This window comes from Panthera tigris, chromosome A2 (assembly GCF_018350195.1).
Source record: "Panthera tigris isolate Pti1 chromosome A2, P.tigris_Pti1_mat1.1, whole genome shotgun sequence".
NCBI lineage: Eukaryota > Metazoa > Chordata > Mammalia > Carnivora > Felidae > Panthera > Panthera tigris.
Window position 1 is genome coordinate 113,387,515 of NC_056661.1, and position 273,548 is coordinate 113,661,062.

A 273,548-nucleotide genomic window follows, 5' to 3' on the forward strand; every position below is an offset into this window, starting at 1 on the left:
AATGAGCAGGATGTGTGATCCTCCCATAAGAAGGGGTAGAGATTTTGAACAATGACGTGGTCTAGTTTTTCCACTTTCGCGGAACATCAGTATTACCCTGTGCTTTACCATCCCGCCCGCACCTCTTGTGGGGTCAGGGCCTCCCTTTGAGACCTAGAGCACTGCAGCCAGGGCCGTGAGCTTCCCTCAGTATCTGGGCTGATAAGGCAGAGTTGCTGATCCCAGTTGAGTATGGTGGGGGGCGGGGAGGACAGAATCAGAGAATCCTGATGTGATTTCCTACCCAGGGTCCTTGGGTTCTCCAACGGCTCAGGGGCAGCATAAGTGATTCAGAGCTTCAGCGGCTGCCTGGGAATCCCTTCACCTGCCTGTAGCTCTCTCGGTGAGCATATGAGTTCCACACAGTGAGAACATGCTGCCAGACATAGGCTATGGAGCCCATGAATATCACAGACACAGCAAGAAGCTATGAGGCATCAACAGTATCTTTAACATAATCTTATATTTGGAAAAGCAGTTTAAAAAAAAAACACTTGAAAATACAAGATAAGGTAACAGTGACTTATAGAAGTGTTCACCTTATATTGCTTGTCCATTTTTTACATATAAATTATTGCTTACTAGCTTCGATAAATACACAGCACAGTCCTATATACAGAAGCAGAAAGCGTGACATGGGAGAAAGAAAATACTGTTAATGGCAATTCTGGTAATTCCACAAATGTTTCATATTTACCAGCTCTTATAATGGTGGAAAACTACGAAGTGTAGTCCCTGAGAAGTTAGGTAGACACCCTGATTGTGGGTTTTCTATCTTCTAATTTTTAACGCAAGCTGACAATGTCACAGCAGTCCTAATTAATGATACATTAAAAGGCAAGAGTCCTTGCTTCAGGGCATCAATTTCATCCCAGTATTTAATAACCATGTAATACGAATACAATAAATAGGCTATGCAAATAAATATTCCTCTGCTAAAAAACGTTTAGTATATACAGCTTTGCTTTATACAGTAGTACATTTTCATCTAACTTTTTGGCAATTTTTAAAAACTTTTCTTCCCCCTACTACTTTTAAGCACAATGGCCCGCTCATTAATGAGCAGGCTGAAATTTTAAGGACATGTCTTTGAAGCATTTAAAAAGAACGCCGTGTTAGATAACTGCAGTGGACCTGATCTTCCCCCTTTTTAATGTTTCTGTCTAGTTTCTTGAGCAGCGTGGATCAGCTGTGCCATTTCAGAACACGAGGTTTGAGATCTGCGATGTGACAGCCATAACGAGCCAAAGGGGCTGGGGCTGGGGCTGGGGCTGGGGCTGGGGCTGGGGCAGCGGTGAAGCCCAGCTCCGGGCATCAGAAATCACCAACCCCCTCTTCCCTGCAACTGTCTTTCCCTACCCAGAGGCTAGCCTACAGGATGCAACTCCTTCTGCCTGCCAACTGGGAGGGCTGGCTTTTTCCTTTATCCTCATTATTCTGAATTCAATGCACGCTCCACCCAACTTGCCTGTGGATATGGGTCTAGGGAAATGCATTAATCTAAACAGAATTAATGATACTAAAATAAAGTGAACGTGGGTCATAATACTTAGCACTGTAACCATTTGGCAATTGTACAGATGATAACAAAAAGTGAATTTAAAACACTGTAGCCTTTGGAGCATCTGGAAATATGTATGAAAAAAAATTTCAGGAAGGTTGCAGTTTTGCCCACAAAACTGGTCTTGTGCTACCTTGTAAGCAGGGCCGGTTTGCCGGGATGCAGACGAATCCATGAGCCCACAGGACTGCCTGAGGGTGGTGCCGTAGCAGAAAGGACCCACTGAGAAGTGCTGGGGCACCACTTGCTGAGGAAGTTGGCAGATTAGAGATTTTCAGAGTGAATGGAGATTTTATGGAATCGCAACACTCTAAGAGCAGGAAAGGAGCTTCGACATCTTGGTCCACCTTTCTAGCCAGAACAAAATCTATTTCAAAGAGGCCTTGGCTAATGTTTGGAAAGGGAATCCCTATTCACAGGGAGCCTCACGGCCAGACGGCTCAGCTTTGTTCAGGAAAGTTTCATGCGGAGCTAAAGCCATTCCCAGTTCTGTCTTCAATTCTTGAGTTCCTGTTTTACGTCTTCACAGGGCTTCTGAAACTTTTGAGTTGCTGATGCTTGGGAAATCTCTGGAGACGGTTGTTAAAATTCACAAAGATTTGGAGATTCTGACGTTCGGGAGACAGGAATGAAAAAGCAAATGTAAACTAAACCAAACCCTCCCTTCCCTTTGCTGCCCTGAGAGCCACATGGCCATGGCTGGAGGAGACTGGGCGAGCCCCACATTATGCCTGGCTTGTTTCTACCCACGACACGTGGAATACTGACTACACCATCAGAATGAGTTTAAACGTGATGTATGTGTGGATTCATTTGGTTGTGTACATATTTGGATTGGGATCTAAGCAGCAGGTGCTATGTTGAAATAGTTCTCCACTGAAAATTAGTCCTCGAGAGGTCATGTTCTGGTTGGAGTAATGGAGATCTCCTGTGAACAGACACTTAAATTGTAAAACGTGGAGACAATGTCAAAATGGCCTTACATGATTAGACTGACCAAATGATCCTCTCCAGCACAGAGAAAAGGTGAGAACATGGGCTTGTGCTGTACGCCCATGCTGTCCCCAATAATTGCCAAGGGGAGAGCTTCTCCAGTGTTTGATCAGCCATGAGACGAACCGGTTTTTCCTAGTCCTGATGGCTCTGGTCTCCTCCAGTGGGTCTCTGTCCATTCCCAGTAGCCTGGAGCTGATCCCAGTAGCCTGATTCCCAGTAGCCTTGAGTGGACCATCCCCGGATGGTCCCTTTCTGTAAAACTCTGTTAGTTTTCAGGATTGAAGTTTACACGTGCTGGGACAGACCAAATCTCTTTGAAAGTCCTACCCCAAATTTCCTCCACATGGTACCTTCCAGCACGCTCTCAAGCTCAGTGTGGTTCGCGAGCTCAGGAAACAGCACTGCTAACAGGGTATCAGAAAGCATTGGGTACCCAGAGTAATAAGGTGTTAATGGGCCAGAAGGAAGCAGTTCTGTGCAGACACCCGAGAGATGAACAGGCAGGAGAGAACTCACACGTGCAGAAGATGAATGGGCTGAATTCATGAAGGAGGGCCCTTGTATTTCAGCAATGCCCACAAGCTTTTTATGTTCATTTTAAGCTCGGGGGAAATTCTCTAACCAGTTCTTGAGAATAGCATGAGGTTTTCTCTACTGTAGGAGCCCCCGTCTCTAAAAATGGGAATAAAAAGTAGACTCGAAGACTCTGAGACTCTGGGGGAAAAAAGACAAATTACAGAAGAGCTCTGGGCCTTGATTAGGAGTGGACTGCAGGACTTTGAAGTGTCCAACATAATCAGACATTTGGGTATTTTGGGGGTTCTTGGCATTTGTTGAGAGATAGGCAGTCACTACTAAATACCTTGCTCTTCTCTAGGGAGTGCTAAGTGCTTCACACACCAAATCCCACTTCACCTCCCTGTGTTGGCTGTTACCATTCTCTGCGGTGGGCAAAGGAGCCTGCTGGAGGATGCAAAACACTAGGGCATCGCCAGGCACAAGAATGTAGACCTCTGGGACTCTGTTCCCTTGATAAACAGTTACTGAGTGCCTATAATCTATCAGGCGCTGTGCTTTTTCAAAAATCGTATTGTTCCCGTAAGAAATGCGAATCTTCTTGCACACGTAAAGAAAATCTCCAGAAACTGAGCAACGAGTCCACTTCTTAAAGATTACTATTTTTCCTTACTGGTAAAGCAACGTACTCTAACTGGCCTATAGTTGCAAATCGGTTGTGCAGAAACGAATTTCACCTGCAAGCCTACATTGATAAATGATTGTGGATGCAAAGAAATGCATGCCTTGACATTTCCCTTTTGGAAATCAGAGCATGGATGCCAGCTGCGGTCCTAATTTCCTGGACACAAGTGGCTTTTGGTGATGTCACAGTTTGTACTGACAGCGGCCACTCCTTCTCCCTGGAAATCTAGAGATGCCATCACTGTCTTTAGGTGTTCAGATGAGCTGCTTCTTTGACAGCCTATAAACAGTAATCTGTCACCAGGCAACATAAAACTCCCGTTTCGTGCACACTCGTACTGAAATATTGGGTCACTGTAGGACAAGACACGCTCTCGTCTTGACACGGGCACATCTCAAGTTGAAAACTGGGTTGGATCAACAATGCAGTCATAAGAAACCAGACTTCTCCATTTCAAGAATGCTTCTGACGCTTTCTTTGCCTTCTCATTCTGAGAGCAGCTAGGAGAGGCCTCTCCCCATGTCTGGTGGCTGCCATCAACTTCCTGAACACGCTTTCCTGGGCTTTCCGGTGGGTTCTTATGATATACTGATAAAACTCAGCAACTTCTTTTCTCACAGGAAAGCAACGTGCTCAGCACTGACATTCCCATAGCTCAAAGTGCTGCAAGTTACAGGGGAGGCGAGGCGGTGGGCTTTTGGGGTTCACACCCGAGGCTCGATCCTGTGTGACAACTCAAACAGGGCCTGCTGGCTGTCAATGACATACAGGTGGTTAACGTAGGATTTTAACTCTTGGTGTTCCTTTGGAGACATGTCACCTCCTGGTTTTTGGAAGAAAAAAGTCTCATGAGAACAGAAATGCTACTTCTTTCTCTCTCTTTTTTAAGTATACAATTTTTTTCAAGCATAGAATTTAGTGATTCGTCACTTATGTATAAGACCCAGTGCTCATCCCAACCAGTGTCCTCCCTAATGCTGTTCGCCCCTTTAGCCCTTCCCCCCGCCCCCAACATCCATCCCACCAGCCACCCTCAGTTTGTTCTCTGTATTTAAGAGTCTTTTATGGTTTGTTTCCCTCTCCGTTTCTGTCTTATTTGTGCAGAAGTGCTATTTCTGAATACCAGTGACCTCTCTCATTAAGGCTTAGAGTAAATCTAGCAGGGGGATTCTTATTAGTCAGCATCCCAGAGAGGGGATCTTTATCCTAACAGTGGAGATACTTCTCCAGCTCAGACCAGCGCCTCAGGTCAGGTCATTAGACTACAAAGGTACTTGTTTTATTAACATTTATGTAACATTTATTACCTAATGTTATCTAGTATTTAGTGACTGTGTTAGTATCCCCCCACTACAGAGTGGGAAACAGCACAGACACACAGCAAGGGAGTGGCAGAACAGGTCCGGCACCCAGACTGTGTGATTCCTGAGTCCATGTCTGAGGTCCCATGTCACAGCAACTGCCACTTAAATAGCTTTCACTGGCTCTTATATCTCAGTCTGGAATTGTCAGAAACCACTGCTAATCTGGTCAGTGCACAGACAAAATGGTTTGTTTTTAGAATTTGTAGAATTCTTTGGGGTCCTTAGTTTTTGAAAAAGTAAAAAAATTAAGGAAGCATTTGAATGAACAGATATCACAGAACTGAACTTAAGGTATACTTAACAGGCAAACAAGTTCCAGAAGCATGTGGCTGGGCTAACATCTACCCAGCAAAGGACAAGGCAAGGTGGTTTTCCACTCCCAAATCCAGGGTGGTTACAAAACTGAAGGGCCACAAGAAGCTTTTAGTGCCCTGTGAACACATATGTGCCATGCTGGTGACAAGTCTGATAAGGAGCCTGATAAAGTAGCCTGGACAATGGGGCAAGCCCACTTCCCATAGGCAAAAACAAACACAATCCCAAAAAAAAAAAAAAAAAAAAAAATCCCCCCAAACCTCAAGGCATTGGGAGCCTGGCTAAACTGCTATAGAGGGACAATGTCAATGTGAGAGATGGTGATGTCATATCCTCTTGCTTCACGGAATTTCGGATGGGAGCAGCAGGGTTCAGCTTGAGTAGAGGGGACCAAAGAAAGCTAAGCATTTCAATGCAGCAATTTCTTCTCTTGGTGAAATCCATTTTTTCCTCCTCTGTGACAAATGTGTTTTATAACTTAAGGCTTGCATGTCATGGGTGGCTTGTAATTCTTAGGTTTAATAGCAAATAAGGCTTCCTGGTTTCAAAAGGCAAAAATACCAGGAATTTAAGTTTTTACCATCCCACTTGTTTGGAAGTGACCAAAAAGTTGTATTATTCTAGAACACCTTCTCTGTAAGACACTGAGAGACTGACTGCTTTTGGCTTAGTAAATATTGGTTTCGAAAACATAATCGTACAAAGATAATTTTTTTGTTAATTTTTTAACCTTAAGAAGATGGCAGAATGAGTGGTTCCAACCATGACAAGTGACACCTGCATGGCACTTCCAAATTAAAAAAAAAAAAAAAAAAAAAAAAAAAAATATATATATATATATATATACACACACACATATATACATATATATATATATATATATATATATATATATATATACAAACATATATGTTTTAATGTTTATTTTTGAGAGAGTGAGCGAGCGAGCAAGGGAGGGGCAGAGAGAGAGAGGGAGACACAGAATCTGAAACAGGCTCCAGGCTCAGAGCTGTCAGCACAGAGTCTGACGCAGAGCTTGAACCCATGAACCACAAGATCGTGACCTGAGCAGAAGTTGGATGCTTAATGGACTGAGCCACCCAGGGGCCCCTTTTTATATTTTATTTTAGAGAGAGACAGCATGAGTGGGATAGAGGCAGAGAGAGAGGGAGAGAGAATCTCAAGCAGGCTCCATGCTCTGCACAGAGCCCGATGCGGGCCCTGATCCCACAAACCTGGGATCATGACCTGTGCTGAAATCAACAGTCAGACATTCAACCAACTGAGCCACCCAGACTCCCCAGAACTTCATAATTTTTAAGTGGCTTGATTAACATTATCTTATTTTATCCCAAATGCTGACATTGGTTTACTATTCCTATATAAGCTGTCAAAATGGATTTCACTAATTTCACTAATAGAACACAAAGAGTTATGCTTTGTGCTACGAGGACTTACTCTCTAGTGATGAGAGGTTCAAGACAGTGTTAAGGCCACCAGGCCAGTATACCCTTCCTGTCCACACTTGCAGAGTCTCCTGGTCAGTGAGACCAATATCTTAGAATCGGGTGAGTGTGCATAAATACTTGGGAAGCAAAGGTGGATGAGAGAAATATGAACCCAATACTCAGCAGCATTATGCTTGCACATCTGAATGAATCTCTGTGACAATATTATCACTGTTTCTACTATAAGCGCACTGTACTTGTGTTCCTAATGGAGAAATACATAAGCACATATCACATGGTAGTAAGTGATGTAAATATTTAAAACCTTAGGTCCTGGGATGCCTGCGTGGTTCAGTTGGTTGAGTGTCTGATTCTTTTTTTTTTTTTTTTTTTTAAATTTTTTTTTTCAATGTTTTTTTATTTATTTTTGGGACAGAGAGAGATAGAGCATGAACGGGGGAGGGGCAGAGAGAGAGGGAGACACAGAATCGGAAACAGGCTCCAGGCTCCGAGCCATCAGCCCAGAGCCTGACGCGAGGCTCGAACTCACGGACCACGAGATCGTGACCTGGCTGAAGTCGGACGCTTAACCGACTGCGCCACCCAGGCGCCCCGAGTGTCTGATTCTTGATTTTGGCTCAGGTCATGATCTCATGGTTCGTGAGACTGAGCCCCTCACAGGGCTCTGCTCTGACGACATGGAACCTGCTTGGGATTCTCTGTCCCTCCCTTGTTCATGCTCTCCCTCTCTCTCTCTCTCAAAATAAATAAACATTAAAAAAAAAACAAAAAAACTTAGGTCCTGTATTTATAACTCTCCCTTTCAAGCACAAACTTTGTAATTCATACAGAAGTTCCGTTGCTCTGTAGGGGACAACACTGCCAGCCAAAACTAGCCAAACAGAAAAAACTTTCTTAAGAATATGCACTAATCCTTAAGGAGTAGGACTTTGATCTTTGTACTTTATACATACTTCCGTATTGTTGAAAAAATTATTTTACAAGGAGGATATATAAAGCAAGTTTTATTTAGTGGTCAGCTTTGATTGATTTATAATTACTGAACTCAACTTTCTATTTTTTTTTTTCTTTACTGCCCTTTATATCTATAGAATCTGCACAAGGCAAAGAAAAGAGTGTGGGTCAGGAAGTCAGGCAGGCTTGGCCTGAATAATGGCTGAATGGGTTAACTCTCTGAGTCTCAGTTTTCCGCTCTGCACCACAGGGTTAATGATCTCCATGCACCAGTCACCAATACTGGTGTCAGGATGCCACTGCCCGTGTGAATGCTCCTTGGACTCAATAAAGCTGATTTCCTTCCTTCCTGCAATGTTTTAACGCTATTTAAACATGGTGTAAATTATGCCTGAGGTTTAAAAAGGAACAGATCTTCCTACTTATGTTAATCTCAGCAGGGAATCCACAAAAGTGCTCAGAAAAATACCTATTCAGTGAAAGGCAGCTCCGGACAGGAAGTTTTTGTTGGAGAGGAGTAAAGATTCTGGAAGGCTGCTTCAGGCACTTTTACAAACCATATTCCAATTCCAGGAAGGCTCTAAGCAAGAAGTTTAGGCACAGGGTCACCCCTGATAAACCCACTGGTAATTCTGAGCCAAGGGGCAAGCAAACAGACTTTCAGGCTCAGGGGTGTGGGGGTGGGGGGGCCCTCTGCTCATCGAAAGTCACTCTGTACAGTGTAAACTTGCTGCCAAGAGAGGATAAAAAAACTGCCATATCTTGTTTTCCTTTGCATCCCAAATATGAAGTGAAACTAAGAAAGAATATAGTAAATGCATATAAGACTTTATAATCTGTTTCAGTTTATTACCACCAAATACTTGTGATAAGGTCACAGTCTGTACCAATGTAGGGTGAATTTACATTCCCTGGCCAACTTCAATTACTCACCAAACTGGTTAGTCCTGCAGTGCCTCAGGGTCCGGACAGTGTCTGCAATCATATGCTGGAAGGCAGAGCAGAAAATGTATCGGTGGAAGGGTCATTTAGGGTGTTTCTGAAGTATGCCTACTGGGATGAAAGCAGAGTGCACCCTTGGGTGCAAACGGCATCGCTGCATTTGGAACTGGACTTGACTTCAACTGAGAATACTGAGCTTGGATTACAAAAGGATATTCAGTCTTCATCTGTCAAAACAGAGCCCCCAAACCTGGCTGCACAGATTCTAACTGGGTTTCCTCATGCCACGGGGTCTAACAGCCCACCGTTTACACACCGTAAAGAGGTACGGCATTCCCACCCCATCTGCCTGTCCAAACCTGCTTAGGCTTTTCCCTTCCAGGGATGTTTTGCCTGCTCTCGGTGAAGCCTTTCTGAGATTTCCCTTCTGAACTTGGGAGGCTCCCTTGTACAGTATACACTGGCCTCGTGTGGTTGGCGCTGCTCTGGATCTTTGCGCCTCTTCCAGGCCGGGTGCCAGTAGAGGGCTCCGCACGCCCAGCACCTGCCATATGTCACACAGTGATTCCGGTACTTGCTGAATGCAGACAGGAACTCTGGTGGCATCAAAGACTCAAGTATGCAAATCGCGACAGGAAATGACACAGTCACAAAAGGCAAACATTTTCTAAAACGCCAATATCTTTAAAGAGACTGTTTTTGGTTTGGTTTATATTCTCTCCTACGGTCTTCAGGATTCTACTTTGTTTCTTCAGTGTTCTCACTGATCTCTAGGCAAAAGTCTTCTTAGCTTACAGCTGCCTTTGACAAGATCCCATTAGCTCATACTTGGGTACCTTCAAGAGTCTTCTAGCTCTATCATTTCTAGTTTCCCGTGACGAAGAAGAAAGACAGCATTTAGGACAACACCATTTTCCACTCCTGTTTCTCCCCTACTGTTGCCAGAATCATCTCCAAACACTGCTGCCATTGTGTTATCGTCCTCTGGAAAATCCACGTCGACTTTCTAATTTGTTTCATATCAAAATCCAAACATCGCCCAACGATTCAAGAAATCAACGTTATTCATTATCTGCTCCTCCAAGCTTCCCCAAACGTGTCAACATCTTTCACATTCCACATGTACACACCAGTCAGAGGCTCATCCATACACAGCAAGCCCTCAGTGAATTATTGCTACAAGAATAATTTTGGCGTGAAAAAATTTTTTTTTACTTAAAACCTGTCAGAACTATAGAAACTTTATTTGAATGTGACCTACTTATTAAATTGTTCTCAACTGTGTTTCCAATGTATTTCTATTCAATAGTGGAAAATTAAATAGGACAGTGATTATAGCAGGACGTCAAGTTGCATTTGTAAAGGAAATGAGACGTGACTCACGTCTGTGAAAGTATTGTTATGTTTCCTTCCCCAAATGTTACCACTATTCCCAGGGCAGCTCTCTCGTTCTAAGCTATGGCGTCACACTGATTTCTATCCTCTGCCATTTAGGCAGCTCACGGGAGCCTTGAGCTGATGCAGGGTTGAGGGCTGAGTGTGGCAGTGAAACCTGAGTCCTCCCCATCTTCAGGTTTTCTGAAGGGGGGAGGGGGAAAATGTGGTAAAGGATGAGGCTCTCAACACTGAGGAGTAAAGAGAAGAAAGAGAGAAAGCATTTGTTTCTTCATTATTTAATAGTTCGCGACTGAAACGTTTAGAGCTGCTGAGACAGCAGAGGGAACAATGGAAATCTTATTAGACCCAATGAGTGCTTCTGGGCCTTCGTGTCATCTGACTTAATGTGTTGGCCTGTATCAGCCAGATAAAGAGAATACACTGAATGATTTGCTAGCTGGCTTAAGCTAATATCCATCATGAGGCATTGGCTTCTCCCAAGTTAATTCAGTTAGGTTCTATTGGTTCATTATTGTGAAAGATGATCCTGTTTTAGCTTAAGTGAAACTCTGTCCCTTGCTAAGAAACATTCCTTGAAAACGCTGACTTTATTAGGAAATTCAGTCTCATTCGCCAGCATCCAAGTATAATGTAGGGCTATGTACATTGTATAATAGGTTTTTGTCTTTGAAAAAATTTGAACTCACCCTGTCTTCTCTGTGCAAGGAGGGGGTCAGCAGTAGGTGTGCTCCATACTAAGAGCCATCTACTGTGTGAGGACCAGGAACTCGCTCATGTTACAGAACCTGATCTGTCTAGAAATGGCGGGCTAGCCGGCGTCTGATGGATGTATGTGGATGTTATGGCCCGCTGTGTACATGCATAACTGCATTTAGCTTCTAGTTGTCTTTTTTAAATAAAGTTCTCTTTGAGAATTTACAATTTAAAAGAGAATATTATTACTTATTTATGCCATGTTATTTCCTTAAGGCATCTTAAAGGATTAAGGGGGTATAGACAGTTATTGACACTAAAAGAAGTACTATTTGTTAGACTACGTTTTGCTCCCAGAGGTTAATTTGAAGTCTTTTTTTTTTTTTTTTGAGAGTGAGAGAGAGCCTATGTGTGTGCACCAGCAGGGAAGGGCAGGAAGGAGGAAGAGGAGAGAGAGAGAATCTTAAGCAGGCTCCACACCACCCAGTGTGAAGCCCAATTCAGGGTTCCATCTCATGACCCTGGGATCACGACCTGAGTCCCAATCAAGAGTCCGATGCTTAATTGACTGAGCCACCCAGGTGCCTCAGTCTGAAGTCCTGACACATCTGAAAGCAAGACCCTAGATGACATTAGCTGTTATCCAAAGGCGTCCACTGGATTGTTGGAGAAAGTAGCAGAAGCCCAGAAATGCTGGTCAGAATGAGAGACAGGGATGTGGGGATCTTTCCATGGCTTTTTCCCATTTGTGCCTTTATTGAATCTTTCTCTGACTTCAGTAGCACTATCGGAGGGGCAGTAACACAAGGAACTTGACCAAACCACTGGCTCACCTGGGGGAGAAGGTCAACTGCTGGTCTGCTCTTAACAACAGACAACAGTCGGCTTTATAACGAGCACCAACTGTTCTCCCGTGTTCCGTCTAAGTTAGTCAGAGGGTAACTCACTAGACCTTTGTGCTGAATTCTACTCAGAGTGACACCCCTCCTCCCGCATCTCCACACATGCTCTCCAAAGCTTGTTAGGCATTCTTAACCACATGTGCTGGCCGGGATTTGAAGTAGATATTGACCACAGGCTTCATCTGCCTGAAATCATTTCATTAATATCCAACACTGGAGATTAACCTACACAAAGTCTAGAATGTTAGTGCCTATAGTCTTTGGTTGCAAACAGGTACCCTGGGATCTTCACAACATGACACAGTGAGGGGCACCTGCCTGGGTGGCTCAGTCAGTTGAGCATCTGATTTTGGCTCAGGTCATGATTCGTGGTTTGTGAGTTGGAATCCCACATCAGGCTCTGTGCTGACAGCTCAGAGCCTGGAGCCTGCTTCAGATTCTGTGTCTCCCTCTCTCTGCCCCATCCCAGCTCACACTCGGTCTCTGTCTCAAAAATAAATAAACATTAAAAAAAATTACAATTATCTTTAAAAAAATAGAACATGACACAGTGATACAGAACGAGTCTCTAAAGAGTACGTACAAAAAAGCCTCACTCTGAATATCTACTTCTGGCTGTGCTGGTTTGACTGTAGCATCTAAAATAACTGAGCTCTGGAAAGCCTGCTTGGCTCAGTCAGTTGAGTGTCTGACTCTTGGTTTTGGCTCAGGTCAGGTCATGATCTCACAGTTTTGTGAGTTCCAGCCCCGTGTCAGGCTCTGTGCTGGCAGCACAGAGCCTGTTTAGGATTCTCTCTCTCCCTCTCTCTCTGCCCCTCCCCTGCTTGTGCTGTCTCTGTCTCTCTCAAAATAAATAAATAAACTTAAAACTTTTTTAATAACTGAGCTCTGGTTCCAAAGCACTTAGCACAGGGGGATTTAAAGAGTACAGGCACATCCACTTTAACAACAACTTAACCAGATGTGCTGGCCAGGATTTGAAGTCAAATCAGTCATTCTCAAGTGATTAAAATGGAGCTACTGCAGGATATCCCAAGACGTCTCTCTCCCAGATTCTAGGTGCTTGGATTTTCAAGTGGCACAGCGGTCCTCTGTCACTTCACCCCATGTGTGGTGAGTTAACCTGACGATTACAGCCGGGCACTTATGAGGCAAAGGTCAGATGCCAAACCCCGCTCGGACTCATCAGTTTGTACCGTTCTTTGGTCATGGTCGGCAACCCCGCCTCACTCAACCTTCTCTCACATGCCTGACCCAGTCTCACAGGGAACCGGGGGTCAGTTCCTGAAAGAGTTCATACAAATCCATTACCATTACTGAAAAGGTCACTCAAAGGTCAGGATATACGGACTGGGGTCACTGGTATCATCTTTAACCATGAAGGACAGTCTAATCTATGACACTCAAGTTCATTTGGGGACAGATCCATTCTTGCAGTCCACGGGGCCCCTCTGGAGCACTCCTCGTTTACTACACTTGCTCAGTTCTCCCTAGCAGCTCCTCCTCTGCCCTAGGTCAGTCAGAAAGGCTAGGAGGAGCTCACTACAGGAGGAAGTACCTGGGAAGGTCTTAGAAATACTTCAGGAAGGGGAATTTCAGTAACTCGTAAGGGAGGACTGATTGGGAACCTTTCACTTGAGAGCAGGGAGTGCACTCTGCCTGAGCTGCTGTCTCCACAGTCCACTGTGCTCCACAGGCGGACAGAGGGGTGGTGCTTCCTCTCAGGCACAGCCTGCGAATTCCACCTTTGCATCCAGTGGGGAGCACTGAAGATGAACGCATCTCCCCAGAAGCAGAGCTTTTTCCTGGGTCCTGGAAGCAGTATACACTGAGACGCAGAGCGATGCCTTTCAAGCAGTAAAGCTTAACCTCCTGTCTTAGTGACAGAACCTTACAGGTTTTATTTCCGGTTTAGTAACACACACACAACCACTGATATTAATTGAATGAAGTCCCATTTTCAAAAATAAAAAGCAGACTTTCATAGTCGGTCCTCAAAACCTTGTTAGCACACTTATTTTTCACTGGAATACATTTTATTGACAATGCTGAACGTGCAGCAAATAAGCTCCTGGAAACCACCATGTATTCAGAGGAGAAAAATACTTAAACCATTTGTTTCTTAGAACAAGAAGGAAAAGCATGCACTTTCCTGACAGTGGGAAAAGGGAGAAATAATGAAATGTACGTACCAGTTTTTCAAAATTGACAAGATTATCCAAAAATGTTTTATTTCCTTCATGAATAAATGTTACATCTGAAAATTAAAAACAAAAAGACATATGTGCCATTAGGAATGGATCATGAGTCAGGGCTAAGGAGGTCCAGAGGCAATGCAACTTATTAATTTTTCTTAAACATCATGCATTACTCCATGCATTTGACAAGGCAACTTGAACCTGAATCTGTATGGTATTCGATGTGAAAAGGCATAATTTATAAGTGAGGGGGAGGAGAGAATATTATAACATTAATGCAGTTATATATTTTGCACTTCAACGTGCTCGATAGAAGCTAACACTATTCTATAACTTAACCAGTCCATTATGTTTTTTTGACCAGAACACTGAGCAGGAAAGAAATAAATGCCCAGAAACAAAGGAATTTTCATATTTATGTGTTTACTTTTTAACAATCCCTGGCAAAGTGTATGTGGTCTGCTTTATCTACATTAGAAGATTTAGATTTAGATGTTAAAATGTAGATTTTTCGGTCTCAAAGCCAGTGCCTGATTGCGTATCAGAAATGAGGAAAGGGATGGGTTAGAAAATGGCAGTTTCTGGCCCTACTCAATGGGTGGAAAGCATCACTGATGAAAAGAACATATGGAAATCAGGATGAAGGTACATTTTCAGAGGAAGGGAAAGTTACATTTGGTTTGAGCCTCACCTGCACGGGAAGTGACAGAAGATACTCAAAGAAAAGCCTCCTTTTGGTTGCAAAAAACCTGAATGCCTCCTCCAGAGAAAGGGATTTGGGAATTAGTTACAATAAAGACAGCAGCTGAAGCTCAGTGAGTGGATGACTCAGAAACTCAGATCAGAGGGTCAAAGACAGAGCACTAGGGAATCTTCACAGATAAGAATCAAAGAGCCTGCAAATAATCATGTCGGATCACAAACATGCAGGATAAACCAAATGAAAATTATCTTGTTGAAATAACCTGACATAAAAGAGGCAAAAGAACAGCTTAAGATTCCTATAAATAGAAAGGGAAAGCATTTGCATTTAATCAAGACTTTCATCCTGCTGGTCCCTATGGGGCAATTACGAGGTAGGTGCTGGAAACCTGCCTGCAAGACACTTGGCTGCTGAGCTCTGACTGCCCACCAGGGGACGACACCAGCCACAGACCTACATGATCCCCTGATCCAAACCTTTCCTCAAGGAACCCCTTATATACAGCTTCTAGCACCGACTGCAAAGTTTTCCTAAGCTTTTTCCCCCTTTACTAAAATTGATGTTCTAATAGGAAAATAATTTACAATTACACAGTTGTCTGAAAGACTCTGGTTATTTTGTCTTTCATGACTTTGCTTTCAAAAAAGAACCATAAGCTTTCATTCTGTGACACGATACTTAGAGTAGTCGGCGCATGAGCTTTTCCTTTTTTTTGTGTGTAGCAAATAAGCGCGTGTGCACTCTACCTACATTACACACCACCTAAAAGCCCAGTCTCCCCTAACTCCCTGAGACCTCGGGTTACAAATGCCCTCTCTGAGTCACTTGGGCCATTTCCCCAATGTTACATTATTGTCCTCTTCTCCCTATGTTCCCGAGGATGATGATGAGGGGTGATGACAATAATGGCACTTATCTCTATTAACAGCATCAGAAAGGGCATTAACAGAAGACTGTAAGGTAAAGCCTTAGCAGGACAGAATGTGAAGAAACTGGGAGCCAAAGAACATGCACAGCTGGCCCAGCATCACAGCTCTACTCCTCCCAGCCAGGGCTCAAACCCAGGGAGCCTGCTTCCTCTTCCCCACTGTGCCTCTCTGGGAGCTCACATTGAAAGGACTTGGACATTTCTTACAGCCCGTTACAGTCGCCTGGCTAGATTTATGGCATGTGGGGTGTGTCTGCAACTTTTCAAATCTTTCCTTTGGTGGCTCCCTCTCTTTCCTCCAACCTAAGGTCTCTTCACTTCTTGGGTGGTCTCAACCCCAACCCTTAGGGCTTGGAGGTCAGGCTGATGAGCATGAGAAGAAGGCAGGGAAGGTGCTTGGGGCCGGGTGGAAAGGGCAGAGAGGCTGGAGGGGCTGCCACTCAGGAGAGGGGGTTCAAGTGGCTGAAGGTTTTGATGCAGTTGAATGGCAGGTGATGCAGTCAGAAGGGAAGGGAAGGAAGGGGAGGGGAGGGAAGAAAGAAAGTTGGGAGGGAAGGGGACAGAGAGAAAGAAACCTGGGACCTCAGAACTTAAGTCGTGGGAGGGAAGGGGGAAGGGAAGGGGGAGGGGAGGAGAGGGGAAGGGAGGGGAGAGAAGGGAAGGGAAGAAAGTTGGGAGAGAAGGGGACAGAGAGAGAGAAAGAAACCTGGGATCTCAGAACTTAAGTCATGGGCTGTGAAGCAATTCTGGGTACCCACCAGGCTGAGTGTGTGAAATGAGTACCTTTCATCTGGAGACACCTGAACACTCTCCAAACACTTCATATAACATAAGTGCCAGACAAAATGACTCCACTTGTTGATGGCAATTAAAAGAGGAGGAAGAAACACCAGTTTTCCTTTTATTTAAATACACTCGCAAACCTGCAATAATCATCTCTTCTCTAAAATACATACACAACCCACCGGAGGACTTCAGTTAATCTTCAAACACCTGCTGATTATTGACTCTACTGGAAAGGACTACCATCTTCAAAATGCTGAATGAAACAGACTATTTGGCTGCTTTGGACTTTAGCTTAGCTGGATCCTTTCTCCTACACTTATTTAGGGTTTCCTATTCATCTGTTTTCTGAACAGATTCCACACCACAGTATGGGGGCAACTAAATCAAAAGGCAAGAATTCAACTGGGAAACAGGAAAGCTGAGGCCTGGAAGGATCCTCAGATTACCTGATAATCTCCATGCTTACTGGGAACTGTCTCAACAAAAAAAAGAAAGAAAGAAAGAAAGAAACATGGGAGGCCTAATCCTTCTTAACATCCAAGGGGTTCAATTTGATCCTTTTTCTCTAACTAATAGCAACCCAAAGTGGGAGGCACAAGGGGCAGAACAAGTTTTCATTAATTAGGTGGTTGTTCTAAAGTAGTTTATTACAACTTAAAAATTTTTTTGCAATTAAAAAAACCCCCAAATTAATGTTATTATTTTTTTTAACATTTATTTATTATTGAAAGACAGAGACAGAGCATGAGCACGGGGGTAGGGGGAGTGCAGAGAGAGGAGGAGACAAAGAATCTGAAGCTGTTAGCACAGAGCCCGATGTGGGGCTCTAACTCACAAACCCCAAGACCATGACCTGAGCCGAAGTCAGAAGCTTAACCGACTGAGACACCCAGGCATCCCAATGTTATTTTTTCCAAAATGTTTTGTTCCAGGCATGATATATACATATTTTAAATTTCACATTATATTCCTTTGGAAATTATTTCAGACAAAATGATAATTTTATTAAAAAATTTTTTTTAATTTTTATTTTTGAGAGAGAGAGAGAGAGAGAGAGAGAGAGAGAGACAAAGTATGAGTGGGGGAGGAGCAGCGAGAGAGGGAGACACAGAATCCAAAACAGGCTCCAGGCTCTATCAGCACAGAGCCTGATGCGGGGCTCGAACCCACGAACTGTGAGGTCATGACCTTAGCCGGCATCAGACGTTTGACTGAGCCACCGAGGCATCCCAGAAAAAAATGATAATTTTAAATAAAGTGTTAATGATGTTTATTTTTATAATCACAAAATATTTAAAAGGGAAAACTGCTTAAACTCAAAAAAGCCTCTAATAAAAAAAAAAGAAAAAAATGTTTAATTTACTAGAGTGAATGAATGTATTTTCAGTAGAAAAAAAGGGAAATTTGTTTTGCTGCCAACAAAGAGGCGTAGATAAACTCAGTAGAGCAGAAAATTGCATCTAAGCTAAGATATAAGTGTGAGACACTTGGCTGCATTAAATATTTTTTGGGGGGAAATCAAGAATATACAGCAAAAAACACTGCTCATATTTAAATAAGCTAAAGGGACATTGTCCACTAACTTCTCATTACCTTACAAATTTTGTTTCAAATTGTTTTCTGCTTAAAATCAATTCCTTTCCCAGATCTGTCTTCATTTCCTGCTTCCTATTTGTGTCTAAATGATTCTAAGTGTTAAGTCCCACCTGCCACCCGCACTGTCCAGGTGAAGGTGTTTTATTTTGCAAATAAAAATCATAAGCCTGAATAAACGTTTAAATTGCTATTTTGGCATTACAATCCCTCCTTATTTCACCCATTTACATTTAGCAGAATCTTTTCAGCTTGAATGCAGCATCTATATGCCTCTCAGTTGTGCTAACACAGTATTGTTTCACAAAGATTCTTGCTTGATACTAGATGCAGGCTAGATGAGGAGCTGCAGGGAATCACAGCGACTCAGAAATTCTCCAAGCTCGGGTTGTTCCGGAGAGAAGCTGAGGAAGGAAGATCAGCTTTATTGTCAGTGGGGGTAGCAATGGGGGGAGAGGAGGCAGGGAGCCTGGCCAGGACATCCAACAACACAGTTACTAGGTAACTCATTTCCAGAATCACATTTACGAGTCCAGCTACTGGGGCCAGACCTAGCAGAAGTTACATGCCTCTGAAGGGCACAGGCTATATAAAAGAGTATGCCTACAAAAACCCTTGGGAAGAATCAAAATATGGCCAAAAAAAAAAAAAAAAAAAAAGACCAAATCCCTTTTCCCTGGAAAGCACCTAGGTAGAATATATACTGAATGTTAGCAGAATAGGCCGGTATAAAAAGAACTTCCTTTTAATTAAACCTCTTGGTTTGAAAGAGACCACTGAGATCTCATTAACAAATGTAACTAACATGTTTCAGGATGAATTATTTGGTGCTCTATAGGAGCAGTCAGGGGACTAGCTTGCAGCTGTAACATATTTTCCCAAATGGATTCCATTACTGGAAAAAGAAAGTACGTCCTCCACCAATAATTTTCATCCACTATACTGCCTGTGTTGACCACAGGTATTTCTCACACAGCAGCAGCCAGTCAGGGAGATCCCTGAAATTTAAGCTGCAAATATAGAGAGCATGATCACTGTTTGGTTTCTTTATCCCAGCCTTATTCTTGGTTGAATTAAGTGGATGGTAAACTCTAAGAAACTAAGACCATGCTTAGAAGCAGAGCAAAATAAAAACACATGTTTCCAGTCCCAAGTTTTGGAAGTCAGGTGAAAATGCTTTGCTATCTCTCGGGTACAATTAAGTATTTCTGGTACCTCAGAAATAATTGAGCGTTTGAAAAACAATCACAAGCAAACACAGGTGTAATGTCAAAATTAGTCTCACGAAATACACCTAGAGTCCCTCCTGTTTTTTTCAGCCCTGCGTAGTTAGAATGACACATTTCTGAAGATGGAATTGCACAGCATAAAACAAAATTGTTACCTTTAAGCAACAGGGGCATGAATGGGATTTTGGGTGGTTTCATCTTTTTGAAAGCATCTCTGTAGGCTTTGTGATTCAGGGAAGGATCCTGCCAAACCAAGCAGATGACAAAGAGAAAGAAAAATCAATGTGCTACAGAAACAATTCTAAATCCACTTTTGCTATACAATTTGAACATGATTTAGATATTGAGAGGTTCTTCCTCAGAACAAAGTAGATAAAGGTTTCCTAGGAGAATAAACTCGCTACATTAGGGCAAGAAATGTAGGCAATGAACGAAAGTCAACTTATTGGTTTATAATAATGGGAAATGACTGCAAAAGAGAGGCACCTTTTGATTGCCCTATTATTTTCCTCAAATAGGTTTCTTAAGTACAGTTTCCTCTGCATAATTTCTATCATGAGGTAACCCCAAAGTCTTTTGTTAGGTACACTGCAAAGAAACACCTCCCTTATAATGCACAGACAATGCACAGAAAGTAAGAGCACATTGTTTTATTGTGTTCTGAAACATTAAAAAAAAACCCTAAATCTAAGAAATGGTAGAAAGGAGAAATAGGAGAAAACAGTAATGCATAAGACACTGACCACACACTCCATGTATACCAGTTAATTCTGTAAGCTTTGAAATGGACTAGGTACTTAAAAATCTTCATTGTCCAAATGAGGTCAAAAGGACCATTCTCACTACCTTTTTCCATGGAGGGGAAGAGGCATTAACTGTCCATTCCTTCATTCCTTAAGAAGTAAAGCTACATTTTCATACACAAGTGATGTAGGCTAAGCTACTGGACAACGTGCTGACCATTACAATCTAGAAGGAAATTTGTTACGATCCATTAATTTGAAGAGTAAGTCCCCTTTGGCTTGCTACTTACTGTTAAACTTTCGAGTTCAGAGAAAAGTTTCTTAAACTTCCCAGGGATTTTCTAAAATCAAACAAACGAAATACAAAAAGGAAAAGGTCAAAGAAGTCAGTTATTTTCAGAGGCACTAGGGGGAACTTTTCCTAAGCTGTGCTGGCATGTGTCCCATTTCTGAGCATAAATACCTCTATCATTTGATTCTACGCCACTTGCTTCTCACTAGGCAATCTTCATCATTCCTTAATGTGACATTCCTTGGGAATGCTGCTCAAGACAGTTTAAAATAATGCACAGCTACATGACTCAGGAATCTAGCTGGTCAGACATTCCACACACGGGTGATTTTTTAATACAAACTTGAATTTCAGCTCCATATCCCACCTTCGGCGAATGCTCTGGTCTTCTTATAGACTCTTGCTGAGTGGGAAATAATATTGGCTGACATTTTTTGTCTAAATGATAGAACTGTGTTTCACAGCAGAGGGCTAAATGGTGAAAGGCCATAAAAACCCTAAGTGATGAAGCCTGCACGTCAGTGGGAACGAACTACTACTGAATAGTAAAGAGCAACCACATCAACATCATAGAGGGTAGAAACATATGCCATCCTCCCAAATAAAAATTTGGGCCCAAGCAAGAAGCACCTGGGATTTTCCAGCCTAGCTCTGACACGATTAAGGGAAATACTGGATACCTTCCATACTGACTTAGTAGTCAGTCAGTCTGAATTTGAATTCCGACTCTGCCCCTTTCTAGCTGCGTGGTTTGCTGTGAGTCCCCACTTGCCCTTCTGTGGTCCAAGTGGAGCTGGTCCAAGACCTTCTTCTTGTTTGCCCGGCCCATTATCTACCAGCCATGGCACTGATGAGTGCCCTGTACATGGTAGGCAGTCAACATGTGCATGAAATGCATGCTGTTGGAACTTAATTATTTCTCCTCTCAATTTCTGCAAATCAAAGCTTCTTTCCAGGTTTAATTCAAATTCCACTTTCTTCTGACCCTTGCTGGCCTTTTCCCTCCTGCTCTGATTGACTGTGGCCTTTGTTGGCCATCTCCTTTCATCTCACAATGTGTGTGCAGGTCGTGTTTGCTTAACCAGGGAAGGCAGACCTTTCGTTTCTTTTCTTTTGCACTCCTTTAAGGGGCGGTGACCCTGACCCTCAGGTCACCACCATGCATTCCAATGAAGTATGGCCCCTGAAGCAAAGACAGTGAATCCCCGTTATTCAGAGCTCTGAGTTGAGATCTAATGTAAGAAAAAGCTAGCTGGCCTAGGTTGTAGGAGTTTGAATCAGGGGACCATCAGAATGGAGTAGTGACAGGAGCTGAATCAGAGAGGGCTGGAGAGAAACTGAGACCACAGGAGCCACATGGAGCTCAGGGTCATAAGGGAGAAAGAAGCCTGAATGGTTAAAGAGAAAAGGATGAGGGAGAGAAAAGGATGAGGGAGAGAAAAGGTGCATGCAGTGCGGTAGCCAGTCAGTAGGGAACAGAGAGGCAGAGAAAGAAACAAAAGTCCAAAAAGAAGGTGATGGGGCCCGGGGAGAGGCTGAGAGCCCTGTATCTGTGCCTAGACACATTTAGGGGCATCTCAGTTTCAGTTATTTTCTCATAGGCCCTTTATAGTCTGCGGTTCAGAACTTGGACTAACTTGAGTGGGCCTCTCCACCTTAGAACCGGAATGGCCATTATCACGCAACACTGACAGAGGCAGAGCCCTGACTTGTGAAGCCTGAAACATACTACTTTGCGGGCCCCTCTTTGGAAAAAAGAATACAAAATTACTTTATGTCTGCAAATTTTACAAAGATACACATCCTCCACTGAACACAATGCCAGGGGCAATGCAAGAGAAAGGACCAGAAGCTTAAATTCATTAGCATCTCAACAAATCTGCTCTGGACATATGTCATCACTTCAAAAGGACTAGCATGGGACTGTAACCACACTATCATGGCAGCAGGGCAGAAAACAAATATGCATGTGTGTACAATTTATGTTCTATTATATATATAATAGAACCATCCTGAAGACCATGTGATCAAAATAGTTCTACTTGACACATTCATTTTTAACATTTTTTTTGAGTGGTACTTAACCTCATTTAAACCATTTAAGTCAATGTATTTTAAATAAAGGCCTTTTGTTGGCATGTTTCCCCTTCAGTTTTATTTGTCCCTATCCCACTTCCCCCTTTCATGTGGGCCCCCAAGGCTCACCTCCCAGGTCTGCGACAGCCGACTCACAGAAGCAGTGTTGAGACCCATCACAATAGCAAAGAAAGAATTCAGGTTTCTCTGGGCTTTGCAGCTATGGAATAAAAGAAAGTACAAGGTACTTGGAGCAACGTGCTTTTGCCAGAAGGCCACAAAAGATAAAGCCCAAAAGACTGTCCTAGGCCACAGAGTTCAATGTCCAGGGCAGGGCTGAACTCTGCCCCATGGCCAACACACACTGACCGCCCCGATGGGTGGGGAGTGGTATCCCCTCCACTGTTCCTAACACGGGGGACAGATTCCAAATGCTTGGGCTCATCCTTACCTCTAGGGAAAGATCTGTGCTCCTGACACCCCCCAGACGCCTCAAAAGATTCCTCCTTTTAAAATATCTATTTTGGATGACGCATTTAAAATTTCAACTGAAAACTCATGAATTCGTGTTTCTTTATACAGAGCAAACTCTCATTATAACAGCTCTCTTGCCCATCTCTTTAATCAGGATGCTGTCTTTATGTTTTGACAGACAAGCCCCTCCCACCTCAGTGGTCCAAGCTTCCCCTCCCATGACATTCAGATGCATTTTCCTTGCTATCAACAAAATAGCTACTGTATTACATATCTATATAAAACATGGCATGTATCATGGGGGATACTGTCCCACATTTCTCATTTAGAGAAAAAGAAGGAGGAAAAAACGCAAAATAAAATCCCATTGAGTTCCATTCACTCTGTAAGCTTATCTGTTCTGCATAACGTCAGTCATGCCCTTCAACCTAATTGGTTAAAATTCCACAAACTCTCAAAACCCCCAGAGGGGGCTTGGTCTCCCAGTTCAGCCAGGACAGCCTGCGAGTTGCAGACACTCCTTTTTCTGGGGTGCGTTAAAAAAACACTTCTCTGAGACTAGTTTTTAAAATTAAGAAATCACTCTAATTTGATAAATATGAAGAAATATGAAAATGCTCAACAGTAAGCCAGTGCATAAAAACTACCTGGTGTATAATAACTTAACTTGTACCAGATGCTGTCTCTCCCATCACATCTTCACCAATATCTTAGATGGAACTTGGGAACAGTGTATATATAACTCTGTATCCTGCTTCTTCAATTATACTCTGATACAGTATATATTATGAATTCTTCCCTATCATCAGTGGTTCTATAACTTCATCAAAAATATATTTCATGATGTGTTTACTTATTGCCCTATTATTGACATTTAAGTTATTCTCAATTCAATACAGAATGCAACAATGAGTATCCCTGTGTATAAAACTTTTCAACTGTATTTATAGGTTTGTTGTTGTTGTTGTTGTTGTTGTTGTTGTTGTTGTTTTGAGAGAGAGAGAGCATGTGCACAGGCAGGAGAAGGGTGGAGAGAGAGGGGAGAGAGAATCCCAAGCAGGCTCCAAGTTCTGCGTTGAGCCTGATGCAGGGCTTGATCTCATGACCTCACTGAAATCAAGAGTTGGATGCTTAACCAACTGAGCCTCCCAGGTGCCCCTATCTATCGTTCTTTTAATTAAGTTAGACCTCCAGTCATTACATGATTCGTCAAAAGCTATCCTTGAACTTAAAGGTTCTGGTAAAAACTGTCCCCAGAAACTATACTGCTTTCCAGTGACACAGACTGGGTATAAAAGTATCTAGTTTAGAACCAGAAGAATGCTTGGGGTTGTGGCAGGACCCCCACGGGGTTGTGTATGTGGGGCACATACACAGCTGCGTGTGCCCTGGCAGGTCCTCCCTAAGTGGCCTGCTCCTAGTTCCAGCCCCATGGGCTAGATACTGCCCAATACAGCTGTGCCTGGGCTCCAGGGCAGAGAAGGTCAATCGGGGAGCATTTCGAAGTTCTATCCCCATTAATTGTGGAACCTGGAAAGGTGCTGCTGTCTCCATACCTAGGGTCCAGAATATGTGGGGTGGACACAGTCCTGCAGGACCCCCCACTGCTGGGTCTCCATGGGCCCAGTGACTGCAGTTAGAGGGGAGGCAAGAGGACTCAAGACTCAGTCTGATTGGTCACTTCATCCGGTTTCTGCCACCATTCTCCTAGGTGAACGCTATTTGGTATATTCCATGATAAACAAATAAAGATGCCTTCTGGTCAATGATTTAGAAATCCACCTGTTTTTGTAAATCATTGGTGACTAAAGGCATCAATACTTTGACTCTGCTTCCCTTCTGTCATCCACTTCCCTCAGTCTACCCTTTCTGTTTCATCACACCCCTGGAAAGTTCACACCAGCCAGGACAGACTTGAGTCAGCTCCATTCCTCTCTCTCGCTTTTTAAAGATTTAAGTAATCTCTACAGCCAACGTGGGGCTCAAACTTACAACCCTGAGATCAAGAGATCAAGAGTATGCTGTATCAACTGAGTTAGCCAGGCATACCCCCTTCTTTTTCAGTCAGCTCATCTTTTGAAGTGATGATTTGAGGTGAGAGGCTCCTGTGGTCAGCAAGAACTCTCCAGCCCCTACATCACAGCACGTCAGCTGGAGGCTCTTGCTTACTCCCAGGTCCTCTCACATTCCCAGGCTCCACGGTTCTGTGATTCCTCACTAGACATTAAGTTCCTTATGGCTTGAGTATGTACGTATTTCATTTTTATATTCTGCCCGTCACCGGAAAGCCTTGTAGACAGGCAGCTTTTCACACAGCACTTTCTGGAGTTGAAAACAAGACTCTTGGGGGAAATGGTTTTATCGTTATTCATTATAAAAAGGTTTATTATTCCTCATTTTATTCAACACCATTTATCTATCTGCAATCTTAGATAGAATTCTCATCTTTTTATCTTTAGCTCCCATAAACAATTGCCTTTTTTTAAAGTCATCCTTACAATAATAATTAAAAAAAAAGCACATATAACTAATGTCTGAACCTGTAAGTAGAAAAAATGATTTCTCTAGAAGACAAATTGATACAGTACCAACGTTGGATACCAATCCAGTCTGGAATCCTTTGTTACCCAGGTTCATTCATTCCATGATAAGAACAGACTGACACTGAAACATTCCAGTTTAGCAAACATTCCTTTGTCTGTGTGAGGAAATAAACTCCACTCAAACCACAGAGGTGGGGGATGGGGTTGGTGAGAAGGAAGGGAAACATGAATATGCAAATAGATGCCTTAGGCAGGGGAGACACTTCATGATCATGGAAATTACTGTTTTCCCTTGGTTATTCCTACTAGTGTGATTATGAGGAATTTAACTTTATGTTTCTGTTGGCATTCTATTCCATGGGCTGGGGACAGAGAGACCAGTACAGTAAATAATTCAAGAGCATGGGGCCATAAGGAGAAGATGTGAATATATTTCATTTCCCTGAGGATAGATATAATCTTATACTGGAACTAAGCTGTGTGGTGTCATTTTACTCCTTGGGACATTAACATCCCGTTTCTCCAAGTAACTGGCATTTATAAGAAAGCTTTTGATCCAAAAGAGCCTCACCTTTATGAATTGCACAGGCTGTTTGGAATGCACTGGCCAAATCAAAAAAAGGAACATTCACCATAAAAACCATCCAAGATGTAGGCGTCTCTGTTATTTCTCTCTCCTCCCATTGTCAGTAACACCAAACACCAGGCTAGGTACTTCCATCATCTCTTGCTAGGTAAACAAAACATCATGCCTGTGGGGTCTCTTTGCCTACAGTTCAGTCTATGTGCTACTTCCAGATCAACCTTCCTGGGGGAAAGCTCTGCTCCTATGGGTCTCTTGCACAGACACTTGGTAATGAATCCCTGTCTTCTCAATTCAGTCCAAACTCTTTGACCTGAAATTCAACATCCTTCACAATTTGTTTTATCTTCCTTTGCAGATCAACCTCTTGCTCTCCCACACCTTTCTTACAAATACCCCTCCACTCTGGCCAAAGTGGATGAGGTTCCTTTCTTTGACCATATGTGGTCTGCCTCCAGTGAGCCCCTCTAACACCCTCTTCCAGTGAGGTTCACCTCCATGGAGAGTGTAAACTGTTGGAATCTTATCTGTCCAGTTCACCCAGATTTCAAATACAGACTTGAATGCTACTTTCCTCATGAATCTTTTTCCAATCCTCCTTTTCCACATTGTTGGCCTAAGAGCTTCCCTTCCTCTAAGGCCCCCAACAGAACTTGATCTTGGAACAGGGCACCCCCCCCTTCTCTTCTGCACATTAGCCATTTTAATTATCAAGGCATCCTTTCCAGCACATTGCAGACTCCTCGAAGCCAGGGATTGTGCACAGGGTCAGTGCAGCATGGATCTGCACATGTAATGAATGATGAATATATAGTTCCCGAATGCGTTACATGGACATATACTCCAAAACGGTGTGATGTAAAAACTATTTTGGGAGACAAAGGAGAAATAAGATGGGAGGCAGAGGGAACTGGGCAAGATTCTGATTCATGCTGCCTACTTCTGTTGGAAGCTGCCTCAAGAGCATTCTCAAGATACGAACCTGGTATTTGAAGAGATGCTCCCAGCAAGTTACTCAAATGTCATTCAACTAACCTTTACTGAGTCACTGCTATTTACCAAGTTCTGCCCCAGACATCTCAGGTACAATGTTTGCTTAGCAATGGTCCCTGCCCTCTGGAGGCTAACCCAGCCAAGTGAAGGGATTCTACCTAAACACAGAAGTTAAAAAATATAATAAAGAAGCTAAAAGCGAAAAAGCATGTGTGTGAGGGAGAGTGGGATAGGGAATGGCTGATCCTGCATTTGAAAGTCAGGGATGACTTCAGGAAGGAAGCAACATTTGACCTAGGTCTTAGGAATGGCAACCATTTGTAGGGTGGAAGGGGTCATTCTGGCTGAGCCAACAACACATGTCCAGGTTTGGAGGATGGTGTGTATGGGATAGACAGCCATTCACAGTGGCTGCACCCAGGGGGTGTGGCTCAGAGGTCAGCTGGGACTGACCAGGGCAGGGCCTGCTAAAGAGTTCGCCAAGTTCACACCATGGGCATCAAGCAGTCAAGAGCAGAATCCTCAAATGCACCTCATTTGCAATGATTCTCCCTGCTCACATCACCTTCCCTGTTGCCCCAGGATGGAGCATGTGGGTGCTGCGCTGCCTGCTTAATCATCCTGCAGCACAGAGCAGACTGCTTTAGGCCAGTGTTTTGACACTGTACAGCAGGAATACTTCAAATGCAAAGACATAAATATTCAAGAAGAGACCTTTTCCATCATTTGGTCACTTAACTCAGTATTATACGTTTACCTCCTAACCCTTCTTATCATCACAAGGAAAAAAATGTACTCTCTCAAGGAGACGAGAGGAATTATGCTTTTCAGCGCCAGAACTCACTGCGCAGCGATTTTGATGAATTTCTTCACCAGCTGCACTCGCTTGCCCAGCTGGCCGCAGAGCAGAATCTCCGTGGCCACCCACAGCTGGACTTCATTGCATCTCTGAAGCAGAAGGCTGAGGTTCACGGTGTGCTCCCCGCTTCCTTGTCGGCTGAACGTGAAGTAGATCAGCTCTTGCTGAAAGGCAGATTCGTACCAGCATTTATTTTTAGCACAAACACAAGTTGATACAAAAGTTGGTTCATTTTTCAGAGCTACTTCAGGTAGCAGCTCTCACAGCATCACAGGTCTTGAGAATAACAACATATTCAATTTGAAACAACGGAGTTTTAGAGAGATCAACAACGTAGTTTTAGAGAGATCTTATTAAATAATGTTCACCTGGAATCTGCCCATAAACGTTATTTTTAGAAAGTGCAGATGATGCCTTTTTACATGAAAATCTAGTAAGTTCTAAAGTTTAAATCATAGGCTGAATCGAATCCAAACTTCCTGAACTTGCTCTATCAGCAAAAACAAGGGAAATGTTTGTCACTAGTATTTGTTAAGATGCACATTAAACTCTCACAGGTAGAGTCTTCTGACAAGGTTCTCAAACTTTAGTGTGAATCAGTCACCTAGAGGTCTGTTAAAGCAGATGGTTGGGCCCATCCTCTAAATTTTCTGATTCAGTATGTCTGTGGTAGGGCCAAAACCCTGCATTTATAACAAGTTCCCAGGTGGGGCTGATGATGTTGGTCTGGGTACCCACTCTTTGAGAACCACGGATATAAGATATAGTAAAATCATAAACAGAAAGAGAATGATAAGATTACGGCAACGTCCAAAATTTACAAAATTGAGTAAAACCAGCAACTATTTATAGAGACTGACCATGTGCAGAGGAACAGGGAGATTTCCCTGCAGGGAAAGGAACAGGGATGCAGAGAGGAACAGGGGTGCGTCTGCACTGTGTGTTTTGCAGAAGTAACGCCAGTTCTCACACTGAGTAAGCAGTACAAGCAGGGACATGTCCTATTCTATTAACATTTCCAAAGGCACAAATCATTTAGCTTGAATGAGTTCACTACTTGCTCAAACTTAAATTATAGGGGCACCTGGGTGGCTCAATCAGTTAAGTGCCTGACTCTTGATTTTGGCTCAGGTTATGGTCTCACAGTTTGTGGGTTCGAGCCCTGCATCAGGCTCTGCACTGATGTGTGGAGCCTGCTTGAGATTGATTCTCTGTCTCCCTCTCTCTCTCTCTGCCCCTCCCTTGCTCATGTGCGTGCACAGGTGCACGTTCTCTCTCGCACGCGTGCAAAATAAAATTTAGATTACAATAATGTTGGAATTGTTTTTAATGAGACAATATGAAGACATTTAAAAGACATTCCAAAGTGAAAGTGAAGCTCAAGTCCTCAAGTTGCGCTAGTTTCCTCAGAAGGAAAGGCTGTTTTGTAATGAAACATTTTACTACATGTCAAAGCAAATGCAACATATGGTTGCAGAGGGCTGTCTCATTTTTCATCTCCTGATTCCTGTGAGCCTTTTCCACTGGCTACATTTATTCCTTAACTGTCAGTAGCATTTTTCCCCTACTATATTATAAATGTTTAAGCTGTCTTTTAAAGGGAGGGTTGATGAACATAAAAATTTGGAATATATCTCAAAGTTTTCAAGAAAGTACTTTATGTCCTGTAGCATAATCTAAATTTATAGAATGTTTTTGAGTAAAAGAATGGCTGTATGTGTATGTAGGTAAGTACATAAATATGGTTCTCGTATACATACAGTAAACTTTACAGAAAAAATAAAAGGATCAGTATTAAAGTCATCAAATGTAAAATGGCTCTTCAACCCCCCCTAGAGCTTCATAAACATGCAAATACATATATATCCATACATATAAAAACATAGCATATTTATACTACAGTACACGTATGGTTATATAAGGAACAAATAAAGCATGATCATGTATTCTGATTTTCCTAGGTTTCTGTCAGTCTTTCAATGTATTTAAGGTCCCCAAATATCTCTGGGCTATGGTATCCTAAGCATAACTGCATCACCAGATGATGGATCTTCTTAAAACCTAGCCACACACAAATGTTCTCCGAAGAAGAATTCACAGTGAAATAGCACTACCATTTATTTTATCTTTTCACTACTCACGTACCTCGTGGATTGAATTGAAGAGACTCCAATCAAAATTCATTAATTCCAGAGCAAGATCCCACGTGTTCATTCCCAAAATCCTCATCGACCTTTGCTGTGATTCCTCATTTTCTGCAAATGGGTTCTAAACCAACAGACAGAAGCAAAAGGACCCTCAGCAATTCCCAGATGTTTGGCACTGAACTGGCTGGCCACAGAAAGGCACTAGAAACCCAGATTAGGAAAGGCATCTTGTCTGGGTACACTTAATATTTTCCCTAGTCTGTTCATCTTCGGTAAGATGCAACCAAATTGGGAAACAGCCTTGGAAACAGTAGAATGTGATCAATGATACTTCACTGAGTTAGCCTGCCCCTCCCCCCTGACACACACACATACACACATACACACACACGCACGCACGCACATGCGCGTGCATCTACAAATCTGATTATAAAACACTGCCCCAGCAGACAGCATAATGAAAGCGAAAGCCCTGAAATCACTTTGGCTTCTGGTAAGAATTAATGTGCCAGCAGGTTAGTATAAAAACAAACAAAAGAAATGTCATGGTGCACTTCAATAAAGACAGACATGGCTTTTACAGGAAATATGTTTAACAAGCCACATCCCAGACACACATTTACAAGTTTTATTAAAATGCCTGTGGAAAGCGATACAAATTTAAACAAGAAATAAAAAAATAAATGTTACTTCATTTACACCCCATGGTAGATGATTATTTTAAGGATCTGTTGCTTTCCCTACACAAATAGGTATGAGTCTGGTAATACTGTTTCCTTAAAATCTGGCATGAAATTATCAAATGCCACCACAACTTTAAATCTTTGGACACTGTTAAATTTATTAAAAGTTATTTGGCATCTTTTCAAAATATTTGATATTTTCTAATTAAAATGTAAATTCTCCAGGGGCATCTTGGCCGGCTCAGTCAGTAGGACATGTGATCTCATCAGGGTCGTGAGTTTGAGCCCCATGTTGGGGTTAGAGTTTACTTAAAAAAAACACACAATTTGAATAGCTAATGATGTTAAAATTGTTAATGACTTGGGAAAAAAAAGAATGGGACTTTGCAAAATTTAAGGACATGACAGGACGAAGGGAATTCAGATTATAAACATTAATTCCTATTTAAAAACTGCAAAATTATTGGCATTTTACAAGGTTTACTGTTATGAAAAGGTTTCCTAATTTGAAAAAAAAAAAAAAAAAAACAAATGACAAAAGACTTTCAGAGAGCTTTTCCACAGATGTGATTCTCTTCAGAGCAGGTCAAGGTTCAAATTGTGCCCGTAGGCCAGAGTGGGACACAGCGTGGTACTTGATGAGGGCGGACTGAGAAAATGCATGCAAATACTGAGGTGCTGAGAGAGTGAAGCCCACCTTTCTCAGGGCCTGATTAGTCTGGAATCAGCCAGATGCCATGCTACGCTGTAGGCATTCACAGGGAGAGCCAAGAGCTGGGAAATAACATAAATCTCGGCATACTAATTTGGAGATTTGGCTTTTTATTCCTCTTCCTTTCTCCCTAAATGCATCCCTCACCCTGGTACTGCCCTCTCGTTGCCCAAGGCTGTCCACAGCCCTCTCCAAGAAACACTTTCTATTTCTCTATCCCACTCATTCAGGGCTCTAACTCCTGCTCTCCAAGAGGATTAATCAGTATGTAAATATAGTGCATGCTAGTGGCTCCACATGTTATCCTACCCTTATAATATTCCGTTTCAACTGAACTCTTTTGGGGATAAAATGCTGAAAGCTGGGGTTCCGACAGGGCAATTTTAGGTGGTGCACAGAGGTGGTGGCGGGAAACATTTGAGGGCAAGATGGCACCTGGCTCATCTCGGAACATACTTCAGAGTGAGCACCTACTTATTCCACTAAGACATTGCTCAGGCCTGCCTCCCACTCTTCTGAAGCTGGCTCTGGTCCATAGTGGGAGACAGCTCTAGGTGTGCATGGCAGGGAACTGCAGCCAAGTCTATGGGGAGCACGAGGAAGAAGGGCATGGGAGACAGAGTGTAGGTCTCCTTCATCACCAGGAGCTCCACAGCAGCTGCAGGGTAGATGGTCCTCCTTTACAGTGAGGACTAAAGTCAAGCCAATCTCATTATCTGCTCAAGGATGCTGTGCAGCATTGTGTTTGTCACAGTTCATTGACAGAATTACATCATGTACAGACACAGGACCTGCGACCTGCTGAAGGACACTCAGAAGTGGAAAGACCCTAGTAAGACAAAAGTTTTCCTTTCCTTGCTCCCTCACCACCTACAAAGGAAAGGCATGTGTAATGGCTTCAGAGCCAAATATAACTGGAGTCCTAGCACTTTCCCTTCCTTGGCTGTAGGAAGTGAGAGTAAGTTACTCAGCCTCTCTGAATGTCACAGGATTATTGGCAATGTTACATGAGATACTGTATGTAAATTACTCAGCACCTGTCTGGTACTATGTGCAAAAACTGACTATGATTAATATTATGGTAGGTTGATACTTGTAGGTAATTTCACATAAAATATTTCTATTATAAGCAGTTTTGGTTAACCAATATGGTGTATACATTCCTCAATTATACACACAACAGGAGTCAGCTAGAAAGAACCAGCTTAGTGATGGCTCCTTGAAGTAGACTGAGACCAAGAGTCTAGATGATACCACCACAATCTGGCAGAGCCTGTCTTTTATGGGTGACGGATCCAAGGCCTGATCCTACCATGCAGAAAGCAACCATAACACTGAGGGTTTTAGGAACATAACGACAAATCATCTGCTTAGGCATAAATGTGTTTAAGTTTGAAATGAAAATAACTAACAGAGTGGGTTCTATGTTTCTTCAAACTCTTACTCCTCATCTACATCCAAAGTACCATTGTTAGGAGCCTACCTTACGTGGGGAAGGCTGATAATCTACCTTTCCTTCCAGGAAGGAAGGGTACACTCAAAGTGCACCAAATGGACTGAAACAAGGATATGGAGTCTCTTTCTCCTTAAATCTGCACAGGGTACATTTCTCAGCCTAATCTCCACATATCCACCCAAAAAGAAGAAGTAGAATTAAGATTCTGTTGGAGAGGAGGGTCACTTCTTTCATATCCCTTGTTTCAGGGGCCCAGAGAGAAGCAGGGTTTGACTTCAGAAGGGTTTAGGATTCCTGAAGTTGTACTTGCCTTGGATTTGCAAAAGCAGTGTTATTTGACAAGTGTATTGTTGGCCAGAGGAGGGGGTGGTTCAATGTACTTTTCTAACATGTATTACAAAACATACAAAAAAATATGATTTCAGTGTGCCATTTGTGTTTCAAGTAAAAGGCTCAAAGTCCTTACCAAAGTGTCAGCCAGGTCTTTCCGGTAGACATATATCCGACCAGATGCTTCAAGGGATTTGGAGATGGCCAAGTCATTTGGCTGAAGTTCATGTTTTTCTTTATTAAAAAAAGAGGGAGAGAGATTAGACACACAAGAACAGTGGTAGGCATACACAGTATATCTAAAAAGTGAAAACTGCCAAAGAAAAATATTTAAAAGCAAACAATATAGATTTAATTCAGTTCTGCATATTCTGTGCAATGGCACCAATGGGAGCATGGACATCACTGCTCACTATCCATAAAGTGGAAACCTCTAATCATTCCTTCTTATAATTTTTAGTCATTCTTTAGAATACAGACCAGTTTAGGGAAGAAAAGTAAAATTCACTCATAATCCCATCACTCTGAGATAACCATATAAAGGCTATTTTGATAACACTTGGGTCTATTTTTGTTCTGATCTTTACGTAAATGTGTATAACCAATACCCACACACATATATAATTGCAATTATTTATACATATGTGTTCAAAATTAGTATGGATACATACACACATATACATTTATAATTATTCTATATCTGGCTTTATATTCTGATTTTGCTATAAGCACTTATGATAACCACTTGTCAAAAATATTTAGGTATGTCATGTTTAATTGGTATATAACAGTCCATTATACCATCATTTCATCTTTCCTCTATTGTTGACCAATTTAATAGTTTTCAATATTTTTGTTATATAAATTAGATGGCAAGATATATGTAAATACTGGCATAGGGTGTGGCACATAACAAGGGCTTGATAAATGGGATCTATTATTATAGCAGTCATATACTCCTGAAGTCAACATCCTTATGCATAAATTTTTGGCTGCTCATAGATGATTTTTTAAAGATAGATTCCCAGTAATGGAATTACTAGATCAAAGGGGAATGAATATTTTTTAAAGTTGCTGATACAGGGGCGCTCGGGTGGCTCAGTCAGTTAAACGTCCAACTTTAGCTCAGATCATGATCTCATAGTTCTTGTGTTTGAGCCCCACATTGGGCTCTGCACTGACAGCACAGGGCCTGCTTGGGATTCTGTCTCCCTCTCTCTCTGCCCCTCTCCACCTCAAAATAAATAAACTTAAGAAAAAATAAAGTTTCTGATACAAACTGCCCAATGGCTTTTGAATTCTTACACTGATCATTCCTGGTGCTAAGTCTGCTATTCAGCTAAAACCAAAACTAGATTCTGTTTATTTTGTATTTCTTGACTACTAGTAAAGTGGAGTATTTTTCATATTTCCCTTATTACAAACTGTTCCTGTCCTTCAGTCATGTTTCTACCATCACTGGCGCTCTCTTATAACACAAAAGCCTTCTTCATAGAAAAAAGTCCTCCTCGTAACTACAAATTACAGATGGGAATTGACTAAACCAATCTTCGAGTTCAGTGCACTTTAACATAATCAGCTTCTAAGTCAGCCTTTTCGTTACCAGCACGGTGGGGGAATGCAATATTCCACATACGTTTTTCAGATAACTTAATCAGTTCAAAGGCCAAATTTTGTTTTGAACATTTCTGCTTAATACAGAGTACACAAATGATAATCCAATATATTCTTTATGGCCCAGCATTATAAAGATCAATAGCACTTTCATGTCAGGCTGCTGACGAGCGTGGTAAATGGTCCCACTCGGCTGGCCTCTCAAGTTCCTCTGTCTCCCTCTTCCTCTGGCTGCAGTTTCTTACAACCTGTGTGTGCCTATGTCCACCTTATATCTGGATTTATGAGAGCCATTCTGCACTTGCTACGGAGTCCAATGCCATGGCTTTCTGATAGTAACTTTTCCATTTCCTGAGAAGTATTTTTTTTCTTATTTTCAGGTTTGTCACTATACTATAAAAGATTAAGGGTCATAGAATTTTAAGCTCTGAATAACTAGGGAGGCAGATTTCTGTTACTACCTACATATACCTTTCTCTAGGTACAAAATGACCCTGAAAGCTAGGAGGATAACAGCACTAGTCTTTTTAGAAAAATCCACAAAACCTACAGCATTGCAACGTTTTTAAACTTCTTTTGACAAAAGAAAGTAAGAGTAGATCTCATTGTCATTTCATTTTGAAGTAGCATTTAAAACACTATTCACTGAAAATCAGGGAACTAGAGCAAGGAATATATTAAACTCTTCCCCCTGCTTTTTCATAAAGCATTATTGTTTGGAGAATATTAAGCTACAGGCAGAAAGGTTCTTGACAGACAAAAGTACTAACTGATGGAAAATGATGGCACAGTTCCACATCTGTGGGATAACTCAAGAGATAAGCTGATATTTCTAGCGAAGATTAGCACTGAGTCTATACACATTACGACGGCACTGGCCTCCCTGATGAATCTAATTTAATAGAGTGTAAAAATGGTATTTCATGGCCATCAAACAGATACTGAGTATTCAAAGAGCTACTCATTACTTCCCAGATTCACGTGTGGCCCTGGGTTGACTCTGAGTCACCCCCAAGGGAGATGGGTCTCAGTTGTGCTACCAAGTTCCTTCAGGGTCCTTCCTCCTGCAGAATGGGGACCTGGTGACTACTTTCTGTAATGGTACTGTCTTGAGGGAAGCTCAATACTGTTTGGAATAATTTAATATTTTTGGTCATTTAAAGTGAAACATAATACACATTTATCACATCTATCTGGAATGCCTGAAATATTTTATTAAAAATTCGACCACTCTCCGATTAAAGTTCATGTAGTCCAGATGTTTCTCCCCCTTTTGCTCTTTTTCTCTAGATAATGTTTTGATGATGGGATGCACAATGAGGGCCCCTTGAGAGGGAGGGAGAGACTCTCATTAGGCCCAGGCAGAAGGCTATATTGGTTCGCATATGTAATCCACTATCTTGTAGGACCATTTTACTTGCTTCTGAGTAACAAAGCAATAGAAGATTCTGTCACAGCAATGCTGTAACACCAGGTTAAACTCTGACATTCTTCTCTTTCCTCTAGGATGATAACAAAGGGTAAACAGGAATGCCAGTTATCTGCTCCCCCTCTCCCTCCAGCCCTATCTCTGGCTGATTAGTTCACACAGTACTTCCATTTTTCAACTACTGATGCTAAGTCACTTTCTTTTTATTTTTCTCAGGGTTAATGAGATATTAAATAAAGACTGTAAGCCAAATAGGGGGCCAGCAACATCGAGATCTGACCGGCCCCAGTGAAAATGGAGGGGTCTGTTCAGGTCACGTAGATCGATAGTGTGAGCTTGTAATCTGTGTGATCTTATTCAAAACAGACAATAAACCATTCTCTGAGGATAAATAAGCCCCAACAGAAGGAAAAGCTATAACCAGACCTCACTCCCCACGTCCACCTGAAGGAACATTGCCTGGGAGCTTTCAGCTTAGTGTGGGTTTTATTTCCTTCAACAGGGAGTCTTTTTAAGTATTAAACTGTCAGCCAGCAATATGACTAGGCTGTCTTTCTTTTTCCTTCCTAAAGTAATTTCATCCTTTAGCAATTTCCCAAGTTAATTTAAATATGAAAATAGAAGGCTTATCTAGAGTATAAAATATGAAAAGCTTTATATTTCAAAACAGTGGCATGCCTCTTTATTCAGTTCTTGGGGAGGAAATTCAGTATCCAACAGTACCCCACCGTTGTCATGGAAACACCTCTGGTAGGCGGCTTCTTATTGTTACTGTGGTCATCCAGCTGCGGACCCAGAAGGGGCAAGCTGCACATTCACTCTATAAAAATGTCTACTCTCCTTTCAGAGGAGATCCAGGGAAAGATTAATATCCCAGGACATAAAATCGTTTACCCCCAGAGAATGCGACGGCCACCAGAGCCAGATCCTCTTCTGCGTGCTGGATCTTTTCTGCCACAACTTTCAGGATCTCATGTGCTGTACTGGAAACTTTTGCCTTCACACTTACATAGGAGTGCTCTGTTATATACACATGGCAAAAAACTGCACACAACAAAAGAAGGGTTAGTAAACAGATAACTGTAGTCAGGTACAGACTTTTTTCAAGTGAAGTCATCTACCTTACTATTCTCTTTAGTAGGAAACATACAGAACTAGATTTACATATTTATGTCTGCACCCAAGTGCCTCAAGGCATACATATATAAATATGTGCTTGCACACACATGAGATGCAGACGTCATCAAGACCTGGTAAATGGACTTAGGCTTCCCAAACTGTAATGAGAGACCCATGTGATACAAGTGTGTGCTCATGGTGGAGATGGCCTGACCCCAGCACAGTAGCATTTGTGGTTCACAAAGTGTAATTTCTTTCAGCATGACTGAGCTTTCCCAAAGCAATATATTAAGGTACCTAACTAATAAATTTTTATGTGACATTCCACTTGTGGATAGTCACAGTGGCTCAATCGGGAATACTGCATTTTGCTGTTAGACTTCTCACAAGCTTATCCAAAAAAATCTGCCGGCTTGCCATGGTTTTCGTGCTCAGGTATCTTGAGCAGTTAATAATGATGTCCCTGAGCAAGATGGTGATGAGTATGGTTTCCAAACAGAAGTCCGGTTTGTAGCCCTTTAAGTTTCATTTTATTGTCTGCAGTGCAAATAATTATTACTAGGACATCATCACTATCAAGGTGAATCAGGGTCCTGGAAAAAAATTTCTTTATGATTTGATAGCAGAAATTGCTTAATAATAGTGGAGATAATTGATACATTATTTGCTTCTTATCCCAGCTCTGAATATATAAAACACTAGCTTCTTTCAAAAAGATAATACACTTAGGTATTCTTCTCTACCATTTTGCAAATTATTTCCACCATATTGCATATTATTTCTCATTTTATGTAAAAAAAATAAAGGGGGAGGGTGCATTTCCTAGAGAAACCTTATAAGCAATTTAAATGGCTCCACAAAAATAAACCCAGGATTGTTTCCACAGAAATGCAAATGAAGCAAAAACAAAACAAAACAAAACAAACAACTATGAGTTTATGTGTAGAAACCTCAAAGTAAATACGCCACCAGAAGGCACTGACAACATTTTGGTTTGGGTTCCGTTGGGTATGTCACTAAAACAACAGCATCTAACAAATAGCTGTTTTATATATGTTGTCAACAGATTTGTGAGAGACACAAAGCTTTTTGCTTTCACAGAAAAATAAAATTTTTGAACCAGACAAAATCCTACAAAACTGCTAAATATGAGCAAAGTTTACAGCTTGCTTATTACTAAACTGACAAACAAAAAGAGGCTGGGGGTCTGGAAATACTTACGCTCTTTGAAACTCAGTTTGGGAAATTTTACGATTAAATTGTAAGACAAGCATGGAGGGCCTGCAACTAAGGAATTAGGAGATAAGCTAATTTTTTTTAAGCTTCCACTTGTTATAGACCATACTTCTTATGCCCCATTACCAGCAGCATTATATACTAACACTACATAGCACAAGAAGCATCCATGTGACGTTTTGTTGTGTGTTGGAGAAGCTGAGCAGATATTAAATGTGCATACATAGAATTTCAGCACATACTGAGAAGTGGGCTAAAAGAGAAAGTCTCCCAGTCACTATAGCATGAATGTTTCAATTATGTTTCCCCAGGTTCTGCACTTCACTCAACCTTGGTGCAAACGGGAGGAAACCATTTCCTGTTCTGTTACAAGAGAGTAGCACAGAATAGCGTGTAAGCACCTTCTGGGGGCTGCAAGGCTGTCTCCCCTGGTGCTGAGTGAGCAGTTGCCTTCAGCATGGGTCACTAGCCCTCTCACTGACCCTCTCACTGAGCAGCGCTGGCACAGGGCGCACGGGGCATGCGGCACTGCCCGGCACAGCCTGGCCACGCAGGGATTTCAGTGCATTTCCTTTCCTTCGCTATGCTCGCCAAGAGTTTCTTCTCTAAATCCCAGGGAATGACTCCGCCAATGTCTTGCACGGTGGCTTTAGTGGACTTTCTAGTCAGTCACAGGCAGTGGGCTGACAGATTATGGGAGAAAGCAGCTAAGAGGAAAAGGAAAATTCCCGGCAATTTTGCGCCTCTCCCTAAGAAAGTTGGGAAGCTCTTTTGCAGGCTCCTTTCCTTCCTTCTCAAATTGAAAATGTCCTTGGCCCCTGGGACACTGCTGTATGGTCAAGACAACTGTAACACTCAAAGCAAGAAAATAAAAACCATCCTGTGGGGTCCTAAGGTGCTTGTCACAGGGTGTGACTGTTGGAAACGCTAAGGGCAGGCCGATGCATTACTGTTGGAGAGTGAAGGTGACTGACCTCTGCTCCACCCACCCCAAACCCTCACAAAATCATACTCACTTTCCTCTGTTTCAGTCACAGTTCCTCTATGCTGGAGCCAGTTCTCCTTAAGACTGAATTGGTGGAAAAGGGCTTTATTCTGTGAGAAGTGAGAAAGAGAACAATGAATGAATGCATTCCTGCCCTTTGGAAAAACCACAGCTGCTTACAGCATGTTCCAGAAGAGCTAGCCAATTTTTCTTTCCTTCTTTTTTTTTCTTTTTAATATGAAACGCACCCATCCAATCTTAGAGGAATAAATAGGGAGTTGCCTCTGTTAACGCATGTGGAGGTGGAGATTCTGAGCAACAAGACAGATCTGGCCAAAGCCAGAAGCGGGCAAAAAGCCCCTATAATTATTCTAGCAACATGCTGGAGAGGGGTGGCATGATTTTCAAACTTTGGCTACTGCAAAATCCATGTATTCTTCTCTAGACATCCCAACATCAACCGTGCATGTGGATCGAGGAGTTCTGGATAAAGCAGGGGACAAAGTTGCATACTTCTGCTGTGGCACCACGACTTGCTTAAGGGAAATAAGTAGATTATTCATGATAATTCTCCACTTGATAGATCAGCTTCTACAAAACCTGTGCCCGACAGTTCACGGTGCATTTCCCCTTCAAGGTGAATAGGAAACACGTTCTTTCTTGCTACCATTTCTCCTTTTGTTGGGTTGAAAGGGCAAAGCTTTTGCTTACTCGACTTCCTCATGCTTGCAGTCAAGATTCTTGCCTGCATCTTTTTTCCTTTTTTCTTTTCCCATCAATATTTCAAATTCAAATTTATATGATTCTGGGAACACTGGGGCAACTCTAAGACTCCAAAAATACTCAGAACGACAAGTCGAGGGCATATGGGTACGACCGGATCTGTACTAGCACAGGGAAACTGAAGTGAAGCAGGAAGGTGCTCGCAAGGTCTAGCCCCAGGCTTCCCTGCCTGCCCCTGTTCTGCTGGAGGCAGCACTCCTTTTCATTATGAAGAAATGCCAGTGAGGCAAGGCAAGGTCTCCAAGCTTGATGGCCCCATTTCAGAGAGAGAGAGGTCTGCCTCACCTTCCTTTGTGGTGAATATTCATCTACAGTGCTGAAAGGAAAAAGGACAAGAAGTCAGTCTTTGTCCCAAACCCTGTGTAATGCAATGATTGTCACAGAAGACTACTTTTCAGGTACTGGGCAGAGGTTTTTTGCTTTTCAAAAAGATAAAACCCAGTATTCATTAGGTCACTAGGTAGAACACCCTTGACATTGGGCTCTGGATTTTAAGCGAACCAGGAAGAAAAGATGCCATCTACTCCACAGGCGTATTTTACTTTCTACCCACAGAAAGTGAATGCTGAGGGAAGAACTGGATTTATTCAGTCCACAGAAACTCTTAAGTTTTCTCATATACTGATGGATTTTAAGTGAAATTATTGTGCTTCAGACAGTTAAGTCAACGCAAGGAGCATCTTTTCCAGAATGTTTCCCTGTGTGGTGGACATCCTGCAGGTCCCCAGCTCAAATCTTCTCCCAGAATTAAGAGATCATCTTCTACCAAAGAGGCAAGAGTCATATCTTCTATCATTTTCTTATTTTAATTAATTATTTCACATTTTATGTAAGTTTTTTTAATGGGATATATCAAGTTCCATTAGTACATCTAATACATTTAAATGTATTAAGCCATGAATTAAAGTTTCTCAAGGGTAACAAGGCCTGTCTTGCAGCAAAGAACAGCTTCCATGTGGAGGATTATTCTGATGTAAAGGTTCTTTTTCTTTTCTGTTTCATGTATTTGTTCACAATCTCATACTGCTCTTAGGTGATGGGGGCTTCTTGTGGTGTAGACTGTGACAAAGGAAGACCACCCAAATTTACAACACGTGTTTCTAACACTGTCCTAAACTGCATCTCATTTCTGAATTTCTAAGTGTGTGATTTTCACGATTGAGGACGAAAACTTCCACGTGATTTGTTTGTGCCCTAAAATTAATTTATATAGACACTTAATTTGCAACAGGATCTCTCTTTACTAAAATTAGGTCAGGCTTTAAATCTCAAATTAGTCATCTGAGAGGCCTGAATTAACATTTTCTCTGAGAAGTGCCTTTGTGACTTCTGAAATCTTAATAGAAGTTTCTCACAACTTGACACACATGTCTTTCATCATGTTTACTATGTACAAACTACACTGTAAATCAGAGAACAGTTTTTCCCTTCAGATGAACTTTGCAGCTGTATCTGAAAACTGATAATGACTTGATGCTTTCATTTACCAAAATTAATAAGGAGGGTCAGTGGTTAAGTCAGGTATTGGCAACTTGAAAGACTAATGATAGATACCTCAGGGATACTTAAACATGCCAAAAGTCATTGAGTAAATGTTTTTTTTTTTTTTTAATCTTTCTAAACTGATAAAGAAACCTCCGGGAATCCATAAAATGGAGCTTTAAAAATGCTTCGTGACTTGCTGAAACCTACCTATAAAATTTTTTTCCTTATTCCATCAGACATAGCTGCGAGCCCCCAAAACATCAAGTTAAATGTTTATATTTTTAACATTAAATAACTTATTAAATAATTGCTTTTATGTACGAAGGTTGTTACAGTTTCTACCGTATTAAAGAGGGTTAAACAAAATAGTCAACAACCTTAATTTTGTATTCATTTTGATATAAAAACAAAATACACAATTTACTATAGAAAAGCTAAGGAATCAAGAAGGAATCCTGATTCAGAATGTTCAAGATGAATTTTAATGTTTTTTTTTTTAATGTTTATTTATTTTAGAGAGGTGGGGAAGGGGCAGAGAGAGAGGGAGACACAGAATCCGAAGCAGCCTCCAGGTTCTGAGCTGTCAGCACAGAGCCCGATGCGGGGCCCAAACGCACGAACCATGAGATCATCACCTGAGCCAAAGTCGGATGCTTAAGCGACTGAGCCACCCAGGCATCCCTCAAGATGACCTTTATAAGACATCCAGGGTGCCTGGGTGGCTCAGCTGGTTAAGCATCTGACTTCGGCTCAGGTCATGATCTCATGGTTCGTGGGTTTGAGCCCCACATCGGGCTCTGTGCTGACAGCTAAGAGCCTGGAGCCTGCTTCGGATTCTGTGTCTGCCTCCCTCTCTGCCCCTCCCCTTCTCGTTCCCTTTCTCTCTCAAAAATAAATAAATGTTTAAAAAAATTTATAAAACATCCAAATTCGATCACGCTTGCTGCTTTCTTTTATTAATGGCAATCCAGAAAATTAAATACTCACTGACGACGGTGCATTCCAAGTATCTTTTGAAATTCTTTCAATTCTTTTTCAAGTATTGGATATTCATACACATCATCCAGTACATTCCTGTATATGGTCTGGGGGGGAAGAAAAGTGGCAGCTGAAATGCCTATTCTTTAAGGATTAAGACTGAGACCATGGTTACCCTGCTGAGGGAACAGGTGGAAAGCAGGGTTATACAGGGGGTTAAACCAGACATCTGTGAGATGCTATGTGGGATTCTACCTCCTAGCCCCTCACTCAATTGTGTGGCTCCCTCACAGCTTTCAGGGGCTTTAAGTAATCAATGCTGGAAACTTACAGGTCTCTGGAAGGCTACTCAAGAGTTCCGTGCCTATTCTATATTTAAAAAAATAATATCCACATCGTCATTTAGGAGGGAAAAATCGATTAAATTCTATTACCTAGTTGTTTTGAAAATAACATTAGTTTAGGGAAAGAGTTGGTTAAACCAATTTTTAAGTGGATGTCTAAATGACATCTGAATTTTGAAATCAAAGTGATTTCCTTCATGAGAGGCAAAATCAGTTTGAACACTTGTCTGAAATAGACCTGCCCCTTGCTTGAATTTCCATTCTACTCCTTCTCTGTGTTAGCCTGTACAGCTAATATGGCTTTGGTGGCCAAGGAATCCAATGGTCTACATACTGTCTCCAGAGAATCATCTGTGTGGAAAAGATATGGCAGCCTATGAACAACTAGAAAAATATATACATTTATCTAATTCCAAATGTAAGTCTAGGTTAGTACCCATTTTGCAAATTATTAGTGCATAAAATTCTCAAAATACATCATGGACTGAAAAACTTTCATAATGCATGTATTGTCAATAGAGTTTTTAAATGATAAATAATTTTTCTTATCCAAATATTATATATGTGGGACTGGTTAGTTCAAACTTAGAGTAAATCTCAATGTATTAATACGGTCAAGTTTTCAAGTATGTTTTATTTTACCTACCTTAATTATTTCATCTGGAATCAAAATTCCCATGAATCATATAAAATAAACTTAAATGAGTGAATGTAAAACTAGCCCTTTCCATTTTTTCATAATGAATTCTTCACCATTAAAAAAATTTCTATGTGCAAAATATCAGGCCTCAAAAATCAAGACATTAATATTTTGAGTCACAGCTTGAACATTACATAAAAGTTGAATGACTACAATCTACAAATGAGATTTTTTGAAATGCATAAATGAAAATAAAATCAGTCATTTGGCATCAAAGAATATCTGGAAGTCACCAGATTACCTTTAAGAACATTTTGGAATGTTCGTCTTCATGTAACCAGTCTTTGTACAGAGCAATCCACTGGGACACGAGATGTAAGACCTTACGTTTCCGACAAGGAACATCTGAGTTTTCTTCTTTGCCTTGATACTTCTTAGCAGAATAGGTGCAAATGGTTAAGAAAGAATATTGCGTTCTTGGAAGTAAAAATATAAAGAGACCTATTTACTGTTTTCTCAAAGTATGCTAAAGCATTTTCCAAAGAATCTACAAGTATCTAAGCATGCCGGAGGAAAAGTATATGTGTAGGAAGAGCAAAAGTTATGCACTGGAAAGAGCTAAAGTAAGTAAACCCAGGAAATGATTTCTATGCACTTGGTGGCAGGTCGTGAAGGTTAATTAGATGATTTGCACTGATAGCTGCTGACACAGTTCCATACAGCAGCATCGGTCAATGTCACCATGAAGAGATTCTAAGAGACCAATGAATTCCTTTTTTTTTTTTATTTAAAAATTTTTAATGTTTATTTATTTTTGAGAGAGACAGAGACAGAATGCGAGTGGGTTAGGGGCAGAGAGAGAGGGAGACACAGAATCCGAAGCAGGCGCCAGGCTCTGAGCTGTCAGCACAGAGCCCGATGCGGGGCTCGAACTCACGAACTGTGAGATCATGACCTGAGCCGAAGTTGGACGCTCAATCGACTGAGCCACCCAGGTGCCCCCTTTTTTAAAAAAAAATTTTTTTTATAATGTTTATTTATTTTTGAGAGAGACAAAGACAGAATGTGAGTGGGTTGGGGCAGAGAGAGAGAGAGAGAGAGAGAGACCAATGAATTTCAAGGGTGGCTCCAAGAGATCTGGTGTCACTACATAGGTAGACACTTGCCATAAAAGTTGGATCAGAACTAGGCCAGGTATCCTCTGATCTTCAGAAATCCACAATTTATAAAACCAGTTACTTCTCAAGTAGTCCCAAATGAGCACAAAGTTCTGGAGCATAATTTGTGATATGATTTAAATGCCCAACCCCAGGAATTTTCTTGGAAAAAAGGGACTGGATAAATGTGCAGACATAATTAAAAAGGACTGCTGATTTTCATTTTCACTGGAATGAAAAAAAGTACAACAGGAACAAACTAAATGCTTCAAACACTGTGGATAGTTAACTAAATTATCACATATGCATTAATAGGCTATTCTATAGCCATAAAACTGATGACCTTATAGTGCATTTACTGACAGTGGATGTTCACAATGTATTGTTGGGCGCTTGGGTGACTCAGTTGGTTAAGCGTCCGACTCGGTTTCAGCTCAGGTCATGATCTCACAGTTTGTGAATTCAAGCCGGGCATCAGGTTCTGCACTGACAGTGTAAAGCCTGCTTGGGATTCTCTCTCTCCTTCTCTCTCTGCCCCTCCCCCACTTGCTCTGTCTCTCTCTCAAAATAAATTAAAAAAATTAAAAAACAAAAAACACACCATGTATTGTTGAGTACGAAAGCAAGTGAGAAAATATGATGGGATGATCCATTTCTGTTAACTATGCTTATTTATATGAAAATTTTCATTACCTGGAATAATATATACTGAAAGTTAACAGTGGCTTCTCAAGGTAATGAGATATCAGAGTACCTTAATTTTTATTATACTCATAAATATTTCCAAATTTGTATACAGTGACCGACCATGTGTTAACTATACTGTTAAAATTGTATAAAAAGAACAACCTCAAAAGCAACGTGTTTAAGCCACAGGAATGAGACAGAAGCTTCGCATTTTCCAAACCAATCTAGTGTTTTTGTTCTCCAAATGATCATTTATGACTATCTTGAATACAATGAAAAGTTAAATCAGAATAGGAAATGCTATGATTCCAAGGACAGATAGGCTTTGGGGTTGCTGGATAGGAATCTACACTCTTTAATGCTGATACATAATTGCAAAATAGAAATATCTATTTCAGCCTTTGTAAATATTTTAAAACATATTTCAGTCACTGTCTCCCCAGTCTGCAAAAACACATTAAGGGCATTTGATTTTTTTTTTATTTCTATCTGTGAAATAAACTCAGGCAAACACACAAAGAGCCTGTTAAAGCTTCTATTTTTTCCTGGTTTTTCTCTAAAAAGGCAAAATATAAAGATTTATATCCTTCATTATTTTCACTTGTACAGATATCATGTTCTTCTTTTATTGTGACTATCATGGCCTGACTAATATAAAGAAAACCTAGAAAATTAGAAAGTACTAACAGCTTCTTTCTTTTAGGTCAGCATGTGTAGTCAAGAGATGAGCTTTTTAGTACCACTGCATATATGTTCTACAATTGTCGACTTGGAGGACAAAGCAAGTTCAGGGACTGACAGTTCAGCTGCTCCTCTCCATTCACAGTTACTACCACTTATTTGTTTAATCTTGTTCTTTCTGCAAGATATATCTATATCTATATCTATATCTATATCTATATCTATATCTATATCTATATCTATATCTATCTATATCTGTCTAGATATAGACATAGATAGATTTTTTTAATGCTTATTTATTTTTCACAGAAAGAGAACAAGCAGGGGAAAGGCAGAGAGAGAGGTGACAGAGGAGCAGAAGCAGGCTCTATGGGGACAGCAGAGAGCCCGAAACAGGACTCGAACCCACAAATCATAAGATCATGACCTAAGCCCAAGTCAGACACTTAACTGACTGAGCCACCCAGATGCCCCAAGATATATTTTTAAAAATGTTTACGGATTAAATTTAACATTTGGATTATTCTGTTTTCTGTATCAGGGTATATTACTCTTACACATTTTTCCCATGCTAGATTATATTGATTTATAAATGTAGCTGGAGGAGGGGAATAGTGGGAAAGCACTGGATAAGATTTACTTTCAGTGTAATGCACTGACCATTAGCTAGACTAAACCTGTGAGCTCACATAATGCTCTTGATGATGATAAAACCTGAAAAGTATAAAATTCTATCACTGTAAAAGTACCCATCTAAGATATCCAAAAACAGTATAAATGGCTCTAATCTGTAAATAATAGTCAAAAAACATGGGGGACAAACAAAAAATAATTCAGACCACTCTTAGAAGGTGATAGGAGGATATATAAGATATCTTCACTAAGGTGTACCAAAAAATCTCTTAAATTAAATATGGATGCCATACTTTTGTTTGTGGTTCGTATTATTTCACAAAAAGCAGAGTCTGCAAGTATATTGAAATAGTCATGTAGGAAGACTCCTGACTTAAAAATGTTATGGATTTCATAAATTTTGATAATTAGTAACAAGACTGCTAAGAATCTGAACTAAATTTTCATATACAACGTCTTAGTGACCTCTGGGTAGCTCAGTTGGTCAAGCGTCCGACTCTTGATTTGGGCTCAGGTCATGATCTCATGGTCGTGAGATCGATCCCTGCATCGGTCTCCTCGCTGAGTACGGAGCCTGCTTAAGATTCTCTTTCCCTCTCCTTCTGCCACTCCCTGGTGCACACAGTCTCTCTCTCTCAAAAAATGTCTGTCAAAGACTCAAAACATGCTTATGGTAAAGTTTTAGAGATTCTTCAGAGAAATTTTATGATGCATTATATTAGTTAGTAACAATCACAAATGATATTAGGATCATATTTAAAAACAATGATTTGAAGGCATTTATTTGCTATAAAACAAACTATGTTGTTCAATAGATGGTAATACTTTTGGGAAAACGTTAGCATTAAAATGTAGAAGAAACTAGCTCATTGATATTTTCCTAAAACACTTTTAATAATTTTTTTAATGTTTATTTATTTTTGAAAGAGGGCAAGCAGGAAAGGGGCAGAGAGAGGAGGACAGAGAACCCAAAGCTGTGTGCTAAACAGCTGTGAGCCTGATGTGGGGCTCGAACCACGAGATCATGACCTGGGCTGAAGACGCTCAACTGACTGAGCCACCCAGGTGCCCCTAAAACACTTTTAAAGTGTAATTCTGAAATTATTACAGAATTTCTTAGTAACACCCACTTGAGAGCTGTGGAAGAAATCTGGTTTAGAAATTTTCCAAATTCAAAACTGCTAATTTTTCAAGATCAGTTTTATGAACTAGTTCTATAAAGTTTCACAAGATCTGTAGCTTTGTGTGCTCTTATGATAACAAAGCACTAAAAACGAATCACCATTTCTAGTTAATGTATTATTAAGAGAGATTTTATTTCAATTATGCCCTTTATGGAGTTTGAAGGTATTCTCTTAAGCAGGAAAAGGCTGTAAAGTAGGAGAGAAATAGAACAATTATTTAACAGGAAAAGAATATTGCCAAGACCATTACCATTGAGGGCTCAATAAAACCTAGGTATACACACACACACACACACACACACACACACACACACACACACACACAAAATCTGTCTTTCCGAAAATGTTCACATGAGCTCAAGTGGAATCTTCAGTTTAGTTTGGTAAAAATCTGACAGTTACCAGGCTTCTTAAATGCTTCTGAAGCACCTTCCTTGAACATTGTGAGTCAAGAGGCCTGTGTGGAAACTCTTGAGTAAATTTACTTGGCTTGGCTTTTTGGCCTTTCCTCTGTTGCATCCCTCCTAGTTAATGCATCAAATCATAAAGCTTCCTTAACTGGTCATTAACCTTCTAATCCCATCCATCATTCTAACAGCACATGTCTTCACAAAGCTCTGAAGAGACGGCAGTTGATTCCAGGGCGTAGTTTAGACCTCCCACCTGGGGGACAGCTGGTCTGATCCCGGACTTGTGGAGAAACGTGCCATCATGTGTGTACGTTCTCTTGCACAAGTCCTCTGGCACTAACCGCTGGCACGAACCTCTGGCACGAACTCACAAGTTCACTTACTGCCAATCCACTCAGCCTCTTGACTCTGGGGTACACCCACTATGCTAAACTTACCTCTAGTTCTCTAAAGTCTTGAGACCTATGTTGGAAGAAAACATAATACAAACAGTACAATTTACCCATGACCTAGAAGGTGAAAACAGCAGCCCTGCTTTCCAGCTCCCCCTGTCAATTCTGTCTCGTGTCGTCTTTTACCTTGGATATCATTACATTAATATTTAACATATCCACACTCTACAGAGGAGCTGAGGAAATTAGGAAAGGCAGTTAATTACTAATGCGAGACATCGGTCTGAAGGGAAGCCGATGCAGCATCCTGAAGTTAATGAAGGATATTGCCTTAGTAGCGCCTGGCACAGGTCATCAGTTGTCATGAAGACCGTGTACGTGAGAAGGAAGTCATCAAGGAGGGTCTCTGCGAAGCAAGAAAAACAAACACAAGGTAAGGAACCAGTGGTAAGAGGAACAACTGCTTCTCCAGCCTCTAAAACAGTGCGTGGCAGAAACATGATACATGGTGGTGGGTGTGGGAGGCATTAGGATAGGAGAATTTTAGCCACAAAATACATCATTTATTCAAGTGAAGATTTTTTAAACTCCTTACACAGAATACCTCATACGTCCATAAAGACGTCATGGAAAACCAATACATAATAAAGTCTTCTGAAAAATAAATTTTACAATATTTCTGGGGTATATACTCCAATCCTACAGGAAATGAAGCCTGCATGTTTTAATAAATTAAGGCTTTCTATTACCTAAGTCTAGGGCAAGAACAATGGATAATAAAGTAGGATAATAAACTTAGAGAACACAGATCAGGTTCCAAGACCATTCACCTTTCTCTTTCAAAGGCATCTGTAAGAAGTTGGGAAAGTGGCAGTTGATGTTGTTACTGCTATGGAGAGAGAGACAGAGCTAAGTCTCACTAAAAATGGGGAGCAGGTATAATGTATCACAATATGCTCCTTCCCAATCCCTTTCCTACCTCCTCAACCAACAAAAACAAGTTTGATTTGTTTTTCTCTCTTGCCTCTTGGCCGTGAGTGTTCTAAGAAAAGTGCAGCTTATATGTCATATAGAATACCTAAACAGGCAAACTCTCATCCCCCAATATCACTTCCAAATTGATAGAAAAAAGATTACATGTAGAATGCAAAGTAGGGCTCTGGCCATAATAGTCTTTATCCACCCTCCTTAACTTAAAATTCATTTTACTATATGATTTCATTTTCATGTCCATTACATTCTGGCCATCAAATTTCTAGATAATTGAAATAGCATTAAGTTGTGAGACTAATGAGCCTGTATACTCAATAGCATTTAAGCTCTCTAACTGCTACTCTAAGTATGTAAGTAGAAAAAATTGCCCAGTATAGAGCCCTATAGCTCTATGTTGAAGACTGAAAAAATTCCAGAATTTTTATAAATAACCAATAACATTTACTGTAAAAGTTGATCCATGTGAAACAACAAAGTTTACGAACACAAAACTCTGCTATAAAGAGGTAGTAAATGACATATACAGTCCTATATCAGTTGTCCCTGCTTCACTAATTCTGTTTTGTTTGGTTGCAGAACATCAAGATAATCCTGATTTACACAAATAAGTGGCAAATGGTAATGTTGTTTTTTTTTTTAATTTTTTTTTAACGTTTTATTTATTTTTGAGACAGGGAGAGACAGAGCATGAACAGGGGAGGGTCAGAGAGAGGGAGACACAGAATCTGAAACATGCTCCAGGCTCTGAGCTGTCAGCACAGAGCCCGACGCGGGGCTCGAACTCACGGACCGCGAGATCATGACCTGAGCCAAAGTTGGACGCTTAACCGACTGAGCCACCCAGGCGCCCCAAATGGTAATGTTTAAAAAAAAAAACAAAAAAAAACAAGCTTGCTTTCTAATTGCAAAATGCCCTTAAGTGAAATGAACCATAGATGTTAAGGAAAAGTATTAAGAAAGGTTTTTTTCAAAGATACTTATTTATTTATACTAAGTAACACTATTCTTTATTAAAAAATGAGTTTGACAAATGGCGCCTATACAGTAAAATAAGCCTACACTTATAATGTTGTATCACACTGCAGTATGTTAACAGTCACTGTTCCAACTTACTATTTCTTGTAAAAGTAAGTTCTCAAACAGATGTGTCTGGGCCTCAGTAGGCCTAAATTAAGATCTATACACTGTAAGTGTGTAAGAGGAAAGAACAGCCCAGTATAGAGCTTTACAGGCAACTGTGGCAATGTGGCTGGTTGGACGATTTAGTGTGAGCGCACACGCACATCCTATATTCACAGAAGAGCCAGGAGCTCTCCACTAGAGCGCCTGCTTACAAAAGTCACTGGCAAACTCTGACTTTCAATGTAATTTCCAAATTCACAGAAGAGATTCCATCTCTACACGTGCATCTACACGTGCACAACAAAGGCGGGAGAAGGTTTACCTAAGACCTGCCCCAAAACTAGTTAATCTGGCAGCATAAGTTCATTGCCTGGTTATCCTAATGGAAAGTTTGAAATATACTTTTGAAACTCTGTGTCCTTCATCACAGTTTTTAAAATAGTTTCAATAGGGGCGTCTGGGTGGCTTAGTCAGTTAAGTGTCTGACTCTTGATTTCAAGCTCAGGTCATGATCTCATGGTTTGTGAGTTCGAGCCCTGTATCTGGCTTTGTACTGACAATATGGAGTCTGCTTGGGATTCTCTCCCTCTCTCTTGGCCTCTCCCCTGCTTGTGCTCTCTCTCTTAAAAATAAACAAACTTAAACAAAACAGTTTAACGGTATAATGTCTGAACCCTAGGATATTTTGAAATACAACTTGAGAAATATCGTATCACTCTGGGACACGACTGAACAGGGATGTTCCCAAAGTCTAACACTGCTTTGTACTAAATGTAGTTGATGAAAATCCTCAATGTCTCTGGTCTAATTAGAAATGGGAGTCTTTTTTGCATACAATGTTAGATACAGGCAGCAAGAATCACAGAGTAGCCTAGAATCTATTTTAGGGTTCTCTGTGGACCCTTATAGATCAGAGCCAACAATATACAGAAAGCACTGGGTGAGGCCCTGAGAACCTCATATACTCAGCATTCAAAATGCAGGTTCAGTCTCTCTGGGATGTTCTTACACTTAGCTAATTTAAGGAGGCTGGAACTATTCTCTAATCAAAATTTACTCCATTAGCAACTGAAATTAGAATGAATGCCATTAAACTTTGACATAACCAATCATTCCATTCTGGAACAGCCTTAGATAATGAACTGAGTGACTCTAAGATTCTGGTTGTATGGTGGCAAAACCATTTGGCATTCAATTCAACTAATCAGCTCACACATGACAATATTTTGTTAAGGGCTTTGACCCAGAAATGCTTTCCCCTAAGCTTCTGCTATATTTAATATTCAACAGCATTTACCTAATTATCTCCTTGCCATAGAAATATTAATTAAAATAAAAACAATGAGGCTACATGAAAACATCTCTGGTTAAAATCCTAAATAGCTAAAAATCCTAATGAATACAACAGTTTCTCAATACCCTTGATTCACATCTTTCCCTACATAACATATTGTTATGAAAATTTTTTTATGTATAAAGATCTTTCCCTTCTTTTTCAGCATTGGTATTTTTTGCTGCACATGAAAGTAAATGAATGATATAATCAAAAGGACACACTTCAGATAAAAATGCATTTTATAACAGCCATGTTTCAAAAAAGGCTGTCCCATGGCATTTAGGGATATTTTTAGAACCACAATGGCTACATAAATGATCCCCTGAAGACTATTAGCCAACAATAGCCATTTAGAAAGAGTAGCAAATCCACTGGCATCGACATTAAAACACTATAATTATCTATTATATTATATAATGCTTAATTAATAGTAATTTAAGACTTAGGCAGAAAAGCACCTTTGTGTATAAAAATATCTCTCATTTAAACAATTTCATAGTTGCCATATACACTAACATTCCGAATAAAAAGATATATTCATTTTGCTTTCCAACTCTGTGAATACCTAGGTATTAATACACAAAAAGCTTTCTTTGAAATTCTAATCATTAAATCAATCACTAAACCGAATCCCAAATTCTTAACTCATCACTGACAAAAATATTCAGCCATCCTTTTTGGAATACTACCCCCCCACACAACATCCCTCCCCCCAAATAAAAGAATATTTATGTTGTGGCTCTTTTAAATATAGGAAGTACTCTTGCAGTATAAAAGAAACATGCTGATAACATACTTATGTTATGTACTTATCATAAGTATGTATGTACTTATCATACTTATCATACTTATTGCTGGAAAGCAAATACTATTACAGTTTTAAGCACTATGTTCACTTGAAATAAAATATATCAATGTGTGGTCAAAATCTAAAGCTTTGATAGAAATGTCTCTAATATTCATGTCTATTATTCACCATAATGATGTTAATATGAGATTTTATCATCTGTTACTGTTTTCATTTTAAGGTGTAAGACGAGAATTGTCTGTTTCTATTTGATTTTATTTGAATTTATTTTTTTCTTTTAAATTTTTAAATGTTTATTTTTAAGAAAGACAGAGTGTGAGTTGGGGGAGGGGCAGAGAGAGAGAGAGATACAGAATCCGAAGCAGGCTCCAGGCTCTGAGCCATCAGCACAGAGCCTGATGTGGAGCTGGAACTCAGAACCATGAGATCATGACCTGAGCCGAAGTCGGTTGCTTAACTGACTGAGCCACCCAGGTGCCCCATGAATGTATTTTTCTTTTATGCAAAAATTAAAGTATTTTCTCATTCTCATTTTAAGTGTATCAAGCACTCAAAATTTTCACTTCTGTAAAACATAAATGTTTCTAGAGCACCCTAAGACTTGTGTCAGTTTGGTACAGATCCTTTTTATAGGGTTCTGTTATGTAAATGTAGTCAAATAAGAGAAACTGATCTAAATGTCTCAAAAAGGTCTACGCTTAATGTTTTTTTCTGGGGGTGGGGGGTGGGTATAAGTGAATTGCCAAGAAAGCAAATGATAAAAATTTTGACAGACAACTGCCTTTAGTAGCTATTTAATCTAAGTATGGTAATGTGAATATTCAACATTTCTATACTAACCCATATTCCCTAAGTACTATTAGCAATTTTGTTTCACCTGTATTTCTACTTCAGATGCAATGGAATTTAAGGCACTTTAAATATGTTCTACTTTAACCTTGATTTCAAGAAGCCAAAAAAACTTTGTACATAAAAGGTCTCATTTCTGGCCCTGGAATGTTACAACTTGCCATTATTTTTTGAGAAGCAGTGCCAAAATGTACCATGTAATTTGATTAAGCACAAGTTAAAAAAAAATTAATGTTCATGATTGAATCATAGGTTAAAGTGCTCCGCTGTTAAAAATATGCTTCTTTCTCAATGAATTTTCCATTTCTGAAAGCGATATTAATGACCTCAAATGCAGCTGTTTACCACAGCTTTTAAACTCACTCAATTCCTGTATACTTTTACAGTTCTACCAGAGTATTCCTTAACTATTCTAAAACCACCAAATCTTGAGCTCTAATTTTAGTTTTCAATATTGATCACACAAGAAACGCTTATTCACTTAATGCTATATCGAATCTGTCTGAAAAGTCACCTCTTTAATGACAGGAGCTTCCTCCAGACAGAACTTGGGTGGCACTCTTCAAGTAACGAAATCTATTTTACCTTGTAAAATTTGGTTTTGGAATCCCATCATTCTTTCCTAAGGAAAGAGTATACCAAAAATCATGTTCTTAACTGTATTACATTGCACATGCTGCCTTTTACAAATGTCACTAGAAGGAGCATGGACTAATCAACACAGGGCTTGCCTACCTTCTCCACACCAAGGGCCATGTTTGCAGGTCACCGTGGGGGTAAGGGAGGTGACAGGTCCCATGAGCTCCTACTGGTTCAGCCCTCAGCTGCTCTCAGTGTCCAGGCACAATTATAATTATAACCCATTTGTGGCTTGTGCATGCATGTGTCTGCTAAGCCTGCTGGGAGCTTAGAAAACAGTGTGAAAAATACAAAGGGAATCGGAGAGCTGAATTTTTACCTGTATGGCCTTAGGCATTGTACTTAACCTCTCAGGGCCTTAGTTAAGGCAGCTGTAAACTGGGTATCACACCCACACCTAGCAGAACTGCAGCCAGGATGAAACAGAATAATTTATCTAAAGCATCTGGCAGAGAACCGGAATACATCAGGCACTCAGTAAGTCCTCTCTGTTCTTTACTGTCATAAAATAATATTTAGATCCTGTCCCAGTTCTCCAAATGCCACCCATCAACCAAGAAAAACCAAGTATTGAGAACTGACTATATATAAGACATTTGTTAAGAAGGGACTAGAGGGTAAGAGACAGGAAAACATAAGAATGACCCACGGTTTCATGCTCATAATGAGTTAGGGAGTTGAGACATGTATCCCCAGGAAGTAAATTTAAATAAGGTAACATTTCAACTGGGCAGCACAAATCATAAATGTTGCAGGGGATGAAGGAGACTCCAATATCCCAGGGAAGGTTTTACCAAACAGGTAGCATATGGGATGACCTCTGCACGTGTAAGAAGTATGGAGAAAGAGGTGAAATAAACATAAGTATGGAAGTGACTGGGGGTGGATCTGTGGCTGAGTCACAATCTTATGGTCTTTGGGCCTTCTCTAGCCCTTAAAGATGTTTTTTTGTTGTGTGACAGTATTTAAAAATCAGAAGATCTGGCAACACCAGGTCTGCATGTCCTACAGCAACCATGGTTTAGAGCTGAGTTGCCTTCTTCATGCTGGGCGTACCAGTTTATCATGGCTCTGCCCTCACTGGCAAGTCACTTATTCATATTAGCTGTCTGTGGACAGGCAGGTTCCTAAGTTTTGGTCTGGGGTATAGTTGTGAAACAGTAATGGAAGAGATCACATGGCCTAACTGAGAAATAAAGCTAGAAAGTTGGTTGGAGCCAATTCCTGGAGGGTGTTTGAGCCTTTGAATAAGAAGCCTGGGGCTTGTTTTATAGAAAAGGGGAAGTGAATGGAAATTTTCAAGAGGAGAAGTGACAAGAGATAGAGATTACACTTGCTCTGTCAGGACAGTCAGGACAGTCACACTGGATAAAGGAAGAATAAGGAGAGGGAAGTTTACTTTAAATGCACTGAATTTGAGTACTCTAAGGCTACTTTAAACGTTTATTTAATTTGAGGGAGAGAGAAGGTGCACACGTGCATAAGAACCCGAGAGGGGCATAGAGAGGGGGATAGAAGATCCGAAGCTGGCTCAGCACTGACAGCAGTGAGCCTGATGTGGGGCTTGAACTCACAAACCATGAGATGGTGACCTGAGCTGAAGTCGAACACACAACCAACTGAACCACCCAGGTGCCCCTATGGCTACTTTAAAGTGAAGATACTGGGTAAAAATATCAAAGACCAGAGCTTGCTAAAGAGGTCTGGATGATTATGGCAGCTACGGTAGGAAAAGAGTGTCTGGGATGACATTAAGTGTCATGTCAGATCCACTGTGAGGGAGTTGTAAGCAGGGGTTTGAGGTGAGCTGGGGTGGATGTTCACATTTGGGCAATGCTAAGAGAATTCAGGAAGGAGGAAGAGAAGAAAGACACAAACAGGAGAACAGGGAGACATAAATGTCATAGAAGCCAAAAAGAAAGGACGAGTGGAAGACAGCACACTGTGAGTGTCAAAAGTTGCTGGAGGGAGGTTCATCAGCCTGAGCATTCAAAGGTCACTGGATTTGGTGTGTAAATGGTCCCGGTCTGGGACACAGGGAGAGATGCCCCTTGGAAAACAGTAGGGGCATGCCCTTTTAGTCCTTTAGACTGAAAGGAACTAGGGATAGTCAGATAATCAGCCCTCATACCATCTATCACACTGTTTTCCCCCAAAGACTCTTCTCGCAGTTATAGCTCATTGATTAGTAACAGCAGTTGCTCTCACAAATAAGCCGGGAGGAAAAATTTCTTCATGATCAATCCAAGTATCATTTTATTTAACAATATAGATTAGAACGTGGAAGTACCACGGGTATGGAGCTTTCAATACCAATCTGCCAGCATCTACCAACAAAAATTAATATCTAGTTGCAAGATGCACTCAGTCTAACATAGTCAACTGTCGGAGGTGCTCTGTCTCCTATGATTAACATCACACAATACATTCTTAAAGATACGATCTAGGTTACTAAGTGCTTGTTAACTCAACATTCCAAAACTTCATGAAACAAAGAAAACACTAATTTAAACATTAAATCTTAAATTACAAGTCTGGGGCCTGGTTATTTCAAGCAATAACTCTAATACTGGACTCAGCTTAGGACAAGGTATGATTTTTTATCTCCCAAGCACCAAGAAGAATCTCTATTATCAGCTTTCTTCCCAAACTTGAAATATATCATCATTCTGGATGTTAATTTTTCCACTCTGGAAATCAGAGGAGTAAAATTTTATTTATTTTTTTGTTTCTGCTTAACAAAAACTCTAGAGATACGAGAGAGCAAGAAAGAGAGAGGAGAGAGAGAGAGAGAGCAGGGGAGGGGCAGAGAGAGGGAGACACAGAATCTGAAGCAGGCTCCAGGCTCTGAGCTGTCAGCACACCCAAAGCCTAATGCGGGGCTTGAACCCACGAACCATGAGAGCTGACCTGAGCCGAAGTCAGACGCTTCACTGACTGAGCACCCAGGCACCCCCAAAACTATGATCTTTAAGAAATTAAACACAATTAAACATAACTAAGCCTCTTTCTAAACAATCTGGCACAAGATCTTATATAAATTGAAAATGTCTAATATAAGAAAATTTACTTTACTCTAAAATTTCCTTTACGGTTTAGTCCATGTTTAAAAATGTTTCTAAGACAAATATTTCAACCAGTGACTGACAGCTGGGACACCTGTGTGCTCTGGGTTCCAGACCAGCCAGGGGAGCTCTTTTCAGTAACATATGGCTGCTTTCTTTCTCACTCCAGTGAAAGGGAGACTGGTGCATTACGGTCACCAAGAAAGGTTTGGTCACAACTGTTGAGTGAACACCTATGGCTTGGGGTTGAGCACTGTGCTCACTGCTATGAAGAAGGCCCAGTTTTAAGGCCTCAACTTTCACAGGGTTTGGAATTTAATCAGTGACATCATAAAAGGACCACATAAGGCAGCCCACTAGCAGCAGATGAATATCCCATTCATGGGAATGTCTGACCAAACCTCCACCCTCTCTCCCATCATCCCCCACCCCCATCCAGCACACGTTTTAGCCCTAGAGAACCCCAAATTGTCTTTGAACCTCACCTATTCCTTAGTGTGCCCCAGGAAGCCAAGGGTAGCATCATTCTATGGGCAATGAGGAAAAGTAGAGAAGAGAAGATAGCTATTCTGTTTCAACATAATGAAACAGCCACCCTCGACTGACCACATACTGGGGGCTGTACCATGAGCTTTACCCACATGATCTGTGCTCCTCAAATTCTTTCTAGGAGGCAGGTCTTGTACTCTGTTTTGCAGAATGGTGACATCGAGTCTGAGGTAAGTAAGGTGAATAACTACTAAGTTGTTTCAAGTTAGTATCATTACGGGCCTACGTCCCAAGGCAGGCTGATCCCCAGCACAGGATTTCACTGAACTCTGCTCTTCTGAGGCTGTGAATCCAAATGGTCCATACTGGGGGTAAGGGAAATGGATGCACATGAACATCCACTGGACAGATGGACAGATATAGGAACTTGGCCTTTTTATTGGCCTTGAATTGCCAAAAATGCCCCTATAAAGTCATTTTCCATCTATGTGCCAGTATGCTGGAGTTCCTTTATGCCTACCCGAAATTTATTTTGTTTTTATTTTCTAGTGAACACCTGACAAACAGCAAATAGCTATACGGGATCAGCCAATTTCCTTTTCTAAAGGCAGAACTGACAATCACACGGGAGAATTAAGATAGTCCACAAACTCCTAATGCTCTTAAGATGTTTTAATGGCCATTTACACATAATTCTATTTTAGAAGGTTGAAATGTAAAGGCAGAAACTGAAACAATGTTTTAAAATGGTCAAACCATAGGGGCGCCTGGGTGGCTCAGTCGGTTAAATGCTGACTTAGGCTCAGGTCATGATCTCACGGTTTGTGGGTTCAAGCCCTCCGTCAGGCTCTGTGCTGACAGCTCAGAGCCTGGAGCCTGCTTGGGATTCTGTGTCTCCCTCCCTCCTGCCCTTCCCCCATTCACACTCTGTCTCTCTCTCTTTCTCTCAAAAATAAAATAAACATTAAAAAAAATTTTTTTAAAGGTCAAACCATAAAACTCTTCCTTTCTTTCTAGATGAACTTTTCCATATTAAACATGACAAATACTGAGAATCATTAGTCACATTTTATTTTGTCCTTTCTTTCTTAAAAGAAAAGAACTGATTTCCACATCAAAGTCTTGGCTGTTCCTCACCTCCGTGACCACCTCTGCCTATCCCTCCAACATCTGGGTAAATAAGCCATTAAACATGTACTAACTGCCACTGGTTAAGATATTTTTGTCTTTCAGCTAAAGGCACTCATATAAATTCCTTTGTCTAAAATGGTTCTAATAAGTTAGTTTTGTTTAGAAGTAAATATACTACTCACACATCTAAGAACACCCTTAGGCCTTTCTCACAGCATTGGAATCACAAGATTCATGGTGATTTGACCCACATCGAGCAGTTATGTTACAGGCACATAAGAGTTCTGAAATATCACCAAGAATATAGTAATACATACTATAAGCTATCTTTAGGAGAAGAAATTTAATGTGTGCTATTGTTAAACTTCATTGAAACCATAATATGTGAAATATTTTTTAATATATGTTTCATATGCTTTGTGAAAAATATTTCTAACAACTTGTAGGGAGAATTTTGGTGTGAAAGATGTAGAGTTCTCAAACATGAATTCAGTGGCTCAAATCAGATACGAGAAAGGTACTTACTATTAAGTACTCTTTGCACGTTAATAATACATGAGATCACTGTCAATAGTCAGTGTTGAGAAGACTACAAGAGCAAATCCAAACTATTTTATAGGCTTTAAAAAATGATCACACAGTGCTTTAAATCACAATACATTTATATTCCTTTGAAGAGAAGAAATATATAATCATGGGTGCACCTGGGTGGCTCAGTCAGTTAAGCATCCGACTCTTGATTTTGGTTCAGGTGCTGATCACACGGTTCTGAGATCAAGTCCCCCATGGAGCTCTGTGCTGACAGCACGGAGCCTGATTGGGATTCTCTGTTTCTCCCTCTACCCCTACACCCTGCTCATGCATGCACTCTCTTTCTCTCTCTCTCTCAAAATAAATAAACTTTAAGAAAAATATATATATAATCATGGCCTGGGATCTAAAGTATCAAAACAAACATAAGCTTCCATTTATTTATTTATTATTAAAACAATTTTTTTTAATGTTTATTTATTTTTGAGAGAGAGGCATACACAGAATGCAAGCAGGGGAGGGGCAGAGAGAGAGGGAGACACAGAATCCAAAGCAGGCTCCAGGCTCTGAGCTGTCAGCACAGAGCCCAATGCGGGGCTCGAATCCACGAACTGTGAGATCATGACCCAAGCCAAAGTCGGACGTTCAACCAAATGAGCCACCCAGGCACCCTCATAAGCTACCCCTTATAAAAATTACATACCACTTTTCATTTGTTTAGGAATCAAACTTTGATTTTTCTTGGCCATATTGCTCCCCAGATATTTTAAAACCAAACAACATATTCCCAGCTTCACCTGCAGCTAGATGTGGCTATGACTAAGATAAAAGCAGAAGCCGTGCGTGATGGACACGTGTGTTCTTGACCTGCTCCATCCTGCTATCTGGACTGGGATGCTAGCATCCATCTTGATTTCAGAACATAAAGGCCAGACTCCAGGGACACTGGAGCAAAGAGCAGGAAGGAGTCTCAGTCCTGGCTGATTTCAGAGTGGCCTCACTAGTTCTACCAGCTCTATACTGCACTTATTTTTATTTTCACATGAGAGAGAAGTATCCTTCCACCTTAAGTTACCATCAGTTTTTCTGTTACATACAGCCTTCCTAATAACAAATAATAAATTAACAAATCATATATACACAAAGAACATTTTCAGGAACTCAAACACATGATAAGCAGTGCTTCTCACGTTTCTCTATTATCAAAGCAGGAAAAGCACATTTAAGGAGAGATAAGTATTGTGAATTTATCCTGACCTCACTACTGTGGATTTCTAGAATATGCTGATGAAGAACACATTTGCCTTGCATGTTTTTCCCCCCAAAAGAACAAACACACTCCCTAGGAGACTATAATAGAGCAAATCGTCATAACAATTCTGAGATGTGTGCTAGCATTATGCCAGTCAGCACTGGCAGAACTTGAGCTAACTAAAGTATTTTTATGGAAGTCAACACAGTGGTAAACAAAATGGCTTGCAATGCCTTTAAATTCAGATCAAATTGCAACAAGACACAAGAGGGTGTATTTTCTATGTCCAACTCTGGAGAAGAGATCCAAAATTAGCGCGAAAAAATCTTCATCATGTTTCTTATTTTTTCTTGACAAAACACGTTACACTATATTGACGGTATCTATATCGATACCAAGCAAGACAAGAAAATTTAGGGGCAAAAATTTAACTCGCTTTAAGTACTAAGCAAATCTCTCTTTATAACAAGTATATTTAAGGCACATTGAAAGGCACGTAATTAATGAAGGAATAGACCAGGTGCTTTAATATTAGAACTGCTACCTATCATGAGTCCTGATACATGTAGCCCTTGCACCAAAAACGACATTCACTTAAGGCTGAGAACTTAAGTAGAGATACCCAGCCAAGTATGCAATAGGCAATTTTAACTTATACTTTTCATCTTCACTCTAAGTGAAACTCATTTACAGGATTAAAGGATTTAAAAGATTCATAAAGTATCCTGTATGAAGACAACAGACAAGAACAGTTAAGTCTGAAGCAGAAAAAGATACAGAATTGCTCTAAAAATAATTTTCTATCACTATTCAGATTACAATAAGATATTTTGGGGATTACAAGATATTTTAGTTTTCTACATTTTCTGTTCACTCATATTTAACCATTCCCTCTAATTTCATATTTATTGAAAGATTTGGGGGAAGGCCTGCCAGCCAAGAAGCAGCGTTATGTGTAAGGCAAAAAGCTGCAAACAGAATGAAAAGAATGGTTTCAATTGTAGAGCAAGAAAGCCCCAAGGGCAGAAAATGAGGATAATGGGAAATGGGAGGGGAAGGTTATAATGAGAAAGACTGCAAAGAGAAATGAGAAAAAGCTCAATTATAGGTATGTTAAAGGCAAAAATTCTCCTGCTCAAAGAATATCCCTTTCAGACATGTGGTTGTCAATTACAGCAATTCTGTGGCACTGCACCCTTTCAATGAAGCAGTAATTCGATTGAAACATGCTGTGAGATTAACATGCGGTGATTATAATCAACAAATTGCCATTCACTAACATTTCTCCCTCACACTTAGGAGACTACCTCAAGTACACACTCTTCTACAGAAAAATCACTTAGAATTTTTTTTTTTCTGATAGAATGCTAGTTTTACTTGAGGAAGATGGCATAGCATTTTATGATTAGTTTTTTAATGTTTATTTATCTTGAGAGAGAGCAGAGGAGGGGTAAGAAAGAAGGAAGAAGGGGAGAGGGGGAGAGGGAGAGAGAGACACAGAGAGAAAATTCCAAGCAGGCTCCATGCTGCCAGGGCAGAGCCTGATGTGGGGCACAACCTCACAACTGTGAGATCATGACCTGAGCAGAAATCAACAGTCAGTCGCTTAATCATCAGAGCCACCCAGGCGCGCCGGCACAGCATTTCAAATAACACAAGGACATCGTATGATCTCACTTCAAATCTTTCAAGTGTCTGGGGAGGTGACACACAAGATCTCTGAGAGAGAGAGAGAGAGAGAGAGAGCGAGAGAGAGCGAGAGAGACACGGAGAAAGAGAAAAGAGGTTTTTTCATCCTTTGACATTGACTTAGACTCCAGTAACTTCAGTTGGTGATGTTACAGTAAAACTATGGCCTTGCTAAAATTACTAGATTGCCAATTCTATTGACACAGTATATTTTATCTTCATGAATTTTAGAATCTGTTGCTCCTTCCAATTTGCTACTCCAAACATGCCTGTGTTATACCACACATTTAAACAAGTATCTGGAAATGCAGGGGGACACCAACAAAATCGTAAGTGTCTGCAGTGCAGTATTAAATATACCCAAAGACCCATAACTAAGAAAATATGTTAATTTTACAAACTTGGGAGATTTGGGAAAAGCATCACTTTTTTAAAGGAATAGAAATCCATTTTCTTTTTAAAACAACAAAAAGGAAACAACAAAATATAAGAACAAAAATCAGTACCGAACTAACTAAAAATCTGTACAATAGAGATTCTTACTAGGTATATATTAGGGAGACAATATGAGAACTAAACAAGCTGTTACCTTTCTCAAATTTATTTTTATGAGAGAAAATTCAAGTTATACTGAGGATCTGTGTTTCAAAAGCAACCTGCATCCTGTATCAAAGAGACTCAATAGATTTAAGACAGTATTTTCTTCCTGTAATAATAAAGCTGAAGACTCTCAGGGCTTCATTGATTCTACATGAACTTTGTGTCTTATCAGACAGGGCCTTTTATATAATTTATATTTCAAAATAGATTGTAATTTTATATATTCAGATTCTTTGAAAACTGACAATTCATGTACCAGAGTATTTTATTATTTGTAATAATTTATCCTCCAGCCATTCTAGGAAATGAGAAATTTACTCAACGGTAAAGAAATACCTAAGGTTCCTAACAGTATCATCAAATTGGGCATCTGAGGTGAAGGGAAAGCAAATAAAATGTAAATAAGGAAAATAAAGCAAATAAAACGTACAGCAGTGAATGAAAGAGAAAGCCCATTCATTTCTACATCTCTCACACTGGGTGCAGTTTACACAGAAAACCCCTCATGGTTCACAGTTTGAGAACATCACCACCAGGACTGACTTTACAGAAACAGCAGTCCCATGTGAATTTCATTTAGAATTCGTGTGAAGGAAACTCTGAAAGACCCTCTGCTTCACCTCCAGGCTCTAGGATAAGAACTTCACTCAAACCATCAGAAAGTGGTGATATTTTCCTTATAAGTATTCAAAGAAGAAAATCTAGAAGCTTGTTGAGATGTCCAGGTTTTTCAACATCCTTAGAGTCAAGAGGCTTAAGACTTAACGTCTCAGGTAATTCTTGCTCCGTATGTATTTCATTTTCCCTTTCTTATCTTCAGATCCTCTTGAAATTAATTTTCCATAGCCTACAATATTTTAGTTTGCTTCTAGTGTGCTCTAGACTATAGCTGAACACAAAATATGGGAAGAGGTTGTGTGGATTCAACATGAAAATGATGCAAATTAAAAAAATGCGTTCCAGTGATCTGTTCGCATTCTAAATATGAATTGTATGCCTGGAAAGTATGCTGTACTCCTACTTATATCTTCATCCATTACACACCTTCCTTTGCCCATTGGTTATGCAGTAATGAAACGTTCACATTTCCATTATTAATCAGTGCATGTTAATGACCTTATGCTTCAGCTCTGTCTCACTTCATTTCACCTTGCTTCATCACCAACAAGAGTATTAATTAACCCACGATCTACTGGCAGCGTAAAAGCATCAATTCCCTTGTTATCATACATAATATCACATGTTTAAAGGTGGTGTGAATAGATTAGATCAGATGGTGAGTACCTCAAATGAAATCCACGGTCAAAATATGATTTTTAATCACTTCTCATGTAAATGTTCTGACATAGCATCAGCTAGTATTAGGGTCTCTTCCTTCCCTTCTTTTGTAACCTTCTTGAAGCCCTTAGCTCACCCAGTGGCCATCCTGCTCACAGCTGGAAACCAAGAAGCAGGTCTTTGTGCGGAGATTAGAGCACTCTTAAGTAGCTACTGAAGCACCTGATTTGGGGTTTATAGCTAGAGTTGAATGGTTATGTTTTTACTTCCATTATGCCTTTTATCCATGACTCTATTCACTAGAAAAAAAATGATCTCTGGAATAAAGCTAGGGATACACCTGGGTTCATTTCCAGATTCAAATGATCATTCTATCTCTGTAGCAGCTTAGTTAACTTCTTCTACCTTAGCTTCTATGGCCATGAGATGGGGATAATTATCCTGTAAAAAGATCCATCTGCAGGGCACCTGAGTGGTTCAGTTGGTTGAGCATCCAACTCTTGATTTCAGCTCAGGTCATGATCCCCAGGTCATGAGATTGAGCCCCACATCGGGCTCCACACTGAGCATGGAGTCTGCTTAAGATTTTCTCTCTCACTCTTTCTCTTTCTCTCTCTCTCTCTCCCCCCACCCTCTTCCCTCCCTCTCTCTCTCTTCCCTCCCTCCTCTACTTGTGCATGCTCGCTCTTTCTCAAATAAAAAATAAAAAGTTTATGAATAAATAAAATAATCCATCTGATGGAGAGGATGTTTGGATAAATGGAGGGCTATCTTGAGTAATTTCCAAATCCTGGCTCCCGAATCTGGAAGGGACCTCAAACATCACGTGGCCTAAGTCCTCTGCTTTTGTTAATGAGGCACCTGAGAAGAAAACTTCTACATAATTCTCATTATCTCATTATTTGTCAACATTAATTTACAAAGTTTCCCAATGCTTCAATTATGGTCTCCGTAATAATTCTGCGTATTAGTAACAGGGAGGGAAGTTAAGGGAATTGCCCCCAAACCAGACCAAAACAAAACCCACAGTACAGAGTATACAGCAGAGCAGAAACTATATTTTCCCATGAACACTTTTACCTCCAGCTTTGTCTCAACAGCACTTTGGGGATTTTCATGGTAACTGTGGATAGCTATCTCAAGCCTTGGCTTTATCTGGCAAAGTAAGCCTTCACTGAGCAGCGATGCTCAGCATCTCAGGCATACCCACGGGGGCTGGAGTTGGTGCTAATGAGTTTATTCTGCTGTTGACTTTTTTATTAAAGCATGTATGCAAACAAAATTAACCTCATATTTAAATGTGGCAGTTTCATAAAGCTGAAAAAGACCTCAAATGGCAACCTATCTAGTTATATGTCTATGAGAAAGTTATTTTCACAGGTGAAGATGTTAAAAGATGGTATCAAACATTTCCGTGGATGCAGATTCTACGGCTTCTAGTTCCAGCTACTACCATCTGGGGACACCTATACCTATTTCAAATTTCTTTCTTTCTTTCTTTTTTAATCTTTATTTTTGAGAGCTAGAGACAGAGCATGAGCAGGGGAGGGGCAGAGAGAGAGAGGGAGACAGAGAATCGGAAGCAGGCTCCAGGCTCCGAGCTTTCGGCACACAGCCTGATGTGGGGTTCAAACCCACGGACCGTGAGATCATGACCTGAGCCGAAGTCAGTCACCCAACTGGCTGAGCCACCCAGGTACCCCATCTTCTTCTTCTTTTTTTTTAAATTTTTTTCTTTTTAACGTTTGTTTATTTTTGAGACAGAGAGAGACAGAGCATGAACGGGGAAGGGGCAGAGAGAGAGGGAGACACAGAATCGGAAGCAGGCTCCAGGCTCTGGGGCTCGAACTCACGGAGCGCGAGATCATGACCTGAGCTGAAGTCGGACGCTTAACCGACTGAGCCACCCAGGCGCCCCCATCTTCTTCTTTTTTATTAATGTTTATTTTTGAGACAACAAGAGAGCTTGTGCACGCACCGTTGGGGAGGGGAAGGGAGACAGGGAGACAAAGGATCCAAAGAGGGCTCTGCATTGACAGCCTGACAGCACCAAGCCGGATGTGTGGCTCGAACTCAGGAACCGTGAGATCATGACCCGAGCCAAGAGTCAGACCCTCAACAGACTGAGCCACCCAGGCACCCCTCAAATGTCTTCCTTTCTCTTTTTTCTTCAATTAAGTCTATGTCCTTTGGTTCTGAACTTTGTTGAAAATAACCAATCGTTTCATGTTAATTCTCTAAAATACTTTAAATACATCAAAATTTCCTCTAGCTTATTTTTAAAGACATGCGGATATAGTGATCCTAAAATAGTGCCTGTAATGATACTGGTTAACATTTAATATCCACCATTTTCCTATTTGCTTTTTTGTCTGAATCCTCCCACTGGAATATAAACCCCATGAAGGTAAGGAGTTTGTTTACAACTGCATCCCCCACATCTAGGACATAAAGAAGTTAAAGATATTTGCAAAATGAAGGAATTAATTATTCCTAAGGTATTCATTCATGGGCATACAGAAATTGAGTAATTAAAAATGCACGGTTATATTTTATCACAGAATTAGTGTATAAAGTTAAAAGTAAATTATGGGGATGGCTAGTATAAAAGATAGGATGTAGTGTATTTCACCACTGGGGCAAAACTGCCACTTTTCCTTGGCAACAGACTATTTCTGAATATCCCAAGATGGCTTGGTAATAAAATTCTATAAATGGATTTTACTAGTAGGTGATAAATCAAAGCCATTCTTTGGAAATGTTATAGTATATAAATTCTCAAAGGAACTTAAAAAGTTTCCCACTGAGCAAGGTTATACACAAACACACATAAATCACCACCAGGTATGGCCACTGAGCATGGGTTCCAAGCTTCCTCCCCCATCAACATTCTAACTGCTTTGAGTCCAAAGACAGGCAGCAATAATAGAATATGAAGGTAGACTAAATAGCTAACATCCTTGTACAATGGGTAAGTGATAGTGATTTCAGCGTAAAGTGACCACAAGCTTCCGGAAACTGTCTGCATGAATTCTAGGGTCTCTCCTCCAGATCTGGAATTCTATGGTTCTGTGACATTTGGAAAGATGTTGATTAGATCCTTTTGAGTGAAGGTGTTTTAGTGATGAAAGATATCTCAAAGATCATCTTTTGTATGGTTTGCTCAAGGTCTCAGGAGCCCAGATCTGGGGGGGGACTCCAGACTTCAAAATCTCAGTTTAGTACCCTTTCTACTCTGCCATGTGCAGAGTTTTCCTCCTTCCTAGAAACACTATTTCTTGCAGAAGTAAGCATCTTGGCTGTGAGACATAAGGGCCACCCAGGGATTTTTATGGTGTGACAGAATCCTGCCAAAAATCCAAGTGGGTTTGGTTCACTCTATCATCACCTCCTCATTCCAAACACTGAGAAGTCGAATAAACAGCTGTGTGTCCAGGACCTCCGTCTCCCCCGATTTTTTTCCTTTTTTAAAAACATCATTTCAGTGGATGGACCAATCGGGTAGGTTTGTAAATTGTGAAATTCTTAGGCTGCAGAGGCTCAGGGACAGGGACCAGTGGACATGAGGCTGACCAGTGGACATAAAGCCCCGAAGAGGGGTTGGAGAGTAGAGGGGAAGTGGAGGAAAGGGGAAATGATGCCCCTCACTCCGAGGCAAATATATATTTGAAACTATTAGAAACTTGGAATAAATCTTAAAAAGCTGCTGGGGGTGGGGCGGTAATGAGACAAGGTCAATGTTCTATTTCCGTGGCTCTCCTATCTGGCTGCATATCAGCATCACTTGGGGAGCTTTTAAAGCCAGTAAATCTTAGGTCCCATCTCAGGCCTACTGAATCAGAATCGCTGGGGTGGGACCCAGGTGTACCACCATCTAAGAATTTTCTATGCCTAGTCTCGACAAGTTTTAGTTCTGCAAAAGCTATGCTTCACAGTTAATACTGTCTTCTTCTTCCCAGAGGCAGCCTGGCACAGAAGTAACAAAAATCTTTCCAGAAATCCTAAAAGGTAAGGGAATCAAGGAAGAAGTTCACCTAAATTATCTTCTCTCTTTCCAATGACCGGGAGAAAGGCATTCTTAATTTTTCTTCCCAAGAAATGTGCATCAAGTGCTTATGACAGGCTTGGTGCTAGCCAGGAAGAAGATTAGAAGAGTTAATAAAAAATGAAGTGCCTGTCCTAGCTTTCCTGAAGGTTCTACCAGTGCATTGCCTTAAAAAAAGCCATTAAGCTGGCAATGCAGATTAACTTCTGGACTCTATCGATGGAGTGAGACACCCCTAAATATAAGCCAGGTACTTTCATTGTTGCCTCACTACAAAGATAAGGGACTCAGTTCCTCAATGATGTGCTCAACCTCCTAGGTGCTGCTGAAAGCATAGCACCAACACTGAGGCAAAAGTAGGCATTTGCACACCGAGTATGTGACCACAGACTATGTGAGTTACTTGTCAAGTAACCAAACCAGCCACACTCTGAAGAAAGCAGGTCAAGCCTAAAAGGATTGAGCTGGTCCCAACCATTCTATTCTCTGTTCGCTTTTCTTAAAAACCTGTAACCTTGAGTGCGTTTGCTTCAAAAGGATGCATAAAGAATAAGGAAATGGAAAAAATAGAGGGGAGCAAATAATGTATTTCCCCTTGTGTTCTCCCTGAGGTAGATTTGTCATAATGCAGATTCAGAAAGAAAAATCAATAAGAAGGTTTTTCTTGATGTAATCCATCCAATACATAATTTCCCCCCTACTTTGAACCAGAAGTCATTATTCCCAACAGTAGCATCCCTAAACAAAACATATTGTATCCTTTCCAGGGAGGGCAAAGAGTTAACTAGGAGCAGGAACCCTGTAGACCTTACAGACCAGGGCTGGCTGGGGGGTGGAGGGGGTGGGAGGACTCGCTCTTCTATCCCTCCAGCCTCTACTCACAATTCCTTGTTTTTCTTTCTCCTTGCCCGCTTTGTAATTGTCCTGGGCTGAGAATGCTCAGTGATGTCTACCCTCTGGGAAGATGAAAGACAGAGCTGCTTGATTTTTCCCTGTCATTCCAAATGTTTAAGTCAGAACCTGAACCTTGACAGAAAAGGTAATCTTTGAAAGCTGCTTCTGTCACTTTCCATGTTCAGAAATAGATATCCAGTGGCCGGTTTTTCCATCTGAAACAATGAAGAATCATTCATTCACTCATTCATTCTTCATTCTACAGCTAATCGTGCAAAGAGCCCTTATGCCTAGTTCTATAAGGGAGGAAAGGCACACATAGAGGGGATTATGAGAAAACACACATGCTATGCGTTGTGTGGAACTAACCGTTTAGGGAAATCATTAGTAGGCTGCTTTTAAAAAAGCATCTCTGACATTATTTTTGCTTTTAAAACTCAGTTTGACTTCATTCATACGGTGATAGAACACTATATATTGTTTTCTATTCTGGACTCAGGTAACAACAGGAATACATTAGGTCAACAGCTCTGCCATTCTCTTTCCTATTCCATTCAATTAAGTCAACGTTTTTCCACTTGCACGTTAACATCAATTAGTAATCACTTCAACTGCTCCTCTGTGAGTGCAGAAGGTCTTTTATTGGGCCTTGCACTTACATTTTCACAACCAAGTAACTTTTGTGGCAGAGGGAGGGGAAATTACATCTCTTGCACCATTATTTTCCCCAACCTCTGGTGGGTACAGGAATGTAAGAACCCAGAACAGACTCATCCCAGTCTCCAGGAGCACTTACGTCCTCCCACATGCCCTTTCCTCCTCATTGCCATCGAGGCCATGTGGACAACCACCATATGGCCCCAGCTGGCCCCATATGGCTCCCTCTCTCTAAAAGGGGTGCTCAAGAACATAAAAACGCTGCTGTATACTTTTATTGCAGCCCCTTCTCATTTTCCTCCATCTGTCTTCCATATGTTTATACGATGCTATTAGGCTCTTGCACACATAGGCCTTTTATAATAAGGGTTGCCAGCCTGGCCAAAATAACTAAAATTCACCTCTGTTGGTAACAAGAGGCCTCGGTTACTTTAAATATGAGATTCATCTAGTATTCAAACTAGAACAAACTAACAACCACTATTCCTCACTTTGCCCACGAAATTTATTTTATTTATATATATATATGATACTTTTTCATTTTAGCAACAAAAACCACATGATGGCTTTTCTGTTGTATTTTCTCCAAGTGCTGTATGTGAAGTTTTGAAGAACCACATGGGACTTCACTTAGGCCTCCCTATTACACACCCATCAATCTCATAGGTTTGACTTTTCATTTTCATAAAGTTCTCCTTGAATTGGAGGAAAAGTTGCTACTATGCTTTCTTCAAGTGTCACTACAACAATCTGAAGTCTCATGCATCCTCTGAAAACTCTGAGGAAATGAGTAAAAATGAGGAGAGGCTGACCTTGACAGGTGTCTTCTTGCCTGGCTTAGGACAAGCCACTGAGCTCTGGTCCTCTTTGCTTTGCTTTGCTTTGCTGAGCACACGGCTAAAGTGACACATTTGACCCCAGTGTTGGTATAACAGTCACTAGACACCACGCACAACATCATTTCCAGCAGTGGCCAACTCCTAGCATTAGTAATCAGAGTGATTTCTCATTCCCAGTGTTAAACAGTGGGAACTTGTTAGTTGCCACCTAGGCCGTCTTTCTCAAAAACCCAATGGGGATTAGAAAGAAAGAAAAAGGAAATCAAATTAGGACTAACACTGGCTGTAATAATTTTTACACTTATCGGGGAGCCTGGGTGGCTCAGTCAGTTAAGCGTCCCACTTTGGCTCAGGTCATGATCTCGCGGTCCGTGGGTTCAAGCCCCGCGTCGGGCTCTGTGCTGACAGCTCAGAGTCTGAAGCCTGCTTGGGATTCTGTGTCTCCCTCTCTCTCTGCCCCTCCCCTGCCTGCACTCTGTCTCACTCTCTCAAAAATAAATAAACTAAAAAAAATTTGTAAATAATTTTTACACTTACTAATATAACCTAGACACAAATTCTCACATTATAGAGAACTGTGGGTACTATTAAAAAGAAGCAAGTATTCAATCTCCCCAAATATGTATCCACATTGAAAGGTGTCCTTTTGCAGATTATTTCCTATAACCTAGTCCAAACCACCTGTGTAAACCAGTATGGTAATCAGTACATGGAAAATTATGCCCAGTTCCACGATGATTGTATCTGCTATATATAGAACATGGGAATAGTGATCAAATGCACAAAATATCAATCAATAGACACGCAAAAACAAATGCCAGCAAATGCCATGAGAATGTTTTTCTTTCAGCCTGTGTAGAAATGACAACTAGTGATCCCCCCACCCCCTGCCAAACATATGCAAAATAAAGTGTCTATTTGAATACTGAGATCAAAGTGTAACATTACTGTAGGATAGGAGATTAGGTCATTTTCCTTGTCTTGTTTTTAACTCACTTACACATTTCACACAACTTTGTTTCTTGTAATGTCCTTCACAATGCAATTTAGAGCCAGACATCAGGTTCGGACAAAAGGAGAAGAGAAAAAAACAAAACAAAACAAAACTACTGGGACCTAAGGAAACTTGCTCCCACCTACGCTGTCATTTCACAATCTTTCCTACAAGGGAAAAACCTAAGGTGTTACCCTGCAGGAATTCAACCTACAAACACTTTTTATTGATGCAGTCAGTATACTGTACACTGTGCGTATCACAAGTGCTGTGATAACAGCAAAAAGTGCATTTTAGTCAGGAGATCAAGTTATAGACAGAGGCCTATTCATCGGAATAATGTTCCATGCTGGAACAATTTACAAATTCGTTAAGAGAATTTTGGTTAAAAGAAGTACGTACTTGCCCTTTGGTGATAAAGGAAGCATGGTTAGGTTATTTTGTAAATGCAATGATAGTGTTTCCCAAAATGCAAGGGTGACAAAGCTAAATGGGTATTTTGCTCCCAGATTAAAGAGAAAGGACAAGAAGTCTGATCAATAAGCCTTCAGTGAATTATAGTTTCTGGTCTGCCAAGCTATGAGGATGGTATTCTGCACAGCAGGGCTTGCTCTGAGCAGTTTGTAAATCACCTGGAAAAAGGCAGAAGTTGCTGTGAGGCTTATAGTTGCTGAGTAGTTGCATTAATTGTTGACGTTTCTGCAGGGAGGCTGCTCCCCTCAGCTCAGCACTTCCCACAGGCCAGGTGAATGCTTGTCGCTTGTATTTCTTCCCAAGGAACACTGGCTATTAAGATGCTGGCCTCTTGCCAACTGCCTTTAGGTGAGATTCGGTAAAAATTGCCAAAGACACAAGAACATCTGCCTTCTTACCATTTTCTTTGTACAGCGACTTCCCAGGCAGCTGCTTGGATCTACATGTGTCCATTTACTGGATTGAAACAAAACAGCACGAGGCCAAGGGGGGAGGCGCACAAAGCATATGTTGTTTCTGCCCATGCTGATTTAGGCTACAGTGGGAGCCTTGCCCCTAAGGATATTGACAAGGGCAGCCGCAGCTGTGAGTCTGGAAGCTGGAGACACCCCCCCCCCTTACCTGTTTCTTTGTCCTGGACTTCTTCCAGGTGCAAGTCATTCAAAAGGTGCTCCAAAATCTTCTCGGGGGTCCCGGACACGACCACGTATCTGTCAGAGAGCAGAGAGTCCACGGAGTCATCCTCGGTGGAAGACTGCGAGCGGCTGCTCCATTCATCGTCCTCATCCTCCTCGTCAATGTATTTGAAATAAGGCACATCGAAGGTAGGCAAGGGCAGCTCTCGGTCTGAGAGCGCTGCGGATTCCTTCCTCTCTAGATGAGGGTCAAAGACCCTCAGCCGGGAGCTGCCCATTGTGAACGACTACTAACAAAGGCATCCCCTAAGAGCTAAAAGATCTTGCCATCTCCGTCCTTTCGCTGGGAACTGAGTCCATCTGGCTGCCAAGAGCTCTGCAGTCAGCTAGAACGCTCGAGAGGCGGAGAGAAAAGAGGGAGGGAGGGACGGGAGGCAGCGGGAGCGAGTGAGATGGAGCGAGAGAAGGGGAGGCAGGCAGGGCCGAGGAAACAGGAGCGCGTGCCGCGGTGCGAACTCACCTCCAATCACTCTCCGCGCTGCCGCTGCCGCCGGCCAGGGGGGCTGGGCCACAGCACTGCACCTTCTTCAGCACCAGGACGTTCCTCTCCTGCTCCTTCACCTGGACCGTGGCCACTTCCTCATCCAGCTTGTTTGGGGATGGAGCGATGGATGGGAGGAAAAAGAGAGAGAAAATTACACAGACAAAAAAAAAAAAACAAAAAAAAACAAACCCAAAACACAAACAGAACAAAACAACCCCCCACCCCCACCCTAGAAAAAACAGGAGTAAACTGAAGCTGGGTTTTCTCAAGTTGCTTTCCACCATGATTTCTTTAAAGATTCTGTAAAAAAGAGAAGTCTGCTCAGGAATCTCCCTCTAATGGTAGAGTGTCCAGGTTCAAGTTCTATGGACACATAAAGCATTTGGGAGACATAGATACTGTAAAGGAAAAGGGAAAAAGTAAATAAAGTGGGGCTTGGATTCAGAGAGTTCACTTTTAAAACTACCTGAATGATTTGAATTAAGGAATCCAAAGTTCAAAGTTTCAGAAAAACACAACATATTAATTGCACGTGTCTTCTCTTTTGTCTTGTCAATGCTTATTAAACATTCGCCATATTAAAACTGGCAAGTCATAAATCATTTAAACACTAAAACAATGAGCAAGCCCTATTTAGTAGTTATAGTGAACACATACTATATTCATTTACATCACAGCCTTACTTTAAAAGGTGGGCAAAAAACTGCCCATTCTATCATTTCATTCATCCCCCCCCCCCCCCCCGACATAAGATGGTCTTCAAATTTATCATGTACCAGTTTTGCCGGAATACAAGCAAAAATGGATCTCTAGTTAAAATCTCATCTAGGCTGAAATTCGCATGTCATGGGTGAGTGCACTGACTTTCTTCACCTCAGTCCCTTTTAAAAAGGAGAGAAGGCTGAACAATCACTCATTTCTGCACACACAGCTTCCACAGCCCAGAGCCTGCATGGCCCGCTGACGCGGCTCTCTGTTGGAGTCCGGCTCACTGCTGACCCAGCAGTGTAGAGCCCGACCCTGAGGGATGAACACTTCCAGAGTACATAGTGTGAAATTCTCCCAGTGTGTGACACCCAGCAAGGGGAAGGTAGTCCAGGAAAAAAAGAACTGTAAAATGCATGTCAGAAAACCTAGCTTCTGTATTTCTGAGGATTTGAGCAAAAGATTCAAGCAAGAAAAGTTGATAGTAAGTAGGCTTCACCTTAAAAATGATGTCACTTCTTTCAAAAGGGAAACTTGCCCCAGAGTTCCTACCATGTTTCTGCCACTGGCAGAAAATCCAACCTAAAATTAGGTGCAAACATTAAAAACAAAATTTTCCCCAATGGGTAAAATGTACTAAGTCCGCTATACTTTATTAATCAGCGCCATAGATCTAACAGGGATGTCAATGTATTTTATTCACCTTTCATAAGGATACGAAGGCACTTATCTTGCCTTAAGTGTCAACCAAATCATTGATAAAATTATGGTTTCAACTGTTGATGTCCTGATTCCCAAGAAAATGTAGAGACAAAAATAAAAAAATACGGGTCACTGTAAACATTTTATGATAATTAAAAATATCTTTTTGCGGCAAATAATTTTACTATGTAAAACTGGTGTATTACATTTCAGCAAGGTCAGACGCTCAGTTACTGTGGCAATTAATGTTGGATATTCATTGTTAAACTCCCTGAGGACGGCAGTGTGACTCCTGTAACATGAATACCAATGTGTAATTGCTATCTTTCATTTCTCCAAAGGGGTTCTTTTGTTATCCATGTAGTTGAAGTGAAATAAGGTGGCTGGAGAGAGGGGCATATATTGACCAAAAAGAGAAAAAAAAAAAGGCACAATATGGGTCTGAGATACTGAGACAAGGAAACAAATAATTCACTCAACAGTAGATCTGAAAGGACAAAAATCTTTCCCTGGTTTTCCTCTCATCGTAAGCCAATATTCATTTTATATGAGCCTGCTGTCATTCTGAAGTACATTTTACATTCTACATGCACGTGATATATGGCATTATTAACTTCCATGGGTCCCGCACATACATATGGATGGGAAGGGCTTCTCTAATGTCTGTGTAACTAATATGTATTACAGGGCTGTGCACAGAGCAGCCACACTCTGCTGGGCAGGGAAATAGCTGAATCATATTGATGTACTATCAAGAGCATCTTATGTCATAGTGATAGCTTCCATTTTGAAAACCTGTTAAAAAATAAAGGAAAAAGCAGAAAAATCGATGTATAAAGGGAGATGTAAGTTATCTAAAATTGCCATGAAAACATAAAAATCCTATGCATTTTATCTGGCTTTCAAAAAAGAAGAGACTATTAATGCCTCGTGACCCATGCACTCTTACCTAATTGCTCTTCCTGAAAAAGAGCAGAAGTACCATGATTGAGGTTCTGAGGATGAAACTTCCTTCTGGTGCTTGCTTGGTCAAGGATAAAAGTATTTGGAAGGTCTAATGATGGGAAATTGATCAATGACAAATAGTTGGTCAAGTGTATGTAAAGTATTAAAATGGTTAATTTATAGTCAGTCATTCAACAAATAGAGGGTCTCCTACGGACAAGGCAGTGGGCTGGATACCGAGTGGGAGGCAGAGATGAGTAAGCCAAGTCCCTTCCTCTTAACTAACAAGTTAACAGGCTCCCTAACAACGTAACTGTAACTTTGTAAGCACCCTAAGATGAGGCCAAATACAAGAACACACAAAGATAGAATACATGGGGTGTGATAGTCAAAGATGACTCTGGGTGACAGGGAATGGGAATGCCATGAAATGAGACAAAAATGCAGAGAGAAATGGGTTCTGGTGCGACTGGTGAATCTAGTTTCAGATAAGTGATGTTTCAGAACTGATAATACATCATGCTATAGATACTTAGCAGGTAGATACTTAGAAATAATGAACCAGGCTTCTGGTAGAGGTCAAGGGCAGAGACAAATTTGTGATTTATTCAAGTTTTGGGAGTGGATGAGATTGTGAAGGGAGAAAAGGAAAAAAGGGAACTATAAAGATGGGGCTAGGGGAAGAAAAAAACACAGAACGTAGGGGAAGAGGTAGAGGGTCAGAGTCTTGAGGAAAGCTGGTTGTAGAGATTATGAAGAAGTAAAACCAAGATGAGCCCAAGAATCTGTAGGGCATGGTCTCAAGAGACTCAAGAAAAAAGGTGGTCTGTTGCTGTAAAGTTTACAAAGATATGTCTAAGAAAAAGAGATGACAAGATCAGTTTGGTCCAGGGGTGAGAAGAAAGTGTTAAGGTGTGAGTGAACAGGGAGGAGGTACACGTATGTACACACACACACACACACACACAAACACACACATGAAAGAACACTTCCTGGGAACTGAATTATAAAGGGAGGGGGTCAGATTGCAGAGGCTGTGTGGCTGGGGAAGGAAGCAAGGAGGGGGATACGGGAAAGAGGGGACAAGATCAGGAACACAGTGGTGGGGTTAGGCTATAAGAGGATTGGCATTTCTTCCCCTCAGAGAAGTTCAAGGGAAGAAGCATGGATGGAGACTTAGAAAAAAATAAAGTAGGGAAAAGAAGGAAGTCAAAGTAGAGCATACGAGATGACATCTATCTTCTTAGCAGAGTGGGAACTGAGATTGTCTTCTGGAAGGAGGGGGTTCAGGCTAAACTTGGTGAAAACATGGGAGACAGCAGGACAGACAACAGGGGGAAAACAAGTTATGAAAAAGAGGGTTGTCAGGCAGCTTTGTAGACCATTAGGGGTAGAAGCACATGTTTATGGTCATGTGCCTTTCTGCTGAAGTACTCAAAAACAGAGGGGAACAGCCAATGATGGGGCACACCTGAAGAATGTGCTGGCCAACAAAACAACAGGAGGTGACAAGAGAAGGGATTTGGGGTGCTGGTCAGCATACCATGAATGCAGTTCATCACCACATAGTATCTGTCTGGCCAGGGAAAGGAGCTGATAAACTGAGAAAACATGGAGGGGCTGAGGATAAGTCCCCAGAGAGCTAAGGGAGCAGGGAGGTGGTGGGTGAGGAAGCAGGTGGCAGTTTTGATCAAGGAGGCAAATATGTAAAGTGGAGCAGTTCAGAGTGGTAAAGACTGAGAGAGAGAAAAGCAGCCCCCAATATTCGGGAGCTGGCCTGGCACTCACAGTTCAACTTGGGGTTCTCCTGTGAGCATCAGTGACTATGCAGAAAATCGACATCAGACAAGGCCACTCTGTGACTGTGATGGAACAAACACAAGGCCACAGGGTACACACATCTGAGCGCAGACAAAGCATGAATGTTGGCCAAGCCGGGGGGGGGGGGGGGGGGGGGGGGGAGGGGAAGCCCAGATAATGAGCAACTGCTGTTTCTTTTCCAATTACCACCTTAGTTTTGCTCTAGTCTGCCTTCCCTGTAGATAAGACTAAAGATATCCAGTTAGAGAGTTACCCCATTTCCTGACTGTGAAGCCTTGCTTCTTTAAACCCTCCCCCAAATCAGTGGACACAAACCCAAGTCCTAGTAGGAGTCCTTTCTCCTAACCCCTAACCCCCCTCCCCCCTTCACACTGAGCTACCCCACAGCTCCCCCTGGTGTGAGGTCTCCACCTCAGCAACAAGCAACAAACCCAGCTTGTCTGCCTACAGGTGTGTCCCTGGTGGTCTCTAGCTAGAGGACACAGACAAGCGTTAGAAGATGCTTCCTTGCCACTGATCTGGAGTGCTGTGGAGATGGTGGTTACCGGATTCAAGGACAAAAAAACAGAAACAAACATTTCCTTGTCAGGGTCAGGAGAGAGTCATACACAGGAGTGTTCCTGAAAGTGGGAAGAGACTGCAGGGAACAGGGCTCATGACATGGTAAGGTAGGAGACAGGTAATAAAGCTACTGAGGAAAGTGGGAGAGCGTGTGCAGTGAAGGAAAGATGACCTGCGCAAGTGGCACAGGCCTCAGGAGAGAAGGGGCTTCCGCAGGTGCCACAAGATATGGGAGGGGAAGAGCGGCAGAGGGTGGATTCCCAGAGGGCACCAGGCTCCTTCATGCCTTTGCTTGTGGTGGTCAGCCCTGGTTTGTACATGGTCAGTGAAAATTTCCACCTCTTCCCAAAATGCACTTGAGCCTCCAGATGAGCAGAAAAGAGTTCTTTCCCTACTTTTCTGAATTGATGATGGGAAGAACAAATTCCAAAAACTGAGCCAGATGAATTCTTCACAGCTGTGCCTATGGGATGCAGTTTGGGAAGAACAGGGAGGTGAGGAAACGGTGTGTGTGTGTGGGGGGGGGGGGGGTTCAGGGCAGATAAATGATTACAGGGAAGGCGTATTGATCACAGAATTATAGGACCACTGAATAGAGCCCATCAGGATCATGAACACAGAGGAGGGCTTTCCAAGTTTTCCTGCTCCTCACCTTTGTTCCACTCTTTGGACAAATAGCTCTGATTTATTTCCTTTTTCTGGCGACACTGCTATCTTGCCTATGAATTCTGAAAGAATTATAGAACCAGTACCTTTGACTTACTTTAGATTACCTTCCTTGATCATGATCAGCTTCTGCACTTCTAAATCAAACCTTTTCTTTCATTTATTCCTATGAAAGACATTTATTTTTAAGATGAAAATACCTGGTAAATAATAAAAGTATTGATTTTTAAAAAATAAGGTAAAGAATTGATGCTCATAGTGTAGCAGGTCTTAACATATTATTCTGAACTAAGTTTCTGATTGTATGTATATTTTCACTTATCACCAGCCCTAGCAAGAAAAAGTGATTACTAAGGGATTTCTCAGGCCTGCTGCAATTGTCACAACTACACTTGATTTTTCCATTATCACAGATAATGGAAAATGGCCTTCTCCCAAATACTTACATAAAGCATCCACTGGTGTTATCCCTGGTGTCATGTCCCTGCTGCTCTATGAGCATAACCTCTTACGAGAGTGCTTAATTGGGGGGTTCATGGATGGGCTTTAGGGTCTCAGAGAACCCTCTGAAAGCATGTAAAATTTTTATGTGTAGGCACACTTTTCCAGGCTGAGTCCAGAGTCCTCAGTCTCCTTCAAGTCTATGAACCCCATAGAGTGCAAACCATTCCATACGATGGAACATCTATTTCTCACCTCACCTAGTAAGCCTTCTTTGCAAGCCCTGCCACTAACACCCTCCATCCAGATGAGGTGCCCAAAGAACCCTGTCATGACGCCCATCACACTGACCTCTAATCATCTGTCCTGTGTTCTCCACTAAATGATGACATCTTGAGGGCAGGGACTGTGACTTCTTTTTCTCTTTCTAACACACAGCTCAGAGCATGTGATAATCACTTCATAAAGGTTTACTGAATATGCAAATTAATGAACAAGCAACAGAGCAGAGCGAGTGAATTGCCTTTAAAAGGCAGAATCCCTGCTCAGGTCATGAGCTCAAGGTTTGTGAGTTTGAGCCCCACATCGGGTTTGCTGCTATCAGCCTGTGAGTACAGAGCCTGCTTCAGATCCTCTGCCCCCCACTGCTCACGCGCAGGCACGCACGTGCTCTCTCTCTAAAAATAATTTTAAAACCATTTTAAAAGGCAGAATTCTATGTTGCAAGGCTCAAAGGTTATTCTTACTGAGAGGTTTCCCTCCCTCTCCACTTAGTCACATTCCTATTTTACAATGCTCATCACAGGAGCTAGTTGTGTTTCAAACTTGAATGTTATAATTATTTATTCTATCTACCAAACTAAGCCTCCATGCAACTAACATATAAGACACCATGTAACTAACACAGCACTAGGAAGGCATTCACTAAATGGTATTGTCCTTGGGTCTAGGGCACATAAAAAGGGGGTGGGCATGAACAGATCAAATTGTGGGCTAAATTATGAACTGGGCAAGATGTATATTTTGTACTCTCTAATCTCTTCCTGCTTGGCCCTAATCGAGATCTTCAGCAACTTCTCATGGCCAGTGTTCCATCATCAAACCTGTCTGAAGCAGGCAGCATCAGATAAACTTTCAGATGGAGAAAACAAAGAATCACGAGGCTTGATGCCATGGCATTCAAGAAGTCATACAAGCAGCACAAATTGTAATGCTGTTGCCCCTCAAGTTTATGAAAATAGTACTTAAAGATCTTAACTTATTTATAGGAAGGCATTTGCTATGGACTGAATGTGCCCCCCTCCCAAAATTCCTATGTTGAAACCTAATCCCCAGTGGGAAGGTATCTAGAGGTGGGACCTTTGGGAGGTGATTAGGTCATGAGGGTGGAGCCCTCATGAATGGAATTGGTGCCCTTCTAAAAGAGCCCCCAGAAAATTCCTTTGCCTCTCCCACCACCTGAGAACACAATGAAATGATGGCTATGAACCAGAAAGCAACCTCTCATTACACCGTGAATTTGCCAAAGCCCTGATCTTGAACTTCTAGCCTCCAGAACTGTGACAAAAAAAATCTCCATTGTTTATAAGCCACTCGGTGCGTTGTGTCCTGTCCTAACAGCCTGCATGGACTAAGACAGCATGCAGAACCAAGAGCTTGTTAGGACTCCTTCATCACACAGCCTTCTTGGTCTAATCTTGAGCCTATCAGGCCCAGGCAGCTAATGCACTGGAACTCTAACCTAACTGTTGGAGGGGACGTGGTTTACCCTCATGCTGGTAGCCAAAGCAGGCCAAACTACTTGGTGGGTCACACAACAGGTGTGTCTAAGTTTTGGTGAGGCTCAAAACTACTAGGGTAGCCAGTTTTCAGTTCTAGATGGTCTGTGTGGTTTGGAAAAGCCACCAAGGGTCAGAATTAAAAGAGAAGAGGGTTGGGAAGGGCTGAGCATTGTATCAGGACCACACCTAAACCAGCTCAGGCCAAGGCAAAGCTCAAGAACCAGCAAAGGAAAAATGAAGTGCTAGCAGGAACAGAGTTAAACATGGCAGAGATCAGAGGAGTATGTGAGACTGTGGGCACCTGTGCCCACCCAACTTGGGTACACAGAGACAGGCAGGTTAAGGCTGGTGGGACTTCTAGTGCATTAGCTGACTGGGCCTGATAGGCTCAAGCACTGGGCAGATACTGAATTGTCCTCTTTAAAATGTGAATTTTACCTCAAAAACCAACCAACCCACCCCCAAACTACCCCCAAACTGGGCTGTGATAAGCCTGTGGGCACAGGATTTTGCTGACTAGGGTACACAGGGCCCTATGCCAAGGAGCTACAAAGAGTTCTGAGAAACATGCCCTGGGAGGTATAGTTCATGTAGCTGGAATGTCTAAGAAAGAAAAGCTCAGGAGAATGAAATCCTGGTAGGTAATTTCCATTCTCTGAGCTACCCTTCCTGTGGGAGAGCAAGCCATAGGATTACTCATGATGTTCTGGAAAGGTGACCTTCCATTAATGGGTGGCCAGATAAAAGAGGCTGATTGTGTTTCAATTTAAGGAAGTACTGACAACAGATACGGAATGAGCTTTCCCTTAAGCTAGAGCAGAGCCTGTCAACAATATTATGCAACAAGGGAAGATGGTTCTTCAGTTAGAGTGGGTCCAGACAAGATGACCTTGGTGTCTTATCCGATACTAAGATTCCACAAAATTCACTGTTTTGACTTCAGTTTTCTCACAAAAGCCCAAAGTATTAGCTCTCCTAAACAGCAAAGACGCACATGATTTAGCAGTTAGGTATCTCTTCATCTTGTACTACGGAAATTCACACACAGCTTTGAAAACCAAACCACCAATGCCCACATCTATTCTTGTACCGTAAATGTGGGTATGGCAGAATTAAAATACTTATCAGAAAAAAAATCTCCCCAGCCAGAAACAATTTTGTCTGAAAACAACCTTCACAGAATTTGCTGACAATGTATCTCATGATTCTTTTTTCTCATGGAGAAAAAGTAAAAGTCTGATGGAGAGAATACACTAAGAAAAAGATTAAGTAAGCAGATGTGTGTCAAGGAGAGCAGTGGTTTAGACTTCCTGGACCACGAAGCACTGACCTGACAATTACATCTTTGCACGGGCTACTCTGGCACAAAGAGTAAATAATGATACCTGGTTCCTTTTTTTTTTTCTTTTTCCCAATCCCACACATACTGAGATTAAAACTCAACCGAAAGCCTAAAGAGAACTAATAGGATTCATCATCCCCAAACTCACAAAATCCAGGTACAGTCTGCTTTTCCATAGGTATAAAAGCAAACACAAAGTTGTTAGTGAATATGACCAAACTCCCACAGGAACCCAGTAAACATGTCTGGATGGAAAGCTGTGGCTGCTAGAGAAGAACGGTATTTATTAAATTTCATTGCCTCTAGTAATTATTATTATGTACAACAAGTTGTCTAAGGATCCTAATATCAGGGCAAGCCTAGGAATTTTATCCCGAGGCCAACTTCAGCAAGTCAACCTAATGAACAACTGAGAAGAAGAAATAGGAATAGGCTGAAATATCTTGAAATATAAAGTCATTATCTTTTCATCCCAAGTATACTGCAATACGCTGTATTAGCTTGATTGATTACTCTGGCAAAAAAGGAGAGGCACACTCAGCTAGAGTTCTGCAAGTGTTTAATGAAGGGATTACTTACAGAAGTGCAGGTAGCTTGGAGGAAATTAACCAGAAAATGGTGACATAACCAGCAAAGAGGGAGATCTTAACCACCCTTGGGCTTTCAAGCAAGAGGAGGTAACAGTGAGGGCTGGATCCCACCAGGAGCTGGAGATGTCAATGAGAGGCTCCCAGGGAGGAGCTATAGTCATGGAGGGATGCAGTCATGGCCACAACTGTGGGAGGAAGCAGGACAGAGGTGGGAAGAACCACCACCCTGACCTTCCTTCCCTTCTGTGCTCTGATCTCCTGTGGGGGCCCCCACTGGCCACATCCCATTTGGAGGTGGCATCCAAGAGAGCCTGGGTGATACAGTCCACAGGAGTCAGGACTCACTGGCCCACCAGCACAGAGCAGAGGTACAAATGGAGGAGAGGATGTAATGTAGGTGGTGTAGCATGTCTGGCCTTTCCATTTTCAGAGAAGCTTGGGTCAACTTACCATTAACTTAGATGCTTCCACATAGGTCATGGAGTCCATCATCTCGTTGTCAGGAAAGCAACTCAAAAATCTAAGAGCTTTAGAGTAGCGTATGTTAGTATTCCCTTACCTGACTTAATCTAATCCCTGCATGCTTTAGCGTCTTAATAGTCTTCCTACATGGGTCTACTACAACTCAGATTCCCCCTTGCTCCATACCCAACATTCCCTATGTGATCCCTGAGAGCTGTTAAACCATAAAGATGTCATTTTTATCATAAAAGCTTAAATTTTTTAGTTTATTTATTTTGAGAGAGAGAGAGAGAGAGAGAAAGAACATGAGTAGGGCAAGGTCGTCGAGAAGAAGAGACAGAATCCCAAGCAGGCTCCACACTATCAGTAAAAGCTTAAATTTTGATAAGTATTTCCCAGCAAGTCCTCCTCTGGTTCCAGTATAAAAGTTCTTGGTTGAGGACCAGATTTGGGGGTGAGGATGAAGGGGAGAAAGGAGAGGGGAAATGGCAAGACAAATTCTACTCTGATATTAGCTGCATGAGAACAGGGGCTTGGTTTCGTTCTCTGTGCTGTTGTTACCATTCGGAACAACAGTGCATGTAAATCAATGATGGGCCTGGTGAATTATGGATAAGTGGATAGAAATACTGTCCATCAGAATGGCCCAAGATTAAGGACAGAGAGATAGAGGCAAGGAGGCAGGGGTTCAGCCACACAGGGATTCAGTCCAGATAGCAGGCTAGGGCAGAAAGGAGAAATTCAAGTTACAAGCCTACAGAACAAAAGGACAAGCTCTAGATCGCCTGTAGCTAGGAACTGACGCCCCAAAGTCAGATGTAGGCAAAAAGTCTGAGTAATGGACACAGCTCACCCATATGAGAAACGAAGCTTGATTCTGACTCCGAGACCTTGTGAGCCACTTCTCATCCAGGGACGGCCCTGTCCTCACAGAGAGTCTGGGTTCACAGCTGCAGAGGCAGCCGCAAACTATCCTGAGTGGAGAGAAGTTACAGGGTTTGCCTTATCTAAAGTAAAATCCCACAACCATTTAATAGCTGTGTTCCGGGAGGAAAATGTACTCCCCAAATCCCAAAATGTCATTTGAAATATGAGGATTTATGCTTCTCAGAAGGTTCTTAGGCACTAAAAAAGACTGTGTATGCAAAAGTCCTACCATCGTACCACCAAACTACCTTTATCATCACCAATTCCCAGATAAAATAATTTGCTGAACAATCAACACACCTTACTAAGCTCCCTTCCACCAGACCCCATGCCAGAGATATGGTCCATTTGTATTTCATTGGTAATAACCAATTCTTAGCACAAAAATAAAACTCAGATGATGGCAGCACTTCAAAGAACCTATGACCTGAATTCAGTTAAACTGATAGTCACCAAAGTGAAGACAGACCTGCCTGAGTTCAAATCCTAGATTTGCTGGGTGGTCTTAATGGGGCTGTTCAATCTCTCTCAGCAACAGTTTTCCTTCCTGTGAAATGCGATAATACCAACCTTACTGACCTAGTTATGAGTGCTGGACATAGAGAAAGCACTCAATAAATGGATGCAGAACAACATAAAACTATACTGTAAGTGTATGCCATCCAAGCATATGAAGGACAAAATGTTACAAACTGAATTTTTATCAGGGCCTTGCTACAATTTTGTTCACATGTATGTGTTTAAATATCATCCATATTTAAAGAAACACAAATAATGTTATCAAACTTTTTCAGTTGCATTGAAAACTACTCGGTCTGGTGCTGTATGTACCACAGAGAGCCAGAGGCCATCACGGCAAGTTAATTACAGAGCTCACTGAACTTGGAGGAAAGAAGGCTGGATGCCCTCTGTTAGAGAACGGGGATGGGGATTGAGAAACTTCATTTTCATGGGAGTGCAAGATAGTTTCTCTCTGGCATCCACCTCACCCATCAAGCCTAAGTCTCCCTCACCAAAAAGCCATATACTTCTAGAAGCTAAAATCTAAAAGAAGGGAGACAATGAATTTCAGTGGTCTCTGACTTTTACATTTTTCAAATAAAATTTTAAGCTTTTTTTTTAAGGAGCTTTATGAGCTCCTCGTCTTTGGGAGGGTTCCTGACTATCTGTAAGGGAGGAGTCAGCATCTTTTAGCATGAGCAAGTCTAACATGTAAATACGAGAAAACATCAGCAGCAGTCAACAACCTGTGATGTCAGCCATTGTCACTGGGGTCAGGCCACTGAATCCCCCTGCTTCTGTTGATTTTCTGCCCCAGACATGATGGTCATTTCCTTCTGAGACTCATGAGTTACATACACTCACCCTTGTTAGTGGACCCAAGGAAATAAATATACAAAGGATCAGCTAGGAATCACCCAAGACTCACCTCTTAGCTTCTCTGGAATTAAGACGTCTAGGTCAAAAGGCAATTGAGGACATTGCCTTGTGCATATATGACCTGATAGAAGCCTACCTGAAGGTAATTCAGAAGATAGGAGGATGCTTCAAATCCTAGATCTGTAAGCATTTCCTAACATGCAGAAGAACAAAGGGGAAAAAATTCAACGACCAGGGTCCCTGGAGTAAAACTGTCAATATTTTGCAAATGTGAATTCCGTCAATACGTGGCATCCACGCAGACGGATACACTTGCGACGTATCTGCGAAAACCTGAGATGATTTAGTGCCGACAACAGCTCTTATTTCTGTCTCTCATTACTGGTTTATCCTGACGGCCCTCAAAATACAATACGTGTGTTACCGGAGACAGAAAAAAAAAAAAAAAATCTGAAATCTTGTTTACTAGATTTTACAAACGTGACAAATATAAATGTTATCTAGAAATATCTTCTAGTTTCCAAGTATTCTCAAATAATTTCAACTGCATGTGTGTGTCCCTGCATGTGTGTGTGACATACTTGCAAAGTTATTCTAAAGGGAAAATATCTTGACACTCTCCCCAAGTAGCCGAGAGATGGGATGAAAACCTGTGCTAAATTATGACTCAAAGTTTCCACATTTTAGTTGTAGATATCCTTGTCACTTGGGGTTTGAATAAGGCACAGTAAGTAGTTTTATAGAAGCCTTTAAAATCTGAGTAACAAGAGGACAGTAGGGATTTTTAGCACAGTACTTGATAAGCTAGCCCTGACTGTTCCCTATAGCTTTGGCTTCTCCTTTCAAATTCCTCCTGTAGGAAATTCAGTTATTTGAAAATACTTCGCCATTAAGTGAAAACCCAATTATCAACTGAAATTACTTGAAAAAGCTAGCTCTGAACAGACTCAGAAGTATTCTTCAAATTTACAAAGTTGTGAATACTTGAAATTTGCTACGAGTAGATCTAAAGTGTTCTCACCACACACAGACATACACATATCATGTGACTGTGAGGTACGGATATGTTAATTAGCTTGATTGGGATAATGACTACAATGTATACATACATCAAAACATCCCACTGTACACTTCATATGTGGTTTTTATTTGTCAATGATATCTCAGTAAAACCAGAAAACAAGTTTTAATAAAAAGTAAAGAAAGTATAAAGTAATATGCTTGGAAAATGGGAAGGCTCCCAAGTCACGGAACTCTGTAACTCTTCCCAAATCTCTTTTGTGTTTATGTAAATGTGTGTTTACATGTGTGTGTCTGCGTGTGTGCACACATATGCATGCATTTTTAACTTTAGAGAGGGCAAAGCAGTAATAAAAGAGGCAGCCTGAGTACTTACGCAAGTTAGGGAATGAAAAATTCTAGCGTACCAACTGCTAGATCATATGGCATGGAGACAAGGAAACACAAGCAACTTAAGAAAATATTCTTGTTTTTTCATGTTTTGTACATTCCTTGGTGTTTTTAGAGAGGCACACCTTTGGTCTCTGCAGTAAACATCTCAAAAACCTCATTCCCCAGCTTGAAAGCAGACTGGGAGAAAGGTAAGATTGTATTACTCTTGGTTCATTGCAAAAGTATAGAAAGTTGGTATTAAAATAGGTCAAGAGAATTTAAAATGCAATGAAATATTGCTAAAACTATGTGAGAGGCATACAAACAAAATTAGAAGGTAAAAAAAAGAGACGTGGTTAAAATAAGACAAAAATAAATTTGGTTGCATAGTATTGGTCTTTCTCCCTCTTTTTCTGGGGTGGGGGATGGGTGTGTGTGAAGAAAAGATACACTGGAAAGAAATGGAAGTACTTCAATGATACAATATAGATAAAAATACTTTCTATTTTTCTGAATATTAACTTGTACTTGAGTGCCAAAGAGGATCGAAATCATCATAGACAAACCTGCCTAGGGTAAAATCCTTGCTCCGTAAACTGTGACTCAAGATTCAAAGCTTTTTGTCTACTTTTTACCAAGTATGAATTCTCCCAAAGCCTTGTCTACACTTACAAACTGACTGTTGGTGATGAATCTCCCGGTCTTTTCTGCCTGCTTTTTCAGGTAAATTCCCTATAGTACAAAATCTTTCATTGAAAGCTGAAAATCTCCATAGAACTGGAAGCCTGGATCTGGTAAAACTTTGGATTTGTACAGATTTGGTTTGGTTGAACTTGGGAAAAACATCTCAAACCACCTACAAATGCCTTCTCTGTTGGATTCAAACATTGATTGAAAGCCTAGCGCTAGACACTGGGGATGAAAGTCCAAATAAAAATGGGGATTGCCCTCAAAGAGTAAATTCTTTATAGGAGAGCTATAAATCTGCATTTTTTTTAAAGGAGTAGTTGGGAGCTAGGCTGTGGATAGTGGTTAGTTAATGAACTTATTAGCCAGTATAAACAGCTAGTCCACTTCCTTGTTATTTCTAAGAGTTCAAGGCAGTAAGATCTAACATTTTTTTGGTTTGTCATTATTTGGGAATTGCATTTCTCAATCCTCTTCAGGACATTCTGAACTCAGGAAAACAATTCCAAGTATTTAATGACTTGACATGAAATATAACTAATATACCCTGATAGCAGAGGTACTTGTAGCTGGATATGCTCGATCAGCCATCTGTCCCATATCAACACTATTTCACAGAGAGTAAATTTTTAGAAGTTCTATCCGCAGGAGTATTTTTAGAACATAAAAGAACAGAATGATTCTTGGCATTGATAGACATGTTCCATCAGAGTAGAAAATGCCTACTGAAAGCCTCCTGGGTAATCAATTGTTATCTGCTATAAAATGGCAACAATTTCCCAAGAAGTACCAACACTCAAAAGTAAGGATGCTGATGAATTTGGGGGCGGGGTGTCTTCAAGTTAAGAAAAGAATTTCAGAGGTAGAAGAAATCTTAGAGCACTCATCTCCTAACTTTATAGATGAGAAAACTGAAGCTCAAAGAGGTAATGTGACTCACTCCATTTGTACTCAATATATTTAATTTGGAGGAAGTTTGTTAACAGAATTTTAATTCCTCCAGAATAAAATGGATTTTTTAAACACTGGTAACAAAATAGTAAATCAACTGAAGACAGAAGTGAAAAGTTCAATTCTAGAAGAAATAGAAGAAAATAAAATTGAGTATCTGGCCACAGAACGGGGAAGGACTTTTTCATTTTCACGGTAGTTTTAAAAATTAAAAAATGTGAATCAACTGTTTTGCTCATATACATATAAAAAAAGTAAACAAGAAACAAATGGGAGAAAACTACATGCAGCAAATAGGATGCATATGCTTAATATATAAAGAACTTATTCAAATCAATGAGAAAAATTCCAATGGAAAAATGGGCAAAGGAGGTAAACAGGTTATTTATAGAAGAAGGATAATGCATTGATATAAATTGCAAATATCCAACCTCATAAGAAATTTGAATTTGAACTAGGTAATACTTTCCCCCCATCAACCAAAAATAATAATTAAGTTTTCCCCCTGAGAATCACAATGTTCAATGAGGATAAGGGTGAGGACATTACAAAACAAGTACTTTCACGTATCGCTGATGTAAGTGAAAACTGGCACAAGCTTTATGGAAAGTAACTGAGCAAAAACATAAAAGAGATGAACATTTCATACCTGTAAGTAGAAATTACTAAGCTAGGAGTTTATCCTTAAGAAATATAAAATTAGGGTGCCTAGGTGGCTCAGTCGGTTAAGTATGAGACTCTTGGTTTTGGCTCACATCATGATCTTGTGGTTCATGAGTTTCCAGGTCCAGCTCCACGATGACAGTGCAGAGCCTGCTTGGAATTTTCCTCTCGCTCTGTCTCTACCCCTCCTCTGCTCTCACACACACACACACACACACACACACACACACACTCTCTCTCTCTCTCTCTCTCTCTCTCTCTCTCCCTCAAAATAAGTCAAACTTTATTTTAAAAATTTAGGTAAAAAATTTTCTAGAGTTGTACATGTCAGATCATTTATAGCAGCAAAATTTGTAAACATATTTGTGCCCAAACTGAAGGGTGATTAAGTAAAGTATGCCACGAAAACATAAGGCAAGACTCATAATGTATATACTGACACACTGGGCAAGGTGAGGGACAATCATGGTTGCCCACTAAATTTTTCTTCCTGTAGCTTTCTAATATTTCTAAATTTTCTGCAAAAGCCGTGTATTACTTTTGCAATCAGTAGAACAATTTTAAAGCAAAAAAAAGTCTTTCACAGAAATGTGCTATAAACTCCAGCAAGGTGCCTAATACCTTGCTGTCGATTGTTAAAACACCTATAACCTCTTCAAGAAACTTGTTTTCAGAAGCAAATTCAATCAGTAAAACAGGCCCAAGACTATAAACAGTATACTATTTTAAAAAGTGTATTTCGTAGCTAGCACATGGGAGGAGGGGAAAATGGCAAATGCCAACAATATGTAACTTTCTTTAGATTTGAGAAGTATGACCTTTGCCTTTTATGATTTATGTCCTTTCCCGGTCCTAACCCAGGAAGTACAAAATGATGCTGAATTTAGCAAATGCCTCACAGGAATGTGAAGTAACAATTTTCTGGAAACAAATACCTTATTCAAAGTATGCCCCTTTCTTCTGTGTGTAGGGTGGTCCTCTTCAGTCTCCTATCTTTGTTCTCTCCCTCCGTAGAGAGGGGAGGGGGCCTTTGAGGCTCAAATCAGATCTTGCTCACTCCTGTCTCTGCTCTGTTTTGTGTGGTGCCTGGGTCATAGGTGCTCAACAAATGTTTTTCTTAATGAATGAAGGCAAGACTAAATTAATCTTAGCCAGGTATTTGAAAAATCTGCTCTATATATGAGAAGGAGAAAGTTCTACTGAGCTTAAAAATTGGGCCCTCAACCAAGTTAATTTTATGTGTAATGGCTGAATGATCACTACTGGCAGCAGCAAGCTGAATAGCTTTTGGCTGCCACCCATCCTCACCTACCAGGATTCTTTCTCATCATGTCTCTGAGCTCAGGCTTGGGAATCCGAGATAAGCTGCTAATGGTAGACAAACTCAATGTCTGATGAGGAGGGATGCTGGCTTCTGTCTGAAGATCTCAGCGCAGTTAGGTAAGTGACCGAATTCTCCAGCGTTGGCAGGTCACCACATTCAACCAAGGAATGCACTGTCAATTCCCTCCGGGTCTCCCATGAGCCTGTGTTACCCAGCTCTTCTCTTTAGGGCCCCTCAGGCTGCTATGCCTGCAGCCTGCCATCCTCTGTAACTCAGAAGGAAAAGACACCATTTCTGGCTTTTCTCTTCCGGATTGAAGTAGTCTCAAAAACTTAGGTTTAGGCCAAAATGGACTAGCAAAATTTCTTCCACCATATTCTTCACCAGAGGTTCTGGAGTCACCAGATGTGATATGTAAGAGTAGAGATCAGGGCAAAGATGCCAAAGTGGCAAGCCTTGCAGAGGCATTGCGGGGGGGGGGGGTGTACAACAAGAGAAACAACAGCTGCAGGTGTTGAATACACCTAGGGCTCTCTGATCTTTGTGAACAAGGATTTTTCCAGGGTGTGGTGAACTTTCCTCAGGTCTGTGCAGATCTCTGCTCTATGCCAAGAGTATGAATAATACTGAAGGACAGGAATCTGAGATTTACCGAGTTGGGACGGAAATGTGATCTACTTAAAATTGAGATAAAGTCAGGCTTGATTGCCAAATTATAATGGAAATGGCATTTAATAGTTCAACAAGTCATGAAACGTTTCTGTCCACAAGCATCTGGCATTCAAGTATATTCCTCAGAAGACAATCAGAATAAAATTGGCTCTCTGCTTCGTTCCAAGATTTCTCTTGGATTTTAAGGTTAGTCAGAATTCTGCCTCACCCACACTCAAAATCTTCCCTTTACCACCTTGGTTGGCTTATCCCTTAACCTCAAACCTGTTGCTCTAAATCAGCACCAACTGGGGCCATGTGTGCAACCTGTCTCTGCCATTTTTATATTTTGTAGTTCTGTTCACTTACATCTTTTAAAATTCCAGTCATACAAATTACTAGAGGACACAGTATTATCTCCATGGCTTCAATTACCCTCTTGGTTCCCATGTTTTTAGAGTTATCTCTGAGTATTGTTTTAATACTGAGATAATTTTTTAGAGCTCTGCCTCCCTATGGATATTTGATGAAAAGCACTGAATGATCCCATTTATTTTTTGTGGACAAAATTGCTTGTGCCTGCTTTTGGGAGTTGCTCGGTTAATTTTCTGATAGGGAAACTGGTAATAAATAGGGGAGAAGCAGTTCATCAGAAATGTTTTATGGGGACAAAGTTCATTTCAATCAAGCTAGCCTCACTTTACATCCCCACAAACTCCATTTTTAGGAACACAGATAAAAACACCAAGATTGAATTATAACTTTCTCTAACAAACCTAAAAGATCTCTAGTAATTATTATTTTTATTAATGATTTTTTTGCTTCTGATTACAGACATTAAAAGGTATCTATTTTCACAAGAAGGATATCATTAATGGACATATTTCTAACCTTTTCTTGTGATTAACAAACTTCCAACAGAATTAATGGACTGTATAGTATTTATTGCCCATTTTAGAGGAACGCTTTATAATCCTATTTAGCAGGTGCCAGTTTTTGATTGAAAGTTTTTCTTACCCAAACAATCAGGACACAGGATATCTCAAGTTCTTCCCATTGGCTATGACTCTCAGAGGAAAACTCCAGGATACTCAGACTGATTGCAAAAAATAACGCATCATCACAATCCCCCAATTTGTAATAACAGTAAGTTCACTGAGCAGCAAGAAAGTGATAGCATCCATCAAGCATAAAATTCAGTTTAGGATTTTATTATGCATTGCACCATTTGGGGATCATTAGACTTCTGTATTCATAAGAGTGTCAATATGAAGCTTGTTTTACCTCTATAAATCCTAGCCAAGGCAAGATCATGAAAGGTTTAGGGACTCATCTGTCTGAAGTACTATTCTCTCTCCTCATTGACTGCAGAGGGCCAAAATTTTACCTTATTTCTATCCTACCCCCACTTTTGCAATCACCAAGATATGCTCTTATGACTCATTAAGTTTTCATGAGCCTCCCTACAAATCCCTACCCCCAAGCTACTTCCTGCCATCTTAATTGTCTTATTATCACCATTAGTCTTTCCCTCTATGTGTTTCTTGGATCTCGAGGAGCCCCTAATCCTTTATTCTGACTCAGCTTGCCTCAATCATGCCCAGCCATTCCTGGAACCTGAACAAAGAGGACATTTACAAGGGCTTCTTAAAATTGTTGAGCCTTGTTCACTTAATTATGGACAAATGTACAGTAAATGAATCTACATGCCATATCTTATTTCTCCATTTTTTTTTTTTAATATAGGAGGGAAATCCTGGAAAACAACAACCACCAGAAAAATTAAGAAATCTATTCCAGGTAAACCTAAGGGCTGTAGCATCAACTTCTACAGAAAAAAAACAAACCTTTCCTGCTTCAGTAATGGAATGGACTTTTTTTTTTTTAATTGAAGACAAATTTTTATGTAATGAAAAATAAGAACATTGTCATGTTTTAAGTAAAATGTGGGTATTTAACATGATTTATCAGAGAAATATGTACTGCACACTTGGCCGCAGTCTGTTATGTTCTGTTATGGTATTTTAAGCAATCTTCTATTTTTGCTATCTTAAGACAACATTTAGGGCTGCTGTATGCCAGATGGAATCCTCCTTCAATCCATTTCCCATTGCAAAAGGAAAAAAAAATTCTTTCCATCTTATATGGAAATCTTTTATACATTTCTTTTCCTCATCTTTATCAACTGAAGTATTTGAATCACTCAGAAATCACCAAACTTTGGCTGAATCAATATGAGGCAAACATTATACCACAGAGTAAGTATTTTTAAAGTGAACATATAAGCTTATGTCATTAACAGAAAGTATTCACATGACACGCAAGCTCAAAATTCATTTCTATAAAAACAGGACTGAATCACAGCCAGCGTTTTCAAGAAAATGATAGTGTCGTGGTGTATTTTAGGGTAAAGCTAAAGAATCAGAATTGAGCTATAATTGGACATTCTGCCTTCCCAGGACTTTAGCTCAAGTTCACGGACTGGAGCTCCTCACACGAAATCCTTAGTTTATGCTGGTGACTGCTTCTGTAAAACCAACAGAGAAGCCTGTGAAGAAAGGAAGCGAGTGTGACCCATCTTCCTGCAAACCCATTCTGGCGCTGCAGCAGAGGAGTCTCAAAAATTCAAATGTAAATCACCTTCTTCTCTCTTGCTTATTAAATTCTTCACAAGAGCTCAAAGCTATCTGGCTAGGAGCACACAATTTTTGGCTAAGCCTGTAAGATTCTGCATCCTCTGGCCCCCGTGGCCCTCCCCCTGCGGCCATGCCCCAGCCACTTGATTCTGCCCCTGGGGCTGCAGCATCATCTCTTGGCATGAGCCGTTCACACTGGCATCCTCACTCGTGTTCCCTCATCTGCCAGCAATGCCTGTCTTTCCTCAGTTCTCCTAGTGATGCCTCTGGCCCTTCAGATTCTCTCTTCCTCAGGGACGTATGCATGTCTCCCTAGATCCCTGTGACAAACTTCCATAGCACTCTGCAGAACACTTACCACACAGAGAACTGTGAATTCAGCCTCTGAATTTCTTGCAGTGTAAGCTCTCTGCAGGCTTTGATGTATCAGGACCTTCCACAGGAATGAAAGCACTTTATAAGTTGGTACCTATGTCTTCCTTCTCCCTGAGATCTCTTCATGTTCTTATTTCTCCAAGCCTCAGTGGTACACAGTTGTCATGAAACACTGTCCATCTGTCTGTGCATCTTTTCCCTACCTTTTGGTGTTAAGGCATCCATTATGAACAAAAAATGAAACCAAACTACCAAAGATTTCTAGTGTTACCTAATCAGACAACAATCTAGAAGGTAATGATATTGTTATATTATTAGCAATAATGCAGATCAGGCCTTGATGGGGGTAGAAAGGAAAATAATGCAAGGTTGTCCAGGGTCTGGAGTAAGATATACCACTGAGGCAGGGGGTGGAGGGGGGGGGGGTGAGGGCATAAACAAAAGAAAAATAACCTGATTCTCAGTATCTCATTTTAATGATTTCTCAGACGTTTTATTTAAAAAATTTTTCTAATGTTTATTTATTTTTGAGAGAGAGAGGCAGACAGAGAGGGAGACACAGAATCTGAAGCAGACTCCAGGCTCTGAGCTGTCAGCACAGAGCCCGATGTGGGGCTTGAACTCATGGATCAGGAGATCATGACCTGAGCTGAAGCCAGGCGCTTAACCAACTGAGCCACCCAGGTGCCCCTCTCAGACATTTTAGAGACGATACAACTACTTTAATTTTACAAGAGTAAGAACTTCATCAACCTAGGGAGCAGCATCTGTCTGTCCCATGGGGGAATACAAGATCTTTGAGAACATGATCTTGATAAATCTAACTGAGCCAGTATCACTTTTCTTAACTGGGCTTTTTAAAATAAACTTGAGTATTTAAAAAAACAAATGCCATAATGACAAATTTCTCTCTTTAAAAACGTTGAAACTCATTAAAAAAAAAATCAGTGTCGGGACTTGCAATGGGCTTCTTGTGAGAACTTAAAAACAGAGCTAATGAGCAGATGGCTCCACCAGACAGCATGAGCACGCCGCTTTCACTGGCAGCTCAGCTGCCATTTTCCTGGCAAATAAACAAATAAATAAATAATTGCAACAAACCAGAATTTAAAGAGCATGGGAAGCGAACCACACTTGTAAGCCTTGCTGTGGAATGCAGAGGAGCATGGGTTGCTGCAGTCGTGAAATGTGTTTATCAGGGGTGTTTCCCTCTCTCAATGTCTGTCACAGTAGTAAAACACTTGAATAAATACCGTCTTGGAGATTACTTGTTTCCATGTGTGAATTTCCCCCCAGCTCACTTGTCAACTTCTGGGAGGCATGGACCATCTTCTACCATTTTTTGTGTCACTCTGTGGCCATATTAATCCTGATCAAAAACGAACTAGAATCATTCATTCAAATAAGTCTCCTTCCTATGAAAGGGGACCTTAGCACGAAACCAACGCAAAGTCAAGTTTTTGTTATTAAGAAAAACAACATCATGTCTACACAGCGGTTTGTCAGGTGGGCAACTTAACATATTATGAATTGCCCATTATATGTACCTGAATTCTGGCTTTCATTATTAAGCAATAATGTTACAAAATTCTGTTTGTAGTTAAGTAGTTTCTTGGTTAAACTAAATTGTTGATAAACCTTGAGTAATGCCATGGTTGCTCTAAACTTTACTTGCCTACATACATAATGCAAGTTTGAATACAGAATGATAAAACCACTTTTGCTTTTAGTGTTTCATGTAGAGTAAAAAGAGGGCTTTCACCTTATGCTTAGCCTTATTTTTAAAACAAAGTGACAGACCAAAGAGAAGTTGGAAAAAGGCAGAGACTAACTTTTAATAGGTGAAATAAGAGGGACAGCAGCCAGAATACCCTAGGTCTCCCCTAGTCATCTGTGAACAAGGAAGCCTTTGACGTAGGCAGAATTGCAGGATGAGGCTGCAGGAAACAGGGAAAAGGAAATCCTGGTTGAGGCTGAGTGACAGGGACGCTACCCTGGCAGCAGACTACGCCAAGGTTAAGTTTCAGAATGTGCAAAATCCCCTTCCCACCCATATTTCATAAGTGAATGGGAAAAGGGGAAGGAAGTAGGGTGGGTCCTCAGTCTTAACAAAGGAACTGGAGAAAACCGGTGGGGAGAGGGAGGGCTATAGACAGAGTCCCTAGGGAAGCACTGCTTAGCAGAGCTCTCACACACATTTCACAGACATTTCTGCACTTCAGAATTTAGGAACTCACTTTAGCAGCTACTACTGCCATGTATACACTACAAGTCAATACGCTACCAAAGCTACATTTTAGGAATAGTTTGGTTCTTCTGGGCAATAGTACCATTGTGTCCCAGAAAAGTATCCACCTCTAGATATATTCTTTAATACAGCTATTTCACGGCTACAAAAGTATGAGCAGTTTACATGCTGTTCAAATCTAACTTAGGACTCAAACGAAGCAGGCACCTTCGCATTGTCTTTTATCCTTCCCACATCTGCCACCACCATCCCTTCCTTATGTAATTGTTCTGTCTGTTCCATGCAGGGTGGTCCTGGTCGTTCCTCTTTCTTGAGATTATCATGATTCTGGATGTCCCAGGTTCCTGTCCTTATCAGCCCTGCCTCCTGCAATGACTGGGAGAAGACGCAGCCAGAAGCCATCAGACTTGAGTCCGCTCTAGCCCAGCTGTCACATCACACTTCACCTCTGCTGTAACAGAGAATCCTGTTTCCCTGGGTGTAAATTCTTCTTCTAACTTCTGTGTATCTCTCTGGAGATTATCAACACTGTCTCCTTATATCTCAGTTACCTGTGTCATTGTCTTCTCTCTACAACTTGACTGTACTTCTTCAGGGTAGAAGCCACCATAGTTATTCTGAATCCCCTAGGACACCGGCTTTAATAAAGGTATATGGAATGAATAAATGATCAAGAGGATTCTAAAATAACAGCTTAGTAATGCCAACTCAGATTATATGGGTCAAGAGAGCATCCCTAAAATCACAGGTAATTCTGAACAAGGCGCACACATCATTGCAGGAAATGCCAAAGCTTTGGCTAAATTAATTTTAATTATTAAAATTAAAATCAGTTAATTTTGTGGCTACCAGAGACTGTCTGCCCAAGGTATTTTCCAATGGTCTGGTATGAGAAGATGGTTTATGCGGTTCCCATGCTGTAAGCCAGAACCCTGACCCAACAATTTGCCAGGGAGATAAACACTGAGTGCTCTAGATACTCAGGTGCCTTGAAACATACTGCAAGGAAACAAAGCAAGGTAAATGTCTTGTAGCTTTTCACCAAAGGTGACCAACCATTCTAATGCTAAACAGAATATTCTCATGTCTACCACTATACCAAAGAAGCCTTAATAAAAACTTAAAAAATGCTTAATATAACACACATTCTTACCCCGCACCCCTCGCCATCACCAGCCATCAAATACTGCCAGTTTTACCATCTCAGTGACTCCTGTCATCTACAGCCTTCTTATTTCCCAAGTTACCACCTTGGTTCAGGCTTTCACCTTTCACTGACTCACTATCATAGTTTTCTAAGGATTCTCTCCAACACTTTCCTCTTTTCCACTCATTTTTCCTCTAAGCCAATGCCAGAAAGATCTTAGGAAGACCGCACCTGATTGTGCCACACTTCCCTTCATTGATGGCTTCCCTTTGCCAGAAAGGCAAGCCTAAACTCCTTTCAGTGCCTTATGAGGTCTTACACAAATGAATCGTAACCTCTCTTACAGCCCACTCCCCTTCATTCCCCATGAATCGCCCAGGGCTCAAGTCATGTGTCTTTTGCTAGTCCTGTGACTTCGAGGCTCTTCCCTGTCAAACTGTGCTGTGACCATTAGCCTTCCAAGTCAAGCCTGAACGTCCCCATTTGGTAACATGTGCCCCTTCCTCTGTTAATATAATCAGATTAAGATGGGGAAATATGATGTCTACATAAGAGGTAATTTCTTTAAAGAGTTGATGACCCAATGTTAATCCCACTATCATCATGTTTAGAAGAAATAACCAACTTCTGTCCCCTTCTTCAAGTTCTCACATCATAATTTTCAACACTTAGTAATGAGCATTGCTTAATTTTACCTACAGCTTGTTAATATAAAATAAGAAAACCAAGTGCTTCCTGAGAAACTTGTGCTGATTATACATTTGAATATTTTTCTTTCAGAAATACCTTGGTAAAAGCACAGTGAAGTGTTTCTCTAATTGCATGCATTTATAATAATGGCATTGACCAGTTTAAGAAAATATTAGAAATGTCCTACCCAGAAAGCTCTAAGCTCCTATTTGTAACAAGATGTGCCAGCAACAAAAGCTTTACTCTTTTTCTATTCAGTAGTACTTTAAGAAGGAGCTGTTTCATTTTGGCACTATGCATTTAAAGGGATGTGGTATTCTAGAAGTGTAGAAGCAGTGTAGTTTAGTTTAAAAAAAAAAAAATCAATGGGTAACTTAGATTCTAACTCAAATTTCACCATTGTCTACTTAAATAACTTTGGCCCAGGAATGGTAGATGACGTAGCTGAAGCATTTTAAAATCGTAAAAGAAAGGAAATCTGTACCTAACTCCGGGGCTTGGTCATTATTGTTACTGTTGTAAAAGAAGAAACTGCGGGCCTACGTTTACATTAAGTAAATGACCGTTTCCTCCATACACACTGCGTGTTATCCCCGGGTTTTCATGAGCCAGAGCAGATGACTGCCACTGAAAAGAGATTGAGGGCAGGGAGCACAGTGAACTCAGAGTGCAAGCCAATGTGTATACAGCTCTATCAAATGCTCAAGACGTAAATGAGCAAGATAATCGACCAGATGGGTTTTTTTTGCTAATACATTACTGCAAAAAGTATAAGCATCTAGTGTCAAATAATCCATAGAGTAGAGCCCTGTATAAATATCAGCTTGCAGAGTAGATCAGTTCAACTGCTGTCATCTTGCATGGAGGGACATGGCAGAATGGCTGAGATTATGTTCATCACTAAGGAGGAAAGATCCTGAATATTCACCTCTCCTTACTCTAAACTGCAGTAGGTGAGGTCTAGTAGCAAAGGCCATAATGCCAATGTTTATTTATACACCTTTTTTCTCTCAGGGACATAAGTACTTCAGAGCTGGTAATGCATCCATATTACGACATTCATGCAAAAAGTAACAAACCTTAGTGTTCTATTTTACGATCTTAAAATGAAGGATTAAAGAGAACAGAGAGTAGATAACCATAAGCAAAGCTGTAAATCTTATACCACTAAATTTCTATCCTAAGCTACAAGTCTTTACAATTACCAGCACCAAGTTCAGATTTCACTTATATATTTAGAGGATATGATAGTCTCATTAACGGTAACTATAATATTCTGGATTCAATTAAATGCAAGGCAAACGCAATACAGCTATCTTTTTAAATAAGCCTAAAGTTGTTTGAGGCATAAGGCTGATGATTTCTAGCCGTGGTTAAGTGGCACTCTATCTGTCTGACTTTAAAAGTTCTTGCCCTACCCTCAGGCTGTCGCTGTTCCACTGAACTGAATATGCAATTCACTGTAATACATATCATTCATTTTAAGGACCACTAGGAAAGATAAATGCTCACAGTTAAACCAGGTTGTGTTTTCATATGACCAATCATTAAGACTTATCCTGATTTCAGAGATGCTAAAATGTGGAGGAAACATGCAATTTGAAATCAGCAAAATATGGTAAATGAAAACTGTTGCTCTTCCAATTTAAATCAACCAAAAGGAACAATGTTTTGAGAAGCTTAAGTCACACACTAATCCCAAATATTCTAAGGACATGACGGAGATTAAGAGTCAGTCTTTGACAGAGTCATCCTTCAGGGTGCGCTTTTAACAATTTAAACAAGTCCCTGAATTTTTCAATAGTCCCTAGTGAACTGAAGGCTGCTGACATGTCCACTCTCACTTAAAGTCAATGGTCCCCCTGAATAGCTCAGTTACGAGGCTTTGAAAGTGCTTAATCATACTCCCCCTCAAGACACCACTTGTTATGATGTGATGTTGCAGTCAGAGATGTGTTATGTTGACCTAAACAGCCTCCCACGCTTGAACATCTCACCTCCTCTCCTGCTCAGTAAAAATCTGACATTTGTGCTCATGGCCTTGCAGAAGAGAAGGCATGAAGCAATTTTTCCCCTTTGGAAAGGGTTGAAAATAAAATTCCAAGGGAAAATTAAAATCAGAGGGAGACATGTTTATAAGCACTGAGGAATTTTCCCCTTCATGAACAATCCGGGATAGTTGAGCACTGGGAGCGAAGTCTTACAAACAACAACACAAAGTCAGCAGACAACAATGCGTAGCAGAAGAAAGTGGTGCCATTGTTGCCCTGGCCTGACGGAAGGCATCTCAGTTCTAAGGCTCAGTCTGAATGACGGCTTTCAGGAGAACCGAGCACAGCGTCCCTTTCCTCCAGTTTAACTACAACTGAACAGTGTAACTTTTGTTGGAACACAAACATTCAGAAGATATTGGGAAAACTCTTCTTCTGACTCCCCCACTCCGGGGAAACCATCTATAATCTGTTACTCTGCTCTCATTTATTTCTACTAACTCAGGATACATCTGTTTGCTAACTAGACCCACCCCGGACTCAACATAGAAGTACATAGGAATATACTTTCAAAATTCATACCCCACAAACTGTCTGATGGGCTGACATTCCCAAAGTCAAACTCGAAAGACATCAAATCAAAATCATAAATAGACATGCATTTGTACTTGCTTACATGTGTTCTTATATTTCTATGTGATTTACTTTTGGGAAGAGTTCTCTTATAAATCCAGTGTTATGAACGGCTGGCTTAGAGTTTTGAGCAGCTGTCATTTTTACCAAGGAGTATGCTTTTGGGGGGAAAAAAACAAAACTAAAGAATTTAAAATATTTTTTTCCTTCAAACATACAATGAGGCGGAAACATTTTTCACCCCTTCAAGCCTGCATCCCCAAGAGAAAAAGGGCTTACGTGTTCAGATTTCTCCTGTTCCTTTTTGTCTGTCTGCAAAAACTGACAGTTTTCTCTTGCCAGCTTCTGAACCAGTTCAATTCGTCCGATGTCATCTCTCTCCTGGAGTTTGCACATCACTCCTGCCTTAAGAGTTGGAGAAAAAGCGAAGATATACTTAAATCCACAGTCCCAGGACATGACACCACTGGAAAATTCGCTTTATGATAAGCTCATCTCCTCTGTCGCCTGGAGTAAAGCATGGTCTTGGTAAAATATTTTGCCTTTGCAAAGTTGAAACTGTATTATTTTAACCTAGGAACGCCACAGCAAAAGTCTTCAAGTTGAGATCGTGTATCAGTCTACTTTAAGAGAGTGAAGGGCAGAGCAAACTAAATCATTTGCTACTGAAGTGTGCTCCTGGTATGCCACTATTTGTTCCTGACAGCCCGTTTCCTGTTACATAAGCAAAGCCTCACAAGAGGTTAAAAACTCATGGGAAAGTTAGCCAGGAACCACTCTGACAAAAAAGGGTGAAATGATACAGAGTACTAAAAATACCAGTACACAAACTCCTAATTCTTTTACTCGACCAGATTATTCCATGTATAAACACACGGTGAACGAGAAGATCACACGATTTTTTTTTCACAGCTGGAAAGTTACTATGGGGCATTAGGAAAACATCTTCAATGTCGCATGAAATACGGTAAAAAAAAAAAAAAAGTTTATTAAAAATAAACTGGAAAAAGAAAGCTTAAAATGTCATCAGGGATTGGAAATGATCCATAAAGTATCACATTTTTTTTTGCCAAAGTACCTAAGTAAAAATAATATGAAGGAGGATAATCTAGGACTTTTATTAGAAAACAAGTGTGTTCATTATAACACAAATTATGAACTGTTCCTGCTCAAATTCTTTAAAAAATGGTTCATAGTGACATATCAGAAAATGATCTAATGAAATCTGAAGTTACTCTTGCCAGGAACAGTCAAAATTTTGGATTCTTGTTTTATCTAGTACAACCTACAGGATTTGAATGGACTTAGCAACAGGACCAAATATGGAGAAGGGGACAACAAGGATGCTCAACCTTATGGTCTTCATGGTTTGTGCAAAAGATACCCATTTTGTTGAGTGGGTATTGAAGAAATGGGACCATCCATGCCAAACAATGACTACATCTCTATTCCCACAGTCAAGGATAGCTTATCTAGCAGTTTCTCCAACAACTAGGAAGAAAACAAAAAAATCCTTCACGTGGCCCAAATCAGATTCCCAGGGGACAGCAAGTGGAACTGCTCTACCAAAGTCAACGATTTATTTTTAAAACATCCCTCACAAGTGGTCCTCCAGTTCATTTCCAAGACTTCCTTGCACAGGGATCGCTGGTTGTCTTCAGACAGCCTTTGCACTGTTAGAGACCCACAACTGTCAGAAAGTCCCTTACCACACTAAACTCTGAAATCATTCAACTTCAACCTATGAAGACTAGCTTTACCTTTAAAAGCAACCAAAACTAGGTCTATTTCACTTTCTTTTTCGACAGAGACAGTGCAAGTTGGGGAGGGGCAGAGAGAGGGAGAGGGAGAAAATCCCAAGTAGACTCCCCACTGCCAACACAGAGCCCAACCAGGGGCTCAAACTCATGACCTGAGCCAAAACCAAGCGTTAGATACTTAGCCAACCGAGCCACCTGAAACTAGGTCTATTTCTTATCCAATATGACAATCTTTCAAATACTTAAACACCAGTATTTATTATATCCTTTTAATATTGTCCATATATAACCACCCCACCCCCCAGCTCCTAATTTTATTCATTCATTCACTTACCCAACAGTAACTTCGTTATGTGAGTAACAAACATAAGTCAGGAACTACAAGTTCTAGGAATATAGCACTGAACCACCATAACAAAAAAGCCCCACAGGCCATGAATCTTACATTCACTAGGGGATGAGGATTATGTAACATATATCGGATGGTAAGATATGATACGATAGAAAATAAAGCAAGGCAAGGGAGTAGAAGAAATGACTGGAGGTGTTATAAAGACAGGTGTGTCAGGGAAGGATTCTTTAGTAAAATGAGATTTGAATGGAAATCTCAAAGAAGCAAGGAAGAGGGGCACCTGGGTGGCTCAGTCAGTTGAGCATCTCATTCTTGATTTCAGCTCATGTCATGATCTCACAATTGGTGAGTTAGAGCTCCACATCTGGCTCTGTGCTGACAGTGCAGAGCCTGCTTGGGATTCTCATCCTCTCTCTCTCTCTCTCTCTCTCTCTCTCTCTCTCTCTCTCTCTCTCTCCCCCCCCTCTTCACACACTCTCTCAAAATAAACCAACTTAAAAAAAAAAAATAAAGGAAGCAAGGAAGAGTGTTCCAGGCAGAGGAATACAAGTGCAAGGGCCCTGAGGCTTGGATGTGCTTGGCATGTTGAGGGAAAAGCAACAAGAATGGCTTGTTGTTCAGCATGGCCGAAGCAGAGTTGGTAAGGGGGGGTCTCTGAAACTGCCAAAGAGGTGATGCGGGACCGCATCACATTGTTTCCATACGGGCTGGGTAGGGGGTTTGGTTTCTTTTTCTGAATGAAATGGAAATCCTTTAGAAGGTTTTGAATGTAGGAATGGCATCATCTGACTTACATTTTAACAAGATCATCCTGTCTTTTGGGTTGAGAAAACACTGTTGGGTGGGGAGAAGTAGCTGAAACCAGAAGACCCATAAGGGACTGGTTTTCAGAGAAGAGAAGTCTTGGAACTTTTAGTGGTGGAACTGGTGAGAAATGGTTAGAATTTGAATATTTTCCAAAGGTAGGGCAGCAACTGGGTTTAGCCTGACCAACTGGGAGGGTAGGGTTGTCATTTACTGAGATTGGGAAGACTGGGGAGGAAGATAGCCCTGAGGTATCTAAGTGCTGTTGCCTGGTTGGCCACTTGGTGGCTCAGAGGGGAAGTCCAGGCTGGTGACAGGAATTTGGGAGACATCAGTGTACACAATATTTAAAACCCGAGGAATAAGAGAGGTTACAATGCAGTGATGTAAACAAAGATAACAAGGAATCCGGGAACTGAGTCCCACGTTTGGATGCTGGAAAGATGAGTAGTCAGGAAACGGGACTAAGAAGGAGAGGCTCCAGGAGGAGACCCTGGGGAGTAGTGAAGGGGTTTCAAGGAGAAGGCAAAGGAAAACTGTATCAAATGTTGCTACAATATCAAATAAGATGGATTGAAACAGACACTGAATTTGACAGCAATAATTGGTGACTTTGAATAGAGCTTTTGTTTTGTTTTGTTTGTTTTGGTTTTTTGGGAACAAAATGGTGGTAGGGAAAGAAGTTGTATTAGCCTGGGTTCAAAAGAGAGTGAAAACTCCTCTGAATTGTTACAAGCAACAGGATACTAGCTAAACAGTGATCGCTTGCTTGCTTGTTTACAGTGATAGATATGTTGGCCTTTTAATCTTTATTAGAAATCATCCATCATGGAGGGAAATTTGATGATGCAGGAAGGAGAGAGGGCATTTTTAGGAGTCGTGTCCTTCAGACACGAAGAGAGCATCACGATCTACTCTCAGCGGGAGGACGGTGAATATGTCACTCACCAACACAGGAGGGCAGGTGAAGTACAGGGTAAATAGGTAGGCTGGCACATTTCATAGTGGGAAAACAGGGAAATTCCTTTCTGAAGGCTTCTATTTCCCAGAAAAATAAGTCAAGTTATCGGCTGAGAGTAGGGCCTGTGAGAAGATGTGGAGGCATGATGAGAAAAGAAAGCATGTAATGGTCGTTTCAGTTGCAAAGTTTGGCCAACTTTTTTTTGTAAAGGGCCAGAGTGTCAATGTTCCAGGCTTAGTGGGCAATGTGGTCTCTGATGCAACTACCCAATTCTGCAGTTTTAGTGCAAAAGCAGAAGACACAATAGGTGAGTGAGCACATCTGTGTTCTAATAACGCTTTATTTACAAAAACAGGGAGCAGACTGTAGTTTACCCACTAACTTAAGAGGAAACAGGACAAGAGAGGCAGAATAAGACAGTCAAGCATTGCAAAGGGCCCCCTTGATTTTATTGTTAGATCCTTTTACCCATCCTAGCCATCCTCCTTGGAGGATATTTCTGTTTGTCAGGATTTTAATGGAGCCCATAACCTGACACAACACTATATGGGCTGATCTTGAAGAGGCACTTTTAATCAATAACAGAGAAAGTATAAGAGGATCAGTGGTGTTAAATATCCTCCTTTAAACTAAAAAGAAAAGGAAACTTTGGGGGGAATTCCTATACACAAATGATTAGCATCCTTTAAATGCTTTGACACTTAAAGGACTAAGTTTGTGTTAGTTACAAAATTCATTTCTGTTAGCCAGCTAGAATTTCTTCTTTCTCCATCCACATCATCCTCACGGTGTTTAACATACTGTCTTGTTAGTGGAGAGAGGCGGCTCATGATCCTGTGACATTGGGACCTGCCCTGTGGTTGTTTATTCAGTAGCATGATGGATTAATCCTAATCTTTCTCTGCTCCCCAGTGCGGTGCCCTGTACAAAAGAGGGTGTGTGTGCAGATGGGGCCAGGAAGGGGGATACACAAGAGGAAAATGTCTTGGGACTAAGTAGACACACAGGACTGAACCTGTTACTTCTTCTTACCAACACAGGTGCCAAAGTTAACTGGGCTAAGCTCCCATGTGCTCTGATTTGAAGAGTCTTTCCTTTGTCTGTGGGTCCCATATATGTTTTTTAAATGACTGATAACATCAGGGTGGAACCGTGTAGAGAAAACTTAGAGACCTTGACTATTTCTTGGGGTACTTGGGAACATGAGTTTTTAAGCAACTCTGAACATTTTTTATCATATGCATAGGATTCTAAATACAGACTTTTCTTTAATAAGTAAATCTCATTTTTTTTACCTTTTTTTTAATTAAAAAAAAATTTTTTTTTAACATTTATTTATTTTTGAGACAGAGAGAGACAGAGCATGAACGGGGGAGGGTCAGAGAGAGAGGGAGACACAGAATCTGAAACAGGCTCCAGGCTCTGAGCAGTCAGCACAGAGCCCGACGCGGGGCTCGAACTCACATACTGTGAGATCGTGACCTGAGCCAAAGTCGGACGCTTAACCAACTGAGCCACCCAGGCGCCCCCTTTTTTTTTTTTTTTTACCTTTTTAAAAATGTTTATTTATTCATTTTGAGAGAGTGTGTGTGTGACAGCAGGGGAAGGGCAGAGAAAGAGGGAGAGAGTGAATCCCAAGTAGGCTTCGAGCTGCCAGCACAGAGCCCAATGTGGGGCTCGAGCCCATGAACCATAAGATCATGACATGAGCCAAAATCAAGAGCCAGACACTTCACCAACTGAGCCACCCAGGTGCCCTTAATGAGGAAATACATTTTTATTAGAGCCAGATACTTGGGTGCAGAAATTATGTATTTTAAACACAAAATGCTGTTACTTAAGAAAATGGGTTTCTAAGCAACTTAATTATTTCATATTTATAATTAAAACATCATATAATTAAAAAAGGAATATTGATGTCTTGATTTTCTGCTTTCTGCATAATTTCTAGGTACATTTTCATAAAATCATCAATTCTACAGCAGTGCTTCCATAACTGTCAAAAAAGGCTTTCAAGGAAGGTTATGAATGCTTCTTCATTCCCTGGAGAACTTGCAGCTCTGAGGGATGCCCATATATTCTAGATAGTTTCTAAGGTAGTCTTCTTGGGAAGTACCACACTATGCCAGATGTTCTCTGGGGCTCTCTTTCACAGCTCTGTAATTTAGTAATTTAATTCAAAAAACCCCATGAATTTATTAATATATTTTGGGAGCTTTGTTATGGCAGGAGAAGCAAGATAAGTAACAGCCCTTGATCTAGCCTTTCACATTCTTGAACTACTTAATTTGTCTATATGAAATTAATTATAAACAGTTTACCTAACACTGCTAAAGCAGAAAAAAAAAAGATTAATCTGTAACGTCAGAAGAGTTATTTAAAAGTCTTATTTCAAGGTCTGCTTTGAAAAAAAAAATCTCTGTAATGTGTAATTAAAGCTATTCATATGATTTTCAGTATTTGAGGAGAGAAATGTTATGAATGTAAATTAAAGTCTGTTTCCTTTGCAAATGGAGTCCTAAAAATGTTAGGTCCCTTCTTTCAGTGGTAAAATGAATCTTGGACAGGATTCTGTCAGGAAAGGTTACAAGGATGATACATGAATAACCCACATGACAAAAGGTGAAAGAGCACAGGTTACGTATGAAAACATCATCTGCATTATCTTGACTTTAAAAATTACTTACTCTAAAACACTGAGATCAAACATCATGCAAAAGAGAAGGAAAACCAGGATCAAAGAGTACACTTTTCAAGTAAGCACTTTTGCAACGCCAGAATGCTACTTAATATGAATTCAAGGTGTCTGGATAAATACTTATTCATTACTACATAATAGGGTCATTTCTTTAACAATTAAATGTCACACAGAAATTCATAAAATAATTTTTTTTTGCTACTTTAAACAGAAAACTCAAATGATAAAACACTGATGGGTTGGGACAATATATTACATGACTCAACTGTACGTATCTATTTCCTAAACAACAAATATTAAGAATCCTTCGGGGGCCTAGGTAGCTCAGTTGGTTGGGCGACTGACTTCGGCTCAGGTCATGATCTCACAGTTCGTGAGTTCGAGCCCTGCATTAGGCTCTGTGCTGACAGCTCAGAGCTTCAGGTTCTGTGTCTTCCCTCTCTCTACCCCTCTCCTGCTCACGCTCTGTGTCTGTCTGTCTCTGAATAATAAATAAACGTTAAAAAAAAAAAAAAAAAAAGAATCCTTTCCAGGAAAATTCAGAAGACAATTCACACTAAATAATAATAGTAATAATAATAATAATAAGATTAATAACAAATAAAATATAATAAATATATTAAATATATATTAATACTGTAACATAATATGCAATATATAATAGAATATATTATATAGTAATTAACTAATTATAGTATTTATTATATAAGGATATATTAAATATCCTAATAAATAACAAATTTACAAATTAATAATAATGGTATTTTATTTTGTAGGGCAGCAGGTATTCATTTCTTAAATTCAGAGAGAGAAAGAAAACTATGAAAATTTCTTTGTTGGGATAGAAAAATCTATCTTTTTTAAAAAAGTATATTTATTTATTTTGAAAGAGAGACGGAGCAAGCAAGCAGAGAGAGGGAGAGAATCCCAAGCAAGCCTCACACTGCCAACTAAGAGCCCAAGGTGGGGCTCGAATCCTCAAACCATGAGATCATGACCTGGGCTGAAGGCAGATGCTTAACTGACTGAGCCATCCAGGCACCCCCCAAAATTTGTCTTTTGATAATATAAAAACACACCCTTTCCTTTGGGAAAGGGCCAAGCTGCATCCACAGTGAAAAGTGCATGTGATAGATGCCCAGGGCATCACTAGCACAGGCCTGAGACCCCATGCTGGGGCATCACAGAGCCTCAGAAATGATTCAGTAACTCCTGGTTACTGTACAGGTGATGCACCAAGTTCAGAGAGGTTCATTTCTCTGGTCCTCCTCTTTTCTACAATTACATGTGTTAAAAAAACACTTTTTGATTGGACAGACCCATCCTATACAAACACTATATGAAACTACATCCTGTCAGAGCATAGTGCAAGTAGGGAAGGAGGCAGAAACCTTATTATATGGACTTAATAACTATTATTTCCCTCAAGTATTTTCAGGGGCACCTGGGTGCCTCAGTCGGTTGGGTACCCACTTTGACTCAGGTCATGATCTCATGGCTTATGAGTTTGAGCCCTCTGTCGGGCTCTGTGCTGACAGCTCAGAGCCTGGAGCCTGCTTGAGATTCTGTGTCTCCCTCTTTCTCTGTCCCTCCCCCACTCACATTCGGGAGCATGCACACACTCTCTCTCTCAAAAATAAACATTAAAAAAATTTTTTTTTAATTTTCTTAATCTGTTATACTGACATAATCTCTTCTGATAAAACTAAAAACGACATTGTCATACATTTACATAGCTGATGAAGTCAAAGATTCATTGATTTCATATACTTGATTCCTTGAACTTTCAGACTAGAGTCGGGAGTACACCAATATTTTGTCTTGTTTTGACCTGAAATTAAAGCTCCAGTTTGTAAACATTACTGACCATACTGCTAAGCTGGGCAGCAAAGTAGACAAATAACAAAGAAGAAAAAAAGGCAAATTCTAATAAATTTCAACATAAAGGATTTTGAGTGGTCATCTGTTTTCTATAATAGCTATTCCAGCCTTAAATAAGAGCTTTCTTCAATATATTAAAAAGAAGTCACATTTTGGCTATTGGAAAATTAATCATCAAATATTTGGCAATTACTGTACATAATTAACAGTTACCATCACTTAATATTAAGATGAATGATACAAATGGAAGAGAGGAGACAACAAAAATAATTCCTGAATCCAGTGGTCAATGGCGACCTGAAGCAAAACAAGAATTTCCAAAGTTCAATACATTATAAATTACTCTTTGAAGATCTCATTAAGAGCCTGAAACTAGAACCTGGCAAAAATTCTATACATTTTCATTAAAAATCTTTAATCCTTTAGTCCTATATAAAGAGTGATAAAGAGGGGCACCTGGGTGGCTCAGTCGGTTGAGCGCCCGACTTCAGCTCAGGTCATGATCTCACAGTTCGTGAGTTTGAGCCCCGCATCAGGCTCTGTGCTGACAGCTCAGAGCCTGGAGCCTGCTTCGGATTCTGCATCTCCCTCTCTCTGCCCCTTCCCCGCTCATGCTCTATCTCTATCTCTCAAAAGTGAATAACATTAAAAAAAATTGTATAAAAAAATAAAGAGTGATGAAGAATCAAGAGTTTAGATTGTTTTTCTATGTGTATGTATGCGTGTGAAGATAGCATATATAGAGAGAGACTAATACTGCAACCCAACCATGTCATATGCCTTAAATATTCAAACCAGAGAGCAATGTGATAGACGATGATAATGGTAACAACTCATAGAGGCTCACTTGTTTGAGTGCTTACTCTGTGCCATGTGCCACTCTGTCTCACATATATTCATCTAATCTTCAAAACAACTCAGCAATCATCCCCATTTTACAGATGTTAGAAAGGCGGTTTAGTATAGGCGTTGAAAGCCAGGATGTCAGAGCCAGACTGTTTCGGTCTGATTCCTGGCCCTGCCACTTACCAGCTCATCTGTGAAGTGGTGGTCAATACATTCCCTACTTCATAGGGTTCACTGTGGAGCGGAGAAAACAAAGAGCGTAGTAGAGTGTTTACGGCATCTGCATTGCTGCACAAGTGAACTCTCAATGCTATTTCAGTACAGGACTCTCTCGCCCAGGAGAGGAGAATAACTTGCCCAAGGTTACGGTGGCAGAGCCCAGAGGAGAACCCAGGCGTCTGGCCCCGGAGGCTGCACTCCACACCTCCCATGTGCTGCTGCCCAACATAGAAACTCTGATGTGCCAGGATTCCAGGCATTTTCTGTGCGGTATCATTTCAACCTCAAGACAACTTTATAATATCTCTGCTTTATAGAGGCGAAAATCAAGCGTGCCGGTCACTTGCAGGGACTCTGCATGCAGGGACACTATGGTGACAACAATGCTGATGCTACCCTGCAGCAGCCCACAGGTTTAGCCGCTACAGAACTTGTGTAAAAGCACAGGCTAGGAAGAAGGGCTGGGAAGCAAACCGAAGTCTACGTGCTCCCTTCACTCCACCCACACGTCACTGCATTAAAGTGGGAGTTTCTTAAGCAGGAAAGATATTTTTAGTGAGAAAAGGAGGAAAGGAGCTAACACATGAGGAGAGAACTAGAGTTTTATGGCAGGTGGGAAAGCTGTATACAAGACCCAGTCTTGCCATCTTAACCCTTTACATACCCAAAGTTTTCAACAGCGTGAGGACATTTTTCCCATAGTGGCATACTTTGTCACAGATGCGGAGGGAGTCGGAAACCAATTTCTACTTAACTTGCTTAAAATATGCTCTGGAGGGAAGACTGCAATACGGTGAAATAGCACAGAGCATGGCACGTAGATACTCAATCCATTATATGTACATACACCGAACACCAAATTAATAACTTTTGGTGTCAAGGGCACACATGTGCACACACATACATTTATTTCTAATTCTGCCTCGGTGTCTGATGGTAAAATTCTCAAAGTTTTCTTTGAGCTCACCCTACCTGACTTGAACTACTGAGGACTCTACTCAGAGCATTTGGAAAGACGGACCCGCAGACTCGAACTGAAAACTGGTGCTTGTACGGTGGTGGCAGGTCAGACTTTCTTAGACACATCAGATGAGGTGACAGCTGCCTTCCTTCCTCTGTAGCCCTGGCCTGTAACACCCACCATCATGCCTCCAGCCAACTTAACCTTTGCCTTTCAAACTAAACAGAATCTGTTCCTGATCTAATCATCAATTCACTGGTTTCTTTTGGTTTCATGATTTCATTCCTCTGAGCACCCTGCAGATGCGTAGTTACAACACTGTTGGAGAAGAAAATCACAAAATCCCAAAAAGCCAGGTCTGCGTATCCTCTTGAGACAAAGAAATAAAATTGCATTAAAACAGACCTTTGCCCACAGAGCGAGTTCAAAAACAAAAAAATGAGTAACAGTTTATGTTTAGAAATATCTGTCCCACTAATAATTTAATGATTTAAGAAACCTTTGAGGAAGTGTAGGATACACTAAGTTGGGGAATCCCTGACCAGGTTTCTTGAAAGCCTGAAATGCAATTTCGGTATGAACTTGAGGACTACGGCATTTTCAGTATGACCACATCAAAACAATTCCAAACAATTCCCTATATAAACTTACTGACACAGTACAGCCTGTGCCATCTTGACTGAAAAGGCTAACGTAATTATTTTTTTTTCTATGGGAATGCAAATTGGTGCGGCCACTCTGGAAAACAGTGTGGAGGTTCCTCAAAAAATTAAAGATAGACCTACCCTATGACCCAGCAATAGCACTGCTAGGAATTTACCCAAGGGATACAGGAGTGCTGATGCATAGGGCCACTCGTACCCCAATGTTTATAGCAGCACTCTCAACAATAGCCAAATTATGGAAAGAGCCTAAAAGTCCATCAACTGATGAATGGATAAAGAAATGGTGATTTATATACACAATGGAGTACTACGTGGCAATGAGAAAGAATGAAATATGGCCCTTTGTAGCAACGTGGATGGAACTGGAGAGTGTGATGCTAAGTGAAATAAGCCATACAGAGAAAGACAGATACCACGTGGTTTCACTCTTATGTGGATCCTGAGAAACTTAACAGAAACCCATGGGGGAGGGGAAGGAAAAAAAAAAGAGGTTAGAGTGGGAGAGAGCCAAAGCATAAGAGACTGTTAAAAACTGAGAACAAACTGAGGGTTGATGGGGGTGGGAGGGAGGGGTGGGTGATGGGTATTGAGGAGGGCACCTTTTGGGATGAGCACTGGGTGTTGTATGCAAACCAATTTGACAATAAATTTCATATATTGAAAAAAAAATTTTTAATGTTTTACTCATTTTTGAGAGAGAGCGAGCGAGCACATGAGTGGGGGAGGGGCAGAGAGAGAGGGAGACACAGAATCTGAAGCAGGCTCCAGGCTCTGAGCGGTCAGCACCAAGCCTGATGTGGGGCTTGAACTCACGGACCCTGAGATCATGACATGAGCTGAAGTCGGACACTTAACCGACTGAGCCACCCAGGTGCCCCATTAATGTAATTACTCTGACTACAATCAACAGATACAGAACTTGGAAGGTGAAGTGCAATGGGTCAAACCAAGCCAAGAATCTTCAAATGTTCTGATTTACATCACGTTAGCAGCTGAGAGCACTAGGGTGGCTCAGGTCTTTATTCCTTGTGTTAGATGCTGGGCGTTGGCACAGAAAATTTGGCAGGTGAGGTGTCACACTCCTCTGTCTGGCCAAGCCCTGGTGGTCGACGCTGCCAGCTCACAGATTCTTCTCCGCCATCTCCAGGGGGTGGTGTGCTCTAAGGTGATCTCTCCCGCTCCTTCACTTACTTTCCTTGCTTTCTATGGGAAGTGGAGTATGTCTGCCTGTCTTTCCCTCCCTCATGAGTCAAATTATAAGTATCATTAACAATTTAGGGCCCTTCTTGTGAAATGCCTCTTTATCAAAAGCAAGCACTTTATTCTCAGTAGTATCACTATTTACAGAACACAGAAGGTCAAACCTGTATCATTTGCAAACCCCTGCGTTATCTCACAACTGTCAATGCAGACGACAAGAGTAACGAGGAACTGTCACAGAACTGATCATACCTGAGAATCTGGAACACCTTCAGCTTCTGCCACAATTACGTGTTTGTCACCATTGTCTTCATCTTGTTCAATTGCTTTAAGCAAAGAAAAAGAAAAGAAAAGGAATGTTAAAAACAATGTAGCATCATAAGAAAGCAGTTTTAGATAATTTCCTTTCAGATGGCAATTTGGCAAGAAAAAACAATGTTAGGGAGATTCACAAAACGTAAATATCAGTGCTATTTTTAATTATTTGGATGGAACTTTAATTGCGCCGGGCACTTCTCATGTACATTTTCTTGTTTATTAAATCAATGGCAGTGGAACAGTTTGCTCTCGTAGGTTCTTCACCTAAACCTGACCAGCATGTCAGTACTGTGCTTCATTCTAATGGGATTTAGGGTGTAGTTGAAGGCTTCTACCAAATTGATCTGAGAACAGTAATTTTTTTTAAACAATGTGGGTTTCTTGGCTGGTAGTTTACAGTCATATAATAAAGAAAGCATAATTGTATATTTAGACTGCTCAGTGCATTGTTACCACAAAATTCCAAACTGGGGAGTCTTGAATCTACCTCTGCTCCTGTATCTTCCCAGCATCTCCCTATCCAAGTCCTTATCAACCCTTCTGCACTCAGGCAACAACCTCCTAACACGAAGCTCTTGATTCCACCCTCTCCTTCATACAATCCAGCTGGGGCACAATTGCCAAAATAATCAGTCTCAAAATAATATAACAAGTACCATGCTTTGGTCTATATTATCGCTTATCTTATCAAGTATAAATTCCCTGTTTGTCATTGAAGGTCTTCCTTGAATTCTCTAGCTTCCTCCTATCCTGCAACTTCACACTGACGTTCAATACAACCCTGATCCAGGCGGACCGACTTGATTATTTTGCTCTTTGTACAGTTGGCTCTTTCACCCTAAAAATATTTCCTGAGTGGTGACTGTGTGCCTGGTACTGAGGCTACTCCTGCGAGCAAGGCCAATAAACCCTGACTTCATGAAGTACACATCCTGGCTGGGAAGAGAGACAGTGAACAACAACAACTACTACTACAACTAACAATGACAATAACGATAACGGTAACGATGATAACAGTAAAAATAGTAAGATGGCATTAGAGATCATGAGAAATGGGGCAATGACAGAAACCGACAGGGAGAGGTCACACTTGAGGGAGGGAGGCAGGGATGGCAGTTCCCTGAAGAAGTGACACTTGGGGGGAGACCTCAAGGTTGAGATGGAGCCACCCATGGCAGGTGAGAGTGATAGGAGACAAACCCAGAGAAAGCACAGCCCAGCATGAATCCAGATTTTAGCCTAAGAACATGGGAAAGCACAATGGAATTTTAAATTAGAATTGCATGATTTGATGTGTATTTTCCAAAGTTCTTTTTGACTTCTTTGTGGAGAACAGACTTAAGAGAAGCGAGAGAGGAAATAGGGAGCCACTTAGGTGACTCTTGTTAACATCTTTTTTTTTTAAGTTTATGTATTTATTTGATAGCTAGAGCACGAGCAGGGTAGGGGCAGAGACAGAGGGAGAGAGGATTCCAAGCTCTGTCAGTGTACAGCCGGATGCAACGCTCAAACCCACAAACAGTAAAATCATGATCTGAGCCAACGTCGGACACTTAACCAACTGAGCCACCCAGGTGCTCCCAACTGCCGACATCGTGACTAGAAAGGACAATGGCTCAGACCGGGGAGGTGGCAATGAGCTGCAGAAACATGGAGGATTTGAGCTGACTTTTTAGACAAAATGGACACCACTTGCCAATGAACTGAATATGGTTGATGGTGGACAGAGATGAGGAGAAGAAGCAATCAAGGATGACTCCTAAGTAGAATAAGTTATTCCTATCTTCTGTGCCATTTATTCTTTTGTACTCTCCATCAAAAGCAGGGCAAAAATATTACCAACCTTACTGACAGTGAGGTCATGCACTGTACTTATGGGTTCACTTTGCATGGTTTTGTGTACCAAATACTGTGCTTTCTGCTCTATAGTTTTTAAAGTACCGTTTCATATTCCCTTTGCTTTTGTATGCCTTTTCTGCCTACTGTGAGGTGCTTACCACAGAGAGCACCTAAAATGCTGTGCACACCGTATGAGCTCTGTAAAAACTGACTGGATGAACAGTTCCCTCCCCAAGTGCCCCCAACGGCACGGCTTGACTACGCCTACTTACATGAACTACTTCTTTCATAACTATTTATGAAAAAAGAGGGGAGGGAAATTCTTGTATTAAACTCCATGAATAACTAGCCTAACGCCTACCACTGAGCATCTAGGGGCAAAGCAGCAACAGCGGAAGTGGACAGAAGCTTTTCTTCCCTTTCCAGCAAAAAGTTCCAGTTGTGCTTGTTCCAAGGGGCTCCCCTATTGCTACTGCTGCCCAATTATGAAGAAAGTGAAGATGAAAGAAAAACTCTTATGTTTTCTCTGAAAAACTAGAGGTGAGAATGCCAAGGGAAAAATACAGAGTAACATTGTAAATTCCGCTTAAAAATGCAATGGCTATGGAAGTTTTTACTTCTATGTGCCTTTTACTCAACTAATTGAAACAAGGGAAGTCTTTACCTGTAATGGAGAATAATTCTTCTTGAGGGCAACTAACATGGGACAAGTGCATCTACATGAAGTGTGAACCATACCTTGGCACTTGATTTACACTTTAATTTCAACATTTGCTCTTTGAAGTTTTAGTTTTTAATTTTTAAAAGTTTATTTATTTTTGAGAGAGAGGGAAAGAGAGAGAGATTATGAGCAGGGCAGGGTACAGAGAGAGAGGGAGATATAGAATCTGAAGCAGGTGCCAGACTTCGAGCTGTCAGCACAGAGCTGGATGCAGAGCTCGAACCCATGACCTGAACTGAAGTCAGACACACAACCGACTGAGCCACCCAGGTGCCCCATGAAGTTTGTTTTGATACAAATGAAGAAAATTAAATTTTTCAATATTTTGCCTTCTAAATTCATGTTTTTGTTTTTAAAACAATATTCTGGTGTCTAGGCATTTATTATTGCACACTGACACGCAGGACAATGAAAAACAATTTCAGAATTGAGGGCTAACACTATTTTTTAAGATTTAGGCATGATTCTTAGTATATATACATAGAAACAAAGGAGAGGGGATTAGCATCAAAGCATAATTGGGATAAAGATTCAGTCCTGTATTTCTAGCTTATTCCCACGCAACAATACTCCATTTCTCATCACATCTTTGAAAACCTCAAAATTAGTTGCGCAGCAATACAGTTCGATTCACAGAGCAAGAATCACAAATACAAGGAAATTCAGGGACTTGGCAAAGGTAATTCAGCAATCCATCTCAGTGCGCACCATGGAGACTCTCAAAGTTCTGGTAGACTCTTATCTTCAGTATCTTGATGACAAGGAAGAGTGTGGTCTTTTCCAACACATAAATAACATTATTTTCTTGGAAGCACTGAAAAAGTATGATTCCAAGGATATATTTCAGCCAGTAGTTCATATACACCATTTGGGAAGAAAAGTGTATTTATTCTGGACTTCGGAGGATTTATCATCACCCTGGGAAGCATCCCATATGAAATACAGTTAGTCACCTAAAAAGGAGTCTTCTAGGCATCCTTGAACATGAAGATTAATGTCAGGGAATACATACAAAGACAACTTTTCTCTTCACGCCTCCTAGTGGTGTGGCTCATGTGATAGAAAGAGGAGGAAGCAGTTATTTAGATTTTTTCAGCTGTATTTTTCTTTTATCTGGTCGGAGTAAGAGTAGGTTGGGGAAAATTTCCTACACAAATATTGATTCTGGGACATTTCCCTCCAGTGGAACACGTACACAGGAATGACAGCTTCTGGGACCGAGGGAGGCTGGGAGCCTCACTCTCTGCCAACACAAACCATCTCCTTATCTCTCAACCCAGAGTCTGAAAGCAAGAAAAGGCCTCTGAAATAACTTACACAACAAAAGTCACAAGCACAAGATCTAAAGCATATATTTTCAATAGTAAACACGAAAATCCACATGTTTTACATGCTAAGTATATATGTGGATTACTCAGCACCAATTCACATAAGAGTACTTAGTTTAAATGCACCTATTTGTAAGTTAGCCAAGAGTCATTCCAGAAGGACTACTGCAGACAGCCTTCAAGATTTCAGGGCTTGCCTTAATTATCACTTCCTTGTTACCTTCAGGAGAACAGGTTTTCTCTCATGACTTACTAGGATGGTTGCTAAGACAACTTTCTTAATAACTCTACTAATATTATTATTTAAACACAAAGAAGACGGATGTCCTTTCACAACAATGCTTATTTAATTTCTAATGAATTTTGCAAAGGTAAGAAAGAGCCGCACTAGCACAAATTAAACGCAAGGATCGCGATGTGCTAGGTGACTATACTTGAGAGTGTTCTTTACAAACCGTTTTTTTTTTTTTTTAATTTACACACCGTCCAAAAATGTCACCACACAGAGAAATTTAACATTTCATGTCCCAATGTGAGAAATCACCAAACACAGTCAAGAGAAGTAATTCGCTGAGTATTTTGCCAACAACTAAAGTTGGGGCAATAATACCATCTTTCACCTTTGGAGCATTTTTTTATGAAGGAAGGTTTCCTAACGGGTCTCTCATTTGAGGTTCATACACCCTGAAGACATGGACGGGGAAAGTCATCGCCATCTTATACATGAGGTGAAGTAACCTGTGCCAGCCCTCCCGGGATAAGGGATGTTTCTACAGTGGTGCCAGCCTGTGTCTGTCAAGGATGCGATGGTACCGTGCTGGTCAAACTGCACATCAACAAGTCCATTCATGGGGGTCCTCGCCAGTATTTCTTTTTTCTCTGTTTTCTTTTCTAACGAAACAGAACAGAATAAACTAGAACAGGAAAAAAAAATGTAAACGTCAAAATGCATCGCAACCAGTAACGTCAGGTACTGTTCACAAATGCGATGAGATGTGTACCAGGTGGGGCTGTTTTTTGTGTTCAGTGGGCTGTGGACTTTAAAATGTTAGGAAAACACTGAGGTGCTTCCAGGCCATGGGAGGCAGAACCCAGTTCCTCATTATCTAAATAACCGGCTATTTTTTGTACCATTCCTGGAGAGGGGCCATAATATTTATTTTAGGAGGCCCCTCAACAACACTCCATCCACATTCAGCAAGTACTGCATTCCCTCGGAGCCGGCATGGAAACGAGCTGGCGGTGAGAAATGCTGATAGAGTCTATTTATTTTTGGTTACCAATATATAATCACAAATGCTTCAAAATGCTCAAATCTTTTCTATTTTTTAAAAAGTAAGGGGAAAAAGCTGTTGCAGCCTTCACTTCGTCACTTTTTTTTTCGTGTTAAAATTTGAAAACTACTGCTCCGTATTCACCATCAAGACTTGTGGTAGAGTATTATCATCTGGCCCACCCAGAGTGCCCTTTCAACTTCTCTTTGAAAGCTGACCAATGCCTACAACATCTCTGTCCCAACTGCCTTTTCTCAGCCCCCACTGGTTTAGCCTGTGAACTGAACTTGAGACTGTTGTTTGAAAACTCTCTTTGCTGGTCATTATCATCCTTGAATCCTCTAAAAATGCAAGTTTCCCGCAGGCTCTCTTTTCTCTCTCTGCCTCTTTCCTCAGTGATCTTATCTCTTCCTCTGGTTTCAGTTTTCATGGTTATACAGGTTATTTCCAAATCTGTGTCTCCATCTCTGCCCTCTCCTCAGAGTCCCAGCCCACATCTCCAGTGACACTCTGAACGTTTTCATTTTGCAGACCATTGTGCACCTGCTATGTACAAGCAGCTATGATAGCGTGGTGGTACCGCTTCTGTCCCCAAGGTGCGAGGACACGAAGGTCTGCAATCACCAGCATCGTGTCCACTAGATTTCACAAGCCTCCTCTTGTAGTATTTTAGTTTATGTCACCACCAGGTGTCTTCCTGTTCTTCCCTCCCCTCTGCCCTCACATCAGTCTCTCACTAAACCTTGTCACTTCCACCTCTGAAATGTCTCCACCTTCCTTCCTCTCTGTCAGGATCAGAGCTCAGGATTGCACCACCTCTCTCCCGGGTCACTGCCACAGCCTCCCAACAGCCTCTTTTACAGTTCGTTCTCTCCTCCACAGACTTGGTGAGTCCGATCACAACAGCCCCCGATCCCTTCAGACTCCTGCCTCTCCCCACTCAGAGAACAGGAGAGTCACACAGGGGCCTGAGTACCAAGTCAGACTCCAGGGCCCCATCCCTGGCATTCCTGGTGCAGTGGGGCTCAGCATGGGGCTGTGCCGTTTGGACAGCTTTGACGCATGTGATCCCGGCTCTGTGAACCATTCACACTGAAGCCTCTGATGCTCAACAGCTGGCCCAGAATCACACAGGAAGTCGGTGGAGGAGATCAAGTACCCAGGTCTGACTCTCTACCTGCTCCAATCCACCATGAAGACTTAAACTGTCCAAAATGAACTGAAAAGGAGTGAGACTGAAAACAAAGAACACAGGAGGCTTACAATAAACAGTCTAATGAAAATTGACTTGAATTTCCTACCAGTTCAGTCTGTAAAAGTTAGGGCCATAATGACTTACTCATTGCTACGTGCTCCTACATACATACCCCTTTCCTTCAACTCTCACCATGCTTCCTAAACCCTGCTTTTATAGAAGAGAAGATAATAAATTGTTTGCTGCACAAAAGAAAGGTATTGCTTTTACTAACATGTGAATACAGGTGTGTTGATATTCTGGAAATGCACAGCAGTCAGGCAACATAATAAATCCACAGTAAGGAGGCTAAAATGAGAGGTAGCTGAAAAACTGCCATTTTCCCCATCTGATGCTCCAAGCTCTGCACACTTTGCTAGAGGCAGCTCTTGCCACAGAGCGACCAGGTCTGGACTGCTGCCCTGCTGCCCAGCTGCCTGCATGATTTATCCTCCCCTCAGGCAGAGAGGATCCCTCTTCAATTCTTATGCCTTTGTCGTGTAGCCTAGACTCTTCAAATTTCCTCTCCCCCACTTTGTAATAGGTTTTTATAGTGTTTTCTTTTGAATACCATTTAATACATGTCCAGTCAATGGAAAAGTTATTCAACAGAGAAAAATGATAATGTCAAAAGAGCAAAGAGCATCCTGTATCAAATCTTAATTAGATCATAAATACTTGCTCCGTTGGCCAGAGTAATAAAGAACTAATCAGTACTTGAGCCCAGTAAGCTCTATGGTTGCCCTTCTTTTGAGGAAACATATCAGAAAAAAACAAGTTTCCTTTCAATGCAAAGATGCCTTATACATGATCCAATTAAAATAAAACCTCAATTTAAAAAAATCGAGTTAACCTTAGCTACCATTTTTCTTCAGTGTTTATCTTCAGAGACAGAAGAGCTTTCATTTTTTAAGTGCCTTACAAGGATATGATCTGGTGACAGGACAGGTTCAGGCCAATCTGCTATAATCATACGGTAAAGGTATGAGCAGAGGTGGTGCTGAGCTGATACAAGATGATTATTCATTTAAAAAGACCCTAGTGCACTTTTTTACTCTGTATCTCTCTCAGGAATTAAAATTCTCAAAGATTGATCTCAGGGAATAAAAGAAAAGTAATTTCTGAGTCTAACTATGTGCCGATGTGAAGCTACATGCTTTATGGCATCTCCTTTAACCGCCCCCCCCCCAATCCCTAACAAGCCCCAGAGGCATGTGCTCCATTTCGTAGAGTAAGAAAATGAGCCTCTGGAAGCCACTAAGTCAAGTGGCTAATCTAGAACTGAAACTGAGTCTCTGGATTTGGCTTTTCATGGCTATACAAATCTGCCTCTAGGATTGTAAAAAAAGAAAACACAACAGGTTGTATCTACATGGACATTTAACTAAGGTTTTATGGTAGACCAGCAATCTACTTTTTTAAAATAATGTAAAAGTTTTCTGCCACTCATATGATGCTCATAAGCTTTTTTTTAAATTCCTGAATTGTCAGTAATGCTACTGCTAAATCTTCTCATTGACATTACAGGGAAATTGTAAAACATACAGAGGAACCACCAAGAATTCCCTAAGAGTCCTTGTGTTTGCAAATACAAGTGAAGACACCAAATAGCTCAATCAATATAGCAATCGATGGAGGGCGGGCAGCTCAAGAGGAGGCCAAGGAAAGATGTGAAATTTCCCTAACTCTCATCTAATCCATCCTGCTAGAATTTAAAGAAACTTCCTTTTATTACACATTTGGGGAAAAATACGGCACCATTCCTACAGTCCTTCTAGCACATGACCTTTGTCAAGTTATATCAATTCACCAAACTTCAAGTTCATTACTTGAAGAAGAGAGATGTTAACAATCACCACCCTATAGGCTGGGTATGTGGAATAAAGGATGGACGTAAAGTGCTTGATCAAGGGTAGCTACCTTATACTCCAACATGGTAATGTGCTTTTTTCCTTTTGCATTTTCATCCATGGATGGGGCCTTTCTTCTCATCAGACCCACCCCACTATTGGGGTAGAGTACAAGATAAGGAACATAGAAACAAAGTCATTAGTATTTGTATTCTGACATCCAAGTTAGGATTTTGCCTTGAAAGGGCAAAATTTACAAAGAAATGTTACCTTCCTTTGCACATCAAAAACCAACTCTGGAAGTTCAAATCTCAAATCCCTCTCTCCTGAGCCAGATAAGCCACAGGCTTGTCCCCCTCAAGGAGCTGTCAGGAAGTAATGGGCTAGGAAAGCTCAAGGCTATTCCCAGGATACTGCAAGTGAACTGTTGGGTTTGGGGGACAGGGCACTAAAGATGGTAGACCAGATGTCTACCGATGGCAGCAGCGATGAAAGGTAAGAGCTATGGGCCTCATCTTCCCTGGCTGGGCTTGGACTCTCAGAAGGTGAGGCCAGGTAGATGGTTGAGGGGACACCGAAAACAGGAGTGCAGGTTTACACAAAGATTGAGACTTAGCACACAGGGGAGGGAGACTGTATCACAGTCTGCCGCCAGCCCCACGTGGGGGTCAGCATGCTCACAGTGGATTCAGCAGTGAGCACAGGAAAGCTGAGGGCAGACAAGGGGTAGATGAGGTATGGAGCTTATCACTCCTGAGTTGTTCCTCTTCCCCAGGATAGGAAATCTGCAAGGTCTCACAAGTTTTATATGCCCTGGGGACAGAGGCCTGCAATGGAGCCTGTTTTATAAAGGGCCATAGGCTAGATGGAGTTTGCAGCAGTCAACAGTGGAGTTTACAGCCCCTGCAAGAGGTAATATAGGGCAAGACAAGCAGAAAGGCCCAGAGACCATAACCTAGCTGAGATGGGCCCCTGACGGTCATAGGCACCTCTGCAGAGACCAGAGAAGCCTAGGAGTACCGTGGGGATCCAAAGACCCTCCCATGCCAGGGACTAAGTGATCCAAAAGGGGGTATTTTAAACTCAGCCCAGGCAGGAGCAATATCCTGAACAGACCATTTATCACAGAAAGAGTTCAAATCAAAAATAGCTAAGATATTACTTTCTGGCAGTAGGTAGCAGCTTGTTGAGGACCAAAGAGCTGTTGTCAAGAATAAAGAACACAGCATTCCCCACCTACATTTCAGTATAAAGAATGATTCTGAGAATCTGTTAATGAGCACTTTTGAGTATCAATATAAGGACTTTAATGGCTCACAAAATAATCTCCTAAGATTATCAGCTAACAAAACCAAGACAAAATACATGTGGGAAAAAAACATTTTGATACAGCACCCAAACTATCTTTCGCATTCATGCCAAAGGCACTGAACTACATTTCTTCTCAAATAGAAGTATATGGGGGCGCCTGGGTGGCTCAGTCGGTTGAGCGCCCGACTTCGGCTCAGGTCATGATCTCACAGTCTGTGGGTTCGAGCCCCACATCAGGCTCTGTGCTGACAGCTCAGAGCCTGGAGCCTGTTTCAGATTCTGTGTCTCCCTCTTTCTCTGACCCTCCCCTGTTCATGCTCTGTCTCTGTCTCAAAAATAAATAAATGTTAAAAAAAAATTAAAAAAAAAATAGAAGTATATGTATCTTGAGTTTTCAGATAAAACTGATAAAACTATTGGTTGTTTTATTTGTCTTTCTTCTTGAAATACCAAGGTAACAAAAAACTGTACTTGAGCAGGTCCCATGAAAATGTCCTTGAAGGGACCTGAACCACCTAAATAGATGTGATCTTTGGACGAAACTGTCCATCTGGTTTTATGACTAACCCTGAAATTAGTGAATTCATGTAGGCTTAACGTTACCCACAAAAGGAAGTAAATTCAGTCACTTGGACTTAGGTACAAATGCTAAGTGTGAATTCCATGTCCATAGTTAGTTTCAGGAATGGGTCTAAGAGAACCAGAGGGTCCGAGGGGTCCACTGTCCAAGCCTACAGCCCAGATGTGCTGCTTGAGCACCATGAAGCCCAGTAATGGAATCTGCCCCTTCCCTGACCAGATAACGTACACACAGCACCCCCTGGGGGACCCAGGCTGTTGAGATAATGCTCCCCTACCCCTACACTGTCAGCAAGAGAGGCTCTCAGCCAGGGCTTATTGATAATCTCCAAACTCCCCTTAAGAACCCTATCTGAAGGGTGGGGAAGTTGGTTTTATTGCTAATGTGTGACAAATTTGTATTCACTGTATAAGGCCCCTTTGGAGAGGAAAATCACCTGCACCTAGCTTCACCTTTGGAACTATAATATACAAATGGGCCTTTTAAACATACAAAAACAAGGCTAAAAATAAATATGAAGAAAATAAGAATACATAAAACTGAGATGATGATGGCATCTGTCATGCTTTGCTCTCTCTCAAAAGTAGAGCAAAGTTTTACAGGCAACACTTCTAAAAACTACCATCTGTTCCCAAGGATAGATACCAAGTGACCTCAACCTCACATTTCCCACAATCATTTTTCTACCAGAAAGCAATTGGATGATAAGGTGCAAACTCCCCCCATTGATTTTAATAAGTCTTAAAGTGAATGCTTTGCTTTTACTAAATGTTTGCATTTTCAGTAGATAGAAGGCAGCCATTTTTTAGCAAAAGGGGAACCAGACAAACTCATTGGTTCTACTGACTTGGGATCAGCCCACAATTTACAAGGATATGGCTTTGGTTCAGGAGCACTTGTTTGGGGCCAGGGTTAAATTCACTTCCCCTATAAACAGTGCCAACTACCCAGCCCCCACCCCACCCCCACCTCAAATGTCTTTCTGGTGAATTTAGTAAGTAAAACTTGAGTGAGAATGTTCACTTATTCCTGTGTCTGCCCAGCAAACAAACCTTGGTAAAAATTCACTTCGTTTATAAAGCTTTTACTGCCAATGACATGAGAGTGTTATAATTCTGTTATCATCCCCAAGACAAAATCTCCAGTCAGGCAGAGAAACACTGAAAAGTTAGGCAGTTGTCCAGTAAATGAGTTAGTAGCCAAAGTATAAACAACAGTTTGATGGTCTCTACCATGCTTGGATCATTAGACCAACACCCTTCATAGAACACCAGCTCACTCTCTGAGACAGCAGATCACAAAGACTTTGGAAAGTGCCTGTCAAAGTGTGGCATCTAAATCACCTAGAAGTGAAGGCTAGTTAGAAATTCAGATACCGGGGACTGCAATCAAGCTTAACTTGAGTGTAGGGGGGGGGGGCAGTGAGGAGCAGGGCAGGGATTATAAGTGCTACAAATTAACTGCTATGTAAATTAAATTTGAGAACCACTGCTTTAGAAAAACAAAATTCCCTTTAGTCAGGGAGGAATTTTGCTTTTGGAAAGAAACCCAAGATTATTTCTAAAAGTATCTATCCATTCTCTGTTTCCCCATCTCCAAATAAAAACACTGTCAAAACGTACTGTTGAAGCTGAGCTTGTACAATACTAGACTTCATTGACTCTGGGGTCAACATTTCTATCACCCATCTCATTCCAAAAACAGCTCTCAATCACTGTATGCAGCAATAAAATGCAGTATTTTTATAACCTATCTGAAAAAGGCAAATAGTTGGAACCATGGTCTGATATAGAAATTCTCAAATGTTAAGTATTCATGTGTGTGTTGCATAAATGGAAAGAATAGTATCTGAAGCAAATTTCACTTTTATTACAACAGCATTACTCATTCTGGTAGAATTCAGCTAAATCAAATTGCTTGCTTTGTGTGTGTACTATGGAGCATTATTTACTTATACTCACACACACTGTGTTCATGTCATTGCAGTTTTACTGAGAACAGCTCCATTTTCATGGCTGTTTATACAATTAGACTTTTAATGTGACGAATGCTGGACAATAGCTGGGTCATGTGGCCAAGACAAAGATTTCCCTTGATAGCTCTCACTTGTCAATACAAATGAGAGTTAGAAAATGTCCCCTGAAGGGGAGGGCAGTGGGGAGGAAAGGGCCTTCTGCAGATTTTCAATGAGGAAAAAGGCAATGAATCAAAAAAGTTTAGAAAGCAAATTAAATGATAAAAAGTGGTCATCCCCATATTCTTATTGAACAGACATCAACGTATAATTAGAAGTAAAGCTGCCTAGTACTTGGTACTTAGGACATGACCCACAGCCTTGGCATGGCACTTTGGGCATCAACCAAGCCTTTTACCAAATATGGAAACTAAGGCTGAGAGAAGCCAGTTGACTTACCAGAGTGAAAGAACACAAGACAGCATGGGGGTCAAATTTCCTAATTATATGCCTAGCACTGCTGGATTTCAGAAGGAAGGTGTGTATACCAGACTGTAGAACTTCTTAACTTTATAAAAACAGCATATGGCAAGGATTCTTCTTTCTAAGGAATATTTTTGGTTCATAAGAGAGATGATTTTAGCCATTAATACAGATTTCCTTTTAATTATCTAACCATCTTCTTTAAATATTTCCTCAAATCTTCCAATATTTCATATTTTAAAACATCTACAGATTGCTTTTATTTTGTGCCTTGAGGCGTATACACAGAAGCAATCACAGAATTATAAATTCTGAAAATGGATTATAGATCAATCCTCCTTCCCGTTCTCACCCGGGCACCCTTCAAATGTAAACCTTCATTCGTACACAGAGGATTGGTCAGCCACAGGGCTTTAAGCGGATGCGTGGCCTTTTAGGGCACTTGGTAATTAGCAAATCAGCCTCCCAGGCTGGCCTCCAGACACTGGGTGGCATATATCATATGTTCATCTGGGAAGCAGCTCCCACTCCCCAGACGCCTGAGAACAAAGGAGCTGGCAGGCTTCGGGGAGAAGGTGCCCAGTCAACAGTGGATTAAAGACACCCATTAGTTGCCTCAATCAGCTAATTAGCTCAACAAATGCAAAACCCAAATCATTAAAGAAAGTGGCCCTGATTGCGCTGCGGGCTTCTGATTTGGCGTCACCAACCCAGCAGAGTGGGAAGAGGGTAGATCCACAGAAAACAAAACAACTGTCCACACTAGGGAACTGCAATGGGATGGGGCTCAATTTTTTACAAAAGTCGAGCCCTGCCAGGAAGTTGCACTGACAAGGAAAGAGTACCAGGGAGACCTCTGTGTTTATGCTTTGAAATTTAAATCAATTTAAATATAAATTGCTCTCCTTTTCTGCCATTATGAGAAAGGAGTAAAATGTGGGTTTCAGATCTCTGGTGTGCAAATGGCCATTAACTTTCATTTGACCTTGGGTGTAGAACTAATATTGAATTTATGCACAGGGTACACTCATTATACTCATCTAGTTTCCTCACAGAAAATAATGCTCCCAGGAGCTGCAGTGCTAGGAGCCGTTTTCCGGCACTCAAATAGAAAACTTGATTCTTCCTTGAGAGCCTCTCTCCTGCCTTCCACCCATCTCTCTGCTCCAAACCTCAGGGAGGTTTGGCAACATTTATAAAACATAGGCACTAACAGGTAAAAATCTGAATGACATATAATCGTTGTCCTGGACCCCAGGAGACAACAGCCTGGTCTGTGACCCCTCACATTTTAGGGGACAGGGGCCATCAGTGCTCCGTTAGTTCTCCTTCCCAGTGTCTGATCTCTAAACCAGGGACAAGCGCCCATTCAGAGATAATTACCTTTGTCTATGGAGCCTTATAATAAGCATTACATACCGTCACTGAAGTGACCCACAGCACTTTGTTTTGAAAACGAAAACCTAGGGGCGCCTGGGTGGCGCAGTCAGTTAAGTGTCCGACTTCAGCCAGGTCACGATCTCGCGGTCCGTGAGTTCGAGCCCCGCGTCAGGCTCTGGGCTGATGGCTCAGAGCCTGGAGCCTGTTTCTGATTCTGTGTCTCCCTCTCTCTCTGCCCCTCCCCCGTTCATGCTCTGTCTCTCTCTGTCCCAAAAATAAAGAAAAAATGTTGAAAAAAAAAATTAAAAAAAAAAAAAAAGAAAACGAAAACCTAGCATTCTGGGGCACACTCTATTGTGGTTTTAATCATTCACCTCCTTGGCAAACCAGTTTCACTTACTATTCTAATGGACAAGACCATGTTGAAGGATGAAAAAGAAAATCCGCTTGCTTGCTTTCCTACATTCTAAACAATATTCAGGGTTAAAGGAACCCAACCTCAATACTCTCAGATCTCTTGCTATTCAAGGAGAAATCAGGGCAAAGGGTTATTTTCTTTTATAGTATGCCATCGAATGGTTATTTATCATTTTGACTTAATAGCTCTAATTACAAAAGGCAGTGTCACGGGATTTTTTTTTTTTAAGGCAATTTTCTTTGTATCCCAGTGGGAGAGTTAGAAAAATTTACAAAGCATCTGCTGCAAGCATTTTCAATCGGTCCTGGGTTTTACCAATGCTATTATTTTCTTGATTGCAAGAGTTTTACATTTTCAAAGATCCTTTAACTTCACACTGCATTGATAACTACCGTATTAAGATTCTTATTATGGTTTTATGTCTTTTAAAAAAAAGGAATATATAACCTGTCAACCACTGAATTGATCTCTGATAACATCATGCACTAGTGGAGATGGGATGTGAACATACAAAACCTGTCAGCAAGCAGGGACAGAAGAACAGTGTCTGGAAATGTTAGAACAAGGAGTTATTATAGCACCAAAGGAGGAGAGAGATTTTACAAGCTTCAACAATCAGTATGGTGTTAGGCAAAGCACTCTTCTAGGGAAAACATCCTACATCATCAATCAATCAGGAAGACCACAATGTTGTGTTGACTATTTTAGGGGAAAACACATACTGCTTCTTTCCTCTTAGTTGACAAATGCTTAACACCACATTCAGTGGGGTTACAAGACAGTCAGTGTAGGTCTGTGCTGACCACAAATGAGAGCGATGGCCACTGGCCGGCATAGCATCCAAGAGGTGGCAAAGAAGAAAAGGACAAAAAAACAAACCATGTGGAAATCTCCACTGTGAGAGAACAAGGTGCATCCTTAGAGGACAGGCTATGGAAAACTTAAGAAAACTTCAGCAGTTGAAACTATCAGTAAAAACTAAGAATATCTTAATTACTTAAAATATAGGCAACAGACTTCTGTCATTCTAGTCCTTTTTAGCTCAAACATTCATTAGAGCACTCAGAGATGAGATGAAAAAACAAGTAAGAGAAGATCACTAGAGATATAAGGTTTCAATTTTCAACATAAAATATCACAGAAAACCAGAAAGGCAGAAAGAGTCTGACACAGCAAGAACTGTGTACTAGGATGTGAAGCGGTCTTTGCTGGCCCCTGACTTTATTATTAACGTCTACTCTAAAGTCCCATATTATCGTACGTTCTCTTATATATGAGCTATGTGTTTATAAAAGGGAAAGAGTCAAGTCAAACAAGGTTCTCTATTAAAAGAAGAAATCTGTCAACTAAAAATGCAAAGTGAAAATTTAGAGGACCATAAAAGTCAGAGCCATTCCATAGGTTTCATGGTTATTTTTTTCTTCTAAATGTGCCAAAGAAAAAGCCTTATTCTCTACTGTTAAAAAATAATCAATCTATTTCACTTCTCGTGACAAAGCAACAGGACTATCTGGTCTTTGTAATGCTTCGGCCCTGAAGGAGAATATGTCTTTTCAACTGTAGTAGACCTCAAACCTCACTCACATCAGAGCTTCCTGTCAACATTTCATTTCCTCCAGTTTTACAGACATATTCTTAAGAAGGAGGCTTAAAACTGCTAAAATTTCCTACTAAGTATGGCTGATGACCAGTGATTGTTACTAACAGTAGATCTTCAAAGCTGGCAATTGAACCAGATTACCAGAGTGATAAAAAGACCTTCAACCCGTCTGACCTGATTACCTGACCCAGGGGTTGCCCGCTTGAATGCGTTCTGCGCAGAGTTCATTGCAAGGCGAGAATAGTAGTAAGCAAGTTGTTGAAATCACACACCTATTCAAATGCCTAATTAAGCTTGAATATAGTATCCAAAGATGATAAAACAAACATGAGGATCCAAGAAGGCTAGGTGAGACAATTTAACTTCAATGTAAAACACTGGCTTCCCTTTCATTTAATTCTATTAAAGCCTATAAAAATGTTTATTAAAAAGCTAAAATTAGACACAATAGAGTGTAGCTATTTTATCCTATTTTATGTTATATATATTTTACTCTCCCAAAGAAATCATACACTATCTCGGTACACAAATAACACCTCAACGTGAATCCCTAGCTGATTTATCCTGGAAAGAGACAATAAAAAATGCTATCTGCTACTTGGAAAGTGTATGAGCTTTTAATCAGGTCTTTTCCATTCCAGGAACAAACATGGAAAATGGGAATATATTTTCACAAATCACATCTTTACTCTCATAATCCAGAAAATTACTAACGAGGAAGGGGGCATAGGGTAGCCGGAAAACCTAGAGACTGGTTGTTGAAAAACTTGGGTTTTTCTGACTGCATTCTGACTGCAGGCTTTCCAGCCTAAGTGATCCCAAGCACATCATTTCCTCTCTAAATCTTGAGGCTGAGATGCAACACAATGCCTCCTGTGGTGAGCCCATGTTGTGCTTGCTTACCAGCCACTCCTGCTACTGCTGGTTTTCTCTGAGGGGCCACATCTATCCTAGCCTCAGTCCATGTGTCTTGGGTGGGGATGTCCTGACCTCTCCAGCCACCCCTGCCATGCTTCTCCTGCTCCAGAGACAGGCATGTCATTCTTCCAAAGGTCCCCACCAGGACTTTGGTTGGGACTACCAGGAAAGGCCTTCTCCCTTTCTGCAATTAACTCTATAGATCCTCTAAACTAATACATTCCCTTTGTGGTTTTCAGTCTGTTTTTTAGCACCTGCACCTAAGAGTCCCGAATAAAATATTTCCAAGGTTGTGACTCCATTAAGGATAACTAAGGTCATTAATAAAAAGAGTATTTATCGCTAAATTAAATATTAGAGCTGAAAGGAATCTCTAAGGTTATCAGATTGTATGCCAATCTCTTCATGATACAAATTGCAATCACTTTGCTAAGGTCGCAGTGACAGTCAATGGCATAAACAGAGCCTAGAACCCCTTTCTTTCTTTTCCAAACTTTAATATCCTAGATACTTAGTTTTAAAGCACTTAACTAGTGATGGACTAAGTAGACAGAGTAAAATATAACAACTGCCAAGGAGATTTACCAATACGGTATTTCTGGCTTTCCAGAAATAGAAGCCCACCATGGCACAATTTCCTATGATCTAAAGATAATGAGAGCTAAAAGTGCTTTGGCTGTGGATTCCTAGAAAAGGGAAAAAACATATCTCCCAAGACTCTAATTAGCTAACATTAGCAGCAGAAGAAGCAATTGAACAAAAAGTGCAAGGATATCTGGGCTAATTCTTGTAAATCTCCTGAAGCCTTAAAATGCAATTCACGCTTGCTAAGGTTAGCATTTGGAGAAAACTGTTTAAAGGCACATCCTAATGCCCTTTTAGAAAATTACAACAAAATGGATTTTTTACTAAGCTAGAGTCTTGAATCATTTATATAATCTATTGATTGGCCGTTACTTTTATTTGTTTGTACAGTTTGCTGAAATCAAAAACTTTTGCTTTATACAAATTCTTGTTTTAATAGCCCTTGCCAATGAGACATAAATCTGGTATGACCACCTGAGCCCTAATTAACAGTTTTACTGCAAGACATAAGATATTAGGGTAATCAATTCCTTCTGTCATGCCCCAGATGTGTCAACTATCATTTTAATATTTTTGTTAGATATATACCAACTTCTTTTTTCTTCTTCCTTAAAAAAAGAAACCCTCAAAATAGTTTTAGAAAACAACATCAAGCATACACAGAAAGTACCATTCTGCAGCTGGAACTCTATTTTAATTAAGGCTATGCTTAATGTCTCTGCATTTTTTTCACCTCCTAACTACACAGTAATAAGTTTTTCTTTTTCAAACAGTGAGTGACTCATTAATGGTTTTCATTTATGAAACATGTTGTAATTTAATAACAGCAGGGGCCATATTTATCTTTGCTATTGTATCCTCGCATCTTATACTGTACCTGGCATACAGTAGGTGCCAAATTAGAATCTGCAAAAGGCATGAATGAATGCAACACCTAGGGCAGCCTCTCTTATATCTTGTCATTGTTATTTTTCATCTACAGTCAGTGCCAACTCAAGAAGTGAGAGTATAGAGTGAAACAGGTAAGTATCTCTACTACTTTCATATTTGGATTATTTGAATATTTTAATATACAACTTGTTGGTTATTTCTGTCCCAAGACTGCTTACCAAATTTGTTTGAGGTGTACGAGAGAAACATCTTTGTTTTTCTCTAAAACAATCTCGTTCACTCACGTTACTTTTCTAAGTAAAAAATATTATATTCAGTTAAAGTCAGGGAAAAGGGTGCCTGGGTGGCTCAGTCGGTTAAATGTCTGACTCTTGACTTTGGCTCAGCTCATGATCTCACGTTCATGAGTTCGAGCCCTACATCAGACTCTGTGCTGATGGTGCGGAGCCTGCTTAGGATTCTGTCTCCTTCTTTCTCTGCCCCTCTTATGTTTGCACTCTCTGTCTCAAAAAATAAATAAATAAAAATAAACTTTAAAATAAAGTCAGGGATAAAATAAGAATGCCAACTACCAACGACATTAGTCAGCCTTATACTGGAGGACACTGGCTAATGAAATAGTACAAGATAAAAATGGGTTATTTGGACTGGTGAGATGGAGACAAACTAGTCATTATTGATAGGTGATGTATTTGCCCATATAGGAAATCCAAGATCATTTTAAAACAAGCTATTAGAATTCATTTGAGTTCAACACTTTTGCTAGACACAAAATCAAGGGTTCTCATGCAGCAAAAAATACCAATTATAAAAGACAACAAATATAGATGTGGATATCAACAAACTTATTCCAAAGTTTATATGGAGGGGAAAGACCCAGAAGAGCCAACACAGTATTAAAGAAGGACAAAGTTGGATGACTGACACTACATGATGTCAACACTTACTATACAGCTACGGTAATCAAGACAGTGGAGTATTGTCTAAATAATAGAGAAATAGATCAATGGAATAGAGCAAAGGGCCTAGAAATAGACCCCCACAAATCAGTATCTTTGACATAGGAGCAGAGGAAATGTAACAGATAAAAGAGAGTCTTTTCAACAAGTGATGCTGGAACAACTAGACATTCGCATGCAAAAAAATGAACCCAGACAACAGTCCTGACACCTTTCACAAAAATTAACTCAAGGGGCACCTGCGTGGCTCAGCTGCTTAAGTGTCCAACTCTTGGTTTCGGCTCTGGTCATGATCTCACAGTGCGGAGCCTGCTTAGGATTCTGGTTCTCTTCCCCTCCTCCACTCACACACATGCTCTCTAGCTCTCTCTCTCAAAATAAATAAATAAACTTAAAAAAATTAACTCAAAAATGAATCAAAGATCTAATAAAAAAACACAAAAGTATAGAATTCCTAGAATAAAAAATGCAAAAGTACAGAATTTCTAGAATGTGACAGAGGAGAAAATTTAGACGACCTTGACTATGGCATGACCTTTTAGATACAACACCAAAGACATGATTCCATGAAACAAAGATAAGCTTGGCTTCACTGAAATTAAAAATATCTGCTCTTCAAAAGACAATGGAAAGAGAATGAGAAGACAAGCCACAGACTAGGAGAAAATATTTTCAAAACAGACATCTGAAAAAGAACTGTCCCTCAAAATATACAAAGAACTCTTGAAACTCAAAAAAAAAAAAAATCTCACTAAAAAGTGGGCCAAAGACCTTAACAGACACTTCACCAAAGGTATACAGATGGCAAATAAGCATGTAGAAAGCTGCTCCACATCTTGTGTCATCAGGAAAACACAAATTAAAACAACAACAAGTTGCCACCACACAACTATTAGCATGGCCAAAGTCCAGAACACTGATAGCAACAAAATGCTGGTAAAGAACGGAGCAACGGTAACTCTCATGCGTTCCTGGTGGGAATGCAAAATGGCATTAGTCACTTTGGCAGGCAGTTTGGCGGTTTCTTATAAAACGAACCATATTCTTTCCACAGCATCCAGAAATTGTGCTCCTTGATATTTACACAAAGAAGTTGAAAGTCTACATCTACACAGAAACCTGCTCAGTGATGTTTATAACAGCTTTATTTATAATCGCCCAAACTAGGAAGCAACCAAGATGCCCTTCAATAGATGAACGGATAAATAAACTGTGGAAGACACAGACAATGGAATATTACTGAGTGCTAAAAAGAAATTAGCTATCAAGCCATGAAAAGTCATGAAGCAATCTTAAATGCGAATTACTAACTAGGCAAAAGGAGCCAATCTGAAAAGGCTGCATACTCTATGAATACAACTATATGACATTCTGGCAAAGGCAAGACTATGAAAACAGTAAAAGAGGAGTAGTGGCCAGGGTTTGGGAGAAAGAAAGAAATAGGTGAAACACAGAGGATTCTTAGGGTAGTGAAACTGTTTTGTTTGATACTGTAATGGTAGATATGTATCATTATACCTTTGCCCAAACCCATAAAATGTACAATAGAGACTGAACCCTAATGCACACTAGAGACTTTGGGTAGTAATAATGTATCAGTGTAGGTTCACCGATTGTAACAAATGCACCACTCTGAGCTACTGATAGTAGGGGAGGCTGTGCATCAGTAGGGGTAGAGCTCCCATATAGCTCTGTGTCCTTTCTGCTCAATTTTTCTGTGAACCCAAAACTTCCCTAAAAAGTACAGCTTTTAAAACACAAGTGTCATGAAAGATAAAGACTTGAGAAACCATCATAGAAGAGAATTGAAAGAGAGATACAGAGAGAAACAGTTCGTTTACAATAGTAACCAAAATCACAAGGTAACTAAAAATACAAACAAAATGTACATGGCCGGCCTTTATGGAGAAATTTTTTTTTTAGCAGGATTGAAAATTTTAAAAAATGAAAAAAGATATCTTAAGTTCTTGAATGGAAATTCTTCTTTCCAAAGTGTCAAATGTATCTAATGATCTATAAATGTGATATACTTTAAAATATTCCTGTATCAGATTTCACGGAACCTGGCCAAATAAAACTATGAGAACAAGAAAGGTAAGAAGAGATTTGCCTTATCCCCACCCTGGAAAAAGTCTTATTATAAAGCTTTGATAACTGAAACAATATATATGAATTTCATATATGATGGAGTTGGCATCATACCCAATGGATGCTACTGGGGTGACTGACTTAGCATAAAGAAAACATAAAACTTGATTTCTACCAGACATCATATACAAAAAAAATTCCAGAGGACTTAAAGTCCTGAATGTGAAAAACCAAACTTTAACACTGTCTACACCTAGCTATCAGCCTAGCTATTCCATTTTCAGTAATTTATTATGAGAAAATAATTAGAAAAGGGAAAAATGATACAAGTCTAAGAATATATCCTTAGGTCCTTCTATTGTTATTTAGGACAGGGAGAAAAACCCTAAATATACAACCAAGAATTAGTTAAATGAGTTTTATAGTATATATAGCTAATGAAACTAAAGATGTAGATTCATATTATTGACATGCAAATGAATCCTGTACAAAGTAGATTATATATAGCTACAGTAATCAAGCCTGGTGGATACCAACAGAATCTGTTCAATGGAGAAGAACAGATGACCTGGAAATATATCCACACAAAGGCATAAAAGCAATTCAATTTAAGAAAGATGGTCTCTTCAACAAATGGTGATGGGGCAACTGGACATTAATAAGCCAAAAAAAAAAAAAAAAAAAAAAACCCGACAAAAACAAAAACAAAAACAAAAAAACAAACCAAACCAAAACAAAAACCCTCTGACCTAAGTCTTACACCTTACACAAAAACTAAAAAATTAGCTATTAGGGAAATGCAAAAAGTGAGATATCACTTCATGCCTATTAGAATGGTTAAAATAAAAACCAGTGACAATACCAAATTCTGACAAGGATGTGGAGAAGCTGGATCACTTACACATTGCTAGCAAGAACGCAAAATGGTATAGCTGCTCTGAAAAACAGCTCGGTAGTTTCTTAAAAAACTAAACATACAACTACCCAACAACCGAGCGACCGTATTCATCGGCATTTGTTCCAGAGAAATGAAGACGTAGGTTCACATAAAAACCTATTTATGAATGTTTGCAGATGCAGTTTAATTGATAATAGTCCCACACTGCAAACAACCCAGATGTCCTTCAATGGGTGAATGGTAAACATACTGACATACACTCCTATGGTGGAATACTCTACAGCAATAAAAAGTAATGAACTACTGATGTACAGCAACCTGAATGAATCTCCAGAGAATTATGGCAAGTGAAAAGAGATATTTCCAAATGGTTATACACTGTATGATTCATTTATATAATGTTTTTGAAGGGACAAAACCTATACAAATAGAGAACAGATTAATAATTGCCATGGGTTAAGGGGGTAGAAAGGGTAGGAGGAAAGTCAGTGTAGCTACCCAAGAGCAACAAGAGGGATCCTTGTAGTGATGGAAGAAATATTCTGTATCAGAGTCAATATCCTGGTTGTGATATTGTTCTATAGTTTTGCCAAATATTGTTAGGTGAAACTGGAAAAAGGAAATGTGGGGTCTCTGTATTATTTCTTACAGCTGCATATGAACATATAATTACCTCAAAAAAAAGAATGCAGATAAAATGATCCCAATTTTATCAAATCTGCATATTAATATATAATAATATAGTATCTACATACTAATACAGAAACATCTGGAAACATATACAAGAAAAGTAACAGTGGTTATCTCTGTTGGTGAGATAATGAGTGATTTTTCACTTTCTTCATACACTCATTTATTAGCAAAGTTTTTTCAATGAGCATGCTATACTGTAATAGTAAGAAAAAGATAATCAAAACTATTTTTATTATGAAAAGAAGTAATGTATGCTCATTACATATAGTTTTTTGCAATGAATACTGTATCAATTCTTCAAAATATCATTTTACAAGCTGTTTAAACATTCCATTGTACTTCTCAATTTTCTTATTTCTTTATTATGAGGACTTAGGGATTGTTTGTAATTTCTTACTTCTTAAAAAAATGCAATGGATTCCTTCTACCTGAATCTTCACATGCATCGTCCCCAACATTTGTGCACGTGTGAAAGACCATTTCACTGTCCTGAGCAGTTGCCCAAGTTGTGTTCACACTCCAAGCTCCACACATCAATTAAGTAAGCAAAACAGGTCCAACTTCATACAGCCACATCAAGGAATAATAAAATTAACTTCACACCAAAACTTTTATTTGGCACAATCTAACCTATAGAGGTCTTGCTTACTTCTCTTCACCTCCAGAAAATCAAACTTCTTAGCTTGACATCAAAACTTACCTCTTTTCTCCTTGTTCACCTGGCTCCAGCCACTCACACCTCTTTACTGTTCCCCAAACACATTTTGCACCCCTGTGCCCAAAGGCACTTGTTCCGATGGCCACATGCCCCACCCCTTCACTGCCTTCAGGTCTTGCTCAAATGCCCCCTACCAGAGGCCTTCCCATCGCACTTTGTGCATATTAGCAACCCCTCTTCTCCAGCCTCCCTATCTATTTCTTTTCTCCAGCCATGACACCCTGGAAGTTAATTATTTCCCTTAACTTTTTCTGAAACTTGAAAAAAAAAAAATTCCCGACACTGCCATTCCAACTCAAACAGACTGTAAGTTTTGTCTTCTTATGATGCCAGGAAACAAGAACAGCTCTAGCACATTAATTTCTAGGCCCTCCCTCCCAAAACCTTTATATTGATGTCTTTTCTCCATCTTGGTCTCCACCTATGCAAATAGCCAAGTTCGGATGCCGGCACTTAGGAGCCCTATTCAGGCTGTACTTTCTGTTCACTATCCTGGGGGGTCAAGATCACTGTTCTCTGCATCCTTCTCTCTACCTTTATAGCATGCAGTCTCTGTGTCCTCCACATCAGCCAAATCAGCAAAGAAAATAGTATAAATATAATAAGCTCATTCATACTAAGGTGCGTTTGATTCAAAACCTAACTGTGAGAAAAGCAAATTCCTAGAGTTTCTTTTTTTTCTCCTTAGAGTTTCTAATTGGAAAAAGAAAGATGTAAAATGGATGGTTTGTGTTCTCACAATATTTCTGTTCCATTTATTTCTTCAATTTTTTTCATAGTCTTTCTGTCTGCAAAGTCCTATTCCAGTTTACCGTGACCCAAGAAGCATCTCCCTTCTGTTTGTTTGTCATGCTATTCAGCATTGATCTCCTCCCTCTGAACAGCAAAGGATGCCTCCTTCTGATACTCCTCTTAAGTGTTTTTCTACTTCAGCGAGTCTCCATCTCATATTGAATTTCAGCAGAGTATGGCTTTCTCTCTTTCAAAATGTATTTGAAAGCTCCCTTTTCCTCTCCACATATCGCTTCCACATCATATCCTACAGGTATTAGGGATCAGATCCACTCAATTAGTCTTACATGAAATGCTTGCTTTTAAATGGCATTACACAAATCTTTTTAGAAGAAACTACTTTGAGATGAAAAACATACCCTTAAACAGAGACCACCTTTATGTTAGTTTACTCTGTCATTATGGTAGGTAAATACAATGTGATTTGCTTTCTTGGGTTGTGTACTTACACTTTTTTCATAGTTGCAATGGACTACAAACATTTATTTTTAATTTCATTTTTCCTTGAAATATGAAATAAAACAAGGCAGTAAAATTTTAAAGAACGACATATAGTAGCTTATGCTGTTTCAATGGGAGAGTATATAATTTTGAAAACAAATAGTGATACTTTTTTGCATTCTGCATCAAAACTTCCTGAGATTAGCTCAGCCCCAGGAAGGACTACTCACCAGACTTCCTTGCTTTCAAAGCAATCACAGCTGCAAGCTCTCTCTGCACCTGATATTAGGGGGGTAAAAAATCAAATTAGGACAAGAAAAATGAAGCTATCAAAAGCAGTACTTTGTGTTTGGGTATGCACCAAAATCAAGAGTTATTGCAATTAAAGTTATGTTTGCTGTCACTTTTTTGGCTTTTGTTTGTTTTTAGTAGGATGGAAAAACCTCTGCAAAGGAATTTTAGGTCAAAAATCTCAAAGAATCATATTAACTTAAAATAAATTACACAGTTGCCACAACGTATACATTGTGAAACATTGGCAGTTTTGCTATGATGAAGGGAAGAGCCTCAAAACTGTAATTATAAAACATTCAGAAATAATTCAAATAACAAATTATTAAAACACGCAAGATACCTTGGCAAAGATACTAAATACTATTTATCCCTCAAAGATTCTAGCTTACACAGAAATTCTAGAAACGTTAAAATAGATGATCCTGGTGTAATTGGATCTCTACTCAAACACAATCAATGTTCACTTCAAGTCTGACAGGTTTACAGCAACCATTTTGGAAAATATGCCACATAAAAGTAAGTGTCATTCACTCAGTGAAATGGAAATAGACAAAATGAACTTTAATAAGTGCCTTCAACCCCACTTATTTGTCCAGATTTTTGGTTGCTCACTGTCTCTCTCCACCACCCCACACTTTGAATGCTTAAGTCCTTTCCTAAAAGCATTCTCAAAGAGGAACATAAAACAAAACCAAAAACGATAACCACAGTTACTTTTGGGGCACCTGGGTGTCTTGGTCAGTTGGGTGTCCGACTTTGGCTCAGGTCATGATATCATGGTTTGTGGGTTCAGCCCCACGTTGGGTTCTCTGCTCCTGGAGCAGAGCCCATTTCAGATCCTCTGTCCCCCCCACCTCTGCCCGTCCCCCATTTGTTCCCTCTCAAAAAATAAACATTAAAACAAAAATAACCATAGTCACTTTAAAAAAAAATGTTTAATGTTTTTATTTATTTTTGAGAGAAGAGCACAAGTGAGGGAGGGGCAGAGAGAGGGGGAGACACAGAATCTGAAGCAGGCTCCAGGCTCTGAGCTGTCAGCACAGAGACCGATGCGGGGATCGAACTCACAGACTGTGAGATCATGACCTGAGCTGAAGTCAGACACTTATCTTACTAAGCCACCAAGAACCCCAACCATAGTCACTTTCAAAAATAACATTTTCACTTTAACTTCACTTCACTTCACATAACACTTTCAAAAATACCCCCCCCCCAAAAAAAAAAGATACCATGAAGATAATCTTTGGGATATCTATGTTTAGCAGCAACAAAAATTCCATAATGAGCAAGCTCATTCCTCTCTAGGATTAAGCTTAGAAGTGTATGTGCATTCATGTGTTTGGAAGTGCTGGTGAGTTTGAAAGTGTCCTGAAGCTTAATACATTACACTAATGACATTTTATAGGGAGAACTCACAAGTTCAAGGTTACAGAAGATTTGCTATTAAAATTGATCTAATATGTATTCATTTATTTGAAGGCGAAAGTAGATATATACGCTATACTCTGGGACTCCACTGTGAACTGCTTTCACGATGGCTAGGCATCACCACAAGAGGAAGGCAGCTTCCTTCACTACTGCTTTACCGCTGTGTTTTCCCTGTCTGGCTAGTACACGGGCCATGCAAAAAGGGTATATTCTTGATTTAGCCCCTTCTATGATACCTTAAGACTCTCTCTGGAAAATTATTCAGTAATGAGAAGACCATCAGTCCCTCTCCAACCATGGGATGTCAGCTCTGAAAATGCTCATAGTAGGAAAATTTGCGGTTGAAAAATGTAGGGAACGGGCACCTGGGTAGGTCAGTTGGTTAAGTGTCTGACTCTTGATTTTGGCTCAGGTCATGATCTCGTGCAATTCATGGGTTTGAGCTCTGTGTTGGGCTCTGAACTGGCAGTGCAGAACCTGCTTGGGATTCTCTCTCTCCCTCTCTCTCTGCCCCTCCCCTGCTTGCACATGCTCTCGTTCTCTTTCTCATGACATAAACAACAAACTTAAAACAGAAAAAAAAAAAAGAACTTCAGGAGATAAAGAGGGCCAAGGGGAAAAAGGATACGTGACCACCAAAAATCCTTTACAAATACTTGCGTGGGTAGTCAAATAAAAACAGTCACAAATGAAAACACCATTTATTGCATCCTTTACATATTTGAAGTTGTTTATAAGTTTTATTGTAATATGACCCTCTCTATTCGGGATTTTCCTCTCTCACAGTGTCACAAATTCTCAGGGGTGGGGGCAAAGATGCAGACAATAAACCGGGATCTTGTCAATGGCTTCCTGATTTTACAACCTCCCAGGGAAGATCCCATCGTGGCTCAGGGACAGGAAGTCAATTTTCCATACCTGAAATTCACAGATATTCAGTTTTTCTTTCTCTAATTAGAAATAAATCTCAAAATATAAAGAGCTCAAAAAAACGAAGGGATTAGATTCCCAACTTCCTATGGTATCTCATCTTTTCAAAGATTTGGTGGGGCAAGAAAGGGAAGAACAGGGTACATAAGAAACTGACACAACACTTTGGCAGAGCTGGAAGAGAGGAGAGAGGCCAGTGAGAGAGACAAGAATTTCACAGGTGAATGGAGAAGAAATCTGAGTTTAAAAAAAATTTTTTTAAGTAAATGAGATTACTCTATAGAACTACACTAAATCCCCTGAATGTCTGCCATCAGGGAGGATGTAAGAGTGTTTTACGCGGAGTGGGGTGTGTAATAGCTTCCCTGTTTCTGCTCCAGGATGGAGGTTTTTGATAAAAAACCCAAGGTTAGGTATTCTTCCTACAAAACAAAAAGGACAAAGTGCAGATCAAGCAAAAACACAAACTAGCTAAGATCTTATTGCAGCTTCCTATAGCATCTTAACAGAACCTTTTTTTTTTTTTTTTTAAAGCACACTGGCATGTATTTAATCATTTTCAAATGAATGACTAATTCCTATCTTCTGCATGGAAGTTCTACTGAGGCAGGGACCTGTTTGTCTTTTTATGGTAGCAAGAATCAGCAATCATTCATTGACCCACAGAAGGTGGATGCATAAGTAATCTTTAACCAAAAAAAACCAAAAACCAAAAAACAAACAAACAAAAAAACCTAGAAAGGACCTAGGGGAGAGAAAAATGCAAAGAGAAGACATTCCCCACTAATAAGCTACTCCCAGCAGGAATTTTCAGAAAAGAATATGAGCGGGACTCGGAGCCTCCTATGCAAATATTATTGTGTTGAAAACTAAAACTTTGAGAAGCTGCAGAAACAGAAACTAGAATTTTATTTAAGTACTAATAAAGGACTGGTTGGCCCTGAACAAGCAATCCCATGTTCCAGCACCAGTCTAGGCTTCAGATGGCCAGGACCCTAGCCCACATTTGGACAACTTCCTGAGAGATCCTGAGCAAAAGCCATCCTGCTCATATTACAGCATCCAGCTATAATATGCTCCCGAATTCCTGACATTCAGGAACTGGCTTTTTGTGGGTTTTTTAATAATGTTTTTTTTATTTATGTTTGAGAGAGAGAGAGAGAGAGAGAGACAGACAGACAGGAGTAGGGCAGAGGGAGGGAGACAGGGGACAGAGAATCTCAAGCAGGCTCCATGATGTCAGCGTAGAGACCAACACTGGGCTCAAACACACAAACTGTGAGATCATGACCTGAGCTGGAATCGAGAGTTGGATGCTTAATCAGGCACCCCCAGGAACTATTTGAGATAATAAATGTATAGTTTTAAATCACTAAATTTTGAGGCAGTTTGTTATACCCAGGAGTCTTTTACAAGAAAAAGGTTATTTTTTTTAATTTATTTACTTGTGTTGTTAGTTAACCTTAGTTTCTCTCACTGTGACTACAATGAACCCTCTTCCTATATCAGGCTCAAGAAATACACTTGCAGGAGCACCTGGGTGGCTCAGTCAGTTGAGCATCAGACCCTCGATTTTGGCTCAGTTCGTGATCCTACAGTTGGTGAGCTCGAGCCCTGCAATGGGCTCTGTGTGACAGCACAAAGTCACTTGGGACTCTCTCTCTCCCTCTCTGCTCCTCCCCTGTTCATGCTCTCTTTCTCTCTCTCTCTCCCAAAGTAAATAAATACAAATATAAACATCAAAAAAATACAGATACACATGCAGAGCCAAGAGCCACATTCTGATACACGTCATTGTTTTTATTTAATGTGGGCACTAAACCACTGCCCAGGCAGTAGATAGAAGTGGACAAATACTACCTTGGCCTTGTCTATCGTAACGCTTCCCCACTATGACCTGAAGCCCTTGTGGCGAGATGTACTTCAGAATTGAAACCTTTATACATTTCAGAAAGGGATCCTATCTATGTCACATCCTCAGCGAGGTCCAGGGTGGCAACATGTAATCAGAAATCAGACGCACGAATATATATCTGCAATGAAATGCATCATTATTCATACCAAATGAGGCAACAGAAGATTAGAAAAAGCCTCAGGATGTTCGGTGCAGTTTAGACTTTGTCACCCAGTTATGAGAAACTTGTTTTTCAGAGCTTTTATATTTCAGAACTGAGTAATAGATGATACACCTCTATGAACTGTACACTCAAAGGTTCCCTCCCTCATTTTTTCCGTCAGGTTTTCTCTTGTCAAACAGCTATAGAGTCACTGCTTTATTAAGAAATGCTTTCTTTAACTAGCTTGGCTTTTCATCGATCTACTTCAGCAGTTCCCAACCCTGACTGCATACTAGAATCACCGGGGGAGCTTTAAAAAAAAAAAAACTCCTGATACTGAGCCCCAGCTGAGTCAGAATCTCTTGGGGAGAGTCCGGGCATCAGTACTTGCTGCTATTGTTGTTTCAAAGGTCCCTAGTGATTCCAGGCTGTTTCCGAGGCTGAGAATCACTATTCAGTAAGGTATCTCAGTTTTCCCAAGACTCAACCTTTTAATCTTATAGTCATTTCAACGGGCAGTCCATCTTTCCTTTTTATGTTATTCTCCTCTAATATAATTCCACTGTAAAGGAACATGGCCTTTCCCGTATTTTAGGTATAGAACCATGCTGTAATCCAATCAAATGATAAAATTCTGTTACTACGTCAGCAGTTTCACAGACACAAACTACTCAAGTACACGGAAAACTGCAAGGACACTTTTTAAAAACCTTAAACTTTAATTAAAATATAGTTTACTCAATACACAAGAGCACTAAATAATTCAAAACTCATCTGTAGCTTAGGGTCTATTTGTTTGCTCTTGTGAATATCTACATCAAAGGTAATTAAGGGACCAAGATATCTCAAAACTTTCCCTCTCCCCTTGTTACTCATCAGAAACATGTTGCAACATTTTAAATGTTTATTTATTTTGAGAGACAGCATGTGCACACATGAACAGGGGAGGGGCAGAGCGAGAGCGAGAGTGAGAGCGAGAGCGAGAGCGAGAATGAATCCCAAGCAGCCTTTATGCTGTCAGCACAGAACCCAACATGGAGCTTGATCTCACATGAACCACAAGATCACAACCAGAGCTCAGAGTCTGTTGCTTAACTGTGTGATTACACAACCCAGGTGCCCAAGCACTGTTTTAAAGGTCTTCAATAACCAGCATGGCTGGTCACAAAATAGTCCTGAAATTCAACAAGAATTTGTCTTCTCTTCTCCTTTACACTTTAACAGTGCCTTCAGCCCCCAAATCCAAAGGAAGCTATTTTTGTAACAATGCCAAGACTCAAGAGGCAACAGAAAGTGTCAAATGCAAACTCTGAGTGCCAGGGAGGATCTCTGGGAGAGGTTAACTGAGAAGACATGGAGGAAGAGACCCTTGAAAACCAAGCTGGATAGAATGAAGCTCATTGTGAAAAGACAGATCAATTGTGGCAAAGGCCTTAGCAAAGCAGAGGGTAGTCCTTACAAACTAACTTTGAATAAATCACCAATTCAAAGACTTCCTAAAGGTTTTTAGTAAATCTATTAATTTTAGAAACACTTAAATTTTTATACCATGATAGAAATGTTTTTAAAAGAGGGGAGCCAGGGTGGCTCAGTCGGTTAAGCCTCCCACTTCAACTCAGGTCATGATCTCACGGTTTGTGAGTTCAGCCCCGTAATGGGCTCTGTGCTGACAGCTCAGAGCCTGGAGCCTGCTTCGGATTCTGTGTCTCCCTCCCTCTCTGCCCTCCCCTGCTCGTGCTCTCTCTGTCTCTCTCCCTCAAAAATACATAAAAACATTTAAAAACACAGAAACCATTTTCTCAATTCCCTAAATTAAATGTAAGAAGAAACAGTATCCAATTTTCTCCCCTGTCATATTCCCAATTATACTCACTTTTAAACCACTATAAAATCTTAAGCTAGTAAGGACGTTAAGGACTCCAGAAAAAAACAAATAAATATGCTTCTTTTTTTTTTTAATTTTTTAACATTTATTTATTTTTGAGACAGAGAGAGACAGAGCATGAATGGGGGAGGGTCAGAGAGAGAGGGAGACACAGAATCCGAAACAGGCTCCAGGCTCTGAGCTGTCAGCACAGAGCCCGACGCAGGGCTTGAACCCACGGACCGCGAGATCATGACCTGAGCCGAAGTCGGACGCTCAACCGACTGAGCCACGCAGGCGCCCCTAAATATGCTTCTTGAAGTAATTAACACACTTTTAGATAAGATACAAACTGAGCACTGATGCTGGCTAGACTTTTGTCCTATGAAGGAACTCCCAAGAACTACGTTACAATTTTCTTTGTTCTTTCCTCAGAGGACTGTTTTCCTATTTCCAAATTCATTATTTTGTTCTGAAGAGCTAATATTGCCACAAGCCTGACATAAGGCTAATCTTGTGATTACCTGTTATTAGAAAACCAATAATTAGAAACCAATAATTAGAAAATTAAGAAGGTTATTTATACATCTGTCTAGACACTACTCCTCTCCACCTAAGAGTTTATTTACCAATAGTTGTTTTCCTGGTCATTTTTGTCACCGTATCAAAGATGTATTTGTTAAGCATGCTGGCATGATAAAATATGCTTACTCATCTATTTCAAGTCCATTAGGGATATCTAAAAAATCTTTTATACACAATTTTATGTTGAACATATGAAGATATGCCTATTTACTTTATTATAGCTTAGACAACAACCGACCATTCAAGAGACCAATATGTATGGAGAAGTGGCCGGAAAACAACAAGATGCACTGGAATCAAGTCCTTCACTTAGGTTTTTAAGTCTGTTATTTAAGTCTGCTACATGTGCATACATCTGCTTTCACAGAGGTTCACATTAAAAAGATCTGGCAATTTTTAGGTGATCACAAGCATGGTATAAATTAACAACGGAAATGAGGTTACTCAGAATGAGTAACAATGTTTTTAGGAACATTACAAGAAGGATAACATTCAGGCCACCAAAAAAAAAAAAAAAAACCAAAACCCAAATCTGATAGAATCCAGAAAGACCAACATCTGGAATGTATTCGGTGTGGAGTATCATCGGTTTAGGTTCATGAGGAGTAGACAGTGTCCACAGGAGGATAACTGGGGCATAGCCCCCTCCTTGTAGCTAAATGTGCAAATGCTGCACCCTTTATTCCCCCGGTCCTCTCTGAAGGATTTGACGCTGTTTCCTATTCTCTTCTTAACCATCGTGATTTCATGACACCACATACTCTAAGGTTTTTCTCTTTCCTCTCTGACTGCGATTTCTCTTCTCTCAAGGCTCTCCTTTTCTTCTACCTTTACATGTTGATGATCTTTCATGATCTGTCCTTATCCCTCTAGATCCTCCCTTTCTGTTCATTCTCCATAGGCAATCTCATTTACTCACAGTGCTTCAATTCGATCTGCATCTCTAGGGCCTTACAGGTCCATATCCATTCACCTCCTAGACCTAAATATCCCACGAGTAGCTCAAACTCAACATTTCTAAATATGAAGTCACTTTCTTACCACTTTTTCCTATAAAATTTTCTATAAAATTGCTCTATGTCCCATACACCAAATCAGTGAATGGTACCACCATGCCCCCGGGGTCTCAAACCAAAAAGTAAGGTGTCCCTGACTTAGCTCAGCCCACCATGTTTTTCCATTCAGTTAATCCCTAATTTATCTCTCTTCAAACCCCATCATTCTTTACAGCAAGACTAATCATCTTACAATATAAATTTTACATTACATCTCTTGCTAAAACAAATTCCTCAAATACTTTCCCACGACACCATGACAGAGTCCACTGTCTAATATGGAATATGTAGTAGTCTTCTGATCTAGTCCTCAGTATTATCTCTGTCTCCATGCCTCCTCTCAAAATCTATGTTTGAAAAAAAGAAAATGCTCTGGCCCTAGTACAACAGAACTTTTGCAATTCTCTGAAAGGGCCATGCTCTTCCTCCAATCTGGGCCTGTGCCTTTTCAGATGCTCTCTGTCTGGAATGCCTCTCCAACTCCACGCTTGTGTGACCATGACTTTCTTGTCCTTCAGGTCTCATCTTTGGTACTGTCTTCTCTTGAGGGCTACCCACCTCCCCCAGTGGCACCAACTCCTCCCTGCCTATGCTCTAGTAACATTTACCTCAATTCTAGCATTATCACAGGCTAGTGAACTGGGGATCCCCAATAGTTTATTACGAGCCCCCTGAAATGAACTCCTTTGCTCATCATTCTGACGCTGGCTCTTGGTACCACCCCTAGTACATATGTTTGTGATCAAGAATAGAAATGAAGTGTTTGTAGTTGCTTCAGAGAAGACTTAGGCGGAACACGATCATAAGCTTCAGATATTTCAAACGTTGAAGGTAAAACTGAGACCAATGGAGGGAAGTTACAAAAAGGCATGCTTTAGCGCTAAGAACTTTCAAATAATCAGAGCTATCCACAGTGGAAATGGTCTACCACATGAGGTTCAGCTTTATAGGGGAAGGTAAAGATCAAGCACTCAGACCAAAGGATTGTTCCAACAATTTGTTTGACGAATGTCTCCTTTCAGAATCACTCACTACCAAAAGTGAGTAAGCATAAGCCTCCTGCAGGTAGTGGTATCTGTGAGTTCAACAGTAGGTGATGTCACCGTCATCTAACCCACCCAACAGAGATAAAGGTGGTACAAATCTTAACAAACAGATGAAAAATAACTGTTGGGGGCCATTTCCTGGAAATCTCATAAATTTCATAGTGCAAATCAGAGGAGAAGCTACAGATGTACTGGTTGAAAGAAATCTGAAAAGAGCAAGCTAAGAACACTGACATCTTTTCAGAAAAGCATGTGTATCTACTCCTTCAGTTTTCAAAACTGCTCTTACTACTTCTGATCAGATTTCCTCAAAGCTCTAACTGCTGGTCAATACGAATTTCTTGACAAATAAAAATATCACATATATGAAATATATTTTAAGTAAACAAGTTGGACATCCTGATTTTAGTTATACTAATGAAATAAAACATTACGTTTGCTTCATTAAATATTTAGTTTTTATGTCTCATTATTTTTTCCATTTTTTGGTAAGCGCAGAGTATTTTCTTTCTTCTTTTTTAAAAAAATGTTATTTATTTTGAGTGAGAGAGTACATGTGTGCATGCACAAGCGAGGGAGGGGCAGAGAGAGGGAGGGAGAGAGAGAGAGAGAGAATCCCAAACAGGCTGTGCACTGTCAGTGAAGAGCCCAAAACAGGGCTCGATTCCATGAACTGTGAGGTCATGACCTGAGCCAAAATCAAGAGTTGGATACTCAACTGAGCCACCCAGGCACCCCTCATTGTGTTTTTTGGAGGTGAGGTTCTCAACTGCAGATATAGTAGAACTGTCAACACCAGTCAGGTCCCAGAAATTCTAGGCGTCTCCTATCTCTACGGATATTACATTAGAAAGACTTGTATTCGGATGAATTCAGATCAACTAAAATTCCCTGCAATCAGAAAGTCTACCTATCAAAATTGCTAACGTGGGAGGGCTTCCTAGAAGAAAAGATTCAGAGCTCAACATCCAAAAGCCTAAAACGGCAGAAGGAAATCTCCATTTATTTTACATCAACTTTGAGAAGAGTTCTAGGATTCCAGTTTGCAGGGTTGAGTAACAGCCCTCTACCTCAGAGGACTGTTTTTAATTTTTTTTTTAACGTTTATTTATTTTTGAGACAGAGAGAGACAGAGCATGAACGGGGGAGGGTCAGAGAGAGGGAGACACAGTCTGAAACAGGCTCCAGGCTCTGAGCTGTCAGCACAGAGCCCGACGCGGGGCTCGAACTCACGGACCACGAGATCATGACCTGAGCCGAAGTCAGCCGCTTAACTGACTGAGCCACCCAGGCGCCCCAAGAGGACTGTTTTTAGAATTACACTAGTTAACACCCAAAGCATCTGGAACAGTGCCTGACACATAGTGAGTGCTATGTGCTAGTTACCATCATATTATTATTATAATTAATATAGTTGAGCTTAATAAATATTATATAAATAAATATCTAGTCCTTAATTTGTTTAATACTCCATAGGCTTAAGCCCCTTCTTCCCACCTGAATTATACTCTTTGACAACCAGTATTGTCTCTGCTTTATTATATTCCACCCACCTAGTTCCTGCTCCTTTGCAACTAGCATAAAAGGGACTGATAGGTTTCATCAAAAAGTTGTGAAGAGTGTTTAAAGTGCTTGTATGTTCAGAATTCTTCAAGTATTAAGAATAAACTTTTAAATTTTCACAGAATTCTGGAGATTTCATAAATGTACGAAGGACAGAATTTAGTTTTAGAAATGCGCTTCCAAACCTCAGAGGTATCCAAAAACTTAACTAGCTTTGAGAGATTAACTGCTACTTTATGATTAAGGAATTATGGGTATGTAACGAGGAATGTGTATTTATTTTATATTTCTGTCATTGCAAACTACCACCTATTTACTGGCTTAAAATGACATCCATTCATCATCTCACACTTCCATAGGTCAGGAGTCTGGGTATAGTGTGGCTCAACCACTATACCACAGGCTATGCCACATGTCTCCTTAGAGACTCACAAGGCCTAAATCAGTGTTTGGGCACAGCCGTGTTCTTTATCACAGGCTCTGGGGGACAATATGCCTCCAGGTTCATTCAGGTTGTTGGCATCATGTAGGTCTTGTGTCTGTAAAACTGAGGTGCTTGTTTCATTGCTAGAACGTGGCCGGCTGCTCTGAGTTTCTGAGTCCCTTGCACATGGGATCCTACTTCTCACATCTAGCAATGCCACACTTAATCCTTTTCGTGCTTGGAATTCTTTCTTACCTTCTCTTCTGCCATTTCTCTTTGACTACCGCCCAGCCAACTTCTTTGTTTTTAAGGGCTCATGTGATTCAGACTGGGTCCACACAGACAATCCAGGTCTGACGACTTACTCATATCTGCAAAATATCTTTTGCCATGTAATGCAATGTTTGCAGATGCCCAGTAATGTATTCATCTTTGGGGGACCATTCTCCCTACTACAAAATAGTAACAGAGACCCTCACAGCCTTCTAAAAAAGTATCCATGAACACCTCTTTAGGGCCTTATCATCACTTGCTAATAGAGCCTAGTTCTAGAAAATGACTTACCTGCTATGAAATCAGAGTATGCCTCTGAGTTCACACAATGGAACCAGAAGAGCTTACAAATCAGTCTGAATGAATTTCTCAATCACTAAACCATATGCAGCCATGTTTACCAGTATTTAATGATTCTGAACAAGTTAAAAATTAAAATACTATTTAACGTAATTGTTCAAATAAGAAGAGGATTTTATAATCAAATCCCAAACTCAACTTGCAGAGACCTATTCAGTAACTATGAAGTATTTTAAGTGAAGAGAATGTGGCAAATTGCTTTTTGAACCCTGAACTGTTATTTTAAATCTCATTTGGACTCTTAATTAATACTTCCTATCTCAAACGTTCCATCTTTCTAATGTGAAGGATAACACACCCAGCTCTGGGGGATTGAAATGTGACAGTGCACGAAAAGCATTAGCAGAATGCCTGCACAAGATAAGAACTCAACAAATATTAGCCAGTCTTAGCCCTTTACCGATGTCTTCCTTAAATCAACAACAGGATAATAAATGGGATCTGCAAGAAAGTTTCTTCAATAATTTCCCCCACCAAGAAGTTCATCTCTGTGTTGTTTACAATAGCAAAAGATTGAAAATAACCACAATGTTCAAAAATAGGAGATAATGAAAACTCCATGGAATGTGATACTTTGGAACCACTACAAATGCCATAGGGGCAGCTTTTCAGCACTGAAAACATACTCCGTAAAAAGTACAGATCACAAAATAAAAGAGTCTCTCTTTTTTTCATAAAAAAGTATACACACAAGAAAAGTAACCTAGGAAGTAATAAACACTTAAGTTAATAATGAGTTACTAATGAGTAGTTTCATTACAGAAATGTTTTCTATTCTGAAATTACTTTCAATTGCGAAGTCTTTATGTTCAAACCAAACTATCCAAGTGTCAGATGAATAAAAAGAACTGCAAACATAACCCACAGTAATGACAACTCACTACCGGCTTTACCATCATTTTGACACTTACAAACATAAGAGTGGAACTCACGTGATTGCTACTCAGTATTCACATAAACTTTCATTATATACTAAGTTCTAAAACAATATAACAGAAATTAAATTAAAATCTACCTTATTCCATCACCACCAAAAACTCAAGTAATTTTCATTTCTTTATATGTCTCCTGGTCCTGCTGCATGTATGGACATATTATAAGAAGCTATTACATGGCCTTAAGGATGCAAAACTACATTTCATGTAAGCAGCTGTAAGAAGTTCTATTTTAAACAAATGCATGAAGTGGCAGTCCAAGAGAAATGTTCATGGATCATTCTTTTAAAACTCTTTCAGCTTCCCTCAGATAAGTTTTCACAGTAACACTTTACAAACACATGAGTGTCACTATACAAATCGATAGCTGAATCGTGTATTTCTATTCCTTGTCAATTAAAAATGTCTTCTGTGTGTTTTGCATATCAAAATGATTTCATTCATCTTGGCAAGAGATACCCCAATACCATAATATACATGAATACACACATGCACACACATACAAACATACACACTTTACTCCTATTCACAGGGATTTGTTGAGACCTCTTTTATTCTTGAATGGGTTCTATACACTCACACTTTCTGAACAAATGCTTTTAAATCAATGTTCCCTCACTGGCATCATTTCGATAGGTGAAACAGCATATATTATGCTGCTTATCAAAATGAAATTCTCAAGGCTAGCGTTAAATGAGAGTACCATATAATCTGAGTATGCACAGATGGTTTCTTTGGAAACAGAGATAACTTAGTAATTAACGTTAAAAGTTGGTGTGTGTGTGTGTGTGTGTGTGTACATGTGGCATTTAGGGATTTATTCCCAGGATGAAGAAAACCATTCTGATATGCAATAGATATAAAACACATAAGCATTTTTTATTGACATAGGATAGGAATCTATCATTTGGCTATCGGTTCAAATATTGAGTCATGGGGGCACCTGGGTGGTCAGTCGCTTAAGAGTCCGTCATCACCTCAGGTCATGATCTCACTGTTGGTGAGTTCAAGCCCCACATCAGGCTTTGCACTGACGGTGCAAAGCCTGCCTGGGATCCTCTCTCCTTCTCTCTCTCTGCCCCTCCCCAACATGTGCTGTCTCTCCCAAAGTGAATAAATAAACTTTAAAAAAAATCTAAAAAAAATATTGACAGTCATGGGTTAGTGAAATGTCACCGAGATCCTACCTGAGGAAAACTGAAGGAGCTTTACTAGCTGTCCACGTGATCCGAGAGACCTACCATCCACAGCCCAAGGCCCTTTGGACACTCTAGCTGATGAGGGTAGTTCTAAAGAACAGTGAGGGAAGGCACTAACAAGTCCCTCGGCTTCTTGTAAATGACAAGAACAATGAATACCATGCCAGATATGTGCTATAATTCTTCTGGTGCCTTTTTGATGTTCTTTGAAATCAGGTCTGCCTTCTAGGGCCTCATTTGACACTTTTTCTCAAAATTCAATCTACTTGGCTTTTCCCCAAATCACACGGTAACTCTTAAACCCCTGGAAACATTGGAGCCAAGGTAATGATTCCAAATAGGAATTTTATGTTCCCTACAGATAAGAAATATAAGGTAACAAGATGTTCATGATCCTGTAGCAGCCAGACAGAACGTTAGTCATTCCCGGGGGGATTAACTTACTTTGTATTCTCTGAGCAAACACGCCCGCTCAAGTCCCTGATAGACTAAGAAAAGGGAGATTAACTACACTCCATTTCTCCATTCCCCAGAAAGGAATAGGCAGATAGCCAGAAAAAAAAGGGTGAATGGAAGCTAGCATTTGAGTGTTTTAAAAAATCTACTTCTAAATATGGTAAAAATCATCACTGGATTGTGCTTATCATGTATTAAATGTGACTTAATCTCCCCACTCTCACTAGCCTAAGATTATTCCCAAACCTTGTTAACTTGGCAACAATCTCTTAAGTAGATCTCCAAAATTCTAAGTTTCTAAAGACTCCTCAAAACCCAGATCCCGTGCTACTTCTGCTCCCTCAACTGGTACCATTTTTAAAGTTTCCAATTGAAAAAGTTGTCACTGTTATCTTCAGACACTACTGTTTAAAAGGGAATTTCTCCAATGTACCAAACCCAACGTGCAGATTCAAGTATGAACAGAAGGAATCCTAACCACATCACGTGCTTCCCAAAGCCTGTGAAAGGCACATCCTTATAGAAAAAGACTGAAGCTTCAGGTTGAAAGACTGGACATGGCAAAGGAGAGGAGATCCAAATGTGCAGAAGTAGAACATAAGAATAGGCAACAGCAAAGGAAGGAAAGAGCCAGCAGGACAGACCATCTCGAAAAGTTTGCATCCTTGAGTTCCATTGTGTACTTGATGATACAGGACAACTGCCTGTTCATTAAGACCCAGTTCCTTGTACCTCCATAACAAGTATTTCCCAAGAACTCTAAGGAAAAGACAAACTGGGAGAAGAATCAGACAAAGCCCCAAGTTAGGTGCAGGTCTTAGTGAATGAGACTCAACTAGGTCTGTTCTACCTAGAAAGTAGGATCCAAAATGGAGAAAAAGTGAAAACAAGACTTAAACTACAAAGAATGCTAGAAATCATGTGAGAACAAGTTCACAGGTGATGTGAAAACTGATGGCGTTAAGTCACAACTTCTGGACACTGAGCAGGGAAAAATGTTTTTGTGACAGTGACAAGCAGTCAGTTAAAACCATGTTTTTTGTTCCTGTAAAAAGAAAGTTCATAGCAGGTTTCTTTTTCTCTAAACTTTCACCCAACATTATATATCCTAGCATGAATTTTTGCTTGGAGGGCGGGGGGTGGGGGGGGTGCTTCATTTGCTTCAAGGTCTTCTAGAACTTTTAGCAGACACTCCATTTATAATTTGGGTTTGGTTGGTGAGATTTTTTTTTTCAGCTCAGTGGTATTTCTCAGAGAATGATACTGTACCTGAAGACCCTATGAGAAGGAATTCAGAAATTCCATTAAAAGCATCATATGTAGGGGTGCCTGGGTAGGTCAGTGCTTAAAGGCCTCAACTCTTGATTTTAGCTGAGGTCATGATCTCACTGTTGTGAGATTGGGCACCATGTCAGGGAGCCTGCTTAAGATTCTCTCTCCCTCTGTCCCTCCCCTACTCATGCACATATGCTCATTCTCTCTCCTCTCTCTCCAAAAAAAAAAAAAAAAAAAAAAAAAAAAAGCATCATATGCAGAGCTTTTAGGATAAAGTTGGATGAACTGAAGAAAATGAACAAATGGATAGAGTAGAAACATACAGAGAAACCATCTAAACTGGTAAGAATGATAAACTAAATCAGCTCTGAGAAGGAATACAAGGTAGTAAGAGTGTCTAGTTAACAGTCCCAGAGTTTTAGATTTTGTCCTTCTCCTCTTAGATCTCTCTTCCTAAACTTGCAACACTTGATTTGTAATTTTAATTCATCTCTCAAGGTATGGCCACAAACCCTCCATCACTACCACCACCAGGTTAATGTTTTATTGCAGACACTCAACCCTGTTCTTTCTCACCATCTAAGTGATGGCTGACTTCAGGACCAAGCAGCACAGAGTACCACACCACATGCCCCCTCTCCTTTTGTAAGTGCCACTAATGTAACCATACCACCAAACAGGCATCTAATATACATAATTCACAACGTAGCCTAACTCGCATTACTTCAGTGGCTTGACAATTAGACTGTGTGAACAAAAATCACAAATTTCACTCAATTTGTGTTTTCTTATCTCTACAATTTCCATCATGAAAATTATTCTAAAGAAAGAGAAACAGCCTGGTAGGGTTTGTTTTGGATGTTGGTCTTAAGTAAGAGATAGAAGCCTAGAATCAGCTTTATCTCTTACTCAAGGATGCTCATGTTTCCATTTCCTGTCTTTGAACGTTTCCAAGTACTCTTGGTTCTTCTCAAAATTTAGCTTACTTCATAAATTTACATCCTAAGAACTATGGCTTTCACACCCATACTTAATTCACTATAAATTCTCCCCTACATTTAGTTTACCCTGGATTGTAACAAAAACATAAAAGCTGTATCATCAGTTCTGAATGCTTTTGTCATGAACACTGTTAGAATTCACGTTTAAAAATAAAATAAAATAAAATAACATAATGCTGAGAACTTCAAGGATAGGAGCAGGTAGGTTGTAATTCAAGGGCTCTTTTCAGTTGTTCAGCTTTAACAAACCAACGGAGATTCACAGTAAATGAGAAAGAAAAGGTTTTCAAGTTATCAAAGTTTGTAGGGTCAGAAGATATCAGAAAAGCAGCTAAGGTGCTGAGGCAGAAACCGTACGTACAAACAGGGAAACTCTTTCCCGATAATAATGCCCAGAGTGTTTCTGGAGACATTCTATAATGCAAGGAGTCTACTCGAGCCATGTTCTTTTCCCCTCAACTGAAAACCTCTTACAGAGTCTTACTGTTAAGGTTTTGGGATGTTACGTACTTGGGAGAGTAGCTCTTTCCTGAAAATCACCAGAAACATGGCTAGAACATTTTTATCATTCATGTTTATGTAAATTTAACAACTGTAAATCTGACTGAGTCATCATGACAATTTTATTTCTACATATGCACTGTCTTCTTATGTTCCTTTAATATAAAAACTGACTTGTGAGATTTTCTTCCAGGGTAGAATATCAGGGTAGGTATTGTTTTTTTTAGAGGACGGGACCTTTCCCTTGATGAACCAAAGGTGGAATAATAAACTACTGGGGTTAAAGAAATGAACGATTTCTTATAAGACCACATATACAAAGCTCTCAAGTTTGATAACAAGAGAATAAAACAGCACAGAAAACTGTACTGCTGGAGATTACCACCCCCTTTGTAATACCCCCAGACACAAACCCTTGAAGAGCATATTAACAATTCCACATTGTGTGTCACTTTTGCTCTTTAATGTGTTTGGGGGTTATGGTGGATGAGAACTGATGTGCATAAATATTCTCCTTCCTACATGGTGTTTGCACCTATGTAACAAAGTTTTGATACCACTGACAATAGGAATGACTACATTGTGAACACATGAGGCACAATGGTTCCTTCACAAAGGCTTATACAATGCATGGAGGACTTTTAGAACTTAGATATGGTCCAGTCCAACCACTTAACCAATGACACATTGTTGGAAGAATTAAGAATCAAGGTCCTCAATTTCAGTTCAATGATATTTTCACTATCCTAGACCAATGACCCATGGATTTAAAGAGATGAAATTTTCTTCTCTGTACTTTATTCTCATCGCTAATTACCATTACACCTATACCTTACCTCAATCCATTCAATCTTTTAGCTTGGAGATTATTCCAGTAAGATCACTTCAACCAAATATTTAGCAAATGCTTTGCTGTCTATCCCACCTTTTCAGAGGCTCTCTTTTTAAAAAAAAATTTTTTTTTGATGTTTATTTATTTTTGAGTGGGAGAGAGACGGAACACAAGCTGGGGAGGGGCAGAGAGAGATGGAGACACAGAATCTGAAGCAGGCTCCAGGCTCCAAGCTGTCAGCACAGAGCCCAATGTGGGGCGCAAACTCAGATCATGACCTGGGTTGAAGTGGGAGACTTAACCGACTGAGCCACCAAGGCACCCCTGAGTGGCATCGTTGAATTTTATTTTCATGGTATAAACCATTCAGTTATTTCTCTCTCATGGTCCTCTCATCTTCCTACTTACCGTGGATGCTCCCCAAGACCCTACCTCCCACCCTGCTCTTCAAATGACAACCTCTCTGTGACTGGTTCTTGTAACTTTAGCCCCAACCTCCCTAAGCTCCAGATTCACATGTCCAGGTATTTCTTGAATATTTATATAGTTTATGTTTCTATGTCCTCAAACTCAGTGTGTCCAAACTCTGTATGTTTCCTTCCAAGTATTTTACTCAATTTCCTACGATTATCATCACTTTTCCATTCATTCTGACTCCTCTTCCACCTTCACCTAGTCCTACTGATTTTTTAAAAATTCTCTGTGGTCGCTTTTGAACTCATTTTTCTTTCCGTTCCCACAAATACCACAATAAAGTCGGTTTTTGTCAGCCTTTCAGTCTCCCCTCTTCAACTCATCTCTTTTCTTTTTTTTTTTTAAAGTAAGCTCTACACCCAACCTGGGGGCTTCATCTCACAACCTTGAGATCAAGAGTCTCATGTTCCATCAACTGAGACAGGTGTCTGTCATCTTTCTTTTTTCTTAAATGTCTAGTCCATAATGCTAATCTGTTGTTCAAAATGTCTTTCACTTTTCTTAGCCGGGACTTTCTTCTCCAGCCAGTTGGCATCTCAGTATTCTCCCTTTCTACTTTCTCATCCCTCCACCTGCACACAATAAACCCCACTGCTAGAGTATACATCTTCCTAATTACCACATGTTCAAACCCTGACTGTCTTCAATGGTAGTTCAAGTCTCTTCAATGAAGCTTTCTGTTACTGTTCTTGAATCTACTATCTATACACCACTCTATTCAGTACTCAAATGCCAATTGCTTTGTACCTTAACTCTGTGTTTGTCTTCCTGGTATGGCTGTAGGAAACATCTTACATATCTTTGCTGCTTTTGCAACTATCCCAATAATATATTACATTACCAAGAAAATGAGGCATGGTAGTTAAGAAAACATAATTAGGAAGTAGAAAATTCCAACTTTAGATCCTGGCTTTGCTCCTTTTTAAGTGAGTGACCTTGGGCAACTTACTTAACCTCTACAAGCTTTCCTATCTATACAACAGGGATAATGCCACCTACTTCATAGGGTTGTTGTGAAGTTGAACAGAATGTGTATGTATGTGTATGTACAAACAAACACAATGTTTGACACAGTATCTGGTCCATAGTGAATGCTTTTTAAACGGATGGCTATAATGATTTTGCACACAACAGGCACTCCTCTTTGGTCAATATTTTAAACTGCAAAAACTACAGATTCAGTGTAATCCCTGTCAAAATTCCAATGGTATTTTTCACAGAAATAAGAACAAACAATTCTGAAATTTCTTTGGAACCACAGAAGACCCTAAAAAGCCAAAGCAATCTTGAGAAAGAAGAACAAACCTCGAGTCATCATGCTCCTTGATTTCACACTATTGACAAAGCTATAGTAATCAAAACACTATGGTACTGGCATAAAAACAGACACACAGATCAAATGAAGAGAATAAAGAGCTTAAATAAACCAATCCATACATGGTCAATTAATGTACAACAAAGAATATACAATGAAGAAAGGATGATCTCCTCAATAAATGGTGCTGGAAATACTAGACTGCTGCATGCAAAAGAAACTAGATCACTCTTACATCATACACAAAATTCAATTCAAAACAGATTAAAGACTTGACTGTAAGACCTGAAACACCATAAAATTCCTAGAAGAAAATATAGGCAGTAACTCCCTTGACATTGGTATTGGCAGTGATTTTTAGGATATAATACCAAAAGCAAAAGCAACAAAAGCAAAAGTCATTAAGTGGAACTATTAAATTAAAAACCTTCTGCACAGCAAAGGGAAACCAACAAAATGAAAAGGCAACTTACTGAATAGGAGAAAATATGTACAGTCATATATCTGATAAATATTTACAAGTCACATATCTACCAAAATATATTAAGAACTCATACATCTCAACAGCAAAAAACCAAACAATCCAACTAAAAGTGGGCGGAAGACCTGAATAGTACGACAAACAGATGGTCAACAGGTAATTGAAAACATGCTCAACATCACTAATCGTCAGGGAAATGCAAATCAAAACCACAGTGAGATATTACCTCATACCTATCAGAACAGCTATCATCAAAAAAAAAAACAAAAAACAAAAAACAAAAAACAAGAAATAACAAATGTTGAGAGGATATAGAGAATAGGGCACTGTTGTGCACAGCTCATGGGAATGTAAACTGGCATAGCCACTTTGGAAAACAGTATGGAGGTACCTCAAAAGATTAAAAATAGAACTACCATATGATCCAACAATTCCATTTTTGGGTATTTATCCAGAGAACACAAAAACATTAAAAGATATGTGCACCCCTAAGTTCACTGCAGCATTATTTACAATAGCCAAGATATGGAAATAACCTACATGCCCACTGATGGATGAATGGCTAAAATAGATGAGGTATCTACATGCAATGGAATACTTCTTTGCCATAAAAAAGAATGAGATCTTGCCATCTGTGACAACATGGATGGAACTTGAAGCATTTTACTAAGTGAAATCAATCAGATAAAGAGAAATAGCATGGGATCTCACATATACTTGTAATCGAAAAACAGTAACAGCAACAACAAAAAACAAGCTCATAGATTGGTGGTTGCTAGAGGTGAGAAATTCGGGGGTGGGAACAACAGGTAAAGGGAGTCAAAAGGTACAAATTTCCAGGGCACCTGGATGGCTCAGCCACTTAAGCATCTGACACTTGGTTTCAGCAGGTCATGATCTTGTGGTTTGTGAGTTTGCGTCCCACATCAGGCTCTGCGTTGACAAGGCAGAGCCTGCTTGGGATTCTCTCTCTCCCTCTCTCTCTGTCCTACCCCTGCTCATGCTCTCTCTCAAAATAAACTTAAAAAAAAAAAAAGGTACAAACTTCCAGTTATAAAATAAATATGTCATGGGATGTATTATACAGCATGGTGACTACTGGATATATGAACAGTTGCTAACAGAGCAAATCTTAAAAGTCTACAACACACAAAAAAAATTCTGTCACTATAGATGGTGACGGATGTTAACTAGACTTATTGTGGTGATCATGTTTCAATATATATATACAAATATCAAATCATTAGGTTATACACCTGAAACTAATGTAACATTGTATGTCAATTATACCTCAATAAAGAAATTTTAAATAAAAAATGGCAAAGGTCATGTTAAATCTTTTTAACATGCTTCAAGATTCCATTTCACATGAAGTTTTTACACTACCAATCACTGTATTTAGTCAAAAACTACTTTTTTAAGCTATATTCCAGAACAGTAGGAAAGGCAACTTTCAACTTTCAAGCTGTGTGCATAGATGCTAAGGCCTGGTGTATAAAACTCTGTGAAAGATCAGTTTCATCCATGTACATAATCCAGCATAATTTTCGGCAATTACCATTTCAATAATGCAGTTAAAGCACAACTAGAGAATCTTTGGGAAGGCTAGAAAAATTTCCAGAAAGCCAAACCAATGGATAAAGACTTTAACAGATAGGATTACTAGAGCCTGTCAAAAACTAGGACTCAGTGACCAGCAACCACAGCTTGCTTTTTGTGTTAAGAAGGGCATACATGACCTTTTCTTCAACTAACAAGGCAATTACCCACTCTGATTAGTGGCTTAAAGAACAACGAAAATGTTGCAACCTAGTACATTAGAAACCAACCTTTTGTTGGTTGAGGTAATTCTTTTTTTTTTTTTTCTAATGAAACCTGTCGTCTTTTCTCCTTTGTGCAACAGGTCACAACATTCCCTAGGTTAAGTCATGCTGTATTTTAAAAATCAACTATCACGCCTCCACTAAGGTTCCAGGAACTTTCCACTAGGAATATATATGTATGATCTTGCTGGAGAAGTTGCATTGAGGGTAGTAAGTCAAAGTCATGTCTTCTTTTGCCTTGATGTGGGCCTCCCACATCGATGTGCAACCACAGAGCAAGTGTCTTTCTGCACTGCTACCCAAACTGCCTCCCTTTGAAGACCCTGGCCCTCATTATTTTCTGCACCCTTAGGCAGGGAAACTGCAAGGCCTTACCGCAGACGTTAGACGGGCAAGAATTTCATCACTGCTTTCTTCTGAGTCTTCAATTTTCTGATGAGACCTATGAAAAACCAAGAACAATTTACTTTTAGCTCAAATTTATCTACCAAGTTATGGAGAACACATGACAAATAAGGACATAATTGTATAATACATTAGTGAAAGTACCCATGCAAATAACGTGGTATCAATAATGCCCGGGGACACAACTCTGTTCCAGCCCAACTGTTCCTTCAAACTCAATTAGCAAGAACCTCTTTATAATATACCAATTAAACCCCGAGGATAGAGTATGTGTTTCCTAATGATGTCACAGAATAGTCCTGACATGATAGATTTACAAATGTGGGCATGCACGAAGCATATGCAGATGTGAATGGGAGGTGGTTAGGTACTGAAGTTCCCTCCTAGTCTAAATCCAGATTTTGAAAATCTGAAACATGCATTTCCCACTACATTTGAGTTTCACCCAAAACAGATTTGTTTTGAAATGGTCTATTACAGACCTAATACTGTGACAGGAATTATGTGGAATACAATAGCAGCAGAAGTACGGCACTCCTTTTTAATATACCCAAGCCCAGTTGAGAAGCCAAGAAAAATATGCATATGTAAATAACTAAAGAGACATACAACATATGATATAAGATCAGTTTGTTTAGGAAAATCACCTTTGTAAGGTAATTTGTGAAAACATTTTCACCACATAAATGTATATACTAACATATAAAATTACCTACTCCTTTTTTAATTGAAGTATATTTGACACAATATTACGCCAGTTTCAGGTGTACTAAAATTATCTACTTAAAGCAAACTTTATAAAATGAAATTTTTTCTTCCTGTTTGGTCAAAGAAAAAAATTAATGCCAACTGAATATATGTAATTGTCTCCCAGATCTATTTCCACAGCAATCCCTTTCACCACGTTCTGTGGATTTGGAGGGATTGGTGGTAATTGCCCTGCAGGGCAGTGTTATCAGAACGGCAATCCAATGATTGATTTCAATCTTGAAAACTGCAGTGGGCCAGCCTAAGCGCTTGCCTCGCAGGGCAGGAGGGCTAAGGAGAAGCTCTTTAAGAAGGGAAAAGCGAGTCGGATCAATTCTGGCATTGGCTTCCTGTTTCTACGTTTTTAAAACCTTTACAGGAAAAAAAAAAAAAAACAACCCTCTAAATCAGAGCAGTGAATGAAAAACTACCACCTTTACAAGAACTGCATGATACAGGTACGAAGCGGTGTTGATGTTGTCAAGTAACTTAATTACCTGTGCTGCAAAGTGTTTGAAATGTTAGCTAATAACCTGCCTACTAAAAACAGTGGGAACTGAGCATTCTAACTTCCCTTACTCCCAAAAAAGCAAGTTACCCTGATAATGAATACCTGGAACAATGAACTCCATTATTAAAATGATCTATTCACAAGGTTTCCACATACACGAAGTTATACTGAGAAGAGACTCATAACCCTTTATAACCTAAGCCAACAAACCAGGTTTCTATGATTACGCTGAGGTGACTGAACATATGTGACAGGAAATTAAGAGCCAAACGCACTGGGCACAAGAGCACCAAGCAAGGGCTTCGGCACCCATCTACACCTGCAGTGAAGCAGGGGCTGGACATGCCAGCTCACGTTTCTCAGACCCCAGCACATAGCTCAATGATTAGTTCACAGGCATGAGGTATTTTGCACCAGCACAGATTCCGTCATGAAGGTGTTTTCAACAAACTGCTGAAAGGAACTCAAAATTCCAAGGCAAGTTCTTATGTGTGTGACTGATAATGACTGTTTCATGAGTAATGGCTGAGCCATTGCCGGCTTATTGACAAATAATCGAATCCCCGTTCAGGAGCAGAACTACCTATCGTCATTCTTCCAGCACAAAACATACCTTGGCAAAATGAGGTTTGTTTGTTTTTTAATGTCTATTTATTTATTTTTGAGAAAGAAAGAAAGAGAGAGAGGCAGAGAGAGAGAGAGAGAGGGAAACAGAGAATCCAAAACAGGCTCTGCATTGTCAGGGCGGAGCCCGATGCGGGACTTAAACTCACAAACCATGAGATCATGACCTGAGCTGTGACCAAAAGTCACTTAACTAACTGAGCCACCCGGGGGCCCCCGACAAAAATTGTTTAAGAAATATGTGTGGGAAATATGTGTAAGAAAGACAGACAGATGACCTCCCAGGAACTGTCCTGCAGCCCTAATCCCATTGTTATCACCACAACACCACGATTTGTGACCAGAGCTCCCAAGTCTTTCTCCACCCCTGTGCCTCCTGTGAGCTCACCTTTTTTTACCATCTGCCTTCCAAGGGGCAGTGGGAAGCAATTCCAGGAACCTTATTTTCACCCACTTGGGGATCTTACAGGCTCCTTGAAGTCAACATAACTCCCATTGTACTTCTATTGCCTCTTGCCTTCACTGGTTCTACAAGCACCTCTCACGGCTCAGCTCCATGCTCACTCTCTGGCCATTCCCTCTGTTTCCTTCAGTTCCCCCCTGTTAAGCCTCACTGACAAGGGAAGTAGAAGCCCTCTACTTCTCTTGCACAAACTTTTCTTATCTTCTAGCCAACTTTCTTGTCTCTGGCTTCTCCTCTTGTGCCCAATCTGCTATAGATACTGGGATTATCTTTCTATAACTCAGACCCGGTCCTGCTCTTCTTAGAGTCCAAACCAGGGATTACCCTACTGCCTACTGAAAGGTCTAGAATTCAGAAATACTCTTCCTTTCCTGCTAATGGGCCCCATCCCCCCGCCCCCTCCCATACCATCAGGCACCTGCATCTGAGATGGCATAGAGAAAGGTCTTAGGAGCAGGTCTGGTAGTAACAGGCCAACAGTGGAAGAGCTTAGAAAGAGGGAAGGGTAAAATTAAATTTAAAAAAAAAAGGAAAAGAAGAAAAAAAGAAGAAAGAGGGAATGGTAACACCTAACCACTCTCCTTCCTCACCACTTCCTCTCATTCCTCACCACTATGTTCCCTCCCCAGCTCTATGCCAAAATGCCCAGAAATACCACTCTCTTTCCCTAGCAAATGTATTTTTATGAAATAAGACAAATTCTGATTTTACGTGTGTAAATACAGGTTAGTGCAACCCAGTGAGGATAAAGTTCTCACACATCAAATCAAAACAGATAATGAAACAGGGCAAGGGAGAATAAAGAAAGGAATCTACTGTAATACTTGTACAGTTTCCCATTATTATGAAAGGCGATCAGTGTACAGGAGAGGAAGAGAGAAGCTCTGTGTGTTTGTCAGTGCTTAGAGATGGGAAGCAAAGAAACCCTGGCTAGAATCAGCAAGTAATGGCAGTGACAAGTGACAGGAGACAGAAAGAGAAAGGGAGTGACCCCAGGAAGGAAGACCCATCCCAGAGTGCTTGGGCCAGCAGGAAGCTTGGGCCCATCACGCACTACAAATTTATAAATTCCCATGGCTGCTTCTCAACGTCGCTGCTTACCAACAACTTAAGCCAGGCCCAGTAATTCTCCAACAGAAAGTACTGAGTCCTGCTACTGTGGGCAGATGTCCTCAGAAGTTTTAGAGGTCTGCAGTATCTAAGGGTGCCAATATGAGGACACAGGAATAGCAAACGCTGCCTTTGTCCCTTTAACCATCCAACAGAACACATGATCATTCTACCCAGTCCCCACCGAAAACAAAACCAAACCAATCCAATCCCTGCCCTCTCTACAATCTTCCTCACCTTAATCAATGACAACCCCATCCCCCCAGCTGTAAGTCATGCTTGATCCCTGCTCTCTTGTACTCCACACTGTAGGCATCCTAAAATCCCACTGGCTCTATCTTCAAGGTGTATCTCCCATTTGACCACTTCTTACCACCTCTATCACCACCACCTCTGTTGTCCCAGGCACCAGATCTCTTGCCCAGACCCAGGAGCCAGAGTGGTCATGTTAATATGTAAATTAGATCATGTTCCTCTTCTGCTCAAAATCCTCCATTGACTCTCCATGTCCCTCAGTATAACACACAAGTCTTGACATTGGCTGACACTTCTCCCTCTCTTCACACTTGCTTTGCCTTCAATGCTTCCGCCTTAGACCTCTGCACTGGCTACCCTGTAGAATCTTTGCACTGTTCCCCTAGAACACTTCCCTCAGATATCACCTCCCGTATGCCTTCACATCCTCGAGGTCTCTCAGCTTCTTGAAGAGGCCTTTCCTGACCCATATCGATATCCCTCATTTCTTACTTTATGTATCTTCATAAAGTTTTCTACCTCTAACCACATAAATCTGTTTATTTATGAAATGTCTGTCCTCCCCTACTAGACTACAGGCTCCATGGGAATACAGACTTCTGTTTTGTTCACGGTTACATCCCCCAACACTTAGAACACAACCTAGTACCTAAGAAGCATCCGTATATAACTGTTGAATAAATGAACTGAGTACCTGCAACTTCAAGAGAGGCTCTGCTACGAATCACCATCCTGGGACGACTGCTGCACAAGGTATTAGCTTGTTATCTATGGTCGGTGCAACTGAAGAACCCTGCTTATACTCAAGAACACTTTCCCTTAGCTGCTCCATTCTCCCAGTTCCCTGCAGCAATTCTGTCTTTCAGTGACCTGCTATTCATTCAAATTCAACAATGACTTTCTTAATTCAAATACCAAAGATCTAGTGACTCTGAAAATCTCTTAAATGAAGTAATAGCAATAAAGGTGAGGATCACCCCCACCTCCTCATCTTCCTCTAACAAATAACTGGTGTAGACTTAGTGACAGTTTTCAACCCAGCCAACTATTTGACAATCATTTGCACAATTCATCCTGCAGTAGGAAAGAACAGGAAGTCTCCACCCAAGAGTGTCTCCCAACACAAACTCTCAGCTCTGAAGGTTAAATAGTCACCCCGTGTTGAGTTCCAATAAAGAGTCTTAGGAGGCATCACACAGGGCCTGTTATCTGGGCAATGGAATTTGTTTTATACCAGTCAGGCTCAAGATAATTTCTAACAACTTGGATTTAACTGGTACCTGTGCAGGACTTCCCAAAATTCCCTTAGTGAGAATTCCTTCGTGAAAATTAGTATAATGGATTTGAGATTATTCCAACTAGGTTTTTTTTTTTTTAATTTATGTTTATTTGAGAGAGAGTATGAGTGGGGGAGGGGAAGAGAAAGAGGGAGACTCAGAATCCAAAGCAGGCTCCAGTCTTGGGGCTCGAATCCATGAACCATGAGATCATGACCAGAGCCAAAGTCAGATGTTTAGCCAAGTGAGCCACCCAGGCTCCCTTAATTAGGTTTTTAAAAATATGTCTCCCTCTCTGTCTGACCCTCCCCTGTTCATGCTCTGTCTCTCTCTCAAAAATAAATAAACATTCAAAACAAAAAATTTAAAAAAAAAGGGGGGTGCCTGGGTGGCTCAGTCGGTTGAGCCTCCGACTTTGGCTCAGGTCATGATCTCACAGTCTATGAGTTCAAGCCCCACGTCGGGCTCTGTGATGACAGCTCAGAGCCTGGAGCCTGCTTCGGATTCTGTGTCTCCCTCTCTCTCTCTGACCCTCCCCTGTTCATGCTCTGTCTCTATCTCAAAAATAAATAAACATTAAAAAAATTTTTAAAAATAAAGCTTGCTAAGGGTGCCCAGGTGGTTCAGTCAGTTAAGCATCCATCTCTTGATTTCAGTTCCAGTCATGATCTCACTGTTGAGACTGAGCCCTGTGTTTGACTCTGTGCTGACAGCATAGAGCCTGCTTGGGATTCTCTCACTCCCTGTCTCTCTGTCCCTCCCCGCCTCATGCTCTCTCTCCCTCTCTCAAAAAATAAACATTAAAAAAATAAAATAAAGCTTGCCATACATCTTCTATATAAGAGACAGAACCCACATTCCTCAACCAGATTTTACCAAAACATTTTGTGCCTTAAGATTCAAGAGCAACCAACACCATCTTGGAGTTAGAAAATCCTGCTTTATTTTTACCTGTAAGAAGTTTCCTGGTATTTCAGGGAGGAAAACTGGAAGCATTCTATTACAGAAATAGTATCCAAATAATACCACTTTACATTTGCATGTTGATACAACTTCAAAAATGCACATGTTCTGTCTATCCATCTAGGTCTCACTACTGAATAGCATATGTGGGCTCCCAAGAGCTACCACAACACAAAACACTGCTCCTATAGGAAACTGTGTGAAATGTCTATTTTATGGTTGTTGGAGTGCACAGATTTGGAGTAATTCAAGAAGTGGAGACTGCGTAACTAGCACATGCCAAGCCAGCTGAGGTGTTATCCATGACCTTCCAGACATACCTGTGCCAACACTATATTGAGCACAGGCATGCTGCACATTACAGAGGACCCTAACAGAAGATGTGGCCTCAGCCAGATTTCCCATAAAATGCTATTCCTGTCCTCCCAGGGGTTTCATTTGTGTCTGGGTGATTCTTGTACGCACATAACACCTTGACCTTCACACTGAACAGAGATATTCTAGATCGGGACCTAAGGAGGGTGGAGAACACACCTATCTCCAAATCAGAATTCTAACAGGGCAGAGTCCATTGCAGGGGGATGTCAGACAGGCCTGTTCACTACTTCCCACCATCGCCCCCCAACAAAGCCGAGCTGATATTAAGTTGCCCTGTGTTATTTGGTTTAGAGAAACTAGAGGGAAACACAACATTCAGGATGGACCTGAGACCACCTTTTGTTAGAGTCTGATGAAATTATAGAGCATGGAAAAAACCAGAACCAAGACAAACTGTACAGGAATCTTTCAAACATGATCCCACAACAAATAGGAGATGCCCAGCACACACATGTATGATAACAAAATAAAACATTCAGTGGGTTTAGCAAAATCCATCTTTAAGATCCTTTGCCAACACAAGGGAGCCACTTAGCCTGATCTATGATTGTCAGAGGCCACTTCTTGGGAGAAGGGATAGCCAGGGTGAGATTCTGATGCATAATGAGTGGCCCTGAAACTGCAGCAGGGTTATCGGGACCAGGAAGTGGGAAATGGCAGGAGATAGAGCCAAGGCCAGACTAATCAGGGCCTCATTTGATACTGTTAAAGAGTTTTTGTTTTGTGCTGAGGGTTATGAACTTTGGCTATAAAGCAAATAAGCTGGATGGAGAAGTAACTAGAAGAGGAAATAAGATCAAAGGTAGGTTGGTTTCTTGTAATTATGATTGAGGGAATCGTTTGTTTGCTGAAGGTGAATAGCCAACAGAGAGAGATGGAGAAAGCAGGAAAGGGAAGTCTCCACGGAGATATAGGACCCATAGCCCAGTGAGAAGAAGGAGTCTTGAGTACAAAGAGGAGCTCTTTCTCCCACCAACCTGAGAAGTCAGCTGATGATACCACAGCTCATATTCCCCAGGGACAACCCAGAGTTGGTTCCATACTTGCTGTCAGGCAAGGAAACTTCAGGAACTTTCTCTTAGAGAAATATTTCCTGGGCTAGGTTTGAAATTTTTCTTCCTTAGAAATCATTGACACCAGGGGCGCCTGGGTGTCTCAGTCGGTTAAGTGTCCACTTTCGGCTCAGGTCATGATCTCACAGTTCATGGGTTCAAGCCCCACATCGTGCTCTGTGCTGACAGCTCAGAGCCTGGAGCCTGCTTCAGATTCTGTGTCTCCCTCTCTCTCTGCCCCTCCCCTGCTCATGTTCTGTCTCTCTCTCAAAAATAAATAAACATCAAAAAAAATTTTTTTTAAGAAATCACTGATACCAAATCCTAGACACTACCAAAAGGAATGCTCCTCAAGGATCACAGACTCACTCGCCACCATATCTAATACCTAGTGATCCCAGGAGGGTAAAAAAGGTGTCATACTGGACACTCAAGCACTGTCCCTTCTATAACATCTATATTCTGGACATATCTGTTTTGCTTAACAAAGCAAATACTTAGGACAAAGAAAAAGTGGGATGGTCGAAGAATGAGAATTCGATTTTTCTTGAGATCTTTGATGTCATGAATACAAATACCTGTTCAATCTTCTAAAGAGAACTTAATTTTTCATAGGCTGGGGCTACTAGTTGGGCTTACAGAGGCAATTTACCAAATACTACTAAAATGTGATTGTGACAGGCTTCACTGAGGGTCCAGGATATATTTGAATAAAATTAGTTATTACTAATATCTATTTTTTACATTTTACTTTATTTTTAAATTTTATTTAAATCCAATTTAATTTTAAATTTTATTTAAATTTAAATTTATTTAAATTTATTTAAATTTAATTTATTTATTTAAATTTTATTTATTTAGTTAACATATAGTATAATAATGATTTCAGGAGCAGAATCCAGTGATTCATCACTTGCATACGACACCCAGTGTTCATCCCAACAAGTGCCCTCCTTAATGCCCATCGCCCATTTAGCTCATTCCCCCACCCAACACCCCTTCAGCAACCCTCAGTTTGCCCTCTGTATTTGAGAGGTCTCTTCCTGTTTTTTTCTTATTTTTCTTTCCCTCCCCCTACGTTCATCTGTTTTGTTTCTTTAATTCCATACATGAATGAAATCATACGGTATTTTTCTTTCTTGGACTTATTTCTCTTAGCATAATATATTCCAGTTCCATCCACATTGATACAAATGGTCTTTTTGCATTTCATATTGACGATTTCAGGATTAATCGTTAATATTTAATGAAACAGCCAAATTTCAAATGCTAGCACAACCAGGCCTAAAAGTTCAGTTTTTCTTAAAATTCCTGTACTACTTTTAAATAATGATGTTCTCTGATAAAAATATGCAATCTGTTCCCACACCTACAATAAGCCTTTTCTGTAAACAATGGAAATTTTGGAGGGCTTAGTGTTTCCTTGGGAGAGGGGGTGATGAGTAATAACAAAGACTAAGACCAGCTGATTTTATAGCATTTTTTATATAAACAATTTAAAATAGTAAATGGAAATTTTCTTCACCTATGATCCTAATACAAAACTTACGCCAAGTTCCATCATGAAATTTTTTTGAGAAATACTAAAAAAAGGTTTCCTCATCCAGTATTAATTTCCTCTTCCCCGGGGCGCCTGGGTGGTTCAGTCGGTTAAGCGTCCGACTTCGGCTCAGGTCATGATCTCGCGGTCTGTGAGTTCAAGCCCCACGTCGGGCTCTGTGCTGACAGCTCAGAGCCTGGAGCCTATTTCAGATTCTGTGTCTCCCTCTCTCTCTGACCCTCCCCCGTTCATGCTCTGTCTCTCTCTGTCTCAAAAATAAATAAACGTTAAAAAAAAAAAAATCAAAAAAATTAAAAAAAATTTCCTCTTCCCCAAAGAGCACAATATGAGAATCTAATTAGGAAAAGTCAGGAATACAAAAGGTAGGTTTGGGACATAGGTACAGGAGACTTGAAGTTGATCTCCCAGTTAGAAGGGGTCAATCCAGCACCACGTCAAAAATCAAGGATGCCAATGCATTTCTCATCTTGATTCTACATATCAGGTTGAAAAGGTAAAGTTAGGCAGGATACGGAGGTGACAGGGTAGTGGGTGGTGGTAGCATTAGTGTATGTAGGGTGCCAAGGGGAGACAGGGATCTATACTTTGGTAAGTATTATTGTGCAGCTGGTATTAGGCACATGACTGAGTGAAGGCACAGTCAGAGTGAGAGTAGAGAAAGAAGTCTGGAGCTCCCAGGACACTCCCTGTTCATGGGTCAATGCTACCAAAAGCAGGTTTATTATTATGCAGGTATGGTGAGGTCAAAAAATAAGGAGATGACTGCCATTGAAAAGATACACAACAGTTTGGGAGGGTTAATGTCTTAGTAATAATGAGCCTTGGGGCACCTGGGTGGCTCCGTTGGTTAAGTGTCCACCTCTGGAGTTTGGCTCAGGCCATGATCTCATACTTCGGGAGATCGAGCTCCAAATAGGGCTCTGTGCTGAGGGCAGAGCCTGCTTGGGATTCTCTCTTTCCCTCTCTCTCTGCTCCTCCAACCCCTTTCAAAATAAATAAATAAACATTTAAAAAAACAGATTAAGTAATCTAACCCACTAACATGGAGAGATCCTCTACTTAAGCCTTAATTTGTTTTTTGGGCTTTTTTCCCATTAGACTGATGAAGTATTTCACATATAGCTCTTGCACACTTTTTAGATTTGTACCTAAGAATTTCATAACGTTTTTTTTGGGCCAGCATATAGAAACATAATTTTTGTAAATTGACCTTGTATCTTGTGAATTTACTAAACGTACTACTCATTAGTTCTAGTAGGTCTTCTCTAGATACCCTGGGATTTTCTATCTATGTATCTGCAAAAAGAGGTGGCTTTAATTCTTTCCTTCTTATTTGTAGTATACTTTTATTTATCTTGCCTTATTACACTGACTCGTGAAGAGAAGTGATTAAAAGGAGATACATTAGCCTTGATCCCAATCTTAGTGGGAAAGCATTCAGTCTTTTACCATTAAGTATGATATAAGCCATAGATTTTATGTAAGGTTTTATCAGATTAAAGAGGCTTCCTTAGATTTCTAGTTTTCTGAGAATTTTTTTTTTATCATGAATGGATACTGAATTTTTTTTAAATGTGTTATCTGCATCTATGGAATTTGTCATACAGTTTTTCACTTTAGATTAAATCTGGTGAATTACATCGATTGAGTTTTAAACTCTGAACCATCCTTTTATTCCTAGGATAAACTCCCATCTCTCATGATTGTATTATCACTTTTATATATTGCTGGATCCTATTTGCTAATATTTGTTGATGAGGATTCTGTTTTTCACATTTGCTTCCCTTTCTGAACTTTGTCCTAATAATGCCGGCCTCATGAAAGATGAGACATTACTTACATATGGTCGTATCACCACAGAGTCAAGCACAAATTTGTACCTCACACAAACCTAATGGACAGTAAATGTCTGTTGAGAAAGAGTTGCCTTTTCCCAGACCTTCTTCTCCCTGTCCCTTCTCCTTACCTAAGCAAAGGAGCAAATTCAATTATCTAGGGACTCCAGACTCTCTTCCAAACTTAAATGCTCATGAAGCTAAACGTATGCAATTTCAGAAGTGTCAGTCAAGCAGCGGTAAGTACCAAGTTTGATAAAATCTTTGTCATAATGTTATTGATCTGGCTTCTTTGCATAGTATTTTGCAAATTTGATTGAATTAGCTTTCACATTTCTTATGAACCAAGCTCTTTCTGTATGGCTGACTTTTTGGAACTGCAGACTTCAACTCTGGTGTACATGAGCCTTACTAGAAGTTAACAAAAAGTACTAATATGTGTCTCATCTGTCCATCCCAAGCCTGATTTAGTAGATCTCAGCTTATACATCCTTCTTTTTGAAAGGATCATGGTTGAGAACCACTGCCATAGAGGTCACTTCCAAGTTCAGCTTCTGCCTTCTATTCACCTACCTGCCACCAAGTACAGAGGCCTGTCCCTTTGGCAAGTTCAGTAACCTTCCTTGCCTCAGTTCCCTCATCTGTAACTTCACACTGCCGTTGTGAGCAGGGAGTATTAACCATTACTGCTACTATTCATTTCATTGTTGTCACTGCCAGGGCAAGCTTAGGCCAAGTGACTAAGCCAGCTCTTCCCCAGTTTTTAAGTAGGGGACGCTTTTTACATAGAAATGGATCACAGACCCATAAACTCTATACATGTTGATAACACCAACACATGACATAAATGTTACTGTGAATTCCAGTAACCAACTATTTTGTTTTGTATCACCCATGTACAGTTAAGTCATTCTCTAGTCAATGTAAAGATAATGTTCGTCTTTTCTATAGGTTTAAGACACCCTTGCAATCAATCTGAGACTTGCTCCCCACCCTTCTCAAAGTCTGAGTTCTTCTCGCTGTGACTCACTGCTTCAGCCACATCAAGCTACCTTGCACTGCCTCAACCTGCCACCGCTCTCCCTAACGTCAATGCCCTGCACGCTGTTCTATCTCAAGTATCCTTTTGCTTCTCTGTCTAGAACGTGAAATCATGAATGCTAATAAATTCATCTTAACCCCTGGACTGAGATTTCCCTACAGTTGGCTAGTTAAGAATCTGAAGGTTAAAATACCATTCAATTAAGCACATAGCTAAATAACAACAATAAACATGTTTTTGTTTGTTTGTTTTTAAATAGTTAGAATCAGGAAGAGTCAGGCTAGGATGCCATGAGAGAGAGAGCTGTTTTAACAGAGGCCAAGTGGCTGAATAGGGGGTGTGTGGAAGCCACAGCCAGACCTCAGGAGCATCAGCAGTGCCAGTAGGCACCCAGGAGGGCACATCAGCCAGGCAGGACCAAGAGGCACTGACCGAGCCAAGATGGACAAACCCAGTTTATACAAGTCCCAGGCTCCACAGCAGATGCCAATACAACACCCCAGTTATACCTCAAGGGCCATTAGGGTGCCCATCTACTAGCAAAATCACTGGGGACGGGAAAGGGCCCACCCTGAGAAGAGAGCCTCCTCTACCAGGTTTAAGAGACCCATACTACTCACCACGTTCCAGAGGCTGTCTTGATGAGCAACAGGGAGTGGGCCTACACTGAACCTTTTTACCAAAAGGTGCCAAACACCTTTTAGCATTATCTTATTAGAATAATTCTACTGGATTAGACTAAAATTGTGGGGTTTCTTTTCCTTCTTTCTGGCTATCTTACAAGACAGAGGCTCACGTGCACAACAAACAAGAGATTGCTTAGAGGAAAAATGAAGACATTACATTTTTCTTTACACGTCTGAGTGTAGGAGGAGTTAAAGTTTAGCAATCCCCTAGAAATCTTTCAACAACAGTTTAAATGTTAACTGCCCTGTAATTGGAGACTATAGTTTCATATATTCGAGGTTCATAGGCTCCGTCCATTCAGAGCACTCCCACTCCCACCCATGGTGAGCTGGCACCTGCTGTAATGGCGGCTGCACTGGAACAGCCATGCTTCCTCACAGCCTACATTCTAAAATTTCTCACTAGTTCTTTTATTTGTTTTAATTTTTTTTTTTTAACATTTATTTATTTTTGAGAGAAGGAGACAGAGCATGAGCAGGGGAGGGGCAGAGGGAGACAGGGAGACACAGAATCCGAAGCAGGTTCCAGGCTCTGAGCTGTCAGCACAGAGCCCGATGTGGGGCTTGAACCCACAAAGTGCGAGATCATGACCTGAGTTGAAGTCAGATGCTTAACCAACTGAGCCACCCAGGCGCCCCACAAATTTCTCACTAGTTCTGAATCAACTATGAGGCCGCCCTTCCCTGTGCTGTTACTTCAGCATCCCCAACCAACACCCTGCTCCAATCACCTACCCATACCCACACACACACGAGTGAGAAAAAAATCACTTACAGGTCACTTGATTTGGCTTTCGTTTTGAATAAAATACCATGACTGTTATTTTTTCCTCCCTAAGATTGTACCTTCGACAACCTATTCACTCACTTCATTCAAATTATCTATAAAAGTTATTTTGTATAGAACAGGAATTTTGTTTCCTAAAATTAGCCTAGAAACCTGCAGCAGCTCCATTTCCCATCCTGCTTCAAATATTCTTTTCTAAATGGAAAAAAAGATCCACAAAATGCATTTACACAGAATTGCGTGTCATAGAGATACTAAGTGGCTTCCTTGCATAATTTTACAGAGACTTAGAAGATAGCACATTAGAGGGACCCGACGCAAAACCGCATACAAAGACCGGAATAGCCTTCAAATATCAAAAAGGCTATTAAAAGGAACATAGGACAGGATTTTCAGCTTGTGAATGGACAATGCAAATTACTGAATCAAGAGGACTTTAGAGGGCATTTCAGTAGAATGGATAAAAATGTTTTAACAGAGCAGAATGAACAACACAGGTCTAAGAATGACAGAGAAGAATGGAAAAATTTTTTGATGCAAACAGGAAGAGACCGAAGTTACAAACACTAGGACAGACATGAACTGGAGACATTGTGGAAGTTTTTGGTCAAGGTAGGACTTGGGCTCCCCCTTGGGGGGGGTGGGTAGAATTTGACTAGAAATGGAAAGAGGAAGAGGAAGGAGCAGAATATCACAGGGGCATGAGGGAATAAAAAGGTGTGAGGTGGAGGTGAGAATGAATGGAGATCACCAGATGAGAGCATAAGTTACCGTGGGGTCACATGCATCGAGCCACACGAAGGCTGTGCCATTACAGCTTGAAGAAGACATTGTCTTTGGGCACCTTTTCTCTGACCAGAATTTTTTTCAAGTCTGGATAACCTAAACCTAGCCTTTCCAAAATATGGCCAAAAATTTTACCCTGAGAGGTAGGCTTAGAAGTCTAGCATAGAAAAAGTGGTACACACACACACATTACATATATATATATATACACACACACACATATATACATATACACATACATATGTATCTCCCTCCAGAATAGACTTGCAGTGGTTCATTAATTTTATCTTTTAATAGTTAGTACTTACAATATGGGACAGATGGATCCATAGCTCCCCAATGACAATTTCCCCAGAGGAATTGCCACTCCTAATGCACATGTTCACATCACCACCAACAAAAAAATATCTGCTGATAAACAAGACATGCTCCGGCGATTCTCAACTCCAGAGGCATGACATTTGTGTTCAGGGACTGGGGTGACAAAAAACTGCAAGTAATCTGGAATTAATATTAGGAAAATTTTGAAAATAATTTTTAGAACTAGAGTAGATTCAGGCTTTCCCCATAACAAGGTCATCTCCGGTCTGCTTGCTAAGTCGGGAAGAAAGTGCTAGAGCTGAATCAGGAGGAATGCTTGCAAGTTTATTTCAGCTGCCCTTATGCCCCTGTTAACCTATGCATGCCCATGAGATTGCACACACTTCCATGTTGGGTTCAGGATGGGAAGTGCTTAAGAAGAGCTGCTGGAGAATGCCAGTCCCACAGAGTCCAAGCATGTCACAGACATTTCTAGCTTCAAAAGCACACCACTCCCTCTTGGAAAGCTTGTTAAAGTTTATTAAAATGTACTTTGACTTTGCTCAGGAAATTCTACCTCCATTGAAAGCATATCAAGGCTAAGGAACATTTTCCGTACTTAGAAAACTCAGTGAAGAATTACGTTTGAATTTTGCTTCACCATTCCAAGGTCCTCTATAAACAGTGGTGGTGGTAAATTCACAACCATTCCCAAGTCAGTCTAACATTTTTATAGTTTCTGTTTACAATGTCTTAGAAGAGGGAGGTAGAATGGCCCCCTAACTCCTGGAACACACTCGAGCAAGTGTTACAAAGCATGGGTGTTATAGCTAGACAGACATGGATTCAAACCCTAACACTCAGCTCACCACTTGTGTGACCTTAGACAGGTGACCTGACCTCTGTGCCTCAATTTCCTCACTTACAAAATAGCGATAATAAGAACTGTGTTCTAGAATTCATCTGACGATGAAATAATAAATATAAAGCAGTTAGCATAGTTCCTAACATAAAATGTGTTTCTAATATCAACCTATTAGCACAGTGTCTCATTAATATTCTAACACTTATTTCTTTTCTAAAAGCCTGGATTAACTGTCCAGTATTAAGTGTCTTTGTTTTTTTAACAAGAGCAACTCATCTTTGTGATGATTGTTTCTCTTTGAACCTACTCTTCCTACCCATGAGATGAGAGTAATACCTCTTGCCCTGCCATCTCAAGAAGGGAGACAGTCAACCGTAAGTATGGGAACACATTTTGAAAACTGAATACGTAAAAGTTATTGATGGCAAATTTTAATCTGAAATACATTATTCTGAAGTAGGCATATCATGAATGCTGTGGAGAAACAAAGACATGTCAGGCAGCACCATATCAGGACTCAAGACCTGTTCCTAAGCCTTCTCTAATAAATTTTAATTCATTTTAATCTTATAGTGATTCAATATCTCCATGTGATAGTGATTCACGCGTTTTATTTGCCAAATATTGCTTCTTGATTATTTTCAGAAAGGTTTTTGAGCTCTTTCTTAGGAAAGTCACGACTTGAAGAGTGGATTATATGTCAGTTACTATTTTAGTCCAACCTAAGCCAAATCATATTTATTCCTAATCTAGATCACTACTCATATAGTGATGATTAAATCAGACACGGCTCGTGGTACAGCTGGTGAGGCATGAACTTCTCAGATTTGAATACCAGTTCAGTCATTTATTAGCTGGATTTAATTGCCAGCAATTTCTTTTACCTTTCTTTTTTTTTTTAATTTTTTAAAAATGTTTATTTTATTTTTGAGACAATGTGAGAGACAGAGTGCAAGCAGTGGAGGGGCAGAGACAGAGGGAGACACAGAATCCGAAGCAGGCTCCAGGCTCTGAGCTGTCAGCCCAGAGCCCAACGCGGGGCTCCAACTCACAAACCGTGAGATCATGACCGTCGAAGTCAGACGCTTAGCTGACTGAGCCACTCAGGCGCCCCTCTTTTACCTTTCTGAACTTGCATCTGAGAAATGGGAATGGGACAACTATCTCCTCAAGGAGATAGTGGTCTTCAAGAGCAGGGCACGGTCCCTAGAGACAGTAAACATTCTCTGAATGAGTATAATTTTATAATGGAACAAAAAAGAACATCTACTTACAGCTCACAGATGCCAGCTTTGGCAGGAATGAGAGGCACAAGTTGCAGTAAAAGTTTGACACCATTCTGCCATTCTTCTTCTCTTTCAAATTCACAGTACAAATAGCTACATTCATCAGATGAAAACTGGTAGAAAACATAGGTATCTTGAAAGTATAAATTCTGGTCCACTGTTGGAAACAAAAAAGGGGTGGGTCCGTTTCTCAAAGTATATTATTAAGAGAGTCATAAACCAAATAATAAATTGAAAGCCCTACTAATTATTATGAGAACCCAGGGGAAAGACTATAATTATATATTCTAAGTCCATTCATGTTTACAATCCCACTGAATTAAAGGGGACTTACTGACCAACCCAATTTTTATTACTTGAGGCCTTAGCCAGCATCTTCACATGTATTTTATGACTTATGTGCTTCAGAGACAGGTGAAATCAGTAGCAATTCAAAAAGTGGGGAGAATTTTTTTTTTATATGTCTCAAGGCAAACTAATACGTTTAATTACGTTAGTGATATACAAGTGTAACACTATGACAAGTTTCAAACCAGTGGTTCTCAATTGGACGGGGCGGGGGGGGGGGGTAAGGACTGTGCCCCCAAGGGACACTTGGCAATGTCTGGAGACATTTTTGGTTGTCATTACTAGAGGGTGCTACTGGCATCTGGTGCTAAACATCCTGTATGTACAAGACAGGCCCCTACAACTAAGAATTATCTAGCAAAAAATATCAATGCCACCAAGGTTGTTTTAAAAGAAATCAAGGACTGATCCAAAAATACATTAACACTTAAATTTTTTTGCTCACCACTAACATGAACCTCACAAGCAAGCAGGTAACATTCTTCAAAGATAGTCACTGATTTTCAATGTGAGAGTATCAGGTGCTAGGTGTTAATAATGCCTTGAAATTACACCCACATCCCCATCTGTACTCCTCTTGCACACTGGCACTTGGGGTATGCCTTTCTCAACCTTACTATGTTCTCTGACCCTCAAGATTTATTACTTAGAGGGAAAAAGGGGCTTCCTAGTGACTAACTAGAACCTTCATGATAGAGCCAAATAAAGAATCTGGATTGCTTGACTTCTAATTCTTCAATTCCCAGGGCTCAATTAGGAAAAGAGATATCTGCCATCTATTTTAGTTGCTAGTTAACATCAATTTTGTGCTCTTTTTAAACAGCTAATTTTCATAGGTCATATCTCTAATTGTTCATGGTTAGTCAATTAAATGGCATACACATTCCACTCATAAAATCAGTTTCTGATAATTATTCTAAGTACACCTAGACAAATCACACATTTAGAGCAACTAAAGATGTCTCTGATTAAAAAAAAAAATAATAACAACTGAGGGGCACCTGGGTGGCTCAGTCGGTTAGGTGTCTGACTTTGGCTCATGTCATGATCTTGTGGTTCGTGCTCTGTGCTGACATCTCAGAGCCTGGAGCCTGCTTCAGATTCTGTGTCTCCCTCTCTCTCTGTCCCTCCCCTGCTCACATTCTCTCTCTCTCTCTCTTTCAAGAATAAACATTTAAAATTTAAAAAACAAAACAAAAAAATCTGTGAGGAGCCTTTTGGGTAGAGGAGAAGGTAAGGGAAAAACTCTTACAGGTAGTAGTCTGTGAATCAGCAAGTACCTAATTATTTTTATAAAAGATGTGCAAAATAACCGTCAAAAGATGACTGGTCACTTTTATTTACAAAATATGAGAGAATGCAAACATTTACCTGCAAAAGCAATTTCCATCCAGATTGTAACATCCTCTAGAAAATTCAAGTAAATTTTGTTCTGGTAGCTTAATAAAATAATGCTCTGTGCTTTCAAAACATATGATACTAACCTGATAACATAATTCCCATATCCAGTAGGAGCTGCCAGACCCCTATGGCCATAGATCTGCACTGGACAAAGGGACAGTGTTCTAGAAGCCAGTCTACCAGCTCTGACCCAACACAGCTCCTCCTGAACAAAAGGGAAGCCATTCATGGTTAAGACATTGTTGCAACTCATTTGCCAAATAATTGATATTTAATATCATCCGTTTCATAAACTTTTTTAAACAAGCGACTCAATAATAATGAATCGGCACCTCTTATTCATCTTTCCAATTTCAGCTGAAATATCACTTCCTCAGGAACACTTGGAATCATAACCTCTTACACTCTTGTTTCAATCACCCAACATTTAGTAATTGTACATCTTTCCGAATGAATACTATCTGCTTTCCTCACTTCAGAATCATTTTCAAGATATCAGCAACTATGTATATACCTCACCGTTAGACCCCAACAATTACAACAGTTCAGATACACAGGTAAGCTCTCAATACACATGTTTGGATAAATGAAGGAATAAATTTAGCAATCCTTTATATAAAGATAATGCTTCTGCCTTGGTAAAACAAGTACCTCAAAAAGTGATGGCGATCAACTTTTGTTCAACTCTTTATAGATTTTTATCTAGTCTTTTTGAGAACCAATTAATTCCAAGATTACTCAAAGTTGGGACCATAGAGAGTGCTAAAGAGTTTTGTTTGCTACTCTACAGATTAAATCCTCAAATTTGTCTCCAAGAACAATAAATATGACCATTAGTCTTTTCAATATAGTCTAAGTGATATGGCCATGCAGCCTAGATCACAAACCCATAAACCCAGCTGTGCGTGATAGACTCCACTCACCACATATGCAAAAATATCCTCTGCAATCTGTTTTAAGATCCACAACTGCATTTGAAGAATGCCCCAATCTGGGCACTACAAGCAGTATTTTCATGCCACTTTTCCATTTTTATCAGCCTCAAATGAAAAACCACAAGAAGACAAGTTCCTGAAATATGGTTTTTCATTTGCAAAAATCTCACTGAAAATCATTCTCCCTTAAAAAAAAAGTCACCAAGATGTTTCTTTTAAAAAAATGTATCATGAAATGGTTATCTTTATTCAATGTTTGGTATTTAAGAACCAAAACATGTCAATATTTTATTCCTAAAACAGAAACGTATTGCCATGAGATGTTGTATTTTCAGGTGTGAAGGAAAAATAAGCTTTTCTTACTGAGATATTTGGTTTTGGGGTTTTGAGTTTTTTTATGCACAATGTGGGGCTTGAACTCATAACCCCAAATATCAAGTCATAAGCTCTACCAACTGAGCCCCTCTGCTAAGATATTTCAACAAATATCCCAGCTTGGGTAAGTCTAACTTTTTTTTTTTTTGGTAAAGTGCCACTATATGAAAGGTACTCTAAGGTGATTAGGGCAACACCAGACATGTTCACTTGCAGGTTAGCTTTAAGACATTAGAAAGATTAACTGTCAAATAAATGGATGTTTTCTGAAAAAAGAGAAAACAGATTGCAATAAACTAGGCAATTAGACAAAACAGTCAATATTAACTTCTAGTTCTATAAGACACCTTTTATGTTAAAGGCTCAAAGTGTTAATTAATTCCTCAATGCCTCTGTCAATTAGCCAGCATCTTTGGGCTTGTAAAGTACTTTTATCCCAGGGATTTAAACACTGTATTATTGTAATCCTTTTCTCAGAACAATCCAGTTCTCCGTCTGTTCTCACCTGGAATAGGACACAACCAAACATTTACTAACAAACTAAAGAGGCAACTTGCAAAAGGTGACTAGGTGGATGAATACGTTTGCTTGCTCGCAGATGATGGGGAAGAAGTTTCTTAGACTGGGGCTTCTCAAAAGTGTGTTTAGAAGCACATGGGGGATTTGGTTAATGTGTAGATTCTGATGCAGTATGGCTGGATGGGGCCCAGGTGATGCTGGGAGCCCCAGTTCCCCAGTTCTACCTTCTCCATGGGAAGAGTTCACTCTGTCTTGGGCAGCAGGGCTGAGTCTATATTCTCAAACAGGATATTGCCATGACAATGCTAGTGAATAAGAGCTCCCCCAACCCCCAGCCAGCAAGCTATGGTTTCAGTTGCCCATGATCCCTTTCTTCTCTACCCCCAACTTTATCAAATTATGTTTCAAATATCCTTTATTAATCCATCTACACCAGGGAACACACCATTAGCGATAGGGATAAACACTATTAACATCACCAAAGCAAACAAAATGAGGTGAGGTGCCCCTGCATTGAACTCCCACTCCCCTGACTTGCTGGCCAGGTCTTCAACAATCCAGCTCCCATACCCAAACCTACAGGACTTAGGGGAGAGCAGCGAGGAAAAAAAGGTCTGCATGGAAGGCAGCAATCTCAACACCCGCAGCAGTTCTTACTCCAGTCTTGTACTGAATCCAGAAACCGTTGGGGGTACATGTAGATCTAACTACAGTTGCAATACTAGGTGGGAACATTCGATATGGAGGTGATTAGCTATAAGGCCAGTGTGGCTGTTACAACAAAACATTAATTTGACCCATTTCTGGAGCTGAAAATTTGATTTCTCCTGGTCTCCTTCTGCGTCCAGTTGCATTTTTAGCAATTAATTCACGGTACTGCAGACAGGACCCTAATCTCAAATGTAAATGGGGTGATGGTATTTAGAGACCTATTTGAAGTCTCAGAAACCAATATGATTTTTCTTAGAGTGCAAAAGCAATAAAAACATCTCAACATTTTGAAAGTAATTCTCATGTAGTACATGGGGAATACCTTACCTTGATTTACTACCAAATGAAAAGGACTCATCCTAGGCAACCATATTAGCACTTTATCTTTAAACCCAAGGCACTAATTAAATCCTTGGTTAATTAAAAATAAGAAGTTCTGGCCCAACCACTGGGAATCTGAAATAGCACAGCACATGCTCTCTCCCCTTTCTACTCCCACTGAACCCTAAATATGTTCAAAGTGGCATGGATGGTTCTTTTCCATGAGCCTTATTAATGTATATCTCCCAATGCTTTTTTCCCTTCTATATCCATGGAGACCACATAAAGAAACTGAGGACAATGACAGATCTTACACATAGCCTTGTGTGGTAGGTAAAATGAATCCTAGGAGCCTGCTTAAGACTAGACCAAAGACTTATCCACCCTGTTTTAGTTTTTAAAAAATGAAAAAAAAAAAAAAATCAGATGGATTTCAAATTGATATCATCATCTGTTAAAAAAAAATTACAAAGGCTCTATGTGAAGTAGTCTAGCCATGACTGCAGCCTCTCTTCCCCCCTGTTGTTGTCTACTTGGCCTGGGCTCTCAGCGAAAAGTTCTCAGACCTTGGACTATGAATTCCTTATAGGGGGGAGGGGAAGCTTTTTTCAAGAGGTTCATGAGTCCATATACACAACATGTTATGTCAACAGAACACATCATGTCTAACGTGGGTCATGTTTTTCAAGACCTATGTATATACTAATGTGGTTAATTAAATATGGGATTTTAAAGTAATAATTCATTATAGTTTTCCCACCCTCCCTCCTACCCTTGTCAATGGTGCCTCAGAAAACAGTTTCTGCCAAGTGTTTGATTAGAAAGAAGTTGGTAGCATGGGATAGTTAGTGACTAGAAAAGAACATGAAGGAACTATCTAAGGTGTGGATAATAGTTACATAGGTGTATATAATAATTAACGATTCTCAAGCTGTACCCTTAAGAATTGTGCATTTTCAGTCATGTCTCAATAAAATGGGAGTCTTCTTACTCAAACAGGTCGAGAATCACTATCCCCCAAACCCATGCCATGATGAAATTTTTCTCAACTGTGACAAATGGAAAAAACAGGAATATTACAATGAATTTGTGATAAAGCTGAGTTAACTTAAAGAAATATCCTTTTTCTGAGGATCTTTCCTACTTCTTTTTGGTAACATTTTTTATGAGTACTCTTCCTGTTCTTTGTGGTATATTGCAATCTTTTCAGTAAGAAAAAATAATGGTAATAAATGCCATAGTTTTCTCTTTTTGTTCAATTTTTATCATTTTAATTTGGTATTGTTTGATATGGCTTAATACCTTTACTTGACAAAATAAAAAGCTGCCAATTTACTTTTGTTTTTTCTTCAAATGGCTCCATGAATGAAAACGTGTTCTAAACTTACTAAGCGACCATTCTTAGTCCAGCTGCTTTAAAACTGACCATTAGCCCATCTATTTACTCTCATACCCCCACCCCCTTATTCACAAGCCAAGGCAGAGAAATGCCAGCTCTTTGGACCCGCCCTTCCCCCTCCTTGCAGGGCCTGAGGAGGGGCTCATCCTCACCTGGCAACTTAGAGCACAAGTTCCCCTCTCCCATGGGCCCCCAACAAGTCCTCAAAGAGCCTTGGTAAGGTTCCTGAAGCGGGGGCCTATATTTACTGAAGTCGCATTATAGCACGTGCCCAATAAAAATCTTATAAAACATCACATTTCAGAGGAAGCAGAGCAGAGAGTCTCTGAGGAACTCATCCACACCTGCTGCTGGAGATTCCACACCCTAACTTCAGAACCAGGAGTCTCCTGTCAGCAAATACTCAGCTGAATTTAACTAAAAGAAAAACCACCACCAGTACCCCAAACGGACACTTCAAACAAACCCTCCCAGCACTGATATAGCCCATCTCTCTGTAATCAACTTTACCATTTTATCACATTTTTGGGTTTTTTGTTTTTTTTTTCTCCTCAAGGAGAATTTCTGACAAGGTGTTAGAAAACTGTGTTACCTGTAAAATCCCTTGAGGTTCACTCTGTCTTTTATCAGGTCAGCAGCCTGAACAATAATAATATTCCTCAATGCTCTTCCCGCACAAGAAGAATTCTCTCCATAAATCTAAAATGGAAAAGGACAAATATTCTCTGTAGATTCAGAATAATATAATTTGTGAGCTGCCAACAGCATACTATACATGAAAGAAAATCATGACCACCTCCCTAAGTTCAAAACATTTTAGCCTACGTAGCTACAAACAACTGCCTGTTTTATTTTTGCAATTGGTCCACTTGTGCTATTAAAGCTACAATAACTATTTTCCAAATGCTAAACTGCTTTAGCCATGAATCATCTTTTATATGAAGTTTCCAGAGCAAATCAATTTTTTTAAAAAAACACTGTTTCTATTAATACAGCAAATGGAAGAATATTTATAACATATGACTCTGCCATATTGATAATGCATTCATGTAAAAGTCTTGGAAGAGAGGATAGTAATTTTTTCCTATCTGGTGAACATCTCACACTGTGACACAATGCGATAGGGCTACGGTCTGCTTTGCTTTTAAGCTTCACTCAGCTTCAGAGCTCATAGTTAATTCCAAGCATTCTGGTTTCACCTACTTCGTGATTCCACCTAGCTGATGAAAATTTTATTTAACTTCCTTTTGAATCTCCTAACACATCCGTATGTATTTCCGATTCTGGGAGGTTGAAGGAGGCTATTTCTCAGATCTAGAGAGCTCTACGTCCTACTTTATATACCTACCTTCTTTCTCTGTAATTGGCACCTTCCTCCATAGTACAATGCTACCTCACAAAAGAAGCAAAGTAAAAATGAACAGTCTTCATAAGTAAAGGTTCTTGAAAATCAATGTATACTGGGGATGTGTGCTTACATGTGTTTACTTGTTTCTTGGTGAACTCTTTCTGCACCTACACAATTGTACATCTATAAAATATTTTATATCTTCTCTTGAAGCAAACCGATGGATAATATATTGACTATGTCTTGACAGGGAACACTTCAACCCCATCTTATGCTTCTCTAATATTCCTATTATCACCTCCCAAATACAGCCTGATGACAAAGTGAGAATGGCAGGAAGTTATTTATTTTTAACATGTTAAAACTGTATATTAAAAAACAAACAAAAAAAAAACGTGAAAACTCTACACCAAGTCAGATGACAGACAGTACTTCCCTAAAAGAGAAGTCAGCTGACACTTGATGGGTCCTGACAAGGTACCAGTATTCATTCACTCAGTCATTCAAAAAACATTTGATGAGCAGCTACCAGGTCCCATTCTAGAAGCTGTGGATATAGTAGTGAACAAGGCCCAAAAGTTCCAGACCTCACAATGATCACAAGTCTCTTGTTACTCTTAAACAACAAAAAACAGGGGCGCCTAGGTGGCTCGGTCGGTTGAGTGTCCGACTTCGGCTCAGGTCATGGTCTTGCGGTCTGTGAGTTTGAGCCCCACATCGGGGCTCTGTGCTGACAGCTCAGAGCCTGGAGCCTGATTCAGATTCTGTGTCTCCCTCTCTCTCTGCCCTTCCCCTGCTCATGCTCTTTCTCTCTCTCTGCCAAAAATAAATAAACATTACAAAAAGAAAAATTTCTTTAAAACAAAAAACAAAACAAAACAAAAAAACCTCTGCCAACCGATTTTTAAATGTAACACAATGAAGTCTTCCCCATCTTTTTCCAATGAGCATACAGAGATATTATATTATTAGATAACTATAAAGACAATCCCCTTTTACACAAAGGTTTTAGTGTAAAATAGACACACGGTATTTTTAAAATAGCGGATATCAACACAACAAGTTGAAAAATATATATTATGTATTAACTCTGCATTTATGTAAGGACTTGGAAGATGGGAAAATACTTTTTTCCTATCTGGTGAACATCTTGCACCATGCCACAATTATCAGAGCATCTCAAACACCTTCAGTTGTGTCATCCCCAGGTGAGGAAGACGGCCTGCCCAGGAGCAAAGCCAGGGGCTATACCTAGAAGGGTCTACACCAGGATTTATAAATCATCGTTTCAGAAAATGCAGTAAGAGAAAAGAATCATACCTGGGAAGGAGTGTGCTCAAGGTATGGATTGGAAATTCTTCTCGATAGAGTCTATTTTGAAAGAAAGAAAAGGAAAAACAATTAGAACCAAACAAATCTTTGTACTATAAGAGACTATGTCTGCAACATGGCAGGCCCAGCAGTTGTCCAAGCCAAAAAACGTGTTTAAATCTCAAGTCATAGGCCATAGAGGATTAACGTCTTTATTCTCATTCAGTGTAACCATCTGGTCGGCATTCATTCAAATGGGACAGATTATTCCATTTGAATAGCATCTCATCTAACTTTAAGAAGCACATTAAAAAGACTGGGATGTTTTCATACTTGTCGTTTAATCTCCATGTGATATTGATTCTGTTTCTCCTTTCCTTTTCATTTCCTCTTTCACCCGCTCACTCAGACGTTCACCACTATACATCTGAACTGCTGCCTCAGCTTCTCAGTGGCTCTCCCTGCCCTCTGGTCATGCCCCCGCAGGCCATCCTGCAAACCTCAACTCTACAAATGCCCCCAAGTTGCCCCCTTGACTTACAGTGCATCTCTAACTGCTTATGTGAGTTAATCCAAACCAGCACAGTCTGCCTCCAACAGGTTTCTCCTTCCACCTCCCTCCACGACAAGACCCACTCATCAGGAGAGGCCCCCATTCCTACTTGCCTGGGCTCACACCATTCTCCACATTACAGAGTCCTCCACCTTCTTGACACTTCCCTGGATCCCACTGGACTTAGTCTTTTTTTTTTTTTTTAATGTTTACTTATTTATTTTGAGAGAGAGAGATAGAGAGCAAATGGGAGAGGGGCAGAGAGAGACAGACAGAATTGCCAGCACACTCAGCGCTGTCAGTGCAGAGCCCGATGTGATCTCATGAACCATGAGATCATGACCTAAGCTGAAATCAAGAGGTGGACACTCAACCAACTTAACCACCCAGTGCCCTTTTTTTCCCCACCTGACTCTGAAGTCCAGGTTTCGTGCAGTCACCTCCTGGGTGAAGCGCCTCCCCCTGTCCCAGTCCACTGGGGTTTGTCCCTCTTCACAGCTCTGCTTCTCTCTACTAGTCATGTGGCAGCTCCTGGATGCTCTGGGCTGTTGGCTGTCGTTCTCTGTGTGCATTTGCCTAACTCATCCTTAAGCTCCTTGAGGGAGTGCTGGCAGTTTATAGGGCTTTGCTTTCACAGCACTAGCACACAACCTTGCACACAAATCAATCATTTCTTTCGAGATATTTACATCTATTAAGTATCTGCTGAATGATTTGAATGGTGGGAGCTAATTTTTCCTACCTAACAATCCAGTAAGCTGCACCATCACCCACATATGCTTCAGCACAATAGAACACTATTATCATTTCCTATTGTGGTAGGAGAAAAAGAACAGAGCAACTAACATTTACTGAGCTCCCAACCTATGTTTAAAAGCTCTTTACACCTCTATTCCAAGGCTTGCTGCCTTTTCAGATCCCATAGTCTTTAGTCTGCCGCCTCCAGTTCTCAGGATCATTTGCTAAATTACAAAACATTCCCTGCCAGTCATGGTTTTCCAGCATCCAAACCTTCCACCAAGCCTTAACCTAAGACAGAATTCCCATTCTGCATCTTCCCCACTGCACATGCCTCCCATATTACTTATCTTAATTAAACTGAAATGAATATATAGACTCTATTCAGAAATGCGAATCGGTATATTCTGCTAAAGATTTGCTGTGGCTTCAAAGGAAAGGAAATTCACAAAGGTAGATAGGCCATTTTTAATCCCTAGGTCTTAAAATAAAACATCCACCCACCCCTTCTGGTGTCGTCTATACACCCTCCAAATCAGCCCTTCTCAGGCCTTCTGTCGTCTGGGCCTACGTAATATATTCACTTATTGAAATACCAAACAATTTAAAATTTGCATATGCACTAGCTTTATCATTTCAAGATGAATCATCATAAGTGATTTTTTCTTTTCCCCCTTAAACAGACTTTTAAAAATCAATCTGGCAGGCCAGGACTGACAGTCTTTGTTACTCATCTAATTGCCTGAATCAGCTCAGAAAAGCAACTACTTCACATGATTTAGTTTTTAAAAAAAGAAAGAAAGAAAGAAAGCTTTTAGGTAGAAACAGGTTCTCAAGAGCTAGGTAGGGACACATTCAGAGGAGAAAGCAAACCACTTCCTTTCTTTCAGCTGCCAACCTAAATCTGGCGTCTCAACACTAGTGTTACACTCACACAATTCTACTTCACAGAAACTTCCCTGTGGATGGCTGGTTTCAAAAGATTGGTAAGGTGAGTAAATAAAGCCAGGAGATTCTTCCATGCTGACTAGATAACAGTAACAGATAAGCTACTAGTCCACAGGGAATCGACAAGAGCAACTTAACAAGAACTGCCTTTTCCAGAACACAATACCTACATTTGTTGTCAGCAACTCCTATGAAGCACTCTCTTAACTGGTCCCAGGAGGGCTTTGTTTCATTAAAGCTCTGAGAAAGCTGTTCTCAAACTCAGCTGGGCTCCAGGAAACCACAGAGCTCCTCATAACACTCTAAAGTTCTGAGGTGTTCAACTTAAAACAACTACCGTAACTCTGTACTTCAGAGACCACTTTTTGTCAGTTGCTGGTATTGACCCAAAATAACAAGTGTCAAAGACCCGTAGAAAAAAAAACATGGAATAGTCTATCCATTACCTCATTAAAAAAAAAAAATTTTTTTTAATGCTTATTTATTTTCGAGAGAGAGAGAGAGAGAGGCAGAGCATGAGCAGGGTAGGGGCAGAGACAGACATAGAACACGACACAGGGCTCGAACACAGGGACCATGAGATCATGACCTGAGCTGAAGTTGGATGCTTAACCAACTGAGCCACCCAGGTACCCCTCCATCACCTCGTTTTTAAGAGGTATTGGGAAATGATGTAATTTTATCAGAGGAATGGTGGGGGCAACTTCTAGGAATCTGAGCATCACTGCTCTAAATCACCTCGTGGATTTCTCTCCAACATTTACCTGAAAGAGTATCTGTCACAAGAACACCCTTAAAACTGCACCCCTCTCCATTTCGATATTCTTTGCCTAATATACCATCAGCTGTTTTCATTCCATCTTTGAATCCCTTGGTTTTATTTCTCCTCTCAGAGTTCCAGAGCTTTATCGGACCCTTCCTGTGGCAACTAACTTCCATTCATTTCTCATTTACAAAGCACCTACTGAGCTCCTTGCCAGGCATTGTGGGAGCTTCCACAAACATACACATGTACATGATATGATTCCTGATCTAGAAATCCACTTACCAGAACACACAAGACCTAAAGAATACTTTAAACCCATAAATTCTTTTCCTTGATCCTGATTTCCTCATCAACTTACTCTATAATCTTGGATGGATGGTCCCATTGATACAGAGGGTCCTCTTTTAAATGGCCCTCTCTTGGGGCACGTGGGTGGCTCAGTCAGTTAAGCATCTGACTCTTGAGTTAGGGTCATGTCATGATCTCACCATTGTCACACTGAGCCCCACGTTGGGCTCTGCACTGGTCATGGAGCCCGCTTAAGATTCTCTCTCTCTCTCTCTCTCTCTCTCTCTCTCTCTCTCTCTCTCTCTCTGTCTCCCTCTCCCCTGCTTGTGTGCACATGCTCTCTAAATATATAAATAAACAAATAAATAAATAATAAATAAATAAAATTAGATTTTAATTCAAATTTATTTCTTCTCCTTCCCACTTTAGTGAACCATGGAAAATGATTCCCTAAATGATTCCAGGCAGATACTTTTCATATTTTAAACATGTATTAGAAAACTGCAACCCTTTAATATTCACAAATGAATTTCTACTAAAAAAATAATGGCATAACTCAAAAGGGTAATTGGTTAGCTATCATGTATTACCTTCATTTTTTTTCAAGATAGGTGTTCACTAAAGTTAAAGTATAATGGCCCAAAATGCTGAGTCTGAACCAAGGACAGAACTCATTCCAGAGTCAGTGAAAATATCTTACTATACTGTATGATAGACTTACAGCACATTTTTTTTTTATCATCTCTTAAATGATATGCCTTAAAACTCTCCTTAGATTGAGTTGAAGTGCTTAGGTGACCAAGGTGAGAGAGAAAAGAAACGAGAAAGAGTGAATCATTTCAATCCCCACAGAAGCACGACCTGCTCTATTTCAAAGAGGAACGATTAAGAGCTAACAATGTATTAATGCCTTGAGAATTCAGTTCCTGACATAAGTTTCTGTCACCTTCAACCATTGTCTTTTCCCTATTCTGGGTGATCAAGTAGAGGATGAAGACATCAAAGTGGAATGAGCACACTTACATTACTTAACAATCCTAGGAAACCAAAAAGCTTCCTAAGTTACTGGAGGGTCCCTACGTTAAGAGACTACTAGTGACTGAAACAACCAGAGCTGTGACTTAGCAGGCTGTCCAGTAGAGTTCTAAGACTGTGGGTCCTTTTTAAGCCCCAGGGTAACAATTCCAGGTCAATCAAAGCCCGATCAAGGTAAAAGGGACAGAACTCCAGCCAGTATGTGGGCTTGAGAATTACACAGCATCACAAGTTAGGCATTATGCAAGCTGGAGACACGAGCCGATTGCTGAAAGGGAAGCATGGGGAGGGCCCAACACCATCCCTCTGCAAGCTCTGGTCAAGGGTCAGGTCCACAACCATTTCTTCAGGGCTCCAAGGGGTGTGCTCCCACCAGTCATTTACAGCCACAAAGGCCATTTGTAATAGCACCTTCTCAACACAGTCAATAATGTTTTCAAAACTGTATTATTCTACAAGGCCCCGTGAGGTGTTAAGAAAGCAGGGTGAAAGGAAAAGTGACGGAAACACTGAGCACCTCCTTTGTCTTGAGCTCTTTCCCTTAATAGTAACTGCACCCACCTATTCATGTTTTTTACAGAAAAGAGGCCTGGCAGAGAAACTAAGAAATTTACTTCAAGTCCCAGAGCTGGAAAGTTAGAGTCAGGACTGAAACAAAAGTGACTGATTCCAAAGCCACCACTCTGCTATAATATGCTTCATGCTATTCAATAGTAATTGAGTTTCTACCAAATGCTAGACATTGTGCTAAGTATTTTACATGCAACATACCACTTAATCCATGAAAAACTATGAGGTAGATACTATTAATTCTATTTTGCAGATGAAAGAACTACTCTTAAAGAGGTTAAGAAATTTACCCAAGTTTGCAGCCCACACCCCTCTGTAGTCACTGCTCCATAGGTGTCTCTTATAACATAGACTGTGATGATTCAAAATTCACATGACAAATGAGTGCATCTCACTGCATTTAGAAATCACACATAGCACTAGATCCAATGGTTCTCAACTCTGGATGTCTACCAGAGCCATCTGAGAAACTAAAGAGAAAAATGAATCAGGTGTTCATGTCCCACCGCAGACCACAGAATTAGAACCTCTAGAAGCCGGACCTGGGTGGTTTTTGCCAAGCTCCCCAGGTGGTTCTATTGTGCAACCACTGTGCAAATGAGTGGCTAGAATTGGCGATGTGAACCTCTCACCATGTACTTCAACTATGAGACTTGGAGCACTCTTCAAACATCACCTCCCTCGCAGGCCTGGCTGAGTTTAGAACATAACAGAAGTACAAGTCTTTTGACCAACAGCACAGGCATCTCTGGGTGAGCTTCTCTGTCTGGCTCATGTAAAAACAAAGAGCAAGTGTTTCTGGAAATACCACCTTGTACCCGTTTGTGTTATGTGTGTTATATATACCCCATCTCAGACACAGCCCTGAGCCAAGTTACCTTCATGGCTGCAGAAAAGTGCAGGACCTACACCCCTTCTGAAAAGGCATACCCTTTAAATGGCATCTGTAGCATTACACTTAATTTTTACTTCCCATTATTAAAGGACTCTCTTCTAGTGTAAACATGTTTGCCCCACTTAAAACCTGAAGGGGAAAATTAAAGTGGGTTCTAGGAATACTTATAAATATTTCAAAATCTTGCCTGCCTAGGGAAATAAATCAGCAAGAACCAGCAGCTTCTGGGAAAACATACACAATAGGTGCAACAGAAACAAACCCTAATGTGTCATCAACTTGGTTTTTATTCAGTTCTTGGGAAAATCTTTCTTCTTGCTGCATTTACAAGCAAGGGAATAGTTCTACCTAACACGGTGAGCTTTGGTTAATGCAATCACAGAAAAGCCTTTAAAATTTAGGAATCAAGTTCCTAACGATTTTGGAACAGTTAAGTTAGCAAGCTTACTTATCTCCACTTGTTACTGAATTCCCTTCGTGCACTAACATCAACCCCCTGAGTCACATCTGGACTCCAAGATGAACCCTTTCCCCAGCAGCCAACATGAAGACACTCCCACGAAGACAACAGGAGCAGCAAGATAATCAAAGTGTTGCATTATAACCCGCAGAATAAATACCCACGAGTCCATATGGATATAAATGATTGAGTAAACAAATGTTGAGTCAAGAGGGGTGGAGGGAGTGTGGACAGTCTTCCTTACAGAATAACTCCAATTGCTAGATTCAATAAGAGGAAAACAAAATCACCATTAGGCAAATACCACAGTACTGAATGTTGCAGAAAAGAAAGAAATCAGTGGATGCCAAAATTAGTGGACACAAGTGTGATATATAGGCTGTCTGCAAAGTGTCAAAGTGGCTTCTCACAAGACACTAATGAGTATGGAGCAAAAAAAAGAGTAACTTTTCAGGAGCATAGCAGACCTGACCCAAATTTATAAAAGTTATCACCAATCATGAGACATATTGACATCATTTGCCTGCTGAAAGGATACACTGAGGAAGGTATTTTTATGACATTTTTGTAAAACCGCATACCTGAATTCAATGTGAAAACAACTCCAAATTGAGGGACACTCTTCAATTTAAGACTGTAATTCCACAAAAATTGTCAAAACTATCAAAGACCAAGAAATACTGAGGGACTCTCCCAGGTTGGAGGAGACCAAAGGAAATACAACCAAAGGCCATGTGTGATCTTGCACTAGGATAAGGACCATGGCTGGACAACTGGAGACCAAAATGAGGTCTATTTTGAGTTAACTGACTAGGAATGCTGGTTTTGCCAAAAGTACTATGGTTACATAAAATGTTAACATTTGGGGAAGCTGGATGAAGGTTATAAGAGAACTCTTTACACTATTTGTAGAAATTCTGAGTCTGAAATCATTTCAAAAGGAAAAGTTAAGAAAAAAAAAGTAATGGCCTTCTTCCTTCCCACAAATAAAGTTTCAAAAAACAATCCAATATTATTTTAAAATCAAGCTTCTATGTCTTTGCTAAATGCTATATGGCCTTACCACCGATTATCTCAGGCTGCACAACAGAATGACCCTACCTGTCTCCCTGCCAACTTGGACCCCTAGCACCTTCACACAAATCAGATTTGTCTCCCTAAAACATCTTGCTTATCACCTTATCTTTACTAAATACTTATTTAAAATCCACATCTTACTCTCCCTGAGTGTTCAAGCAGTGGATACCATCGACGGTACCCTGCCGCACTTCTCCCCTACAAACCCTCTGCTCTAGCCAGGCCCACCATACGATTTTTACTCTGCCAACTGTGCACATTCTCACTTTTGTGTCTAAGCCCTTGCCATGACCTCTCCTCCCCGCATTTCTCTGCATTTCCACACCTTGCTCTTCCTGTGAGCCACACAAATGCCGGAGGAAGCCCATGTAAGCCCCGAGCCTCCCATGACTAATCTCTTTCCCAAACCTTTTAACACTTGTCTTTAGCTGCCACTAGATACATTGCCTCCTGCCTCCATTTGTAGAGGTCTCCCATCTCTTCTCAACCAGCCTTGCAACCCCCAGTACTTACTTAACCCTTCTGTAAATCAAGTCCTTTCCACAGTGTGTCGCAGGGGCTGACCACCCAGTAGTGGCTCTTCCCCTGGTCACCGTACCTGCTGTTCCAGAATCTCAAGCCAAGTGCTAAATGTGCTATCACCACCTTCAAATCTATGAAACCCATGGCCACCTCTGCCATGCCACTGCCACCAACCTTCCTTTCTCTTCTCAATTCTGTTTTAAGTGGTTTACTATGCAGCAAGAGTATATACAGTGTGTGTGTGTGTGTGTGTGTGTGTGTGTATGTATTAATGTTTACTTTTGAGGGAGAGAGAGTGTGAGCACGAGCGGCAGAGGGGCAGAGAGAGAGGGGGACACAGAATCTGATGCAGGCTCCAGGCTCTGAGCTGTCCCCACAGAGCCCCATGAACCCAAGAACCGTGAGATCAAGACCTAAGCCTTAGTCAGATGCTCAACTGATTGAGCCACCCAGGAGCCTCCAGAGTATACTTCTATAGACTGGATGCTTTATGTGCTTGTTTTAAAACTTAAAAATACACTGGAACACCAATTATTTCTTTGTAGTGAAAAACAATGCCATTAAGTCATTTTGTGTGGGGTCTTCAAGAGGAAAAAATGTTCAGTTTTCTTTTACTATGTTACTGGCAAGTCAGAAATGTGCGAAAGAAATACACCTTGGAGCAGCCACCTTTCTTTCCCTCTTTGGGAATAAATTGGTCTCTCAGAGGTTTCTTGTTAATTCACACACGAAGTTTTGAAAGCTACAAAGTAATAAAGGTGATTATGTAGTCTTCTGGCGGAAGGGTAATTTCGAAAACCTAGTCTTCTAGTTTTTCTTTCTCAGTTACTCATACAAAACACACCAAAACCCTCAGAACTAAAGCACCAGAAAAGACATCCTGAGGTCACCTGGCCTATTCCACAGCTTTCGTCTATACTATGAATCAGGTGGGAATCTGGATCAGGAATCCAGAAACTACAGCCCGCAGACCAAACCCAGCTGCCACCTGTTTTTCATAAAGTTTTATTGGAACACAGCTGTGCCCATTTGTTTATATACAGTCTCCTGCCATTTTCCTGCCCAAAATATTTACTATGCAGCGCTTCACAAAAAAATGTAGCTCTACATTATCCAGTTTTGCAGAGCAGGAAGTGCACTATAAAATCCCCAGCAACACATTCCCGTGCTTAATTAGTTATTGGTAAGAATTGGTTTTCATCTGGAACCACATTATCTCCTGCTGCAGTTGAAGATTATTTCCTCCAAAAATGTTTAAGGCACATTTCCATCTTCACTTACATGTTACATAAAAGCAAGAAATAGGTCAACAGAACTTTTGGCTCCCAAGATTAAAACAAACAAAAAAGGAGCAATTAGTTTCATGATCTCCATTTTTAAAAAAAATTTTATTTTTGAGAGAGAGCAAGAGCGCGTGCATGAGCAAGCAGGGGAGGGCAGAGAGAGAGAGAGGGAGACACAGAATCTGAAGCAGGCTCCAGACTCTGAGCTGTCAGCACAGAGCCTGACAAGGGGCTCGAAGTCACAGATGGCGAGCTCATGACCTGAGAGAAAGTGAGATGCTTAACCGCTTAACCGACTGAGCCACCAGGCACCCCTGACGAATTCCATTTAAATTAGGAACTTCCTATCTATACCATAATGTAGATAAGCCTAGACTACACAAGGCTGATGTCAAGGGTCAAATATACAAACGTTCTAGTAAATACAAGAATATCTCGTTTCAAACATCTGAACTTTGCAGAGTCGTCTCTCTGCTTGGAATGACTTCCTCATACATTTCAATTTTCATAGAGTTTATGTTAAAATGTATTTATATGCTTAAAAACTCCCCTGTTAGAACTTCTTATGTACTTCCAAAGTACTTTAGATTCCAGATATTTATATTTGGATTCCCCCTAATTTATTATTAGAATCTTAAAGGTAAGGCCTATATTCTGCTCATGTATATAAACATCCACGGTATCAAACATGATTGTGTACAGTTAATTCTCACTGAATACTTGTCAAGGAAAAACAAATCCAGCTCTTTAAATGCTTTCCTCAACTCTTCTCACCGTTTAGAGTTTATAGCTCCTTCCTCCAGGCCCTGCACCTTCTCCTGGGAGGCAGCCTTATGTGGTGGTTACAAGCAGAGCTCTGAATTTATAGGACTTAGATTCAAAGCCCATCTGTATTATGTGTCCTTGAACAAGTTATTTAACCTCTGCCTCTCTCACCACCTGTTTAAATGGGAGAAATACAATCTACTCAGAAGGTTGCTGTAAGAATTAAATGACTTAAAACAATGGTTCTCAAACTTCATGCATCTGGAGGGCTTATGCAACCAGACTGCTGGGCCTCATCCTCAGAAGTTTTGGGTTCAGTGGGGTGACAGTGGGGGCGGGGGGGGGGCGGGGGTGAGGGCATGAAACTGCATTTCTAATAAGCTCCTAGAGGAAGTTAATGCTAGCAGACTACACTTTGAGAACCACTGACTTAAAATATGCCTGCTGTGTATATATAATAAGTGTTCAGTGAATGTTAACTAGTCCTGTTGAGCACTCAGCAGACTTGACTATTATGGTGCCTGTGAATGTGGGTCTCCCATCCTACACTGTAAGCTTCTCCAAGGACAGGACTGTATGTTTTTCATCCACATCCCTAGGACAGGACAGAGTGCCCATGATAAAGCAAGACCGGTGGAACACTGACATAATTTGTCTGCCTCCTGCCCAAGATTCCTCCTGGTTGGCAAAGAAAACAGGATTTGTGGAGAAGAAAACTCTCCTACTGGCAACATTCCCAGGGGGTTCACATCAAGCATGACCCATGAGGGTTAGGTCCCATTTCCTGTACTTGGGACCTTTGAAGAGCAAACTCAGAATCAGTAAGCTTTTTACAAGGCTCTTGGGACCAGGTCTGTTCTCAAAAGGGTAGAGAATTTCTATGGGCTTCTGTCAATGATGATAACCTGCCACCACTGCTGTTTAAAATCCTAGGGATGGTCAATTCTTATACAAACAAGAGTTGTATCTGGACACTGCTAAATGGAAATCCTGTCATTCATTCAAAATTTATAATCATCTGGTTATTATACTTACCTTCTTTAGGATTCCCAAATCTTTTAGTTAATAATTCCTTTTAGAATTTGAGACATTCAGTATGAACCTCAGCAGTCTACGACTCCACATACATGGCTTACAAAACTCAGGACACTTGCAATGGTAGGGTTAGGACACAGACCCTCCACAATTTTGCAGATGATCCCAACAGCAGTGTTGTGACCCCATGCGCAGACTTTTGGGATCGGGGAAGGTCATTTTTCTAGCTCCCCTAAGTCATTGAAAGCAGTTGGGAACTATTACTGCCTATCATGTGCAATTCCACTTTGAATCTCTTGATGGTCAAAGAATGGTGTCATCTCCTTGGTCAACATCTTCCCATTGGCCACCAGGAGCAGGCCTCTGCCTTGTCTTCTGGCTCTGAATGCAGGTAACAGGTCAGCTTAGCTGGCCTTCACTCACTTCACAAGCACTCGGTCAGCCGGCACGTGAGTCTTACAGGCTTGTGAAACTTTATTTATCCTGGGTCACGTGTCCTCCTTCCTCTCATGTCCTTGACTTTGTAAAATCTGAGGTCCACTGAAGGCTCACTTTATAGCCATACCAGTTTCTTTCACTTCCTCTCCTTTTCTAATACCTTCTAATGGTAATACTACAGAACCAGAATTTCACCCACATCTTGAGCCTATTTCCTTTCAAGTATTTCCAGCTATCATATCCTAACTATCACTTCTTTTAATTTGTTGAAATCAGATTGCATAAAGTGCAGGATTGACCGCAGAGCCACTTTCTCCCCCGGTCCCCAATCGAAATCAGGCAGAGCCCAACCCGTATCGTGCTGTATTGTTGCCGCTGAGCTTCTTGTCCTGACTGTATGCAAACACCTTCCGATTCCTGGACTCTGATTTAGACGTCCTTCTACCTCTGCTGAATCACCTTCTTTCTTGCCTTCCTAACAAATTATTTCTTCTAACCTGTCTACATATCCTTTCCTTTCCCTAGTAAGTCATCATAGAGATCCCTTCTTCAAACTGCTTCCCTCCTCCCCCAACCTTCTACAATGACACAAAGGCCACTACAGCCCTGGCAAACATAACCAGTGATCCTTCCGCCAGAAGGAGAATATGGCCCATACCTGGCAGGTTGCCACAGCAGCGTTCAGATGTTCTGGAATTCAAGGGAAACTCGAGTTCTCTGGTTTCCCCCTGGAAACTTCCCTTTCACCATAACAGACACCAGCAACTCCCAGTCAGTTCTCCCCACTCATTACAGGCCTCCCAACTGAATCTTCTGGAATGCTACTGCAACCACCTGGCAAGTATTATCCTCCTTGGGCCTCATCGCACATAACCTCAGATGCTACCAATCAACAATTACCTACATCCTTCCCACCAAGTGTGGTCCATGGAGCAGCAGGGGCACTAGCATCACCTGAGCACTGCTGGGAAATACAAATTCTCAGGTTCCATCCCACACCAACGCAGATGAGGCTTAACAAGATCGCCGCCAGGTGAGTCACACCACAGTAAAGTTCAAAAAGCATTCACCTGTACTACTTACATACAAAATCACACTTCTGCTACAAATGTTTCTATGGTCGCAAGTGTCCGACTCCTGATTTGGACTCAGGGCATGATCTCGTGGTTCATGAGTTCCAGCCCCAAATCAGACCCTGTGCTAATAGCACAGACCCTGCTTACGAGTCTCTCCCTCCCTTTCTCTCTACCCCTCCCCTGTTCATGCTCTCTCTCCCAAAACAAATAAAACTTAAAAAAAAAAAAATCATAAAAAGCCCTTCAAGGTATCAACAAAGGTCCTCCTAAAAAAGGAATATATGGGCAAAACGAGTTTTAAAGATGTTGCTTATTTCATTCTCTCTCCTAAAAGATGAACAAATGCACCTAAGCATATTGAAAATATTAAAGAACTCCTGCAGTAATCCAACATCTCTCAAACACATCTGACCAAGGGATTTTTAAAATTTACTTGTTTTTATAAACATCTGTTACCATCTCTAATCACGTTTATTGCAGTACCTTAAAAAAGGGTGACCCAGAGAATAAACACCTCCATTCGAAAATTACAAAGTGTGGACCTTACTTCTCTGGCTTGTATACCAATGACCTTTAAGTACATATATTAATCAAGTTCAGGTGTGATGTTGCCCCCTCCCTTCACGGTTGGGGAGGTCAAGCGGAGACCAGGCTTGGCCTTAAAGGCAGGATGTTATACAGCCAAGATGAACAAAAAGGGAAAGTGGCCAAACACCAGTTACCAAATAAAGAAGGCTGCGGGGCGCTTGGGTGGCTCAGTCCATTAAGCGTTCGACTTCAGCTCAGGTCATAATCTTGTGGTTGTCAAGTTCGAGCCCCCCACTGGGCTCTGTGCTGACAGCTTGGAGCCTTCTTCGGATTCTGTATCCCCCTCTCTCTGCCTCTCCCCTGCTCGCACTCTGTCTCTTTCTCACTCAAAATAAATAAACACTAAAAAAAAAAAAGAAAAAAGAAAAAGAAACCTGTGATTCCTCCAAACTTTCTGGACACATTTTGCCTCTTCTCTTTACTATTTTTCACCACCTAAGAGGAAAAAGTCGCATCAGATTCCTATTTACCTGTATTCTGCTATGTAAGATCCAAAAGCAACTTCCAAGTTTTTTGTGTTAACTCTCCTCTTTCAGCATAATTACTGTAAGGGATATTTATAAGGGGTTCCATTTTTAGAACTCCCTCAGATTTTACTTTTAATCAAACTTCATCTTAAACACCTACAACTGCACTCTCTCTGCCTTCTATGTAAAATCGGGTAACAAAGTTATTATCTTCGCTAACTTTATTTTGCTCAGCTAGAGTCAATCACAACCCTAATTTTTTAAGAGCTCCCTTTCAAAGTATGTTAACACTGATAATCTGTTTCTAGATGAAAGATGGAAAGTTAGTAATGTGCCCTACATCCCAAAAGTAGGTGACTGAGGAATGAACTGACACAATGTGTATGAATGATCGAGGGGAGACCTTTTGTCAGGGTGTTTTTGCCACTCAGAAGGATTTTACAATCCTTGCTTATCTAAGCACAACATGCCCCCCTCAATTGCCTATGCTCCTATTCCTCCGCTGCCCATCTTCTTCCCTCCCTTCCTACTCCGGGTACAAGATGAAATATTATGCAGCCATTACAAATTTTTATTTTATTTATTTTATTTTTTTACTTAGAGAGAGTGTGTGTGTGTCTAGAGGGAGAAGGAAAGAGAGAGAGAGGGAGAGAGAGAATATATCCCAAACAGGTGCCATGCTCCCAATGGAGTCCAACATGGGGCTCGATCCCATGATCCTGGGACCATGACATAAGCTTAATTAAAGAGTTGGACACTGAACTGACTGAGCCACCCAGGTGGTCCACAATTACAAACATTTGAAAGAACTTACAATACACGAAAGTATTTTGGTGAAAAGTGAAAAAAAAAAGTAAAACTGAATAAATAGTATAAGGTCAAATACACTTAAAACCCAAATGGAAAGGAATATACAAATGTATACCCAATAGTAACATAACAGATTACTATCAGTGATAGAATTGTGTTTGTTTTCCCAAAGCTCCTGTTTTGCTATATTCTTTATTACTTTTATAACCAGGGAAAAAAAGCTACTGTAAAAGGTAACACCTCCACTCATACCATTATGTTCCACCTCCAACCCTATAGGGACCAGGTTACACAGATGAAAATGCTGACTCTTTATACATAAAGGATTAAGAACATGTCTACAGTCAGAAAGAAATCCAAGCTTAAGTCAGCTCTAATATATTTATGGATTTGGGGAGAGTGAGATAAACCTCTAGGTAAAGAGCCAAGAAGACAAGACAAGGTTAAAGATTCCAGTAGGAAGAATGTTTTTACTCATTTCCCCTCTGCTCAAGGACTACACCATCTCTGCCTCCCCTAAAGAGAGGTGAGCAAGAGGGAGGCCCATGGAGGTGAGGAGAAGGAGACCTCTGTGATAGGAGACAGGGACAGTGAGAGACTGCAGTGGCAGAATCTCAAACAGCACAGCAAGACAAATGGGACCGCCCTCCCGTTTCTAAATACCCTTGGTGGGTCTGCCCAAAGTTCCTATTCTGATAACATCAGTGTTCACAGTGTCTATTTTGTGGCCAATTTGCTCAAGTATTTGGGAGCACTTTCTCTTGCCATTAACCTCTGAATACTCAGAACTAACAACATCTAAAAGAAAACAACTCATGATGTGAATCCACCCAAATCAAATATTAGTAATTTGTGGGTTCCCGGTGTTTGGATTTGTCTGTACACAGCCAGGTTAAATATCAGCTTCCAAGGAAAAAATGTGAGATACATCATGCATTATGATATGACAGCAACATTTAATATGTGATATGAAGCCACATGGTCAATGTAGTTTCTAGTAAAATCCAAGCTCCTCTGTCCCAGAGAATAGGTACTACTCTCAGATATGCAAACTGTACGTTAATTTTTTAATTAGCTGTGATCCTCATATATAGAACACTCTTCATCAGAGCCATAAGCAAGAAGTTAAGTTTTGGTCCCGGCCTCATGGTCTGCATTGTCCATCACACTCCTTCCCAAGTCCTCAGGGACACCTCTCCAGTTTGATACAAGCTAGTGTCACTGAGTATTGACTCAGACCTCAGCACATAGAGACAAAGCTCTCAACCCTTGGTAGGAAAATGGGTTTTAAAGAGCCTTCAGGTGGTTTTTCACATAGATCTTTCACTAAAGGTAAAATTAAATTACAAAGATACTTATGTTTAAGGCAGTTCCTAAGTTAGAATGAAAACTATTTGAAAACTCATAGATGGCTATAAAATGGAATTAGACCAAAATCTTTGCAAAAGAACACAAAATTAACACTATGAGCTATGCCCCCCTTCAGGGTAGGAGTCCTGCAGACGCTTGCTATTTCTACACCATTTTGAAGTTGATACACTGTGTCCCCTGGAATAAAAGACCAAGACTTCTTTAAAAATAGTTACAGGAACTACTGAGTTGACCAAGAACTTTCAAGAAAGAAGGAGTACATTCAGTAGTGAGCAAGTAACCAAGATTTTCCTTCTATTACATCTCAGAAGCCATGAAATAGAAAACATTTGTTTAGAATACTAAAGTATTGTGAAAATCCTAGAGTAAAAGCAGACTTATAATAAAGCTTTTCTGCTCTCTGGCATTAAACTCATATATGATTCTGGACATTCGTTGCACAACAATGTGAATGTGCTTAACACTACTGAATACTTAAAAAAGCTTAAGACGCTTCATGTTATGTGTATTTTACCACAATTAAATATTTTAAAACATTAAGCCATATTTGATAGATTCTAAAATTCCAAATTTACTTAAAACTAATCATCTCCAAAATGAAGTACATAAACACATAACAAAAGCCATACTACCCAGGTTGATGGTTCTGTTCCAGGTCACTCTGGCTTTGCCTGCACCCCCCATGCCATGTGGAGGTTTAGCCTTGTCAAACCTAAGTCTTAATTTCAATGATGGTTTAAATGGCAATGTTGGAAATGTAATCACAAGCAAAGGAAGCTCCAGGAGTTAATTAACGCAAGTGTATGCCCATGTTTTTTTCTTACAATTATATTTAAATACAGCACAGGAGTCATATTAATAAAGCCTCACACATGAAGGTAAAAATGAGGACTGTTCCACCCACAGAGTACAGAACTTTGCTCTTTCCTGGTGAAGCTCACCCACATCTCTGTAGTCAACATTCAACGCCATCAAAAGGTGTTCAAAAGGCGATCCCCCATTTCTCATTATTGGCTATATTTGACACACACGGAGAAACTTATTTTGAAAGCTCTTCGATTACAAATTAATGCCGTGACTCATGGCAGGCAATTCCTTTCACGTAACTCTCACCGAATGCATCACAAGCTGGACAACAAATGCCTCGACACAACCACAGTCCTATTAAGCATCAGGTGATTCATTAAATCTTGAACCACCTTCTCTCTGGCTTTCTCACACTCTTCTATGCCTGTGGGAGCAACCAACCCACTACAAGGAGAGTAGAGACACAAGTGGAAGAGGCTGTGACTGGTTTTTCAGACCACCGCCTTTCAAACTGTTTTGACTGCCACCCATATATGTATATATGTGTACAACTGAAACAAAACACTTTTATTCACTCTCTTATACTGCCTGCCAAAGGAGATAAACTCTGAGCCTGTTATTTTACATACATTCATTAGAAATATTAATGTATATTTTGTATACATTCATAAGAAATATTATGATTCTACAATTCTCATGTTAAGTTGCCAATGAAAAAACCTGCACTTTTTTTAGCCACTTGAATCTTCAAACTATTCAGCAGATAAATACTTAAGTACTTACATATTTATATATTCAAAATCAGGCCGAACTGCAGACTATATACCCAGATATTACATGTGTGTTTATGTGGAGACAGAGAAAGAGACTAACCAACTAACCTTGGAGCCCCAAACAGCATATTCAACACACAAGATATATTAAATCATTTATTTTTTTAAAGTAAAGCTTCTCTATAACCAATAAATATTACAAGTTAGTTCTCTATAAGCAGACCATACTCTGATTTGCCAGAATAACCAACACTCTTTTTTTAATGTCTATTTATTTATTTTGAGACAGTGAGAGGGAGTGAGCATGAGCGGAGGAGGGGCAGAGAGAGAAAGAGAGAGTGAGAGGGAGGGAGAGAGAAGGAGAATCCTAATCAGGCTCCACACAGTCTTTGCAGAGCCTGATTCAGGGCTCGAACTCACAAACCGTGAGATCATGACCTTAATTGAAATGAAGAGTCAGATGATTAACCGACTGAGCCACCCAGGTACCGCTGGAATAAACCAACACTCTTAACTTCTTACTTAAGGGAAAGACTATTTCAACAAAAGAACGGATAATGTAATTTTCTTTGCACCAAACTGAAAAGGGAAAACAATATGTATTGTAGACATCTGTTCTTTTAAAAATAATTATTAGTATTATCAATATTAAATAATAAATAACAAGGTCAATTACTAAATATGACTATGCTTAAATATTAATGTAACATTTTTAAAAGGAGGGCTGTAAAAACCTTCATAGAGGTAGGATGGTTTATCTTCTACAAGAGCTTCCATTTTGGCTGTTTCTCACTTAACAAAATAACACAAGGAAAGACTAAAGCAGATATTAATAATGATCATGAAAACACAGTATCAAAAAGAAAAAGCAAAGTGGTACAAAAAATTTACTATACTATCTATCCCTAACGGTAGTAAAGTAAAACTAAAGTCCCACAGGTACAGACTATGATCATTACGTCCTCTGTTGTGAACAATGTTCCAGAATCGAGTTTCTGAGGGAACCACAAAGAATCGAAGCAAAGCCCTGAACAAAGGTTGGCAATTTGTGATAAGGGAAAAGCCAGTCAGAGCAAACAACAGGTTGTGGCATGGAAGGAAAGTCTGTAACCTAGAGAGCAACCTGGCATTATGTTTAGCAGTTAAATGCCAATACATATACACGTACACACACATTCCATTAAAAATACTTATCAGACATTCATATATGTTTATTATTTATCAGTCACCGTTTCAAGCACTTTTTACAAACATTAATACATTTATTACTCATAACTATCCTTGGGAGCACAGAATGGTGATGTAACTTGCCTGCGGTCCATTCAGTTGGTGAGTGGCAGAGAAACCAGCCTGGTTGGATTCAGTGCTTTTCATCCTTACATCCATGGCTTCTCTATAAATGTCTTGGGGCCCTGCCGCTTTTGAAACCTACCTCTCCAGTCTTCCAATAATTCTGCAGGCAGACCAGCACTCCAACATCCTTCTAGTAATTTCAGAGTTGGTTTCTCTTGTTTGCAATCAAGACCCTTGACTGACTCAGCCCCAAATCCAGTTATAGAGACAAGCTTATGTGAACACAAAAGCCTTCACTGTACTCTGGCCCACTAACAAGTCAATTACCTGAGGAACACGGAAGGGGGCGGGGTGCATATTTGTCATGTAAATGAGCCAAATCCTCACCTTACAGGGTAGGAAGCGACAGCCTTGGTGAAATTCAGGAAAGGGAGAAACAGGGGTGTTTGTTATTGTCAATTTTAAGCAGAAGGAGGTGCATTTCATGTGTAGAGCTACAGAACTTCACAATTCTCTACCTGAGTCCACTGTGAAAAGCAGCTGTGAGTATCTTCGGGCCACAATTCCCTGGGCTTCACACACAGAAACTTAAGAACTGGAAGAAGTCAGGACTGATTAAAGGAGACTAACACTCCCCTTTATATCCAGTCAGCTGCCTCTCTCCCCACATGGACTATCATCTTCTGCCTTATCTCCCCCGCCTAACCCAAGGTTGGGTGTGAGGGCAGCTGGCACAAAGCTCTTCTGGCTTTGAAGGCGGAGCCCTGGCACTGAGCAGATGCAGCCTAAGGACAAGGTGTTGGGGGGGAGGGACCATGGCAGGGGGACATCTTTCCATTTTCCCAGAGGCCATAAGGCAGCACCTGCTCTGACAGGACCACGAGAATGGGAGCAGACTGCCATTCAGTTCTTCCCTGAACCAACCAACAAACTTCAAAAAATGTCCTGAAGACAAATACTATCCTTTGTCGTTGAAAAAGCATCCCCTTTCTTTCTTTTTCCTCTACAGAAGGTCACTTACCTACACAGAGACAATTTTTCATCCAAGCAGGCCAGCGTGCATGTATGCTCTCTTTTTCTCCCTCTCTTAACTTCTGAAATAAGAGTCTTGGGAAGCTAAGAGATCTTATGTATAGAATACAGATACACGTTGGTCATATTTCTGACAGAGTTCTATTCCTCTCGAAACCAGGAATTTATTTTGAATTCTTGCTGATTTTAGCTGCCCATGAAAACAGAAAGGAAATCACTAGATCCTAGCCCCTGTCCTCCCCACTCTTAGACTTCTCATCCCCAAACCTCTGTGTTATGTCAGGCTCTAGCCTCTGTCACCTGGCCTACAGCCCCCTACATGGCTCCCCTGCCTTCAACCTCTCCTTCCTCCATTCTGCACACCACCCACTTCCACTGATCTCTCTAAAGAAATGCTTTTATCAACTGACAGTGACTGCCACCTTCCATCTGTTAGATCGTGTCTACTGATAGTCTCAACTTAATTCTGTCCCCAAAACCCACACATGTATTGCATGAAGTAGTTCACAAACGATAACGTGAGGCACCCATAAGGACAAGGCAGTTTTCTATAAAACTTTATTTATTTAATTATGATGAGCAGTCCTTTAGTAGAGGGTTGTGTCATTTTTTTCTTTTGTGTTAAAATGTCCTTCTCTTACAAAATGTAAGACCTATTGAACTTTCTTGTGCCCTTACTTGGCAAAATGAAAGTATGAAGTCATAAGTTAGTTCTCAATTTTTATTTTATTTTTTAAAAAAATTGTAAATGTTCACCTACTTTTGAGAGAGAGAGAGAGAGACAGAGAGAGACAGAGTGTGAGCAAGAGAGGGGCAGAGAGAGAGGGAGACACAGAATCCGAAGCAGGCTCCAGGCTCCAAGCTGTCAGTACAGAGCCCGATGTAGGACTTGAACCCACGAACCACAAGATCATGACCTGAGCTGGAGTCAGACGCTTAACCAACTGAGCCACCCAGGTGGCTTATTTTATTTCTTTAGAGGTCAATCTTTGTGACATTTTACTTGCTCTTAATTTGCTTTATTTGACTACATTTGACACACAATGTACATTAGTTTCAAGTGTGCAACATAGTGATTCATTTTCTCTATACCTTACACTAGGCTTACCATTCTTTAAAAAAAATTTTTTTTTACAAGGAAATTAAACACAAAGTCTTGAAACCTCTATAGTATAGAGGTTTCCCTGAACATTTTCCATTGCTGATAACAAGGTTAATACAAAGACAAACTCAAGATCACCTATCATCTTCCCTCAATTTATAAGTCCAACCCTTTAAGCCTGCACCTGGCTCCGGCCAGACATATTCCTCAATGTCCCAATCACATGCCATGCTCCCTTCTGCCCTGACTTGTCCTACTCTCTTCCCTACCTATTATTCTCACTAACTAGTTAATCCTCAAAGCCTACCTCTACCAAGTAGTTTCCTTAAATCTTGCTAATCAAGCTCAATCTCCTTTCTCCTCATAGTATATATCATCTAAACCAATTATTCTTAAATGAGCCATCACGACACCTTTTACTTAGTTGCTATGTGCCATGAGAACTTTATTATTAGTAAGAGACATACTGAGGCTTATGAATAATTTTTTTTTAATCAAAGCACATTGGTTTTCCCAATATACTTTCCTGAGTGGGTGAACCAAAGGTGAAAAGCAACCTCATATATAGCTTGGTGGGATTCCTATGAGAAAAACAATCCAGCATTTGTTGACCAAGAATTCAACATACTGCTGGAATGGTCAAGCAGATGAGCACCACCATCATGCGTCATGTGTCTCATGACAGAAGAAAAATCTGAGAGCCACTGGACTCAACCAAGCAACATCATGGAAAAGCTACTTATGAAAGTTCATGACACAGACAAATCTTACGTCCTGGCATGTCACACTTAAAAACAGTAACCTTCTTGAGTTCAGGATTCCCATTCAATATCTACATGTATTAGGCACTCCAAATCTTGCTAAATTTAATTAAATATTACAAGCAGAATCAAACAAGTTTCTCCACCAAACTATGAGCTCCTTAAATGAGCCTCGCTCTTGCTCCCTAGGGAAAGGTAGCTGGCACGTTATAAAATTGAATTTAAAAGTGCTCATGGTTTACAGGAGGAAATTCATGTAAGTACACAACTTCGTGAACAGTTGAGAGGAGCTCTAATGTAAACCTCCACCATGCGTTTAACCAGTATTATTGAGAACCTACTATGCTCCAGGCAGTAGTCTGATCGAAAATACAACCGTGTAAGAAACAGGCAATAATCCTTGCCCTCGGGTAGCTTAAATACTTGTGGAGGAAGATGACCATAGACAAAACAAATAAGCTAATTGTCAATTATTTATGTTATAAGGTGGAATAGGAAGGGGACATGGGAAGGAAACAGATGCTGCAATTCTAAATAGGGTGGCCAAGGGGCTTCAAGAGAATGGTCTTTGAGCAAAGACTTGAAGCAGGTGAACGGTTATCTGAAGAAAAGTGGGTTCAGACAGAGAAACCTGCAGGTGCAAAGGCCTTGAGGTGGGGGCTGCCCAGTGTGATGGAGGATCCCCAAGAAGGCCAGGAGGCCTAATGCAGTGAAGGAGGGTAAGAATTCGACTTTCTGAAGATCCGAGGATGAGATTCTTCTTTTGTCTATGAAGCAAAGTCTTTGCACTCTTAACACACCACTCACATTTATCTCTAATGTAAAATATGTCAGAATCTCTAGGCAAATCAAAGTACTGTATACGCAACCTCTGTTGCCTAATAACTAACCTTGTTAGTTGACACTTGCCTTTATTCCTTTCACACCATGATGGCAAGTTTAATGTTTGACATCAAAGAACTGTCAGCAGCATAATTGCTCAGTAAAAGAAGTTTTTGTTAAGTCCTCATTGCAAGGATACCTTTGTGTTGCATTTCATATGAACTAGCAGATCTATTCTACTGCTGACAGCTTTCATTTCTTCTCTGAGGTTCTTACAGAAAAAGAAAGTCTATTTCCTAGAGCTGTATCCCAAATTATTAGTTTAGATGTTATACAGCACATAAAATAAAATCAGAAGCCGCCCTTACCAAGGCAATGTAGATCTAAACCTGGCAAGTGACAAACCCCAGCCCTTACGTCACCTCCACTCTGAAGTTTTCCTCTCATCTCCAGGCTCAGGGAGGTGGGTTCTCTTCCTTTGTGTCCCCAGGGTGATTTCTGTTCTATCATAGCAGTTATGACCCTATGTATTTTATAATTTGTCCAGTTCTGTAAAACTAGATTATAATACTATTAACATGTTTATCTCCCTTGCTGGACTTAAGACTGGGATCATGGCTGTATTCACTTCTGTATTCTCAGCTTCTGATGTCCAAGGTAGATGTTACTAATATTGACTCTTCTCTTCTTCTTCAAAGCTCCCAGGAAGAGGATACTTCCCCAGGAAGCAGTAGGACTTGCTCTGGCCAATGCAATATGAGCAGAAGTCACTTCAGGTGGAAGCACTTAAATGCCCATGTGAAATTTCCCACTCTTTCCTCACATGTTGTAGTCACTGTGGAGGGTGATGACATAGAAATGTCCTAAGATGGAAGCAGGGCCACCACACAGAGGGCAGCTATGCTGAAGAGCGCCCAGACACAAGAGGGTCTCTTTTTTTAAATTTTTTAAAATATTTTCAAAATTTATTTTGAGAGAGAGACAGAGTGTGAGCAGGGGAGGGGCAGAGAGAGGGAGACACAGGATCCGAAGCAGGCTCCAGGCTCCAAGCTGTCAGCACAGAGCCTGACACGGGGCTCAAACTCACGAACTGTGAGACCAAGACCTGAGCCGAAGTCGGACGCTTAACTGACTGAGCCACCCAGGCGCCCCAAGAGGGTCTTTTTGTAAGCAAGAAATAAACTCGGTTGTGTGAAGCCACACAGATTTTGGTGTATTTTTGTTACTGAGGCAAAACCTAGATCATCCTGACTGACACATCAGATAGTTCAGTATAATGCAGATTTTTAGAAGGAAGAAAAGTACAAGGAAATGCACAGTGGGGATGACAGCACTGGGTGGCAGTCTGGGATGTGATGAGCAGGTGCTACGTTACAAGAAGCTGCCTGCAGTGAAAGAACAATTAACAAAATCATTAATCGACTATATTTTGTCTTCTGTCTAGCCATGTACTCCCAAAGCTAATTGCTTACATAGAAGCTTCTACAATTAAAAAAAAATTTTTAATGTTTATTTATATTTGAGAGAGAGAGAGAGAGCATGAGTGCGTGGTGGGGGGGGGGGCAGAGAAAGAGGGAGACAGAATCTGAAGTAGGCTCTGGGCTCTGAGCTGTCAGCACAGAGCCCAATGTGGGGATCGAACTCAACAAGCCATGAGATCATGCCCTGAGCTGAAGTCGGACACTTACCTGACTGAGCCACTCAGGCGCCCAGAAGTTTCGACATTTATGACATTTATGACGGAAATGAAACTGAAATTGAATTTCACAACCTTACTTCTTACCAGACCAATACCTTCTCATATACATCCGTGGACTAAACCATAAGTCCCTATTTAAAGGATGTAGTTTTGAAAATGTAATGCTAATCAGCAATCAATACAGTTACAAATTCTTCATCCCATAATGTATACCAGTTAGATAGTGGTTACATTGCAAAAGTTCTACTTCTTTTGGGGTGGGGAGGTTGGGGAGAGGAGAGAAGGAGTAAAGGCAGAAGGAGGAGGGAATAAATCCTGTAAATCATCTAAAAAAAATGTCAAAGGAGGTTGTATGAGGGCTTCCTCGAGAGTTTTAACATAATTCTCTTCAACATGCAAAAGTGGGCTGAATCACCCCAAGTCCTGAGAAGGGCACCCTCTTCCATAGGAAAGAGCCCTCAGCTGAAGCCAGGTAAACAGTAAAGGATGAAGAAACAGGGCTGTGCAATGAAGCAAGGAAAGCAAACAATAGGATGAGCTGGTTCATAGAAGACGTTCTGGGCAAACAGCCCACCCGCAAAGCCTTAAAGGAACAAAGGTTGGGAGGGGAGGAGAAGAAGCAGCCACGGATGGTAAAGCCAAAGGAAACCAGACCCAAAGCATGGCTCATTCCAAGGGAAGTGAGTAAGGAGATGAGTCTTCAAAAAACCAGGAGAAAGGCTAACCAGAGATTTCTTGGGGCCAACCGAGAGGAGAAGATACTAAGAAAAGGAAACGCTCCTTCCCCAGTGAGGGGGATTGGGCAGACTCAGGCTCTAGACTGAGGTGGAAACAAGCGTTGGGGACTAGAAAGCCTGCCTGACTGGGCCCCAGCCAGCCCACTCCTCCACACTGAGCTCCTCTCTGCTCCCTAAACAGGATCTGGACTCCCTCACCAGGGTCATTTGCACTAGAACCCCTCTTACTCCCGCTGGTCAGTTTGCACTAACAGGTGAACCAGGTAAGGCTCATACACTTCCACTTCTGGGCAGCCCTCACCTAGGGCTCCATCCCCTTCCTGGAACAGCAGGGTTCCCCTCCCCTGTGCTCAGCCACCAAGCCGCCAGAAAGGAGGGGAAATTGAGTAAAGACAAAGGGCTCATATGCCTTGAATCTGTGCCACAGTAGGTAACATGGGATGATTCATCATGACTTGCCCCAATTATAAGAGGTCACAGCCTGACTCTATCACATACCCATGTTTTCCAACACGTAAATATATGAAAACCCAGAAAGAGAGGGGAAAAGTTCTAGAGTTAATTTTGCTTCAAAGAGAAATGTTTTTTTTTCCTTCCTAAAAAAATGTTAACGATAGAAAATTTGACATCAAGGACCTGTTTTGTCTCTAAATGTTTCATTTATTAAGACAAAGTATTTAGACATTAGTAGCACTCAACCTGTACTACCCCAAAACTATCTATCTATAGGGTATGAAACAGTTTTATCCTGAGGATAACATCTCAGTATAAAAGAACTGATAAACACACAGAATTGGTACGAGTTTGTATTGTAGTCCTGCTTCATGGTGAGGTGACTGTAGAAGACGACTTGGCTGAACACCCAAACCAGGAAAAATGGTTTTTATCTTATTGACACACCCACCCCTGGATCCCATGGACACAGGAACTGAAGGTGTAATTATTCTATTCAACTGTTTGTTACTTTGTGAATGTAGTGTTCCCAGGCATTTCAGAACACGTTCAATATACTGCAACAAAATTAACCAAGATCAAAGTACCACATAAAGGTCTTATAACTCCTATGTATAGACTAGCAATGCTAAGAGTGTCTGGGAAAAAGGCAAGCACGGGGCAGGGGAGGGGGGGGGGGGACCCAAAAAGAAAACTAAGGCAACTGTAGAGAAGGGATGCAAATCCCTCATATAAAAGCTTCTCTGATTATGAACCCTAGCCATCCAAGTTTGTGCATAGGAATGATGCAGGAATGGCACTCAGTCACATTCTAGCACAATTTCTAGCTTCATACCAGGGACCTCTCAGGACCTTTTGTTAATCCCAGCATCACCTTAGAGGCCAGGCCCTGTCCCTGCCCTCCTTAGCCTCATCTTCCACCTAAACTTCAGGGGCTAGGCTGGATTCCTTGCCTCGGCTACTGCCAATGTCCACTCCACTCATGAAATCCTGCTCATCAAGACTATACCTTCTACTGTCACTCTTCCCAACACTGCCTTTCCTTGGCCTCCTATAGCAGTCAAGGGTCCTCTCAGAAAACAGCCTATCAAAGATATGCAAGAAAGATTCAGAGACCCAAGAAGAGATGCTGCAGCACACAGGAGCTAGTAACGACAAGCCTTTAAAAGCCACAAGTAGGTGGGCCTAGGAAAAGACACAGGTACCACTAACTCTTTATGTTTCAAATACTCATCACTTCTTTTTTAACTGCCACTCTATAGAAACCAATAAGGGGCAGTTCCCAAAATTATTAATTCAATAAAATTCTCATAGTCATGGTCCTCCATCTTGATTTGTCCTTCTATCATGGCAGTGACAAACAGGAAACCAGGTAGACTCCTGCCTCAGTAATTTTCTGATTTTGAAGGTCACCAAACTTGTGCGCCCTTTAGACCAGTGCTACTAAGTGTGGCCCATGGACCAGCAGCATCACCTGGAACTCAACAGAAATGCAGATTCTTGGGCCTCACCTGTAAGCTACTGAACAAAGTCTCTAAGTGTGGGGACCCTGGAATCTGTGTTTTCACAAGCCCTCCAGGGATCCTCAAGTACGCTAAAATTTTAGAAGTCTTTTAGTTTAGGGAGCTAAAGATAAGGACCTTAGGAAATGCACAGATAATCTAACTAAGACCCTTGGACTAACCAGGAGTCCAGGATATAGAGCCCCTCATTCTTTTAACTTCCTTACTATGACCTTCATTAAGACAGCAATGTTTGAGCCTCAGTTCTTCCACTTAATGGCCATCAATATGACCAGTAAGACCTCTTTCAGTTTTTCAAAGGGATTTTCAAAGGGACCTTGGACTCCCTCAGATCTGTCACTTCAGACAATGATGATGATGTTGATGATGATGATGGCAGTGACAACAGAAGCAGCTATTTCTCTGCATAACTACCTCTGTCTTAATAGCCTTCACATATTAATTTACTTAGTCTCACCACCCTATCTTTGCTTCACAGATGGTGAGATTATGGCATATAAAAAAACTCCGTAACTTGCCTTCAAATCTATATTAGAAAAAAATACTTTATTCCAGAGTTATGAAAACATTAAAATAAGAATGTATGTGAAAATACTTTGTAAATGTAAATCATTATGTAAAAGACAGCAGAGTGAACAGCCAACTACTAATGAACTGAATTTTTTTTTTAAGCTCAAAACTCATGAGATATTCAAGGTAGATTAAAATATGACTAGGCTGCTTTTTTTTTAAAGGAGTTATGTGCCAAGAAGAATAGGAAATTTGAATGTGTCAATGGGCGCTATTTGAATATTTGTGATAAATTTAAAATAGTAGAGGAAAATAAATATTGATGTCAATTTGAGGCGAAGAAACAGCTTTCAGTGAGAATAAGAAATAGCAACAAACCTCCTATCTAAAAGAAGATAAGGCTACCTGGTAAGATCTCCCAGGACACAAAGGGCTGGCTGTCAAGTTCTCTTCTGACACCTCTCACAGAATTCTGTTTATGGCCAAATAATTTAATCTTCTAGAAATAGATTTATAGATATGTTCTTTCTACTCTTTTCATATGACAGATTCTTAATTTAATCAGATTCTTCCTGCAGCTCAAATGCTCTTTCTACTAATGCATTATCTTCCCCCTCACCAACTCAAGGGATGTGGTGAATATTAATGACCCCTCTTTCCATTCGTCTAAGATAAGTCCCAAAGTGCTCCGGGGTTGAGTCTGCATCTCAAGAGAGAAAGACCACTTTTCAGACCTTGGGGACACAAGGAGCAAGAAATGAAAATCGGACCTCTATCCCACTATCGCTTCTCATGACAGAGCAACGGTATTAGGGATAGAGACTCGGAAAGGTTATTTGTTATTCCATGTCACACAGTTGCTAAGTGACAAACATATAGAAAAATATTTACTGTATTACAGCCAAATTCTGTTTTTTAAATTTATTTTTGAGAGAGAGAGAGAGAAAGTACAAGTGGGGGAGGAGCAGAGAGAGAGGGAAAGAGAGAGAATCCCAAACAGGCTCCACACTGTCAGTGTGAAGCCGGATGCAGGGCTCAAACCCACTAACTCTGAGATCATAACCAGAGCCAAAGATGGACTCTTAACCGACTGATCCACCCAGATGCCCCCAAATTCTATTTTAATAGAATATTTGAAACAGGCATAATACTTGCCCTAATTTCTAAAAGGTATCATCACACATCTTCCCTACCTTTTCTACAAAAGATTTCATACCTATATACAAATTCACAGCACAAAATCATTTGTGGTGTTTGTTCATTACAGTCAACATTTAGAGTGTTAGACCAAACAGCGGTGATAAGCTGTTCACTTCCCGCAATAGTAACACGCAAGAGTAAGACAAATTTACAGTCAGCACCAAAGGTGTAAGTGTTGGGCAATCACAAGTATTTGCATGTACACCTCAGAACAGCTGCAGGTAAATGATTTGACAAGGTCAAATTCAACTGGATGACAAGGCCACCAATGGGGCTGGAGTTTAAGTTGCCAGACCAGTTAGGAAAAAAATACGGGAAGACAACCAGCTGGATTGCAGAAGCCCTCTTTTCAGAACTCTTCAATTTAGTAAAGGTTTTTCTCCATGGATAACACAAATAGTGCACAATGAAAGCATGTTGTAAGGGAGAAGCCAATGTCTCATGAACAAAGCAGACAAAATTTTAAGTTTAACTGACTCACAGAAGGTAAAATCAGCCAACTCTCTACACCAAGTAGTGAAGACAAGTCTACATCTATGATCATTTGGGTATATTCATAGTTTTAGTTAAAAAAAAATAAATTTATATAAGATTAACTTTTAAATCTTACTGTTAAAAAACCTGTGAAGAAACCAATAAATTATATCATAAATTATATATCTGATTATATAATATAAACATTATATACAATAAATTATAAATTGAATTTAAATATAATTTAAATTATACATTAAATTTAAATGCAATTTTAAAATAAGTTATATAACATTATATATGATGAATTATATATAATCATGCATAATATAAACTTATGTTTATGTTGCTATATAAATTATATAAATTATGTATAATATACAACATAAAATATACATATATGTAAAATTCCATGTAGAAGAATGTCAGTTTCTTCAATCTTCAACATTACTCTGAGGCTATTCATGCTTTTTGTAGGAAAATTTTGAATGTATTCTCCTCTGACATTTAAATTGTTACCCAAGCAATATCAGTGTTCATATAAATTGTTAGTATAATCTTAACTTACATTTTTCACCCTTCATAAATAGACATGGTTGTGTTTATATGCACTGTTTTAAAGCTGTGATTTACTGTGATATTTCTACAAATAAACTATGACGCTATATTTAAAAACTAAAACATAACTTACTATAGTTCCTTTATTCTGAGGTACCACAATTTTAAGACATACCATCAATTTAATAATAGCTTTACAGGGGAAAAGAAAAATCCCACTAAATGATCACATCAACTTTAATACACATCCCTATTTCTAAAGCCTTCAAACAAAAAAGGAGAGACCGTAATTAAGACAATAAATTAATTATTTTATTTAGCGAGAGGACACAGCTGAATAGGTAGACCTCATAATATGGAGCCTGACTTCCTTGGTTCAAATCTTGGCTCCTCCACTCCTTGGGTGACCTCAGGCATCTTCCTTAGCCTCTCTGCACCTCATTTTGGGGAGTAGCAAAATCAATACCTTTGTGCCTCTCTGTTCCCCTCTTGGGGAAAAAACAAGACAAGGAGAGTGATCTGCCACACGTGTTGTTATGAGGATTAAATGGGTTAATGGTCTTAAAGTACTCCGAATAATCCCAACACCAAAAATGTGATAGGATTTGTTCAACAATAATAGGTTATCACCACCACCACCACCTACCAGGGACCACTAAAGCATTTGCTACATTCACAGAAAAATAATTTCTAATTCAACACACCGAAAAAATACATTAATTCAAGGAACTATTCAACTGACAACTGAATGAGGGCTTGATGCTATGCTAAATGTTTAGAAGGAATAAAGATAAAAACTAAAATAAGAGAACCATGGTTGTACCCTCCAGAACACAGAGTAGGGAAGGGCTTTTTAATTAGAGGGTCTGTGGACCAGGCTTCAAAATATCCATAAGCCCTCCGAAATGAGATGCAAAAATTACATCTGCATGTGCATTTTTCTGGGGTGCATCCTTTGATTCTTAAAAAGGTCTGGAATTAAAAAAACAATTAAGAGTCATTTGCCTCAGGTAGTAACACCATATTAAAAGGTAAATATATCTAAGTTTAATTTTATTAATACATTTGTGTATTCTCAATGATTTTATTCAATTGTAAATGGATTCAGTTACTTTGACAGGTATGCATACTTCTCACTTCTTGAAGTATGTTAAATAGCAAACAAGTTGCCATCAGGAACCCAAGTCCTGAGTTACAACAAACTCCTCCTTTTCCTTTCTTCTAGAAACACCAGAAAAGGAAACTGCTTGCTTTATAAATGTCCAAGTGCGTTTGTACTATGGAGCTAGTCGGGCTTCCAAACCACCTGGGAAAACAACGGCTTCTGGGATGAGTCATGCCAAACCTTCTTTCTTGTACAATGGCTGGTATTGCTGGGAGATGAGGAAGAGCTGCTACCAAGCCATTGTCAACCTTGTGAATAATTAAAGACTGATCCTGGAAGCCATTACTGAAGACGCCGGAAAGAAAATGAGCTATGTTTTGTCCTGACTTGAAATGTCCTATACATCTACAGTTTCAATATACCACAGGCTATAATTATGTCAAAATCTTAGACAACATGACATTGAGGAAAGGCCATAGATTTTGGAATCAGACAATCTTGGGTTCCATTCTGCCTCTACTACTTTCTAGCTGAGTGGCCATGGGAAAGTTACTTAACCTCTCTGGACTATAGTTTCCTCATAGGTGAAAACACTTCCTCCCTTTAAGAGACTATTGAAGTTTAATCTGATAAAGATGTGCCAGTATTCACAGCGGTGTCTGCAGACCATCCCTTTTCCACATCCATTTATGAATAATTTATCACAATAACAACTCACCACAAAAAATTAAGTCATTGATTTTAACTATTTTGCTTTTGCATGAAACTTTCTAACTTCTCACGAACTACTTCCAGATTGCATACCATTACTGGGATTATCAGTGTTCCTAACAAAGGTTGTTATGCAACATTAAGGCAAAAAAAATCACAAGTACTCAAAGTCATCACCAGTGACTTATCTCCCACCTTTCCATCTATTTTCAGCTACACAAGTTACCAATTACTGCCAAGTCAATTTAAGAAACAGTGCAAATGTGAAGCTGAGGATATTTTGTTATGGTACCAGTATTTAGATAACACCTAAGATATTCACTAAATGTTAGGATATCATGTTTTTAAAAAACATGGAATCTGACATTGCATGCGAAAGCAAAAAATTTTTGTTACTAGACTCCTATAAATGTCTATGAATGTCAATTTGCCCAGAATAAGCATCCGGCTGGGGAAGGAACAATTTAAGTTCCAACATACCCCAAATTTTCCATACATTGTCTCTATTCTCTGAAAACCTGGTCCACGATATGTATCATTCTAGAGGAAGAACCGAGGCTTGGAGAGCTCCAAGAATAACTCACGGAAGGCTACAAAATGATGGCACTGAAATCCAAACCCAGCTTCTGAAGCCACTGCGCATGTTCTTTCCTTGGGATCTAATTTTGCAACTGAAGCCAATGCCAGGGGTCAGAGGAGAGAGAAAGGAAGTAAATAGGGCATTAACTTGCCATTGAGGTCCTTTACTAGAATTTACATGAAATTCAAGTAGAATAAATGAATCTATAATTTCTTTTTTTTTCATTTTTAGAGGTGGCATTTGTGGAGTTTCACTTTATTTGTAGCCACGTCCACACTGTTTTATATTATCAAGGTTCGCGCTGTAAGAAGTCAATGTTTCTCAAATAAGATCATCAAATGTCCCTCCTATCTGATCTGACTCACCTTCCCTGGAAAATGCATGCCTCCCTTAATGGCCCTTATCTCTGACAGGCTACCATAAGCAGATAAGAAAAGAGTAAGCGAGCGAATTCACAAATTTTTATATTGGCCTTGATCAAGGTGGGCCTGGGTGATTTTTGCTTATGACACACCGAACGCTACTTTTAATTCTAGTCAATATTCGTAGCCATTCAACAATATTTCCCCTCCCTTCCTGCCCCCACACCCAGTACGTCTATCACAAGCCTCAGAGTGCTCAAAGAAAGAAAGATTAACGGCTGGCATTATCAACAGCATTTACTGACCACTCTCCGAGTTGTAAGGTAATATCAACAGGTACTGTAGGCTAATTAGTTTAGACTAAAATAGACCCTTTGTCCTCAGTGCATTTGAGGAAAACCAGAGAGACAATTCAGAGCAGGGACTATGGAACCAGACTGGCTAGGTTCAAACCTCCTTCAGCCCCCACATTCTTGGGCAAGTTACATCTATGTTCCAGTTTCCTCATCTGTAGAATGCAAACAATAGCAGCTAACTCACAGGCTTGTTATGAGGATTGAAGTTTATATCAGAACATGCATGGCACATAATTAAGTGCTATGAAGTGTCAGCCACTGATTTTAATTTAAATACAAAGAACAAATTAAAATTACATGCTTTGCCTGTAAGGTGTGTGTACAAAAGGACTATAATTCAGGCATACTGGTACAACTTGAAGCAGTACATGTTTCTCAGTCAACAAGGTCTTATTTCCAGCAGAGGAGGGTGTTGAATCACACCTAAAACACTCCAGCTTGGACAAAGGAAATGGGCTACCTTGTTCCTTTTTTGAGAGGGAATCATCTGGGTCGAGACTCCAAATGAAAAGAGAGAACCTCATGCAGAGAGCCACTAGCTGTTCTTCCACTTTCCCAAGTTTCAAGAGCACCTGCCATGCCACAGGGACTCTGCCTGAGTGAGAAGAAATCAGCGGAGAGAAGTCTAATAATCCGAAGGCCGACTGTCACTGTTTGGTGAACAATTTGGCACAATTGGTGAATCATTCTGCCTGCTGTAAATGAAACAGATTCCGAGGAGATGAAAGAGGTAGAACGCTGCAGAAAAGATCACAGCCGCCAAAGCCCGAAATAAGTCAGTCCCAGCAATTTGACAGTATATATAGAAAAAGGGAATGGTAGTTACCAGCTATTTTATTAGAGGGAGAAAATGACAGTCTTAGAAGCAGCCTGATGAGAAGAATTTAAGAAGAAACAAAAACTTAAGATGGAAGGCCTAAAACCAAGGTAAAAAATACTGCAACCACTAAGAGAGGCAAAGGGTGGGGGTAACGAACAGCTGTCAACCAAAAATTAGAGCCCTTTGGGAAAATGGCTGATTTCAGATCTGAAGCAGGAAATGGACAAGGTAAGTTTAGCATATCTTGGGCCAGAAAGCAAGAAAGGTTATCAGAGACTACTGGGGCCTTGTAAAAAGTATACAACAGATAAAGACAAATTAAGGGTCAAAAAGAATATTGACTGCAATGGACTGAAACAAATACATTGAGGTCCACAAGTTCTTAGTGACACTTAAAAAAGAAGAACTCATTGATTATCATGAGAGACTGTTAGGGCACCAAATCATTACTCAGAAAATTGATAAAAGGAAAAAAAAATGAGCTTTCCTTGTCTTCCCTACACAACTTGAATTTCAGGAGACCCATACAGCTTATGAGGGTTAAGTTCTTTACAGACAGAATACCAATTAATAAATGCAAGAGAAGTGATAGATTCAGATCATCACCCTTTTGTAATCTCTAATGAAATGGATCTAGGCTACAACCATCTATGGATGCTAAGATCATTAGGTGAAAGGGAAGTTGACCTGAACCCACTAATCAACCTTAACATCTCAGAGAGAGAGAGATTCAGACATCACGTGTCTTGTGATTATACTACAACAGATTTTACAAAGCACCACCTACGAAGGATGCTTGCCTTTGAATCCAAATGTAATCAGGCCTCTACATCCAGCTACTATATTACAGGAGACATGGGGAGGAGAGAAACAAGCTAAATGACACCAGTGAGAAATTGGCCCAGAAAACAGATCATTCTACCAGATCTGTGCTCTTTCTCTCCATCAAATCAAAAAGAAGGGAAGGGGGACTATTATAAAAGAAAATAGATTTAAAAACCTAACAACCTAATGTAATGTGTGGACTGTGTTTAGTTCCTGAGTCCAACAAATCATAAGTAAAAATACATCTTTCAGAATATGTGACTCTGGGCATCATATTAGGAAATCGCTGTTAATATATTTAGGTGACAAAAGGCATAAAAGTCTTTGGGTTTGTTTGTTTGTTTGTTTGGCCATTGTTTCAAGAAAAAAGAAGTCCTTATCAGAAATGTATACTGACACATTTATAAGTAAGATAACAGGATGTTTAGGATTTAGCTTAAAAATACACCATCCCTAGGGGTGCTTGGGTGGCTCAGTCAGTTAAAGGTCTGACTCTTTATTTCAGGTTAGGTCAGGATCTCACAGCTCATGAGTTCAAGGCCCACATCAGGCTCTGCACTGACAGCACAGAGCCTGCTTGGGATTCTCTCCCTCTCTTTCTGCCCTTCTCCCCCCAAAATAAATAAATAAACTTAATAATAAAATAAAATGGGCTAGCCCCCATGAGAAAACTGGGGAAGAGAAATAAATGAAACAAGACTGACAAAATGTTAATAACTGTTGAAGGCTGGGTATTTATCATACTATTTCTCATAATCTCCATAACACAATTTTTAAAAATGACTAAAGGGTTTTGGTGGGAATTCAAGCTGTGCCTTATTTTACTACTGATTTTAGGAGGTAGGTAGGGTCCTCCCACAAAGGAAAATTTAGACATTCTCCACTTAGCAGAGTCTTAATCAGTTGGTATTCAATATGATCAGAAATGACTGAACCAAGGAACACAGGAGTTCTGCAATATTAACCAAATGTCAGCATAATTTTTCCCAGTAAGAGACCGCCTACCAGGCACCTGGGTTGGGCAACACAACCTACAAAGAGCTTACTTGATGACAGTTGATGTCAGATTGTCCAGATTTGTGAGGGCCCATGGCAGCACGGACAAGTACCACAGGTATTCCTAAATCAAGTCTTGGTCAATACAGAAATTGCAAACTTTCTTACCAACTTGTGTAATACCTAGAACTGCCTTTTTATAAATCCAGTGGTAATGAACTTGTGTTAATTTGTCCCTACAATCACTCAGCAGTAATCTGGAGGTACAGGCCATAGAATACAAAATTTTAAGTCCACCAAAGGATCTAAGCCATGATTTGTTCCATGAGCATCACTGCTTTAATTGAAGAGCTAACCAGATGAGCCCAGATGCTCACAAGTCACTAACTGGTTTGGTACATATCTCCTCTGTTTTTCTCTTTCCTACATATACTTTCTGTTATGGACTGAATGTCTGTGTTCCTTCAAAATTCATATGTTGAAGCCGTACTCCTACCGTGATCGTATTTAGAGGTAGAGCCTTTGGGAGGTATTCAGAAGTAGACTAGGTCATGTGGGTGGAGCTTCCATGATGGAATTAGTAGACTTATAAGAAAAGGAAGAGAGAGACAGATCTCTCCTTCCATCCATGTACACAGAGGAATGGCCATGTGAGGGCACAGCAAGAAAGCAAGCCAGGAAGAGAGCTCTCACCAGAAACCAAATCTGCTGGCACCTTGATCTTGGACTATCCAGCCTCCAGAACGGTGAGAAAATAAATTTCTGTTGTTTAAGCCACCCAGTCTATGGGATTTTGTTACAGCAGCCTGAACAGACTGATGCAGGTATGTAGTTCACCTGCTTTTTTTTTCTTTCAAATTCCTTCTTATCTCTTTGTTAGGGAAGGTTCCAAAATCACAAAGATGGCTCCAAAGCCAAAGGAAGGGGAAATAGTTGAAAAGTATGGGTTTTCAACATGGGAAAATTTGACAATCTTTCCCCAGTAAGAAGCTAGCCATGCACTTAGGAAATGTGTTTGGAATATCCAAAAGCAATACAGGATTGGGATCAAAGAAGGGTTAATGAAGTATATATTATTGGAAATAACCACATTCAGAATAATTACGAAAAGTAAATATATATGTTGGCAAGGCATACAACATCATCCCAGGCAACAAGAAACACAAGGCCTTATGCAGATGAACACACAGATCTATTTATACAGGAACCTTCAGCAATTCCCGTCACAGATTGCCTGGCTGCCCTCATGTCTTCAGTATTCTGTGCCATGAAAAAGTATCTGTCAAGGATAATAGGAACACGATTTGACCTACTTTTCCCTAGATTCCCGCAAAGTCTATAACTCTGGTTCTTGCATTTATTCAGCTACCACGTCTCTGGGACACATTTCCTTGCTTTCTTTGCAGACAATCCCGTATGTCCCACGTTAAGGTCACTTGTGGGCAATTCCTCGACTCCACTAGTCATGGACTTTAAGATGTCCTACATCCAGCTAGTCCTCTGAATATCCTACTGAGGTAGATCACATACAGATATCCCCTACACTAGAAGGAAAATGCTTTAGAAACGAGGAACACAACCTGGACAGGCTGAAGACCTACACCAATTCAGGTCCTTCCTCGCCAAAGAAGCCACACCAAAACAAAATGTTTCTCCCCAACTCTCACGTTTCCACAAACCTGTCTTTGCAAGAGCTAAAAGTCTTCCAGTAAGGTCTCCTTTTAAAGCAGACAACCAAGATTCAGTTTATTACAGCACCACCACCCTCCTTCCCAAACTACATTGTTGCAGCTTCTCAGTAAAGCCTCCTTAACAGCGACAAATCCTAAAGAACTGAGTAGAACCTACCAAAGTTGCCCTAAAGCCCTGGTGGGCAGGGAAACCTCAGTAACTCAGACCCTTGGCCTGAGGCCCCATCAGGGCCTCCTGAGTGGCTTGTGAAAGATCCCAGAAGAAAATCATCAGGCTGTCCTGCTTTTCTTAACTAACAAAACATGCCCGACCCGTTCAGGCCATTAAATGCACTTAGATGCACAACCAGGGACACTCCTTCACCAGGAAATCATAACTGAACACACCATCAGGAAGTCAATATTTAAGATTCTGAGGGGCGTGCACCCCTCTGCTCAAGGGGGCGTCACCAAATACTAAGTGCTGGAGTCTCCAGAACCCCGGAGATGGAAGCTCACCCCAGGAACTTCCAACTCGTGTGCCTCCACCTCGCCGGTGGCGGCGGCCAGAGTCCCGATGCCCAGAGCTTGCCACGGGGCGTCCCGGACATGCTCACACGTCTCACACCTCCAGCAAACTGGGCTCCCATTTGTGGAGCCTGAGGCTTGCTGTCGGGACACGGCTGGCCGACAGTTGGGTACGGGACACCTGCAGCTTCCCCTCAGGGGAGACGCCAACCGCCCTTCTTCCGGCGATGCCCACGGTCCGCCGCTCGGAATCCAGGTGCCCCTGGGTTAAGTCAGGTGCAACTAGGGGAAAGGGAAGCCGTCGCTCGCCGGGGGTCACCCCACGACCCCGTCGTCCCCGGACCCTGCACGAGGGCGCCCCTTCCGCCACCTCCCCAACTTCCAGATGTCCCCTCTGCGGCCCGGGAGGGTGGGCGCGGGCTCCACGTGCGCGCCGCCCGTGCCCACTGGGGCCCGGCCGGTCCGGGCCACTCACCCGGGCCCCGGCGGCGCTCCGCTTCCTCCGCAGCGTGAGCCCGCTCCGCAGCAGTGCCGGCAGGTCCTTCAGCCGCGGCCGTGGCGGAGCCGGCGGCTGCTCGCGCTCCTGCTCGCGGGCGCTGGGGCTGCGGCGCAGGGCGCCGTCCGCCGCCACCGCCGCCGCCGCCGCGGCCAGGGCCGGGCTCTCGCACGGCGGCTGCATCTTGACGGAGCCCACGGCCATCCTCATGCCCTGACGGCGGCTGTGGCGCCGGCAGCTCGTCTCCCCCGCGCTCGCCTCCGCGCGCCGTCCGCGCCTTCGCCAGGCAGCGAGAGGGCGCGACTGCGGCTCGGGCGCGGGGCGCGCTGCCAGCCGCTGCCCATTGGCGCGCGCCGCGGCCCCCGGCAGGCTCGGCCCCGCGCACCTCCCCCTCCCCGCCCAGGTGCGCCGGGCCCCGCCCCGTCCCGCCCCCCCTCATCCCTCCCTTCCCCCCCCCCCACCCCGCCCCGCGCCGCTCACCTCCGCCCGCGGCCTGGCCCCCCTCAGCCACTCCCCGACCCCTAGAGGAAGAGGGTGGGACACCTTGGGCACCCGCTCATCCACAGGTGCGGATTCCCAGAACCCTCCACCGAACCCACTCTACTGCCCATCCCACCCCACCCCCCAATTCCCTTTAGGCTGAAAGGTCCCCCTTCACTGCCTTTTACCTAGCAGCCAGGGTTGATTTGGACTTCGGCCATGTGAACTGGGAAGTCTGGGACACTCCTCCCTCCTCCAGCCCCTCCTTGCTTTTTTCACAGCCTAGACCCAAATCATAATCGCCATTCCTCCAAACAGTTTTTGCTAAAGAACTTCAAAATAAGCTCTCTATTCTGCTACAAGTTAAACACCATTGCCCCCACACTGTCCTCTCTTTGGCACATTCATCACTGAAGAATAAAGGAGAAAACTTTTGTTGGCCATGATAGGTGTTTAGCAAATAGATGCAAGTCTGGTGACCTGAAGGTGAATCTCAGTTAACATGTTGGAACCTGACCTTCCCTGAAAGCCTGATGCATGTGATGAGTGTGCTTGGTAAACTGCATAGGCCTACCATGGTGTGAATCACTGTTTACATCATTCCAGGAGCTAGGAATAGTAGAGCATCTGGAATGAAACTATTCCAGCAAGGCCTTAAAATCCAGATGGCTGTGAATCCTCACATCCCCACTGAGTCTATCTTCAACGAGGGCCAGCCAGGGCTTTTACTCCTGAAAAGGAGGATGCTGGGGTCCCCATCTTTGCCCAAGACTTTAAGAATTGAATAAGTTTACTCATGTTAAAAAAAATTGACAAATAAGGTCAGGGCTCTTAGTTGGTTTACCACTGTACCCTCAGCCCCTCACATGGTAGATGCCTGGCAAATGTATAGGGAAACACGGCCACGTTAGAAAAAAAAAGAATAACCTGTGATCTCTGCCCACGAGGAACTTATGATTTTGCCCGGTAGTAGAAAAACATATAGAAAAACAAAGATATTGCCTTGTACTCTTAGTAATTGCCAAGTGAGTGTGGATAATGAGCATTCCAGGCCACAGAAGCGAGAAATGTTTCTGGGTTGGGACGGGCAAAGAAAAGTCAATGAAGGGAGTTTCAGCTGTGCCATAATGCCGAGTGTAGAAGATTCAATCATGCAGAAAGGAGGGTGAGGATCCTTCAGGGAAGGAGGAAAAACATGAGAAAAACACCAAGGTCGAATGACACAGAACCTATTGGTCACTGAATATGTCATACTAGTGAGAGAGAGAGAGATAGCATAATGGAGAAGCAGGAAAAAATATCAGAATGGATACTGGTCAGACACTGCAGAAAGGCTTAAATGCTGTCACCTTAGGTTGTGTGTGTCTACTGGAAAGATCTCTGCAATAAACTATAGATTCCATTTCAGTTTCCAAATATCTATCACATATACTTATTCCAGGCAGAAATCCCCCTTGTATTATCATATAAAACAGTACTAGTTTATATAATGTTTAAATATGTCAGTTCCATTTGGTGATCATTGTCTTGAGCCCCAGAATGCCACCCCATACTCCAATTTCCTCCTGAAACACCAGCTAAAGTTCCACTAGACCTTTAGTCCCAGCCCAGTAGAGGTCCTCCAGGAGTCTTTTGGTCAACAGAACTCTGTGATGGCTTATGCCAGACCACCCCTAGTAATACATTTTGAATCACACCATAAATCTACTCTGCTCCAAAATAGAACACATGTGTTCTGTATCCAAGTTTCTTGGTCTTCACATTCTTTTACATAGCTTCTCAATGTAAGACCAAGGAGTTTAGACTTTATCCCATGATTCTATGGCATTGATCAAGAGTCTAAAACTCAATATCCAGAAGGGCCTTTGGAAAGTTGGCTTGCGGTAAGGTGATAAATGTTGATTGCCATACAGCCATAGTATAGGCAGACAATAGTTTAATTTAAATTAATATATATTTAGTTAGCCACATATGGCTCTGGGCTACTCTATTGGAAAGCAAGTTTCTAGAATTCCATGTTTCCCTTTACATATTCCTTAATTTTTTTTTTAATATCTCCATTTCAGTGAGGCCTTCCATGACCATGTGATTTAAAATTATAGCCCTTCCCATTCACTCTTCTGTCTCCTTCTAACCCTCCACAGAGCTTACTGCCATCCAAGATTTTATGTATTTTACTTATTCATTTTGTCTAGTGTCTGTCCACACAAAAATGTCAATTTTACAAGGGTCTGGACTTTTTTTCCCTTTTGTTCAGTGTCTAGAGAATGCTAGTTGAAGAATTGAATTTTTTCACATATGAGAACCCAGTTTTTCAAAAGGAGCTTAATCTGGATTTTTACAGAAAATCTTCCAATTTTGCAATATTGGAAGTTTGTTATTTATTATGTTTCTAATGTTTATTTTTGAGAGAGAGAGAGAGAGAGAGAGAGAGAGAGAGAGAGCGCACCCATGTGAGTTGGGGAGGGGCAGAGAGACAGAGACAGGGGACAGAGTATCCAAAGCAGGCTTAGCACTGACAACAGCGAGCCTGATGCAGGGCTCAAACTCACAAACCATGAGATCATGACCTGAGCCGAAGTCAGACACTTAACCAACTGTGTCATCTAGATGCCCCTGGACGTTTTTTCAAAAACATGTAAATCCTATACATGCCGACATCACCCAGGTCAAACGGAGCTGCTCGGGTACCAAAGCCAATTTTTACTTAGGAGAATGATAATCATCAAAGCTAAAGTTTATGGAAATATCTATGTAAGAAAACAAGTTTTATTGGCTATTTACAGGGAGGGGAAATGGGAGACCAGGAAGAGACATTTAACTAGCTACAAAGAGATGAGGGTCTGAATTAGTGGGGCTGGTAGACACGGGGGGAGGTTAGATGTCAAACATAGCAAAGAAAGATCCTCAGGCCTAACATATGTTAGGAGGAGTAGAAAAGTACTTCAGGTGGTGTTACAGATAGTATTCTACAAAGATGACCAACTCAGGACCTCATATCCCCCAAGATTTTTTCTGCAATATGATCTTTCCACTCCCCCATGACAAGACAGGGTTTATCACCCCATCCCCTTTATCCCAGCCTAACCCTGTGACTACTTTGACCAATACAGTACAGCAGAGGTAACGCCAGTTCTGTAAGCAGCCCTTAATGGACCTGGAATGCTCACTCTTGGGGTGCTCCCACTCAGAACCCAGCTCCTTGCCGTGAGAAGCCCAAGCCACCTGGAGAGACCGTGCGGAGGTGGTCTGGCAGCTGAGGTCCCATCCAACAACCTGCAACAGTAGCTGGCCATTTGGAAGCCATTTTGGACACCAGTCGAGCAGAGCCTTCAGGCCATCTTTGTAGAAGCCAGCATCTGCCTGCAACCACAGGTATGTAAGAAGAGAAAGCAAGAACTACCCAGGCTGAGCCCAATCAACCCACTGAACTATGGGAGACAATAATAAATTGTTTGAAGCCACTAAGTTGAGAGGTATTTGCTACACATTAGATGACCAGACACATGGTTCTGAAAAATATGAAGAACATACTATTCCCTTGTGAATACAAAGGAAGGAAATTTACATTCACATTTGTAGATGTGAAGAAACTTGAAATTTCTCACAAGTGATCAGAGTTGGCTACACGGGGAAAGGAAAGAAGGGAGATTTTTCACGTATAAGTTTTTATGGTTTTTGTTTTTTAAAAACATGTGACTGTACACCTATTTAAAACAAATCTTTTAAGTGGCTCTGGATTTAGAAAAGTCAGGGAAGTGGGAGGAGCTGGTTTTGAGGATTTCGTTTATCACAGCCGTTTAAGTGACTAAACTAGGAGGCACCCGAGTGAAAATCTGGCCAGCAGGCAGAGGGTGAGCTCGAGAGGCGGGAAAGATAGATAAGCCAGTGCCAGTGTACTAACAAATCTGATAGTAAAGAGCGGAGCTAACCCAAGGTTCTCAGGGCACAGAGGAGGAGCAGAGACAGTTTTCCCCTTCCTAAGCTGGGCCCTTGGAGAACATGCAGCAGATGACTTTCCATTTCCAGTTGCATGAAATTTGGAGTAATGATTCTCGTGGCTTTTCCTCCTTTAATGTTTGTGGTCCCATATGATTACCAGGAATACCAAGGACAGTATCTATTGGCTGAGCTTTCTCTTGTGCTCCTCCACACCCTGTGCACCTGCTTGTCTCCTCACAAATGTACAAAAGGCATGTCATGCTAGTGAGTCTCCTAACACCATGGCTATTAGGACTTTGATGAGTCGGAGTTCATCCCTTCCCAGCATCTCCTGTGTTTAATTTTTCCTCCATTTAAGATATTTTGCATTGCTTACCAGCTCTCAAAAATTAGAAAACCTAAATACAATTTTGTCTCCCTATGGAGCCTGCCAACACTTTACTATGTAATGATCAAAATGGGTTGAACCTGACCTTCCCAAAGGCCAAGGTTGAGCAGTGGGAGCTCCGAAGCCAGGTCTTGCACAAGTAACCCAGTACTGCCCGTACTGCCTCTACTGAGAAGTCCGGATATAACTGTTAGTGTGCTTGATACTAACACTATTTTTATGTTTTCTTAAGGAATGAATATGCAATTGGGAGAAATACAGCAAAATTATGAAACCTGTTTCAAAACTAAAAATATTAAGCCTTACTTTATTTTAGTTTTCAAGAATCATAAATAGAACTATATGCTGTCAGACTGTTCATGACAAACCTGTGTGATGCTGTGCTATTATTTTTGTAGTGCATTGCACACAAGTATTTCCCTTGTGAATTAGACATTTTTCTTACAGTATTTGCATTGGTGGCTCTAGCCAGAGACTGGCTCATAAAGACGGGTGCCATTATAAGTTCTTCTTCCGTTCATTATACTCATAATCTTGAAACAAAATCTATTTATGTCCTTTCATATGCCACTTACTATTATCATCTTGGAAATTTCTTTCTGTAAAGTCAGGTGTGCAAGTTTACCAGGACTTTTGGTACTTTGGACACTTTTGAAAAAAAAAATTATTTGTGATCAAATGCTCAAGAAGACAGAGGAAGAGGCCAGTAAGAGACCTAACTTGACCAGTAGACAGCTAGAAAGGCATGCCAGTCTTGTCCCAGCATCCCTGCTCTGCTTACGGAAGCCTTACACAGATCAAACAAAACCTCCTCCTAGAAGCCTTTTCTGTTCTTCCCATTTGGAATTAATCCTTCCTCGCTCAGTTAACTGTAAGGGCTTACCTACAACTATGAATCTACTTTTACCACCTCTCCTATAACAGTCTGTCTGAATATCTGTCTTATATTTGAATTAAATGTTTACATAGAAGACCTATGTGAGGTTACAAAGTCCTTGAGGACAGAAGGGACCCATCTTTGCATTCCCGTCTAATGTCTACAGCAGTGCCTAGCACATAGTAGATGCTAAGTTAATGAATGCACACATGAGTGACTGCTGGATGAACAAGTGAATAAACAAAATCATGATTAGCTAAACACTGCCATCCTAAGTAGAAGAAAGCAAGACAGAGGTCTTAGCAGATGCAGAGGTCGCAGGAAAATACATTACCCCAAGGGTGAGGGGAGGCTATAAATGGACTCCAGATGGTGGCATGTTCAGATCAGCAGAGAAGGAAGATGATTTTAGCATCAGTATGTGAAGTGGTTCAGAATAGGGAGATGCGGAAAGCTGGGCAGCCGGCAAAGCAGGTTACAGGATCCCGGGCATGAAGTATTAAAATGATAATCCATAAAATTGAGTTGATGGAAACTTTGGTGTTTTCCTTATGCTATTTGCATGGGTGCATTCTGTGCACAGTGTCTGTGCTAATTAAACGAGCTGATGTTTGTAAAGCTGTTTGCACACTTTAAAGTTCTGCGTAGGAAACACTGCCTTTCTGTGGGGGTAGAAGAGGAGGGACAGATGAAATGACGTCTTGGAGAAAGCAGAGCCTGGTCTAGGATGACAGAAGGGAGCCAGAAAGGAAACTGTGTGTCGAAGACCGTGCCCAACCACAAGACAAAGACTGTTGAGAATATGTTGCTTCCTGCTTGTGAATATTAAGCATTTGTAGCATTGATCCAAGCCAACTACAGAATAAGCCATAAGAAAATCTGCTTTAGAGGTTTCTGGCGACATTGTATGAGCTCAAATTGGCTTCTAAAGATATAGATGTGGGGGCGCCTCGGTGGCTCAGTCGGTTAAGCCTCTGACTTTGGCTCAGGTCATGATCTTGTGGTTTACAGGTTCAAGCCCCGTGTTGGGTCTGTGCTGACATCTCAGAACCTGGAGCCTGCTTCAGATTCTGTGTCTCCCTCTCTCTCTGCCCTTCCCCCCTCACGCTCTGTCTCTCTCCTTCAAAGATAAATAAACATCCAAAAAAAATTAAAGATATAGATGTGGGGCTAAAAACTAGGAAGAGCTAGGGTTTCCTGCAGGAGCAAAAATGTCTCCAAAGTTCTTAAACACAAAGAAGGTCCTTAGCTTGAAGATGATAACAGCACTCAAGGGACAGTAAGGTAGCTGTTTTCAAATATTTTGTGTGTGTAGAAGAGAAATTGGGTGCATTCTATACATACCTAAGACCAAAGAGGGAAAGAAGTTTCTTCTTATAATAAAGTCTCTTCTGTCCATTTAAAGTCCTTTCGAACATGAAATATTCCTTATCTTTGCAAAATGGGAAGGTGAGACCAGACTTCATGGGATTTCGTTTCACCAGATGATTAGACTCAATGACCTGTAATGTTCCTTCCAACCCAAAGACTCAGTTATTTCACTGGCTGGTGTGCATACTGAAGCAGTTGTAGGGCAGCAATTCTCCAAGTGTGATCTGGAGACCTCTGGGCCCCCACAAGACCCTTTTTGGGGATTCCACAAGGTTGAAACTATTATCTTAATAATTCTAAAATGTTATTTGCCCTTTTTGTTGTTATTCTACATGAGTATACGTTGGTATTTTCCAGAGCCTACAGACATGATGTTGCAACCAACAGAATGCAGGAGCAGATATGAGAATCTAGCCACTTCTATTAAGCGAGACATTAAAGAAATTAACAAACATGTAAACAAGTGCCACTCTTCTCACTAAATCTTGTTTGTTCTGAAAAGTTATTTTTCATCAAACCCATCATAATATATAATCAGTTTATTATTAAATGAATTAATATTTTAAAATTTGGCTGTTTTGGGGCACCTGGCTGGCTCAGTGGGTTAAGCGTCTGACTCTTGACTTCAGCTCAGGTCATGGTCTCAGGTTCCTGAGCTTGAGCTCTGGTAGCACAGAGCCTGCTTAGGATTCTGTCTTCCTCCCTCTCTCTCTCTGCCCCCGCTCCTCCACTGGCACTCTCTCTTTCTCTACATGGATAAATTAAAAAAAAAAAAAAAAAAAAAAAATATATATATATATATATATATTTAAAATGTTGCTGCTTTGAGTTTTAGTATAGTAAGTATCCATAGATATAACCCATATAAACAAAAGCTCTTAGGGTCCTCAATAATTTAAGAGTGCAAAGGGATCCTAAAACCAAAAAACCTGAGGACTGCTATTATGGTGCATGGTCAGACAAGGATTTATCTTTAATATTAGGAAAGGAGGAAGATGTGAACAGCTTTCTGCTTTGCCCACTGCCCAAGTACGTTGATTAAGAGCACTTTTATCCTGACACAGAGAGTGATTCCCTCAAAGGCAGCTATGGTAGGGACCTGGATGCTGAAACGGGAAGACCCATGCTTTGGAATCAGATGTGCCTGACTCTAAACCCAGATTTTTCTATCCTCTAGTTATGTGGCCTTAAATTACTTGGCCTCTTTCAGTATCTATGTTTCGTGCTGTGTAATACTTATAACACCAGGTTGTTGGAAAGATTAGACAAGATACATAAAGAATCTAACACAACGTAGTGCCTCTTAAATTGTAGCTCTCCATGTGGCTGGAGGTGCGATCCCCACAGAACTCCAGGGAGACTGCATGATGTGATGAACAAACAATGGTCTAGTTAGGATTTTCCCCAACATTCCCCACATATTTCCTCTCTTGGCAAACTCTAAAGCTTTTAGATTGGTTATTCCTGAAGCAACTTCTTTACTGCCAGCCATCAAAATATAACTTCCTCATCCTTTATATTCTGAATACAGGTGTGGGATAGTAGAATAAACATTGAACATGGACTTTAAAACCCAGGTCATGTCCCACATTGATTGATCAATTGATTAGCTCTGTGATCACTGATTGGTTGATTAGCTCTGTGAACTTAGCCAAGCACTTCACCTCTTTGAGCCTGTTTCCTCATCTATAAAAAAGCGATAATAAAACCAATTATAATGTATATAATAGTTACAACCAATCTGTGGGGTGGTTATAAAGGCTAAAGTAAAGAATGCTTTTAAAAACATCTTGTAAATTGTCTGCTGTCATTAATAAATCTCATCTATTCTGTGTTCAAAATTGGTCTAGCCTAAAAAATTCCACGATGAATATTTAATTCAAATCATCTCCACACACACACACACACACACACACACACACACATTTGTTGGATATTAACATGAAATTTACACTTATTTTTACAAGCACACAAATGTTGTGAATGTGTTCTGGGCAACCCCCCAAATTTGTTTTTCTATTCTAAAGCTTTACGTCAAACCCAGATAAAGAGAAACTCGGAGGCAAATCAATCTTTACTTTTAAATAAACCTACTTAAAACAGGTAATATTGGTAAGAGAAACAAAAAAGTAATTCCTAAAAAATTAAAATGTGATGCTCCTCTGATTCTCTGCCTATGACCTGATCCCTTGGGAGGGAAAGGACAGCTTTGAGACACTGAAGAGTTAATAATTCATAACTGCTATTAGTGGAGCTGCTGGCTAAATCCTAACAGGTGCTGTTTTATGTCTATTGATTTAGAAGTAGGGAAAGCTGTTAGTCATAAAGTTTCTGTTTACTCCTGGTGAAATGTCAGGGCTGAGAGAATCCGACTCAATTTTCCAGTCCATTCAAGACCAGCCAGTTTTGGTCACAGTCTACTAGAGTATCTGCATATTTGTTACCCTTGACTCCTCTTTGGCTGTGAAATTCCTAAGGACTGATGTCAGTCCTTCTGAATATCAGGTAAATTCCCCATTCCTTATTGTAGTGCTCTGTGCATGGTGGACATCGTGTGGAACTGTGATTTTATAATTCCAGATTAAAACTGATAATGTCTCACTTTTCAAATAGGTAGATTTGAAACATTCTTTTAGATGCCGTTCACAATGATAGCAAAATTTCGTATTTATTTACGCAGGACACTCAGAGGGGCAATAAGCCTTAATGTTTGTGGAGTTTTCATAATTATTCCCAAGATATGTGAACAAGGTGATTTTTAGATCTCTGTTTATGATGTAGACATTAGAAGAGACCATGAAATCCAGAGTCCATGAAATCATAGGAAAGATTTGGAAGCATTGGGTGTTCTATCTTCATAACTCACTTATCAACTTTCCTTTTGGTTTCTAATTCAGGAGTCCTAGACGAGCGCCAGGGTAGTATGGTGGTCTCTGGGGAGAGGCTGGCTGGATTCAAATCCTCCCACTGCCTTTGCCAGTCCCAAGAAGTTCCACGGGCCACATCTTTGGCCTCAGTTTCCTCATTTGTAAAATGAGGATACACACAGGACCTGCCTCATTAGACCCGTGTGGAGGACAAGCAAGTTATTTTGTGTACATAGATTGGTGCTGGCACAGTCAGGAGGACAGATGTGTCAGAGATTATCCTTAGTGTTCTTTTCAATCAGAGGTCTATAGGCTTTAGAACAGCAGGGAACCTCCTGAAATTATATGAAAAATGTCATGCACTTTTCTGATGAAAGAGACATAGGCTTCATCAGATTTTCAAAGTAGGTCATCTAGTAACGGCATCTCTAAAGCCTATGGCATTTGGATTAGAGTCTGACTTCTGAAACGTGAGCATGTATAGAGAGAGCAAAAACAGAGATGTAAACTACCCGTTTACACAAGAGGCATCAACTACGATTGAAAGGCTTGCTCCTTCTCTTAGTGAGCACCTAATTAGGACAGATTGGTGCCCCTCCACCCCTAAAACATATAAACCTGAAAACAAACAAAGGTTCACACACCATGGGGGCCTGTGTGACGCGGACCAACAGCTCCTGGCACAGAGATTTTTTGAAGGGATTGGAGGCGGTTTGGAAAGGGGCAAAACAAATGGAAATCCATCACATCTGTTTATGCTCGACTCCTAAAAATACCCTGCAGACGTGACAATCATCACAGGATCAGATAGGAAGAGGTAAATGCTAGAGGAGAAAATGCCGGGAGAAGGCATTTGCAGGAGACAACTTTACTTTCTGTTCTGGTTTTGCATTTGTCTTCCTGAGGCAGCACAGATCCTCCATGAAAAGAAAAAGACAGATGGGATGACAGAATTTTGTGGCTGTGTTTTCTGGAGCATTTACTGGAGCATTTACGACTCCTCATAGTTACCATTGGATGTGTATTTAGGATAATTTCCTGCCATGACAACAGGTAATCCTCATAAAATTTCAATCTCTAACGAGAGGGCAGACATGTTGCTTTCCTACCTTTTCTGCCTTTCAGTTTGCATATTAATAACCTTGAATAACTCGTTCTAAATAATTGAAGCTGCCTTGCTTGAAATCTCCTTTATTATTGTTAGTTAAAAAATGATGAATTCATTCTTCTCTCTGGAAAATTTCGACAACTTCCTGGAAGGGGTCTTACTGCTTCAAGATCACATTTTTGGTTCATATTAGATATCTCTGGAATCAAACCAGAGATGATGCTGGTTTTGCCTTAAGAAACATATCATCCCTTAAAAAAAAAAAGAAACATATCAACCCTTGATGTTCTTTTCTTTTTTTTTTTTTTTTTTCTGGTTTAATCACAGACCATGTCCAGGCATCAGACAATCAGTTTGTAGACTACCAATCCTGTGCTCAGCACCATGCCAGCTACATATGTGGATGGCAGCATCCATTCCCTTAAGGGGCTCAGCAACTAACTGGGAGAGTGAAAACAGTCACATGTGAAGAAAGAGGAAACTATTCAATAGCCACTAAGCCCCACTGTATTCTGCTGTAGAGATGGAAAGATGAATCAGAAAGGGTTCATGCCCTCTGTAGCAGCGGTATTCTTACTAGGATCTCTTTTGGGGGTAAAGGTTTATATGATTTCTAGAAATTCAAAGGACACCAATGAGAGTTGGCATAGTTAAGACATCATTGCCCCCTTCCCCACTCGTGCTCTGTCTCTCTCTCTTTCAAAAATAAATAAACATTGAAAAAAAATTTTTTTAATTTTTTTTTTAATGTTTATTTATTTTTGAGACAGAGAGAGACAGAGCACGAACGGGGGAGGGTCAGAGAGAGAGGGAGACACAGAATCGGAAGCAGGCTCCAGGCTCTGAGCCATCAGCCCAGAGCCCGACGCGGGGCTCGAACCCACGGACCGCGAGATCGTGACCTGAGCTGAAGTCGGATGCTTAACTGACTGAGCCACCCAGGCACCCCTAAAAAAATTTTTTTTAAAGTGGGGGTGGGCACTTGGGTGACTCAGTTGGTTGAGCATCTGATTTTGGCTCGGGTCATGATCTCGTGGTTTGTGGGTTCAAGTCCCACATGGGGCTCTGTGCTGACAGCTTAGAGCCTAGAGCCTGCTTCAGATTCTGTGTCTCCCTCACTCTCTGCTCCTTCACCACTCATGCTCTCTCTCGCTCTCTCTCTCCCTCCCTCTTTCTCTCTCTCTCAGAAACAAATAGACATTAAAATTTTTTTTAAAACAGACATCATTGCTAAGGTACACTGTGAAGGATGAGAAGGATGATAAGGGCAAGCAATGGGAAGGAAAAAAAGAACAGGCAGGGGCACCTGGGTGGCTCAGTCAGTTGGGCATCCAACTCTTGATTTTGGCTCAGGTCATAATCTCATGGTTGGGGATGGAGCCCCACGTTGGGCTCTGTGCTGAGCATGAAGCCTGCTTAGGATTCTCTCTCTCTCTCTCTTTCTCTCTCTCTCTCTCTCTGCCCCCCTGCCCCGCTTACACACACACACTATCTCTCAAAATAAATTAAACCTAAAAAAAAACAACAACAACCCAGGCAAATAGAAATGATGAACATTGCATGATGCACAATGCCAGGGGCTATCATTTAGGTAATAATCAATGTGAACAATGCCCTTGGGTCCAAAAGTGTACATGCTGTACGACCATACCCATTGGCCCTGGAAATGATCATGGCTTGCTCGTGATAAGTGGAAAAAGCAAAACATGTTGAGTAGTGAAACACGCAAGTATGCTGGGATGTGTGTGGCAGCAGATTGCAGAGAGCAGCAGAAGTCAGGCAGAGGACATTGGATGGTGCACTGTAAGCCATAGGGAGGATGGCAGGTTTCTGAGTTGGGGAGGGACCTGGTGGGAGCATGTTCAGGGACGGTTAGCCAAGAAATAGGAGGCAGAGTGGCCTGGAATATGGAGAATTAGCATCATGGAGGCCAGCTTGGAGGTATCATAGTGACACTGGGTGAGGTGATGACTCACAATCTAAGCATGAAGAGAGAGGAAAAGAGCAGTTGGACATATCGAAACAAAACCTAAAAGAATGATGATATGGGAATGGGAGATGAGAGAGAGAAGATTCGGGGAAAGAGGACACCTGCTTTTGATGAGCTGTCCAAAGCAGTTTTGGTGCCCAATGCCCTTCTCTAGAATAAGATAATGCCAACTCTTCAGTCTAATAAATTGCCTTCCCATTACAAAAGCAAAACAAGAAACAAGAATATTTTTATCTTCTAGGAAGCACATTCTGGGAAACCAAACAAGGGATTTTGTGTGTCATAGTTCATTGCTAACTCTGTTTGCATCAAGGCCAACCTAATTTCCCAACAGGTTGCTAGGAGAAATTATCTTACAGAACATGTTTAAACTAAAGACAGGATTAAGGCTCTCATCATTTTACAGAATGACCTACTTCAAAGGAAGTCCATTTAAATGTAATGGGTGGATTTACACAAGTTAGTAGGTTTACTCAGAGCCTATTTGGAATCTTCTCTTTATTTAATACTTTCATCAGATCATAGGGGAGGCTTTTCTAGATAATTAGATGGAAAATAATAGAGTACCACACACTTTTGTAATTTCCTTTTTACTGGTAAATGCGCAGAAGGTAAATAAGTTGTCTGAGATGCGTGGAGTGAGTCAGCCACAACCCTTTAAAACTGTGGTTCTGGCCTAGAGTCCTGTGCTGATGACCACGGAGCACTGACTGCTGCTTCAACACTGAGATGGTAGAGCCCTGAATGTTTCATGGAAATCCCTTAAGCCAGAAATGTTTCTCAGGATTCATCACTAACACAAAAAACTCACAAAAGATCCAACGACGACAACAACGACAAAACCCAGCTTCTATGACAAAACAGTTCCAAAAGGAGCAAAGATGAGTGATCTCACTGGCAAAACACCTGAGAAGCATAGTCAGGTGAGGCTTTGCCAATGCACTCATCAACAGCCTTATCTCAGAGCCATCCTTAGTCCAAAACTATGGGGTTGGGTGCAAATCGTTTGCAGAAGGTTAAGGGAGCCCAGAATGCTGCAAGTTACTTAACGTGGAGTTTCCTTAGCATTGTCCCGAGTAGTGCTCAGGAGACCTAAACCTTCTGACATACCTTCCATCAACCCATAAGTAAAAGAGAAACAACCTTAGGGTTGGTGGTTTATCGGAAGCTTTACTGTTCACCGAGGGTGGCTTGCCTTGTTCCTAAGAAGTGTGCTTCTGTCACAGTCTCTTGAACTCCTATTCAGAATCAACCTCCCCACCCGCTATGGATGAACCAAACTGCACGGCAGTTATCGAGGCCGTCCATAGGGAAATACGTGGCTTAGCTATAAGACGATCTATTAAAATCTTACAACGCTGATGCAAACATACCTACCAAACATACAGATATGATGCAAGAGCGCAAGCTAATAAAAGCCAATAAGCATCGAAAGGATTGGGCTTTTGTGTTTACGGAAGAAAAAAACTCAGGGTGGTTGACCTGAGGTAAAGGCATGTACACTGCAAAGGCAGGACTGGAGAGCACCCCTCCCTGCAAGGGGAGGCTCCAAGAGTTCACCAGTGGGTAGACTACCTATCCTGGGAAGAACCCAATGCAGTGTGTCAGCTCATTAAATTAGAAACTGCAGCAGCAGCTTTAAATATGGAGGTTTCATACGCACACACAGGTAGCCAGAAAGCAGGCTGTCTTGAGTTCTGCTAAACTAAATCACACTCTGAATCACACCCTGAAATAAGACTTCTAGGGCATGGAATTTACTTGGGAGATTCACTCCCCAGTGAATAGTGGAGTAAAAGAATGGAGAACTTCAACAGCGACAGGAAGGGAGCCAATAAAAGGTGCATTATCAGGAAAGATTAAGGGAACTTAATCCTGCTGGAGAACTCTGGCAGCCAATGTAGAGTTGTTGGAGTTATCCCATTTAAGGATGAGGGAGCTGGGGTATTTATACTCCCATTCCCATCAGTCATCGGGCATCAATTCTCTGGCACTGCTAGTGTCCGCTGAGCACTGATAGAGAAGGTTTCGGGCACCAAAATCAATCTTCCACACACAGAGATGTGGTGCAGGCGCTTTAAAGTCTGGCTGGTGTGTGTCACAGGGACAAAGCCTGAGGGAACATAGGTGGGGGATGGACAGGATCCGCTACAGAGGTCTTCCTCAGAAAATCCCCCACATATTAGGCCAGGAGACAGAGTTTTTAGGCAAATATGCTCTTTTCCCCCAAAGTACATTTTTTTTTTCCTCCACTTACTTCAAACAGATGCCCATCTCCCATTTTCTGAAGTTGCGTGGCTGAAAAGAGGCAAAGATCCAAAGGAGCAAGCGTGTATTAGTTTGTTAAGGCCACCATAACAAAGTGTCACAGACTGGATGGCTAACACTACAGAAATCTATTTTCTCACAGATCTGGAGGCTAGAAGTCCAAGAACAAGGTGTCAGCAGGCTTGGCTTCTCCTGAGGCCTCTCTCCTTGGCTTATAGATGGCTGTTTTCTCCGTGTCTTCAGAGGATCCTTTCCCTGTGCCAGTGCATCCCCAGTATCCCTTTGCATGTCCAAATTTCCTCTTTTTATAAGGACACCAGCCGGATTGGATCAGGTCCCACCCATTGGATCTCATTTAGTCTTAAGTATCTCTTCAAAGCCCCAATCTCCAGATACAATCACACTCTGAAGTCCTGGGGGCTAGGGCTTTGTGTATGAATTTGGGGGAAGAAAAGCCAGAACAGAGAGTAATTAACACATTCATCCTTTAGATTGGTGCATATTTCTGTTAAGAAAGAAAATAGCGTTAACTAGGTTCAAGCAAACTATCAGAGTTAACAAAAGTGTATGTGGGACTTCAAGTTTTGTCTTGGGTTGGAAGACACCTTTTACAAGTTCCTCTAGATCTTAACCCACGATGTTAGGACCACTTGCAATGGTACCCCTAATGTTTAGTAAATACTTGTTTTCAATCCTAAGTACAATTTGTGAAACTTACGCGACAACAGTGGGACCCGACCTCTATCAGGGGTCTCTATTCAGCAGGTGCTGTCCTAAGCAGTCTATACCTCTTAAATGATTCTTGTATGGTACGTACTGACTGCCATCTCAAAAATGAGAAAACAAGCTTAAAGAGGCAAAGTCACTGTATTTTTAGTTCTTTATTAAAGCAACTGAACCAATCTCCTAGCTAATAGAATACAAAGACAATCTTCACCTGTACTGCAAATTTTATATTACTTCCGTGAATATTTGAAAGGCTAACTTTTTTTTTTTAATTTTTTTTTTCAACGTTTTTTTTTTATTTATTTTTGGGACAGAGAGAGACAGAGCATGAACGGGGGAGGGGCAGAGAGAGAGGGAGACACAGAATCGGAAACAGGCTCCAGGCTCCGAGCCATCAGCCCAGAGCCTGACGCGGGGCTCGAACTCACGGACCGCGAGATCGTGACCTGGCTGAAGTCGGACGCTTGAAAGGCTAACTTTTAAGCACTGAGCTCAGGCTTGGGGGAAGGTGGGAAGGTAGGATAATTAGTAAGACCTTGAACTTGTCCCAAGAGGTTGACTGCGCTAGAGAAAGATGGGAGACAATGTGCTAGGCAAGAGGGAGATAGAACACAACCCAGTGAAGGTACAAAGCCTCATGAGGACTCAGGCCAAGAGGACATCAGTCCTGGCCAAGAGGACACAAGAAAGCTTAAGGGTGCAGTTGAAATTGTGCTGAATATCTTGCAGTATGGAGCACTGAATTGGGCAGGGTCACCTACTCTTTCTCCACTCTTCCACAGCATGAGTTCAGAAAGTTGAACAGAGGACGAGAGCTCAGAGTCCAGGAGCACTTCCACGCAGAAGGCTGCTACTGGGGAGCAAGCATGTTCAGTCAACACACTGTGCTGTGGGAGCCCGTGTAGCAGGGGTGCAGGATGGCAGCACTCGGGGTCAGCATGAGCTGCAGGGGTCTGCTGTCGGCATGCAGGCTGCCGTTATAAAATTAAGTACCAACGTTTTAAGAGTGGGAGACTTCTTTTTTTAAAAATTTTAATGTTTATTTATTTTTGAGAGACAGAGAGAGAGACAGAGCATGAGCAGGGGAGGGGTAGAGAGAGGGAGACACAGAATCCGAAGCGGGCTCCAGGCTCCAAGCTGTCAGCACAGAGCCCTACGTGGGGCTCAAACTCATGAACCATGAGATCATGACCTGAGCCCAAGTCGGATGCTTAAATGACTGAGCCACCCAGGCGCCCCTAAAAGCGGGAGACTTCTTGATTGTACTCCAGCTTCCTGGCTGCCCTGGACAAATCAAATGGACCTGACCACCCTAGCCTGCACACCTGCCTGACTCTCTTTCCCCAGGTCGTGCTCTCTCCATTTATTCACAGCCCTGTCCCTCCCTGCCATCCTGTACCAGGTCACCTCATTTCTCTCAGTTGCCTGCCTGGTCCTTGTGGCAGCTGGGCAGTCACTTGACTGAGAATCATGGTGATTAAGAGGACTAAAACAGTTCACAGGATCTGTGTTTGGACTTGGCTCTACAGTTTTACCAGCATTTTACTAGTGTGTGAGTCTCCTCTCTATACTGCAGTTTCCTTACGGCTACATTGCTGTAACAGTATACTCAAATCTACAGCAACCACTTACTACGCCTAGTTTGCTTAGCACAGCACCTGACCCACAGAAAGCTGTCAATAGAGGTCAGCTCTTATTATTGTTACTGTTGTTCCAGGGTTTTGTCAGTGTGTAAATTTGTCTTTGGAAAATTACCTCCGCAGAGAAAAATGCTCATGTCGGGGGCATATGTAAACGATTATTTTTGCATTGTTCTCAAAGCAGTTCTGCAACCTCCACTCAGCCTGGCCAGTTTTTGAACGTGTGTCACTGTTCACAAAAGGCACCGGGAAAATAGTCTAGAAAAATGCTTCAATGACCAAGGAATCAGTGACATCTTTTTAGTAGATCAGGTATAAATATTTTTCTTAAAAAAATCAATCTCTATTGTAATAAGGATTTATGACATACCCACGTTAAATCGAAACAAACAAAACTCTATTCTAAAAGATTAGGTTGTAGACCTCAAAATGACCTTTCACAATAAGACTTTAGACAGGATTAACACAGGATCACAGGAAAGAAGTATTAACACTTCTACTATTTACATACATGAAATGTATATATATTCATAATCATTCCTCAGCTAACAATAACCTGAGTTTACATTCCTTGAATAGACAGGGACTGACTACGTGAAAATGGGAGGAGGGTGATAAGGTGTCAGTTCCCAGATGAACCCACAAGGCATTTCCGGTTTGCTCTGAGTAAAGCCTGCATGAGATGATGGAGACTGGTCTCCCCTGAGAAGTTGCATGACCACAAAGTGGTACCCGGAATGGTACCTCCTCTATTCCTTTCCCTGTAATGCAGAGGCTGAAAACAGGGACCAGACCACCCGGTCCCAAATTCTACCCATGAGCAAGTCACTAAATTTATTGAACCTCAGTTTCTCATCTGAGGGAAGCATTCAATTAATGCCTCTTACATGGGGTTGTCGTAAGCGTAACACATATGCAAAGGATATGTGCATATGACATATGCAAGCACTTAATAATGTTAGCCTATTGTTAATGTCAGTCTATCACCCCTTTAAACAAAATGTCAGGAATGTTCATGTTCACCAAAGTGGAAGACATTCTGGGTCTCTATTTCTCTCTTGAGTTCACAGTCACCTTTGTGCCTGGAAAGGAGAAGACACGCTTGTTTTTCCTCCTACAGGGAAATGCAGATTTGTGAAGGTGAAGAGGTTACATAGGTTACTGGCTTGGTGGGTCCAATGCAGGAAAAACAGTAAAAAAGAGGACAGAGTTACAGAGCTGAGACAGCGACAATGATGGCTGTTCTGGGCAGAAAGAGAAAACAGAGGACACCCAACGACCAGGTTGGTCTTTCCCTTCATTCCAACACAACACTGAAAACGTAACAGTAGTTGTTACTGGGCACCCAAGCCTCCATGGGGAGTGAGTTACGATGAATATTTTTTGTATTGTTTTGAATTGTTGAGCTAACATTTATTTATAGGGAAGTATGCAGTCAGACTAACCTTTCCGTATCTCATCCAACAGTACACTCTCCCATCAGGTACAGTTAACCATGCTAAGGGCAATTTCCCATGACTTAGAGAAACATTAACATGACATTCTTCCTCCATAAACAACTTTCAATATTTCAATATTCTAGATTTATATCAGACATGAGAATAATAGGCCCATGGAGACTTTGACTATTAAATTTTTTCCCCTAAGTCTACTTGGAGAGCTCCCTCCCTGTCACAGGCAGGATGTACAGGCCCTGGAGTGAAATCCTGATGGGCCCCCAACAGACAAGCATTCTTAGCTAATGATTCTTCTCACCTCTCTCTTGACCCCTAGGCTCCTGGGCAATTCTGTGGGTGAATTTTATGACTGACACTAATTTATACAGGCTTAAAAAGGGTCCTTTGCTGCCTTACAGCCTCTCCTCAGGAGAGTAAAACATAGGAGCTGTGGCAAGAAAGTAAAGACTTGAGTAAAATGCAAGGGAGGGGCACCTGGGGAAATCTGACTTGGAACAAACGGATTGTCGTGGATAAGCACACTATTACTGGACTGAATTAAGATGTCAGCCGCATCGGAGTACGGACTGTCCTTCCAGCACCTGGAAAATAGCTGGGGAGGCAGGAACGAAAGAGAACCTAAGACGCTTGCTGGGCACGACAGGGTAGGCGCCTCAAGAGACAACAGTTAGCAGCTAAAAGCAAGTGGACCAGGGTGGAGGTGAGGAGCAGGCCTCCTTGACACCATTTACCTTTTCCTGCCGGTATCTGAAATAGCACTGATGATTGTTGTGCTTGAATCAACAGTGCTTAATTGGCCTATTCATCTAGAAATGACCATTCTGAGGTTTTGAGGACTTTATACTTTTGTCCTACGTTCCCTTCACATGAGGTGCAGGCATGGGCTTAGCTATTACCTAGACTGCCTCCTGTCCAGCGTGGGGCTTCATGGAGGGAATATCCCTAGGGCTTAAGCCAGGATGTCTGAGAAAGGTTCAGGGAAGCCCTTTATCCAGTTCTGCTGGAAGACAGAGACTGAATTCATGCCACTTGCCACAACCTCGGAAAACTCTTGAGCATTTGCATTTGCTTATGAAACATGGTCTTGATCAAATGAAAAACAATGTGAACCCTGCCCACGGGTTATTTATCCCAGCAGCAAATGCTCAGAGTCTGAGATTCTATTACCGTGGAAGCCCCAGTAGACCTGAGGCTCTTTTTCTCTGAATTTAAATAAGTGCAGTGCCTTTGCATTTGTCCTCAGAGGTCATATTTTTGAATGACAGAATCATTTAGAGGCTCTGCTCTGGGCCCTCTGTAAGAGGGGAGGTTATGCTAACTGATGAGGTTCAGCTCCCTAAGCCAAGGGTCAGCAAACTACAGCCAAGGGACCACGTCCAGCCTGCCACTTAGTTTTTTAAATAAAGTTTTACTAGAATTCAGCCATGCCCATTCATTATGGATCATTGATGGCTGTTTTCACACTACAACAACAAAGTTGAATAGTTGCAGCAGAGACCATGTGGCCAGCACAGCTTAGGTTATTTTCTACATGGGTCTCTATACAGAAAAAGTTTGCTGACCCCTGCCTTGTGGCATGGCCCCTTTTCCAGACTTCACTGGAATGCTTGGTAGAGGGCAAGATGGAGGAGGACGCATGACTTAAGCAGGTCCCCTTTCCCCTCCCTGTGCTCAGGGACCTGCCTTCTTATATCTCTCCTCAGTCCTACCACAGGAATCATGAAGTTTTGTTCTTCTGTTATCTTTGACCCTCAGGTTCACAGAGGTGAGTGAATTATTCTCTTCAGACTATAGCACAACATCCTTGGTCTATGCCAGGTCCTTGCTAGCTTATTTTACTTTATTTCATTTAACCCCTTCATCTCCAACCCCCCCATTCTTCTTTCCCCTAGGCATGTCACTCTAAAGTGTTCGACATGCGTGTACTCTGATAAAATGTGTAATGTTGTTGGTTGCATGTTTGTGGGTTTTTTTAATGTGTATTTACTTTTGAGAGAGAGAGAGAGAGCTTGCCTGCACGTGGGAGTAGGGGAGGGGCAGAGACAGAGGGGGACAGAGGACCCAAAGTGGGCTCTGTGCTGACAGCAGCCAGCCTGATTTGGGGCTCAAACTCATGAACTGTGAGATCATGACCTGAGTGAAAGTCAGACGCTCAACGAACTGAGCTATCCAGGTGCCTCAAAGTGTTTGTGTTTTTAATGTGCATAAATGATAGTGTTCCGTAGATCTCATTTTACTTCATTCTTTTTCACTGAAAACCATTTTCATTCAACATCATATATTTAAGGTTCATCTATGACTCTTGTATACATCTAGTTCAATGTTTCTAGTTACATCTCAAACATTTTTGGGGGGAAAAGGACAGTAGATTCTTTTCTCAAAAGGTAGGGAACCTATGGTGTATGAGTTCTTCATAAAAGTTGTGACATAGCAGCCCCCCAGAGAAGATATAAATTTTTTAACTGTTTGTTTGTTTATTTATTTATTTAGAGACAGAGAAAGAGAGAGAGAAAGCACGAGCAGGGGAGGGGCAGAGAGAGAGGGAGACAGAATCCCAAGTAGGCTCCACACTGTCAGCACAGAGCCTGACATAGGGCTCAACCACACCAACTGTGAGATCATGACCTGAGCCAAAATCATGAGTCAGTGGCTTAACCAACTGAGCCACCCAGGTGCCCCAATACAATTTTTAAAAAGAGCTTGCCACACATAAAACACAATAAGATTTATAACAATCGGTAGGGTCCCTGAATTCTTTAAAAACATTGGTGTGAAACTTAGTTTTAAGGTAATATTTCTGGTAAGCATTCAGCATATTCTCTATTAAACACCACCCCCCAGCCCCCAATATATCCCTACAAGCTAATTTGTGGCCACTCATTTCCAACTATACATTGTCTGTATTGGGTTCTGAATGAAGGCAACCAAGGTGTGGGGTTCTCAGAAGATAGAAATTTAGGTAGGCCTATCCCTAAAGAGGCAAGAAAGAGCTAGAAAATATTAGTCCCCTGACAGCTGCTAGATCAGGTCCACTACACCCCAACCATGAGAATAACCTACCAGGACCTCAGTTCCTGCTTCTATTCCTATATCATGCACCATCAGGGGAGTAGATTTGGTTCACAAGCCTTCCCAACCCTTTGTGTCCCTAACCTCTCAGTAGGTGGAGAATGAAGAGCAGAGAATCTCTGAGATTTTCCAGATAAATGGTATTCAAACAATGATTTTGCATTAGATTCAAGGGAAGAATATTCAGCTTTGGGCAATCATCATTCCCACAGAATACTATAAATAGTTTCCTGGCCAAAGCTTTTAATCTTAGCTATCAAGTGCATTCATACTTTCACGTTGCTTTTTAAATCGTTAAAAAAAAAAAAAAAAAAAAAAAAAAAAAAAAAAAGGACGGTCTTTTGACATTTGATACTTTCCCAATATAAGAGTAGGCTATAAATGGTAGACTAAAACTGGGAACTTGCATGTACATTTACAGTAATGTTTGAATTATAATGATGTTAATGTTGTTAGTTTCCTGATAGAGTTCCAGAAGTCTTTTGTGAAGTACCTAATGGACCACTCAAATTACTACTCTTTACCTACCTCCCAAGTTTAGGGCATTCCTACTTTGCATGGAGAAGGGGCAGTGGCGAATTAAAACAGGGACCGATCTGCTGCGGGATGTGCTGGAGTAATTGATTTCACTGGTGCAGACGGGTGAGGCTCTGTGGATGATTGTGGCAAGGGACCATAGCACAGGGCTCAGCACAGATACAACTGTCTCCTAAGTTGCCCAATAGGGTCCAGACCAATGCCAATGGCAATTCTGATCATTAAAGAAGGGTTCTTGATGGACCATAATTCACTGTTTTTGTACCCAATCAATACCTCCTTCAACTCAATTTCCTAAACTTATAAATGGAATGGAGGACCTGTAGTTCAGCTCACGGCTGATTTTTTTTTTTTTTTTATCTGAACAATGTTTCTCCACTAAAAAGCACACACACACACACAAAGCAGTCTTGTCCAAACAAAATAACACAGGCCAAGTCTCTGCCTTTATATTTCTTTATGAATCTAACTTCTTTCCATACACATCTGCAGACAGATAAGCAATCTTCTGAATCTGCAATGAATAAAGATTAAGAAAACCTCTCTGACGTTTAATCAGGGAAGAGCTATACTCCTAGTTTATAGCTAAACAGATTATACACTAATTAAATTGGAGTGCCTATCAGGATTAAAGCAACAAGTGCCATAAAAGGAAAAGTCTAGAATGCATCAATGAGGAAGCTGTGAAAAATAAAATTATTTTAAAAGTATTTTTTAAGCATAAATAGTTACAACAATGAAGATTTTCACACAGGAGATGACTATCTTATTAATCTTAATTAGGCATCTTTTTTCTTTTTTTTTTTTAACCTTGAGCAAGAGGCTGCTTCAATCCCATGTAGCATCCAAGCACTTTTAAGCACTTCAGCAGTCAGTTATATGCACTTCTGCTCAGCTGCTAAGCAATCCTCCTTTTTTTCTGCCTCCATCCCCAACACACATTACAGAGTGTGAAAGTGCCTGACGATCTTCGTTCCACTATTTGTCATCTTCCCACCCACATTTGAAAGACACAAAATGTCAACTGTCACTTTTTTTTTAGAAAATCAAGAAAATTGTAATTTCCTTTTTATTTGAGAGAGAGAGAGAGAGAGCACATGAGCAGGAGAGAGGGGCAGTGGGAAAGAGAGAAAATCTTAAGCAGGCTCCATGCTCAGTGCAGAGCCCTATGTGGAGCTCAATCCCACAACCCCGGGCTCATGACCTGAGCTAAAATCAAGAGTTGGACTTTCAACCGACTGAGCCACTCAGGTTCCCCAGAAAATTATAACTTCTCATGTCAGCTTGGCCTAATGAACAACAGCTTCTTTAAAACTTAAATGATGGGCACAAGGGAAGTACCAAGTAGCATTTTTCTATATGAACAAACTACACATAGAACATGCTGAATTTTTTAATTAAAAAATACACAAGACCTATAATTATCTCAAAATAACAATTTTGATTTAAAAACTTCTAACTTATGAGTCAGAACTTTCATGAAGTTAAAGCCATAAATACATCAGCTCAACATTTTCACATTTGCTTTTTAAAATATACTTACTCTTAAGGGATACTAGCTGGTAAATTTTATACTCCAAGCTGGAGTAGGGCCCAAATGGCAGGAGAATTCAGAACCCATACTGAGTTTATAAGAATATTTCCTTTTAGTATTCCTTACTCAGATTCCTTGCTTGCAGATACGGTAATACAAAGGCTGTGGTTAGAAACAAGCTTTACATCAGAATAATGTAATGTGTTCTACTTCCCTTAGAAAGCAACATATTTAGTGCTATTAATATCCGAATAGTAAAGTGCCTTCAAAGTTTCTATAATGTAAGCTTCTAGAAGACAGGGACTCTTATCTGTTTGGCCACTAACATATCCTGAGAGATCAGTATAATGTTTGCATATGTTAAGTGCTCAATAAATGTTTATTGATTGAATAAATGCAGTTAAAAGATAGAGCTCAGCTGAATGTTTTAGGAGTCTGTATTTTGGAAGGGGGATAATGAAGTAGTTAGGATCAACTGTGTAAAGAGATGCCATTGGCTCCTAATAGATATTGATAGAGATGACAGGGTTTGACATTATTAATTTCCAAAAGGATTAGATTTTCCTTTTAAGTGTAACTGTCTCACAGAAATGCTGGCTGGGAAAGGAGAGATAATAGAAGCAAAAGCAGAAACATTTTATTTATTTATTTATTTATTTACTTACTTACTTATATTTTTTTATTAAAATTTTTTTTAACTTTATTTATTTACTTTGAGAGAGAGTGAGCACAACTGCAGGAGGGGCAGAGAGAAGGAGAGGCAGAATCCCAAGCAGCCTCCATGCCATCAGTGCACAGCCTGATTAGGGCCTCGAACCCATGAACCATGAGGTCATGACCTGAGCCAAGATCAAGAGTCAGACACTTAAGGGGGCACTTGGGTGGCTCAGTGGGTTAAGTGGCCAACCTCAGCTCAGGTCATGATCTCACAGTTTGTGGGTTTGAGCCCCATGTCAGGCTCTGTGCTGATGACTCAGAGCCTGGAACCTGCTTCGGATTCTGTGTCTTCCTCTCTCTCTGCCCCTCCCCTGCTTGTACTCTCTCTCTCTCTTTCCCTCTCTCTCTCTCAAAAATAAATGAACACTTAAAAAAAAAGCATCAGATGCTTAATGGACTGTGCCACCCAGAACCCCCAAAAGCAGAAACATTTTAATCTGCATGTCTGAAATTCTCTAATTCTAAAATTCAGTTAACAGTGGGCTTTTCCCAACTTGGAGAAAATAAAGTTAGTGAATACAGCATGTCCAACTGTGCGTTTTTCTTCACAAACATTTTCTTAAAAACAGTTCTTCTCAACTACGAGTTACATACGTAAGAAACTAGCATTCAGTGGCTTGGTTTTTTCCCTCATGGTGCTCAGCCTAGGTCAGTAAGACACCTATTGCACGTAACTAAGAACCTCTGAAGAGGTACCTCTGGGTTGTCACGACAGTCAGCAGCCTAAAGATGAGGGTCCTGGGATGTAGCGCCCTTTCAGCCACAGGTCACCTGAGATGTTTGAAAAGTGGGTTTCTCTGTATCTTAACTTCATCGTTTATAAAGTGAGCATAAATTCATCATTCGCCAGAAGCCAGAAGGCAGGGGGGCTTTGGTGTAGTGCAGATCAGCCTCTGTACTGAGAGGCAGAGCTGGGTAGGGTAATGCAGAGACCACATGTGGAAAGGCAAATGGAAACTATCTACCATTCTATTATCTTAACGACTACTTTATGCTCAATACAATATCTAGGACAATGATGATAGATAATTCATGCTTACAAACTTGAATTTTTTCTTTTTTTTTTTGCCTTATATCTTAAAGCAGAAGTCAGGATCAAGCTTATGAACTACCTATTTTACCTACAGTTTCAAAGAGTTAATAATAGACAACCAATTATAGACACATCCCTGCCATAATAGACAATTGTTATGCCTTTGCAAGTATCACAAGGGCCATCCTCCCCACCCCTGCCACCTATGCACAAGGTCAATAAATGGATAATTGTTAAAGTTGGGTGATGGGTAGATAGTCTCTCTACTTTTGTGTATATTTGAAATTTTCCCTAATAAAAAGTTTATAAAAATAAAACAAAGCCCCACCACTGACCACGTGAAGAAAGGGACAACTCACAGTCTTATATACCCATCTGTTTTTTCACTAGGTAACTAATTTGGAATTTATGAGTAATTGTTATTCGATTTTTTTTTTCAGTTATACAATTATTTCTGTAATGACCAATGCTTAAGGCATTTTCTTCGTCAATGATATATAAACATAAATTGCATTATAGGTAATTTTATATGGCGAATTTAAGTTGTGCCTCTTATTTGGTGAGTACACAAAATAACATTTAGATAGCATTTAAACACCTCCTATAATTACACTGAAAAAGAATCTTTCCCAGTGTTACTGAAATCAGTTGCAAATTTTGCTTCCAGATACATAAAGTACTAGAAAAGTAGCCAAAAAGAGACATGGACTCAACATGTTGCCAAAAATAATAATAGAACTTTAAATGTTAAGCAGTTTTTTAAAAAGCTCTTCTCTGGAATGAAATGCGTTTACTCAAGTTGTTTTTCCCTCCATCCTCCTGTTTCTTGTTATAGAAGTGCCTTTCCGGCCGGCTTCCCGATCAGTTGGTTGGCCCAGGCCGACTGAGTCAGCCAGTTGCCGCTGTTGATACGGATGTGGAGCTGGTGGAGGCCAAGATGGAGAGTGGAGTGGGGGCTGAGCACTCTGGGGCATTTTAAATTGGAAAAAAAATTTTGGGCAAGGCTACTGATGCGCTGTCGTGAGCGCAGGTTGATTGCCCTTTACCTTTTTGTAGACACTGTGAAACGTACTTAATGGTGGAGGCTCAAATCGGCCTCTTTGCTTGGTTTCCTGGGAGGAAAATGAGCAGATCAAGGATTGCCCTCTGGTTAGCATCATGTTCCTCCATGCACAGCTTATTTTTTCTTACAAATGGTTTTGTAGGTAATGCAAAGGGTAATGGGCAAGAGTTCATTTTTCCTTCGTCACTTAGAAAGCTTATCAGGACTTTCGTTCCCAGCCATTCCTCTAAGTCTGGTTGTCCCTATTCATGTGCTCAAAGGAAAACTGGTAAGGGTATCAAGACACAATTTTGGGTGTCATGATTTTCCTGATAATCCTTGAGATCCTCAGCCTTTGTAAACCACTTTGTGCAGAAGGCCACTCAGTGCTTTCCTTTAGGGAAATGTCCTGAAGTCAAGTTTGGTTTCAGTCAGTGTTTCAGACTATGAGTCTGGAGTTCTCTCTTGTTTAGTAAGAGAGTGGACAAGAGTACAACAGAGGCTAATGTCCAGGAAGAGACAAGAGCCCCCAACAGGGGTTTTGTCTCCATACCTATTGAGGTCACAAGATATTACCCACATGGTGAATGTGAAGAAAACAAGATCTTATGCACTTGAATATGGAGAACACAAACAGACAGTAATCATTAACTTGTGTGTGTAAGAAGCAAAGGGTCTGGGGGTGTTTGTGATCAAGGTACATTGGCGCCAGATGGAAAGCAATTTCCTGCAGATGATATAACAAGTTACTCGTGATATCATTACAATATCTCGCTAGCTAACCCCAGGCGCTTTCACCCTGTGGTGGTGGCTTTCCACCCTAAGCTTTTTTCTAACCATTTATGTAAGTAGAACCTATTTCCACACAAGTCAGTTTCCCCAGTTTTCAGAAGATATAATTAATGCCACAATCTCCAAGCAGTCAATGCTAGTGCCCACTTTTTGAAACTGTAATAATAAAAAATTAAATGCAATGAGACAATGTATATAAAGCCTGTAGCACAGTGCCCAATACTTGCTAAAGCCAGTAAATGTTAGCTCTTACTGATGATTATTATCCTTGCCATAAACATGGCAAACTCTGTTCTAAATGACTTACTCATTCACTTAGCAAACAATTGCTGAGCACCCACTATGTGTCAACACCATCGTCGGTTACCAGAGATGTAGTGGTGTATATAAGCGGGGCCAGGTCCCTGCTCTCATCAAATGTACATGCTTTGAGAGGCAAGTCAGACAATAAGTTATTGAACTAAATAATTTAAGTTACTAGTTCCACGAGCAAAATAAAACAAGACCATGGGACAGAGAATGACTAAGGGGAATGGGGTGGGAGGAAGGTTGATGCTAGGGTGACCAAGAAAAACTTCTCCAAGCATGAAACTTGGATGATAAGACGGAGTCTGCTTGGTGAAGGTTCAGTGGTGGAGACTCACAGGCAGAGGGAACAAGAGCAAAGGCCTGAAGTGTGCCTGTCACAACACAGCGCTGCGTTGCCATATGCCATGGATGCAAAGCCACATTCCTCTTTGCTGTCATGTAGCAGTTTCGATTTCCAAGGCATCTAAATACTCAACCTATAATCAGAATAAACTGCCACCAGGAGAGGTGTGGTACTTTAGTGAGACTAACCCATTTTTACAAACGGTGTAGAAACTTTAGTTTAACCAAGCATGAGAACTGACTTCTTAAATCAATATTGCTTGATGTTCCTATTGCACATTTCGCTGGGAGACCCAACCTTTGATTTTGGGTACCAGACCCATGACTCATTGCTACTCAAATTCAAAGATCTAAGAACCAGATTATGAGATGGGATGGCTCCTGCTGTGCCAGTGACCAGCTGTAAGCTCTTGAGTAGGTCATTTAGACTTGCTGTGAATTAGTTTATCTATAAAACAAAACAAAACAAAAAACAAAAAACAAACAAACAAAAAAACAAGAGGAATGGGGTAGACTGGTTCATCTAAAACCTTCATGTGCCTTCCAGCCCTGGGGATTTTGTTACATGCAGACTCTGATTCTGTGGTCTGGGGTAGGGCCCGAGGTTCTACATTTCTAACCAGCACCCAGGTGATGCTGATGCTGCTAGTCCTTTGGACCACCCTCTTGAGTAGCAAGAGTTTAAATAATCTCTAAGGTACCTTCTAGCACAAAATCTATGACTCTGTGTTCTAGGTTTACTATGACTTGAACTTCAAGTCCTTGATAATAATCTTCATCACCTAAAAGATCTGTGATAACCAAGATACGGGTGATCTTCCTGTAATACCCAACCTGGGCTTCTTTCTGGTTGTCCAAGGCTCACAAGTCAAGGTCGCTGACTCACATCAGCTACCTCCTACTATAACACTTATGCATTTTAGGGCAGAGACCAGTGAAACTCCTTATCACTCATCCAGTCTAATATGGTGAATTAAGGAAGCTTCAATTTCATAAGTGTGCCAACATTCAGGCTGGAATGGAATGGTTACTTTCCCAGAGTAAGCAATAGTCAAGGAGCACACTCTTCAAATTTACATTATTTAATTAATGAAACAAAACCTTGGTTAGGATGTTTTTAAAAGTACACAAAATTCCATATAGTACTGGAAGTTCAGTGAAGGATATTATTGTCAATCTTACCTTTATTACCCCAGCTAGGTTTCACCTTGAGGGGGTTACTAGGCAGGTAAAAAAACAAAAACAAAAACAAACAAACACAAACAAACAAAAAAACCAACCAAACCAACCAACCAAACAGAAAAATCCCCTAGATTCTTAACACTGAAAAAATTCTCAACTTTTTTTCAGGAAGATCAGTTGGCCACTTTGCCTCTTTATCTCTGGAAGGGCTTTATCTCTGAAAGGGTTTTCTAGGGCTTGTCAGAAGATCTACCTCTAATGGGCAATGTGAAGGAAAAGCATGAAGATAACTAAAGAAATTACTAGCTCTTGAAGACACTGTTCCACTATTTACAGTAAGGTAAAGTAAGGGAAGATCAAGGAAAGGGAAGAAAGGGGGCGTAATGGCGCCTATGTAATGGTGATAATGATGGCCCACATTTGAACGTTGCCTCAAAGTTTTCCAAATGTTTTCAGGAAGTGACTACAGTTATCACTATTGTATGAGGAAGGAGACTGAAGGCTAAGAGAGCTACAAATTGTTAGCTAGAGAAACCAGGGTCTGAACTCCCATCTTTCATCCATTTGTAATTTTCAGTACATAGCTCATGCTCCTATTACAGAACATTAACCCAGTCTTTGCAAATGTTCTCAAGCTCACAGTGCATGGCACATAGAAGAAGAATAAAAATCTGTCTGGTTTCTGTTGACTCTGATTGACATCCTCCACTGCCAAACCCAGGACTCGTGACTGCCTTTTTGGATAATTAGGACAACAAAATCTATACTCCGCACCAGATGTACTCCCCTGTAAAGAGTCCCCTAGGGATAGATTGGCCTTGCCAGGATGTCAGCAAATGCCATGATGGAATTATCTGGCATTTCATTCATCCCTCAGTGTTTCTTCTGCCAGACATCAGTCTAAGGGATCATACTGTCATGGGGCATCCATCAAAAGAGAAGCAAATAAATGAAATAGGACTTATTTTCCCTAATCCTTCTTAGGCTATTCAGAGAACAACCTGGTATATAGCTGGCCATTTTAGAAAAAAATGTTATAAATACTGGTTAGTTTGTTCCTGGATTTTCAATCAGGCTTTATATATTTTTATTTGCTGTGAAGGAATACTTTGTACCTGAAGATGGTGAGCACACATTTCTAAACAGATGTTTGAAAGAGCTAATAGGACACAAATAGCAGATGACATTCAACACACCTCTTGGGCAAGAATTGGTATCAGTTCAGGGCAACAAAAAGAAAGGGAGGTATTTATATAACCCTGATTTCTACCCATTGCAGGCCCTTTATACGGTTCGCAGGAACCAAAATAAATATTTAGAAATGATCACGAGACATAGATAGGCAACAGTATTACCAGACAGCAAAGTCTTGGTTAGCACTGCTTTTATCAACCTCTCAGATACAGCAGGCACTTGTAACTTACAAATTATGTCCATACGTGGGAGTCTCTGTTAGTGCTATTATACATTTAAAAAAATCACTTCACAGGAATGAACCAGACCAAATCACAGGCCAGCATCCTGCATGACACAGGGTTAAATATCCCAGTTTTAGATACAACGGAAAGCCAAACATCAGCAGAAACACCTAGGATTTATTTCCTTGTATATCTTTTCTTCTCATTTTATTTATTTATTTTTAATGTTTATTTATTTTGAGAGAGGGAGCGAGTGAGCAAGCATGAACAGGGAGGGAGGGAGAACAGAGAGAGAGGGAGACACAGAATCCAAAGCAGGCTCCAGGCTCCTAGCTGTCAGCACAGAGCCCAATGCAGGGCTCAAATTCATGAACCACAAGATCATGACCTAAGCCAAAGTCGGACGTTTAACTGATTGAGCCACCCAGGTGCCCCATATCTCTTTTTTTTTTTTTTAATTTTAGAGAGGGGGTTACTGGGTGGGGGAGAGGGGCAGAGGAGGGGAGAGAGAGAAAAGAAAAGACAAAGAGAATACCAAGCAGTCTCCATGATCAACACAGAGCCAGATGCAGGGCCCAATCCCATGGCTCTGGGATCATGACCTGAGCTGAAATCAAGAGTCAGACGCTCAATCAACTGAGCCACGCAGGTGCCCCTTTTCCTCTCATTTTAACCAGTCCTTTGTTTTCACTAAGATGATACTAGCTTTCACAATGGGCATGCTACATTGAACTGAGGCCCTAGCAAGTGTTAAATTGGCCACACCCACCTATCCATTCTCTCCTCTCCATCTGGATGATCGGGCATTGGCTGAGGAAAATGGTGACTATGTAGTTTCCCTGTGGTGGTGGTGGTGAGATTCTCCAGGGGATCCCAGCCTGTGCTACCAGTGGGTCAACTCTGCCACACCTATACTTGGGGAGGATGAGAAGCAGCACCTGAGGGCAGCCTCAGGTGAGGCTGAGTGGTGAGGAGGTGACTTCCCTCATCTTTTGATGACTCAGAACTTGAAGATGATGACCTCTCACGTTTCTTCTGTGACTCCAAGTGGAGTTTATGACCACTTCCTATCCTATTTTATTGAGAGGTTAGAGAAAGCATTTGTGGGAGGACTGGGTACTGGCGGGATGGGTGACGTGCTGTATGGAAGAGGTATGGGAAATGTCCTGGCAAGACAGCAACCTTAAGAAAAAGGCAGAGGACCCACCATTCGGACCAGACAACCCTGTTTCCTCATCCCCAAAGCTTTCTTCTCCTCATTCTCTTAAAGGACAGCAGTTACTTGTTAGGCGCTAATACAGAGATCTGGGGCCTCATAGCTGTCCACTCTCCAAATGGCCAGTGGGCATTGATGACCACAGCAGTCAGTCTTGAAGGAAGGGAATCCTGTTATCACAGGAATGTTCTCTCATTGAAAAGACCTAGATTCCCTTCCCTGCCTTCACACTCTGGTTCATCTCCATTTGATCTGGCTGTAACTGGAAAGATACTTTTCCAGAGAAGTAGAGGCACGAAGGAATGGTGTTCCTTTTCAATCAAGACTTCTGGCCTCCCCTATTGGTTCTAACAATGGACTGAGGGTTGTCTAATACCAGATACCCCTCTAAGGTCCTGTCTGGGCTATAGAGAAGGGATCTAGTTTGGTGAGAAGGGCTTCTTCCCCCCACACAAGCTCTCACCTGACAGCCACAGGAGACTATGCAGTACCTCCAACTTTCTGTACACTTCCTTAGAAGCCCCTGGAAAGAGGGAAAAAGTGGCTGGAAGCATCCGCAGTCTACCTTCTAGAACAGAAGCAACTATGAAGAAATTCTGCTGCAACTCCTCACCTTGCCTGGCTGCAGGCTGCTGACTCTTGGAAACAGAACTCGTCATGGGGCACGAGTCAAAGATGTGACTGTTGTCCCGGAAAGATCTGATGACCCATTAGAGTTCTTGCAGGCATCTCTTGGCCTTCATGTTCTATTTCTTAGTTCCTCCCCTTGCTTATCTTGGGTGACCCAGAAAGGAGCTGAGAGATGTAAATAATGTTTCTGATAGTGGAGATCTGGGGCCCAATGGGCAAGCAGGGGTGTGACTAACTCCAGGCTGACTCAGAGACGGCAGGAAGCACAGCAAGGACCGCAGGCGTCTGCAAGGACTCGAGCAACCCACTACGGAGGTATTTTAGGAACAGAACAGGGAAAAGCTGTGGTGAAAGCTGGTGCCGAGGCTTAAGAATCACCCCCCCCCCCCCCCCCCCCCCCCCACCTAACCAGCCTTTCACTCTGGCAGTGTCTGGAGATACGCAGTTAGATAGATCCAGCTCCTGGGTGAGAGAGTGCAGCAGGGCTCTTTCTGTGTTTGGGAAAGGAGGGACTAAATGTCATTGCTAACAGAGTTTTATTTCCATAAACATTAATTGAGCTCCTATGAAATCCCAGGCACTGTGATCAGAGAGAAGACAGAAATGAGAAAGAAACCATCTCTGTTCCCAATGACGCACAGAGTTGTATTAGATGTAACCCCAGATCCCTGTAGTAGCTCCTGACAAGTAATCAGTGTTCCTTCACAAATGAGAAGCAAATGGTGGTCTGAGCTGTGGAACAGAGAGCCTGGCTCAGCACAGTCCAGCAGCCTGCTCGGTCGGGTGGGAGCACAGCCCAACCGTGACCAAAAGCCATCAGGGACCCAGGGCATCCAGGGCTGTGTTTATGGTTGTGCCATCAGTCCATTACAAGCAGGTGCCTAGGATACATCAGTGAACATGATACTATAGTAAACCAAGAAAGCAAAAACCTTTGCCTTGTGGGGTCTACCTTCTTGCGGGGAAGAAACTCATCAGTAATAGTCCTAACATGAATTAAATTATACATGTTAGAAATACATGTGTGTGTATACATATACACACATATATATATGGAAATAACTAAGAAAACAGAGTAGTGCAAGAGGATCAGAGGTATAGCAATTTAAAAATCGGGTCTCAGGGGCACTTGGGTGGCTCAGTTGGTTGAGGATCTGACTCTTGGTTTGTGTTCAGGTCATGATCTCATGGTTTGTGAGTTCAAGCCCCACATGGGACTCTGCACTGCCAGTGCAGAGCCTGCTTGGGATTCCCTCTCTCTGCTTCCCTCTCTCTCTCTCTCAAAATAAATAAATAAACTTAAAAAATAGGGTGCTCAAGGTAGGTCTCTTTAAGAAGGTGACATCCAATCAAGGACTTAAAGGGAGTGAGGTCCACTCAGGTAGATGTTAAGGGTCCTGAGAGCAAACCCTGGGCCCTCCTCAACGTGAGCCAATGAGGCCAGCAAGGGCCTCTGCAAAGGATCCCCTATGCAAAATGAGGACCTAGAAAGCGGGCTCTGTGTACTCTTCTCCTTGTATGCCCTACTCTCATAGGGTCTGGTAATTAGTAAATATTCAGTTAAAATCTAGAAATGAGGTGCATTCTGGAACAACATCTCAGGCTTGCTCTAGAGTTAGGGCTCCTTTCCTGGGCTGAACAAGCCCCTGGTAGAATGGTAAATACAGACAAATCAATAGTGCACAGTTACAACAAGGGAGGATATTGAACGAGGCCTTCAAAATAACTTCCTATCTTCAACTCTTGGATTAATGTCCCTGCCTAAATCACAAATGGGATGATGTTCCTCAAACCCAGTCAACTAAGAGACATGTTGTAAACAGTTTTCTAAAATGCTTAACAATTGTTATATAATCTGGCGAGAAGCATACATCTTCATAATAATCCCATGTCACCATCTTTGGCTCTGCCCATATCAGACACAGTTTACATGCCTCTTCAGATGCTCTCGGCCTCACCTGTGTCCCAGAGCTTCGGCCACTTTCTCTGCTGCCACAGCTATTGCTGAGACCGATTCTGTGCGGACAGCGGACATCCACGGGATAGATGCCCAGAGTCTCCACCATCTCTGCATTCCATGAAGCCCAGGGCCACGGGGCACAAGATCTATATCACAACCTGGCCAGGTGTTACAAAGGGAAGTTCTGGGAACTGGAGGGAGGGAGTACGTAATTATACACCCTCTTCCTCCCTCTCCTGGCCTGTTCTAAGAATAAGGAACACATAGCAGATAAAGGTATAATAGAATTCTGCTTGCTACCCTGGACACGTGCCCCCAAATGTATTTCAGAGGTCTTTGTTCTAGGTATTAGATGTAGCCATAAAATTTCAAGATTCAGTCCTACCCATGAGACCCAATTCTTCACCTTTTTCAACAATAACTAACATAGGAGACTCAGGCTCCCCCCAGTGAAAAAGACCATGTTTGCATTTATTCCTGGAGTCTGTTTTAAAATTCACACCTCTCAGTGGCCCTCCACTTCCCTCTCCCTGTAGGAAATGAACAATAACTGGCACCACTTTAAGTTAGAAGCACTGTCTGAGAAAAAAACAAAAAAACACCATTAAGGCACGAATTGCCATTGTGTGTGTGCATACATGTTATTTCCCGACTCGCAAAAGCCAGCTAATGCTTTTAAGCTCTGCTTTGAATTTTTTTTTTTTTTAACTCAGATAATTTTCCAGGATTTTATTCGGCTGAATTCATCAAATGCACTTTGTTTTTTCCATCGTGGATCAGCAAAGGCAATTTTCAGAATGACTCTGGAGGGATTATTTCTCTAATGTGTTTCTTCCCTGAGACCTGTTTGCCTCCTTATGAGTTGAATGCACTTCCTTTGCCCTGTGATAAAAGGTGGCGGGAGCGAATACCTGGTCTTTTCCACAACAAAATAATAGGAAATCTACTTTTCACAACATGTTTCCTTTACTTGGTGCAAGTTCCTGGATTCATGTGTTTAAATCAGACCAGGAATGATTATTCGTGAAGTTTCGATGCCTTAAGGCTTACCGTGAACTCCTGTGGTTCTGGCCTAGACTCGATAAATATTTCTTTGTAGAGCAGAAGAGAAGGAAAGAACTCTTTGCTCGGAGAGCATACTTTTGCAGGCCTCTGGGGGCTGATTGTCAAGTTCTGTTCTAGGAGTGTCACTTCCTAGGCCTCATTCTAGGCAAGCTTGTTCATGGAGAGAAACTAAGGATAAAGGCTGTGTGGAGGTTTTCAGAGGGGGCCTCCGTGCTCACTTTCAGCACACACGACTCCATGGATGCTACCCTCCCACCATATTTTTGGGTTATCTCCTTTGCACGATGAATAAATGTAAAACTCCTCAGACTGGTATCCAAGACCCTTGGCAGAATCACTGAAGATCATTTCTCCACCTTTAATTCCCTTCCCTGAGCCACACTTGTCCATAAGCAGTGAAGCTATCCCAGAGCAAATTCCAAATCTGCCACCCACCTTCCATTTGCCCAAATCTGGCCCCCTTTTTTTTTTTTATGCCACCCACCTTTCCAGGCTTAAATTAAGTGGCATTTCCTCCAGGAAGCCTTCTCAGATAGCCCTTCCCAAATGGAATTCATTTTCTCCTTCGTTCCCTCCAATATTCTGTGCCTCTATTTCATGGACCTTACTAGGAGTATGGGTAAAGGAGGGTAGTGCAGCAGATGTTGGGGGCAATTAAGAGAAACTGGGGCAAATCACATACAGGCATTTTGAATTTCACTTCCCTTTTTGTTGGGGGGGGCATGCTTGTGTAAATGAAACCTAATGGAAGTAAAGTAGGCAAGGCTGGTGGGTTTGAAGGGAACAAAGGGGATGAAGTATTCTGGAATATTTTAGAATATTCCATGGATGAATTCTCCATGGGAGAACCAGAGAATGGGGCCAAGGTTTTAAAATCCAACATATAGAACAAGAACTGAAATCAGCACCTGTGTGGGTCGTGATGCTTACTGAACAGCTGTAGAGAGAAGCTGCTTTACATAGGAAGTGCTGTCCGAAGACCTCTGTGTCTCTGCGGTCAAGACCAGAGATTAAGGTGGCCAGAATTAAGAGCATTACTGTACTTATCACAGACAGCATGATGGGTCTGGCCTTTGTGCCTGTCTCCTTCACTTGGCTCTGAGCATCTTGAGAACAGGGATCAAGCCCTACTCATCTTGAACCCTCCACACACTGGCACTAAGTAAGTAATGGCCATAAAATAGAAATGAATTAAATTACATGAGCCCTGGTAAAGGTTTCTATCCAAATGGTGTTTGAATAGCATCCATCAGAAAATCAGACTCAGTTTTACATAGCTTTAAAAAATCCTGGAGCTCCTGGGTGGCTTAGCTAGTTAAGCGTCTGACTTCAGCCCAGGTCATGATCTCACAGCTTGTGAGTTCAAGTCCTACATCGGGTGCATCAGGCTTTCTGCTGTCAGCACAGAGACTGCTTTGGATCTTCTGTCTCTCTCTCTCTCTCTCTCTCTCTCTCTCTCTCTCTCTCTCTGCCCCTCCCCCGTGCTTGCTCTCTCTCTGTCTCTGTCTCTCAAAAATAAACATTAAAATTTTTTTAATTAAAATTAAAAAAAAAATAAAAAATCTTATTTAGCCTGAATCAGCTTCAAGTAGGAAAATGCTTCTTCCAAATAGGTATATTTGTCTGGAAATATAAAACCACCCAGTAGGAAGAGCCTTCATCTGAAACACTGTCTAAGCCCTAAGCAATTCAGTCTATTTTTGTGCCAATCACATCAGGTGTCTTTTCTGTACTCTTTGCTTTGAAATGTAGAATCTTCCTCAAATGTTAAGAAAAATCTGATACATTAAATTCATATCAATTTTATACTTGAGGGAAAGTAAAAGGATGCACACAAAAAAAGACAGAAAAGAAAAATATTCATGCCACCTACAGATAAATGCTTTGTCAACATTTTGGTGTATGATTTTCAACCTTTCCCCCAGTATCTCTGGACCACACTTGGGATCCAGTAACGAAGATGTGCAGAGCCCCTACTCCAGGACTGTGGCTGACAGAACTTCTGTATGGTCATCGCCTGTACCTTACCTTGGAGATCACTCTACTTTCTCCTTCTGGGTCTCCCCCACTCATTTTAGATTCACATGCTATCTGCCTTCTTTTCTTTCCCTGTTAAATCTGCTCTCAGGAAAATTATAACTCACACATTCCGAAGTATAAATGGCAGATGAGACTCTGTGTGCAAACCATTGCAGAAGTATTTGCATTTAATTAGAGGTGCAAACCTTACATGAAAGAACTATGTCCCCAATTCTGAGCTATGGAGACCTGAGAAAACACTGTAATGTTATCCCCAGGGGCATATTCAGGTTTTTATATCCTGAAAAACCTGCCTTCTTTTCTTTATTATTTATATTTATTTATAAATTAATAAAAATAAACATCAGTTTCCATTTATTATATATTGATTGTTTTCTTTAACATTTAGGACATTCCTTTTCTTAAGAAACTGATAGAGTCAGAAGCATAAATACAAAATTAGGCATAAAAACCTATTTATCTAAAAGAAAGCCAAGCAAGTGAGGTGTCTAAAGTTCAGTCCTCAGGAGCTTGATGGTAAACTCATTTCTCATTTCTTCATTGATCCTTACCATCCAGTGAAATTGCCAAGATAAGTACCATTAGCCCCCTGTTACAGATAAGGAAGCTGAGGCCCGGAGGAGTCACACAGTTAACAGAATCACACAGTGATAGATACCGGAGGTCCCCACACTAATGAAATGAAGGCAAGATGCCTTATACGATGTGTTATAAAAAAGAAAACATTTGTATATGAGATCCAAACCCAGATCTCCTGGCTCCAAGACTGCTGTTCTTTATAGTACGTGTGTTATCTCACTGAACTGAGCCTATACCTCACATCTGCTAAAACTTTGTCCAGTGCTTTTTTCCTCAGCCTATGTGGAATGACCCCTAAAAAGAACAAAAAAATAATAACAGTGTTATTGTTGCAGATTTGGTCTTTTCATATAGTCAACATGGTTGAAAAGCAAAACTAAGAGAATCATCTTAATACATAAGGAGTCCAGAGAGAAATATGGATATGTCACATTTCATATGATAAGCATGCCCAGAAAATTTTCATGCCAAATTTATGGGAAGTAAATTATATGGTAAATAGAGAACTCACTATTTCAAGGAAATCTATAATAAAACCTTTGGTTAAAAATTAAAAGAATTCTTGTCAATCAAAGAATAACATTCTAATTTCTCTTTTGACAGCTTGAATGTTCATACCCAGGGCTTTCTTAAGGTAGAGCACAATGATGCACACTAGGGAAAATTCTGGAATTTGGATAGGCTTGTGAGGTGGACAGAAATCAAACCTGAGACATGTTTGGATTTATTCAATAATAAGAACAAGCTTCAACACAGTGAAAATACCTATCAGTCCTGCAGGTTTTGTTTCCATCTCAACCATGTGAATGATATTGTCAATAGGGTTTCCTGACCTATCTTTAAAAGACAATTATTCCGCCTATTCTCTTGGAAACTCTGCTAGGTTATCTTGAAAAAGAAAACCAAAGCTGGAGGCATCACAATCCTGGACTTCAAACTGTATTATAAAGCTGTAATCATCAAGACAGTATGGTACTGGCACAAAAACAGACACTCAGCTCAATGGAACAGAATAGAGAACCCAGAAATGGACCCACAAACATATGGCCAACTCATCTTTGACAAAGCAGGAAAGAATATCCAATGGAATAGAGACAGTCTCTTCAACAAGTGGTGCTGGGAAAACTGGACAGCGATATGCAGAAAAACGAACCTGGACCACTTTCTTACACCATACACAAAAATAAACTCAAAATGGATGAAAGACCTAAATGTAAGGCAGGAAGCCATCCATCAAAATCCTTGAGGAGAAAGCAGGCTTTTTGACCTCGGCCGCAGCAATTTCTTATTCAACACGTCTCTGGAGGCAAGGGAAACAATAGCAAAAATGAACTATTGGGACCTCATTAAAATAAAAAACTTCTGCACAGTGAAGGCAATAGTCAGCAAAACTAAAAGGCATCTGGGGCACCTGGGTGGCTCAGTCAGTTAAGCATCCAACTTCAGCTCAGGTCATCATCTCATGGTTCGTGAGTTCAAGCTCGACGTCGGGCTCTGTGTTGACAGCTCAGAGCCTGGAGCCGGCTTTGGATTCTGTGTCTCCTTCTCTCTCTGCCCCTCCCCCTTTCACACACACACACACACACACACACACACACACACACACACACTCTCTGTCTCTCTCAAAAATAAATAAACATGAAAACTAAAAGGCAACTGACAGAATGGGAGAAGATATTTGCAAATGAAATACCATATAAAGGATTAGTATCCAGAATCTACAAGGAACTTATCAAACTCAATACCTAAAAAGTAAATAATCCAGTGAAGAAATGGGCAAAAGACATGAATAGACACTTCTCCAAAGAAGACATCCAGATGGCCACCTGACACATGAAAAAATGCTCAACATCACTCATCATCTGGGAAATACAAATCAAAACCACAACGAGATATCACCTCACACCAGTCAGAATGGCTAACATTAACAACTCAGGCAACAACAGATGTTGGCAAGGATGCGGAGAAAGAGGACCTCTTTTGCATTGCTAGCCAGAATGCAAACTTGTGCAGCCACTCTGACAAACAGTATGGAGGTTTCTCAAAAAATTAAAAATAGAACTACCCTACGACCCAGCAATTGCCTACTAGGTATTTATTTATCCAAGGGATACAGGTGTGCTGTTTTGAAGGGACACGTGCACCCCAATGTTTATAGCAGCACTATTAACAAGAGCCAAAGTATGGAAAAGAGCCCAAATGTCCATCAATGGATGAATGGATAAAGTAGATGTGGTATGTATGTGTATATATATATATATATATATATATATATATACACACACACACACACACACACACACATATATACATATATACACACATATATATGTGTATATATATATGTGTATATATATATGTGTGTGTATATATATATATATATACTATACCAGCCAGCTCCAAATCGACCTATCAGGGCCATGAGCAAGCTCAGTCTATATCATTTGAACCTGGCCTTGACCACAAGAACCACCTGGGTGAGCTAAATCAATAATTGTTTTAAGGCATTAAGCTTTAGGGTGATTTGTTTTTACAACTAACTGACACAGAAGAAAACCATATCAAAAAATTAGCTACTTTGACAGCATTTTCTGCTTAAATAACAACTGAAATTTTAGCGCTGGTGGTTGATATCACATCCTTCCTCTGCTTTAATGTCATGGAGAGACCCCTGAACTCTGTGGAGCCTGAGCTTAAAAAGTTCTCCACTATGAATATATTCACATGGAGTCACTGACACATATGTTTGGCAAGAACATTGCTCTGGCAGAAAGCAGAAAAAGCAGAGTTTTCAGAACAAAGCGAACTTTTTTTGATGAATAGATCTGGCCACACAGTCTAAAGATTCAGTGATTTCTCTTCTGGCATGTCATCAAATAATTAAGACTTTTTAGATAGGCTGTAATTATTCAAGAGAATAGAACTTTGGCAGGCTGGACCCCTATTTTTGTAAATAAAGTTTTATTGGAACACAGTCATGTGCAGTCATTAGCATATTGCCTGTGGCTGCTTTTGTGTGACAACTACAAAGTTGAGAAGTTGCAACAGAGACCCCACAGCTCATAAAACCTAAAATCTTTAGTGTATGACTTTAAGAAAAAGTTTTCCAACCTCTACAGTGCCCCATAAATTTTTTTTACAAGTAAATCTACTTAAATGGCTATGAAGATACTCTAGAATCACAAATGCTGGCTCAGTCAAACCTAACCAATCACACTGCACAGGAAGATAGTAAGAAAAGGAGGAAGAAGGGCACCTGGGTGGCTCAGTTGGTTAAGTACCTCACTCTGGATTCTGCTCAGGTCATGATCTCATGGTTTGTGGGTTCGAGCCCCACATCAGGCTCTGGGCTGAAAGCGGGAAGCCTGCTTGGGATTCTCTCTCTCCCTTTCTCTCTGCCCCTCCCCCATGAGCTCGCTCACTTGCGCATGTGCTCTCTCTCTCTCTCAAGATAAAAAACGTTAAAAAAAAGGGAAGAAGGGATATGTGGGAGTATTTTCACACACACACAAATGTAGGAATACAACCCTTGTTGGGTCCACTCGATGAATTTCTCCCCACTAAGCCACGGTTAAGTTCTACAAATAGGTGAGCCAGAGTCATAAAGGATTTAACACAAACTTAAGCTGAGCTTTGCCCAACCAGTTTTGGTAGCCCATTCATTAATCACGTCCCTTAGGAGTCACCTGCTTCCTTTGCCAGAACCATAGTTACATTTCAGGGATATTAGAACGCATAGCCAGGAAGGTAGCTAGCTGGGCTTCACAGAACTTTCCTGAACTTTGGTTCCCTGGTTTATAAGATGGCCACCAGGCGGTCTCTGCCAGGTTGGACACAGTGATTCTAAGCTGGTGCCAGTGGCTGTGGTGCTGCTAATGTGGCAGGGGTTCTGGCAGCTGGTGGCACAGTGCCACCAAAGCAAATCCATGGTGCACAGGCTTTCTTTAACCCCATCAACCTGCTGACCCCAGCTCAGCTTTTCAGAGGGGCCCTGAGCCTCAAACCTACATTGCAGAAGGGACAAGGTACCTGTTCTGCTGGTGCATCACTCAGTGAGGCCACAGGTGGACAGATGGCAAAATGGTGGTGCCACCAGCCTGTCCAAAACAGAGACAGGGAATCTATCTATCTGGCAGGAAGTGGTTCTGTACACCAAGTGTTGGCAGTATAACTCTGGGTGGTAGGGGTGCTGGTGCGTTTTGTTTTCCTGTTTTTAGTAACATATATATTTTTTTAATTTTTACTAATTTACTAAGGCTTCTGTTCAACATGTTCCCAAATGGGGGATGGCATGAACTCCAGAACCTGCCTGGCTATTAGAAACACCCAAGGATGTTTAATGTAAAATATTATTTCCAGGGGCCCAGACTGTTTCAGTAGCTTAGGAGCAGGGACTTGAATAATGCCTTTTAGGTTCCCTAGGTGTTTTCAGTGGCCAGCTCAGTTTGGGGCCCAGAACCCTGTAAAACCATAGCCAGAGTGTGGGGCCGATCTTGCTGGGAAGGTAACCCCAGTCTGACTAGCACTGGGACTTCTAGAGTCAAGAAGAAAAACATGCTGGAAGGATCAATTGGTTACCTCTTGTCAATAACGCTTTTTCCCTTCAAAGCCTTCTTTTTCCTTTCTCTTGATTGTCTAAGAACCCGAACTCTGAGACCATCCTGCCTGCCTCCACATACATACACACACTTGGGTTCAGCCTGCTGCCACAGACATTCCTGCCTTTGTTTCCTTCCCAGAGGCGCAGGACGACTGGGGCCTCCGGGTCCTAGGGATGGGGGTTACTGCTGGCAGCCAGGGACAAAGCAGCTCGTGTCAAGTCAAATATAACCAGTGCTACCCACCCCAGGACATACTCTTCTTTCTCACAGTGCTGGCTGGCCTTTTGGAAAATGTCCAACATTTTAAGATATAATTACCAGAACAATAGACCCCAAGCAATTGGATGAGGTGAGAGATTCCATCACTGGCCAAGTTTCAGGTTACAGTTGTGGAGTCTTCAGTTTAGTGGATTCCATACTCCTGTTGGTGCTGTGGGTTAGTGAGCACGGCGGGAGGATCACAGAGAGAGGGAGAAAAGAACACTTTCCTCTAACCCGTCACCTCTATACCTGGAGCAGTTTGGGATGGCAGCGCTCCAGAGGCCGTGAAAAGCTGCCATTAACAGTGTGAATGCGGTCTCTTCTCTTGCATATACAGGAGCTGTGCCTCCCGGTGGCTGCTTTTCTTGTAGCTACATACATTAGCACCCCACGGTGAATCCGTCTTATTTTTAGGCACCAAACACGATCCTTTCTATTCCCAGGATGGCATTAGGCACTTCACCTGGTGATTTAATGAGCATACCTCAAAAAAATAGCACAATTACCTATATTTACAACCAAGAAATTTATAGTGTTACCTTACGGTTCGGTGGCGGTGGTTAGCATCTGCTAGATGGCCTCAAGGATAAATGCTAAGTGATATAGAGATATCCCTCCAGACGCATACGGTTAGTCACTGATGGGGTAGAAAACAAGCACAAGAATTCACGTGAGATCACCTGGGCGTGAGGCCCAACTCTACATTTTGTGTCTCTTTAGGCACGTTTCTTAATCTCTCTGCATTTGCTTCTTGAACCAGGCACAAGAGCCATCTCCCAGAATGTGGCACAGAAATTAATGCTACCAAGCATTCCATTTGCTCCCCTACACTGTCCACCCACTTAGCAGCTGGGCAGGTCATAGGACCATGAAGTGTGAGTGGAAATGCATGTGCTACTTCTGGCTGAAGTGAAAACCCATGTGTGATCATCGCATCTCTCTCTTCCCTGGCTTAAGGGTTTGAGAGGGCCGCTTTTCAGATGGTACAGGTTACAAGATGGTGAAACCTCTTTCAGCTGGGTCCCTGAGTGACTTTGTGGAGCGGAACACTCACCTCCCATTCCCCCTACTCCCATCTCCTCATGCCCCCTCCCAGAATGGATAGCAGGAATAAGAAATCATCTTTTGTTGTGTTAAGGGGTTTCTGAGTTACTTCCTCCATTCCTAATGGCCAGGGTTATTGGGAGGTAGTCAAATGTAGCAGTAAAGAGCCTGAGTTCTGAAACCACACTGCCTTGATTTGAGGCTGAGCGGTATCACTTGCGAGCTCTGTGAGTGCTCTGAGCCTCATTTTCTGCATTGAAACATGGAGGTAATTCCTCAGAAGACTGTTAGAAATACCAGTCAATAGATATAAAACTCTTAAAACAGCACCTTACACATAGTAAGCGCTCAATATCAGCTACAACTAGAGAAGTTGCCTAGCACCTAGAAAATACTAGTTTTCTGGATCCACAATCTTCTCCCTCTCCTGGATCAGTCATCTTCAACGTGGGCTGCACACTAATTTACAAACATTTGAACAAGTCCCAGGCCTGGTCTGCACTCCCAGACCTCCCCATTTAATCGGCCTGAGTGGGACCCAGCACTGTTTTCATAACTCCTCAGGTGCATCTAATGTGTGCAGCCAGGGTTTAGAACAACCCTTCCGCACTTGGCAGCAAATAGTAAAAACTAAAAGTTTTCTCAAACTTGGTGAGTAACAATATGTGGGATTTCCTGTGAGCCAAAATCCTTTCCCAGCTCCAGGAGGGTGGCATTCAAACCACAAAGGAAAAAAAAAAAAAAACGACAAAAAATAAACAAGCCTGGTTTATGCCAACTTGACTGCCTGGCTGCTGGCGTGTATATTTCACTTCAGCCATGGCACAAAGCAGCTCATCTGCAGCGTTTAATACATCTAGAAGGGAGGGGTGGGACACCTAGAACTGCGGTTGCCTCCCGTTCTAATTGGCCAGTTTGGATGCATGAAACAGACGCCCCTGCGTGCCAGCCCAAGAGAAGAAGATAAGACGGGAAGACCCAAGAGGCAAACTCAGGGGTGTCGGAGGGCCCGGCAGCCAAGCCCAGTGCGGCCACAAGAAGACCAAGAGAACAACCAAGAAAAATGTTAGGGCCTGAGGAGTTGGGCAGTGCAGACTTTCTGACTGTTGTGTTAGATACAGACACAGTTCTGGTAACCTCTCCACAGTTCTTCCTTGGACCAGAGCTCACCGTGACCCACAAGACCACAAACAAATCCAGGATCTCGGGAAGGAGGCTCACGTGCTCTTTGTGTGGAAGACATCTGCTCCGAGGGCATGCTCTGTAGTTTCTATTAGCAATCCCACGGGAGCTTCTGAAAGATCCTGATGCCTGCGTCCTCCCACGCCACTTAACTCCACTTCTTAATCTTGGCTGCACATTGGAACCACCTGGAAAACTTTAAAACACGGATGCCTGCATTCTCTCCCTGACTCTTCCACCTGGAGCTTCTAATTTAATTAGTCTGGGGGGGGGGGGGTGGTGCAGCCGGGACTGTTTAAAAGTTCCCCAGGTAGGGGCACCAGGGTGGCTCAGTTGGTTAAGCCTCCGACTTCGGCTCTGGTCATGATCTCACAGTTTGTGAGTTTGAGCCCCATGTTGGGCTCTGTGCTGACAGCTCAGAGCCTGGAGCCTGCCTTGGATTCTGGGTCTCCCTCTCTCTCTCTCTCTGCCCCTCCCTTATTCACGCTCTTTTTCTCTCAAAAATAAATAAACATGAAAAAAAAAATTTAACTCGAATGTGCAGACAAGGTTGGGAACCACTGCCTAAGAAAAACCTGGGAACCAGAGATTCTGATCAGGGAGCTCTGGGTGGGGGTTCGGGAATTTCTATTTAGACAACCTTCCCAAAACAGGTGGTACCTAGATTCCACTTGAAGAGATGATGTGCTTGGCTGTCTCTATATGGTACAAAAACAACAATATGAATTTAATTGCATCAATTCAGGAAAATCAATCTGATTATCTCACATTGGGTAGACATAACATCCTGTTGATGGGTTAAATTGTCCCCCTTTAAAGCAATTATCTTGATCTCCTATTGAAAAGGCTGTCACACACTATTAGCCTAGGCATTTTGATTGCATTGATTGATCCATTCCATCAGGGCCCGTAAAGACCTCATCTTGTACCCCCCACGCCACCACAATGTCTGGGACACAGAGGACAATCAAGTAGCAAAGTGAAACCAGTAGTTACCTGGGAATCTTAAAAAAAAAAAAAAAAAAAAAAAAAAAAAAAACTTACCAGTCCCACCCTTAGACTAAATGAATAGAAACGTTTGGTGTAGGGCCTAGCATTAGTTCTATCAGCTGTTTAGACAATGGATGAGTTTTTTAGCCAAGACATCCAAACCGTGTGTGTATATAAGCCTTGTCTCCATCTTTCTTGGAAACCACTCTCTTCCTCTCTTGGTTGGGAGGAGATGCCTCTGTCAGCCTGGCAGATGGATAATGCCTAAGCTTCTCTCTCCCTAGCTTCCCTTCCTAATCTCCCAAATGGACTTGTCACATCCAGTGAGCTTTAGTACTTAGAGATTTGCAGCTCTCCGTAAAATCCTTCCTTGGTTGACTAGTGAGCTCCCAAGCGGAAGACACAGGCTCACATTAGCATATCCAAGGCTTGACTGAATAACGTTCTGGAAATATTGAACTGGTGGACTTCCTAAAACAGCAGCAGCTGACAATGCCCACCCCTTAATGTGGGTTCTGGACCCACAATACACCTGGAGGGGAAAGGAGATTTCTCCAGAATGGGATGAGGAGGGATATGGGTCTCAGGAAGGAAGGGGACAGGGTAGGAAGGCATAAGGAATGAGGGGCATGGGAGCAGGTTGGGATGATAGGGTGGTGGGGCTCTGGGCATGAGCCCAGAAAGAGGCTGGAGGCAGACAGATGCTGCTTGTGGGTGGGACTGGCTCAGCACTGGACAGGTAGGCCTAGAAGGAATCCAGTCCCAGTTACTGAATCCTCACCTGGGTCCCTTGTGTCAACTCCCTGCCCTGGTAAGCGGCTTGGACCTGGACTCTGCCAAAATTGGCTTCACGTCCTGGCAGTCAGCCCTGCCCCAGCCTGGGGTCCATGTCAGGAACCTGCTCTCTGAGATAGACTTCCCGGATGCAGTGCTGCCAAAGACATCCACATGCCACTAAGATAAGGTGACACTGGAGCAGAGACCTGAAGGAAGGAGGGGGTAAGCTATGTGAACGTGTGGGGAAAGGGCGTTATAAGCAAAGTGAACACAAGTGCAATAGCCCTGGGGCACGGATGCACTTGAGTTGTTCAAGGAGCAAGTGGACTAAAATGATCTGAGGAATGGGATAAGAAATGGGGTAGGAGAGGTGGCGGAGGTAAGATGTAAAGGGACTTACAGGCCAGGTTAGGAATATGGATTTTACTCTGAGTGAAATGAACAAGATACTGTTGTCAACTCACAAAACTTGCAGCCCAAAACAACTAAAATAACAAGGGATGAGCAGAGACAAGTCAGAAGAATTAGGATGTGGTCCTCTTTCTAGCTCCATCTCTGTGATAAAACCTGACGGCAAGTTCTATTTCCACTACACCAGCCCCTGGGTCCTTCACCCCAGAAACAGCTCCACCCCAGGGGGACTGCCCTGTTCCTTCCCCCCTCTGTCTACCTTGCCCATGTGCAGTTAGCCCATCCTTGCCCTACATCACTAAGGATGAAAAGTGTTCATGTCCCCCCTCTGCTTGGCCCAGAGCAAGAGAAAGGAGAGAATCAACAACAGGCCTGGTTAGTGTAGCCTCTTAGCGTGTGTACTTTGTGGGGATAGGGAGAGGAGGTGGGGTACGGAGAAGGGGGAGATGCTGCTGCTTTTAGATGGAGGGGAGCAGACTGACTGGCCCTGAGGGACCATCTTCCCTTCCTTCCCTCGGCCCCTCATCTCCCACTCTGCCCACCATCACGTACTCCACGTGCTGAAGGCTTGGTTCATGTTCTGCCATCAAGCCCCCTGGCTGTGACTTCATTCAGTGACAGGGAACCCTTGACCTGACTCCATAAAATATGCACTGGCCACGTATATACACCCTTACCTAGCTACCCACACTCTCGGCCCCACTCTCCTTGGTGACTTGAGACCTCAACTGGTCCAGAAACAGGTGACACAGGTATGGCCAGGATTCCAGAAATCCATTGTTATTCTAGTTATAACTAACGTATCCCAAAGAATTATCTATGTAGCAGACTCTGTACAGCATATCCATAATCAGCGCAGTTAAAAGGCAACTTGGAAAATGATACACAAAGATGCAGATAGAATCTGTACATACATATGTGTATGTGTATGCATATATG

General features: G+C 41.0%; 1 protein-coding gene and 1 long non-coding RNA gene across 2 annotated transcripts; one reads left to right on the top strand and one right to left on the bottom strand.

Annotated features, from left to right (window-relative positions):
- Nucleotides 1–483: 483 nt before the first annotated feature.
- RAPGEF5 (Rap guanine nucleotide exchange factor 5) lies at nt 484–224,974 on the bottom strand. Its single transcript, XM_042967977.1, has 26 exons — nt 224,744–224,974; nt 186,896–186,946; nt 184,820–184,926; nt 180,051–180,172; nt 178,207–178,375; nt 161,661–161,727; nt 139,345–139,393; nt 114,094–114,167; nt 101,774–101,899; nt 73,760–73,887; nt 73,226–73,314; nt 49,247–49,325; nt 44,077–44,221; nt 42,801–42,898; nt 40,614–40,644; nt 39,577–39,655; nt 37,100–37,249; nt 33,299–33,396; nt 29,980–30,102; nt 27,820–27,998; nt 22,512–22,602; nt 20,305–20,355; nt 19,427–19,514; nt 14,027–14,091; nt 8,833–8,887; nt 484–4,620 (listed from the first exon to the last, which is right to left on the bottom strand). Exons 1-26 carry the CDS (start codon nt 224,972–224,974, stop codon nt 4,502–4,504), a joined length of 2,664 nt encoding a protein of 887 aa, XP_042823911.1. The 3' UTR covers nt 484–4,501.
- LOC122233976 lies at nt 58,130–73,553 on the top strand. The gene is made up of 4 exons (XR_006211652.1): nt 58,130–58,450; nt 64,050–64,196; nt 68,661–68,709; nt 73,254–73,553. It is a non-coding gene; the product is annotated as an uncharacterized LOC122233976 (long non-coding RNA).
- Nucleotides 224,975–273,548: the final 48,574 nt, after the last annotated feature.

Excerpts from the sequence above, each read along its gene's own strand:
- RAPGEF5 (XM_042967977.1), bottom strand. The coding sequence starts at position 224,974 with ATGAGGATGGCCGTGGGCTCCGTCAAGATGCAGCCGCCGTGCGAGAGC. Across the intron at positions 19,515-20,304 it reads CTGAACTCGAAAGTTTAACA|GATCCTTCCCTGAATCACAA; the intron begins GTAAGTAGCAAG and ends TTGGTTTGGCAG. Across the intron at positions 4,621-8,832 it reads CTGCAGGACTAACCAGTTTG|GAGGTGACATGTCTCCAAAG; the intron begins GTGAGTAATTGA and ends TCCAAAAACCAG.